Source organism: Lutjanus erythropterus, chromosome 9 (genome assembly GCF_056507025.1).
Source record: "Lutjanus erythropterus isolate fLutEry1 chromosome 9, fLutEry1.hap2, whole genome shotgun sequence".
In the NCBI taxonomy this organism is placed as follows: Eukaryota; Metazoa; Chordata; class Actinopteri; order Lutjaniformes; family Lutjanidae; genus Lutjanus; species Lutjanus erythropterus.
Window position 1 is genome coordinate 36,056,822 of NC_139325.1, and position 288,358 is coordinate 36,345,179.

Genomic DNA, 288,358 nt, shown 5'->3' on the forward strand with positions numbered 1-288,358 from the left:
CCACAAAACTCTGCTGAAGTTTCACAGGAAAACAGTGCTGCTGAATCTCCCAACAATGGAAGTGAATGGTGACCAGCAACAGAATAAAAACAAAATACCTCCATGCTGCTCGTCTGGTGTGATCCAAGTCTCCTAAAGCCCCAACATGTTTTTATCCTGAATCTTCACTGTAGATCTTTAGCTTGGAGCCACGTTCACGTCTACACTGTCTGAACTGTGTGTGTGTGGTGTGACAGTGTGCAAACGGCGCATCGGGACATGAGACTTGGATTACAGCAGAAAAACAGTATGGAAGTATTATGACCACATGACAGAAATACTCATCAGGCACACAACACTGTGTGTCGTCCACCTGTCTGTGATATGAATGTATGAACAGCAGCAGGTGTCTGTTTTACTGAGGGGAGAGCACACACACACACACGCACACACACACACACGCACACACACACACACACACACACACACACACACACACACACACACACACACACACACACACAAACTGCTGTGAAACAATCAGAAAATGAGACAAGGATAAAAAAGTTTCCAAAAAGTCAGGAAAGAACAAAGGAGGTCTTCTCTGAATTGTTTTTGTTTGTTTGTTTTTTTGTTTGTTTATTGTTTTTTTTTTAGATGTTTTTCTTGATTCATACAAATACATTAAAAAAATAGATTACTACTTTTAAAAAAAAATTAATTAACCAGAAGACTAATATGAATATACAAATATATATATGAAAATAATAATTTTATGTTGCTCTATTCTACAGAAGATTATCACAGTGTTCAACAAATGTTAATGATTACTTCTATTTGAAATGTAACATTATATACAACAAGGTCTGATCTTATCTTCTGAGTTTCTGGTGTCTTATTAGTCCAGTGGAGCTGGAGCTGAATGTACATGATACAAAAAATAAAAGTACTGTATCGGAGGGGGGGTTACTGTAGCCCCATGTCCTCCCCTCTCTTTCCACCCCCTTTCCTGTCATATCTTCAGCTGTCACTATCACAATAAAGATAAAAAGCCCCAAAAATACTCTACAAAAAAGTACTATAAAGGTGAAAACCACATTCTCTGGATTCAAAATAAATAATCAGCCAACTTAAAAATACAAAAATAGAAAAATATATACAGAAATATGAGCACAGATTCTTTGAGATCTCTGTTAAATCTGGATGATCTAATTATTGTGATCAAGATCTGAGCTTCTTCTGGCAGTTACCACACATGTTCTCACAGGATTTCACTTTGTTGAACAACAGAAGTTCTGCTGAGACAAGAACTCAGAGAGACACTATCTCTGCACAAACAGGAAAACCTGTAACACTACTACTACAAGTACTTCTACTTTGATTACTACTATCAAACACAACGCACAAATTCTGTCATCTGCTGGTCCCCTGTAGGATCATACCAAGTCTGCTGCACAGAATCTAGATGTCTGGTTTGATGATGATTTAAGTTTTGAGCAGCACACCAACAAGTTTATGTAATCAGATTTTTATCATCTCAGAAATATCTCAAAAATTCCCTCCATCCTAAATTCTAAAGATCCAGAGACCATTTTACACACCTTCATCTCATCATGTGAGGATTACTGCAACAGCTTTTTTTTACCTGCCTGAAACAAAAATCTGTTGATCGACTTCAGAACGAAGCAACACTGTGACATCAAAGCCAACAAGCACTAAGCAACCAACTACCTCAGTCTCCAATGCAGAGTAAAAACAGTGAAAAAAAAGACATCCATCCATCCATCCATTGTCTTCCACTTAGGCCAACCGAGTGACATAGTCACTCCAGCGTGTCCTGGGTCTTCCCCGGGGTCTCCTCCCAGTGGGGCATGCCCAGAACACCTCCCCAGGGAGGCGCCCAGGAGGCATCCAATATAGATGCCCAAGCCACCTCAGCTGACTCCTCTCGACGTGGAGGAAAAAACAGACAGATGTGTTTTATTCTGAAGTTCTGTGCTGTCAGAGTCTTAAAAAAGGAGAAGCAACTGATTTAAAAGGTGTCACTTTCACCTCCATCGAGTGAAATCTGACAATGATTTTCAGAGGTTTAACAAACTGGACATGCTTGTCACAGAAACAGACCATAATATTGTGATACTTATTGAAACTTCAGTGATGTCTGCTGCTGCTTTCCATCTGACACACAGCGGTCACTCACAGGACTGACACAGTGTTACAGAGCGCGACAGAAGGAGGTGTTCCTATTCTCAGGGACATATGGAAGGACTACAGTTGTGTTTCTCCAAAAGTTGACTGTTCCAACTTTTCTACCACGTCACAGTGATTTTACATCATCTCCTGTGGCCTCCACCACCGCAGCCTAAATGAACTATCCACCTTCAAATGAATGAGATTCTGTCTCAGTGTCTTTATACAGTCTATTCTTTGGCAGATTGTTTGACCTGACACAGCCTCAGTGAAGAGCCTTCACCCCACACTCTGAAAATTGGGTAGAGAGGCTCAGTGAACTTGGTGAAGAAGGTGTGCAGGTGAGTCAGTGACCTTCCAGTGGAAACTCTGTAGAAGGACAGGATGCCAGCCTCCCAGTCCAGATACACAGCCAGTTCACGAGAACCACCCGGGGGGACATGAATCTCAATGCTCTCCAAGTTATGAAACGCACGGTAGCGTCTCCCAGAACAGTGCAGGCTCCAAGATATTCCATTGTATCCCATCACACAGTCAGTTCCTGGCCCTTTGCGACTGATTCCCTTGTAGGTCACCCCGATCCCGACCCATTTTCCTTCCCACTCCACCTCCCAGTAACAGCGGCTCTTCAGGCCCTGCTGGAACAGGACTTGAGGCCAGTAATCAAACCTGTCAGGATGATCAGGATATGGCTGCTCTTCTGCAACCTGGCTAATTTTTTGTTGGTCGTCAGAGAGGATGAGGAGTTTGTGAGCAGAGTTAGGATCCATTTTCAGCTCACATGCATCTGTTGGCAGGAAGAAGTCAAGGAGTTAGACATGTTGCTTGTTTGCAAAACCGCTCACCCCGGGTCTATTTTTTATGATGTTTAGCACACTTGCTTCACTTCCAACACACAACTCTGACATCCTTGATATTCCAGTTTCCCCTAATCAAAGCAACAGGGAGGACAGCAGACTAATCAATGAGGTTAAGAAAAGCAGAGGGAGCTGCTGGGAGTAAACAGTAAGTAAAGTGTTCCCCAACTTTACAGAAACAAGGCTTAGATAGCTTAGACAAATAGCTTGCTTCTCTGCACAGAGAGAAAACATTAGTGGTGCTGCTCATACTGTATGGACGATATTTTATCCTCCATCCTCTCGTAGCGATGCTCAGCCTGGGCTCACGCTGTACGGTGACTTGTGAATCGTTTGGCTGTTGGCATTCAGTGCACAATCATCCACAGCTTCACAACATGAGATGTTCACACTCCACTGTGTTCATGGAAGTCACTTTGAGTAAACAGGTTCATATTTTACATCTATGGTAGGCAGACTTTAAATAATCGCCTCCCCTCTCAAAAATATTTTGACGTATACTGTGACATATTTTGGTTTCGAAACAGTAAATTTTACTGAAAGGTGATATGTTTGCATCTCTGATCATAAAAATGCCCATTTTCAGTTTTCAAACACAAAGGACTGTACTCAATTTCTAACTGACTTTTTCTCAGAATTGTACTTACGTTGTTTCAGTCCTGGTTTGAACCAGTGTTCTGCATTGTGGTCGACTCTGTGGAGCAGATAGAAACACATTGTTGGCCTGGATTATCTCCCAGGAGACGTCACAGCAGTATAAAACAAAACAATATTAAAAAACTGTTCTTTACCTGAGTTTAATTAATTCACATCGTCCTTCCTCCAGACCTTCATAGATGAGCTTCACTCCTGTCTCTCCGAGGTAATTGTAGCTCAGATCCAGCTCAGTCAAGTGGGATGGGTTGGACTTCACTGCAGAGGCCAAGAAACCACAACCTTTCTCTGTGATGTTACAGAAGGACAACCTGTGACAGAGAGACAGAAATCACCCTCAACTGGTGGTTGATACCCTTCATTTCTATGAAACATGGATTAACAGCCTTCTCTAAGTGATACCTGAGGGTCTCCAGTTTACAGGACGTCTTTCCAAGTCCAGTGCAGAGTAGCTGAACTCCTGTGTCTTCGATGTCGTTGTCACTCAGGTCCAGTTCTCTGAGATGTGATGAGGGACAGGTCAGAACTGAAGCCAGCTCTTCACAGCATCCCTGAGTGAGACTGCATCGGTTCAGTCTGAAGGGACAACAAAGAAGGACAAATTAACAACTTGGAATATAAAGAAATAAAATATAACAATACCCCACCTTTGTAATGAGTCACATGTTGTGTATCATATCAAAATCTTAAGCAAATACAGACATCAAGGAAAAGGAAAAGTCAGATAAAGAATCAGAATCTAAAGAAGGCAAACCTGCTGGAAGGAAAAGGAATGAAGTCAATCCTGTATAGTGCTCTTAGTGCTTCTGCTTTCTGTATCAAGTTGTTTTACTTTTTAGTATCACTTGTTTTTTATTGTTAAGGCATTGTAGGTGTTCAGACTGAGTTCAGCTCTACATTAAAACAACAACAGGGGCAGAGTGTCGTGCTTCAGGTGAGACATGAAACTCCAGGAAGTCCAGCCTGAGAAACACATCTACAAATCTGAAGGCATCTCAAATGCCAAAATACTACAAGGTATATAATAACCTGTCATGGGATTTTACAACACAGGGAGGTTCATTCATTCATCCATTATTCATTTCAAAAAATTTAATGCACATGGCTGTATGTTTGCACATTTGCAACTGGTGAAAACTCAGCCTTGCCGAAGCCTGGCATTCTCAAACTATTCAGAATTTCTCAGTTAATTTTCTTTTTTAAATCAACACATGCAGGACAGAGTTGGATAGACCTACAACCAGTTAGAGCAACGAAACATGTCACAGGTGAGAAATGGGCAATACATCATGTGATCAGCGTCGCCTAGTTTGACAGTTTGTTGAGTTTCAGGAGTCTGAGGCATTGTGCTGGACAGACCTGCAGACTGGACACAGTTGGATGGACCTATAATCACAAATGGCAACTAAACGTGTGACATGTGACTCCCTGTCAATCATTGCATCAAATCCATTCCACATTAAATGAACGATTGTGATTGATCTGACCGATCCAAAGCTGGTGAAATTCTGTCTGAATGGAAGGTTTCGCCTGGTTGGACCAAAGTGGTGGACCAACCAACATTTGATATTCCCAGAACTTTACCGCTAAAACAACAAACACAACATCTACACAAGAGAGGAAGTGTGAACAGCATATTGGCAGAGCAGCAGCATATTCAGTGTTCTGTCTGCCCCTACCAGGAACAGTACTCAGTGTAGGTGGCAGAACTTGGCAGTGATCAGAAGTCAATGCAGTCAATGTATTGTAGACTTTCTACCATTGCACTGTATCATTGAAGATGTGGGGACTTTTCCAGATGTTTTTTTTCTGTAATGTTATTGTCAACTTCAGAACTGACTTACCTTAGTGTCTTCAGTCTGCACTGTGGGCTTTTCAGTCCGGTGCAGAGATGCTTGATTCCTGAGTCTTGTAAATTGTTGTCACTTAAGTCTAAATGATTCAGCTCATTAGAGTTTGAGCTGAGAGTGGAGGACAGCTCCTGACAGCAGTCTGCAGTGAGATTGCAATCATTCAACCTGATAAACAGAAAGACAAAGTCAGCTTGTTATTATGAATCAAGATTTAGCAGTTTCAAGACATCAAGTGATTATTGTTAAAAATGAGTAATTAGAAAATGATTAAAGACACTTGCTTTGCTGATCTGGATGCTTTGATGGCTGGTAGGAGCTTGAGAAGGCCTCTCTCTGTTCTGGAGTATTTCTTCAGGTTGATCTCCTCCGGCTTCTCTGCTGAGGTCATCAACATAAAGACCAGAGCTGCCCATTGAGCTGCAGAGCACTTGTCCATCACCAAGTCCCGATCTGAGTCCAAGTTGTTCTGGATCTCCTCCACCAGAGAGTGGTCATTTAACTCATTCAGACAGTGGAAGAGATTGATGTACCTCTCTGGGCAAACAGTCTGATTTATTTTCTCCTTGATGTACTTGATGGTTTCCTTGTGACTTTGGAGGTCACAGGTTTCTACCTGAATCTTCAGGCTCCTGAGCAGATCCTGACTGGACTCCAGAGACAGTCCAAGGAGGAAACGCAGGAAGAGATCCAGGTGGCCGTTGTCACTTTGCAAGGCTCTGTCCACTGCAGCTTTGTGCAGTTCAGATATAGGCTTGCTTCTGGCTGTCTGTTTTGGTTCTTTAATCAACAGGTTGACATCATTGACCTTGTACATCGCATGGACGTACAAAGCTGCGAGAAACTCTTGGACAGACAGATGCACAAAGCAGAAGAATTTGCGGTCCATACAGGACTCTTCCCTAAAGACTTGAGTGCAAACTCCTGAGTAGACAGATGCTTCTTTGACATCAATACCACAGTCTCTAAGATCGTCCTCGTAGAAGATCAGGTTGCCTTTCTCCAGCTGCTGGAAGGCCAACTTCCCAAGTGACATAATCACCCCGTTTCTCCCGTGTGAGACCTGCTGAAGCTCTTCGTAGTACTTGACATGCATTCGAGTGGTCTGATGTGCCACAAAGTGGATGTACATCTGAGTCAAAGTCTTTGGCATTTTTCCTCCTCCTGCTTTGGCACACATTTTTCCCAGGACAATAGAGGAAATCCAGCAAAACACTGGCACATGGCACATGATGTAGAGACTTCTGGTTGACTTTATGTTTGTGATAACTCTTCTGGCTAAGTCTTCATCATCAATTTTCTTCTGGAAGTACTGCTCTTTCTGCACATTGTTGAAGCCTCTTATCTCAGTCATGCGGTCTACATACTGTGGAGGGATGCAGTTGGCTGCAGCAGGTCGGGTAGTTATCCACAGATTAGCTTCTGGTAGCAAATTACCTGCAATGAGGTTTGTCAGCAGCACATCAACTGAGGCTGGCTGTGTAGCATCACAACATTTCTCATTTCCCTTGAAATCCAGAGGGAGTCTGCACTCATCCAGACCATCCAGAACAAACAGAACTTTGCACATCTTCAGGTCTGTGATTCCAGATTCTTTCAGGTCTGAAGAGAAGTCATACAGGAGCTGCATCAAACTTCTTCTTTCATTTTTAATCAAATTCAGCTCCCTAAAAGGAAGTGAGAACAGGAGCTGGATGTCTTGATTGGCTTTCCCCTCCGACCAGTCCAGGATGAACTTCTGTGCCAACACGGTTTTGCCGATGCCTGCTATGCCCTTGGTGAGAACCGTTCTGATTGGTTTGCCCTGTTGGTTGGGTAAGGGCTTGAAGATATTCTCACAGCTGATCAGAGGTTCAGAAGACGTGCATCTTTTAAAGGCTGTCTCAATTTGTCTCACTTCATGTTCATTGTTGACCTCTCCACTGTCCCCCTCTGTCAGATACAGTGTCGTATAAATCTTTTCAAGAGGTACAGGCAGCTGCTGGGTAGTTATCTCATCCAATATGTGTTCATTTTTCCTCTTCAGGGAAGATTTTAGTTTCTTTTGGTACATGACAACTTCTCCATAATGACCTAACAGCAAAGAAATGTGTAACATCAATAACAAGAACAATTTGTTATGTGCTCATCCCTCTTGACACCCATCAGGGCTGATGAGGTTGTAAAGTTTATTGGAACAAAATTTAAATAATAAATTGGGGCAGTTGACTGGAGCTGTCAAAGGAAAGACCCTTTTTTATCTTCAGTGATTAGTTGAAGTCGTCTCAGACTCAGCTTGTCAGGATCAGCTCTACATCAACAGATAAGACTCAACTTCCACTCCAGGATGTTTTTATTCTTTCTAATGTTTTAATGTAACATTCTGAAATATTCATGATGTTTGCACCAAATTTCACTGATGTTCATCTAACAGTGAAAATATTTCAAAATAGACCAAACTTCATAACACAATAATACATGAGTAAGAAACTCCATGTATAAGAGCATCAGTGAGTATCTACAGTTAGCTCTCCAAACAAACATTAAATAGTTCAGTAACATGCAGTCTCTTACTTTGCTCAAGTGTCAGGGCATGTTCATCCTCTTTCATGGTCCTCAAGATGTGGAGGGCGATCTTCAAAGCTGCTTCATTTGTTTCCTCATCAGACTCAACTGGCTGATCATCAAGTGTGTCCTCTTCATCGTCTTCCTCAAACAATCCTTCATGTTTTGCAGAAAGAATCTTTGTATGGCCTCTCAGAGTTTGCCTCACAAACGCCATGACTTTGGATTCAAACACCTGACAAAGACCATGAATTTCTGTTATCAAACTCCTTATTAAGAGGCATAAATCATATTTTTTTATTTTGGAGTTGCTTTTTCCCCTGCAATTATACTATGTTGTGCAACATTAAAATAAGATAAATATAACTGCCTACCTTCAGGGTGTCCTGTTTTGGCTGAAGGCCTGATGCAGTCTGACCACTGAAAAAAGTAAAGATAGGAACCAAAAAACATTTTCTATTAAAACATGTTAGTTTGTGGCGTTTCTTTTAAAGGTTAGCATTCCACCTATTGTACAATATTAATAAAAGTGAAAATTATCTACCCTCGAAATTTTAATTGTTACAAATTAACACTGTCTGCTGGTCATAATTGTAATTACTTAAAGCTTGAGTGTCTAAGTATATTTTATATCGTATCATATCTGCCTACAGCTTGTGAAACAAAACAAATTGTTTTACTGCTTTTCAAAGAAAGTGCAGAGTACATTGTCTACATAATGGACATCTAATGAAAAGTATTCATTTTATTTATAAAGTGATTAGTTAATAAATTCGTGTACAGATTTTAAAACCAAGTATTCATAGTCCTTTTCATCAAATCATCCTATATGCTGATGACATTCTGCTTTGTAAGTAAAGTACGACTTAAGACTTTTTTGAATCTAGGAAGAACATTTATATTAGATAGATTAGAACAGATGTTTTGGCAACACTAAACACAAACATAATTTGATTAAACTTTGTCAGAAAAGAAACGCATAAAAGACTTTTGGATGTGCTGATGTGTCATGTACATTGAATTGTTGTATCTTACTGCTTGGTATTGCAATCAGCTGCATTATTTCATTTGAATTTGTCTGGAACGGTCACACTTCACAAACACACAGCTGACCATCAATGTTGAGCCTCCTCAAATGTACTTATTTTCACACCTTAACGCTAATTAAGGAAGGTGCTAATACCATTCATGTTTCTGGCAATTATTCTGAGTATATATTTTTCTAATTAACTAGGTTTAAAAAGGAATTTAAGTTCAAATAATTGCTTAATTATTAAATATATTTACCACATTTAGTTTAGAACCAGATTACAGCTTCCTCCCTCTACATTACCTAAACTTGAGAATATAATTTACCAGTACTGAAAATCTTACATTTTTCTGGGAGATCTGGCTTTAAATTTAGAGACCGGAGGATATTCTTCGGAGTGGTCACTCTTCTTCTTCTTCTTCTTAATGCTGGCTGCTGAAGACGCTGCTGCCCTTTCAGATCCACAGTCACTCATCTTCATGTCTTCAGTGGTTCTATAATGTTGATCAGTTATATTGTTTAGTTCAACAGGACACAATTCACACTTCCTGTAGTAAGTGCTGACTTAACCAGCTGACATCAGCATGCTTCAAACAAATGTAGTTTGCTGGAATGACTATTAGAGGCTGAGGGAGGAAAACAAACCAAAACAAACAAACAAACAAACAAACAAAACCACAGGATGGGAGTCAATTTCACCATCCGTCACAGGACTGAGACAGGAAAAACAGCAATAAGATATGTATACGTCCATGATGCACTGCATGTAGGGCACCATATGCTGGAGGGGGTATCAAAACAGCCTGATCATAGACGTGTTAAATATATAAAAAAGACAATCAAACAACACATCATACAGACTAGTTTACTTGAAGTATATCTCAGCCTTTGGGTTTTAATTTCATCAAATTTCCAAACCAAATTCAGAATTAAACATTTCTCAACCATGTTATTGCACCATCTGATTTCCATCTTATTTTATACTTTATGCTTACCGTTTTTTACACCTTTTAGCATCTGCAGGTTTAATGCCAAAGTCAAGAGGATTTTCTTTGGAGCGGTCAGTCTTCGCTGACATAACACTGACTGCTGAAGACGCTGATCCTCCCTCAGATCCACAGTCAATCATCAGGTCTTCAGTGAGTCTACAGTGCAGATCAGTTATATTGTTTAGTTCAACAGGACACATTTCACACATCCTGTAATAAGAGCTGACTTTAGCAGCTGTCATCGGTCAATCCAGCACTGCAAGGATTTAAGGCGTCAGTATGGTTCAAACAAACTTCTTTCCCCACATTTATATCTCCATGCAGTTAGCTGGAATATGAGGGCTTAAGGCTTCAGTATTGTGCAAACTAACATTTTTGTCCCAGATGTAGATACTGATGTTATTACAGACGGCTACTTTCTGTGCTTAAAGCTGAAGGAGTCTTATGCTGTTTATTCTGAGGTGGCATCTGCAAAGTTAGCATGACCCATAAGCCCTATTCAGCACTAGTACAACCAGGGGACCTCGTGATTTAGAAGTTGCCCTGTCACCTCAGTGTTTTGTGTAAAAATCTGGACTTTACTCAGATTTACTGACATTATCTCCTGGTATGTCACTGTTCTGTTTAACATCAGCATGTCAGAAGCAGAACATCTGTTCTTCAGCAGCTACAGTAACTCAATTACCATTGAGAATCAGTGCATCAGGCCCTCTCACTCGTCATGTCTAGAAGAGAACCTGTGATTTGCCAAACTCCCATGAGATTTGTACAGATTGTTCCTTTATTGTGCACCAACATACCAAGTTTGCTTGAAAGACGTCATATACACCATGGTTTTAGACTGAAACTTCACTGTAGATCCTTAGTTTGGAGCCACGTTCACGTGCACACCGTCTGAATTATTCAGAAGATTCTGCAAATCTGTTTTCCAGTGAAACTCCAGCAGAGTTTTAGGGACTGAAAAACTAAACCTGACCTTCAGTTTTTCATGAGAACAAATAGACAATGACTGAATTTTAATTTTTGGGTGAACAATCACTTTAAGGAGACTATGAGAGGTTTTCACAGACAGGTTGTGCAACATAAATGTCAAGGCCTTTTCAAAAGCACCCTCAGCTTTACACCTTATTTGATATTTTATGATTTTAAATCAAAGTTTTTACCTTGTTTGTGCAGATTTAATGCCAAAGACTGGAGGATGTTCTTTGGAGTGATCCATCTTCTCAGGCTTTTTAGTCAATCTATGAGACAGAGATCAGTAACTGTTAGAAAGTTTATTCACCTCATTTCCTCAAGGAGACACTAAGTATTATATATATTTTAGCTCTGGAAACTAGTTGCTGATAAAAAGAATTTACTTTGTCAGTTATGTGACTGGAAATAAAATGTTTTTAAAATGTTCTTCCCATTCTGATCTAATAAAGACGTTATTCAATTAAATGATAAAGCTGCTGATTACTTTTTGTTAGAAGACTCAGAAATGTTTACCTGAGAGACGTGGATGTTCCCAGATGTTCCCTGAAGACAGAGACAGAAACAAAACTGGACAGATCAGTTGGGCCACAAACAATAACCTGAAAATACATCATAAAATTAAAGATTTAAAAACAGAACTCTTAACTGTGTGTACTTGTAACTTTATTTTTTGTCATTCCAACACAATTTTACAAGTTATGCAGCCACAGTTATGCAAAGAAATACAATGATTATCAAATATAAATATGAAAAGATGATGTTTCACTGCAGGACTGAAAGTAAAGAGTGGAGACAGAAATGAATTTATTATCAGATCTTCTGTCTTTTTCCCCTCAAACACACAAAACAACTTTACACACATTGTTTTTATTCTACATTCACTGTAAAAATAAAGTTTCTTAACATGAAGTAAAACAACTCACCCATCAGTCGTCTGATCAAAACTGCGACACAGAGAAACTTGTCTGTCAGTTTGTTGTAAACAACTTTGAAATACTTTCATTTTCAGTGGAGAGAGCGAGGTGTGAGAGAGAGAGATATTCTTATCTGAGTCCAAAACCTTCACATCACTCCACCAGAACTGACTGATTATGATGAAAATGTTTAAAAAATTAACAGTTCACTCTGATGTCAAGACGTTTCCTACATTTAGTCTATTTATATTTAAAAATCAAATAAATAAAAAAAATGGCAACATTGAGTTTGCAGTGTGTTATTAGTATAACAAAATATAGAAATGTCATCAATGTACCAACTTTCTTTATATGTTACCATTCAACAATACACACGTATATATATTGTTGTATTTCCATGTTAAGGCAGCAGACTGCATCAGTAGAGTCCAGATCTCTGCCAGAAGAATATTTGGATGGAACCTCTTTATTTTACTGGTCTTGAGAAAATGACAGAAAATTGATATGTGGCACATTAACTAAAATGAGTTTGACACCCCTGTCCTACACTGAGGACAATCAGGTAAGGCAGCCTGAGAGGCCAAACGCAGGGCAAAAAAGAAACCCAAACCCAAACTGTAGCTCCTTATGTCTGAGAGAGCACTGAGACAAAGTAATTTAAGCCTTAAAAAATTACAACAACTCAAACTTGACTTAAATTTTAAGGCGTCAGACATTTTCTTTTATCAACTCTGAGCTTTTATTATCTGTATGTTGCAGAAGGAGGATGGACGCACTTGATAAGAGAGAGAGGACTCAGTAGAGAGCACATCTCCACCAGGAGCTCAATGGGTTCAAAATGTTTGAGTCTTGATTTGTAAGGATCAACAGATCATTGGTTTTATACCCTGACAACTGTTCTTATTATTAAATAAAATAGGTTCAAACATGTGGTTCCACAAAACTGATCCTGTATTGGTTCCTTTTAGCTTTTGGTTTTTTGACTGTTAGACAGACAGAATATAAATTGTGCCATCTGGTGGTAGATTCAAGCAAGAATCACTTAAAACAACAGACACTGTTTAATTATAACACTTATAATTTTATTCCATCAGCATAATTTCATCACAGGTAGAAATACACATACAAAAATCAATATATAAAAAACACATAGTTAGACTTAAGTGACAACAAAACAAGTGTTGTGTTTTGGGTTGTGTGTTCTGTTTTTTTTTTTTTTTGTTTTTTTTAATTTTGCTTGATTCATGTATCTTATGTACAAGTGCATGGAAAAATAGAAGACATGTGAAAAAAGAAAAAATAGGCAAAATAAAACTGGAATTTACCAAGAGAATAATATGAACATTCAAAATGGCTGTATAAAAACATATATGAAAATAATAATTTTATGTTGCTTTATTCTACTAAGATTATCACAGTTAACAAATGTTAATGCTTAGTTCTGTTTGAAATGTAACATTATATACAACAAGGTCTGATCTTATCTTCTGAGTTTTTGGTGTCTTATTAGTTCACTGGAGCTGGAGCTGAATGTACATGATAGAAAAAATAAAAGTACTGTACCGTGTACCTGTCATATCTTCAGCTGTCATTATCACAATAAAGATAATAAGCCCCAAAAATACTCTACAAAAAAGTACTATACAGGTGAAAACCACATTCTCTGGATTCAAAATAAAAAATCAGCCAACTTAAAAATACAAAAATAGAAAAATATATACAGAAATATGAGCACAGATTCTTTGAGATCTCTGTTAAATCTGGATGATCTAATTATTATGATCAAGATCTGAGCTTCTTCTGGCAGTTACCACACATGTTCTCACAGGATTTCACTTTGTTGAACAACAGAAGTTCTGCTGAGACAAGAACTCAGAGAGACACTATCTCTGCACAAACAGGAAAACCTGTAACACTACTACTACAAGTACTTCTACTTTGATTACTACTATCAAACACAACACACAAATTCTGTCATCTGCTGGTCCCCTGTAGGATCATACCAAGTCTGCTGCACAGAATCTAGATGTCTGGTTTGATGATGATTTAAGTTTTGAGCAGCACACCAACATGTTTATGTAATCAGATTTTTATCATCTCAGAAATATCTCAAAAATTCACTCCATCCTAACTTCTAAAGATCCAGAGACCATTTTACACACCTTCATCTCATCATGTGAGGATTACTGCAACAGCTTTTTTTTACCTGCCTGAAACAAAAATCTGTTGATCGACTTCAGAACGAAGCAACACTGTGACATCAAAGCCAACAAGCACTTAGCAACCAACTACCTCAGTCTCCAATGCAGAGTAAAAACAGTGAAAAAAAAGACATCCATCCATCCATCCATTGTCTTCCACTTAGGCCAACCGAGTGACATAGTCACTCCAGCGTGTCCTGGGTCTTCCCCGGGGTCTCCTCCCAGTGGGGCATGCCCAGAACACCTCCCCAGGGAGGCGCCCAGGAGGCATCCAATATAGATGCCCAAGCCACCTCAGCTGACTCCTCTCGACGTGGAGGAAAAAACAGACAGATGTGTTTTATTCTGAAGTTCTGTGCTGTCAGAGTCTTAAAAAAGGAGAAGCAACTGATTTAAAAGGTGTCACTTTCACCTCCATCGAGTGAAATCTGACAATGATTTTCAGAGGTTTAACAAACTGGACATGCTTGTCACAGAAACAGACCATAATATTGTGATACTTATTGAAACTTCAGTGATGTCTGCTGCTGCTTTCCATCTGACACACAGCGGTCACTCACAGGACTGACACAGTGTTACAGAGCGCGACAGAAGGAGGTGTTCCTATTCTCAGGGACATATGGAAGGACTACAGTTGTGTTTCTCCAAAAGTTGACTGTTCCAACTTTTCTACCACGTCACAGTGATTTTACATCATCTCCTGTGGCCTCCACCACCGCAGCCTAAATGAACTATCCACCTTCAAATGAATGAGATTCTGTCTCAGTGTCTTTATACAGTCTATTCTTTGGCAGATTGTTTGACCTGACACAGCCTCAGTGAAGAGCCTTCACCCCACACTCTGAAAATTGGGTAGAGAGGCTCAGTGAACTTGGTGAAGAAGGTGTGCAGGTGAGTCAGTGACCTTCCAGTGGAAACTCTGTAGAAGGACAGGATGCCAGCCTCCCAGTCCAGATACACAGCCAGTTCACGAGAACCACCCGGGGGGACATGAATCTCAATGCTCTCCAAGTTATGAAACGCACGGTAGCGTCTCCCAGAACAGTGCAGGCTCCAAGATATTCCATTGTATCCCATCACACAGTCAGTTCCTGGCCCTTTGCGACTGATTCCCTTGTAGGTCACCCCGATCCCGACCCATTTTCCTTCCCACTCCACCTCCCAGTAACAGCGGCTCTTCAGGCCCTGCTGGAACAGGACTTGAGGCCAGTAATCAAACCTGTCAGGATGATCAGGATATGGCTGCTCTTCTGCAACCTGGCTAATTTTTTGTTGGTCGTCAGAGAGGATGAGGAGTTTGTGAGCAGAGTTAGGATCCATTTTCAGCTCACATGCATCTGTTGGCAGGAAGAAGTCAAGGAGTTAGACATGTTGCTTGTTTGCAAAACCGCTCACCCCGGGTCTATTTTTTATGATGTTTAGCACACTTGCTTCACTTCCAACACACAACTCTGACATCCTTGATATTCCAGTTTCCCCTAATCAAAGCAACAGGGAGGACAGCAGACTAATCAATGAGGTTAAGAAAAGCAGAGGGAGCTGCTGGGAGTAAACAGTAAGTAAAGTGTTCCCCAACTTTACAGAAACAAGGCTTAGATAGCTTAGACAAATAGCTTGCTTCTCTGCACAGAGAGAAAACATTAGTGGTGCTGCTCATACTGTATGGACGATATTTTATCCTCCATCCTCTCGTAGCGATGCTCAGCCTGGGCTCACGCTGTACGGTGACTTGTGAATCGTTTGGCTGTTGGCATTCAGTGCACAATCATCCACAGCTTCACAACATGAGATGTTCACACTCCACTGTGTTCATGGAAGTCACTTTGAGTAAACAGGTTCATATTTTACATCTATGGTAGGCAGACTTTAAATAATCGCCTCCCCTCTCAAAAATATTTTGACGTATACTGTGACATATTTTGGTTTCGAAACAGTAAATTTTACTGAAAGGTGATATGTTTGCATCTCTGATCATAAAAATGCCCATTTTCAGTTTTCAAACACAAAGGACTGTACTCAATTTCTAACTGACTTTTTCTCAGAATTGTACTTACGTTGTTTCAGTCCTGGTTTGAACCAGTGTTCTGCATTGTGGTCGACTCTGTGGAGCAGATAGAAACACATTGTTGGCCTGGATTATCTCCCAGGAGACATCACAGCAGTATAAAACAAAACAATATTAAAAAACTGTTCTTTACCTGAGTTTAATTAATTCACATCGTCCTTCCTCCAGACCTTCATAGATGAGCTTCACTCCTGTCTCTCCGAGGTAATTGTAGCTCAGATCCAGCTCAGTCAAGTGGGATGGGTTGGACTTCACTGCAGAGGCCAAGAAACCACAACCTTTCTCTGTGATGTCACAGAAGGACAACCTGTGACAGAGAGACAGAAATCACCCTCAACTGGTGGTTGATACCCTTCATTACTATGAAACATGGATTAACAGCCTTCTCTAAGTGATACCTGAGGGTCTCCAGTTTACAGGACGTCTTTCCAAGTCCAGTGCAGAGAAGCTGAACTCCTGTGTCTTCGATGTCGTTGTCACTCAGGTCCAGTTCTCTGAGATGTGATGAGGGACAGGTCAGAACTGAAGCCAGCTCTTCACAGCATCCCTGAGTGAGACTGCATCGGTTCAGTCTGAAGGGACAACAAAGAAGGACAAATGAACAACCTGGAATATAAAGAAATAAAATATAACAATACCCCACCTTTGTAATGAGTCAGATGTTGTGTATCATATCAAAATCTTAAGCAAATACAGACTTCAAGGAAAAGTAAAAGTCAGATAAAAAACTGGAATCTAAAGAAGGCAAACCTGCTGGAAGGAAAAGGAATGAAGTCAATCCTGTATAGTGCTCTTAGTGCTTCTGCTTTCTGTATCAAGTTGTTTTACTTTTTAGTTTCACTTGGTTTTTATTGTGAAGGCATCGTGTGTGTTCAGACAGAATTCAGCACTGCATTAAAGTAACAATGGGGCAGAGTGTCGTGCTTCAGGTAAGACATGAAACCTGATCCAGGAAGCCCAGTTTGAGTAACACATCTATCAATCTGAAGGCTTCTCAGATGCCAGAATAATACAAGGTTTATAATAACCTAACACAGGATTTTACAACACAGGAAAATAATCACAGATGCAATTATTTTATCAGTGTTCATTTTAATCTAATGTACATGGCTGTTTGCAACTGGTCAGCACTCAGCCTTGCCAGAGCCTGGCATTGCCAAACTATTAAGAACCTCTCAGTTCTTTTTCTTTTCCCAAGGGGCGTTATCAACACATGCAGGACAAAACTGGATAGACCTACACCCAATCAGAGCAACAAAGCATGCAATTTAGCTGTGTTTTCAAGCAAGGCACAGAATGGCAGCTGCCTGACAAATTACAACATTTTAGGTAAGAAATGGGCAAAACATCATGTGATCAGCGTGCATAGTTTGACAGTTTGTTGTGTTTCAGGAGTCTGAGGCATTGTGCTGGACAGACCTGCAGACTGGACACAGTTGGATGGACCTACAACCACAAATGGCAACAAAATGTGTTACATGTGACTCCCTGTCAATCATTTTATCGAACCCATCCCACATTAAATAAATGATTGTGATTGGCCTGACTAAGCCAAAGCTAGTGGAAGTCTGTCTGAATGGAAGGCTTTGCATTGCAACAAAGGTTGAAAGACCCTGCATTTTTTCCCCACAGGAGACTCCTGCAGTGGTGTCCCTCCTCTACCACTGAACTGGCTCCATTCAAATGAATGAAAGCTTAGCATTTTTTTACAGACACAGGCTACTGTTAGTCTGAACAAAACTTTATGCAGTCAAGCACATCCCTCTTTAGGGTGAGCATGTACATTATACAGTAGTGCACATGGAATTACTGCATGAGCCTACACTTACATTCACTGGCCACTTTATTAGGTACACCTGTTCAGCTGCTCGTTTGCACAATATCTGATCAGCTAATCACATGGCAGCAACTCATTGCATTGAAGCATGTAGACATGGTCAAGATGACCTGCTGAAGTTAAAATTGAGCATCAGAATGGGGAAGAAAGATGATTTAAGTCACTTTGAACGTGGCATGTTTGTTGGTGCCAGACGGACTGGTCTGAGTATTTCAGAAACTGCTGATCTACTGGGATTGTCATACACAACCATCTCTAGTGTTTACAGAGAACGGTCCGAAAAAGAGAAAATATCCAGTGAGTTCTCTGGGCCAAAATGCCTTGTTGATGCCAGAGGTCAGAGGAGAATGGACAGACTGGTTTGAGATGATAGAAAGGCAACAGTAACTCAAATACCCCTCGTTACAACCAAGGTATGCAGAAGACCATCTCTGGATGCACAGCATGTCGAACCTTGAAGCAGTTGGGCTACAGCAGCAGAAGACCACACTGGGTGTCAATCCTGTCAGCTAAGAACAGGAAACTGAGGCTACAATTCACACAGGGTGACCAAAACTGGACAATAGAAGATTGGAAAAATGTTGAGTCTCAATTTCTGTTGTGACGTTCAGATGGTCGGGTCAGAATTTGGTATAAACAACATGAAAGCATGGATCCATCCTGCCTTGTATCAACGGTTCAGACTGCTGCTGCTGCTGGTGGTGGTGGTATAATGGTGTGGGGGATGTTTTCTTGGCAAACTTTGGGCCCCTCAGTACCAACTGGTTGTTTAAACACCACAGCCTACCCGAGTATTGTTGCTGACCATGTCTACCCCTTTATGACCACAGTATATGTATCTTCTGATGTCTACTTGCAGCATGATAACACACCAAGCTCAAATAATCTCAAACTGGTTCCTTGAACTTGACAATGAGTTCACTGTATTCCAATGGCATCCACAGCCACCAGATCTCAATCCATTAGAGCACCTTTGGGATGTGGTGGAACGGGAGATTCACATCATGGATGTGCAGTCGACAAATCTGCAGCAACTGCCTGATGTCAGTATGGACCAAAATCTCTGAGGTTGTTTCCAGCACTTTGTTGAATCTATGCCATGAAGAATTTAGGCAGTTCCAAAGGCAAAAGGGGGTTCAACCTGGTACTAGCAAGGTGTACTTAATAAAGTGGCTGGTGAGTGTATACAGTATTAAACCAGTGACACATGGGTGGATAGTTGTTAGTTTTCATTCTGACCCTGATATGTCTATTGATTCATCCAGTATATGTCAAGATCTGGGCTTAAATAGTGAATCGACCAACATTTGTTATCTTTAGAACCTTGCTGCTACACAAGACATGTAGTGTGAACAGCATATTGGCAGAGTCGCAGCAACAAGATATTGTGCCTGAAATACAGTCAAAATATTGTAGACTTTCTACCATTGCACTGTGTCACTGAAGATGTGGGGACTTTTCCAGATGTTTTTTTTCTGTAATGTTATTGTCAACTTCAGAACAGACTTACCTTAGTGTCTTCAGTCTGCACTGTGGGCTTTTCAGTCCGGTGCAGAGATGCTTGATTCCTGAGTCTTGTAAGCTGTTGTCTCTTAAGTCTAAATGATTCAGCTCATTAGAGTTTGAGCTGAGAGTGGAGGACAGCTCCTGACAGCAGTCTGCAGTGAGATTGCAATCATTCAACCTGATAAAAAGAAAGACAAAGTCTGTTTGTTATTATAAATCAAGGTTGAACACTTTCAAGACATCAAGTAATAATTGTTAAAAATTAGTAATTAGAAAATGATTAAAGACACTTGCTTTGCTGATCTGGATGCTTTGATGGCTGGTAGGAGCTTGAGAAGGCCTCTCTCTGTTCTGGAGTACTTCTTCAGGTTGATCTCCTCCGGCTTCTCTGCTGAGGTCATCAACATAAAGACCAGAGCTGCCCATTGAGCTGCAGAGCACTTGTCCATCACCAAGTCCCGGTCTGAGTCCAAGTTGTTCTGGATCTCCTCCACCAGAGAGTGGTCATTTAACTCATTCAGACAGTGGAAGAGATTGATGTACCTCTCTGGGCCAAGTGCCTGATTTATTTTCTCCTTGATGTACTCGATGGTTTCCTTGTGACTTTGGGGGTCACAGGTTTTTACCTGAATGTTCAGGCTCCTGAGCAGATCCTGACTGGACTCCAGAGACAGTCCGAGCAGGAAACGCAGGAAGAGATCCAGGTGGCCGTTGTTACTTTGCAAGGCTCTGTCCACTGCAGCTTTGTGCAGTTCAGATATAGGCTTGCCTTTGGCCGTCTGTTTCGGTTCTTCGATCAACAGGTTGACACCATTGACCTTGTACATGACATGGACGTACAAAGCTGCGAGAAACTCTTGGACAGACAGATGCACAAAGCAGAAGACTTTGCGGTCCATACAGGACTCTTCCCTAAAGACTTGAGTGCAAACTCCTGAGTAGACAGATGCTTCTTTGACATCAATACCACAGTCTCTAAGATCGTCCTCGTAGAAGATCAGGTTGCCTTTCTCCAGCTGCTGGAAGGCCAACTTCCCAAGTGACATAATCACCCCGTTACTCCCATGCTGAAGCTCTTCGTAGTACTTGACATGCATTCGAGTGGTCTGATGTGCCACAAAGTGGATGTACATCTGAGTCAAAGTCTTTGGCATTTTTCCTCCTCCTGCGTTGGCACAAATTTCTCCCAGGACAATAGAGGAAATCCAGCAAAACACTGGCACATGGCACATGATGTAGAGACTTCTTGTTGACTTTATGTTTGTGATAACTCTTCTGGCTAAGTCTTCATCATCAATTTTCTTCTGGAAGTACTGCTCTTTCTGCACATTGTTGAAGCCTCTTATCTCAGTCATACGGTTTACATACAGAGAAGGGATGCAGCTGGCTGCAGCAGGTCGGGTAGTTATCCACAGATTAGCTTCTGGTAGCAAGTTACCTGCAATGAGGTTTGTCAGCAGCACATCCACTGAGGCTGGCTGTGTAGCATCACAACATTTCTCATTTCCCTTGAAATCCAGAGGGAGTCTGCACTCATCCAGACCATCCAGAACAAACAGAACTTTGCACATCTTCAGGTCTGTGATTCCAGATTCTTTCAGGTCTGAAGAGAAGTCATACAGGAGCTGCATCAAACTTCTTCTTTCATTCTTAATCAAATTCAGCTCCCTAAAAGGAAGTGAGAACAGGAGCTGGATGTTTTGATTGGCTTTCCCCTCCGACCAGTCCAGGATGAACTTCTGTGCCAACACAGTTTTGCCGATGCCTGCTATGCCCTTGGTGAGAACTGTTCTGATTGGTTTGCCCTGTTGGTTGGGTAAGGGCTTGAAGATATTCTCACAGCTGATCAGAGGTTCAGAAGACGTGCGTCTTTTAAAGGCTGTCTCAATTTGTCTCACTTCATGTTCATTGTTGACCTCTCCACTGTCCCCCTCTGTCAGATACAGCGTCGTATAAATCTTTTCAAGAGGTACAGGAAGCTGCTGGGTAGTTATCTCATCCAATATGTGTTCATTTTTCCTCTTCAGTGAAGATTTTAGTTTCTTTTGGTACATGACAACTTCTCCATAATGACCTAACAGCAAAGAAATGTGTAACATCAATAACAAGAACAATTTGTTATGTGCTCATCCCTCTTGACACCCATCAGCTCTGATGAGGTTTTAATGTTCATTGGAACAAAATTTAAATAATAAATTGGGGCAGTTGACTGGAGCTCTTAAAGGAAAGACCCTTTTTTTATCTTCAGTGACTAGTTGAAGTCGTCTCAGACTCAGCTTGTCAGGATCAGCTCTACATCAACAGATAAGACTCAACTTCCACTCCAGGATGTTTTTATTCTTTCTAATGTTTTAATGTAACATTCTGAAATATTCATGATGTTTGCAACAAATTTCACTGATGTTCATCTAACAGTGAACATATTTCAAAATAGACCAAACTTCATAACACAATAATACATGAGTAAGAAACTCCATGTATAAGAGCATCAGCGAGTATCTACAGTTAGCTCTCCAAACAAACATTAAATAGTTCAGTAACATGCAGTCTCTTACTTTGCTCAAGTGTCAGGGCATGTTCATCCTCTTTCATGGTCCTCAAGATGTGGAGGGCGATCTTCAAAGCTGCTTCATTTGTTTCCTCATCAAACTCAACTGGCTGATCATCAAGTGTGTCCTCTTCATCGTCTTCCTCAAACAATCCTTCATGTTTTCCAGAATGAACCTTCTTATAGCCCAGAGTTTGCCTCACAAACACCATGACTTTGGATTCAAACACCTGACAAAGACCATGAATTTCTGTTATTCAACTCCTTACTAATAGGTATAACTCATATTTTTTTATTTTGGAGTTGCTCTTTTTTCTGCAATTATACTATATTGTGCAACATTAAAATAAATATAACTGCCTACCTTCAGGGTGTCCTGTTTTAGTTGAAGGCCTGATGCAGTCTGACCACTGAAAAAAGAAAAGATAGGAAACATAAAAAAAAAATTCTATTAAAATGTGTTGTAATTATTTAAAAACTGAGCTTATTGGTGCCTACAGCTTGGGAAACAAAAGAACATATTTGTTTGCTGCTTTTCATTATATTTACTGAAAACATTGTCTACATAATGGACATCTCATGAATACTATTCATTTTATTTATCGAGTCATTGGCTAATATAATATATTAGCGTACAGATTTTAAAACCAAGTATTCATAGTCCTTTTCATCAAATCATCCTATATGCTGATGACATTCTGCTTTGTAAGTAAAGTACCGATAACAAAAGCAGCACACTGTCAGACTTTAAAAAAGAATATCTGGAGGGGACGTTCTCATCTTCCACTGGATGTGGTTGAAAGGTGCACAGCTTGCATTATTCCTGTAAACTCTTAATTTTGACCACCATATTAAATGTAATTCATAATAAAGTTTACAAGAGTATGTGGTAATAATACAAATGATCACAAAGGTTACCAGTCAGAATGTGAAGCACTACGTACATTTTAATGATCAGCATCAACATGTCTGGTACTATTATTACAAATTATGTAAGACATCATTGAAAACAGAAGGTTGTTTGTGATTCAATGAGAAATAAATGTTAACTGCATTCAGTCAGGCAGTAAAACTTTCACCTTGTTTGTGAAGATCTGGGTTCACTGCTGAAGACTGGAGGATATTCTTTGGAGCGATCACTCTCTGCAGACATTAAACTGGCTGCAGAAGATGCTGATCCTCCCTGAGATTTACTCATCCTCATGACTTTTTTGAATCTAGGAAGAACATTTACATTAGATAGATTACAACAGATGTTTTGGCAACACTAAACAGTAAACACAATTTGATTCAACTTTGTCAACTTTTGGATGTGCTGATGTGTCATGTACATTGAATTGTTGTATCCTACTGCTTGGTATTGCAGTCAACTGCATTATTTCATTTCAATTTGTCTGGAACGGTCACTCTTCACAAACACACAGCTGACCATCAATGTTGAGCCTCCTCAAATGTACTTATTTTCACACCTTAACGCTAATTAAGGAAGGTGCTAATACCATTCATGTTTCTGGCAATTATTCTGAGTATATATTTTTCTAATTAACTAGGTTTAAAAAGGAATTTAAGTTCAAATAATTGCTTAATTATTAAATATATCTACCACATTTAGTTTAGAACCAGATTACAGCTTCCTCCCTCTACATTACCTAAACTTGAGAATATGATTTACCAGTACTGAAAATCTTACATTTTTCTGGGAGATCTGGCTTTAAATTTAAAGACCGGAGGATATTCTTTGGAGCGGTCACTCTTCTCAGACTTAATGCTGGCTGCTGAAGACGCTGCTGCCCTCTCAGATCCACAGTCACTCATCTTCATGTCTTCAGTGGGTCTATAATGTTGATCAGTTATATTGTTTAGTTCAACAGGACACAATTCACACTTCCTGTAATAAGAGCTGACTTTAGCAGCTGTCATCGGTCAATGTCATTGGTCATTTAGATCTCTGTGCAGTTAGCTGGAATGACTATAATAGGCTGACATTAAAAAAATGTTGCAGGATGGGAGTAAATTTCACCACATTCACCAAAACATCAATGGGATATGTATACATGCATGATGCACAGTGTGTAGGGCACCATATGCTGGAGCAGGCACCAAAACAGGCTGATCATAGACATGTTAAGGTCGGGACGAGTGACAAAGAAATGTGTGCGAATATGCAATATGCAGGTGATATAAAAAAAAATGTTCTTTGATCATGAAGCCTGTAATAATATATTCCAATTCTGGCATAATCTGCCAAAAGATTCCATTAAATCTGACACTGGACCTTTAACTTACCTCATTTCATCTCACTTCACATCTCTCTAAGATACTTGGCTTTTTTACCCGCCTTAAACTGTGGCCATTTTGAGCAGCTATAAACACTTTTATCTTTAGACATAATCAGAAAAACACATCATGCAGCCTGGTTTGTTTCAAACATACCTCAGCCTTTATTTTTCAAATTCATGACAGACTTCTTTTATTGGAATTGGTGTTTTGGTTTCATTATATGTTCTGTAGCTCCACCTTGTGGGGATTGCAAGTATCTGCACTGAGGGAGAAGTGAAGTGACAGAGAAACAGGAAGCAGAGCGAGCACAAGTGTGACAATCCTCTTAATCCTTTGCCTTAAAGTCCACAAAACGGCTTCATCCGTAAGTCGTCTGTTATTTATGTTCATATTTGTATGTTTACATAACTATTTCTTGAGTTTGGGTCCAGTATTTTGATGGTGGTTTGTTCAGTTTGTTACAAAACTACATTACTGCACATGGATGTATTGGTGTTTGATAGCTGAAGCATTCTTACCTTTGTAAATTATATTTTCCGTTGTCCTTTCGTTGGTTATTACATATTTTGACATGCCTTTAAGCGGCTGTTTGCATTAATTTGTCAGTAATATTTTTTCTGTAACTTTTTCTCTAATTATTAGTAGAGATGTTATTAAGTGCTTACAAGGTATTTACTCGTCTGTATTTTGTGTTCTTTTGCAGTTTTACAAAATGAAATATTTTTCCCTTCATTAAATTCTGCCAAACACAACAACCTGCCTGTTCCTTGGAGGAAACAATGATGGAAAAGTATAAAGTTAAGCTGGCTGTATAGCTGAAAAATACGTTGCCTGCAACAACTTTTAGTGAGGACAGCACACTTCTCAACCATGTTATAGTGTTAAAGTTTTGAACCACTGTTGAAAACCAAATAACTTCTGCTGGCGTGGAAATGCAACTGGCAGACAGCTGTCCATCACCTGTTCACTGAGAGTTTCCAAAATCTAAACACAGTACCACTGTAGCCTGCTTATGAAACTGAAATTCAGCACAGCTGTTGCTGTACCACTTATTTCCGACCACAAACATCAGCCTTGCTGATGCCTGGATGTCACTGACCTGTGTGGGCGCAATATTTTGTGGCACACTGGCTATACTGCAGATGAGCTCTGTTAACTGAAGACCTCTCTGGCTTTAGAAGCCAAATTCAAGGCCTCATCTACACTCTAAACTACTTCTTTCATATTCAAATGAATAAATATCAACTCACGACTGGTGCGGAGGTGTTTCACCTTAGCCTATGAACAGACACAAGTACAATATCAACTGAACCACTTCATGCAAAACAAATCTAGCAATACACAAATGTATAGACTGAGCAACACTTACTTATCAGTTAGCAATGACAACAACAACAACTGTCAAAACTCACTGAACCAGATCGACATGATAGATATCAATATGCATCGTATTTTAACTTTAGCGGTAACAACAAAATTCAGGATCAAATTAATCAACTGCTGGTCAGTCTCAAAGGGGAGAGCTTACCTGTAGAGAGGCCTAACCTCTCAGCTGTTGAGAGAAGAACACGTTGGAACTTTGGTTCAAGTTGTACAAGATACTTGTTTAGGTTTTTCAATAATATGGCATTCAAGAGTCTCATGAGAGAAAAATACAAAAATGAAAGGCTAAAAAAAAGTAAAAAAAAAAAAAAAAGTTAAAACAAGTCAATCCAATATTTTGAGGAAGAAACTCAAAATGGAGACTTTAAAAAAGGGACTTGACACACAAAACAGCAAAAGGCCTGGAGCCTAGAGAGAGACCAGCCCATGTTAACATCCAGATATGGTCATTACACATAGTAAAACATTTTCATTGGACAGCTCTAAATCTATGTCAAAACTCTTTTTCATATCTGTGAGGAAATATCTAAAACTCCAGGAAAAAAAACAATTTTTTTCTGATGCTGCAGGAAGGACGTCACACGTGTCAAAGATTGATAACAAAGAAACAGTTTTGACAGTTATGCTTTTGGTTTCAGATAATCAACATGTGCCAAATCTTTGTGCTGACTGAAGGTTGAGTTTAGTTTTTCAGTCCACAAAAGTCTGCAGGAGTTTCACAGGAAAGCAAAATCTACCAAACAATGGAAGTGAATGGTGACCAGTTTACTGTCTGAACTGAGTGTGTGTAGTGTGACAGTATGTGTGCGTAAGTGAACAGCATGTTGGGGCTTTAGGAGACTTGGATTACACCAGATGAGCAGTATGGAGGCATTTTATGTTTTTTTCCAGTTGTTTTTGTCCACTTGAACACAGCACCATTTTGCTTTTAATTGTGTAGGAGCTTCTGCCAAGCTGTTTTCCAGTGAAACTCCAGCAGAGTTATGGACTAAAAAACTAAACCTGACCTTCAGTTGGCATGAGGATGAGCAGACAATGACTGAACTTTCATTTTTGGGTGAACAATCCCTTTAAGGAGACTATGAGAGGTTTTCACAGACAGGTTGTGCAACATAAATGTCAGGGACTTTTCAAAAGCACCCTCAGCTTTACACCTTATTTGGTAATTTATCATTTTAAACTTCTTACCCGGATTGTACAGATTTAATGGCAAAGACTGGAGGATATTCTTTGGAGCGGTCCGTCTTCCCAGAAACAAAGCTGGCTGTTGAAGATGCCGACTCTTCCTCAGAACCACATTCACTCATCTTCAGGCTTTTTAGTCAATCTATGAGACAGAGATCAGTAACTGTTAGAAACTGCAAGTTTATTCACCTCGTTTCCTCAAGGAGACACCAAGTTCAGAAGGACGTGTCACATCCAGGTTTACAATCAGAGGACTGGACCAGACTTCCTCCTCTTTATCTCCAAACCTCTCCATCCTGACTGACTGTTTATAGGTGTTTGTGTCTTTAGAGTAACCTTCAATGTAAGTGGCATCTCTTTTCATTGACTGGGATTATTGTGTTTAAGAATGAATGACCTGCTGGTTGAGTTGTACATCTGCATCCAGATCAGGTCATCTGAGAAAAAAACTGAAATTTTGCTTAATGTGGAGCCAGGAACACAACTACAGCTTTTTTTCTGCAAATGAATGTCTTGGTGTGTCTGTTAAAGGGTTACTGCCACAAAAACTAATACAATTTAAAGGCTGGATTTGTGATTTGTTTATGATTGTGTGAATTTGTTTCTTTCTTTGTTTAGAACCGTGGTGATCATCATCATTAATCCCGATGGTGGTCTGGTGGTTTGTGACCCCACTTAGAACCTTTTATCCATAACGGTAACACTGCAGACTACAACAAACTTTACTAAGATCTAAAAAACAAACAAACACAAACAAACAAAAAAAAATGTGTTCAGTTCAGTTATTCTATTACTCTGGATGTGAACCTCTACTAGCAGCCAGAGGCACAAGACAAAAAACAACATGCTTAAAAACAAAAGATAAAATCAAAAAGTACAAAGACGTTTCCTGCACGTACAAGATAGTTTTTGTGTCTGTCTGCCTTTAACCACTGAGAGCTTCATTTAAAAACAGAATAACACAAAATGTGGTGTCAAAATATTCAAAGAAACTTAAAATGATGAGTTATTCATAACAAAATAGGGTAATAACAGTGACACAGACTTACATTAGCTACAAATGAGACTGATGGGATCACAACGTTGTCAGTAGTCGGTTGTTTGGAGACAGACAAGTCAGAATGTGACCAGATGGAGAGTTGCTCCTGTTTCAACAAACAGCACACAGTTAGATTTATATTTGGCTTTCATTACATTTAATCTGCAGCACCTTTGTCACCTGAATGTGATGGATGTACCTGGTTTTGTTTAATTTTGTCTGGCTCCTTGGGGCTGTCTTCTCTCCTCCCCTGCAGAGATGCATTTAGTTTCATCAGTGCTTTTCTTTTATAACATATTGATTGTACAAAAAAATTAATAAGTACCGAAACATCTTTACCAAGTAGACCTGTTAATATTATCACTGTCCAACTTAATATGTTCACCAACCAAAGGCAGCAGTAGAAATAGTGGAAAACACACAGTAAGTTGTTTTCCAGAGCTGTTTCAGTGGAATAATCAGGGTCTTCCTTGGATGTTTTTGAGACAAAAGTGACAAAGACTTGAGAACTTGGCATGCACTGTGTACACAGAGTGCTAAAACGACAAAATCACATGTCCATAGGAATTTAAATTTCATACCAAGATAGACCAAAAAGATAAACACTGTGACAAATGACACTGTTCATTTTGGCACAGAAATTAATATTTAAAAAAAAATACGGATGTGCAATCTTTCTCTACACATTTCACTCTCCTGGCTCTATTTTCATTTATCTATTTTTTTTTAAACTGATATGTTACTTTACTCAACATAGAGCACAGGGCAAAAGACTTAATAAAAACACATGGAAAATCATTTAACTACAGGTGAAGTACGGATTTAAAATTCTCAGACACATTCGTAATTGTGTCCACAACCAGACACCTTTTAGCTAATATTTTATTAAAGCTGCCCTTTGACTACTAAAGTTTTCTCTTTTGATACTCACAGTAAAGTATATCACAGACGACAAAACCGGGCTCAGTAACGACTGGACATGAAAACTCGGCTGACTCTCACCTGGGAGAGACTAGAGACTCTGTCCTCCAATAATAGTCCCCTCTATCTCGCCAACAGAACTCACGTCCCCCTTGGAGCCGATGCGTTAGCTTGTTTTTGCTAGCGTTAGTCTGTGAAGACGGCGGTGGTGCAGCGCAGGCCGTCAAAGACTGACGACTCTGTTCTTACTCTTTTAACAAACTTAAAAATCGATAACTGTTGTGCCATAGCAATAAATTAATTTAGCTGTAGCAGCCTCAGCCAACAATGCTGAATTAACAACCGCCATTCTCTAACGTGCGTGCGCGTGCGTAATATATCTAAGGCAAGAATAATGGCTTGTTGTGATTGGTCCAGACCTCACATGTGATAAAAGTCGAATAGTCTTTTTTTCTTTTTTTTTTCAAACGGAAACTTTTTTTTCTTGAGGGTGTATTAAAATGCTAGTTTGAATAAATTAAAAAAAATGAATAAAAGTTAAGAAAATATATGTTCTCTCAGTCATTTAGGGTGGGTCAGTTGTAAAAGTGGGCGGGCCCAGCGCGGTCAGGCACCGTACCTGATGTAAAGTAAATTAATTTAGCAATAACAAAGGTGTGCTACATACATCTAGCACCACTTTTGAATCATAATTTTAACTAAAATGAGGACAAAGGTATTGGCATAAAAAAAGCCTTTTGAAGCCAGTTATACAAAATGTTTGTGTTAGATTGGAAAGGATAACCCTGAATATGTCATGCAGAGCAGAAGGCAGAGTTTGAGAAAGAGGGCAGATGATGTTAAATGCTGTGCACTTGTCTACATCAGGCCTGATAGCTGAGAATAATAATAAAATTTAAAACAGTACAGAAACGGTGTGCTTACTGTGGTGAACTCTGCAGAACATGGTGACATACTGTGGCTACACAATGGATACACAACCTGTGGAGGTGGTTAAAGAATTGTGAGAAGTGTTCATGTAGTAAATTGTAAGACTTCTTTATCTGAAAGCAGACATGAGCTAGTCAGGAACATAGCAAAGGTCATGCACAAAGTAATGCAAAACAACAGCCATGCAGTGAATACTGTCACACTGAATCTGCTCTGTTTTGTTGAGACTACAGCTGTAGTTTGTGTGACAACTCTTCTGTGGTATATTTTGAGGCTGCACTTTGTACTGAAAGCAGTTAAATATTTTCTTTCTCTCCAACCATGCAAGTAAATGTAGTTTTAGTGTGCTGATATACTTGTTAGCATTTAGCTCAAAGCACAGCTTAGGTATGAGCTCAAAGTGACACATGCATCTAAGAGTTCTAAAAAAAAAGTTGTAGTTTATCTTGTTGGTATGGCCAGCGCTGGATCTGCAGTGGTTATTTCAGTATTATTGACACTTCCTGAGAATATCATTATCTCAGATTTCATGAATAAGATCCATAAATTTGCTTAGAAATTAAGATGTTCAATATATCTACAAAACTTGCTTTAAATTTATTGCTTTTTTGTTTTCAGACACAAAGAAATCCAATTAAAGGTGTCTGTACACCCATGCATACTCTGCAAACAGGAAGTGCTCACAGGTCATTCGGCAAACTTTTAATGGTGATGATTTGACTAAATGTAAACACATACAGGCTACAAAACTGAGCTCACAGTTAACTGACTTCAGTAGATGTATTATATATTTTAGCTCTGGAAACTGGTTGTTGATAAAAAGAATTTACTTTGTCATTTGTGTGACTGAACTTAAAATGTTTTTTAAATGTTCTTCCCATTCTGATCTAATAAAGACATTATTCAATTAAAATGATACAGCTGCTGATTACTTTTTGTCAGAGGACTCAGAAATAAAGAAACTACTCTGCAGCAGATAATGGACATTTCGAAATAGAGCCACTAGATGGCGCCTACTACCTGCAGATCCCTGAAGACGGAAAGAAAAAAAAAAACTGGGTGGATCAGTTGGGCCTCGAACAACAACCTGAAAATACATCATAAAACTAAAGATTTGAAACTTTATTATTTGTCACTCTAAAGCAATTTTACAAGTTATGCAAAGAAATACAGTGATTATCAAATACAAATCTGAAAAGTTTCACTGCAGGACTGAACGTGAAGAGCAGACCTTATCAGATTTTCTGTCTTTTTCCCCTCAAACACACAAAATAACTTTACACACATTGTTTTTATTCTACATTCAAAATAAAGTTTAGTCTTATCATGAAGTAAAACAACTCACCCGTCAGTTGTCTGATCAAAACTGCGACACAGAGAAACTTTGAAACTTAAAACGGCGGTAAGTTCGCTGTAAACAACTCAGAAATATCTGACAGTTTCACTTTCACCGGGAGAAGAAGGCGCGGTCACATTCAGCTCTGTGTGTGTGTGTGTGTGTGTGTGTGTGTGTGTGTGTGTGAGAGAGAGAGAGAGAGAGAGAGAGAGAGAGAGAGAGAGAGAGAGAGAGAGAGAGAGAGAGAGAGAGAGAGAGAGAGAGAGAGCCTTAGTTAAAACCGAAAGTTTGCTTTGTGTTAATCTTTATAACAATACATCCATTCACTCAGATCTCCGCGGGCAACCCGAGAAGGATATTTGGATGTAAACCTCTTTGTTTTACTGGTCTTGAGAAAATTACAGAAAATTAGGTCATATAAGATCCATTAACTAAAATTAGTTTGACCCCCCTGTTCTAGACTGAAAAGGATCAGGTAAGGCAGCCTGGCAGGCCAAAAATCCAAACTCTAACTAAAGCTCCTCAGCTTGCCTTGAATTTTAAGGCACCTGACATTAACTTTTATCAACTCTGAGCTTTTATTATACTTTACAGGAGGAGGAAGAATGTGCCTGATAATCAGGTAAGAGAGAGAGAGCAGTCAGCACTCATCTCCACCAGGATATAAACCCTTTGTAATTACCCACATTATGATTGGTAACTGTAAGTTAATTACATACTTTTCCCTCCTTATATGCAACTACTTTTGCAAGTAGTTGCATATAATTATGTCTGTCCAGACCATATTAAGTGTATATATTTATCAAAATTGCTTGCTCATGGGTGCTGAGTGGAGAACTGACCTAGTAAACATGTTTTTAATGGTGAGGGGAAACAGGTGCATGCAGGGGAAACCCTCACAGGTACTGGAAGAACATGGAAACTCCACACTGAAAGGCCCGATGCACTGAGATTCAACTGCTGCCTTCCTGCCAAGCTGAAAATACAAACTACTGCTCAGCTGTGCCACCTTCTTATGTTACAGTCATCACTTGAGAGATCAGGCCAGCTGGACAGATGACCTGCCAGAAAAACAGGCTCTTCATGAACTGTGAATCCTCATGCTTAACAACTAAAATGTATATTTATATACAGAAGTGAAACTATAAATCAGTACATCATTTGAATTAATGTAGTTAGTTTTAATTAAACAGAAACTGTAATAAAAACAGATCAGACTCACCTGTACAGAGAGCTGAGGATTCTCCAGATTATAGCTTCAATTTTAAATCATATCAGTGAATATATCAACTGAAAACCTGACAAACTGAGAAAAAACTTGCATTAATCACCTCACTCTTCCACCATGGAAGTTCTGCCAGGTGTTTCCTGAACTTCAATATAAATAGAAAATGGAACTTGCCCTGGGTGTTTGACTACAATCAGCTTTCATTGTTCCTTTTAGTCACTGGTTGAGTTACTGTTTCTAGTTAATCACTGACTGTTTGATCAATAAATGCATCACTGCAAACACAAACCTGCTTCTGATTATTTGGTGATGGAAATGTATGTGCACACTTTGAAAATATAAACACTTAATTTTATCTTAAAAACACCATGTTAGTGTGAAAACATGTGAGTGAGGGCAGAGCTCACGCTGGTGCAAACACCTTTTTTTGAATTTGAAAACCTAATAATTAAAAATCTATGTTGAGTAGTTGTGAGTTTCTGAACTCATTTTACATATAAAAATTCAAACCACATTAAGACAATTTTGTTCAAAAAGATACAATTTTAATAAGTAAGTAAATTACTCAACACAATTGTAAATTAACATTTGACAGAAAAACATCCAAATAAAACAAACAAAACTCCAGAAAAAAAAGAGAAACTGATCTGACAAAATAATGAGTTTAAGTATGTTAATCAAAAATAGCTTCACCTAATCAGAAACAAATGTACAAGTTTGAATCCAGAAGTAAAAAGGTGGAGTCCTGTGAGTCAAAAGCAAAGATCAGACTTGGCGTTAATAAAGACAACTCTGGGACTTTTCTTTTGTTGAAACGGAGGAAAACAACAGTTTAGTCAGAAATGTCATTTTTCTCACGAGTCTTTACTTTATCAGAGAAAATAAAAAACTTGATGTTGATGAACACTGTTGAGTTAATCTGAAAATCTATACACACATTAATAAAAAACATAATCATGTATAAAACTTTTGTATGAAAACAAACTGATATGAAACTAATGAAAAAGGAGCTTTTCGGCCACTGCTACTGAATTTTTTCCCCCGTGACGTTTTGCAGCGATTACAGCTTCGTTCTTCTTCAGGTCTTCATGTGATGAGCTGCGAGGAAACATTAAATGAAACATGAAGTCAGAATAAATAAAAGAGAAACAGTCGAGTTCTTTAACAGTGCAGACAAACAAACTACTTTGAATAATGACAATAATTCAACACAGGGTAATATGGACAAAATCCAGAGATACAAGGGGTGATATGTAACTTTTTAAAAATAAACACTAGGCCTGTTTCTCAATATTTTGTCCGTTTTTGTTTGAATTCTTTAAAGTTTAGATTATTATTTAAAGCTAAACTGAAAGGTAAATAGGAGGATAAAGTCACAATGAAGAACTGAACACGACTTCACAGAGCCTCCCTCTCACTAAACAACCTCATCCTGCTTCAGAAAACTGTGCAGTTAAAACAATCAAAGCACTGATAAAAAAAAAAAAAAAAAATGGCGAAGCACCACTTGGGGAGTAACAGATTACATGTAACGGCGTTACGTAATTAGGATACAAAAAAAAGGTAACTGTAATCCGTTACAGTACAGAAAAAAAAAATGTAATCAGATTACCGGTGTATTTGATAAAAACAGGGGATTACATTTTAAAATCAAACAGGATACACTACAATGCAGCAGACATGCACAGTGCGCACGCATTGTGACACTTTACGACACAACACGACCAGCGGCGTCGCCTCGACCCGTGTGTAAACATAATGTCAGCTGAGGTCGTTCAACATTATGGCCACTGCCGGGGAGAGAAATGCTTTTACTGGATGGAAACTCTGCCATCATTTTGAGTTTAAATCAGAAAAGAAGAACAACATCAGATTATGTCTCCCAGCTGTCAAAATACTGTCATCATCCAGGGACTTGACGTCCAACGAAGACAAACCGCTAACATTTGCTGAAATACACAGAAATCCAGCAAGTTAAAGTTAAGGTTTGTTAGCTTGCTAACCTGTCAATAACCTGTCAATAACCTGTCAATACTACTACTCATGCTACTACTGTACTGTATAACTACTACTGGAAAACATTTTGGGACTGTAGGTGCTGATGCTGATTGACAAAAACTGAATCACCCAGTTTATATACATCTAATATCATAACAGTTGCATTTATCTGGATCAAACAGTCATAATGTTTAATAAACATGACGTCATGTCCTGTTGTGTGTTTGGTCTTATATTCTTGCTTATCATTTGCATTATTTCACCTGCTCTGTGCTGTAAATTATAACCATCCGATCTCTTTTTAAACCTTTAAAAGCCTTTCTTGGGTTTAGAGGGGGGAAACAAATCATGTTTTTAGTGATAACGGCAAGATTTCTGCCAGAAAGGGTTATTGGCACAACGCCATTAAGTCTAACTGCTTCTGTGTGCAAAGGAAATCAGTTTCAGCAGGTGATCATGTTTGACACACCTGTAATTAAAGTCAGCACCTGTACATTTCATGTCACAGACGATACAGACACCAGGGCAGGTAAATTACATGTAGGTCACTTTGGAGCATGTTAATACCTGACACACCTCTTTCAGGTGGTGATTTTTTACATTTAATAATAACTCTAACAATAATAATGATTGTCACAATCATCATCATTATTATTTATTTATTTATCTTTGTATGTTTCTCAAAAAAATACACTCGTCTTTATTTGCATGTTTGGTATTGAAGTGATCCAAAAGTAACCAAAAGTAACCAGTTACATTACTTTAATATTGTGATACTTGGAGTAAGTTACTGATTACATTTTTAAACAGGTCACTTGTAGTTGTACTGGAGGACATTTTTAAAGTAACCCTCCCTACCCTGTATATCAGTATGTAGTGAGGATTTGAGAAGTAGTATGAGGGGAAGAGGAAGTTTTTGTGGTATCAGACGAGTTCAGACTCTGTGGTAGAAATGAGGAAGTGCGGCTGCATTAAAGGTGTCATGTTATTTTTACAGTTTAGTTTCCACCAGGGAAAATACCTCAGTCATTAAATATATCAAATAAAAGAGTCTTCACTGTCACTGTCAGCATTATTTCAACTGCCAGACATATTGTGAGGCACAGAAAAGCAGTCTGAAAGTCTGAAACAATGTTGATGTTGTAGTCTTTCCACATTCTTCAGCACCAGCACATTAAATGTTAATCTCTAAGAAAAATCTCTCTGTTGGAGATTGTTTTTATTCACATTTCACCGTCCAACTCTGTGGCCTTGTTTGCATTTCTGTTGTCGCTCTCTGCACTTCCGTAGTCATTTCCTTTTGATGGTAAAAGTGATAACTTCTGCTGACCTCTGCTGGAGACCAAAAGGAATTACAAGCTACGTGAGTGCTGTCAAAAACTATTTGTGACCATTTTCTATTTTTTTTAGGCATTTTATGTCTTCATTGGACAGAAGAGTCTTAGATGGACATGAAAGTCAGAAGAGAACGTGAGGGGAAGAAATACAGCAAAGGACTGCAGGTCAGAACTGAACCCTGCTGCTGCAGAGGGACTCATCCTCAACCCACTGTGACTATTTACACACACTGAACTGAAAGGATCTGGCACATAGTTTCTGAGTTTGATTTCTTTAAACACATGAACTTATCATTTTTAAAAACAAATGTCCAAAGCTAGAAGATATTGGGTTGATATATAAAGAGAAAAGCAACAAATTCTAGAAACTAGAACCTGAAATTTGGACAGTTTCACTCATCAAAAGACAATTTAATTGATTATCAGAGGTGGGGGACTGGAGTCACAAATTTAAGGACTTGAGACTTGCTTGATTAAAACTGATTCAAGAGTCGACTTGAGTTTGATTTGGGACAGATGACTTGAAAGGACTGTTTTTTAAACTAAACAGTGACATTTATCCAGGTACAGCAGCAGGGCTGCAAGAGGCATTTTGCAATTAGTTTGACTGAAATTGCAATTGTGATGTGATTAGTGGAAATGATCAGTTTTGCACGACACTTTTCACGTTGACTGAGAAAATAAAATGTTAAAATCACAATGATGTGCTACTTATTGAGGTCTGAACCAAACAAACAGGTTTTATTTTATCTGGAGAACAATACAGGCTCTGAGTTTTCCCCGACACAAACAGAATTAATATCTATCGAGTCTTTGATCAGTTCACAAACAATCCTCGCTCACAGGATGTCAGTGATATCCAAAATCTGTTGGTCGAGTGGAAAATCAGTGATAAAACTGTGTAGTGTGGCCTTGCCTTAAGTGTGTGTGTGTGTGTGTGTGTGTGTGTGTGTGTGCGTGTGCGTGTGCGTGTGCACTCACAGATTTGACGGTCTGTTTGATGTAGTCCTTCTTGCTGGTCAGGTCGTGGTCTGGGTAGGTGTCAAACACCTGAAAACACAAAGAGGAAGAGTCTGAGACGAGACGAAAGAAATGAATTTGTTCTTAATGAGGACGGTATGATTTGGCACAAAAAAGTCATACTGGGATGAAACTGAATGAAACTGAGAATGATCATTTTTGCATCACAATTTTAATTTTCACACACAGCTCCCTCTCCTCTTCCTCTGCTGCAGGGTTCATCGGCTATTACTCATAACATCTAACCAATCACATACTGCTATGAGCAGGACACTGAGCCACACTACAGACTCTACTAGTGTATTATACTGTACAGCGTATAATTATCTATTATATGTACTATAGTATAGTATCATATAGTATAGTTCAAGGCGTCAGTGTGAGCATGAAGTAAAGTGTAAACAGCAGGAAGGTTCTTACCCTCTGGCAGATCTGTTTCATGGTCATCTCCTCCAGGTTGGCCTCCTTCAGCAGACTCTGCACCGTCTCCTTCAGCTGCTCGTCACTCGGACCCTTCTTTACCATCTTGATGAGCGGCTCGTCCTCGTCTGAACTGTCCTCTGCTGCAGGTGAGAACAGACAAGAAAAATCAGCATTCACTAAGCTACAGGCGTCAATTTGGTGAATGTAAAATTGTATTAAACCATAATTAGATGATCAGCATGAGCTCACCTGTGTTTGTGTTGTTTTTGCTGTTGCTGCTACTGTCGGCCTTCTTGGTTTTGGCGGCAGGTTTGGCAGGAGCTGATTTCTTCTTTTTGGGCTGCAAAACAAACGACACACATCAGCTCAACAACATCACACATCTGAGAGCCAAACTTCATTTAAGCAGATAAGAAAAACTGCAAGAAAGCTAAAAATCTGAAAATACATGAGAACTATACAGATTTAATTCTGTATAGAGACACAAATCATAGCTTTCAATGCTTTCTGTTAAATTCAGTTAAATAAATAAATGATATTGTGAGTATTTTTAAAACTTTTAAAACTTGTCTTTTCTTGCATTGGACTTGAGTTTTACCTTCTCGTCAGCTTCACTGTCGGCGTCAGATTCTGACTCATCTGAAACGTCCCTCTTCGCTCTCTTTTTAGGAGGACCTGTCTTCTTCGCTGGTGTCCTCTGTCTTTTCACTGGTGCTGATTTCTTGGCAGCCGACTTCCCTCTGCTCGACTTCGACTTAGAAGACTGATACAAAATATTGGTGGGTTAAAAGTCAAAGTGTCATCTGAAGACAACTGAAGATATAAACAATTTACAATACTTTAAAAAGTAGTTTGTTTTGCAAGAAAACCCCTCATGATCAACTGATCAGCTGATTATTTTCTCTATTAGTCACTTGTTCTCTAAAATGTCTGAAAATAGTTAAAAATGCTCAGCCTGGACAACCTCACCTCATCATCTTCTTCATCATCATCCTCCTCCTCCTCTTCATCTGCAGACTCCTCTGACTTGTCCGACTGGTCCTCCTCTTTCTCTGATGGTTTGTCTTCTGTATCAGACCCCTCAGCCTCAGCTGAAGCCCCCACCTTCTCATCTTCGTCATCGTCATCCTCGTCGCTGCTCGAGTCCATGACGATGGCTTTGGATTTGCTTCCTGTTTTGGACTTCTTGGGACTGGACGACGAGCTCCTGGGTTTGGGTTTGCTCTTCTTCTTTGTCTTGGCATTCGAGTCGTCGCCGGACAGTTTCTTCTTTGATTTCTTCTTTTTCTTCACAGGTACACGCTGCCGAAGGACAAACAGCAGTTTTAGGTCCAGTCCACAGCTACACAGGTATTTTTAAGAATTTTTGCCTTTTCTGTGTATTTGGGCATTTCGTTCGCACACAAATGGCATTTTAGAGCTTTTTGTAAACTCCTGTTTTATCATTGTGTCGATTTAGACTTTATGGGAACTTTAAGTGCATTATGAAATCACAAAAGTGTGTTTAGCAGTGTGATCATACGGGCCATGAACTGCAACTGCACTTTCCCTCAGCTGTTCAAGCTTTTCTGGGGGAAGAGGGACGAAAGAAGATTAAACTACAAACTTTTCACTATGAAAAATATGATAACCTGTCAATTAATAATAATCAATTAGAGCCACTGAGCTCACTGTTCACCTTCCCGCTGTTTTTCGGCGCGATGAGGAAAGTCAGGATCCTGTCAACCAGATCTGAGTGGGTTCCTTTCTTCTCCAGATCCAAAACGCCGCAGACAACTTTCAGTTTGGTGTTTGTAAAGTTTGAACTCCTGAAATCGCAAAGAAAAGCAGGAGAGATTATTATTTTTGGTCTACAAGTAAAATCAGTCTCAGTGATAGCACTTCATTATGAAGGTCTTTCTGCCTCTGAGAGGAATCATCCCTTCACTTTCATTGAGCTAATAGACTCTGAATTTCCTTTGTGTTTTAAACCTGTATAGTTTTGTGCTCAAACTCAAACAGACCTTGTTACTCAGCTTAACAGAATTACAGTCAATAAATAGACTGACACAATAGCTGATAAATTAGAAAGTTTGTTTAAAATCCATCAGCAGAATTCAAGCAGGCAACCATGACTTTAGATGAAAAAAAGGTGAATCTGGAGGATGAGGAAATAAAGCCCAAAAGTTTAATAAAAAGCTGGCCATAAACATCTTTAATTCATCGAACAAAATCATCTTAAAACCAGACATTGCTTAAGAGCCAAAGAACCACCACCACTTCTCTCCCTCTGGTTCCACATGAAGACTGAAGAAGTAAAGTGTCTCTGTCCAGAAACTTACTTGAGAAGTTTTTCTCGTTTTTTGGTGTACTGTTCACTGTCCGCGTCAAAAGGAAAGCCGTTGAACAGACGCAAGTTCTTCTTTAATGTGGCCATCTGATAAGAGAACAAACAATAATTTCATGTAATAAAAGTCGTCTTTCAATGCAAATGTATATTTTTGTTGCAGTTATGTTCACAACAGAGGTGGTAACTGAACACCCCTGAAAGATGATAATTTCACCAAGAGAAAAATAAAAAAACTGCAATACTAGAGTAGCAACCTGGAAATCTGAAGAGCAGCACAAATATATTCCACTATATAAAGTTTAAAAAGAAATAATCTTTGAGATTATTTAAGATGTTTGTACCTTTCCTGGTCTGTCAAACAGGATGGCGTGCAGAGGTTTCAGGTCAGCTGGCTTCATCTTGGTGATCTGGTAGCCGGTGCGTGGAATGTCTCCCAATTTATCACCACAACCTGAAAATATGGGAACACAAACATGTGACAGTGGAGCCATAAACTGGACATTTAATAGGTTGAAATACTATTTAATATACGATCTATGGTTAAAATGAGTTGTTTCCCCCGTCCCAGGATGCTCTGCAGGCTGCAAGAACACTGCAGGAGCACAGGATGTGCAGCATTATAAACTGACAAAAGCAAGCAACGTTGAGTCCTTCACTGTCAGTTTATAAGTCTGTCAGTTGTCTGTCAATGTAAAGTTCAGTCTGTTATCCTGAAAACAAAAGCCTGCTGCTCTGAAAATAAAGACTCTGGAGTTACAGTTCAATGACTGCCTGTCTCACTGCTGCCAAACTCCAGTAACATTTAGCTAAATTTAACTGTTACAAACATCTACAGCTTTTACAACATTATTGCTGATTTCTTGCAACTCAAAAAAACAACAACAAAAAAAAAAAAACAACCCTTACACATTCGGCGAACATTCGGCAGTAATCAAGTTAGTAAGTAAGTTAGTTGGTTAAATATTTACCATCTCCAATCTTGAGCTTTTCCTTCTGCTTTGGTGCCTGAAAGTCGAGCCTCTCAATTGTCTTCTTCGCCCTCTTGCCCTCAATGATTTCACCCGCAGCTGCAAAAACAGAGAGAGTGAGAACAACAAAGTGAACATTTAATTTAAAGACATCTTAATGACAATGGTGCCACTTTAGTTCAAGTCCAAGAAATTATTCATGACAATAAGACAAAAGCACATTAAGACATCTTAATTACAAGTCCAAAATGTACCAACACACATCTAATGTTCTCATGATGGCCAGTGTCAAAACTAATGACTTATGACAGGTTAATGTCATGTTAAAACATAAAACTAAACTGTTTCTTTCTAATGTCAAGGCATCATAACAAAGGCATCTCAAACAATGCATTAAAACTGACAATAGTGACTGAATAACATTAAATGACAACAGTCAAACATTAACAAAGACTCCTTCATGTTCATAACAGGTGTTATGACATGGTTATGACAGTGTTTTTTATCCATATCTGTGAAACCACCTCTAAACCTGTTTAACAGACGTATTAATACCAAGCATGGCTGCACAATTAATCATAATATCAAAATAGAAATATGGCCGCCTGCAATATCCAAATTGCAGAACGAAACCAAATCACAAGTTTTTGAAAAGGGGAAAATGTGACAAAACAGTGTTATAATGAAGAGATGCAGAGATGACCCAGCCTAAAAATCTTGATCTCCGTGATGAAAGAAAACATTTGTTTTGTAGACAAATATCACATCATCATGGTTTTAATAATTTAGTTTTTTTTCCAGTAAAAATGAAAAATGTAACGATATGACTTTTTAAGCATATTGTGCAGCACTTGAACAACTCTGCTTCAGCTCCTTGTAAAGTATACAGAACTACAGCCTAAGACACGGGTCTTTATAACCAAGATGTATCAGCTGACACCAACATGGTTTGAAATCATGTTAATGAACTGCCCCTGTCAAACATACACATAATTCATTAAGTATGTCAAAGTGCTCTTACAAATCTCACCACCAGACAGATTTCATCAATATCAGATGTTTTAGCTGCTGAAAGGAGGAGTGAACAGAGGGAGCAAACAAGCCGTTCTCCTTTACCAGATATTTTGGAGCTGCTTTTTTCTGGACTCGACTGGTCTTCCTGTGATGTCTCCTGCAGGTCCTCCACTTCTTCCTCTGACACCGCAGAGCTGTCCATCGCTTCCTCCGCCACGTCACTCATATCTGCACAGCCTCAGTCCGTCCAACTATCCTAACAGGAGACAGATGAACATGTTCATGTCATCATAATACCACAATGCTGGTATGGTAATGAGTAATGAGTTTCAAATAAATAATAATGAATACACACACAGAGTCAAATGCTACAGCTTAAGTGTAACCAGCTATAAATCAATGACATGCACAGAAATTAGACATAATTTCAGTGAATAAAAGTTCATACTCCTTACATTTAAACATCGGTATTCATTTGCTAAATAAGAGACAAAAATATCTCCACATCTGTATTATCTTAACCTGTGGATTAGTTACATGTGCATGTGGAAAGGGGATCAAGTAAAAAAAATCTATTCAGTAAACAGACATTAAAAAAAGCAGCCAACTGATATGAAAACTTTATTAATGATGTTTGACAACCATCTCAACTCGAGTCGACTTGCAAGCATCTTCCAAGTATTTCAACAACATCAACAAATAGAAATGTGTCTCTAGTTAAAGTAGTTTGGTGTAGTAAACGTATGCCGAACGCTAATTCCGTAAGTATTAAAATGAGGTATTGTTAATTCGTGTTTTACAATACTGTCTGGCAGCTTGGATAGAATTAGCTTGCACTAACAGCTGACTTTCCCATTGATCAACTTATCTTCTCTTAAAATCAACCCTAATGTGTGTCTGATAAGGAAATATGAGTCGAAAACCCGTCTATGTTTTATCATTAGACACTTGGCTTACTATTTATTATGCTCCACCTGTCCCCCATGCTGCTTTCTCTCTTTATTCTTTCACAATAAACGTCTGTACGGGTTGGCGCGCTATAACTTTACATTACACTAGTGGCGTCTGGGAGGGAACCCCAGAGTCGCGAAAGATCTCGCGAGAGCTATTCTTTTCACCCAAACCATGATCGTTACACACTCTTAAAGACGTGTTTTTGTGCCCAAACCAGATCATCTTTTAACCACAATATTGTCATATTATGAGACATACTTAGTTTTTAGAGTGTCTAAGATGAAACAATAACACGCACAAATCTCGCGAGGGGGCGCAAATCAAGGGTTCCCTTCTAGACAGGTCAATAAACACGTTAGCTATCGCGCGTTAAGTTAGCCCGCTATCATGCTTAGGTATAAACTACAACTTTTGTGTGCACTTCTGTGCCACCTCGGTGCTTGTCGCTCAGTTATCCGGTGTTAAATGTTTTGAAGCGGAGTACAAAAAGCAATCAAGACGTTAACGTTTGACAGTAGACAGCTAGCCACTGCCTGCTAACACTGCTGTTAGCTACCATAATGTTAGTGACGTTCACTCACAGCAGTGTGTTAATGAGACAAAAATAACGATGTGAATTTTGTACAACCTGATGAGGCGATGCATAAAAACTCCACATGAATGTCACCAAATATCCAATCTATAGATGTCTGATGTTGGCGGAGAAGCTTCTAAAAGTTTACCTTGTTATGAGCCAGAGAACTGCGTCTCATCTGTCAGTTTCTTGTTTTTAATTTCATGATGGCGGTTTCTCTGGGGGGCGGGGATTACAGCGGCGGCCGCCCCACTGATTGGGCCAAGGACTGGTGACGTTTTCCTTCTTCGTTTTATTAATGGCGGACCATACAGGTAAATTTTGCGCTACCACCCCCTTCTGTTGATATGTATGATATGAGTGCTATCTGTTGATGGCATTATTGTGAAAAAGGTTTAATCGATTAACAAAACAATAAATTAAATAAATAAGTAAAAAGTATGATATGAACAAGAGTAAATAAAGACAACAAGAACAATATAAACAAACATATAACAATATGTTTTTTTCATCTTATACGTGTTACAGACAGATTATGGCGATGATTCAACGGTTTTACCGTAAAGGTCACATTCCTTCAAAAAATAAAAGCTTGGTGCTACACAAATGTGTATGATTCAATGTTAATAGCCTTAACAAACAAAAGAAACTAGAGCGGTTCCTCATCCTCATAGACGATCTTTGCAGTAACGGAAATTGACCAATAGGGGCGCTTTCGAGCTCTCCGTTTCCGCTCTGACCCGGATTCATAACAACAGCTGGACACGGCTAACTGACGAGCTAACGAGCTAACAGTGATTCAGGCTGATACTTCTGGTTATTAGTCACGGTTACGGTCCGGTTACAGCAGCGGGCCGTCTCAGCAGCAGCAGGACGGTCGGATAGCTGGACGGCTGTCTGAGGTAACACCCCGAGACACGACATGAAGACGGTTAACGGTCACTCTAAGTTCAGGCTGAAGTCTGGTACCGTTAGCAGCCGTTAGCAGCATCACTGGAACCGGAGGGACGTCGACTGCTCGTTAGCCTGCTGAAGCTAAAGCTAAATAACGCACCATCAACAACGACAACAACATCAGCAGCAGCCTGCCAGCAGCAGCAGAAGCCTCAGTAACAGCCGGTAACGATTAACGCACAGCAGCGTTTAACTGTAACGTGAGCATTAAACGTTTCGCTGCTGCTATTGTGAATGTTTTGGTTTTAAGTAACTAGAACGGTTAGCTACCATGCTAAAGCAGCGCTGTCAGAGTGCCGTTTGTGTCGCTGAATCATGTGACTGCTCCTTTAGAAGCTGCTTTTATTCTGGTTAGATCCTGTATGTATACATGTTTGCTCCACATCTGCTTTATTTTGGGTGAAAAGCTGTGAAACCCAGATGTTTGGCTAAAGACACCATTATGTTAGAAACATTAAATTGAAGTTATTGCTGTGGAGAAGAGGATCAGGGAGGTGATGGAGACTAAACCTGTTTCTTCACGACGAAGTTTAACTTCTGTTTAATGGTTTGATATAACTTATATGACCAAAAAGTAAGTGGACAGACACACACTGAGGTGTAAATACGAGTTATAGGGTTTTGTCTGGATGTTTTTGAGACAAGGGTGGCAAAAGCTTGAGGACATTTAAATAATTATTTCCACCAGACTGATATGGGAAAATCAGTACCAAGGTATAAAAAATCCTATAGATTTTTCTTGTAATTCTCAAAAACGGTGTCAGCCAGTAATGCAAAAGTGATACAGTTAGATAGGCAAAGGAAAACTTTGGTACTTTTGGTCTGGGTCTGTTTTCCCAGATTTTGTCTTCTTAGTTCATAATTATTATTTCTTCTCGCATCCATTTCCTGCCTGTTTCATATCATCTTGTATTAAATTTTAGGGGTTTTTGACTGTTGGCAAAACAAGTAATTCGAAGACATCTACAGAGCTCATAAACATAATGTAGTAAGAAGATATCAGACATATAAAAAATAGAACTGAATTTGTAATTTGATTAAATAAATAGTTTGTTAAATAGTGGAAATAAAAATGTAGAAAGAAATATAAAGCTCTTCATTTTAGCTCTGATCAGCTGGTAAATAATAACAAAAACTTTGAGTTTCCTTTACCGCCAACCATTTAACTAACAATATTAATAAATCCAAATGTCTTGAACTCTAAGCTCTTATTTTTTATTTTTCACTGTGCATCTGCTGACACATTTACAGCATCTCAAACTGCTTTTTTCACTGTTGCAGAAGTTCTTCTTGCAGCCTTTTATCATTGTGTCTCTCCAGTTTTTGGCCATGTGTCAGATTATTTACACACAGCAGAACATCCACCCTTGCGTAGTATTTAGGGGGTGTTAACTATGCTAATAAGAAACGACTGGCCACAGCCTTTAAGTTTATGATCAGCTGGGATCCATCATTCAGCACTCCTTTAGAAAGAGCAGGTTTAGGTGGTTGACTTTTCATAATTTTTCTCTAAACAGTAAATTCAGACAAAAATATAAGAGACAATTAAAGAGAATTTTATTGCTTGAGGCCTTAGGTGTCAAACAGCTGTCTCCAGCTCTCTCTGAATGTCCTCGTCTTCACAAACACTGATGACAACCTGGACATATTGGCTTGTTGAACAACTGCTCCCTATGACTCTTATATTAGTCTACTCTGGACCACATCAATAAAATGTTGGCTACTAGTCTATTTTTGTGTTAGTTGTTTCTGTTGTGACGTGACATCACATCAGAAGATGGATTATTTTAATTGTTTATTCATGTGTCAATTATTTTCTCAATTAATTGAGTTGTTTTATCCAGTCAGAAAATGTTGAAAAATTGTTTGGCTGCAAATATTCAGTTTACTGTCTAAAGAAAGGAAAGGACTAAAGAAACCAGAAAATATTCACATTTGAGAAGCTTAAAAATGAAAGTTTAATATCATCACCTGAACAAAGTCCAGACTGGAGAAAAGGGTTGGGTACCGTTCACATTTGAACTGATCCAGTACTGATCCTGGGAACCAGAATTCAGTACTGGTACCCAATGGTACCTGTTTTCAGTGGTTTACTCTCTCTGTAAAAAAAAAAAGTCAGTTCTGTGTGTCTGTCTTCCTCTCTTTATCTTTTTCTTTATACTAAAAATCAGTCAGTTAGTACCAATGTAATTCAGTTGGTAGCCTTAAAAGTACCAAGTTCAGTACCCAACCAAAGTGGAAAATAGTGAAGACAAGCAGAACCATAGATTATGGTTACATGCGAGATTGCATGTCATGAAAATGTCAATTAATCATCTATATGTTGACTGAAGAAGATTATTTAAAATGTGCCTTTTCCACAGCCGTGTGTTGAGGCGTGATGGGGAACCAGCTGGCGGGGATCGCCCCCTCACAGATCCTGTCTGTGGACAGCTACTTCTCAGACATCCACGACCATGAGTACGATAAAAGCCTGGGCAGCACACGCTTCTTCAAGGTGGCCCGGGCCAAACACCGGGAGGGCCTGGTCGTGGTCAAAGTCTTCGCCATCCAGGACCCCTCGCTGCCTCTGACCAGCTACAAACAGGAGCTGGAGGAGCTGAAGATCAGACTGCACTCCTGCCAGAACTGCCTGCCCTTCCAGAAAACATCCCTGACTGAGAAGGCCGCCATCTTGTTCCGCCAGTACGTTCGGGACAACCTGTACGACCGCATCAGCACCCGGCCTTTCCTCAACAATGTGGAGAAGCGCTGGCTGGCCTTCCAGATCCTCAACGCTGTCGACCAGGCGCACAAAGCCGGTGTCCGCCACGGTGACATCAAGACGGAGAACGTGATGGTTACCAGCTGGAACTGGGTGCTACTCACAGACTTCGCAAGCTTCAAGCCCACTTACCTGCCGGAGGACAACCCCGCAGACTTCAACTACTTCTTCGACACGTCCAGGAGGAGGACGTGCTACATCGCACCAGAGAGGTTCGTGGACGGAAGCATGTTTACCACGGAGAGCGACCAGAACACACCGCTGGTGGACCTGACCAATAACAACCAGAGGAGCAGAGGGGAGCTCAAACAGGCCATGGACATCTTCTCTGCAGGCACAGAGACATATTTAATTAAATATTTTACAAAGCACCTATCAGATTTTAGATAACATGGATATGGTTCTAACCTGGGTTTTGTGTTTTCAGGCTGTGTGATAGCAGAGCTGTTCACAGAAGGCGTCCCTCTCTTCGATCTGTCCCAGCTGCTGGCCTATCGTAAGGGACACTTCCAGACCGAGCAGGTCCTCATGAAGATCGAGGACCGGAGCATCCGGGAGCTGGTAATAATCTCCATTTATAAATAATCTCAAACATATTTTTGACATTTCTTGCTGATCAGCTGATAATGTCAACTCAATTAACGGTCAGGCTTGAATCACAATATAGTCAATTTTCTGAAAATTCAGTTGTAATCCAAAAATACTCAGATGGTCATGTTTTGTGCATTCAGTTTCTGACAAATTAACTTCTTTATGTGGATATGAAAAATCTCTCAATCTGTTTTTACAATTAAACAGCACTACTCCTTGCTTACAGCATTGCCCACAATGTTCTGATATAAATCAGATATTTATCTAAGTACAAACCGTTTTTCATCCTGTTCCCAATGTTATTAGGAGATATTGGTGATTAACACACTGATTCACAACTACCAGCAGTATTTTTCTTAACTTTTATACAGACTGGGAGCCGTCATTAATGATATTTGTTTCACCTGTGCTTTTCCTGCCATGAAAAAAGCAGTTAAAAAGTTCTAATAACTGATACTGATAATTCATATGTGCATAATTCCCAGTGTAGCTGAGCTCTAGTATAACAAACACATCTTTTCCCTCTGATTGTAGTTAACATGTTGTGATGTAATTTTGTCTCTCAGGTAGCTCAGATGGTGCAGAGGGAGCCGGAGAAACGTCTGACAGCAGAGGAGTATCTGAAGCAGCAGAGGGGGAAAGCCTTCCCCGACATCTTCTACACCTTCCTGCAGCCGTACATGGCTCAGTTCGCCAAAGAGACCTTCCAGTCTGCAGACGAGCGGGTGCTCGTCATCCGGAAAGACCTCGACAACATCCTGCACAACCTGCGAGGAGGTGAGACGGAGAGTGTCTTTAAATTCTGAGGTCTTTGCCAGTTTAAACACAAAAAAGCCACATCACTCTTGAGCTACTGGAGCCCAAATCCTCTGGTCAGTCAGGTCATGCTTGTCTTTGCTGATTATCAATAGGTGACATTACGTAGAAAAAAATGAAAGAAATAGGACTTGATGAGTGTCTGCATCATCAAAGTGGAAGAACGACTCCACCAAGTGGTCAGAGGTGGAATATCCTGACATACACAAGTACCTTATTGAATCTCCAGGTTTATGTATTTCTGACACTTTTAAAGGCACCATTTGTTTCAGTAGTCTGTCCACTGTGGCGTGATGATAAACTGATTACATCACCAACATTAACATGCCCATAAACATGAAACTTTTTACCCAAAATGTTACGTGGAAGTGAGGGAAGTGATGTATGGCTGCACTCATCCATGAGCAAACTTTTCTGCAGCTGTTTTAAAAAGACAAACTTTTTCCTTCCAGGCTCCTCTTCTTCCTCTTCATCTCAGGAAAGCAGCGACTGTGTGCTGAGCTCCAGGGAGGAGCAGGGCCTCATCGTCCTGGTGTCCGTCATCACCTCCTGCCTGCAGACGCTGCACTCCTGTGACTCCAAGCTGGCGGCGCTGGAGCTCATCCTGCACCTGGCTCCGCGGCTCGGAGTCGACATCCTGCTCGACCGCATCACGCCATACCTGCTGCACTTCTGCAACGACCCCGTGCCTCGTGTGCGTGCTCAGGCCGTGCGGACTCTGGCCAAAGTGCTGGCTCTGGTGAAGGAGGTGCCGAGGAATGACGTCAACATCTACCCAGAATACATCCTGCCAGGCATCGCCCACCTTGCCCAGGATGACGCCACCATCGTCAGGCTGGCATACGCAGGTCAGCGGGTTTTAGTGTTTGGAATAAATGTTTCTTTAAAAAAAAAAAAAAAAGCATTTCTCACACCCACAGAAATGTATTTTAAATTCTGGTGGAGTGTGCAACATTTACAAAAATACCAACTATATCAAACACAATAATAAAATAAAATAATGCACACTATCTAGAATATTTGTATTTGTTGGACTCTATGTTTATATTTATTCAGTGAAAACAACATGCAAAAATTGCCATTTGCACTAAAATACTGACTCATATCGCAATGCAGTATCTCTCAAAATAATTACATAATTTTCTTTTTTGCATACACAAAATTCAGTAGAGCTATAAGTTGTTTTTTCTTTATTATTTTCTGTTTGTTGGTGTTCAGAGAACATCGCTCATCTGGCAGAGAGCGCGCTGCGTTTCCTGGAGTTGGTTCAGGAGAACAATGTGAACACAGAACAGGACCTGAGCGGCGAGGACACAGAGGAAACGCTCCACCCCAACGAAAACTACGACTCAGGTACAGAAACACACATGCGAGCAGCTGACATCCCGTCTGGTGACTGAGTTCACCTGAGTGACGAACCTGCTTTATGTTTTTTTTGTTCAGAGCTGCAGGCGTTGCACGAGATGGTGCAGCAGAAGGTGGTGACGCTGCTGAGCGACTCGGAGAACATCGTCAAACAGTCGCTGATGGAGAACGGCATCACGCGCCTCTGCGTCTTCTTCGGCCGACAGAAAGCAAACGACGTGCTGCTGTCTCACATGATCACCTTCCTCAACGACAAGAATGACTGGCATCTGCGGGGAGCCTTCTTCGACAGCATCGTGGGTAAGAAAACCTCCAACTTCAGGTTGTGTCTCAGGTTTTAGATTAATCAATTCTAGATTTTTAAAGGGACAGTTCACCTGAAAATTTTAAAATGCATATTTTTCCTCTTACCTGTAGTACTATTTAACCTTCTAGACAGTTTTGGTGAGAGCTGCAGAATTTTGGAGAAATCAGCTGTAGAAATGTCTGACTTCTCTCTAATGTAATGGGCCTACTTGACTTGTGGCACTCAGTTTGCCAAAAATACATTTGAAGGTGAACTTTCTCTTTAAAGTGGCTATAATCAATATTTTATTGGGTGTCTGTGAATTATCAGCTGAATCTGCAGCTCTCGTCAGTTTCACAGAGCTTTGTAGTGAGTTTGAGCTCGTTGTTTATCTGTGCAGATGTGACTTCACTGTTCTCAGCGCAGTTTTCAGAGAAAAGCTGTAAAAAGCAGCTGTGCACAACCTACTCAGCATCAAACAGCAGACAGACACAGTTAGGAGACGAACTGGTGAACACAGTGGAACATTTAGCAGCTAAAGAGTCGATTTTTTCCTTCAGGAGTTGGTAGAGACACCAACTTCAACATATCAACTCAAAAGATGATGAAATGTTAATGATGTGTTTCTGCTGCAAACAAGTAGCCAAAACATCAGTTATTGAAGGTTTAAGATATGAAAGCTTCAAAATGATGGATGATAAAAATGATGTTTGATATCTGTAATTTTATGATGTCATCAGCCTGCCTCTTTTTGATCTTCTCACTCCTGTTTTTATTTTCTCTCCGTTGTGTGTTTCTTGTGTATCTTGTATTGAAGGTGTGGCAGCGTACGTCGGCTGGCAGAGCTCCTCCATCCTGAAGCCTCTCCTCCAGCAGGGTCTGAGTGACACCGAGGAGTTCGTCATCTATAAAGCTCTGAATGCTCTCACCTGCATGTGTCAGCTGGGGCTGCTGCAGAAACCTCATATCTACGAGTTCGTCAGTGACATCGGTAAGACCAGAGGCTCTGCTGCTCACTGAGCGAACACACACTAAACATCGGATGTTTATACTCATCATGTGATAGAACATCTAATAACTTGGCCACTGTTGTCAGGATTGTCATGAAACTGTACAGACGTTCATGTTCATTCCTAATGACTCTGATGATTCCTTGACTTTTCTTTGAGGTCAGAGGTTTTCAAACTGGGACGCGGCCCTTCCCAGGGGGCTCCACACAAGGAGGCTCAGGGAAGAGAAGTGAAAAATATTACATTAGTTATTATATTAGTTATGAAAAGCAGATCAAAGAAAAGAGATTCAGAGATACAGCACTGGGAAACTGTACTCATTTTTTTTCCCAGAGTCAGAATAATAATGACCTTTTAGCAGACCTTTTTTTTATGTATTTGGTGTCATCTAAAGTTTTATGAAGCAGCATTATTCGGCTGTCTTGACTCAATTGCTGAGTGTCTCTGGGACCAGATGACATCATGATCAGGAACTGAGTGAAACTAAGCAGGTGAGGTCCCCTTTTTCCAAACTTTGTTCTAGGGGACAAAACACGTCTACAACTAATGAGTAAATAGAAACGACTGTACACATGTAACATGTTAAATTTTGAACATCAGCATGTTAACATGTCTACACTTTTTATGTCAAGTGTTGGAAAATGGATGGATGGATAAGGCTGCAACTAATTATTTTCATTATCAAGGAATCTGACAATTAATAGGTTTTTTAAAATCTATTGATAACTGTTTTGTCTCAAAACTTTTTTTGTCCAACCAACAGTCTAAAACCCAAATATATTCAGTTCATTGTGATATAAAACAGGCAGAGAATGTTTTGCATTTATACTTTTAATAATTAGCATAAACAAGGAATTGTTTATCAAAATCGTTGCAGATTCATTTTTCTATTGCTCAACTAACCAATTAATTGAGTAATTATTTCAGTATAAGATCAGAATTCTCTCTAAGAATTATGAGACCTTATCAGGTGACTCTTGATCACATCCTTTATAAAATCCTGTCTGTGGCTCTGATCTTAACAGACACACCTGCACCTGCAACAGACATAAGATTGTTGTTTTTATTCTTTATGAATGTGGCTAACACTAATTAGCGGTATTTACATTCAGACATGTGACCTGAGTGTGTGCCTTCACGAAGCTGATTGTGTAATTTGTCCTCTCTGGCTTCCCGTAGCTCCGTTCCTGTGTCACCCCAACCTGTGGATCCGTTACGGGGCAGTGGGCTTCATCACTGTCATTGCCCAGCACCTGAACGTGGCCGACGTCTACTGCAAACTGATGCCCCACCTCAACCCCTTCATCACCCAGCCCATCATCCAGGTGAGTCCTCCTCGTCCTCCTCTTCATCATCATCTCCACGGCACAGCTTCGTCCTGACTCCTCGTCTCATCTCACCCCTCTGCCTCCCTCTCCTCAGATCAATAAGGAGCTGGTGCTGCTCAGCGTGCTGAAGGAGCCCGTCAGTCGCTCCATTTTCGACTACGCCCTGCGCTCCAAAGACATCGCCAGCCTCTTCCGTCACCTGCTGCTCCGACAGAAGAAGCGCACAGGATCCATCCCAGAATGCCCCACTCCTGAGGACCCAGCCATCGCACAGCTCCTCAAGAAGCTGCTCTCACAGGTCAGAACAGCTCTGCTCGCTCAGGTTTTTTATGACATTATGGATCATTTAGTCAGGGTGTAGTGTGAGAATGAATTTAGCAAAAGTGACACTTTGTAGGAAAATAGCAGAATTAACTTTCCTTTTGGTTTTGGTTGGCTGACATCGCCAGAGGAATTTGATGTGAATTAGTCTTGAACAGCTTGGTTATTTTTCCTATTTCCAAGCAGTGTTATCAATGGATGCAGACCAAAATGTGAGAATTTTTTTTCCATGCAGCCATTTGGTCAGGAGGTAGTAGAGTAAACACAGGTTTTATCAATGATATTAATTTAGCATGAGTTCCATTCAGGTCAAAGCAGGTCAGTGTAGAATCATTGATATCGCCACTATTTACTTTACTAATTCTGATCAATATGGCTGCTGTGAAAAAGGTCGTTTGCCAGGATACTCTACTTGCTTTGCCCGGACGTCATTTATGCAAATTGACAGGGGCCAGGACTGAACTTAACATCTTCACCACCTTCACAAAACTCACCAGAGGGAGCATTAACTCTGTTCTATAGCAGCTACACTGACAAGCTGCCTGCAGATTGGCCTGTTTTTTTATTTTTATTTATTTATTTATTTTTTGGTTTATTGACCTCATCAGCACAGGCATCAGCCCATGACAATTTTGTCAAAATGTCAGATAATCAGCTTTATTAATTGTCTGTTACTAAATATTATAGATACAGTTGTGACAGGTTTGTGATCAGATCCAGGACGGGTGGTGAACAGGAGTTGGGGCCGGACGCAGATATCTGTCAGAGCAAGTAAAGCATGACCTCGTAGATTCGTCTGGTTCCAAGGAAATGCTTTTGGGTCATTGTGTTTCTTTAATCAGTGACGTGAGTGATGGACCCACGCTGCTGCTGGCAGTCTGTTCATGAACTCCCCTCAGCTGCTTAATAATCTGTTCAACTCAACAAATTATTGTTCCAGCATCACAGGAAATCTGCTGGCAGACACAAATCTGCTAAAGAGTTTCCTGGATTTTCAATGACATTAATCAACAGCAAAGAGAAGTATGAGTAGGGGTGGGCGATATGGCAAAAATATCATATCACGATTTTTTTATTAGAAAATCACGATTTCGATTTTATCACGATCTTACATGTATTTATATTATGTATTATGCTATGTATTTAGATTTACATTTACTGTTTTTACTTTACTTTCTACTTTTTTTTTCAAGCACAAAGGTAAAAGTAAAGGTAGTAATGTCTGCAAAAACCACAAACAGAAGATGTTACTAACTCTTTTAACTGAAACAGTCACCAGAATGTTTTGTTAACATGTTAAAATCACAACATTTTTCTTCTGGAGCAGGACAGACACTCCCAGACCCCCAACTGGTTTACTGGACTGGTTTACCAACATGCCACCTTTTTCTCCTCTTATGAGTTTGCAGGTCTGTATTTAGTAATCAAAAACTTTTAAAATTTTTAAATTGTAATTATGTAAAAACACTAATACCACAATGTAAAAATACCTAAGTAAAGAATGTGAGCATTTTTTGGATCAGGTCAGTGATCAGTGTTTCAGTGACTCTCTGTGGATCAGTGAATAGTGTTTTATTTATGACGGCCCGCCACATTAAAAACATAGACACCACCACATAATTTTCTATTTTTGGAGCTGCGCACCTTTTTCGCTCGTGTCTAGAAGGTAACCCTTTATTTGCGCAACTCTCGCGAGAAAATAATCAAACTCGCGTGATCTTTCGCAGGTCTAGGGTTCCCTTCTAGACACAACCCTCTGTCTCTGTCAAACTAATGACAGCAGACTGTCTGTAAACAGCACGATGTTACACTCTGCAGTGTTTCACACAAAGACTTTATTTGTGTGGACATCCAGGTTTGGTTTGTCACCAATTTTGTCATTTTTATTTTTTTAATCAGTCCGAGAGGATGACGGTATCAGTGATTGATTAGTGATCAGTCTGTCCTCCTCTCCTCCCTCACCTGTTCACTCTGCTGTGAGAAGGTCTGAAAGTTTCTCACAGAGAAACACACTCTCCTGTTTTACGTATAGACAATTGTTTAATTTTATAAGACCATCTGGTTGATGTCGATGTCATTAACCATCACGTTAGTTTCGACTGTTGTAATAAACAAAACAATAAACAACATTAACAACAGTCTCCTCCACACGCAGCTTCTCTGCAGTTGGTCTGTGTGTTTCCTGATCAGCTAAACCAGCGCCAGAAAGACTACAAAAGTTGCGCCAGTTAAAATAGAAGCGTCCCGTCAAAATTTAAAATCTCTTAATAGTTTATTGGTTATAGGTCCGGGTCCGTATAGGACGGCGTGTGGGTCCGCCTGTTAGGGACCCCTGAACGATCCATACGATCTCCTCACTTTGGCAGATCGTCAGCACGTTCTAATCCTTCACGATCTAATATCGTCATATCGCACACCCCTAAGTATGAGAATATGAATTTGACTGAGTAAAAGACTGTAAAGAGAAAATGTGGCACGGTTGTGGAATTAAATGAGAATATCATGTTTTGACAGTCAGGATGAAAATTGATGACTTTCATTTCAAATTCTCACACCAGTGTGTTTTTAAATCTTTTATAAAATGACCTTTTTAAGCGTGCAGTGTTTCAGGCTGAGATCGACTGATGATGATGGATCTGTTCACTTTTCAAGAAAAACAACCAAAATATACAGTTTCTGTTTATCAAACATACAAATTACATTTTATTTGGACAAAAGCCAACATGGATCTCCAACATCGCCATGCGGGAAAACCCATTACATGATGATTAGAACAAATAAACACAAGTTAAATGGTCAGTTCATCTGAATTCTGAAATGTTCTCAGATTGTTTTGGTTTTTATTCAAAGAACTTAAGTAAAAACAAAAAAGAGAGAGGGAGGGACTGCTGTGCTGCAGTGATGGAGACGTGTTCTCAGGGGGCCTCAGTGATGCTGCTGCAGTCAGAGGTGCAGCTGACTTTCAACCACAGGGGGCAGTGAAACACTGCATGTTAGTCTGCTGTTAAAGCTGTCATCGTCCAACAAGACATCTACATTTACACACACACACACACACACACACACACACACACACACACACACACACACACACACACACACACACACACACACACACACACACACACACTCATTTCCAGTGAATTCCTTCCACAGATTTCCCACACTGTGTTTTGAACTTTGTTGTTCTGGTGTCATGAGTTACCTGAAATGACTCCACATGTCCTGATGAAAGGATGTCTGTGGGCAGGGGGTGGTTTTTAGTGTGTGCAGGATGCCTCCTCCACACTGTTCTGATTAATCCTGTTTGTCATCAGGTCACAGTGCAATAAAGAACAAAAGCAGCGAAAGGCGTCTGCTCTCAAATTTTTAATTCACTTAGTTTGTCTGTGTTTAACTCAGACAAATTTCCTCTGATCCCCAGATTAGTCCCAGATTCTCAGTTTCTCAAATTAAGTTAAAGAGTGGATTCTGTGGATTTGTTGAGCTGTTAGGTTCTTATAATAAAATATCTCTCTCTCTAGGAGTGTGCTGGTCAAAAATCAACCAACATACAAGAGGAGGAGTTATGAAAAGAGATAAAAACAGAAAAGTAGAGCATTAAAACGTAATATTTATTAATACGACTGCACATTATAAACAAATTATGTTGGATTTTATTGGCTTGGTTTTATTCTCTTACAAAAGTTTTTACATAACAGATTCTTTGTGCACTGATCAAGCAGGGATCAATCTGTATATTTGAGAAAGTGATCCTTTGTGCCATGTTCTTTTCTGCGTGTTGAGTTAAAATCCTCATCTGATGTAAAAATACACATTCTCTCATACAAACACATCTGTCTTGGTTAGATTATTGACGTTGTGTGTTCTTGTGAGACCTTGATGTTGGTCTGTTCAACACATTTCGCAGAAAATACGTTCTGCCACTAGAAAAAATGTAAACACATTGAAAGCAGGAGAAAGACGGAGAGGTCAAACTGAGCGGGAAGAGTCGCGCCTGGTGGGAGTCAGTAACGGGATGAATAATAATCTTTATCAAGACAACTAGTCATATTTTCCTGTCCTGTTTGTTGTTTCTGTGTGAGAAAAATGCAGAAATTAGCGCTGAAGAAAGGAAAACACTGAGTCAAGATCACAGTTACTCTGTTTGATGGCGAGGAATATGAAGGGTTTGTTGATTACTTTTTAAAAAACTATGGTTTTATTTATTTTTTTAATCTATAGAACCAGCCCATATAACGTCTGTGTATGTTTGTAGCTATTTAAAGTGCAGACTGACAGAAAACTGGCCTCAGATCAGTTGGTGTTTCTGTATTTGACTGGATGACTTCAAGTTTGCTTGAAAAGGCGATGAAAAGGTTTTTACCAATTTTTTTTATTAGTTGTAACAGGGACCCAAAGTAATGGTTGCCAGGTTTCCATATGCAGCTATTTTGAGAAAACCGCAACCAATTATTGGCCTTTGGTTGCCATCAGTGGCATCTGATTTTTAACATATAGACGAATCTGGCGACCACGTTGTTGACCACCATCTTGTGGTGCCACCATCGCTGCAGTGGCACGTTGTGTCTGTGACTCTCGATGTCGGCTGGTTGGGTCTAGAAGGGAGATTAATGAGATCATCGTGTCTGCTGTCTGCTGACTGTGACATCCCAGATAACTGGACTGACAGAGTTAAACAGCGGCACTCAGTAACTGATGAAGGTTCCTTTTGGTAATGTGATGTTAAATCTTCTTCTAACTTTATACAGTAGTTAGAAGTTGGTTGTGACAACAGTCAGAGATGGATAACGGAGAACAGAGAAAACACAGACCATGTTTAAGTCAGTATTGTGTAATATATATATTTAATGAATTCACTTTTTTTCATTCAAGATTTTTCATGAACAAAGTTCCTTTCTGTAGAGTCTCTGCTCTCAGACAGCGGCTCTCTTCATCAAGTAAAGCTTTGTGTATTTTAAATTTTTTCACCCAAAGTTGAAGTTCGGCTCGTCTGTTGGAGCAGCTGAACTGCACAGGTTCTTCCCAATTTCTTAGATGTTGTTGGCAAAAGTAATTATACATAAAAATTAAGCGTAAAAGTAGAAAACTGTAAGCCTCTCATGACGGCTACTCCGGCAATGGCAGCTTGTTAACTTCTGGTTCTTGGCCAGATTCGTCTATAAGAAATGGAGACTGCTAAATGTCTTCCAAAATAACCTGCACACAAAATAAGTATGTTTAATGTTTGTTGCCTTAGTGAGTGATGTTTAAATCTTGCTGTTAAAGCGCGTGTGTTGGTGAGTTGACGGTCTGCTGAGAGACGGCGGAAATTTTTTTTTGCTGTTTCACCGTGTCAACTGGCAACCATTGAAAAAAACTACACGGTTTGTGTTTGTGTTGGCTCATAGAACATGTGATGTGGTGCACATTTAAACACAGGATCCAGCATGTGGTTCCAGCAGATTAATGTGGACAAGGGCTCATCAAATCATCAACAGCTGGATGCATGATTGATGGATTATTTTTTCCATACAAAGAAATATCAAAACAAAATATTACTGATCTGAGTAATATCAAACAAATAATAGTAATAATAAATTAAGTTAGTGGTTTAACTTGACTTTTTATTCATTGAAGCAACATAGGAATGAACTCAGAAGTCTTGTATAATAAAAAAATAATAATAAAAAAAAAACAATACATCCCATATTAATCATATTAAATATTATGAAGGTTTAGTTTGTTTAGTTTGGAGGGAAAACATGGGAGTCACAGGCCTGAAAGGCGGACCCATAATCTTGGGGGGAGTGGTCTTCTTAGGAGTGGCAGGGTGATGATGCAGGTAGGATGGAGACCATATTTTCAGTTTGGGCCACCGAAAGCAGATACCACTTTTAAAAGTTAGTGTTTGGCCCTGTGTGACATAAAAGAGACAAGAGGTTTGTAATCTAAAGCTCACCACTGGATGCAGATAAATCCTGCACACGGTTCCATGAAAAACTACAAATCAGCAGCTTTAAAACAAAAATGGTGGATCCAGACAGCAGCAAAGTCCTCGTCATGAAATCCATGAAAACGCTTGAATTTTAAGTGTTTTTAGTGAAGAATTTAGAAAAGTGTTTGGATTTTGGATGAAGAGCTTTAAATTGCATGTCTTTCACAATAGATAAAATCACAGAATTTGATTTTTTGTATTTTTTAGGAGACTCAAAATGATAAATCAATTAATTAATCCTGTCAGGATGTTAAAAAATAGGTCCGAACATGTGGAGCACATGGACGTACTATTTCACAAGGCTTTCCTCTAACAGGTTATTTTTCAGTCAGTGAATCTGTCGATCATTTTTTCAATTAATCAATTAGTTGTTTGGTCCCTAACATGTCAAAAAATGTTGAAAAACATCGTCCTCAAATGTCTTGTTTTGTCCACAAGCCAAAGATGTTCAATTACTATCAAAGAAGAATTTAAAAAAAACAGAAAATATTCACATTTAAGAAGCTGAAATCAGAGAGTTTAACTACCGATATATCACAGTAACATCTGACTGAAACATTTTGAACATGTATATGTATATAAATGTCATGTACCACAGCTGTTTCATGCTGGAACAGTGTGTGAATTTGACTTCAGAAGAGCTTCAGGAAACCTGTACAGTGTGACAGTCAGTTATTGTTCAGGTATGACTAACACACCAAGACTGAAACACTGTGACATGTGAAATGTTGTTCAAACTACTTTGTATAAAGAAAACTTAGACCTTATTACATCACCAGCAGAGAGATCAGGTCTGGAGGAGCTCATTAAGTCCAGCAGGAATAACTGTTAGTTTATGACTCCATGACTTCTTGCAATCAGAAGAAAGGAATCTTTTAATAAAAATGTCAAACACACGATGTCAGGAAACGGTACTGAGATCAGTGGGGAGGTTGCTCATCAGTAAAGGTCGGTCCTGTGTCATGCAAGTTTCACAGACTGAAATCAAAACAAGGGGATTTAAAGATTATTGAGATTTATGACAGAAAATTCAATTTTGGGTTTTTTTGGGGGGTCATGAGTTTGTTTTTTGAGTAGCTGAGAACAGCAGAACAGACGTCGAGCTGTCTGTTAAAGTTGGATAAACTTTTGTTGAAAAGTTTTGTAGATAATAACTTTTATTTTATTTGATGAGTTAATGTTCCACATGATCACCAGGGCAGTTAACTTTTCTTGGCAGTGAATTCTTTTGAATGCAGTGTTATACTTTGTTTTACAACTGCCACCACAATGCAGCACCACCGCCACCGTCTACCCTACCCCTAACCTACAGCCCAGATTTATCTCTTTGAACTGGTGCCCAGTTACATTAACCACTTTAAGTTTCAAACTGAAGTTTGTCCCCAAAGCAAAATATTTCCATAAACTAAGGGGGTCACTTAGGATAGGCTGGGATACACCAACTAGGATTCATTTTAAACCAGATTAAATCATGTTTTTACTTTAAATTATGTTGCACCAAACTTTAAACTAGCTTAAAATTATGAAAGGTTAAATTTAAACCCCTCTTTAAACTTCAGTTTACTTTTTACTCTGTACTTAAATTATTCTTTTCCCATATCGTGCTGTTGTCCATTATAAAATCTTCTATTATCTGACCATATTGCTCCATTAATTCAGCCGACAAGCTTTTCTTAAAGGAGAAACTTTTATTTCTCTGCTGAGCCTCCATGAGCAGGCTAGCTAGCAAACTAACAGTAACTTTGTTAACTTTTTAGCTAGCTCATGAACAATGGAAGAAATACGGAGCAGCTGGAAGTTGGTGGCTCTTACCCTGCTGTTGCAGAAAGTGGTTACGAAGAACCTTCTCAGAACACATAAGGGAATACTTAAGTAGCTAAGGGCCAATACTTTGAGATTAAAGGGGTTTAATGCGACCAGGTACTGGCCTCTACCATTAGCACGTCTCTGGGTCAATGAGTCTGAAGAGAGACAAAAAATATCCGGCTGTCAGGAGTTTTCCAACAGTGAGACAGATGAAAACGAGCGGGAGGAGAGTGTTTATAAGAGGGAGGTAACGGGAGGAACTTTAGATCCTCCAGACCACAACGTTAAAAACATTCAGACACTGACTCAGACTCCCACATACATTTTTCTCCAGCATCACTTTGATCAAATGAAGGGTAACCCTAATCCCAAACCCTGACCCTTCTTCCAAGGACTCTGAAGACCTTGAAGGATTTCTTCAGAATTAAAGCACAAGGGCTGAAAGTTTCTGTAGAACGTCTGTAACAAGAATCATAAACCCCGGAGGCACTTCCACAGAACTCTGAATAAAAACTCCTGTGTGGAGCCTGCAGGGACGCTACATCTGCATGGGAACTCTTACCATCAACACAGTCCTTTTTTCAGTATATATTTCATAAGCACACACTGGCTGGTTTAAACTGAATCCAGATACAACAGAGAGTTGCTCACACTGGGGGAAGAGCTTTTAAATGAAGATTAGTATTTTTTGTAAAAGCTCCATCTGGCAAACAGAGCAGCTCACAGGCAGAGTCGCTGTGTGACTGTTTTAGTCTGAATATTCTGAGGAAAAACCACAATTCTGTGAAACATTATGCAACCACACAAACAGCTTTCACAGACCAGGACCCCGCGTCTCTTGTTCAGAAATATAAGCTTTATTCACGCAGAATTAAACTGCCGTTTCAACCGAAACACTTTGAATCAGATCGGGGTGTTTAAAGGTCGATTTGAACTAAAGTCTGACCCCTCAGATCAGTTCTTTCATCCCATTTACAGTCCCAGTCAAAAGTCTGGACACATTTTTTATCAGAAATGGTTCAGATTCTATCAACAGCCTGCAAAGCTGGGCGCCCCTGCAGCTCAGTTGGTAGAGCGTGTGTCCCGTGTACTGAGACTGTCAGTCCTCTCTCTGACTCTGAAGAATCTAAAATATCAAGGAGCAAAAAACTTGTACACACTTCTAGGTTTACAGGTTCATAGATAAAGACCCTGCGTCGGCAATAAAAAGCAAAAAGACTTTCATACACTGTCTTCTGCACTTCCAATCAAAAATTTATTAACAATGATGTTATTAAATGTTTCTTTGCAAGTGCAGAGGGCTGTTTGTGAGAGTCTTATATTTTAGATTCTTAAAGATTTAAACAACACACATTTCTTTGCTTACAAAGTACATGATTTCTTCAGTAGAATCTACCACAGCTACTTTCTTTCTACTAGTATGTTTTTAGGGTTTTTTGTAGCTTATTTTGACTAGAAAAAAAGACTCTTGGAAAAAGACAGTGGTTTCATCGTTTTCAAATGAATTTCGTTGATGCCAGAGCTGCCAATCAGTAGCCAGAGATTACTGCATTGTTCCTCGCAATAAAATAAAGCAGCTATTGTCTGTTAGTGTTCAGTCAACGTTAGTTAGTGAGGTTCAGTATTGTGCTAATTACAGACGTAAAACAACGTGTTTTTAAGTTTTTAATGATTTTTTTCCTGGGAAATGAAGCCCCCCCTCCGTGCAGAGCTCCAGCTGGAAGATGTTTATTGTCCCCACCAACAGATACTATGAATGAAGTGACTCGCACTTTTTTCCTCGCAGTGTCTTCTTCTACTGTTAGTCACCCGTCCACTCCCCTGCTGAACTCACTTACTTGTGTAAAGCAATAATGCTGCAGTGGCACAGAGTTAAACACTACGGGGGCGAAAAGTCGTCTGTTTTCACTTTAACGTTTTTTTTTTGTTTTTTTTTTCATGATCCAGATAACGTGTGGATACTCATCACGTTTTAATACCAAGCTTAAATGTGGTTTTGGAGTTCATATTTCTATCACTTATATTCTCACGGCATCAGTTTCTCTGATCTTACTACATCTTAGACCTGTTTTCTTCTTGGTGTATCTCTTCCTATTGTTTAGTCTGTCAGTCTCCTCCTGTCAAAGCCAACTGACAAATCAAAGCACAACTTTTTCAGCAGTTTGTAAAATCAAACAAACTTTGATTTGTAATATTTTCTCTCTGATTTCCTGCCAGGAACGTATAATTCTGTATTTAAACATTTGTTTCAGAGCACTTTTACATCAGTATTTGATGAAAGGATCAAAGAAAAGCACTTAAAGAGATGAAAAACAGGACCGGATGCAGGAAATGAGACTGTCACACACATTTGTTATGGCATCCAAATACTCGATGACAAACTGCAGCATCCCTGCCTGGAGACCTTTATTGCATGTCATCCCTGATCGCTGGTCATCCCTTAAAGTGTCCGCAAATACCCCCACAAAACCTGACATTTGTTTCCTTTCCGTTGTGCAGGGGATGACCGAGGCGGAGGAGGACAAGCTGCTGGCGCTCAAAGACTTCATGCTGAAATCCAACAAGGCCAAAGCCAACATGGGCGAGCAGAGTCACCTGGGAGAGGCGGCCCAGACGGGCGTCATCGACCTGGCCACGCTCGGCATCACCGGCCGCCAGGTCGACCTGGTGAAACCAAAGGCTGAGGCCGAGGACAAGAGAGGTAATCAGCATTATGATGCAGTGTTTACACACCTTTATCACAGCGAAACCCATATGTCTCCAAAAGTACCGTTAAAATATATATTTTCTCACTCTGTGTCTGCTGTTTTAGGGGTGATTTCTTCAGTAGAAAGCAATAAAAACTTTTCACAGTGTTGTCTGTAGATTATCAAGAATAACCAGGACATCGTCCCTGGATAAAATTGTTGATATTTTTTTAGTCTGTGAGCAACACAAATGAATTCTTTTCACCTCCTTTGTTTTGAGATGAAGGTCGAAATCTGACAACCTGCACAAATAAAACCAAAACTATATGAATTATCTGGATAGATAGCACTGGGGACTAGAATCAGGACCAGAGCTGCAACAGTTAATTGATTATGAATCGATTATTAAATGAAGCGTCAACTAATTTGATAATCAAGTCATTTTTTAAGAGAAAAAAAATCAGTTTCCTGTTTCCAGTTTCTAAAATGTGAATATTTTCTGGTTTTATGACCATAAACCAAATATCTCTGGTTGTGGGAAAAACAAGACATTTGAGGGCGTCACTTCAGGGCTTTTTTTTTTTCACCATGTCTGATTTCACAGCCAAGAAACCAATCAATTAATTCGGACAATAATTGACAGATTAATTGATTTAAAAAAAAAAACAACCCCGAAACTTTAACTGGTAAATAAATGAAAACATAATCAATAGAATACTCAATAATAAAAAATAATAGATGATTTCAGTCCTAAATATTTTATACTCAGTTATTTTGTTCACTTCATGTTGGAGCTTTCAGATTCATTGACGGGATTAAAGTCCAAACAGACGACCGTCAGACAGGATTTAAAGATAATTAACCAGATTATATAAACCAGTTTAAAGTGAAAACACATTTGTGGGTTTTTTGTGGAACAAGAATCTTTATATGTCCTCGACTAACTTGAAGTGAATCAAATGTTGATGAAGCAGAAAGGAGCGATGGCAAAGTTACAAAACAAAGGATGAAGTTCACGGTTTTAAACAGATACATAGAGTTTTTTTCAGGGAATTTCTAAATGAACGAAAATTTGATGAAATCAAAATATGGCTGCATTTGGTCAAAACGGACATTTTGAATTTTAAAAAACTTTGGATAAATAAATTTTACATGTGTTTTAGATAATTTTGTTCATAAACATCCTATAATTTCTAACTGAGTTGAAGTTATTTCTGTTATTCACAGAAGTTAAGTTGTTGATATTATATGCTCATGAAATTGGAGTTAAATTGTGAGGATTATTTTGTAGAGTCAGGAGTAGATATTATTTATTTCCAACAGCTCTCATGTTATAAAGCTAAATATATAAACATCAAGTTAAAATAGAAGCTGCCGTGTTCATCTCGCTACACTGGAAACCAGATTCGATCTGCTTCGTCTGTTTCATGTTAAAATGTTGTTTTTATTCACTTCACAGAGTCCGTCGCTGCAGCATCTGGTATACTGTTTCATGTGACTGAGTTTGGAGTGATTCGCATGCGTGTTGTGAACATAACAAACTGTTCAAGGTCCCATGAAATTAAAAATGGCGTCCTCCATGTTGTTGCCTCATGTTCCTGCTTCCTGATAACTTATCATGTAAATAAAAAAACATTTTAAAAGTCGGTCAGATGTTACAGATGTCATCTAAAAGTTTCAGGTTTATATTCTTTGAGCTTCAACCCACAGAAGAAAAATGTGTTTCATGGGACCTTTAAAGTCTAACACATCCCCTAAATTTAAACTGGAGTCTAATTCTGTTTGAATGGCAGTGTTACAGACTTAATCAGTTTAATTAAAGTGTATCTGTCTTTGTTTATAAGTGCTAACAGCTGCACCCTGATGGTGTGAGTTATCTTCTAAACTCGTCTGAGATGTGTGACATTAAAAAGAGGTTTCCCATATTTAACTGCCCTCACATAATTAACCTCATATAATCTTTCTTCCTTTCCTTTCCTTTCCTTTTCTTTCCTTTCCTTTCCTTTCCTTTCCTTTCCTTTCATTTCCTTTCCTTGCAGAGCTGAAATTGTAAAGGTTGTCCTGAGGGGGGCACTAAAGAAATGTCACAAGCAGGAGTGAGATCATAAATTTCTGGACTTTATTTTTGAGTCTCGGTGTGTTTCAGGGTTGCACCCTGATGGGCTGTTGGACTAAAGTATTTGATGATGAGATTAATAAACCCTCATGCAGTCCATCGTCATCCTCTAATGAAGGTCTTTGTAGGATTCATGCATTATCTTTACTTTAAGGTCAGATGTTACAACAACCACAAAACTAACTGATAGAAGCAGAGAGGAGTGATAGAAATGGAGCGTTTGTTCACCTGTCCTGTTGGCTCTGTGCAGGGCTCCAACAAGGTGATGCTTATTTTTTTACTACTGACAGGCTCAGGGTGAGAGCGAAGCGTGCAGAGCAGGCGATGCCGGACACAATTAACAAAAAATGAATTGTTGAAATAGTTTGTTGAAGCAGAAATGCAAAATAGTCTGTGGTGTTAACTTCTCAAATCTGAGGAATTTCAAGGACAGAAAGCTGTTTGAATTTGTCACCTTGAACTGAACTATTGTGTCACATCACAGATCAAATAATTTGTCAAGAAAATAATGGGCAGATTAATCAATAATGATACTATAGACCAGAAATTTCCGTCCTGACTTTATTCTGTTGAGTTCAGGTTCTCCACTTGACTGTTGAAGGATTGTTCAACTCAAACACAAGGCTTGTTTTTGAGGTATTTAAAGTCAGGACAAACCTTGTATTCATTGTTAATTCTTGTGCAGAGCAGGACAGATTATTAGCCTCCTTTGAATACCAGCTCTGTGTATCTCCATCATCAGATCACAGCTAACTCTGTGTTCCAGATGTTTTTTTTTTTTTTAAGTCAGCAGAGAAAATTACTGCCGTCTGCAGCCAAAACATGTGAAAGAAAGAGAGCCTGGAGGAAACTCCCCTCTCTAATCTCCCCCATTAATCACTTTCTCTTCAAATACCTTACAGTCACAGAGTTTCTCTATGCTGCAGAAAATGTTCATCTGACGAGTCTGTGCAGTCCTGAAGTTGTATTTTTGTTAAAATGAGTGTGAATATGAGGGATTCCCCCCGTTTTTCAGCATGTTTGTTCCATTTGCACAGATGTCGGCACAAAGTAAAAACATCTTGACTTGAGCGTTTTAATTGGGAACAAGGGACTACATTTCAAAAATGTAATTATTTTCTCTTTTCTCCAGAGTTCAATTCCAGAGAAACATTTTTCTCCAGCGTATAATCATAACCAGTTGTGGAAGTCACATCTGTCGAGCACGTGGTGGCATCATGTTACTCAGCAACATTTTACCAAGCTTTTATAGACTTGTTGGTAAACTGTGGCTTTTTAGAAAAGTCTCACATCCCGCTTTTGTGTATCTGCAGCGAGGAAGCACACGAAGCAGGACTCGACGATGAACGAGGAGTGGAAGAGCATGTTTGGATCTCAGGAACCGCCCTCTGCCCAGACCACCACGGTAACTCCGTCACTCTTATCCCTGCGTCTGGTGCAGGTGTGGTTGAGCTTTATTGATGTTTACTGTCTGCAGGTATGTCTGGGACTGGTGCTGTACAGCCACAGGCACGTTCACACCAACACTGTGTCCCAAAAGGCCTTTATTAGTCTAAATGTGTTCATAGGTTTTTATAGGCACATGTCCAAAGACACTGTGGCGAGGAGAGTGTCTGATCTCAAAGAGGTTAACCTGCTTAAATGATTTGTAAAACCGTCAACTTCTTTTATAAAATGTCAGATGAAAAATACCCATCATGATGTCTTCATATTCATATTTTTATCCCACCAACAGTCCAGATGATATTAAGTTTACAAAGCAATTAAATCATTTTATAAGCAGGAACAAGAGATTTCTGAGTAGTTTTGCTCAAAAATTGACTCCAACTGATGATTAAAATGCCAATTTAACTTTCTGTCAACTGACTAATCCTTCCAGCTGTTCTTGTTTAAACTGTTTGGTAGTTTAGTTTGTAACTAGTCATATTTTCTAACCTCTCATATGTTTGGTGTTTCAATCCCTCCCTCTCTCTTTCAGATGAACGTAGCGAAGTAAAAAGTTTGCCTCTGAGATATAGTGGAGTAGAAGTCGAAAGTGACATAAAATGAAATTACTCAAGTAACATACAATTATCTCAAGTATAATACTTGAGTAAATGTACTTAGTTACATTCCACCACTGCTCTATTATGTTTGTTTAGTTTAATAATTAAAGGGGACCCATTATGCTCTTTCCCAGCTCTATATTTTTATTCTGGGACTCCACTTGAGTAGCTTTGCATTATTATTTTCACTTTTAAACAGAGAAATACATCCGTTCACCTTCTGAATTGAAGTTTCTCTCTTTTACTGAGTTCTTTTACCATTTGCTCATTAACTCCTCATAAAACACACTTCATTCAAACTTGACAAAAAAAACAACTACAATTTACCAGAACCGTTTTTGTTAGTCTGTCCATTCTTCCCACAATCACCAGCTCTGGTTTGGTTGATTAAGTCTTTAATTCACTGCATATGAAGAGTGTCTGACTCTGCGGCCTGTTTTCCTCTCACTCCTCAGTTCAGAGCAGAGTGCCACAATGACAGATGCCAGAGTGAAGTGTTTCTGGGGGTCGGCCTTACTGATTATTGTACAGAAAAACAACTTTATAACTTTATTAATTGATTTGGTTGACACTGGATCATATTTTAGCCGCTAATTACAGCTAACTGTAGCTGCTGTTAGCTAGTTATCTCAGTTAGCCATGCAGCTATCTGAAAATAGGTTCTTTGGATGAAGAGCGTCCAGAAGGCAGGCAGGTTCCAAACAGTTTCAGGGAGGCTCAGTGAATAGAAGTGAAAAAATCATACATCAGTTTAACGGAGATCAGAGAGGAGCTTGAATAAGTGTGATATGTGGTGAAAGAGATGCCGTAGTTTTGGAGAATTCTACTGTTTTTCCCAGAGTCAGAAACTAAAAAGTGTCTTTTAACAGAAGTTTTTCTTAATGTATTTGGTGCAGTCTGAAGTCATGTCAGCAGGCAACATCGGTTATTGAGTGTTCATTGGATCAGATTGATCCTGTTGGCATCCAGGAATTGGTTAAAACTATGCAGGGTGAGGGGGCGCCTGTTTCCAACCTCATTCTGCAGGGAGACTTTGAAAACCTCTGGTCTAAACTGAAGCATTATTTGCAGAAATAACAAAGAGACAAAGAAAAGTTAAGGCTTTCTTCGTGGTATTGCTGGCACAGATTTTGACACCATATGAGAGCAAGAGTTCATGTTTCCAGTCTGTTTGATTTAACAGATAGGCAGCCAGTGGTAATAACAGTAACATATTTATAAAAAGAAAAGTTTTCATTTTCCAGTTCCTTGAGATGTTTGTTCTGTTCAGACAGAAGGGAAACCACCGGGGGGCCTGGAAAGCTCTGGACTGAATTTCCAAGTAAAATCTGAAACAAAACCACATCAGATAAACAAAGAAGTGACTGATGAGCTGATGAACACTGATTCTCACTTTCCATCTATCAGAGTGTCTCTTGGCCTTTAATATCATTCTGCAGCTCAGAATACTTTTTACCAAACCCTTCTTAAAAAAAAGCGTTCCAACATTACCTGATGAGGGTTTCTGTGAGATAATGTTTCTAAATATAAACTGCCTGGTCTGAGGCAGAGGAGCGCTGTAACCTTCGTCACTGAGTGATAGTTTTCATTTGAAAAAGAACACAGATGGGGTTTATCTTAAATGATGTGAACACCTGATTCGTGACAGGGTTAGGAGGGTTACTTTAAAGATGTATTCTGATACAGTTACTAATTACCTGTTAAAAAAAGTCATCAGTAACATAATTCAAGTGTCACAATATTAAAGTAATGTAACTTGATTGCCTTCTGTTACTTTTGGATTACCTCAGTAATTGTCAGGCCTGATATAGTGTTTTTAGGACTGCAACTCATGATTATTTTCATTATCAATTCATTGGGCAATTATTTTCCTAATTAATCAATTAGTTTTTTGGTCCATGAAATGTCAGAAACAGTGAAAAATGTTGAAGAATGTTGAAGAATGTGGAATACATATACCTTTTTTGTATGCAGCTTGATTATTGACCGGTCAGTAAAATAAGGTACTGATGTGTTTGCAGGCTGTTGACGGGCCGGCGACTCAGATCAGGAAGAGCACCGTGGCCCCGGCGGTGCCCGTGCTGCAGTCGGTGCAGAGCGGCCCCGCCTACCAGCGCCGCATCAACACCTGCAAGGCGGAGCTGCAGCAGCTGGTGCAGCAGAAGAGGGAGCAGTGCAGCGCCGAGCGCATGGCCAAACAGATGATGGAGAGCGCAGAGTGGGAGAGTCGACCGCCTCCACCTGGTAACAAACTCAGACACACAGTCACGTGTACACGGACATTTATACATTCACATTCTTCTCTGTGGCATCAAGTGAGATGTAGACTATGTTTTGTCATCTCTTAACTGTTGTTTTTGATCAATTTTTGATTCAACTCAAGTTATTAAAGAGTTAACATCGGTTAGTTACAGCTGATATAACCTGTGAGACAGTGATGTTTTTGTGATTGTAACTGGTGAAAACTGTTGATCAGCGATACTTGAATGTTTTCTAAATTACTCCTGTCTAATAAAATGAGTTGAGGTGAAACAAAAGATTCAGTAATAGATTTGTTCACCATGGAGCTTCAATTGTTTCCCAACCAGAGACCAGATACCAAAATGAGAGCCAAACAGCTGCTTAAATTAAATCTACCGGTTTGATTTCTTGATATTTGTTGGCTTTTAAAGCCAAGATTTAGTACTGACTTCTCACATATCACATAACAGTCTTCACCCTGTGATTTCATGCTGACAGGATCCAGACAGATCCACGGTTTAGAGAAGGGAAACATTAGAATCAGAATAAAACCCTTCAGGACAAACTGAACACACTTATTTCTCTTTCAGGCCAAATACTGTTAAAACTAGAGCTGCAATGATAAACTCAATTATTAATCTATTAGCAAAATACTTGGCAAATAAATTTATAATTATTGTGGCTTTGGGAAACACTAATTGTCATTTTTGACCAGATTTTGGCATTTTATGAACCAAACAACTAATCAATTAATTTAAAATGATTAACAGATCAATTGATAATGAAAAAAAGGCGAATGTCTGTTTACTCCAACTGTTGGGATTAATTTTCAGCCGACAAAGTTGTGACAGGATTAATGAATCAATTAACTGAGAAATTAATCAACACATTAATCGACAATGAAAATTGTTGCAGCCCAGGTTAGAACCTAAAACACTACGTGGACTTGATTGTTCATTTTCACAGACTAAAAATGGGGAAAGTGCATTTTTTTTTTTCCAGTTTGAAGCAGTTTCACAGTTTTAATCCACAGCTGCTGAAGCAGAAACTGTTCAGATCCATCAGGTTTGTCTCACTGAGGCTCACACAGCTGAACGCGTGTGTTTCAGGGTGGCACCCTAAAGGCCTGCTGGTCGCCCACCTCCATGAACACAAAGCTGCCGTGAACCGCATCCGAGTGTCAGACGAGCACTCCATCTTCGCTACGGCGTCCAACGACGGCACGGTTAAAGTCTGGGACAGTCAGAAGATGGAGGGAAAGACCACGACCACCAGGTGAGTCTTTTTAAAACCACTAAAACAAAAAACAAACAGGTATATTAATGCTACATCGTTTCCAGTGGGTCACAGGAGATTTTATGTGGATCATCAAGATAAATAAAAAGACTATGGACTCATTTAGTAAGATCTTAATTATATTCTTATAATTCAGTCGTTTAAAATGTTTAAAATGTTCTGTATCGTTTTCCTGAGAAACATTGAGATGCATTATTTCTCGTTTATAAAGTATTTAACGTGTATATGTTTGCAATAAAATGCATCAAGATTAGGGCTGCAAATTAATTTATTGCCGATCAGTCTGTCAGTTATATTCACAATTGATTGATTCCATTAATCATTTGGACCTGTTTTTCAACTAGGGATCAATCTGGTGATGATTTTTCCACTAATCAATTGGTTGTTTGGTCCATAAAATAATAGAAAATGTTTCCCAAAGTTCAAGATGACGTCCTCAAATGTCTTGTTTTGTCCACATATCAAAGATATTCACTTTACTGCTAGAGAGGAGTAAAGAAACCAGAAAATATTCCCATTTAAGGAGCCAAAAGGAGCAACACTGTTTTTTTTAAGTTGTCATTTTTCTTTTATTTTTTAAATAACACAATAAATATCTTATTGTGGATTTTTATCGCACTATTATCGTACCTTCGATCCTTATAAAATCTGAAACTATAAATGTGATGTGATGTGAAAGCATCAGATTTCTGCTGTCAGAGAAAGTTAAAGTGTGTGTCCTGTTATAAAACCCCTGTGAACCACAGAGCGTCTCTCCTGCCGGGCTGCTGCAGCTCTGTCAGCCGTACAGTCGATCGCAGTGGGCGCCAGTAGATGAGGTCGTACCTCCGTCGGTTTCATCGGTTTAGCAAACAGACTGTGGTGCCTTCACTGTCTGCTGTCACGCTTCCCTTCATTTCTATCGTCCTTATCAGCTGAGTTCAGGCTCACTTAGTTTTATGGTTTGTGGCGATTTTGAGCCTTAGTTTGTTAACAGCCGGCCTGCTTTTGCTCCTGCATCGCTCCGTGTGCCGTGACACGGCACAAACACTCAAGTGCAAAGATTCAACTGACAGAAAGCAAGATGATCAGTTTTCAAGCCCTGACTGCTACTGTATGTTGTGCTGTAGATCCAGACAGGAGCCGTTGCACCTCCTGTTTCTCACAGTTTGAGAAGCTGATGTAGGATTTTTCCATCAGTGTGAGCCGCCAGCACAGAAACTCAGAACGGCAACAAAATAATTTTCTCATCGGTGTGTCTGAATCCAGATTAATGAACCTAAAACACTGAGGGACTTGGATGACCTCAGACCAGAGTCTGAAGTGGAGCCTCAGACTGAGAGCTGAGAAAACATTTCAGCTGTGTGTCTGTGTGTTACTTTCTTGGCTCCTGTTTAATCAAACATACTGTATGTTACTCTTGTGTCTCCTCTGTGTCCCTGCAGGTCGGTGTTGACGTATTCTCGTATCGGTGGTCATGTGAAGACGTTGACCTTCTGTCAGGGTTCACACTATTTAGCGGTGGCCTCAGACAACGGATCCATCCAGCTGCTGGCAGTGGAAGCAAATAAACCTCCAAAATCCCCCAAAGTTCAGCCCTTCCAGACCAGGTAACAGAATCACATCCACAGGTCAAACTTTTCTATTGATGGAGGACACGTCTCATCCGTCTAATGTGTCCTTCCTCTCAGGTCTCTGGACCTGCAGGAGGACGGCTGTGCGGTTGACATCCACCATTTTAACTCGGGTGCCCAATCGGTTCTCGCGTACGCCACCGTCAACGGCTCGCTGGTGGGCTGGGACCTTCGCTCCAACTCCAACGCCTGGACGCTTCGACACGACCTCCGCCTCGGACTCATCACCTCCTTCACCGTCGACATGCACCAGTGCTGGCTCTGCCTAGGTCTGTGTGTGTGTGTGTGTGTGTGTGTGTGTGTGTGTGTGTGTGTGTGTGTGTGTGTGTGTGTGTGTGTGTGTGTGTGTGTGTGTGTGTGTGTGTGTGTGTGTGTGTGTGTGTGTGTGTGTGTGTCTGTACTGATGTCTGTGTGAGCACCAACTTCAGTTTTAAACCATCGCAGTGAGGACATTTGGCCGGTCCTCACTACTGAACAGGACTGTTTCAAGTGAACAGATAATTCAGATTATTTGAAGTGTGCTTGTATGAGACGTAAGACATTTTAGGAGGTCATCTTGGGTTCAGGGAAACATTGATCGACATTTTCACAATTTTCTGACATTTGTAGACGAAACGACAAATTGATTTATCAAGAAATAATTGATAATGGAAAATAATTGATAGTTGCAGCCCTAATAGTCAGTGTATTACCTGCAGTAGATGGAGGTTGAGTGTTGCTGCTGACTCGCTTAGCTTCTTACACCAGTTCTCCTGCTGCTTCTCCAAACTGGCGGCATGTCGACCTTCATCTGCTGCAGGTAACACACTGACTGTGGAGAAGAACTTCAGAATACACAAACTGTCTCCTTATCTTCAAACAGTCCTGTGAAATGCTGAGGGCTGAAATGTTACAATTCAAAAATGTCCTCACAACGATGGTTTAAAACTGAAATTGGTTCAGGTTAAAAATAGGCTTAGGATTATATCAATGAGGGAAAAGTGTCTTTAAATTCATATGTCAACCATAGTCTTTACCAAAGTTTAGATAAAATCTTCATGTGGTAGCAGAAAAGTAAAATATGAGCAGGAGAACATTATTTCCTTTATGATGTAAATCATCTGAGATTTTATAGAAAGGAAAAAATGTATAATTCAGATTCAGACTCTGTGGAAATCTGTCTATAACATTTCCACAATTAGTCTTTTTCATTAAAACACTGAGACCCCAAACTGAACGACAAAGATCCAGTTGGTCATGGAATACCATGAAAATCATGGAATTTTAGAGCGGCATCCCTGCATGCAAAGTTGGGACATTTGACTGTATTGTAATGTGAATTTCCTTTGTTTCACAAATTCATTACTTAACATGACTTTGTAGATGTGACTTTATTCCAATGTAGAGACAATACATTATTGTCTATCTCGGCTCCTGTAGTTCACCTCCAAACCTTCCATGTGTTCCAGTTCTTGTGCTTTTTATTTTTAGTATGTCCTGCAGCTGCTGTCACAAAGTTCATACTGTTACATGCAGTATGCATAAAATCAAGACATACTGCTCAGTCATAATATTTTGCCTTGAACTTTATCCACCTTGCTCATTCATCTGTCACAGAAGTAAAAAGACAAAGTGTACTGTTTGGAACGCAGCTTCAATGAGACGTGTCCTCAAGTGTGCAGAGGATTGTGGGTCAGAGTAGTCAGAAAAGCGTGCTGGGTTGCATTCTGGTCGATGTGACTGGATGTGGTAGGACATCCTGGTGTTTTTGATACTAAGTATTACGACATGCATCTTTTTCTGGCATACTAATAGTGTGGTAGTATGGGTATTTAACCACACTATATATGTTTCCTAAACAGGTACAAGCAGTGGCACCATGGCCTGCTGGGATATGCGGTTCCAGCTTCCCATCTCAAACCACTCCCACCCTGCCCGAGCACGAATCAGACGCCTGCTGATGCATCCGCTCTACCAGTCGTCTGTCATCGCTGGTGAGAAGACGAAAGCTGAATTACCTTTGTCTTTTTATTTAATGTGCTCAATATGATATAGTTTTTAAAATTTAGATTATTTTATTTAAACCAAAGGAGTTTAACACAGTGAACAAGTGAAGAAAGATCATTTTAACTTCACTGAACCAACCAGGATCATCTGTGTTTGAGTTTTCAGGTCTAAAAATCAGACAGCTCAGATCAAAATGACTGTTTATATCTGATAATCTGTCTGTCTGTCTGTTCCTCTGTCTGTCTATCTGCAGCTGTTCAGGGGAATAATGAAGTTTCGATGTGGGACATGGAGACAGGAGATCGTAAATTCACCCTGTGGGCGAGCTCTGCACCTCCACTCTCTGAGATGCAGGTAGGTGTGAGTGTTTGTGTTAGCACACGTTCCTACTTAAGATTACGCCCGGGCCACACTGGCTGTGTGAGCAGCACTGCAGAATCTGCTGATCTACAGCCCGACCCTGGTTCTCACAGACCCCTGCCCTGACTCAAATAATCAGGTTGTTATCAGGCTTCTGCAGAGGCTTGATGACGAGCTGATCATTTGAATCAGGTGTGTTGGAGCAGGGGAACATCTAAAACATGCAGGGCAGGTCCCTGAGAACCAGGGTCAGGAAGCACTGATCTAGATTGTGTGTGTGTAGGAAAATGTAGACAGTGAAACCTTTCTCTACTGTTTTAATGTCTGTATCTGCAGAATAAGTCACAGAGGGAAGTATTATTGAGGTGTAGTCTTTTTCTTTCACTCTTTTGTCTTTCTCTCTCCCTCCCACTCCCACTGTTTTTGCAGCCATCTCCTCACAGTGTTCATGGGATCTACTGCAGTCCTGCTGATGGGAACCCTCTGCTGCTGACTGCTGGATCTGACATGAGGATCAGGTCTGAACCAACCACACAACAACAACAACACACCAACCTGTGCACAACCTCACTGTAACACAAAACATCAATTATTAAACAACAGCATGCAGCTTGTTTTCTTTTATAGCCGCTTATATTAATTGTGAGGGCTGCACAGTTCACACTGTGTAAAGTCTAAATGGAAAAAAATATTAACATATAAAACAGCATCTCACAAATACTAAAGAAAACCATCTGGAATCATTTGTCTGAACTGTCACTTCAGGACTTCAGACTTTCTTCCTTCACATTTCCTTTGGACTATTTTCTGGAAACCTCTGGAGTCCCAACTGTTGTTTAGTGAGAAATCATGTGATGTAAAACGAGTTAGTGATTCTTCTTTCTGTTTCTGGGCAGCAGGTGGTGATAAAAGATCTTTTATTTTAGATTTGAAAAGTATACGCCAAAATCTGTGGAGAGCTTCCAGTCCTGGCTTTTTACTTAAACCTTACAGATTGCAATATGAACAAACATAACGGGACATAAATCTGACTGGTGTTTTGGAGCACAGATTTTCTGAAACGGGAAGCAAGAAACAGAGAGAGAAGAAGCACTTTCTCACAGTTTGGGGTCATTAGAGACACCGTAGATGTACATTTTTGTTGAAAAACCATGTAAAAGTGTATTTTGCAGAATTTGCAGCCTTTAACGAATCACATTAAAGTTTTAAAAATATCCTAAATATGATTCTAGAAAAGAAATTCCTTTTTTGTGCATTTTGTGAGGTTTGTGAGTTTAGGACACACATCATCAGTGTCAGTGTTTTCAATACTCTCCCCCTCTTGGAGTTTGATTAATTGGATTTGATATTTTATTATAAATGACATATTTATAAGAGTGGAACAGTTCAAAGAGTTTCTGTTGCAGTTTGTGAGGGATGACGTCATATAGTTTTTGTATGTTCAGTCCCCATCATGTGGGATCCAGAACCACGGTTCTTGAAATCCAAACCTGTCTGCTGTCCAAACAAACTGATCCTCCATTAGTGAGTTAATGGTGTGAAGATGTGTTACTTCTTCAGGTTTTGTGAGAATCTTTAATCAGCAGCATCTGTGTTGTGCATTTGACAAACAGACTAAATAACTACAGCTGCTCCAGTTTAAAGACTTAAAGAACAACAACAACAACATTAGAGGAAGGTCGAGTTCACCACCCTGAAGTTTGACAGATGGACAGACAGACGGACAGACAGATGGACAGGTCCAGACTCTCCCCCACATCTTAATCAGAGGAACAGAAACAGACTTCCTGACCTCACTGCAGCAACAAAACATCTGCTGCTCCGTGAAATTCAGGGGAATTTCTTGTCTTGGACACACTGAAATCTGAACTATTGGATGCTTCAGTCGTAACCAAAACCCTCAAACTGACAGAGAACATTTGTTTTAAAATACATAAATTAATGCTTTCTTGCGGCGTTTAGGTTCTGGGACTTGGCGTATCCTGAAAGGTCATACATCGTGGCAGGAGGAGCCAACGACTCGCTGCACTGTCCGTCTGTTCTCTACAGCAGGAAGATCATCGAAGGAACAGAGGTCGTACAGGTGGGAACACACACACACACACACTCTGCATATCGGGGGGGTTATTTTTATTTTACAACAGAAGAGAAATTACTGGAAACGAGGGAGAAGAGAAGGGTGTGTCATGAATAAAGAAAGAAAAAGAAACTTAGAAGGATAATTCTTAAGAGAATTCAACATAGTTAGGAGAGCTGTCATCTTTTCAAGACAAATTTAATGGATTTGTTGGCATCCTGGTGATCATCAAAGAGGGCATCAGTAAGAACCAAACAAACTTCAGAGAATCGTCAGTATGTCTCAGGTAAAATTACATTTTTATGTATAATTTGCTGCCTAATATTATATCATATAAACATTGAATAAATTGTAGGCGAGGTGTCTTGAACACCTTCAGGCCATGGAGCCTTTGGCTGATAGAGAGACAGAGCAGGGACCCTTTACTGCTTTTCGGCTGCTAAGTGTGCAGCAGTTGTTGCATCATTTTAGTTTTTCTCACCTTCTGCACTTTCACCAGTGTCTGTACACTGGCGGTCTGAGTTTGCGTGAGGTTAAAAGCCGTTTCCTGTCTCTGCAGGAGATCCACAGTAAACAGAAGAGCGGCGTGGTGGAGGACTCGCCTCGCCGCGGCCCGGAGTCCCTCCCTGTGGGACACCATGACATCATCACCGACATAGCCACCTTTCAGACCACGCAGGGCTTCATCGTCACCTCGTCCAGAGACGGCATCGTCAAAGTGTGGAAGTGAGGACGAGCAGCAGCACGAGACCGCACAACAACAGTACACACACACACACACACACACACACGTTCACACTCACACAGATCCTTGTTTCTCTGTTCCTGCTCAGACATGTAGTATGTGACGTATCAAACCAATCATATGGTTTGAGCCGGAGGGTGACGCCCACCTCCACCTCCTCATTACAGTTTGAATAAATCAACCTCCATCTTCAACACACATGGTTTCCTGCTCCCGTCTCAGAGGAGCAGTTTTGATTTTTGCCTCTTTTTGCTAATTTGTGCACTTAGTTTGTTTATTCTGACAGACAGTAAAAGGATGTTGAAGATCAGTGATGAACAGACAAACTGTTAACTGTATTTTGAAGTGTGGTTGTATGAGGTTCTTCTCCACAGTCGGTGTGTTACCTGCAGTAGATGGAGGTCGATACAGCCCCCAGTTTGAAAAAGCAGTAGGAGTACTGGTGAAGAAAGCTAAGCAATGTACTGCTGTGGACGGGGTCAGCAGCAACATGTATTTTGTGCGCCATATTTTACTGTCAAACAGCCTTTTCTGATGAGAAACTGCTGTTCTATAAGCTAAATATCACTCTCCCAGCCAACCAAACTCCTTTAACAAAAACAGTCATTTTACCTCACAGAACTCAGGAGTTGCTGGTCTACCGCCGCCTCCATGTGTTGGACCTTGTTCACACTACATGCTGGAGCAGCGTGTGTGCGTGGCGTTACCTGCTGGTTTTCATTTCAGCACCCATATTAACCAGTTAGTGTCCACACAGCCTGGTTGAGCAGCACGACTCACACGTGTTAGGTGCTGACACTGACTGTGGATAAATACCTCAAACAACTACACTTTAAAAAGTCTGGACTATCCCTTTTATGGATCAAGTTACTCATGGGAATGAAATATGAATACTAAGTGCACAAGTTGGTATCTTACTGTGGTTTTGGTCCACACCAGTGTGATTTGCACAAAGTCAAAATAGTTATCCCAGCATTAGCTTGATAAACTGGAGCTTCAAAAATATAGATCATGTTTGTCCTTTTTTGTTGTTTTCTAGCAGACCAAAATCCCATAATTAAAAGATAATACAGTTTCAGTTCTTCTTTGAACTCATGTATTTAAACTGAGTCACCTTATCTTTATATGAGAAGCTGGTCATCAGTGTCCAGCTGGGACCTGATCCTGGACTTGATTTAGCTTTTAGACGTCAGTTCTATTCTGTTTCCTGCCCCCCTAAAAAACTGTTTAACAGAAGGTGAATATTTGAGCCAAAACATATTTACACACACACACACACACACACATATACACACACTCTCTCTCCCCTCGTCTGTCTGTCTGATCTTTGACAGTAGATTCTGTACATAAGTTATTTTAAATCTGAGTAATATAAAGTTTGATTTGAATCTGTACAAAATATCAAATGATACATTTTGTTTGCAAAAAAATGTTGCACGCTGCAGATGAACCATGTTAGCTGCATTTCAATGTTAAATAAAATCTGGTGTTTGACCAGAAGCAAAAATCAATCAATCAACTCTCCTCATGTTTGTGTTATTGATTGGTTGATTCACTAATTGATAAAACAGGTTTGTAGTGATGAAGCTTCATGTAGAATTTCTACTGGAATTGTGAGCTGAACTTCAGTTAGTCTACAAAATTTCTTCATTGTTGTGCCACATTTTGTTACAGTGACCTTTGACCCCAAACCGTCTTATATTACTCATAATATTTAGGAGGATGAGAGTACACTCCAGGCTTTAGTCATATTTATATTGGTAGAGGAGAAACATAAAGTAGTTTCTTTGTTAGAAATTAAAAATGGTGCTGAATGATTTTGAAAAAAATATCCATTTGCAATTATTTTGACTGTAATAATGTAGAAATGATCATCATCTCTAATACTGCAAATCATATTGCGTTTGCAATACCATTTTTTTGCAATAACAGCAGCGTTATGTTTACAGAGTTGATTTGTAATTTTCTGCAGCTGTCCTCTCTCGCATTATTTGCAGCAACTGTTGCTTGATATTCTTTATCGCTCCTTATTATAAAAAGCTGTTCCTCTTGACTGAATATGCGTCACACCATCATCTCTTTTTGTGCAGAGGAGTCAAATGATGCACTAAACGTACATGGAGCCTGAAGAAGAGAACCTTGTTATCAAAGAAAGTTGTTAACTCCCATAATTTTTTCTGACTGGGGTTTTAGGTCATGCTAACAAAGCCTGGACATGTTGCTTGTTTCGTAGCACAGCCCTCTGGTGCACAAGTTAGTTTGAAGCTGACTCAGCATTCTTATGGAGCTAATGTTATCAGCTGTAGCTAATTAAGCTAACATCTGCTTCCTAAAACATTTGGAGCCCCTCCCAAACTGTAAAAGCCCCTAAGTCTTGTATGTCATTAATTTAAAACTGTTTGGTCATCAGTGAATCTCCATCAGCTGCTGCCCATTTTTAGCATCTTTGTAACATAAACACAACATCAGCAGGTTTAATCCCCACCGATCCTCTTAGAATAAACAAACTGTCCAGCAGAAACTGAACAAAGTTTTCTTTATTATTGTTTTTTTTTACATGAAGCACCATTGGTCGGTTTGATAAACCACTGACAGTGATTTCCACATACAGACAGATAGATGGTGACACAGGCTGAAACCCTGTCGCTCACAGCAGAGAGACGCGTTTCAGACCTTTTAAGGCTCAAACTGGGACTCGAGCCGTCCAGCAAGCTTGTGTTTATATTTGTGGAATAAATCAGACACTGACCAGATATGAGAAACTGCAGATTAACTTCCCCAACCCTCACACAGCGCCGACCTGACTGCAGCAGCTCAAGTTCAGTTCCCCTATTATTAAGAGAAAAAAATCTTGGCCTTATTTTCAACATTTTGTCCCTCAGTTGAGGAACACTTTATTCACCAGCTTCTTGTTTAGATGTGACAATTCTGCAGTTGAACCAAGCGACCCTGAGCTCTTGTCCTTTGTATTTTTTTCTAGTAATTTGGAGAATTTTAGTGACCTAAAAGGAGTTTAGATTCTACAGTTTTAAAAACGGGAATACGATAATTGTTAAAATAGGGAAGATGAGTCAGCCTCTAAAATTTGTTTACAGGAAAAGTTAAAGAAATATTTGGGTCAAATATCCATCACACAGCTGACCAATCACAGAGTGACATGAGTGTGAACGTTAGTTTTTTGGTCACAGGCTGTTGAGTAAAATATGTTCAGAACCGATTTAGCCACCAAAGACACCAGACTCCATTGACAAAAACTGTAATTTTACCTCACAGAACATGGGAGTTGCTGGTCTATCGCTGCATCGATTGGTTAGCCTGTTTGTATTATTTTGGAACTTTTGTGTTTGAACATGTTAAAATCTTCATATTAAAACACAAGAGTCACACAATAACACAAACAAACTAACGGCAGCAGTGGACCAACGACTCCCATATTCTGCGGGAAAAAACTGTAACATTTCTGTTTTTGTTAGTGGAGTCTGGTGTCTTTAACCAGATCGCTCTGTTCAAACAAAAGGGATCTTACTCTTTGACAATACGGTTTATTTCTGTAGGAATACTTTCTGTAATGTTAGCCAGAGATTTAGAATAACAGTCCGGCGCTTTTGCCTCCGATTACGTTGCAGCCCATTTCACTGCTGCCGGCTTAGATGATCTACAGGACTGATTCCAAACTTTTTTGCACCTGTAATAAGGATTTATTCTTAAATTCCAGATTAATTCTTTGAGACCAAAACCCTGAAAGTAAGACTCATATTTTCCTGTATGTGTGTTGAGTTGTCTGGACACTGTCGTCTAAAAAGTGTCTCAATTACAAACAGTTATCTATGAAAACTGGAGATGATGATCATGAGACAACAGTTCATATCTTGAGAAAAAACATTAGAATTTTATCACTAACTTAAGAAAACGCTCTTCAGAAATTGGAATGATCACTAGAACTATGAAAAATTAAAAAATCCTAGGATTAGAAGATGATAAGGTTTTGTAACTGAATGCCTTTAATGTAGCACTTTTACCTGAAACCTTCAAGTTCAGTCTCTGTGAACGTGAGTCATGTCAAGCATTTATGATCAGTTATGGAAAAAGACGTGTTGTGGACACTGAGCTCATTTACATAAACACTCTTTAATGTTCTGACGTGTTTCCTTCAAACATTCGCTCTGAGGCCGGAGGTATACTTGCTTTTTAAACCACGTGTTTGCGAAGACAGCCAGCTGTGTCAGGAGTGTAATTGGTCACATGTTTGCGTATACACCACGCTTGTTACTGGAGGACGCCACTAGAGGGCACACCGGAGATCTCAGACCGCACAGAAAACATCTTTTTATATATTTTGCAGAAAATTGGATTGATATAGCTTTGCAGGTGATTTCAGACTTGGTCCATAAGTTTTTCTTCCAAAGCTTCACACTAGGGATGTCCAGATCACACTTCTGTGCCGCTGGTCCTGATTGCTGCTCGTCTATAAGCCATATCAATACGACTGATTTTTTGTTTTGTAGCTGTATTGTAGGTCAGTTTAAGACCAAACAGACCAGTAATACTGAATTTTACCTAGCTTAGCTTTAGCGCGCAACAATGAGAGTTTTTTGCATGATCAGTGTCTTTACACAATCGGCAACTAGAAAGCATAAATCCCGATCACCTAAGCGCATATTTTTACTGAATATGAAGTGATAACGATTGGCATCTGATTGATCTGGGCATTCCTACTTTCCACCATTGTTGTAGCTGCTGACATGCCTACACTGCCCCTACTGGTCGTGTGGGTATTGCATCTTGCGTATGCGTCATGTTTATTTCTAAGTGCACAACCAACGCTCCGAACTGACGCAGCATACACTAGGCAGCCATCGCACGAACACTTAGTTAAAACCAAGTATATCTCCGGCCGGAGTCTCAACAAACGTGAATACATCAGTCTGCACCCGTTTCATAACAATAGCACCTGATGTGAAGACAGGAGGAATCTGAAAGAAGTGCTGAGAGAGTCTCTGAGGAGTGAACAGTCCAAGAGTTTTCTGTTGTCAAATACTGAAGGTTTGGTGAAGGTTTGTTACAAAAAAATTAGCTCTGAGGGAGCTCACAGGTTGAAGGTGCTGTGGAGGGAACAAAACATGCATGTTCAAGGAAGAAACTGACTCTTCCTCGTGTCGAATGACCTAAAAGCTCGTTAATCAGCAGCTGCTGAGTTTTGGAACTTTCCCTGAAGGCATTTGAGCAGAAGCTGTTTAACAGTAAACTGTCCCAGAACAGACTCGGCTGTGAACAAGAGTTTTTAAATCATTCAGAAACTTTCTTGTTTTTCCTTGAAGATGCATGTTTTTGAAGGCTTTGCTGATACATGTTCGGCGCACAGCGGTGATTTTTCTCCACCTGATCCGGTGACGCCCTCCTCACCGACTCTTCGTCAGACAGAGGTTCTCACAGTCCTCTTGCGTCTTGAAGCGGTTTTCGTTGCCGCCGCAGCCGCCGTACCAGAAGCGCGAACATTCACTCTGTTCGGTGTCGAAGAACCACATCATGGTGTAGTTCTGGCAGCCGCCCTGGTCCTGGCTGAGGAGGCAGGCGTCTGGATGGAGACAGAAGAAAAAGATTGTAGAATCACTTCAGACTCGTGATGATTTCCAGGTGAGTAAATCCTCTGATTTATGACACTGTGCTGTTTATTTTGCCTTTTCTATACAATCGGCTACTAATTTTGTATATTTCCATTCCTTCTGAACTTTTTCCAAATCATCTATCAGCTTTTAGATCAATTTCCTTCCTTCTAGGCAGCCACTGGTTTCACTTCTGTGAAAATCAGCTCCATGTCTGTTTATTTCCTGCCAGTTATTTGAACGCAACTCATGGTGGGAGCAAGTTAAGCAGAGTATTATTTCTCAGGAGCGTTTCCAGGCCTGATGGTTTGTTTAATCCCTCAAGTGTTTTTTAAATCCATCCATCGGGAGGGGGACATTAACCAGACCAGACCAGCAAGTTCATCTTCATCCTTATAACAACCAACTTTCCTAGTTTTCCCTGCCTTCGCCTCAGTCGTGTTTCCATCAACAGATTTTTATGCACATTTTGAACTATCACCTTAGAAAAGTTGATGGAAACAGCAAAACTTGAAAAAACCTTTTTTGAAAAAGAGAAAAGAGTTCACTATGAATAAGCTTTGAAACTTTTAAAGGACCAGTGTGTAGGATTTACTGGCATCTAGTGGTTAGGTTGTAGATGGCAACCATCAGAATTCATCAGGTTTGACCTTTCTGGGCTACTGTAGAAACCCGGCAGCCTCCCCAGAAGAGAAGCCCCGCCCTCTGTAGATGTAAACGGTTCATTCTAAGGTAGTCCTGCCATAGAGCCTTTTACAGCCGATGTCATCGATGTCAGCAAATATATCCCACAGTGCAATGCAGCAGTGAGAACAACAACAAAAACAAAAGAAAACGTCGAACAGCGATCAAGGCAGCTCTGTGTAACGTGAGTAACACTTCAAGTACAGTTTCACTTTGCTAGACATGATAGTTTTTTTTTTTTTTTTTTAACTTTAGTTCATATGTGGTACAGGTTACCATGGTTACGTGTCTCTAATCGGCGAGGAGGCTCTCAGGAAGTGACGTGATGCGTGCTGAGCAAAGATTCATGCTATTGTTTATTTACTCAAAAGTATGTTGAATGATAGTACATATTTTGGGTTTGTGGTGCAGAGGGTGTGATTTCACAGCACTGGTCTTGTTTCTGGTTCTCAACCTCTTCTTCTACTCTGTTAATTAATGTAGCCTACACTGCCAACTTCTGACAAAACTACACTTTGTGTAGCCTGGTTTATTCACTCCAAACCAGTTGATGTAAATGTGACTAATTTGCATTTTCTTTTTTGCAACATTTCAAAAGTTTCAGATTTCCAATTCGATGAAAACACTAATGCTGCAGTGAGCTCACTGCTGCCCCCCGAGGTCAGAGGGCTGAAAACACCCACTGGTACTTGATGGTTGGTGAGAGGTGCAGTTGTACGGCCACAGGAGGCAACAAAGAACCTGCTCCACACTCGAAAACAAGGTGAGACACACACTTCATCATAAGTGTTAAAACAGTACCAGAAAAAAAGACCTCAAGGATGAAAACTAACTGTTTGGTTTGGCCAAAGCACGTCTTCCACACCTCTAATAAAGAAAAGCACACAGCTGCTTCTCAAAGCTGTTCTTGGTTAAGGTTGAAGGTTAAGGTCAGGATACCTGGGGCCACTTTTCAGGACGCCTCCTCTGGTATTTTTAAAGGTCTATCTATTGTCAGTAAGTGAATATGATATTCCTAAGTAAGTTTTCATTAGTGTGTAATCACCTGAAAATAAGAGTTGTTGTGTTTGTGTTACCTTAGAATGAGACGTTTATATCCACAGAGAGAGAATGTTAGACATGTTGTACTGCCATGTTTCTACAGTAGCCCAGAATGGACAAATCAAATGCTCGGAAGGGGAGAGTGAGGTGAGCGGTATTCGGTTTGATAGAATCTGCAGTCTAGGCCGCTAAATCCCACTAAATCCTACACACTAGTCCTTTAATACATGATGTTGAATTTGACAAATTTATTAACTTGAGTAAGTTTGAAGTCTCTGCAGGCTGATTTTATGAAAAAAAAAACAAAAAAAAAAAACAAAAAAACAAAACAAAACCTGAAGATGCTCAACAGGACTGTCACAAATACATTCTTTTTAGTTAATGAGCTAAAACAGGCCAAAAATATCAGAATGGTCCTTTAAAAAAAAACAAACAAAAACATTTTTTACCTTTGGTGACAAAGCTGGCCAGCTCAGGCTTCGGCAGGATGTTTGGATCTGTGAGAGATGAAAACAGAATCAAGCAGAAGCTTCAGTAAAGGTTTTTTAATCAACAGCACGTCTGCAGCATCACAGGATATTTATTCTGTGAGCAGGTTGAGCCGCTGTTTGGTGAAAACAGGATTCATAAAAACTGTTTACAGCATCATTTACCGAGTTTACACCCACATGAAGGAAGTAAAAGCAGAAACTGAATTAACACCAATTACAATAAAGATTAATGGCTCATGTCTCAGTCGTGAACATCAGCAGGAGCTTCGCCGTGAAGCCTGGATGTGTTTAAAATCAACTTTAAAGATGTCTGAGGATTATTTCATCTGTCTGCGACTGAAAGAAAAGAATCTGTAAACATGTTGTGTAATATCCGCCAGGCTCGACCTCCAGATGTTTGAACAGGGTCTTTAAAAGTCTAAAAGCTAAAAAAAAGACTAAAAAGTCTACAAAATAAATAAATCGCAATTTTAGGCCTATACAAATGTCTTGAATACAATTTTCACAGTTCTTCAAACGAAGTTAACGTTACTTTTGTGAAGTTGCCTTTTTCAGTCTGGCTTTCAAATTGGGAAAAATGTGTCTTTGCCACACTGTGACACCTATAAAACAAAACCAACATGGAACCAGTAACTACTAATGCAAACCCAGTCAGAATTTGTGTTTCAGCTTCTTCAGGTTTTAGCTTCTTCTATAACTACTGAAATAAGTAAAGACTGTTTACGTTGAAATGTTGAAAGTGTAACTTCAGGGAGATCTGGCTCGAGAAACTCTGTATTTATTAGAAGCCTGTTTTTTCTGTTAGATTTAGTTTTCCACCATGTTAAGTGTTTCTGATGTTGTGATCAGACAGACAGACAGAGGGAGGTACAAACACACAACACGTTAAAACCAGAAGACATAAAAAACATAAAGAGGACGAGACATTGTTAACAAGTGCCAGGCAATGAAAACATCACAACATTAACATTCATGTTAGTCCACAGAGACGTAGAGTGCTGCAGGGATGATGTGTTTTTGTAGTCCAGCCTGGAAGTTAGCAAGCCAATCAGATTTTTCCACTGGCTTTTGGATTAGTGCGGAAATAAACAGAAATAAACAAACATTTATGATACAAGTTTTTCCCAGTAATAATCTTCACACATGAACACTACTTTTCTATGATTTTTGAGGCGTGACTACAATCGCTAGAAGCAAAAAGCTAACGTCAGGCTGTAAATTAACCATGACTTCAACATCACCACCACTAAACCCACGTTTCCACCCTGAACTTTTAGTCCCAGGGTTTTTGGGTTTTTTTTTTGTTTTTTTTTTACAATTTGCAAATAAATGTTTTGATTGTTTGATCAGTTTTATAATATAAGAATATAAGTAGCACCTTGTCTGTTAGTTCAATGCTAACATATAATTGGAATTACATTTGACGTGAACAGGAATGTTTTTATCACGTGGTCTAGTGTTAAAAAAAAAAGTATAAAAAATCATACAGTGATAGTATAGAATTGGAAGATTAGTGTAATAATGTCCCTGGAACTTAATTGGTCCCTGTGGAAAGTTCTTGCGGTGGAAAGGTGGCGTGAGTGATTTGTAATGATGTCTAATGTCCCCAACAACCTCTGTAGTCTCGTTTAGCCACTTAGCAACCACCTTTTTTTAAAATATATTTATATAGGAAAGGTCCCGCAGGAGGAGAATCAAACCCACAGCTCCTGCAGAGGAGCCACAGCCTCAGTATCTGGGTCGCACGCTCTGAACTGAGCTACTGACGGCCTTTTTAAAATATGTAAAAGCTTGACAAGTCTTGAGAGCGGTATTTACAGACGCGTTTTATGTTGTAGAACAAAATGCGAAAATCTTTTCTGCTTATGTCACAGAACTTATTTCAGTCACCCCACTGACTTTGAGATGGTGGAGCCGTAGATGCTAATATGCTAACTAATTTCCAGGGTTCAGGTTCACCCCTGCAGCACTCTCCTGCTGGTTTCAGTATGCGGTCTAATGTACAGTCAGGACTTACTATGGGTGCCACATGTCCGGAAACATTCATTTTCCGACTTAAAGCGATTGGCGTTACCGCCGCAACCGCCATACCAGAAGGGAGAGCATGCACCGATGTCTTTGTCAAAGAACCACAGTTGGATATAGTCGGCACACTGGATACCAGAATCAGCCTCCAGCTGACACTGGGCTGAAAGCAGAACACACACATTTACTACAAACACTAAAAGAACAGTTCTGCAGGGCAGCGGCTCTGCAACACTGACACAATCACTGCTCCCTGTCCGCTGGGAGTGAATGGGTTAATTAATAACTGATCTTAAAATTAATTTGAGGACGTTGAGAGCCGCTGCTTCAGGAGAACTCATGCAGTCTGATGAGGAACAAAACGTAGACGTACGAATCATTCCAGACAAACAAAACCTCAGGTTTAGTTCAGTCAGTGTGTGTGTGGTGTAACAAAGAGACGGTGTTAATGAAAAATTAAACAGATGAAAAATAATATTTAAAAGAGATGTGAAACGTAAAGCATGCGTTCAGCTAACAGGATGTGACTTAGTGAGACAAATGGCTGTCGGAGACAAATCCAAAAACTGCAGCTTTGATGCATCAAACTTTTTCATTACTTTCACTTTTCCCTGTGAGTTTTAAGTGTTACTCTATCAGCTAATGTGTGGCAGAGAATTTATTCATGACTTTATAACACAGGGCTGTATGACAAGATGCTGAATGTAATCCTCTTCATGCTGCTCACAAAACAATATACAAAAATTATATACAGTAAATGAGTGAATAAACAATAAGTCATAAAACAAAAACTGTTTTTTGTTTTGTCTTCACTTGTCGTCTTACACTTAAGTGACATCACCGGAGGTCACTCAGCTCCGGCTGCAAAATCAGTGGAGTTCCCCTTTAATATCTGAGATACTTTATTTAATTAGACTCAAGTTGTTCCAGGTTCTTGCTGGTGACTCTACCTGCAGTCTGTCACAGGATATCAGAGGCCTCAGTGTTTTAATCACATGAAAAAATAATCAAATCTGCAGTTTTTAGTTAAAACTGTAGGTTTTCTTTATTTAGGTTCATTTTATCTGCTGTGTTTTCAGTCATTCACATTAACATCATCACTGTTTCATCTCTGTGTTAATGTTAACAGTGTGCTGACAGTGAGTGTGTGTGTCTGTGTGTGTGTGTGTGTGCTACCGTTTGCTCCGGACACAAATCTCTGGCCGTCTCCTCTGGTCAGTGTCTCGAGGATGTCCAGCTGGCTGGTCTGAGTCTGTCCTCCTGTCTGCTCATGAAAAATCTCCACCTCCTCCTCCTCCGGCCCAAACTCTTCCTCCACCACCACGGCGGGGCCCTGACTGGACACACAGATTCACATCCATTATCATATTTCTGCCCAGCTGTTGTGTCCTCAGAGGAGCCGGCTGTCTCTGAACCTCTCTGCCTCACTTCCTGCAGATCTGTAAGGCTGAAACTAACAGGCCTCTGCCCATAAAATATCTGTAATCCTGTATCCTTCATCATCAAGATATTTAGTTTTCTGTCAGAGACCACAGAAAACATGACGATAATCACGTTTTAGAAGCTGTGACTTAAAGAATGACTTCATCAATTATGAAAATAGTTGCAAGTTTGCAAGTTGCAAGTTTTTTAGTTTTTGTTGATGTGATAAAGTAACTAATCTTTTCAGCTCCACAAGCTTTAGTTGTTACTGTTATCATGGTGGTATGTAGTTCTGCAGACAGTGTGAGTTACCCAGTTATGAATATTTGTCCTTGTCCTCCATCTGGGTCCGCCAGCTGGTCACACGTCCGTCTAAATGCAGGAGGAGGATATGTGTTCATTCCCTCTGAAATAAACACAGGACACACACATTCATGCAGCGATTGTCACAAAATTGAAAAAATAAGACTCTGAAAATACATAACTAGAAAGATTACAGATGCACAAAACCAGATTATCAACACCAGATTTAAACTGAGAACATTTCATTGGATCATACAGAACCCCTCCCTGCTGCATCAGCTTGATAATAATAATCCTCATATATCCTTCATTTATTGAATGTGGCTCAGAAGAAGGCAGCCGCTGCCTCTGGAGCTGCCCAAAAGTTTTTAAAAAATCTGGGGAGAGGTCTGTGACAAGCAGGAAGTGCATCACTGATTATGACGTGTACTGTTGCTCCTCAGCTATAAAAACTTTATTTAATATCTATTCCTGAGAACTGGAATGAATCACATCCAACCAAAAAAGAGATGATAAATATCAACACCCTTATTCCAGTTTTTAGGTGAAAATGTACCCTTTAAGGATTTACATATATATGAAATTTCTGAAATGTTTTGCTTTAATTTTTTTAGTAAATAAACTTGCTCTGTGTTTGAAGATAATGTAATGTTCAGCATAGCAGCTACATAACAATTAGCTACCCTGCATGTTTTTCCCAAAATATTGGGAAATGTGTTTTTTTAAGGTTAGTTCAGGTTCGCAGAAGTCGCACAATAACACAAACAACCTTACTGACTGAAGCAGCGGTAAACCAGCAGCTCTCATCTTAATGATGAGTGATGTAACTTCAGTTTCTCATCTGTCTGACAGAAAGGTAAAAAAATATTCAAATGTGTGTGAGTCTGTTCTTACTGTTGAGGGCGGAGAGGAAGACTCTGATGAAGCGTTGGGCGTATCCCTGCTCGTCAGGCTTCAGTCTGCCGACGTGGATCAGGTGCTGCTGTACAGGCAGACTGGCCAACTCCTCCACCTGCGTCTGGTTGTAGCGCTCGCCGACTGTCACCACAAACAGCGCCACCCCCTCACACTTGGCCCTCTGGGAGATGTAGTGCAGTTTGGCTCGGTCCTGGTAAGCTGTCTCGGTGCCCACCACAGTCAGCAGCATCCTCTTCCTCCGTGGCTGGCTGGCCTTCAGGAGCACCTCCCTCAGGGTGAAGTCCAGCGTCTGTCCCAGTGCAGAGGAGCCGCCCTGCTGCTTCATGGTCTGGATCAGGTGCCTCCTCATCAGGTCGTGGTTCTGGTAGGCCTGCAGCCCAAACTCTGGCTTGGTAACCCGGCCGCCGCTCTGCTGGACTACAGCTACCCGGGCCTGGTTGCCGGCCCTGCGGGGCTGCGAGCTCACGGCGAGCTGTTCCACCACGGAGCCCAACAGCTGCTGGGCACCAGAGTACTCATCAGCCTGCATCTCCCTGGAGCTGTCCACCACCACGGCCAGGTCCATGTCCACCTCCTGAGGCTGCTCCACTTCCTGGATGAAGTTGCACTCCTCTGAGCGTTTGCAGGGATCTGAAGAAAGAAGAAACCTGCTGAATGTCTGCTGACCACAAAACACCCCGTCAACACCCTGATCTCTGTGTGAAGTGCAACAGAACTTTTAAATCCAACTTCACTCCTGCAGTGAAAGAATTTACACTTAACTGAGCATAACAGGCATCCAGTAGCTGAGTGAAATGAATCGATTGTTAACATTTTCCACTATTGGTTAAAGAAAATGCATAAAATTGTAACCCTTCTGTGGAGAGGAGCCTGTGACCACTGAGCAGAACAGAGTCAGAAGTGAATGACACTGAAAATCTGAAGAGACAGAAACCCTTCTCACTGATTACCTGCTACTGATCATGTATTAAACATCAACGGATAAAAAGTAACTAATACTCTGAGTAGTTTTTTTTAGCTTTTCTGACAGGAGAAACCAAACTCCTTTTGCAAAAACAGTCATTTTACTTTGTAGAACAGGAGAGTTGCTGATCTACTGTTGCCTCGGTCCGTTAGTTTGTTTGTGTTGTTGTGTAACTTCTGTGTTTTAAAAGATTAGTTTGGATTCATCAATGTCACACAATAACACAAACGACCTCACCGACTGAGGTAGCAGTAGACCAGCAACTCCTGTGCTGTACGAGGTAAAATTACTGCTTTTACAAAGGAGTCCAGTGGCTTTGAAGACACTGATATTACTTCAGAACTTCCCATCAGAGTGTCTGTCTGACAGCAGCATAAAGTTGGGAAAATATTCCAAGTACATCGTACACTTAAACTGATATCGAATATTGTTTGAAATAGGTTTTCTGCTGACCGCGTCCACAGCAGGACGTCACTTAGCTTCTCCTGCTGCTTCTCTAAACTGCGGGCGTCTCAGCTGCCATCTGCTGTAGGTGATACACAGACTCTGAATAACTCATCATATGCAAACTCGCTGCCTTGGAAGTAACACCTGGTTAACGTTATAGGTAATATAATAGTTAGCCAGGCATGCTAACCTTTGTAGCTAATGTTATAGTAAATAAACAGATTGTTTGGTTTATTCTTTTCACTTTAGCACTTGTGTTTTTGGTTTTTGAAAGACAAATAAAAGACGCCACCCTCCAAACTCTGTGTATACAAAGGAGTGTCAGCAGACGGTCACGTTTAACCAGGACTGTTGATTTTTCTACAAACAGTCACTCAAGTCATCAGAATATGTTGAATCACATTTAAACTCTACACTTGTGGTTTTAATTTAAGTAAATAAATCCTGTGACTTTCCACTTTGTCAGCACAGCTTACAAAAGTCAAACATGCTCATGGTGATGAATTTCTGACAGAAATATTAGTGTATAATATATATGGATGTCAATCCAAGCACAAGGCTCTCATCTTACCGTAACAGATTGCACAGTTCTTGACCTTCCTCAAGTCAGCCGCCGTGTCCCTCCCCAGGACTGTGAAGATGGACTTCCCTGAGTCATCGATCTGAGGCGAAAGAGCAGCGTTCATTAATCAAAGATCAGAGAACTGTAACAGGGAGATGACATGGGGCCACAAGATTAAAGAAAACTACAAGTACATCTCATTAATCTGGAAACAAGTTTCTTCTACTTTAAATAATCACATGGCCAAGAGCTTCAGTACCACTTTTCAGGCACGGCTGTAGTGTCTTAACGCTGGAGACAAATTTCTGGCAGGAGGTGGTGGATCTAATCTTAACCAAAAAGGGAGACGATGTGCAAATGGAGTTGGAATGAAGTCATGTGTTTTAGAGCCAAACAAGAAAACCTCCTTGGCAGGGAAGCAAGCAGCTCAGATGTCCGGTGTGCAGTTCGGCTCTGTACTGAGATTGTTTGTAGCATTGAAACGTTAACGATAATCCGTCGTGATGAGGTTGAAGAGCTGTGTTTAGGTTCGCTGTCATCATAAACATTTGGATCATCGCACTGTAATCACACCCCCGACACCCCCGGACCCTGATGATGAGCGCAGCAGCCAAGTCATGTTTGGACTGAGACCGCTGAGATCAAGTAGGCAGTGAGTTTGTTGGTTTGAACTTATTAAATCAGAAGGAGAGAAAGTTGGGAGGTACGACAGTGTAAACTGTATATTAAACAGCTGACAGAGCTTCTGTGTCTGAAAAGTGATGCAGAGGCAGAACTGCCTTAAACTTGCATTCTTCCTAATGGCCAAGAATGGTCGACTCCACTGGCTGCAAAAAGAAGTCCAGTTGTATTGAGTCCTATGAGAAAATGAGCCGTTGATTTATGACCTCAGGAAAGCAGTTTCCAAATGATCTTTTGGTCTCAATCTCTAGTTTCAGGTCTTCTTCAATACAGACTACAGACACTTGCCTAAAATGTTTTAGGAACATATTTAAGTGGACAGTTTAGTGGTAATACAAGAAAGCTTGTGACCAAACAGACACCACTGTGATACTGGTTTCCAGCGGAGCCTCCAGAAACTCAGATCAAACTGTCAAACTATGCAGTGTTGATCAAAAATGGATCAATATTTTCTAACTACATTGCCTATCACTTGTCTAAAATATTTTTATCTAAGTGACCTTGCTTAGAACTACAGGACTTGAAGTTTGAAGTCACTGTGGGTCGACTCTTTGAAGACCTGAAGTGTCTGGTTCAGATGTGATTCTGCTGATCTTATGGAATAAAGACAAGTGGCTCCCAGTTGATGAATTTCTGACAAATCAAGCCTACCTCCATCGCTCGACCAATAGCAGGAGCGTTCTTCAGAGAGATGACGGCTGGGACGATGTTGAGGCCGCGGTACTCCATCATGGCGGTGACGATGTCACTAACATCCTGTGTAGGACCATTGGAAAGGAAAACAGCCACCTTCCTCATCAGCATTCCCGCTCGGACACGCTTGAAGACGTTCTGACCCACAAAGCGCATGGCGGCCCCCAGTTGGCGACGGTTGGCCGTCCTCTCCAGGGCGATGTTCTTCACGGATTCAATCAGCTGTGCCTTGCGGCGGTAGTCCTGGAAGCGGATCAGGTACTTGGTGTAGGCGCTGTATCCCACCACAGCGACACGTGCGCCGTTCGGACAGTTGCTCTCTGCGATGGCGATGTCCTCCAGCAGGGACAGGAGGGCGGAGCGCTGCCTCTCGAAGGCTGCCGGGGTCACGTCCTCGGACATGTCCAGACCAAACACCAGCTCGGTGGGGAAGGCCGGACAGTCAGACCGACCTGAAACCCCCCCGAAAAATAGAAGAAAATTAAACTAGAGAGCCTGATCACAGTATTTAATGAAGGGAAGATGTTTTTTTGTGTGTATTTTCTTTATTTAGAGAAGCCACTACTGTTGCCTAGTACTGTCTAGTTGTCTAGTATTGTCTAGTTGCCTAAAAATGTCTAGTACTTTCAAGTTAACTAGTGCTGTCTAGTACTGTCTAGTCATGTCTAGTGTACACTGTAAAACTGAAGTTCATTAGAGTTGTAAACTGAAGGCATTGAGCTTGTGTCTGTCTTCTGTAAATGTTCTTGCATTGTGGTACTACCTACCCCACTGTGTACCCGTATTACTGTACCGTGCAGAGAAGTACAGGAGAAGTCAGAGTGTCTCAAAAATGTTGAGAAATGTTTTTCCCAAAGCCCAAGATGATGTCCTCAAACGTCTTGTTTTACCCACAACCCAAAGATATCCAGAGGATCGGGACTTTTTTCCTCGTGAAACCAATTAATCAATTGGCCAAATAGTTGGTGATTAATTTAATAATCGATTAATAATTGCTTCATGGATTAATCGTTGCAACTCTACTGTTCTTTAACTGATTAAAATGTGGAAACTGAGGTAGATCATCAGAATTTCATATGATGACTTGACCTGAGCAATGACTCGACTCGCTTGAGTTTCAACAGGGTGACTTGGGACTTGCTTGAGACTCGATGGTTAAGACCTGAGACTTCCACATGTGTGACTTACTCCCAGACTTGGGGGAGTAATCTGAAAATTTCACCCTGTTTTTGGCTTTAAATCAATAAATTACCCCTGGTATTTACCTCTGTGTATAAGCTATGTGAGAGCATTATGTAACATGTGACCTTCGTCCAACATTAACAAACGTCGATGCCAAAGAAACCGAAGAGTTGTAATGAGGTCTGTTGCTTGGTGATGATCTCACTCCACAGTGCTGTGCTGTACTCACCACGCTGCTCTGATTGTTAGAATGAAGATACGTACCGGTGCAACCAGCTGCGTGGACGAAAGAAAATATAATTTAGAGCAGAACTGCAATCATGGAAACAGTGAATAAGATCAGTATATTTTCCAGAGATACCAGCAGCCTGTAAAGTTTCTCTGACACTCACCACAGTTGTCTCTGATGTAGGTGATCAGCTGACAGTCCTGACAAACACAGAACACATCACGTATATAAACACGGAGAACAAGATCTTATGTTTCCCTTCATGTCTGCAGGTGAAGTGAATTTTAAGGTGGACTTACAGTCATGCCTTTGCCTCCAGGAGGACCTCTGGAACCCTGTGAAGAGTAGAAGAAGAAGCAATATTAACCCTTTCTCATCAGTCAGTAGTGTGATTCTCCGCCTGACGTCCACGACTCTTTGAACAGCTGATGGTGTTTTTAAACACTGTTCATATTAACTCATATTAACTATGGAGGGTTTTTGAGCACGATGATGATGATGATAATGACGATGACCCTCACCCTGTGTCCTGGGTATCCTGGTTCTCCAGACACGCCTGATTCTCCCGGCCTGCCTGAGACTCCCTGGATCAGTCAGACCAGAAAACAAAAGTCAGTGATGAAGCAAAAACACAGTTAAAGAAAAATCTAAAACTTAAAGTTAAGTTAACACTTACGCCTCGACCTTGGTTCCCTTTACGTCCTAGCTGTCCTTTAGGTCCCTGCAGGCCGTCCTCACCCTGAACAACAACAACAAACATCTTCATCACACAGGAAACTCAACAATCAAACACTTGACTCCCAACGCGTTTCCTGTTTCTCATATTCTGGCTCTTTAAATCTCTAAACATCCAAACTTTCACTGATGATGAACAGCCAACTTTCACTGTAAGCTCTGAGTATTTTACCACCAGACGAAGGATCAAAATAATAAATAAAAACATGTGTTATGTCAGTACAGTCTTTTGGTCAGGGGGCCCTAAAGCTCTTGGACAAATGCCAGTGTGCAACACAAATTCAGTCATTAATCATCCCTCGTAATGCAGTTCCTTGACCTAAACATGACCTACAGGACCTAAATCATTGTCTCCATCCACAAGATATCAGCTATCTGAGTGAAGCTGTGAAATTAACCACAAGAAAAATCCTGTGCAGCAGTGAACGTGCTTTCTGAGAGCGAGCGGTTGCTGTTATGGCTGCTGCTCAGTGTTTGGAATCAGATCGTGCTGCCTGAACACCTCAGGCTGCTGCTGCTACCCACCCAGTTTAATCTCATCTAATACCTAAACATGTTGTAGCTGTAGCCTCAGTCAGTGTATCACCTACAGTAGATGGAGGTCGACGCCCCCAGTTTGGAGAAGCAGCAGTCTTTTTAATTTTTTTTTTTTTTTTGCAGGACACAAGTTGCCGTTCTACCGCTGACTCAATCTGTTAACTAGTTTGTGCCATTATGTGACTTTGGTGAATCTGAAATAACCTTTTAAAACACCGAAGTCACACAATAACACAAAGAAACCAGCAGATCAGGGCAGCTGTAGACCAGCAGCTCCTGTCTTCCACGATGTAAAATGACTGATTTCCCCTACGGAGTTTGGTTGGTTTGAAAAGAGTGATATTTGGTTGATATAACAGCAGTTTTCCATTAGAAAAGTCTGACAGCGAAGTAAAGCTGTGATAATATTCTAAATATACTCTCTAATAGGTGTCTAAATAAAAAGAGTTGGGTTTTTTTTGTCTCAGAGCAGTTTATCAGGCTGAAACTGAAGTTTATCTTTGTTAATCTGTTGTTTTTCTGCTGGTGAACACGTGAATCATTCAGGCATCAGTAAAATCAAGCGTCTGTCATTTCCTTTATTTTCTGTGGTTGCCGTGGTTACACAGTGAGCCACGGCAACAAGCTGAATAGAGACGCAAAGAAAGAGCCGAGAGCAGCGGCTGTCCTGACCACACTGACCGTCACACAGCTCCCTCAGGAGCTACAACTTTTCTCTCATATGCTGTATTACTCCCCAACACACACACACACACACACACACACACACACACTTTTTAAACCCCATGTCAAAGTTCAGGAAATGTCAAGCGATAACTTTGGTATTTTTCAACCTGGACCTAATTTTCTCATGTTTGTGTGTCTCAGTGATTAATGAGGAAAACAGAAATTGGTCCAGTATTAAGTGAAACGGCTGCAGCTGTAGCTGTGAAACAGGCTGTAATGGAATCCTTATGTCAAAGTGCGTCCACTAAAAGTGTTTGATTTAAGGAAAGGATCCCAAAAGAGTAAGATCCTTTTTGTTTAACCATAAACAGATGATTTATCGCCCTGTTCAAAGCCACCAGCCTCCATTTACAGAAACATTTCATCATCATAAAACACACTTCATTCTAACTGGACAGAAACAAAATAAAAACTCTCAGAAATCGTCTTGTCTGATTTCAGTGCATGATGAAACAAGATGATTTTGTTGAGTTTTTATTTTGTTTCTGTAAAATTCTGTAAAATGAAGTGTTTCTGTAAATGGAGTCTGGTGTCTTTGAACTGAGTGATAAATTGATGATGACTGACCTCCAACTTTCCAGCAGCTCATCAGAGCCTTAAACTGCAACTGACCCCAGCTGGACCACCGTCCAGATTTATTTGGCCCCTGATGATGTTTAATGTGTAAGAGACGCTGGATTTTATCTGAGCTGCTGTCAGTGAACTTGGACAGACTCACCAGTAGACCGGGGTAACCAGGGAAACCAGGATCTCCCTGAAACGAGAAAGAAATAATTATTAAATGTTGTATTTCTTTTAATATAAAAAATGAGCTGCATTTATTTAAAGGGATAGTTCAGAGTATTTAATAATGGGGTTGCATGAGGTCCATACTGTGTGTATTACCTACAGGAGGTGCCAGTTTGGAGAAGCAGAGAGGAGCACCAGCTAAGAAATGTCCTGCTGTCCACAGGGGGCAGCAATTTTAGCCACATAAATAAATTTATATCAGTTTAAGCGTGCGCTATATGTACAGCATTTTCATCACTTTACTTTGCGATCAGACAGCCTTTTCTAATGTAAAATCATTGTTACATAAGCCAGATGTCACTCTCTGCAAACCAACCAAACTCCATAGGAAAAAACACTAATTTTACCTCACAGAAGACTGGAGTTTCTGGTCTGCTGCCTCATTTGGTCAGTTTGTTTGTGTGACTTTGGTGTTTTAAAAGGTTAGTTCAGAATCACCAAAGTTACACAACAATACAAACAAACAAACAGATCAAGGCAACGGTAGACCAGTAACTAAAATGTTCTGTGAGGTAAAATTACTGGTTTCACCTATGGAGTTTGGTTCATTTGGGGAGAGAGATATTTTACCTTCTTTAACAACCATTTCCCGTCTGGAAAGTCTGTCTGATGACAAAGTAAAGCAGTGAAAATCTTCTAAATAAAGCATTCACTTAAAATGATATTGATATTTTTTTTAGGTGCACCTTATGTAAGTGGCTAAAATACCCTGTCCACAGCAGTACATTACTTACCTTCCTACACCGGTTCTCCTGCTGCTTCTCCAACCTGGAGAAGAACACACTGACTATGGATAAGAACCTCATAAACCACAAATAATCCAAACTGTCCCTTTAAGTGATTAAACCGTCAGAATCAGATGAGCAGATGAACAAAAGTTTCCTAAAACTGTAAGACTGTTGATTTAAATCATTGAGGTCTCCTCTACTTTACCTTGACACCTTTAGGTCCTGCAGGTCCATAACCGTCTCTGCCATCCTGACCCTGGAACAGAACACAGTCAGGGATTTACATCAGATACAGGTTCTATTATACAGTATATACAAACACAGCAGACATTTCAGCTACTTGCCGGCATTCCTCTGGGTCCCCGTGGTCCTGGAACACCTTTATCACCTGGATCTCCTGGTTGGCCCTTCAACAACAACAACAACAGTTGGTTTTTATTTTCCTTCTTCGTCACAGAGGTGGGACCAAGTCATTCTTCTGCAAGTCACAAGTAAGTCTCAAGTCTTTGCACGCAAACTTTGAGTTTTGAGTCTGAAACAAGTCCTAATACGCTCTTTACCAAATGTAATGTCATTTTTTAACTACAGAACCTCGGCTCACTCTTCTGTGTGCAACTTCAAACGCTGAACAAAGTTGGAAATCGCTGCGTCTCCATCTGTAATTTTTCAACCCACACGTTTTTCATACTGTGATTCAATTTTGTTGACCACTTCAAAGTTTTAGTACATGAAGAAAAATAATCTTTGGGATCATGTTTTTCCAGCTGGAGCTCAGTAACGTAACAAGAATGAATAGTGTTACAGTTTTTCAAGGAATGAAGGAAAATAAACTGCTTTGTGGATTCACACTTTTAAAATACAAACTTTTTATTCTTTGGGATGGGGGAAGGTATCGTCCGATAGATATTGATATTGATATTGATTGATATTGACTGGTTTGTAGACAGTTGTGTGTCTGATGTCGACGACTTCAGTCGCCATTTATGGGGAGATGATCCACATCATTGTCACTTCAATATTATTATGGTACTTCTACCGGCAGTACCAAAGTACAACACCAACTTAAAAGTGTTGCACCAGCTGGCCTCCTCCTGTCCCCATCTTTTTATTTTGGTGTGTTGTTTTTCTGTCTTCTGGTTCTCATGATATCCTGTCCTAATTTCCTGTAAATGGTCTGAAAGTCCAAAACATCCAAAAAAGAGACAGACCAGCTCATTTTGACTGACCGAAGTCGGAAAAACTGGATCAAATGAGGTAGATGTGAAAACACCCTTAGAGTACTTGGTGTTCAAGTCCAAGTCAACACAAGTCAAGTTTCAAACAGTCGTCAGTGCAAAGATATAAAGCAGTCAAAAAAAAAAAAGACAAGTGCTAACAAGAAAAGTTTTGCTTGAAAAAAGTTAAAAGTTATTGCGGTTGATGTTTGGATGGTCCACTTATCAACTGTTGCAGCAGTACTTCCAAGGATGAAAAACATCAGTTATAACTTTGTTTGTACTTCTATTTAATCCAAAATAACATATTTATGTGCAACTTTCAAAATAAATTGTACTCTGAACAGCAGAAGAAAGAAACCAACTGTTAGCAGCTGATAGTTTCTCATTTATCTCATCTACCAGACTCACAGTGTTCCAGTGTTTCAACTTGTCTTTGTTAATCATCCGAATTTATTTCCATTTTTTGTTGGATCATACAAATGGCGATGAGATGAAATGATGTCACACACCTTCTGTCCGTTCCCTCCGCGGCGTCCTGCTAATCCGGGGTTTCCAACCGGTCCAGGTCCTCCCTGCAGGAAAAACCAACCAACAGAATCAGATCAGGAGGAGCAGACTTGAAACCAGCTGACTGTTCTCTATCGTCCGAACGTCCTTGAATGCATCACCACACAGAAGCCGTTTTCTGTTTTTTGTGTGTTTGCGTTTAGGTGTTTATTTGTGACCTCGAACCACCAGAATCAGATTATTTGGCGATAATTTATAAGACCTTGTTTGACCGTTTCATAAAATTGTTAAACCGACCTGTATTTGCTGCTCGGTTAAACTGTTTTGTTTCAGTCATTTGAGTTGTGCAGACGTTTCAGTCACAACGACCTTTTAAAGACACAGCAAACATAAAGTGACATTAAATACAGACCATAATTACATGGTAGTCCACAGCTGTGTTGGCGGTGCGTCCAGTTTTCTATGATTTAAAATAAAATATGGAACATGCTGTCTACAATTATTATGAAAGATCTGTCTCACTGGATAAACAAACACCAAAGCTCCCACTGGTTTTATCCCTGTTCTTGTTGGAGTCGTATGTTGGAGGGAGGTATTATCTTTACTTTTAGGCTAATACATACATTTATAGGGTGAGGGAAGATGAATGCTGTACTGGTGCAGAGTTATTTAAATTAGTGATTATTTATTTGTCTTTGTCAAACAAATAAGAATGGAAGTGTTTGTGTATGTATCCAAAAATGAGTGCAGTGGTCCAAATAATGAGTTGGAGCCATAAACTGTATTTTAAATGAGTTGAAATCCTTTTAAATGGTTGATTAGAGTTTTGGATTCCCCCCAGTCCCTCCTTCCCAAAGTCAGGGAAGCTCGGGCAGGCTGCAGGAACACTGCAGGAACGCTGCAGGAACGCTGCAGGAACGCTGCAGGACAAGAGTCCTCCACCGTAAGTTGATCTGACAGTTGTCAGTCACAGGTAGAATCGAACCCACGGCCGCTGCAGAGGACTCAACACATGGGGCGAACGCTCCACCAGCTGAGCTCCTGGACACCAGACTTACATTTATAAAGCACTTTTCTAGTCATCGGACCACTGGAACTGCTTCATGTCACAGTGACCCGTTCACACACACATATTCATAGACTAATGGCAGCCATGCAAGGAGCCTCTGCTCCTGGGAAACTAAATCCTCAGGCATCCACACACACTGAGGGAACAGTCTGGGCTTCAGTATCTTGTCTAAAGATACTGTGACATGCAGACTTTAAGGATCAAACCACTGATGTTCCAGTGTGTTGGATGAGCCACAGCTGCCCACCTCTGTATGTGTTTGTACCCCTTTGACCTTATTTAATAAGTTTAAATCTTTGAGATACTTGTTGCTACTGGAAAGTCTGAATGTTTCTGCAGTTTTTAATATTTTTTTGGTACTATTCCTGGAACATTTCTGCTTCATTTCACGGACACCAGTGAAACAGCAGCCACAGCTGTGCAGCAGCAGCCACACCGAGCTGTAAATAACCGAACCGTTTGTTGATCTATAAACTGGACATTTATTGGGGGCAAATATTCCTAAATCCCACAGGAACAGCCTCTCAGTGGCAGTTTATGAGCAGCAAATATGTGACTGTTTATAAAGAAGCAGCTTTAACGAATTAAAAAGGTGACTAAATATTAACTGTGATGGATAAAATATATCAAATGAGTTGGAAGTTTTGTTTTTTATGGAAGAACCATTTCTGCCCGTGTGATGAAACAAAAGTCAGTATAATGAGAAACCTTCTCAAAATAGACAGATATTAAGTCATTATTTCAACATAATATGTTCTTATTTAGAAATTTCTCATTATAATGACTTACAGGAGGTTTTTTTTTCATCACAATGGTGAAAATGAGCCTCCATACTTTTTTAGAAAGAGAAATCATTCTGTTTAATGTCTGACTGTAAATCTTATGTTGGATCTGTTGCTTTGATTGATGAAAACACGACATCTGAGTGATTATTTTATTTTTCACAGTGAACCTCCAGAACGACTCGATTAGATCTTCAAACATGAGTCCACAGCCACAACGTGAAAAACATCGAGTCTGGTTCTGATTTTCAATCAGTGAAACATAAACAGAACAATAGAAATGTAAAGGAGAAATAAAAAGCTGACTGTTGGCTTCAGACTAAACTTTACTCTGATTTGTTATGATCACGACGTGTTTATTCACGGACATATGTGTTGTTTCCTTCCCATCAGCCCACTGGATGATCAGTGAAAATACTTGTAGCATTCAGTGACTGTAAATGGAGCATTTTTTCACTTGAAGAGCCAGAAGATGTTTGTTCTGTTCAGTCAGTCCAACACTTCAAACACTGATTAGATTTACACGAGAGCTGCTGTTTCTGTTCAGGAGCCAAACAACATGATCACTGTCTACAGCAGCCAAACACTGGGTCGTGACCCACAGGTCACTACAATAAGACAAATATCCTCAATAACATCTAACAACATGGCTTCAGTTTTGATCCCATCTGCCGTCTGTTACACACATCTGATCTTTTGGACGCAAACGAAAACAAGAATTCAGTTCAGTTTCTTGAATTGATTTTTTTTTTCACTCTGGCTGCAAAACAAATACACAACTTAATATTGTTCTTTTCTACATGTGGGTGGGCTTACACCTGATTGGTTGCGCTCTGTCAATTATTTTTCAAAATAAGAGTTTCCTTCTTCACCAGCAGGTTGACAGTCTCATCCTCTACAGAAAATGGATCAATCTTCAAAGGTGACGCAGACTGCATAATGACAGAGTTTAATAATAATAATGACTGGTTTCATTATGTTTAATGTTTGGTTTGATATTATTCATGTATTTTCTTCTGGTGAGTAATTTTATATATCTAAAAACCATTAAGCCTGATGAATTTACTCTCAGTCGTCTTACAGTCTGTGAACACTGATATCTTTGTCATCTTAAGATGAAACTGTCAACCTGCTGCCCAAGAGGGAAGCAGGGAACTCTTATTTTGAAGGGGAAACAAAATAACTGAACCGTGCCTTCTCTCCAGTATAATGAGACTAAATGGCACTCAGCTTGTGGTGAATTATCTTGAGTTACCAGGTCATGATTTTTAAAAAGAGACACTGAGAGCCGAGTGCCATTTAGTGCCATTATTTTGGAGAGAAGTCAGACTTCTCTACGGCTGATATCTCCAAAACTCTGCAGCTTACACAAAAAAAAATCTCAATGGATAAACAGCACTACGAGCCAGAGGAAAATATATAGTTTCAATTTCTGTCCCTTTAACTTTTATCTTTGATAAATCTAAATAAACTCTTAATAAATCTAAATAAATATAAAAAAAATAATATGATGAAACAATATGCAGAATATAGCAAAGCAAATAGCTGAATAAAGTTTTTTTTTCTTTAAATACAACAATAAGTGAGGTAAATAACAATAACTGAGAGTGAACTGGAACCAGAATCCAGATGAGTTCCAGATGTCGGGCGGCGGCGGCGGTGACATCATCTGTCAGACTCTTCGGGATTTGTGACATGCAGCGATTAAGCCGTCAAATATGACAACCGCAAACTTAACTGACACTTCCCGCACTCATCATGATAATAATGAATGTTACGAGCCTTTACGACCACTGAAAGTCTCCTGAGAGAAGTGACGCGTACGATGAGGCGAGATCGGATGCATCCTGCAGACCAGAACAGAGGAGGACCTGCAGGATCTCAGGAGGGCAGAAATGAGAACTATGCATCAATATTTACTAAAAGTCTTCAGATGGAGGCGCTTGGCTCTGCTTCTGTACGTTTTTATCTCCGAGGGTTAATACAGTTCTGAGATCAGTTTGACACTTTCTGTCTGTCTTTGTAAATATTTAACTGTATGCTCCACTTTCAAATGAAGCTGGATAAACACGAAATATCAGCAAAACTTCACAAATATGTAGATTTTTGAAGTTTACGAAAGGCAGAACTTGTTGGCTGCTTTTTCATTTATGGAGACAAACAGATAAATTAATTCAATATCTGTAGAACGTGGAGAATCTGGACCACCGCTTCATTTTACTGACTTATTCTGCTAATTTCCTGTAAAGAACTACACAACACAAAACATTAGCTACACAAATTAACCGCCAACAGTAGCCACACAGAGCAACCGCTAACATTAGATACACGGTTCACTCTCTTTCTCGTTTCTCGGGGTTTATCAGGATGACGAGGGGACGAGGCACTTGCTGAAACTCTGTGTACTTTGTTAAGATTGTATGATTACATACTGGTGCTGGGTTATACTTTAAAAAAGAAAACAGAAATAAAAAAGAAGTTGCACCACATTTTTAAAGTAACCCTCCCAGTCCTGTGTACTGACCTGAGGTCCAGGAAGGCCAGGGATTCCCCTTGGTCCCGGCTGACCTCTGACCCCTCTGGTACCCTGCAGAGACAACATGGATTCATATACAGTGTGTCTCTATTAACACCAGGACGGGGACAGAACTTGTGACTGTTGAAGTTGTCTCTCTCTTGTCCTCCTGTGTCCAGTGTCAGAGGTAAACTAAACGAAGAGTCTGCAGCCTTTATGATCAAAAAAGACGTTTTAGGCCAAAAATGAGAAAAGATGGATGCGCAAGAAGAACAAAGACAATAACAAGACAAAATTTTCACCTCCACAAATTAGAGGAAAAGGCACCGAGCCATAGATTTAGGCTATGATGAACATATTTTTGTGTACAAACTATATATTTATACAGTTAAAGACTGTAAGAATCAACTTACAATGTAAAAAATAGCAAGCCAAGGTACTACAATATATTTTTGAGTTTTGAGCCCAACTTAAACTTTTGAAAATGTATTTCAAAAATTGATCAGCCACGATTTGTCATCATTTTGGTGTTTGAAAAGTAAATGAAATTATTAAAATTCTAACCATCATTCACTTTCAGTTCAATGAATTTACTCAGTGATTCTTTTACATACAAGTTTTTAGGGGTTTCTAAAACTCAAAGATTTAAGTTTTTTAAAGAAGAAAAGATCAACAGAAGATCTGTAGTTGGTTAAAAGTTTTTTTTTTAAAAAAAAACTTAGATCTACAAAAATGATAAATGAAATTATTTTCCACATAATTCTTTGCCAAAGCTTCAGGGGATCCAGTGCAGAGCAGCTAACAGGTTGCAGACCCTGAACTGAACGAACAGGAGGAAAATGTTTGTTGTCCTGCTCTGATCGCTCACCTGTGGACCTGAAGCACCTGGGCTGCCTGGGAGTCCTGGTTCTCCTGGCTGTCCAGGTGCACCCTGCAGGAAGACACACACACACACACACACACACACACACACACACACACACACACACACACACACACACACACACACACACACAGAGTGTTTACTGGTGTGTACAGCAGTACTAACAGCGCTAAGTGTTGTTTGAGTTCCTCTCCTACCTTCTGACCGAGTGACCCTCGTCTTCCATCTGGACCCTGAACACCAGAAAAAACAATATTGAGATATTTAATGAGTAACGGATCAGTCACTCACAGACTGTGTACTGATTATATTATGTTGAAAGACGGAGAACAGTTTCTGGATTATCCAAATGTTCTTATTCATGTAAACTCTGCATTAAAGCTGCTGGTGATCAGAGACGTGTTTCTGTTGGCGGCCTGATGATTCCAGCAGCTGTCTGCAGTCACGTATCTGTTTGCCATTTTCAACAGTTTCACAGCTGGAAGGAAACACTTTCAAAGTGTCAGAGCTTTTAATGTTGATGAAATGAATAAAAAGTCCTTTTAGATCACATCTCCTGTCATATTATGCACATATTTAACTGTTTCTGCCAAAATCCGGTCATTTTTTTCTTCTTGTAAAACAAAATATGACAGGTGCTTATGTGAGCAAGAACTAACCAATTTCAACCAATCATATAATGGCATTCACCTGTCAATCAATCATCAGTACTTAGCGGTACAGAGCTAAGGCTGAGGTTGTAGTTAGCCTGTTAGCAACAAAATAGCATGTCGCCGTGTCTCCACGGCCTCAAACTTTATTCTGCTTCACCAAAACACCGTGGTTACGGCTCACTGGCTACAATTTATTCACTTTGAGGAAAATGGTTTCTGTGACAGCAGATTGTGTGAGATGCATTTCAAAGTGCTGCAGCAGTTAGCATAGGTAGCTATTGTTAGCTACAGTGCATGGATCATATGATGGGCTGGGATCTGGGCGTGACTTTAGTGACTCTGTCCACTGATTTGGGTGAAACTGGCTCATATTTTATAGAGAAAATACTTCCTGGTTTTCCCTCTGATGTCCTTCAGCTCCTCAGCTTCAACTCTCGCTCAGAGTTTCTGCTAACGTAGCTGCAGTTAGCGAGCAACAGAGCCTGTCTCGGTGAACGCAGTCTCCGAGACTGAATACAGAACCGAGGTCATTTACTGAGTTTCCTGTTGCTTTCCTGAGTATTCTGATAGCTTTACTAGCTGCTAACTGTGGTTGGCTAAGTTAGCTGACTCCACCAACCACCATTGTCCTTAATTCCCTGTCATCAAACCTCTGTCGGCCTCGGAGGCTGTTCGCTCTGGAAACAATCAGCTGGTTAGTGGACCGCTGTGCTGCAGCTGTATGGTTGGGAGTGTTTGGCGTTATTGGTTACTGCGACAAGTCCCTCCCTAACTACCTGTTTTTAGAGGGAACACAGAACAATGCTGAAGCAAATAGACCCTTTAACAGTTTGCAAACAACTGGTCAGTGGACCGCTGCAAACATGAGAAGTTTTGATCGCGTCCTCCGTCCATAAATTTAGTGTAAATGATAAAAAATTTAAATAAAAAAAAATCTCACCGGGTTTCCAATGATTCCGCCCTCACCTGGCCGCCCGTCCTGTCCAGGTCGACCCTGTGGAGTTAAAGACATTTCAGCAAAGAGATTCAGGACTCAACTACAAACCAGAGTTATTATGGGGAACTAAAACTAAACCGGTAACTAAAAACATTTTACTTAACTGAAGTAAAAATAAAAAATCAACTATAGAAAATAATGAAAACTAAATTAAGTGGTAGTGTAACTAAAATAAAATTAAAATATAGAGAAACTGTGTTTGTAATTCTTATGTTACTAAATCTGGCAGAACGATTTCCTTCAGGATTAATAAAGTTACATCTTTCTTATCTCTTATCTTATAGTTTTTTGTGTATGTTTTTGTTTTAATGCAAAAACAGAACTACAACTAACATCTACTTAAACAAGTTTACTTCCCTGCTGGTTCTTACCGGTAAACCTGGGTTCCCGGGGTCTCCTTTGGTTCCTGGGGTGGTGTTATCAGGCCCCGGCTCACCCTATCACACAAAACACAAAAGCCACAGTCTGAACTCAGATAAACCGTACAGTGTTTGGTTCCCTGAAGTGGAGCCTCCAGCTGTGTTCCAGCTGTGTTTGTCCGTATTACTTTCTAACAACACACAGAGCCGATATTAAATTTACTCACACTGAAACTACTTACCACCGACCTTCTGTGAGTTTGGGATGTGATGTGGAGACGATGGAAAGACTGAGGAGGCGCAGAATGAGCTGAAGGTTTTGTTTTTTTCCCCAAAATAGTCTCAGTTTTTAACTAAACAAACAAACCTTAATTTTCCCCTAAACAGAAACATCCGGCCTGTTGTCAGGGGTCAAAGTGAGGCTGCCGCATTCAGATTCAGACTAATTTGTCTGTGAAGCAAATAAACCGGCGCCCAGCTCTGATTGAGCTCTTCATTAAATAATGCTGTATAAACACCTCTTAAAGGGACAGTTCGCCCCTCATGTCAATTGAAGTTCAGGTTCAGTTTTTTAGTCCACAAAACGCTGCTGGAGTTCAGAGAGAGCAGGAGGTGGGATAGATGATGACTGATTTTTATTTTTGGGTGAACTATCCCTTTAAAATGAGCTAAATAAAGCTTTTTTTTTTAACCCTGTAACACGTCAAATAATTTTCAAACAATATAACTACAAAAATGTCCATCAGTCAAATATTTGATACGTCAGGAATTTATCAAACGTGATTCATTGATCACAAGAGTTTTGATTTTAAGAATAAAAAGAAATATTTTTCATCATGTATTAAAATGACAAATAAAGTATATAAATTATGTGTCAGTTTAAGGTTTATAATTACACATGTAACTCGTCAAAAAAAGAAGAAAAAGAGATTTGTGTTTCTTTAAGGGATTTGTAGAGATTTAGTTCGACAGGTGTGCTCAGTTTCTTCCTTCCTGCTCTGTTCAGTTAGTAATAACTCTGTCATGGCAAAAATATGAATATCTCTATAAACTACAAATCAAATCACATCAATAAATCAGGAATTAAGAAAGAATGAAAACTCTCCTTTGGAGGGTTTAAAATGGATCTTCAGTGATTATAGGATCTTTCTGATGGCACAAGTTTTTGTTTTTGTGTAAAAATGAAACACTTCTGTGTGTTTTATGGTTTTATTTCACAATTCTGACCTCCTCATTGTCACACAGAGTATTAATTTTATGTTTTTAGTGATTTAATGATAAGTTCAGTGGTCTGCTATACAGAAATAACAGACCTCAGAACGCTTTAACTGACCAATCAGAATCGAATATTTAACAAAGCCATGTACTGATGTAGTTTTGATAAAACAAACGGAGGTTTCGAATAAAAAATGTAAGGATCTGATGGTCATGTGACTCCATCAACACCCAACGGCTCTTAAACTGAGAAAATCAAAACGCTTAACTCAATTTTTATCTTCTACAAGAAAAAAAAAAGTTTTCCCGCCCGAGACAGATGCAGGAATTGAGAGTGTGTTCTGATGCTGTTTGATCTGGTTTGATCCAGTGTGTTTCAGTTATAAAAACTTGGACATGCAGGGTTGCTGCAGCAGACCAGAGCTGTTATATAAGCACGCATTCAGGAATTATAAATCATAAAGCAGACAGGGTCAAAGTCTAAATACTACAGAATGTGGAGGGAGACGGAGAGCGAATGAGAGGGCAGTCATGAAAGCAATCATCTCGTATTATTTTAGTGTGAAATGCAGCAGAACAGCTGAGTATTTCAAAAGAAAAACAAGAGTTATCTTTGAATACGTTGCTCGTCTACGGCTGTTTGTTTGTGTTCTTGAGTGACTTCGGTGATTTTGTTTCTTGACACCCACTTTTTAAAAATGACAAACCATCACGACCCAATTTATGATAAGACTTATTAATTCATCTTGGGAAAAGTTAATTTGTGCAAATGAATGTTCCTGACCACCTCATATTATCTTGATACGTGTTACTGAAAACATACACAAGTTAAATTTTACTGACCGTGGATACAAACCTCATAGAAAAAAACCCGAACTAGTCCTTTAAAATCAAAGCGCTGGGACTCACCGGATCTCCTCTCAGTCCTCGCTGTCCGTTCAGTCCCGCCTCCCCTCTGATACCTGGGATACCCTGAGGACGACAGTTCAACCTGTCAATCAACCAGCCGGAGGTCAAAGGTCGACGCCTCCGAGCTTCGCGGCCTCATCAGAATGTGACGGCCTCATCTGATTGGCCGTGACGGCTAAAGGGGAATTACACTGAACTACAGAGAGACACTTTGTTCCACATACAGATAAAAAAGTTCCAGACTGTCTGTCAACACACACAAATAAACTAAAATAACATGAAAACAAAAAAAAAACAGGAAAACAAATGAAGGCAAAATAACAGTGAAGAGTTAATTATTAATGTAATATAAATATACTGGTTTCATCAATCAGCATCTGCTGAATACTGTGAGTATAAATAAATAAATGCAAATACATTAAATGTAATATTAAGTATGTTTAAGTACTGTTAATAATAATAATAATAATAATAATAATAATAATAATAATAATAATAATAATAAAACAATAACACAGAATATTAAAAAAATATTACAATATATATATTTTAAAATTAGTAAAACTCATCTAATTATATGTTTAAATATTCTGTTATTTTTTTTAATGATCATGAATCACTTATTGCTGATTATAATATAAATTAAAATGTACCTAAAAAAAATATTAATACTACTATTGTGTAATTTCTAAAATAAAAAAACAATTTAAAAAATATATAATAGAATAGAAAATATAAGGAAACAATAATAGTTGCAGCCAACACGAAACACAAAAGTAAAACTACAAAAAGCTCATATTACTATTAATTATCTAAATATAACATTTCTTTAATTGGTTAATTTTATTATTAAATTAAATAATACATTTATTATAACTGTTCTTTAACAGAAAAGGATATAAGACTAACACTAATGGACAAACATATCCTGTAGTAACATGACAATAACATATAGTTATGTATGCATGTATTTATTTATTTTTTTAAAATACAGATAAAGATTTCATGTGTTGTGAACCAAATTGTGTGGTCAGGCTGTAAATGATTTCCTGGTATGATAAACACGTTTGGTTTTTTACCGGGTTTCCGGGGTCTCCTTTCTCCCCTCGGCCTCCATCTTGTCCCGTCAGTCCCTGCAAACACAAAAACCAGAAGCATCTCAGCACAGAGAGACTGAAAATTCCTCCGATCAGCTCGTTTCCTGAACACACCCGCTCGTTTCCTCCGTAATGAAAACACAAATAGAGATTTACTGGATCTCATCATCATCATCATCATCATCATCATCATCATCATCATGGAGCAGCATCATCTGAATATACTGGTTTGTTGTTTGAGGAGAAAGTGAAAGTAGGGCACCTCCTCTACATGCAGGCCCATGACCCAAGCAAAATCGTCAGTTTTGAAACTACGGTTCCCATAATGCTTTGGGGGATGTAAACAGGAATTGAGACCTTAATAAAACCACTGACTGTTGACTGATCTTTTCACTGACTCGTCTAACTCCCAGCTGATCCAGACACGGGCAAAGAGGAGGAGCGCGGATGAAGCTCAGGTGGCCAAATGAAGCGGCTACCAAGTGGCTATTCATCTGTGATGGCTCCCACCTGTCACTCAAAGTGGCCACGCCCTCAATTCTGCCTAATTTTAAGCCTTTAAATCGGCGAGTTATATAAAAATTCAGCCCCGTATGGATGTTGATGTTGATTAACGGAGTAATTAGCTACCAGGGCTAAAGGAGACATGTTTGTTTCTGCTTTAAAGTTGGATATTTTAATATGGAGCTCGTTGGGGATCGACTTGTTTCGGAGCCGGAACCCAAGTGGCCACCTGAGGAACTGCAGTTTTTGACACTTCAGAATCGGCTGCAGCGGCACAGAGGTTCCTGCTTGATATAAAAATGAACATGACATTTCCCCAAATGTGAAGCCAAAATATCTGGATCACCTACATATGTTTTTACATTTGTTTACATTTTGTTAAATTGAATCCATTCTTTGCTGAATGAGCTGTTCGCAGGCAAACCTGTCAACCCTCATGATTTTCCCAGGAGACTCCTGTTTTTCATCACTTTCTTCTTAAGTGGCCCCAGGACTGCAATGCTCATGAATTTCTCCTGAATCCTGACAAATGTTTATTTTTTTTCCTACCAAACCAGACTTCCAAGGAAGAGTTCCCATTTTGTAAGGAGGGTTTTAAAGGAAAGGAACAGGCATTTTGTAAAATCTGGCATGTCAATTTTCTTTTAGTGGCAGGAGTAAAAACTAAATAAATGAAAGAAAACTGCTGAATATTAGTTCACGCTGGAGGGATGAATTATTCTGGATTATTTCCTGAGAATTCAAGGTAAAATTAAAAATTATTCAACATAAAAATTCACTCTTTAAAAGTCACAGAATGCCATTCTTTGAGGTCTCAAGGTTGGCAGGTCTGCTGCAGTACAGATGTACAGACATCTATCATTGGATTACTGTGAAAAAAGTGCTGATTTTCAGGCCAGTTCTGAGATTTTTCCACATTTTTTAAGTGTATTTTTTAATGTTTATGTGAGGTTGACATCAGAGATCGAGCAGACAGAGTCATACAGACGTGTAGCCGCTGGAGTTCGTACCTGTTCTCCGGAAACTCCGTCCAGTCCGTCCTCTCCATCTTCACCCTGCGAACAGAATCGAGTGTCACAGCAGGTTTCAGCTTCTTGGGTCATTTGACTTGATCTCAGCTTTAATGTTTGTCCAAACATTCCTCAGTACGTCCAGCGGGTCACATGACTCCCTCACTTGACTTTATCATATTCCAGCAGGTCTGAGTCACTCACCCTGTTTCCTCGGATGCCTCGGTAGCCCTGCAGAACACAAACAGCAGCAGTCAAACGCACATCATCAACATCTGGCAGTTAACAGCTGCCTATGTGCATCATTACTAGCTGCTCATACAGTAAGTAGAGCAGTGTTTACCTTTAGTCCTCTGAGCCCAGAACAACCCTGGACACCCTGCGGTCCACTCGGTCCAGGACGTCCTCGCTCACCCTGCAGCGTAAAAACAAAGTGAGACGTGACACAGCACAGAAGAGTCCTGCTGATGGACTCTGATTCAATTTTGTAGAAACGCTGATTCTCTTTTCTTCTAGATCATTTCTTCCTCTAAGTATCTCAGTGACTTTCGGATGGACTGGCACTGAACCAACTAGCAGCGAGTTAAAAGTTGTGTCCATCATGTTTCTACCAAAGAGCATTTTGACCATCAGGCCCGACCTTGTGAGGGTCATCCACACTTTAATTTAATTTCGGTCAGATTATTGTAACTCGTTGTTTTCATGGCTGAGACAGAAATCCATCATCTCCGCCCTGTTTCAGCCTCTCTTCCCTGTGTGTTAGAATTGATTTTAAGATTTTGCTGATCACCCTTAAAGCATTTCATTGCTGCTCCTGTATGAGCTGAGATTCAGCCTCAGATCTTCGAGCAGAGATCTGCTGGCTCCAGACAGAGGGGCCGTCCACACCGAGAACTACAACAATAACTAAATCCACTCAAGTGGATGATGGCAGACAGCTTTATAGTCATGGTGTGGACGCCACAGTTACAGCTGTTGGTGTGGACGGTCCTCCACGCTTCAGCTGTCCGAGGATCTGAGGCTCGCCGAATCAGGAACTACTTTAAAACCACTTTTCAAATCTTACCTTTTAAAAAAAGCCTGTTATTAACTCTAGTGCACCATTTTATTGTCAACATGTCTTTTTATTATTCCTATTTATCTTTATTGTTGGGATGGGCGTTATTACTTCATTTTCTACTGCCTGATTTTTTTTTTTTTTAATCCTGACTGTACGGTGAAAAGCACTTTGTAACGTCGCTGTATAAACACCGACACTGTGTGAAGAAGAATAGAGCCTAAATAAAAATATATGTGACGTATTTATCATAGATTTTCACTACAAATCATTTTCATTGTTGATTAGTCAGTGATCATCTTGATTGTTTGTTTTCTGTTAAACTTTGCATCCTGTTTATTTCAGTGTGTGAAGCTTCATCACCAATTATACATTTCACACTCATCGCTGCTCTCTGTTTGACAGAGCTGGATCGATTTCTTTATTGATAAGAAGGAATAATCACCAATCATCTCCTCTACATACGATCTAAGAAGGTAGTACTCTTTTTTTAATTTCCATTCTCCTGTGGTTTATATTTTTTTCTGTTCCTCTCTTTATATACTTGTGCATGGGATGTATTTTCTTGACTGTCATTATTTTATTTTATTGTGCAGCACTTTTCTTTAAATGTGCTTTATAAATAAACTGGACTTGAACTAATGAACCTCAGATATCCTGTGTGTGAAGTTCAGATGTCTCACGTTTCAGCAGCAGAGCAGACGATGTAGAAAAAAGGAGAATTTTCTTTTCTTTGACAGCAGATAAGAACAAACCTTCATCTGCAGCTGCTGGTTTAATGATTCTCTGGTCAAATATTATGTTTGAAATGAATAAATTAAACACTTACAGGGACGCCCTCCTCTCCAGGGAATCCAGGGTAACCCTTCTGTCCAGACAAACCCTGTTTATAACACACACACACACACACACACACACACACACACGCAAAAAATCACTGAAATTAAAAAGGCAAAATATTTACCAACATCCATCCTAGTCTACATGTTCTATATTTAAAAAAGGGCTTTTCTAAGCTGCTCTTATTTAAATATACATTACTTCTCTTCCTCAGCAGGTGTCTGTCCTCAGTCACATTATTCCTTGCAGTGTTTTACTGATTTTGAACTAATTCTGAACTGATTCTGAACATGAGGCGGGCTGCACACCAACATTTCAGTCAGTTGATGTAATTTTGTTTGACCACTACTTGCTATGTTTTTAAGCCTGTTAAAAAACACAGATCAGAACTTTGTGTTTTCTTCTTTCCTCTCCAATTAATCATCTGATGACCCCTGATGTTTATCCGGTGACCATTTGGAGGGCCCTCACCCTCAGGTTGGGAGCCCCTGAACTTAACTGTATGTACAGTACTTCCACCTGCAGCAGAACTGACAGTATCATGTTACTCTGATGCATCAGTATGAACAGTCTAATAATGTCTCATAGAATCAGCAGGAGACATTTTACGCACAGTCTGTACTTTTACTGCATGAATACTGCTTAAAATACTACTGTACCTTTATCACTGATACTTAAACTACATGAAGCTTAGAATACTACTGTACTTTTACCACATGAATATCTTTATTTAAGTAGGATTTTGAACGCAGGGGCTTTACTTATAATTAAATAATTGTTTTGATACTTTTACTTTAGTAAATGACCTGAGTACTTGATCTGCCATTGATTAAAGAGTAATTCTTTTCAGCCTTGAGAAAAAGAGATGAATGCACTAAACATTGACCTTAGAATGTCTGGAAAGTGAAGAACGTCTTCTTCTCTGACTGATCTAAAGGTCAACCAGGTCTGCATGTGTGTTTCTGCTCGCTCTCCGTCCAGACCTGCCTTCTTATCGCTTCTGACACGTTCTCCCAAATGTTTTGACATAATGTTTAAAGTTCGAAGGTGTGCGTATTTTACTCACCTTCGACCCCGAGGAGCCCCGAAAGCCACGGATTCCTTCATGTCCCGAACATTTGCACATGACGTTGCAGCACTCCCTATCTGACACGGTGTCCTGCAGAGAGAGACAGAGACAGAGAGACAGACAGCAATGCAAAGTTTACTGCCTGTAGAATCAATAATATTTTACATTTAAAAGGTAAGATAAGACTAGATATATAAGATATGATACAATGTTTCCTTATTAATCCCACAACAGAGAAATTCTGCTACTTAAATCCTTGAAATATACATTGATCTCTGGATTCTTCTGTACAGTTTTTAGTCGCTCCATGAAGTTGCGATCGCAACGATCAATGCAAATTCAACCAATCTCTGTCAATTCTGCATGATCTTGCAATTTTGTCCAATCACCACAATTTGCACACAAATCTGACCAATCATTGTAGCTTCTGCCAAGTTCCACCACTCATAGCAGAAAATGACAAACAGGTAAGTCTCAATGAACCGACTCAGTGTTTCATTACCGCTGTTTTGTTGTTTGTTTGTATTTTTATTTTGTCCTGAAAAGAACTCAAGGTTTATGATTTTTTTTCTGTACATTGTTATATTTGATTATTTTGTGCTTGTTGTTTTGACTGAGTTTCATCACCAAAAAGATTTTGCTTCCTTGTAAAATAACTCACAGGTGCAGCTCTTGATTTACAAATAAAGTAGATTTTGTTAGTATTTTTATAATCCTGAGGCTTTTTGGCAAAGTTACTTGGAACACTGAGAACAGAGAGCTATTTTATTCTTCCTGGAACATGTTGCTTTTGATTTTAATAGTTATTAAAAAAACATTTTTTTCTTTCAATTTCCACTTCAACTTCATTTCATTGCAAAAAAAACACCTAGAAATATAACATGTATCATGTTTTTTTCTTTGGAAAAATCGTGAAATCAGGAATTTTAGTCTGCAACAATCCTGCTGCAAAAAAGCCTGTAAAGTCCTGGAGGGACTGAAGTGTAACACCTAAAAATGGTTTATCAGATACTGTTGAGACACTGCAGTCAGACAGGCCTCTTATTAAATCAGACTAACTGATGCCTGCTGTCTTTATCCTCTTGTTCAAACTTTCAATACAATATTTATTACAAAAATAAATAAATAGATACAAAATAGTAGGTATAGTTTTTTTCTAATAACAAATGTAGTTTGTTTAGCTTGATTAAACAAACAATAACCTATAAATAAACAGGTTATAAATGAATGAGTACTTCTTAAAAAAAAGGACACACTTCTGTCAAAAGTGGGACAAACATTCCACTAAAACCTCTGAAGTTTACTGGATTCTTGTTTTAGTTTTGTTTGCCAATGGCTATTCTTAACATGGTGAGTAATTTACATATTTTCTTCCACCAACACTCCCCTGAGGCGCTTTTCTGATTTCCATTCATGCAAGAGGACAAGCCGGGACAGGAAAACCTTTTCTGAACCGATGAGTTTCTGCCATTCTCACCATGCTGAGAAAAGGATCCATCCATCAGTTTAACCTGAACATTCAGCAGTCATCTACTGGAAGAAAGTGACGGATGCCGGACTGATCGTGAAAATATTTCTGTTCCAGAGCATTAAGAATAGCTTGCAGTGTGGAGCCACGTTAACTGGAAAGATTACCAGTCATCTGTGTTTGTGTGGCAGCTTACAAACATCCAGATAAAAAGCATTCAATAAATGCACTGCTAGCTGGCTGATTGGCAGGTTAGCATTAGCGGTGCAATAAGGAAATATTCCACATTATTTGGAAATCCTGTTGTTACTTGTCCTGTCCTGAGTCAGACTAGAAGACAAGCCTCAGTTTCACCTATCAGAGTCCAGTGCAGAGATGTGTTTAGCCTAGCTTAGCACAAAGACTGGCAGCAGGGGGGAAGCTGCTAGCTTAGCACCGTCAAATATTTAAAAAAAGGCTTGTTTTTCTTCAGAGAAAATGTCCCTCCAGATCTTCGCTGTTATTTCACTATTGTCTTTTCTGTTGAAGATCAGTCCAGAAGCCGTAAAATGATAATGATTCTTTCTGATCTGGTTTTCTGTGTTTATACGCCTCGCCACCTGTAACACAGATGTCAGAGGAAAATTGCTGCCGTGTGAATATGATGAGTGGCGCGGCCGTTTTGCCGGTGGTTACCAGTGACACGAATGACTCACAATCTGTTTGAGGATGGTGCTGCCAATGTTCGGCATGCCGATGCTGAGAGGAAGCTTGTAGCCGAATCCTCGGCCAAACTCCACCATCTGCAGCTGGGCGGGGTCACGCGCTCCCTCCAGAGCCACAGTCAGCAGAGCGCTGATGCCTGCAGAAAAAAACACACAAAACAAGATAATAAAAGGTCATTTCTAAACAAAAGGCTGCATTAGCTGCTACGATAATGCACAAACTTCTTGATCATTTAAATATAATTATGTAATGTGTGTATGTTCTCTGATTTTACCAGACTGTCTCAGCAGCTCTGATTCTTCCTCCAGTTTCATGACGTTTTCATCGAGTCCATCTGAGAAGATCACCAGCACCTGATGGACGAGGTCGGTCACATGTCAGGCTGCTTTTAATTATTACAGACCATGAAAACATTTTCTAACCATCATTCAGCTGAAGGTAAAGAAACATCTACACAGGTATTCAGCGCTAAAACGTCATAATCACCTATTTAAACAGGGAGAATGAACAAGGGGATAGTAGTGTCATAATCTGAAAAGGTTTGTAAGATAAATGTTTTATTACAGCTTTGAAGAGTGAAAATGACGACAGGTCATATAGAGCGCTGCAGGAATGAGTCCTAAAACTCCCGGCGCCAGTCGGGACACATGGCGACCACCTCCGGTCTTGAAGTCAGTGGGTTTTTTGAATCAGTTTTTGGTTAGATGCCTGAAATAAGGTCTACAACATAAAATATGTCAGTAAATGCTTAAGGGTTGCTAAAAGTGGCTAAATGAGGCTACAGAGTCACTTTGTGGGGGGGACGCTGAAGTCATGTGACCGTGGTGTATTGTTCGTTTACAGCTTAACGTTAGCTTTTTACTTCTGGTGTTTGCTTCAAAAAAATCATAAAAGTGTTACGACTATAATTGGGTACAAAAGTCTGCAAACTTAAAAAACTTAACTCAGCTCACTCAGTTATTACAGCCACTTCCTCAGAAACCGAAGCCTTGTCCATAAGCCAAACATAATTGGTACATATTAAAACATAATTTGACATTTTAATATCCTTGAAATTGCTGACTAATTCTTTGTATAATCCATACAACTCCTAACATACTGTACTACAGTTTGCCCCAGGGATCAATAAAGTATTTCTGATTATAAATCTGATTCTAGCTTCACCCTCTGCTCTCTCACAGGTAGTTTTTTTTTTTTTGAGGAGGAAGTTACATCAGCGTTTCCTCCTCGTGAACAGATAATGACCAATATGTTTCAGACCAGTTCTCTGTTATGTGATTTAGCAGCTCACAATTGTTGTATGTTGTATTCATAGTAATGTGTTTTTTTTTTCAGATATATTTTAATTATTGAAAAAACAAAATAAACAAACTTTGACACAATAATTTGGGGGACCCTATGCAGTAACTCTGAGGACCACTTAGGGGTCCCGGACCCCCCTGTTGAAGACCCCTGGTCTAGTAAACTGGATGATTAGTTCAAAAGCTAATGTCTTTTATTTTTCAACTTGTGTTTGCTAATGACTTTAATGATTTGTTTAATCCCATATTGGCACCGGATCTGTGGTTTGGCATCAAACGATTTCGCAATGAGATCCAGAATGTCTGAACAACCACAGGAAAATATTTGACAATCAGTTGATGGTAATTTTCCTGATTTCCTGGATATGACTGCCTAAAGTCCTTAAAACTTTGAATCACAAGTCGCACCGTCAGACCCTCTTAGGTCTAACATAATCGGTTGCAGGAAGCAGTCAAATTCTGGATGATGCTGAAGTGGACAGATTTTCCATTTCTTACAGGCAAATTGCATGTTTTCATACTTAAAAATCTGTCTGAGGGAGGTACAGCTTCAATATGCTCCGCTCACTGCAACAGGAAACTATAGGAAGGAGGAATATAATCGCTTTGAAGACAGTGATGAGTGAAAAAAACAGCAGGGATAATATCTCTGGTCTCTAAAGAGTCTTCTCTGTAGAAACTAAGAATGGCTGTGCTTGCCGTTATATTTTTAATGCTACAAGTTAAATGTTAAGCTATTTAGAGCAACCGTTTTTGCAAACAACACTTAAACATTAAATGAAGTAATACGTTAAATGTGCTTCACTTGAGTCACAAGGACTAAATTCCTGTCCGGTGCTCTTAAAGGTGAGATGCTCTTATCACAGACAAACACTGGAGCACACGGACTGAGGGGAAGAAAAAATATTATTAGATCATGTTTCAATCCACACTGCATCTTCACAGAGGACGTGAGTCTCCAGTGTGCATCAAAACATGAGCCTTTTAAGATTTTTTTTTGCATCAGTTTGTGTGCTCCAGCGCTTTTTGGACCAGTCTTCCAAATGTTCCATGTAAACTGGTTATTCTGAAAACGTTACCACAAATTCTAAGAGTACGAGAAAATTCTCAAACCAGCTCCAACTCAAATCTATAAGAATACAGAAACTTGTCGTGTCTCGGGCCTTTACACACCAACAGTGACGTGGATAAGTGGCATGAAATTGAGAATAATTTGACACCTGACTCCAGATCAGGCACAATCCAACTTTGCAAATAAATGATGTTAAAAAAAATCATGCTGCATACAAATAAAATGGAATCAACATCAGTGATGATGATGATGATTCTTTTACTTAATAATAAGAATAAAAAACTAACTACCCGGGCAGAGCCAATATAAATTAACAGAAGAGAGGAGAACCTGAGGTGAGTTTGACTGTTCGGCTCAGGAGTTGAAACTGGACCACAGCTGCTTCATGACAGATTTCAGGATGTCCGTTAGACAATTTAAAGCACTGCTGCAACAGCTGGCACTAAGCATGAAGAGTCATTTCAGAGAGCCAACTGACCCGGAGCGGATGTTTTGCGTAGAGCGCTGAAGCTCGATATTCACACCATCATCATGAAGCTCATCTGTTATTCGTCTCCACACATTGTCTGCGAAACTGTCGCCTCTATACTTTCCCTTTTATCATATAAAACGGACTTCTGGGAAACAAGCGATCCGCCATGTTGGATGTTTTGAATGAACAGTTTGACTGGTCAGATGTGTTCATGTCGGAAAAAGTAAAAGACCCAATACTGGGCTGTAAAATTCCATCGTTGATACTGTATGAAAGCTTGTGCTGGCTGGATACAGATTCAAAAAATAGTATTAAAGTGAAAATAATCGCATGAAAAAAAGTGTCTGGTGTGCAAAGGCCTTAAGACTGGGAAGTGGGAAGTGCGTATGTAAGACTCGGTGCCAAGTCTCAGACTCACCTTCACACCCGCTCCTGACTTGGTAAACTTCTCCCTAAAGGATTTCAGCAGGGCGGTGTTGAAGTACGTGGGCTCTGCCAAATTCATGGCCATGACTTTCCTCACCGCCTCTTCGCTGTAGCCTTCAAAGTTGATGTCATCAATGACACGTCCATTACGGCCGACCACTCTGAAGCCGATGTTGGTCTTGATTGGTGCGGTGCCGGTGCAGCACAGGCCTTGCACTGAGGAAACGTAATGGGCGATCTCTGGCAGGAAGCTCTGGAGCTTGGTGTGGCCACTGATAAGCATTTCACCAGGAGCTCCACTTCTTCGAGAAATATCGAATCCCATGGCAATATCAATGCTGCAGCCTGTAGCAAAAGGAAATATATCTTTACCTATAGCAGGCATAGACTCATATGGTGGAAAAGAAAGCGAGAGACACACAGAGTTTAAGTCATTCTCTCCAACTCACCAGCGGTCTGTCCAGCAGGTTTGGATTTACAGATCGTGTCAACCACCTTTTGCTTGATTTTTTCCAAGCTGCCAAAGTTCTGCACGGTAAACAGCCTCTCGGGTGTGCCAGTGATCTGCAGGAGCTCCAGATCGTGGACGTCTCCAATGCCGATGGCAAACACCTCAATCCCCAGAGCCCTGAGACGGTCAGCTGCGTCCTCCACGTCATCCTGAGATTCACCGTCTGTGATCAGCACCAGATTCTGGGAGATCCCGGCAGATCTACGACCGCCCCGTGACGCCTCAAAATAATCCTTGATGGAATCCAGGGCCCGTCCGATGTTGGTGCCTCCGCCGACCTGCTGCATGTCCAAGATGTGCTCGTTCACGGCTTGTGCAGTGTTGAACTGGTTGAGGTAAAACTCATTCTGAAAAGCGCTGCTGAATTGGGCAAGTCCTACACGCACTAAATCTTCACTGACTTGGAAGCTGTTCACTAATTCTGTTGTGAACTTCTTCATGATGTCGTAGTCTGTTCGTTTGATGCTGCTAGACTGATCGATGAGGAAGACCAAGTCAGCCTTCTGTTTTTCACAAGCTGCCAAAGCAAAGAGAGAAAATTTATCCACATTACTGAAACTAAGTGTGACATTGCTGCTCATCCGGTTCATTTAATTTATTCATGGTAGCTTTCAATAGTCAAATTTTGGAAGTTTTCTTAAAATGCTAACATGTTTTGTGGCCCTGACCCTTCTGGTTGATAAGGCATTATGAATACCATCTACATTAAGCACTTGAGTAAATAATACAGTCCCTCTTAGAGCACAATGGATACAAGACTTATCGACAAAAGGAGATCTTGCCGTCCATCAATCGTTTGGGATTCTATATTCTTAACCACAAGTTTCCAATTCATAATATTAAGTGCAAGTAGCAATATTATTAAACTTTATCAATGAATTCGTGCAAAGCCAGTTTTGCTTTGTTTAGTGTTTCAGTTTGGCTAGAAAGAAAGGCTGGAGAGACATGCTGCTGTTGGTCTTTTTGAATTCTTTCAACACCACAAAGATAAATCTTCCAGGTTCAAGTGAAAAAATGCTCCTTTTTTGTGGCTTGGGTAACCTGACCCTCTAAATCATCAAACGAAAACTGAGTTCAGGCTAGTTTTATGATGCTATGGATTGTAACATATTGTCTGTCAAGATTTAGAACCACTGTGTACAAAGGACACTTTTGCCTCTTACCTGGCTTGGTGGAATTGCAGAGGACATGAGTGATATTCTTGTACAGAGTTTCCAGGGCATCAAAGTTGTCCACATAGAAAACTCTGGATGTGTCTCCACCAGCCATGACCTCCAGCTGTGTCTTGTTGGCTCCTTCAACTCCGATACTGAAGACGCTGATCCCTTTGTCCCTCAGTGCCAAGGATGGCCCAACTAGATTGTTACGGTCAGTAGCATCACCGTCTGTGATCACCATGAGAATCTGTGGCACCTGGCTAGCTGCCCGACCACCATGTTCACTGTTGAAGTACTCTAAAGAGTATGCCAAAGCCTTGCCAGTGTAGGTGTCTCCGTATGGGGACTTCAGTGCTGCTATCGCTTTAATAACCTCTCGTCTGGAGTAATACTGTTTCAGAGTAAAAACAGATTTGGGGTCTGTGGAGAAAAGAATTACTCCAAAGCGAGTCAGGTCCTTGCCAACTGTGGTTTGGTTCACCATCGACTCCATAAACTTCTGCATGCTTCTAAACTTGTTCAGGGTTATGCTTGTGGAGCCGTCCACCAGGAAAATAATATCAGCTTTTTCTGTCTTCTTACACTCTGGGTGGAAATAAAAAGACAAAGAGCAGATGGGGTCAGAGGGAAAGCGTACTGAGAAAGTTGACATTATAATAAATCATTAACTTAAGAGAGTACCTCAACATTTTTTATGCTGGTTTGCCATCATAGTCACCTTCCAAAACACACAAAGCTGTCTTATTTTCAAGTTCAGTTTTGTTAGCTAGCAAGCCACTAACCAGTCCAGCAAAGAGTCACACAAACGACGAGTTTGTTTGTGTGACTCTTACCTACAGTCTTTTTTTCCCCCCAAGGTAAGGTCCCATGGGGCACACCAAAAGGGGAAGGGTCCTCTTTATATTGATGGTGTGGCTACCTTGACTTACTTACATTTACGATGGAATTCCTCAAAGGGTTTTTGACTGCTAAAATAAAATATAAGATCTGTACAGAAAGTGTTTTCTTCTGCAGGATTTGAGGCTTACAAACTGTTATGCTCCCTAACTGAAATGGTTTACTGTTTTAGGCTAGTCCTTGTTTGCTTTTACCTCTCTCTGGATCACAGAGCTCCATGGCCACCTGGCTCTCCAAGTCCTTCAGAGCATCAAAGTCCCTCTCAGCATACATCCTGTCTGGTGAACCGCTGATCTCCAGCAGCTGGGTGGTGTTGGCGTCCACCACTCCAATAGCGTAGACCACAACTCCCCTGGCCCTCAGAGCCTCAGCGGGGCCTTTGACCTCGTCTTGGGACTCGCCATCTGTTATCACTACCAGCCTCTGCCTCATGTCAGGGCGCCCTCCTCTGGAAGCATCGAAATACTGCGACACAGCTGTGATGGCTTCACCTATGTGCGTGCCTCCACCAACTTGTTGCATCCCACCGACGGCTCTCCACAAATCTTCCTTGGTGTAGTAGCGGTTCAGGGGGAACTCCAGTTGTTGGATGGTGCTGAACTGCATGACGCCAACGTGCACCTCATTCTGACCAATGACAGACTTGCCAATGACAGAAGTCATGAAGTCTTTCATTTTCTGGTAGTCTTGTGGATAGATGCTCCCAGAGCTGTCGATCAAGAAAAGGAGGTCGCCTGGTATGTCTTTGCAAGCTGCAGACACAATAACATGGACATGTCAGTTTGGTCACTCTTTTTTCCTGCTTTTATTACCTCAAGGCTCTTCTCAAATGCAAAATGTATCCACACACACAAAATCCTTGTAGTGGTAAGTAAAGCGCAAAACGAGTGTCATAATGACTTGCCATTTATATCTATGATAGAGTCCAGTGATGATGACTGCAGCCTTCAACAGGTTAGAAAATATGATTATGATGCTAGTTGCTTAAGTTGCCGAAGTTTGAAGCTGTAATTTTCATTTGTTTAGCTGTTTTGTGTTAATTTATTGTAGTTGGGTTAGATTTTATTTATCATGTGAATTTGCTGTGTAAGTTTGGTTTGTATTTGGTGTTTATTCATATTTATATATTGAAGTATAGTTTAAACTGCTAACAGTTATAATATATTGTTATATTTGAAATTCAAATTTGCCTTAGCAATGAAAAGGGCTATTTTTTGTGTTTTTTGTAGACAACAATGGGAGCGGGGGAGGTCTGGTGGTCTACGAGTTAGACCACAAACTTCAGATGAAGAACGGGGCATCATCCATGTCTCTCACCCTTCACTTCCTGTCATTTCTCTTAATACTGGCTGTCCAGTGGTGGTGTGTGTTGCCCTTAACTGTCTCATATTGTAGACATGCACTTTGAACTCTAGTCCAGTTTCCCTTACCGTCTTGCGAACAGATGTCTGTGATGATGTCGTCCTTGATGGGCCTCAGAGCATCAAAGTTATTGACAAAGAAAGTCCTCTTTGAGTCGCCTGCAATCTCCCTCAGCTCCTCTTCATCTGCATTCTTTACTCCGATGGAGTAGATGATGACCCCCTGTGCCCTCAGTTTTTCTGCAGGTATCTTGACCTCATCAGAGGATTTTCCATCAGTGATGACCACCAGGTACTCGGGGACTTTGTGACCACGAGTGGCCATTGCTCTCTCAAAGTGTGGGCCCATGAATGCCAGCGCTCTTCCCGTCTCCGTCCCACCTCCTATTTGTCTAATATTCTTCACGGCTTCCTCCAGTGTCGAGACATCTGTGTAGGTTGTCAGATCAAATTCTAAGTTTGGTGAATCTGCATATTTTGCAACTCCCATCCGGACGTGTTGTGGCCCAATACGGAAGGTGTGTAAAAACTCAATGATGAACTTCTTCATGTCATCGAAGTCGTCGGGATAAATGCTGCCTGAGTGATCAATCAGGAAGAAGATGTCTGCTTCGTCTGTTTGTACGCAACCTGGAAAGGCAAAAGCAAAATGATATGAGTTTTTTCCAGTGCATCCCTGCAATAAATACTGATCTATTACTAAAGTTTTATTTAAAACTTATGTTTAAACTATGTTTAAGGTTGATATTCACATAAACAAAGCCAACAATAAAACAAAAAATGGGTTCAGACCTTCTTTGATTCCAGTTCTTCTTGTACTGATTGTGACTGCTTGTCTAAGGATGTTGTGGCACATACTTTTCTGCAGGCTCTGCTCCAATGACTTTAGCTTGGCAAAACTGTCCACAATAAACATGTGCTTATTGGTGGGATAAGACGCCATCTGTTTCAGTTGGACCTGGTTGGCATCTTTGACTCCGACCGCGTACACAGTGACACCGGCTCGACGGAGATTAGCTGCCGCTGCGCTCACTTCGTCCTGGGATTCACCATCTGTGATCACCACCGCCACCTGCTGGACACCCTTGTCTTTTCTGCTTCCTCTTTCCTTGACAAAAACCCTGTCTCGGGTGTAATTTAGGGCGGCCCCGGTGTTCGTTCCGCCTCCGTGATACGGCAGGATTTTGATGAACTTCAGCAGTTCGCTCTTGTCATTGAAGGTGTCGAGGTAGACCTGTGCTGTGGGTCTGTCATTATACATCACGATGCCCACTCTGACTCTCTTTGGACTGACCTCCAGGCCGCTCACTATCGAGTGCAGGAAAGTCCGCACCAGCTGGAAGTTGGGGGTTCCAATGCTTCCGGACTCGTCGACGATGAACACGACGTCCGCCAGTTTGGCTGCTTTGCAATCTGTGAAAGGAGCATATTATCATAGAATCATAATTACCAACTCAACTGTTCAGATTCCTTTCAAGATGAAAGACAGACTGAGATGAGGAATACTCTAATTACTCTAATTTCTTTATACAATCCATAAAATTCTGTTTTGTGAACAACTTCTTGCTGACAGATGAGCATATTTGTACCTCACACATTTTGTCTGACACTGAAGGAGGTTGTAATAATGTTTCTCCTGGGAAAGACTCAAAAGGCAGCGGCGTTTGACGGTGGTGGTCTGTGCAGTCATTAAATACATGTTGAAAAAGGATTCTTTTCACTAACTAACTGATAATGAACTTTATTTCCAGTAATGTAGGATTTTTAAAACCCGCTGTGTCCCGTGGTCGTGTCTCTATCAGCGGCACAGGACGCACCCACTGAGCCGGAGGATGAGTGAGAGGAAAAATCTGAGGAGTGTGAATATTTTCATATCCAACACAGTTAATTATGGATTTATTTCCACCAAACCAGAGCTGGCAATTGTTATAACAGTGGAAAGACAGGACAAGGCAGTTTTAGTGAGTTATATTTTGTTTCTGTCTGTCTAAAGAGTTTAAATGACGTGTGTTTTACAGTATTAACAGGGCAGTTAATGTTTGTTTTATTTCGGTAAAAGAAAGAAACTTGAATTCAAAAGGTGAAGGAAAATAAGTGTGAGAATAGTTCATTTTGTTTATTTTATCACAGCTCACACACATCTCCCTGCCCGTCTTGTTGCGTTTAATTTTTGAGCCACCACTACTTTGATTCTTGCACCCAACAGCTCAGCAGACATGGGCTCATAAAGCATCAAACCTTAGATCTCGCTCACATGTGATTCGTTTGAACTGAGCTACAGCCGAAGCTCGCAATGGGAAATAAAACGGTTAACTCATCTGTCAGGAAGAAGCGGCTCACATACGAGACTTCATTCAGTGGTACAAATGGAAAGAGGTTGATTGTGAAGGTGTAAAATACATTTTCAAATGTGCACTCAAATGATAAATTAATAATAAAAACAAAAAACTTTTTCACCTCCAGTAAGAGTCACCTCTGCTTCCTGTCTTTCGAAAAGAGCCCTCAGTGTCGGCGCAGCATTGATGGTAGACGAGTAGGAGTACGGCGGAGTCGCTATGAGACGCATTTCATTCATAGAAGCACCGACGCTCATCCCCACCACAGTTACTCCAATTGATTTGATCAGACGTGACTCCTTGTAAACGGGATCATCTGAATCCTTCCCGCTAATAACAACCAGGTACTGTCGATATCCGAGGTCCGCCCGGCTTCCTGCTTCACTGATGAACAAGTTAGAGGTGGCGTACTGCAACGCACTGCCCAGGTTACGAGGCTCGTTGGCTTGCAGTCTTTGCTGGCGGAAACGCTTGATAGCGTTCAGGGTCTCCCCTTTGGTTTGGTGAGCATTAAGAAGAAACTCCACCTTGACGTCTGCACCATACTGGGCCAAGCCCATACGGTAGGCCGATGCTCCGATGTTGAGTTGATTGGTCAGTCGGGTGAGGATGCTCCTGACCTGCTGGAAATCTGTTGAACTCATGCCACTGTCCACCAGGAAGAAAATGTCTGCAAACTTTTCTGCCAATGCTGAAAGAAAACACACCAAAAAGAACAGTAAGAAAAAAAACATACGTAAATTCATGTTATAACATAGTACAAATCAGATGCATCTCACTTATAAATTCCAACATACTGATTCATATTTCTCACACCAGAATTAAGGAATATTCCTGATTTCTTCTATCTTGGCAGTCATGTTCTGTGGATAGTACAGGACTCCAAATGAGGCTTGATTCAGGGTGGAAAAAAATGAACAAACATTCTGCCAAAAACAAACTATAATCCTTATCTGGATGCCTACAACTGCACTTTTCTCTCTGCTGAGCCGATGAACTGCGTCTGTTCCCACACTAAACTTGCATAACAGCAAGTTCAACGCAGTTCGTCGACATTTCCTGAACAACTTTCGTCTCTCAATGCTGCATTTTTTGCCTGACACCGGGTTACTGCCGGTTGACCTAAAAATTCACTGGAACCACAATGTGTCACATTAATGACTACAGAGCTCTCATTTGTTATGTCTGCAGGCTCAAAGCGTGTAAAATATTACATGAAAAAAGATATAAGGAACATTTATTTAAAATACTGGTCACATTAACCCAGTAACTGGAGAGCAAACACATGAGGGTCAGTTGCCTCGTCATGCTGAGGACTACTCAGCCTGTGAAAACAGTTGTGTATCTTTTATGAGAAATAATTAGGATCCTACGTTTTTAATTTGACCCACATCAGCCTTTTTAAAAATCTGTCTCTTCTACATTTCTGGAAAACAAACTCTAAAGGAGGAACTGTGTGTGTGAACTCTGTGTTTCCAGTTTTTACAGATTTATACCACAAAAATATCTGAAATTCTTATTTCATTTAGCACAGAAGTGATTCACAGGAAAATACATGTTGCCTAACAACAGGAAGACACATCACACTGTAGTGTGTACAGCAAGTGTGCTTCAGTCAGTGTAATCACCACCTAATTTAATACATTTTCATTTGAAGAAGAAGAGAAGTGCTGGAACTGAGCAGCAGAAGAAGAAGATGATGTTATGTAACATGAAGGACCGCGACCCAGGAACAGAGCGAGGCAGCTCCTCCTGCAGCCCCCTGGGGCTCTCAGACAGGCAGTGGGCGGGGACACACACAGCTAACGTTAGCCACACCGCTGACAGTGATGTCACACACGTAATATGAAGTGATAAAAAACAAAAAATTAAAAATTAAGATTCTGCTTAAAAATCGCTGTGTGTTGAAATATCAGTGAACTTTTGTCAGAAATGCTGCCGCTGGCTGGCAACTATTTTTAAAAACGCTGGCAGGGAAAGAGTTAAACCATGAAGTGTCAGTCCTGCGAATGGTATCGTATGCAATCTTTTATCCAATTTTTTATCCAATATTCAGCCATTTTCTGATAAACTGATAAATACTTGGTTAAAAAAAAAAGAAGTGATTAAATAATAAAGTTGAGCTGCAGCCTTTACTACATTAAATATAAACGAAGAGAGTTTAAAGGTTAATTTCAATATTTTTTCACCCGTCACTCTATTTTCCCATGTTTTGGGGTCTAATTGACCAATGGGGACAACAGTTCTTGAATTTGGTCCAGTATTGATGTAGTAAAGATAATGTCCAAGTTAAAAAATACCAAAGTTACCATTTAGTGGTTTGTAGTGTGTTAAGTGTGTTGTAGCTCTGATCACACAGAATCACTGCGGCCACACCTGTAACCACACCTGTTACAGTGTATTTAGTATGACTGCATGTTAAATCAGATTTACAGCTGGAGTTAAGTTACCCTTAAAGTTATGTAGTTAACATTGCAATATATAGATGTCATTGCAGTATAAATACCTCAGTAGAAATGTCCTTTGCCTCACCTTGCCTCTGATCTTCTGCAGAGATGCAAACAGTTTGCAGCAGACCCTCTGTCAGGCTGTTCAGAGCCTGGAAGCTGTCGATTTTGAACCGGAAGCGATCTGGAGGCCGATTGGCGATGGACTCGAGCTGTGCCAGGTTGGCTTGTCCCACCCCGATGCCAAAAACTATAACTCCATGCTGCCTCAGGCGCTGCGCAGGCCCTGTAACATCATCCGTGGAGTCCCCGTCTGTGAGGACCACAGCGATCTGAGGGACCCGCTGGCTGGCTCGGCTCCCCGCCTCTTTGGTGAAGTACTCCGCCAGGAGGAAATCCATGGCCTTTCCTGTTTCTGTGCCTCCTGCTCGGTAAGGAAATGTGTCCAGAGCAGCCAGCAGGGAGGCCTTGTCCATGTGATCCTTCAGCAGGAACTCTTGGTAAGGTTCAGTGCTGTACTGCGCCAAGCCGATCCGAACTTTGTCAGGGCCGATGTCGAGGCCACTGACGACGTTTTTGAGAAACTGTCGGACCTCCTGAAAGCTAGTGATGCCGATGCTGGAAGAGCCGTCGACCAGGAAGACGATGTCGGCCACGGTGGCTTTAGCACATTCTGGACAGGAAAGAGAAAATAAAGTCAGAATTTGAAGCAACAAGCTGATAAACATCTGATGTCTGATGTCTGTGTGTGTGTGTGTGTGTGTGTGTGTGATTGTGCACCCATAAAACACACCTGAACACAGGTGTTTAAATCCAGTGTGACTTAAATTTTCCAAGAATATGATTATCTCTGATGTTAATTAAAAGAGTGTTGGGGTAACACATTACAAAGTTACAAAGTAACGCATTAGAGTACTTGGATTACTTTTTTGTTGCAATGAGTAAAGTAATGTGTTAGTTATTCTGATTTAGTCACATTTTCAAATAGGCAGTCTGTTACGGTTACAGTTTTACCACATTCTGACCCCTGCAGGACCTGCTGCTGCCTGCAGCTGTCAATGGAGGAGACTGAGAGTGATTCTTTTCATTTGACACGGAGGACAGACAGGCTACGGTCTTAGTGGACACTGTAATCGTGGAATATCCCATGTCAGGACTTGAAATGGATGCATCGAACAGATTCCCTGTGATTAAAACTTTCTTCAAGCCAATACTCCAGCACCGTCCAGTGGAGTGGCCTGTAGCCAGACTTTTTAGCTTTGGAAGTCTCGTCAGATGAACCCACTGTCTGACACACATTTTGAAGAACTTCTCCTGTCTTTATAAAAAAAAAATAAACTACAGAGAACATTCACAGAGTGAGCCCATGTGATTTGAAAAGCCTGTGCACTTTTATAGCCATGTTCTGAGAAGCTAACTGTTTTTTTTAACCTGCCTGTTGAAACATGATGCACTGTGGGCTGCTCAGTTCACTGCAGATCATCAAGACAATATGACTAAAATCCACAAGGATTTGCAAATTGGTTTTCAGTTTTTGTACTACAAAAGTCCTCAAAGGAGTAACTTTTCTCAGTGTAATACAGCCTGCGGGCCAAAACCAGCCTGTCAAAGTGTCCAATCTGATCCACTGTGTGAAAATTTCAATTTTCCAATAAAATGCACTGCTATTCTTGATTTATATTGTCGAAATTGCACTTATTTTTCTTGACATATTTGAGACTGCTCTTTATCTATTTTGTAAACCCTAATCAGGTGAATGTTTTCAGATTTTTTTAATTCTTAATATTTAAAAAAATAGGGAAAAATGAGGTGGCATCAGTTGGTAGAGTAGGCAGATAAAAGCACAAAAGCCCCAAATCGAGCCAAAAAGAGCTGGTGATGGTTTTGACAGTTTCACAGACTCATCTAGACTGTTTAAATTTGAAAGTTTTTTAGGTTTTAGAGTTAACAAGGCAATCAAAGCTCATCTTTGTTTTGTAAAAGCAAGAAATTTGAACTCAGAAGATGATTGGTCGTAAAATGGATTTGAGAATATTTCCTTTTTTGACATTTTGAGTTTGTTTTTTTGATTTTGTTACAGCGTGCACACATCTCTCAGCGTTTGTCTCATCATATTTAAGCACAGCTGTCTTTGTTTTGTGTTTTTTTGACTGGCAGTGGCAGCTGGTATTTGATAAAACCCTCTCTCAAGGCTGAGTATATGAAGGTTTACAGAACTTTCTTGGTCATTGGAGTGAATTCTGAGAAAAAAAAAATTGTCATTGCATAGATAAAAACGATAGTTAATTCAAATCACTAAATCACCACAAACAGTGTGGTATGACACATTTTACCTTGAGACAATTGCAGGAGTTGTCGTTTGGCTTCCTCTACAGTTGTGCAAAGCGTCTGGACGATGCTCTGAGAAATTCCCTGCAGCGCTGCAAAGTCAGACACGCTGTAGACGTGCTGACTGTGCGGCTCATTCGCGATCTCTTTCAACTGCTCCTCATCTGCGTCTTTAATACCGATAGCATACACAACAATTCCCCTCCTCTTCAGATTCTGGGCTTGGGCCTCCACGCTGTCTTGCGATTTGCCATCAGTGATCACCACAGCGATCTGCGGCACGTTCTGGTCAATCCGACTTCCAGCTCGCTCCAGAAAGTGCTCTCTCAGCATGAAGTCCAAGCCTTGCCCCGTCTGGGTGCCGCCGCCCATGTAAGGCAAACTGCTGATGTACTGCAGGATGGCCTCCTTCTTCTGAAAGGTTTTGAGCAGGAACTCGGTGCGTGGAGTGGTGCTGTACTGAACCAGCCCGATGCGGACATGTTCAGTCCCGACGTCGAAGCTGTTGACCAGCGTGTACAGAAACTGACGGATCTGCTCAAAGTTCTCCATGCCGATGCTCCACGACCCGTCGACCATGAAGACGATGTCAGCTACAGCCTCTTGAGTGCAGACTGAGGAGGAAGTTTGTCATGTCATGAAGAGTTCTTGCAGATAAGAAGCCACAGGATGCTAAAAGGAGAGCTCTTACTGCCTGAACAGTTCTTGGCTCTTAAAGAAGCGTGACAGCCACAGGTGAAACAGTGCCAGCGTGATTTACAGAAAGAAGTGGTGGGTTGCTTGTGCTTGTGTGCAAGCCAGAGGAGAAAAAAAATGAGCAGCTTGTTGACAGTTTCTGGACAGAAGCAGGGATCCACTCTGAAAGCACTTACCTGGAGAGGAACTGTGAGGAAAGTGAAACAAAGCTGCGTGGTTTACAGCTGGTGTTCATTTCCTTCAGAGAGTGTTGGTGGTGCAAAGAGAAGTGCTAATCCAACCCTACCTTTCCTTGAACTTCTCACTACAAAGTGTTCAACCTCAGTTCTCACCTCAGCTCTAAACTTTTAAACACCTTACATTCATGTGTCTGGCAGCATAAAAACAGTTTTGGTCATTGTAGACAGGGAGAAAGTGTTTTTGAGTTTTTAATGCTTAAGATATGTAGACTTTTAAATAGTCTGAAAAGGTTTTAACATGCTCCTCAATGGACGACAGCAGCTGTGGTCAGTTACAACGTAATCTCTGTATACAGATGTCTGCACATGAATCTGGAGGAAAGGGGCAAGATTTAAGTATCACAAGTGTTCTGGTTTTCATTTGTAGTCTGTTTGAGCCGGGTATATGTATGCAGGTCAACAGTCCTTGTGGAACGTATGGACCACACAGACCAGAACAAGGTTTCCATTTCTCTCCATGATGAAGGTGTGCAGGAGGCGAGTGATACTCTGCGTTTCATGAGTCTGAACTTTGGCGTCTTTTCTGTCGTCTCTCAAAGACATGAAACACAAGAGCACACGTGATGAATGGATTAAACTCTGTTTTCATCGGCTCTAACGTAAGCTCTAAATGTTAGCATGTCTGGCTAACTAATGCTAGCTTTAACTTTAACCTCCAGACAAACTTGTTAGATCCCACTGCATCTGCATTTGTTCTGTGGGGGTTTGAGGAGGAGGATGTGGGCTGATGAAGAAACAAAGAGTCGATGATGGTGACTTGGAAGGGTCAGTTGGTGACTCTGAGAACAGACTTTGCAACTAATATCCATAACCGAGCATTTCAGTCGCCTAACCTTAACCACTATTTATTTGCCGTAACCCTTCCCGTTTTCCATTTCCCTTCCTCGCCAACCATCCAGAGTTGTGCAATATCAACGTTCTGTCTGGCAGTAGGGTTGGAAATTACAGATTGATAATTATGTTTTATGCAACCAGGCACTGGTGATGAAAGCAAAGATTAGCATGTGATGATTTTGTGCTGTTGTGAACTGATTAATGCGTCATACATGTGCTCAGCAGCAAACACATTTTTGTGCAGGGTTAGTAAAAGTGCTCTTTATGTGATCATAAGAATAAAACACCACACATCTGCTCTGCGAGTCCCATTATACACACACACACACATACGTATACATATATATGTGTGTGTGTGTGTGTATGTGAGTGTGAACGTTGGCATGCACAGTGTGTGTGTGTGTTCTTGTGTGTGTACCTTCATGCATTTCTGTGCATACACACATAAACACATAAATTGTTTTTACAGATGTGGTGGTGCTGATGTAATGTTTAAGTTGAGGCACGTTTGCCAGGATCCTTTACGTGCTGGTATGCAGGACATTAAGTCATAGCTGCATAATCATACCCACCTGTCTTCTGAGCGGTGTTGCCATAGAAACAGGCTGCCATGATGAGGCTGAGGAGAAGACCTCGCCTCCCGTCCATGCTGGAATGGCTCTCGGGTTTCTCCCTTCCTACAACACAAAGACAAAGGGGGCTATAAATGCAGAGACCCAATCTGTTTCCCATCTGGAAGGCGCTCGGAAACAGCAGGGGAGCGAGTTTGTTCCAGCAAATCGTGTTACAACTGACTGCACGCATTTACAGACATGAAAACAGAACACGCCCACCGTGACTGTGCAGTACTGACCTTCAGAAGTTTGTCTTTTTCTCAAAAATAAAAAACACCACTAAGCTGTGGCGTGCTGGGCCGCACAACAAACAAGTCCAACATGTTGGGAAATAAAAGAGGAATTTACTACCTTTAATGTGTCTGACATTAGCATGTGTGGCTGCTGGTGATGCACCACAGAATCTGGTGGTGGAACAAGTATTGGGATAATTTACTTCAGTGGAAACCCCTCATGGTGATCACATCTGTCAAACTGACCCACAGCAGATAATTATTACAACAGAATTTTACTTCATCTGTATTTCTCATGCAGATTATAATCTAACTTTTGACTTTTGTATATTACCTACATGAATATAAAAAACAGAGCTTCACTTTTTACTGAATTTTATCAACTGTTTCAAAATACCAGTGGTGGGAAGTAACTATGTACAAATACTTCATTACTTCAGGAATCTGTACTTTACTGGAGTTTTTATTTCTCTGAGAACGTTTTACTTTTATTCACTAAATCTGAACACAAATGTTTTAATATTTTCTCCTCCTTACATTTTTTAAAACAGTTGTTGCTTAAGTTTAAATATATTTGAAGGGATTATTGATTATTTTATTTTGCATCATTGTGCGCCGCCTTCCCAACATCAAGACCAATTTCAACTTAAATGGACGGAACAATAACAGACAGAAAAGATGATTCACTGATGTATCCATCAGCATATATCACACAAAACATGCAAAGAGATGAAAACGCCACAAAAGAAAACAAAAGAGAAATAAGACAAAGAAGACGTAACAAAACACAGAAAGACATAAGAAAACAAAACACCATAAAAGACGCAACAAGACAAAAACAAACCTAACAAGACAAAACAAAAATGCCTGAAAAGAAAATGAGTTTTCATGTTGATAAGTTTAAGAATATGAATTAAGGGTTTTGAATTGAAATGGTTCATTTTGTGTGTCTTAGTCAAAGTGGATCTCACATCAGGGTCCAACACAGAAATAAACCTCCGCTCCGCCTGCGATCAGACCCACCCACTGAATCTGACTGTCACGATCTGGCAGCCTTGTAACATGTGAGGGGTGAGGAGGGTGTAAAGTGGGCGTCTTCTGCAGTATCAGTTGAATTATTGAAATTATGTGTCCCTGCACACTGCCATGAACTCATCTCCTCTAAATGACATGAAACCACAACTGCAGCGCTGGGATTACACCGAACAAATCAGCAGGGGAACCAACCTTTATGTGTATTACAGCAGAGAAAATAAATCACTGCAGAACGCAGGAGAACGATGAACCGACTGGACTGTGTGTGTGTGTCCACTGTGTGAGTGTCACTGACAGGAAAATAAATTCACAATTGTTATGCTATTTTAAACACTAAGAGGTTCTGGGGGGTCAGGGAGAAATCAGAGGAGGGATTCATCAGCAGGACCAGACACAATCATCATCTGCATTCAAGTCCAGTGAGATGGTTCTCCTCATTATGGATCTTCAAATGGCTGAAGAGGCCAACCACAAATACCCTCCTCTCCATACATGTACCGGCCTGGCTGCTCGGCACGTCAGCCCTGCCGGAGGTCTGACTTTTAACTGAAGACAAGCTTACCTCAAGTCAAGTGGCTGTAAAAAGGCGAATAAACACCTAATTTCCTATAAACTGTTCACAACAGAAGTCCCCTGTTATTTTGTTTTTTATGAGATTTTATTACGAAGCAGCAAAGTCAGGAAATGGTGTGTTTTCATCAGCCATCAGTCATCATCATGACTTAAAAAACGTCATTAAAACAGAAAATAAACTTCAAACCACAGAGATTCAGTTGAAAGCTACACAACTAGAGATTTTTGGAAACCTTTTTCTCTCTGCTCTCCTGCACTCACATGAGTTGGGCCTCACAAAATACGTTTGTTTGAGGGGGAGAAAGGGGGTCGTCACACCCCGCGAGACGTCACCGCAACCTGGAGGTGGGTGGGGCTTGCCTTGGCCCTACTCCAGACATGATCTATCCCGGTTGTGACTCAGCACAGCTTGGTGCGTTATAAGTGGTAATGAAAGGGCAAATCAGCGTGGCATGGTTTGACTCGCGCAAACAAAAGTGCCGATGGAAAAGCTCCCAGAATTTCCTTGCAGCGCAGGAAGTGATGTGAGGTGCTGGAAGTCGAACGTGGCGGAGCTTTTTTGGAGGCGACTCTGTCCTTTCTTTGCCGACGTTTGACTCGGGCAGCCTGTCTGAGTTCTTCTTCATGGAATGTGGCTCCTTCTTGTAAACAGTTTCTCCACACAGTTCTGTCCTCTGCCAGATTTCAGGTCTGAGTAAAGGAGCTGTTTTGGGAGGCATGTGTCAGACATTCGTATTACAGAATCTGTTCACCTCAGCAGGTGTTTAATGATTTCTCTTTTCTCTTTCCAGCTGATACGCACGATTTCACACAGGCATCTGTGATGGCAGGACTCCAGAGCTCTTATATGCCTCCTATAGCAGCCTGGTCTCATTTCCAACTCAGTATACAAGGACAGGTTGCCACCACCCCGCGGTGACTCTGTATGAGACGCTCCGGGCTGATGATGTAGTATAAAGATGGAGAAAGTCGACGTATGAAGGAGGTGGGGTGGGTCACATGACTTTCACCTGGCATACATTCCTTCATGCCCCATGCAGACGTTGAGGTACGTAATGTTACATGTGTCCTGTGTGAGTTTATTGAAAATTTCATTATATTAACATCCACTTCCACTCTTTGGAGCGCACAATACGTCAAAACCTACGAGATCGATTATCATTGGAACCCGGACAAGTTTTAGTTCACTACTAAAAGCACGGCATGTTGTCTGTTGCTTTGGGCTGTAAATAAAGATAAGTTCAACTAAACTGAACCAAACCAAACAAACCATGTGGTGTGAGGGGAAAGCCAATACTGAAACTGGCGAGGTCACACTACAATGTGAAACTTCACTGCTGTGATAGACTTTTCAGCTCTCTCACTCAGGCCTTGTTTCTACTTCGAAAGGTTCGGTCTCACAGCCATTACAGAGGACAGTTGTTGACGTGTCACCATGAAGGAGCCTCAGGAACCTAATGCTCTTTTCCAGACATCCTCTAACTCTACTTCAGTCTCAAACAAAGTCAAAATTCGCTTTACAAAAACAAGTTAAATGAAGGAGGCAATGCAAAAGTAAGAAAGCCTGCAAAAGTGTGCAAATCAAGGCTTTAGAACAAAAACAAAAAAGGCAGAGCCAAAAATGACTTGCTAACGTTAAACCCTGTCCTTAAACCGCACCTGTCCATCGAAATCTTAGCAACTAAAACGACACACAGCTGGTCTGTCAGGCTTTGCAGCACTGCAGACAACACAGAGCGCGAACTTCCTGCCTCCTAATAGAAAAATACAATGGAATGTCATTCAAAGTCAGAGTTTGAACTTGGGAAGAAGACGCCTGATGCCACACAACCATGGCTGCACCCACTGAAGCCTAAAACAACAGACACCATCATATAATAAAACCTGTTCTGCGTCTAAGTTCATGTTGTGTCGCCAGTGTTACTGAGTGCCATAACATAAAAAGTTTAGTTATTTCACGCATCATTTTCCCTCCTTTTCCGTGTTGTTTATGCGAGGAGGCTGCACTGTTGAGTGTACACTCACCAATGAAACTCATTCGTTTCTTGGTCAGCCATATTTTCTGTTTATTTTAGGCGCTGTGCACCTGGAACACCTTGAGGTCAGAAGTCGGAAATTCCGACCTCTGACGTCGTCTCAAGTGCAGCGTAACAGTGATTCTCAATCCTAAGATTTTGGAGGGTGGTGTCATTCTTCTGACTTTCCAAAACCAAAAACAAAAGACTAAACATGTAAAGAACTTTCGACTGAGATGAATATTAGAAGTGAAATGAGAATCTAACCACAAATAAATGCCCTGACTTTGTGTTTTTCTTCCTCGTTCACTTCAATAAAGCCCGAGGATTTTCTTTGAGCCAACATCTAGTAGTGATTAGAGAAACTGCAGCTTCAAACACTGAGCAGTGCCGGCTGCCACATGCTGTACATCTGATTGATTCTCACAAGAATCAAGAATGCATAGACACAGAAATAAAAAAGGAGAGAGAAACCTCCACATAAACACTCCTCAGACTCAGTCATACACCCAAGCATCCTTTGTTCAGAGAGAGATGAGTGATGAGAAGCAAATTGTTTTTGCATCTACCACGACCACTGTGCCAAACTTCATAACTCCTTGGATGTGCTGAGAATCTCCCCGTGTCTTTGTGGCTTCATGTGGAGTTCTCGAGAACCCGACCGCTCCGGCTGCCAAATGAATTCAAACCATTTCACCAGCAGAGGACTAAAAGCTCTCCTATCCGCGCCATCTGGCTCTGCTTACTGCCTTATCGTGCCATTTCCTGCCATCTGTAGGCATCAGACTCTGTCTGACCACATCACAGGTCGGATGAACAGGAAACTATTTTAAATATCACGTGAATTCACTTGATGCTGCTGCTCGCCGTGTCCTCTCACTGATGCACAGAACAGACCTACAGACAGAGGAGCTTCCTGCTGCTTTTTACCACCTCTCTACACTCTCACTCCCTCTCTTCTCTCTTTACATCTTTTTTTTTTTTACTACATCCTTCCTGAACTCAGACAATCATGCAAGAGCTGCGGACTTACATTCAAAAAAAGATATATTAGCATTTCAAATATATGTGACATGCATGTTGCGACACACATCTGTATTCGACTATAGGGACACAGATGTTGCCCCGTCAGCAGCAGACGTACATCTTTTAAAATAAAGTCAAACGACGGTTCGAGCAGGATGGATGAACTGATACCAGCTGCCCGTGACCCCACTTCTAAGTTAGAAGCTCTAAGTCTTGTAGCTTCATCACCATCCACCTGCAGCTTTACTCTTTAAACACACACGAGCCATTCTGTCTTTGAAAACATGTATTTTGAATCCAACCCTGTGGAAAACATTAAGAATAACTCTAGAAACAGACAATCTTTTAATAATGATAGCAGCAAAAATACATATTAATCAATTGGAAATCCAAGAATCCAGCTTCTGTGCAGCAGTGATGGAGAGAAAAAAGTCAAGTATAATGTTAGAGGGCAACCAGTGAGATTCAACAGGACATGAGTCAAGAGTAAAGGTTCCTCTCTTTACTGTACTGAGTAAACTGTGTGTTGGAAACAAAGTTCCACTCTTGAATGTTTCTCTTCTGCCTCTTCTTCATTCCTTGCCCACTCCTCCTCCTCCTCCTCCTCCTCCTCTCTGCATTTCCACTGAATAGTATTTCGACTGTTACACATGAGCTAAGTCATCCTCCATAAAGTTGGATGCAAATGTTTCCAGTTTCAGGATTCCCAGCATGTGCCTGCTGGTTCTGTACCAACTACGAAAGAATTCAGCGAGACTGAGCCGAGTCTTTTCCAAGGTGCATTGGATTACGTCTGAGAGGATTTGATGAAAGATGAAACCGCCTGCTCTCCTCCAGGCCTCAGAGTGTGTAAGCAGCTCAGTGAAAGTGACAATAACCAGCAGTGGTGTGTGTGTGTGTGTGTGTACGCCTTCTTTTATGTGAGGGTGTAAAGCTAACGCTGCTTTAATCTGTGCATGCACACATGTGCAGAGGCGGGAAGTAACTTAGTACAAATACTAAGCATTTGTACTTAGTCATACTTAAATTTTCCAGGTTTCTGTACTTGAATTTTTTTTTCTGACAATGTTTTAGTTTCAACACAAATGTCTATTCTAAACAGACTTGTTACTTTAGTTTTAATGCAGGAGGAAAACAGCGTAAAAAGATGTAACAAGACAGAAACAATGTTGTAGCAGGAAAATTATATGCTGAACTAACTGGTTACTCATCCTTGAACACACAGCTGTTCTCCCTTCAGAAGAAAAACTTCTAATCACACAACCACATCCTGACCCTCCTGATAAGGACTCCAGCTCCATCCTGACCCAGCCTCCTTTGTCTTTTAACCCTTTAACACAGATGCACATTTTCTTTTACACTCTCTGTGCGGCTCTGTACTGATCCTTTGCAAAGTTCTATTAAAACACCACAAAGACAATTTCAGTCATGGTGTCTGTCCTTATTTTCAGATTTTCCACCACAATGTAAAAAGATATAAGAAGACAAAACAAGATAAACTTAAGATGAAAATGACATAAAGGTCTTACAAGACAAATAAGATGTAACAAGACAAGACATAAACTATATAACAACAAGCCAAAAACAAGATTAAAGAATTAAGGAACAGATTATAAGACAAATGAAATGTCCTTCAGAGGACAACTTTTTACTTTTGTACTCTGAGGACATTTCAGAGCCTGAACCTTTTCACTTTTACTGCAGTAAACAAGTTGAATCAGTACTTTTACTTTTTCAGTATGTTAGTTCTACTCGAGTACAGATTGTGTGTACTTCTGCCACCTCTGTGCATGTGTGTGTGCATGTGTCAACACTAGTGCACGCCCACGCCGCCGCCCCCACAAACATATTTGAGGCCTGTGTTTAATCACCTGCCAAGTGGTCGAAGCCCCTGCAAGCAGGAAATGGGGTTCACTGTAATGTGAAGCATGTGAAGGTAATCACAGGAGAGCGCTCCACTGACAGGCTGATTGAGAGGAGGGTCTCTGCATCGTTTACTCATCCAAATCTATTTACATGGACCTCCGCGCTCCGCTACAAACTTATTTATTTAGTCAGAGTTTGAGCAGCTCTTTCCGGTTCAGCTGTATAGATGGAGTGTTTGATGTTAAACATCGCGGGGCCTCATTGTTTAGAGCGTCAGTCCAAACTGAAATCAGGCTTAAGGACTGACCAGAGAGTGGTGGAGGGTCTTAAACTTCTCTGGAGGTCGTCTGAAGGTCGATATCTGCTCTCTGAGGAGCGCTGATCAGACAGGCTGTTCTCATTCTGTGGTCGAGTTGGGCTCTGGCTCAGGATGTAGAGAGGTTCGATCCTTAAGTCCACATGTCGAAGTGTCCTTGAACATGACACTGAACCCCAGATCGTCCTATAGGTGATGGGTGAATGTGACATGTGCCTTTAAACGCCGTTTTTATTGTCGATAGACCAGAAAAACTTGCTGAAAAACATTTTAGGTCAGGGTCACAGTTTGGTTTGGTACTAAAACTACTTGGTTAGTGTGAGGAAAAGGTTGTGGTTTGGGTTAAAATAAGTACATTACGTACATAATGTGATGCACACTGATTTTTAGCGTCACACAGGACATGAACCCTGAAATCCTGGGTGTTTTTGACCCATCCTTCCACCCCACCTCCTCTGTACACAGACTTTCTCATGTTGCGTGAAAGTCTGTGTTGCATTTACACTGAAGTTAAAGGGCCAATTTGTAGCAATTGTGCTTGCAGGAATGAGTGCTGCAATTTAAATAATGAATTGGAGCTACAGGCTGTATATTAAATAGGTTGGAATCCTATTTAATATATAATCAATGACCCACTGCTCCCCAGACTAGAGGAAGGTCAGGCAGGCTTCAGGAACATTGCAGGAGTGCAAGACGAGCTCAGCATCATACTGCCTGCCAAACTCCATTAACATTTTGCTCATTTTATCTGTGAAAGACGTCTACTCCTTCTAAAAGATTATTCAAAGATTTGATGCCACTCATAAACATACAGTTACTCGTTCAGCGAACATTCGGCATTAATTTGAGCTCTAATTAACATGAAGCAGTCAGACAAAAACACAAGTTATGGGCCAGAATAGAAAGTTCACAGGCGGACTCTATGGTGACATTATCATGGTCATTTTATGGTTTATGACAGGAAATATATTACAGATTACTCCTGAACTTTCCGACCACCCAAAACACCTTTTAAAGGTGTAAATGCACCCAAGACGCATTGAGGATGGATTGTGATCTGATTGGTCAAAGCAGCTCCGGATGTGGTCATGCATTGTTACCACATTCATTTATTTGTTCATTCTTTGATCCTAACCTATAATTTGCATGTTGTAGAGGACGAATGTGACGTCTTTTCAACAGAAAAATGCTCAGTGGGATGTTGCTGAAGCAGCACATTATGTTTTTTGGGATTCTTCTGCTGCTTTAACCACAGCAAAAACACGTCTGCTCATGTTGTCCATTACCATTTTGTTTTAATGGTTTTTTAAGCTTCAAATATCATGATGACTGTCATCGATCACCACCTCTCACGCACAGTTCAGCCACCCTGCCACGTCTCTGCATGAAGGGAAATAATGAAACAGTGGATCAGGTCCAGGAGTTGATTTTGGAGTGTCCGAGCTGCAGACTGGTTCTAAGTGCTCGTCTGTAGTCCGTCCAGGTTCGTCCTGCAGGAGGCCTGAAAATGGGCTGAACTGTAATCTGTGGAGACCCATACAGCAGGAGACGGTGGTGACGCAGCTGTCCTCCGTTCTTTCTTCCTTTCTTTCTTTGTCCTCTGTGTTGTTTGTCTCTCTGTGTGGAATGTCTGTGCTGTTTGGAACCAAGACAAGCCAGCTGACTGGCAGCGCTTCAGTGGGACTGAACAAGTTTGATCTTTTAAAGGGGCAGTAGGTCAACTTTTTACTCTCTCTCATAAACAGGACATTACATTTTTGTGGGACTTGAATTGACAAGTCATTGAGCCTAAAACCCACACTTGAAAACATGTTTGTCAGTGTAGTGGAACCATCATTTCAAGAGCAGTTTTTTATGTCTTTTCTAAAATTAAAGATGCTACAGTTTATTTGCTTTATATTTCAACAGAGTACAGATCCCCATTCAGTCTTTTTTCTAATTTTGCATTAAATACATCCAAAACTATTTAGATGTGATACAGACAACCAAGATCCAACTTTAGTCCCAAAAATAACACATCAAGGCATCAAGGCATGTCTGTTTGTGTCTAAAGATGGCAGCTGAACACGCTAACATCACGCTAACCAAAGCTTTCACATTTCAAACACACGTGCAGCACTGTTTATTTACTCAACTATTCTTAACAAGATCATATATTAAGTATAAGTATAAAACAGCTTTGAAATGATCACAGTTATTAGTAGTTATTAAAATTCTGTCGTGGAAGAAAAAGAAAGTCCTGACAGCTGCAGGGTTTTTTATTTCATCAAAACTTTCCTGTTTTAAACAATCAAAATAGATGTAGAGTTTCTGAGGTGCACTTGAATGCAGCATGAAGTTCCTGTGCCTGTGAGCATCGAACTACACAGACCCCAGAGGACAGAAGTCATAAATGATAGACGTCCATAAATGACACCAAAACACAGGAGACACTCAGCAGAAAGAGCATAAAGACTCAAATCAGAAAGTGGCATGCAATTATGCAAAATAAAAATAATCAATAATTCCCCTAAAATGCATTAAAACTAGTCCTGAGCTTGTTTTGAAAATGTACAGAGTAGAAAGTGCAGATATTTTTGCTCAAATGTAGGAAGTAAGAAGTTGTCTGAAGAATAAATACTAATAAAAATCTATTTACTGAGTATTTGTACTTAGTTACTTCCCATCTCTGCTGATAGGTAACTGTTTGATGCTGATAGTTTTTACTTAAAAAAAAAAGAAATAAAAATGTGTAATTATGAAAACTAAACTCAAATGTCTACTTTTTGTTGACTGAAAGAAGACAAAAACTAAGCAATCACATGACTGAAATGTGACTAACGCTATGAACTGAATTAAAATCAGGTGCTAATTAACTCTGGTTTCAACATACTGTGACCGCCCACCACCCACATCCAGATATGGTTTATTGCATCAATTTTCCAAAAGCTGGAAACAATCAAGACTCGGATTTTTCTAACGGCTCAATTCTACAGACATTCATCAGAACAGAGGAGGAGCGGAGAGGAAACCAGGACTGTGGCGTTTAAGGTCTCAGACTGCTGCTTCACAGGGGTTTACCTGCACAGCTGGAACCAGTTGGACTGATCTGAGTACTTGGCTGGAATCAACCGTTTAACTACAGGATTTAAGAGAGATCAGAACAAAGGTGCTGATAAAAAAATTCAAAAACAAGACAAACATATAAAAGAGAGCAATAACAATCGGAGCTCACAGCTGCTCTTGCAGAGTTTGTCATCAGCTGTCAGGGTCAAAATCTCCTCACAGACCCACCAAGAGGCAGATCTGCCCTGGAGGCTCTCCAGCACCCCAATTAGGTGTGACCCTGGATGAGGCAAAGATTACTGTGACCTCGACGGTTAGATCCACATCTTGAGAGCACATGTTTGAGCTGTCGAGTGTTTCGTCTCCGTATACTTCATGCTCCCGCTCCGTCCGATAATGAAGCACGTCTGAGCACAGCTGACCGCATCTCAAGGCTGAATGTTTGGAGGACACCGCCGTCGACATGTTTCTCCACCCATTACATCAGGCAGTTTTAGATTCTGGATCAATAATTGGACAAATTGACTCCCAAGGGCTGGATGTCTTTTCTCACCCAGTTCCTCACCTGAGGAGCCAAACTGTCCACTTTGTCTGAGCAACATTAACAACTTATTTTAACAGCATTGGTCACCTGCATGCTAATGCATGCTGGGTTCATGCATGCAGTCCACACATGGCATTACACTGTGTCTCCAGACTCGTCTCAGTGATGCTGGGATTTTATAACTTAACTTTAATCAGGATGATGCACCCTTTGACATTTTCTGATTGTGTGTAAATCTGATGTTTTCACATCACAGATGACATAGAAAGACATTAATACTTGATCCACAAGCTAAGCTATCCAAAGCCAATTCACAACATGAGTCAAGAATGACCCCGTATCAGAGTCAGAAACTACAGAAACGGATTCTGTTTTAATGATTAGAAAAAAAAATGCACAGCTTCAGAGCCCTCAGCTGGATGCTATAACGTCCCTGTCAAACACCAAGGACAGCCAGGCTCTCCCAGGCTCCCCTGGGCCCCTGGATGAGGCCCCCCGGCGCTTTACACTACAAAACAGCCACGCTGTGGATATTCTTGCCTCCCCTGTGATTTACTGATGGAGACTGCACTGTTTGAAAGGCAGATGTTTGTGCTCGGAGTAATCTAAACTGAGGAACTTGTTATTTCAACGTATAGAGTCCATGTTTGGAGCAGCGCTGATAGAAAACAGCCACGACTGCACACTCAGAACCTGACGGGGGTTTGAAAAGTGGTCGACACGCCGAGACCGGCCTTCACAGTGGAGTTAGAAGTATTGACAAGAAAATCTAAACTGATTTAATTCATTATGATTAATCCAGCTGTACAAATGACTAATCTGTAAACAGAATTGATCCATAAAAATGTTCAACTTTCCTCCTCTCTGACAGTAAACTGAATATCTTTGATTTGTGGACAAAACAAGACATTTGAAGACGTCATCTTGGATTTTGGGAAACTCTGATCAAAAACTGAAAATAATCTTTACAGGAAAGATTTGAAAAATAGGTTCAAACATGTGGAGTACACAGATGTATTATTTTTCAAATGAGAAGATAGTGACAGGATTAATTAATTGATTAATCGATTAAAGGAATTGATCCACAGATTAAATGACAATGAAAATAATCATTAGTAGCAGCCTGAATAAAAATGTAGAAGTAAAAAAAACAGAGAAAAATGTGCAGACACATGAGTTATTTCTGATTTCTGATGAATTAATGATGTAATGATGAAATGATCACCAGGTGACCTCAAATGACTTCATATGAGGGCACAAATTTAATTTGTTTGTTAAAATGCTTTAACTTTACATGTTACAGTGGAAGAGACTTTTCATGGTGGGTTAAATCTGATTGTCTATCTTTACACTCACCTTACACTTTCTTTTTCCAAACAGAAGTTGTTCCTGCTGACAACACATTTTATTGACATTCTTCCCGACAAGTTGAAACCTTCAGTGACAATCCAGTTTTAGAAAATATCACATATCAGGGCTACTCCTTACTAATCCACACAAATATGTCCTCTTTTTAAAATATTATTTCATGTAAGTGCTGATGTAAACAGGAAACATTTTTTACTCTGCAGTTGTTTAGCTGCTGAAAATATTACGAGTGAAGCGCAGCAATGACGGAAAGTCAGCTTGGACAACAAGGTCAGCGACGCTTGTGATTCGTTATCTGTGACGAATTCGCTAGAGAGATCGGATCAACATCAGATTTTCACACAGTCAGAGAAATTCAAAGCGTCCTGCTGTAGTTCAATTATAAAATCCGTGGACCTGCAGAGCTTCTCTGCCGAGGCTACAGCAGCTGTCCAGCATCACCTGAGCTCCTTTACGCTGTGAATTAAGGATTTATTTGGACTAAAACCAGAGTTTGGGATTGTTGGGACAGCAGAAAGACAAACCAATATGTTTTTGGCGATTGTTATTTAGTTTCTCTAAAGTTTAAATGAAGCTGATGATGATGCAGAAGGATTCTGGCGAGTTTGGGGAGAGCGGTTAAACTAAACATATCTTACTCTTTACTCTCTTTCACTGTCATGATCCTTTCTCTGTGCGCTCTGCTGGTTCGTCAGGACGAGGTGTCTGACAGCTGCGTTTCTTTCACTCCTCTCTGCTTCCATCAGTTAGTTTTGTGGTTTATGGTGACTTAAAAACTCCATTACTCCATTTCCCGAGGATATCTTTTAATAAGTGCACCAGCTAATATAAAAATATATTTTTGATTCTCTTTAATTCCTCATTGAAATGTGCATTTTTGTAGCTTCTATCAGTTTCATCCTGTAACCATGATGCACAGACTGACGAAGAAAAAAAAACCAAATGTTCAACTGGAAGAATGTCAGTTGACTGATGATCTGAATCATCGACTATCAGGAGGCAGCTCTAATAAGTTCTGTTAATATTCTTGATTTACGTCTGGCGAACATCGTGGTCCTCTGCACGCTCGGTGAATCTCTGTAGAGTCTCTGCTCTCAGACAGCGACTCTCTTCAACAAGTAAAAGGTTTTGCATTCTGTTTTTTTCCCAAAGTTGACGTGATTGTTGGAGCAGCTGAACTGCACGGGCTCTTCCCAACTTCCTAGACATTGTTGACAGAAGTAAGGTTACATGAAACATAAAGGTGAAAGTAGAAAACTGTACAGTTATGATGACGGCTCACATTCATTCGTGTGCATTCTGCAGGGAGACGCCACCGCAGCAATTCTTTGTCCAGCTCCGACACAGCGCCCTGATACTGGACTAGACTGTGATGGCTGAGCAGACATATTAGTTATCCAACATGCCGACAACCACATGGACTCTGATTACATTACAGTCACAACCAAACAAACAATTAAACGTGTGTGAAACAGAGAAGTGATTAGTTCAGAGACAAAACCAGCTGTTCACAACTGTTCACTGAGGACTGCCAACATGGCTGCCAGACCACATGAAAACCATCACCAGAGATCCGACCACCATCCAGTTCAAGTGTCTGGCAGCTCTGTCCTGTTAGCACTGCGGAGGCTCGCTGCATTAATTCAACTTTATTGCACTTAAGGTGGTTTTAAAACAGAGAAGGGATGTTATTGGAGCTTGAAATGAGAGCAGTGACCGCTTTTTAAAGGTCAGAGACGATATAAATAACAATCAGCTCAGACTCTCCTCTGATCAGAACCAGAGGACCTGCTGTCCGCTCACCAGCAGAAACACTATCCTCTCCTTCAGAGGAACACAAGCAGAAGATCTGTTGAGTTCAACGTACTTTTGGTTTCCCAGAATTCACAGCGAGCACCTCTGGAGTTTCACTTTAATCTGATGATGTTTGTCGCCACAGAAAACAGGCAGCGTGAGTTACGGTCTGATCTGAGTGCAGCGAGGGCCGAACAAAACCTCTGAGACACAGTGAGAGCACAGACGAATGACTTCATGTGGCCCCACAGGTTTCTGCTGCCAGAAACACCAGCGGCGCTTCAACTTATTTATAGCCATTTATAAAAATGTGACCGCTCGATCCAGACGGAGGATCTCAGCGCGAGTCCATGTTTGAATCTGCTTCCAACCAAAAGTGATTTAGCGTAGAAAGAGCTGCACCATCTTAGCGACTGAAGCAAACACATCAACACTATTTAACAACTGGCGCTCCATGCAGGCATGATTACAGGAGCTGACATGAGGAGCAGCAGCTCTCAGTTCAGTCCTCTCAGTGTGAGACATGATGCGAAGGACACATGAGGATAAGCAGACGTGATCCAAAACGCGGTGGAGACACTCGTCAATCAAACATTCACATTTATGCCTTTAATATTACAAATAATAAAATGAAACTAGTGCTGAAATGTTTATTTGATAAACTGACAGAAAATTAATCCGCAGCTATTTTGGTAATTAACTTCAGTCTGTATCTTTCAACCTGGACACTATTTTCCTGTGGCTGATGGGGATAAATGGGGAACTGGAGCTGGTTCAGTATCAAGGAGATCACTGCAGCCTCCAGCCCTCAAACAGTCTGCAGTGTAATCCTTACTGGCAGCAGACTTTCGTTTCTCCTGCCACCATACTGACATGATATAGTGGACGTAAACACAGGTGTTACCAATGATACAAATTTCCATTTAGCGCAGCCGAGCCTTTCCAGTGAACCGACCTCCACAATCGCAGCACCCTGACCCTGTTTGACCCGAATGGAACGGAACCTTAATTAGTGTCACTGGTAACATCTGTATTTACTCCACGGTTTCCTGTCAAAACGACCACTAATCTCCTTTTCTTTCTAACAACGCTCAGCCAGTGTTTGGGAACTGAGGACGCTAACTGTTCAAGTTTTAAAGTGAAATTCTGTTCTTGAACTGTTGGACTGTTTGCAGTTTTTCACAAAGTGGTGAATCTCACCCCATCCATGCTGGTGAACCACTGAGCCTTTCCAGGACGCCCCTTTAATACCCGATCATGATCCTGTCAGCTGTTACCAACTCACCTGTTTACCTGTGGAATCTTCCACACAGGTGTTCTTGGAGCGTTACACAACTTTCACAGTCTTTTGTTGCTCCTGTCATAACTTTTTTTGGAACATGTTGCAGGCATCAAATTCAGAATGAGTGAATATTTACAAAAAAGAATAAAGTTTATCATCTTGTCTTTCTACTGTATTTAATTGAATACAAATTGTGTCCCAGCCTTTTTGGAATTGGGGTTGTATCCTGCAGTTACTGGAAATTTATCATTTCTGACTGAATCAGGCTTTCACCAACTGAGATGGGATGTTCATGCACATCTGCATTTGCAGCACAGCCAATAGGAAGGCCGTCTTTCTGAAAAGACCTATGAGTGGCCAAAGTCTCCAGCCACAGGCTAGACAGAGCTGAGAGGAGCAGAAAGTCTGTGTTTTTTCTCAGAGGGGAATTCTTTGCCCAGCGATGCTCAAAATAAACTGCCTACTCTGGGTTTAAGTTGCGTTGACAGCCTGAACTGTGTCATTCTTTTTGCAGTCTGTCTGGAGCTGAACCGGCCAAAGAAACAACTCACTGCACAATAACTGCACAAGCTGCTCTCTCTCTGTGTCAGAGTGATTTTAGTGTGATAAGAAGGGAATTCTGTCAAACTTAACACAAAGCTGTGTTTGATTTGTTTAGTCTGGATTCAGTCGGTCTGAACCCTGTGAACCTGCTGATTGTCGCTCACAGGAATCTGATCTGTGACATGCTTTATGGCTTTAAAATATTTTTGTTTTTGTTTTTTTTATATGATTTCACATAATTTTGTCCATATGTTGTTGATTTTTTTTGTTTTCCTTCTTGATCAAAACTCCCATGAAAAGGAAGAACGAGAGCGATGCTAAGCTAACTTCAAAGGGAAACAAAAACAAATGTAGAAAGTTTTCCCAACAAGGGAGTGATGAAAAATAACCGGATAAATGATTGGGAATCTAAAATCAGGCTGACGGGTATCTGCAGGAAATTCCTCATTAAGGATTTCCTGAACAGAGCAGGAACATCACAGAGAAAGTTGGAGCTAATTACTTTTGGTCACAGCTTGAACCAAACAGCATCTCACAGAACCACAAATCCACACACTTTTCACGAAAGATGCCACATCGATCCACTAACACAACACTGTAAGCTCTTAAAAACCCACAACACTCGCCACAAGGGCCAGAATTGCAGGAGGTTAGTCCCTCTCGGTCAAGATTAAAGCACCAAAGAAGAAGAAAAGTAACATCCAAGTGCCTGAAGTGACATTTTCATTAAACACAGGAGGGTTTATGGCTGATTCTGAGTGTTGGATGCATGTTTTGTTGTACAGTGAAAGCCTGTTGTGATGATGAATAACAACTGCAAAAAGCAGCAGAGGGTGGAAGAGAAACCAAACAACTGTCAGACGTGTATATGGTCGCTCACAGCTGTGACTGCTGGTGAGAGACAGAGGTGAGAATGTGATACCTGGCACTGATTCAGCGTCGGGCTCGAAGACACTTCAGCGGGAAGTCCAGAGAGTCGGATGATCCTGCAGGAGAGAAGAGAGACGTTACGAACCACAGAGAGCTCCAAAAACACAATATACACGATCTCAAGGATGCAAACCAAGTATATCATCTAGACTTTACGCCAGAGATGCACCTGAATCCACACATTATGCAGAAAAGCACAAATAATGTGATGCAAATAAACATTTCTTCTGAACAAAGTGGCTGTTGTTACAGTTTGTAATGGGAGGAAGAAGCGCTGGCTGGTCCGACAGGTGAAGCAGGTAAAAGCACAAAAAAAAAAGAGGTGAAATTCTACTATATATTTAATCTTGAAGAACAAGCAAACAGACCAAAGTGTATCGACTCTAGGTCTTCATCAGGGGTCTGCATCTACCGTAATCAATCACTGATTTACAGCACAATCCAACAAAAAGTGATGTCACACGTTCAGAGTACATTTTAACTGACATACGTTTTACTTTTATTTACGTTTTTATATTAGTATTATATTCTAGTCCTCTGAATGTTTCCCCAGAACTGCAGTAAGATTAACACATCAAGAAATACGAACACAGCATCATTAGAATTTAAGATTATTCCCTTCGACTGAAGGATCTTTACTGTAAATAGTTTCTATTTCCACAGGAAAACAGTTTGCTGTTGTTCAATGACTCGATTACAACTACAGATAGCAAAGACATAATCAGATTACATTTACAAGTAAAAAAAATGCTTCAATGCATCAATCAATAAAATGTGCACAACAAAGGAGGGAACAGCTGGACAAACTAACAAACCCAACAACGAACATAAAACACTGTGATGATTAATTGATTATTAATCAATATTAAATTAATCTACATCTATTTCAATGATCAATTAATCATTTTTAATCATCTTTTAGAATAGAATAGATTTTTTTTTAATTGAAAAAGTCTAAATTCTCTGATTTCAGTTTCTTAAATGTGAATATTTTCTGGTTTCTTTCTGACATTTCACAGATCAAACAACGACGTGAATCAAATGACAGTTAATGATGAAAATAATCGTTAGCTGCAGCCCTAAAAACATTATTTATTACACTAAACAAGTATATCATCTAGATATACTTTTGAGGTAATCCTAAAGTAACAGAGTAATCAAGTTACATTACTGACTACATCTTAAACGGGTAATTAGTAACTGTGACCCTGCTGATACTAATATGTATTAATATGCCAACATTTATTTTCTATTCTTCCATTACTGACGATCAATACGACAATTACTACTATTAGAATATTTTGTAGATTTTGAAGGCAGCCACAGAGTTTTTCTACATCTTCAGTTGATAGTGTGTGATCATCAGTAAACAGAACCAAAGTTACTTCCTGATGCGAGACAAAGTTCCACCCAGAGTCCAGATAAACAGGAAAGAATACATCAGTTATCATCCAGCTGTGACCCGAAGCAGCAGCGACAGTCTCACAGTCTGAGGGATCATCTGTCTGCAGCCATCAATCTGTGTGTGTGTGTGTGTGTGTGTGTGTGTGTGTGTGTGTGTGTGTGTGTGTGTGTGTGTGTGTGTGTGTGTGTGGTCTCTTGTTAACATTACTTCACTTTACAGACTCAACATTTAGTTTGTGGAGTTTACAGTGTGCGTGGAAACCAACATCACCGTCACACCTGCTCAGCTGCTCTCTGGTCTCAGACGATGTTTACGAACAGGACAGGAACTTAAAGGGGCAGTTCTGTTTTTTTGGAGGTTGGTTGTATGAGGTACTTATCCTCAGTCATGATTTAAAAGAGGCAGCAGCACCAGGAAGTTAACAATGTGTGGTGTCTCCATCGGGCCAAGCTTTAGACTCAAGACGTATAAAATCAACAATTAAATTTGACATTGATGTGAGCAGTTTCATGTAGTGTTTCTACTGAACTACATCCAACAACTGTATTAGCACACAGAAGGAAGTGTGCACGTGTACGATGTAAACAATAATGGCGTCCTCCTCAGCTGAGCTGTAACGTTTGCAGCACTGAGCGCGGTGATACAGTTAACTCAAGGTTCTGCGCTCCAGCAGGCAACAGATTTTTGAGTTTTGACCCAAACTCAAAGTCTTAAGTTTTGAAAAAGTTTTACCAACTACTGATGTTTAGTTTAGATAATTTACTTTTCTTGTTTGAATAAACTTAAATCGAAAAAACTCAAACGTTTTAGAAACCCTCAAAAAATTGTTCTGAAATAAAGTGAATGATGGTTAAAATTTTAATATTTTTAAATAAAACCATTTAATTTTCAGGCACAAAAATAATGACAATGATCATCGTTGAAATCTTTCTGACTTTCTAAAACACAAAGATTCTAGTTTATCTAAAGAAAAATAGCAAATCATCCCAACTAAAGATTATAGGTCAGGAAAACTGGATGAATTGGGCTCAAAACTCAAATCTGTTGCAGTTGCCTTGAAACTTTTTGTCATCTCAGCTATTTTTTTTTTAGAGTGTTATGTGATTCTTGCATTTGCCAGACTTTTTTCATTTCATTTTATTTTATTTATCTTATTTAAAGAGTAAAGGTTTCAGACCCCTGGGTTAGCAGATGTAGTTTGGCAGAAAGACAACATTTCCCACATGAAACTACAACTCACACCAAACAGTACAGGAGGATCAAGAGCACTATGGGTAATATGCATACAAACTTGATGACAGGTTATATCTCTGCAGGTTTTCTCTGAAGTCTTTCCAGAGGATGGAGGAAATCACTGACAGAAGTACAGTCAGCTGAAGGAGGTGGAGGGAAGAAAAAAAAAAAACACAGAATCTCCAGAGTCAGTGGAGGAATGTGAGGAGGGGAGTGACCTGCATCCTGAAACAGTCCCGATCCTAATCTGATCGTCTGATTGGCTCCTGCCTCGGCTGACTCTTCCTGCTAATGACTGTACATTTAGAAACATCAACTCTGACCAAAAAAGGCTTCTGGTCTCTCTGTCTGTGGTGTGTATCACACACACACACACACACACACACACACACACGCAGCAGGCCTATGATACACACAAAGGAGAAAACTAATGTAAACAGACAGGAAACAGGATTTAAAGCGTGAAATGACCTTGTCACAGTTATGCAGTGTTCACATTAACACTGATAAACAGTTTTTGTTTGTCTCATACATCAGTGTGTTTACACTGTGTCGTGCTGATGTACAGCGATGTGACGGTTCCTGGTTTCCGACCTGGTGGTCCCAGCGCCGTCCTGATTTTAAGTGCTCAAAATCCCTGCTTATTTTCAGTGAGACAACATCAAGACACGTTGTGGACGTGTTCCAACAGCGTGTCTTCGTAGTAAAAGAGTCCAGGTACTAGACTGACCCGCCTGCAGTCCAGACTTGTCTCCCATTGAAAACGTGTGGTGCATTATGAAGCACAAAATATGTGTAGTGTCGGGTTCCTGCAGGCAGTTGGAGTTTATATACTCACTGGACATTATGCCTTATTTAATGGACACCCCGCAGCCACGGCCACTCCACATGCATTCAGTTGCACGAGTTTCATGAAACAGAACCAGGTGAACACACAGCTTATAAATCTGATGAAAAGAATCTGTCTGTGGTTCTTTCTTTGTACATACACAGTCTTTTTATGTATCTTTCCTCAGGCAGCCAAAGACAGAAACAGTGAAAGTTGCAACAGACAGAGACAGTAGATACAGAGGCAGATAACAGTCCAGGACTGATTTAACAGATAACTGATGATCTGCAGAAGAAGGAAGGATGATACCTTCAATAATCCAACTGTAAATCACTGCATCAGAGTGCAAATAACTTTAAGAATCAACCTACAGAGAAACAAAAACAGATAAAAACAGACTGCTGTAGAGTTACTGTTACAACCAATGCTGCATCCAGTGATTATTTTCATCATTGATTACTCTTTTGATCATTTTCTGAGTTAACTGATTAGTTGTTTGGTCCATAAAATGTCAGAGAATGCTGAAAAATATTGATCAGCGTTTCCCAAAACCCAAAGTGACGTCCTCAAATATTCAGTTTACTGTCAGAGAGGAGTTTTTTTTTCTTGAAAAAATTATTATCAGGTATTTAATATACTTGATTAATCATTGATTAATCATTGCAGCTTTAGTAGTTTTCAGACTGTGGGTCGTAGCTGAGTATTTTAACTGTAATCAGATTTTATGAAAGCTGGAACAACGGGAAGAAATAATGTTGGACCAAACTGTAATTTAAAGTGATCCTAGTTTATCGTCTTCAAACCTGAAACAAAAACTATTCAGTGCAGTGAAACTAATGCAGACTCAGCAGTTATTCTGAGAGGCTGCATGGACTTCAGACAGTAATTCAATAATATGGTAAAATCAGAGAAATGCTGCACCAGCAAACCAGGGACGCACAATGTTGGAAATCTGATATTTACCCGCTCGTTTTGGCTGATATTTGCACATATTTGTCAAAGAACATCAAGTCTCTCCTGTAGTGAATTAACATTTCATTCTGTCTTCTGTTATTGTGATGGTCCACTGGCAGACGCAGACATAAAACACAATGCTTTTCAAAATGTTCGCATTCACTGAGCAGTGAAGAGTGTGACTGACACTTCAAAAAACCTCCATACCACAGATGTAGTCATGTCATGTTTGCATAATTTATCTGTCATGTTATCAGAATGTCATATCTGCAGAAATGTTCATTTCAGACTGATATGATATTTTATTTTAAAGCCTTTATCCATTATTATTGTGCATCGAAACAGCAAATATATAAGACAGGGTTTCTGCAGGTTTCAACAAGTTCAATTTAGAACTTTTTAAGGCTTTTTCGAGACTGTTATGTGACATTTTAAGACCTATTTCATGTCCTCACTGGCAAAAAAGTATGTTGGATATGAAGGAAAGGAGTGGACTTTGCTGATGCTCCTGATGTGGATTAATAGTTGCATTTGCTTGTGCAGGTTTATCTTTTTCTGACTTCCCACATGATTCTAATGCCTCTAATGGACTCTAATGGAATTCCTAATTTGTTTTCTTATATAGCGTGAAGCAGCCTTCAAATTTGTAATTTTCCGACAGGCTTCAACCAAGTTCTAATGTGCCAAAGTAACATTATTAGAAATATTATTAAAGGAACAATCTGTGACAACTGCACGTACAAAAATGAGTCCTAAAGCCCAAACAGCGAGTTGAAGCCACAGACATGAACACTGCAGGAGTGCAAGGCGAGTTCAACATTATACTGTGACAACAACAAGTGAGGATGAGTCCTCCACTGTCAGCTGATCAGATGTTTATAACTCTGTCAGTTGTCTGTCGATGTAAAGTTCAGCCTGTTATCCTGAAAACAAAAAGCCCACTGCTCTGAAAATACACACTCTGGAGTTCAGTGACTGTCTGTCTCACTGCTGCCAAACTCCATTAATATTTTGTGCAATTTAAGCGTTAGAAACATTTACTCCTTCTACAAGATTATTAAGGATTTTTTACAACTCATAAACCGACACCAACTCATTCAGAAAACTTTCGGCATTAATTTAAACTAAATAATGTGAAACGCTTAAACTAAAACAGTCACTTTGGCCTGAAATAGAAATTTCTATGAACATGCTGGCTGTAGTCAGAGAAGTGAGTATTTCAACTTCGCAATGTTTTCTAATGAAATTTGATCATTTTCTGATCAATTATAGTAAATATATTACAGATTTTTCCTTTAAGATTTTTTAAAGCCCTTATGAATCCAATTTAAGACTTTTTTCACGTCCATATGACAAAAAAGTATAAAGAATATCAAGGATAATCAGAACGCTGTTATTGTAAAGTGGTTCACGTGGGGCTCTTGATATGAATTAATATTTGTCTGTTGGTGTTTTTATTTTTACGGCTCCTTTATGTTTCTCTGACTTAACATGTGACTCTAATTCTTTAAAAGCAAAGAGCATTTTCTTGCTAGAGTGTGCTTCAAATTTGAGGAAAATTTGAGTTTCCTAGACTTTGTTTGCTGCATCCTGGTGACTTTTAAAGAAAGAAAATAAGAAAATAACCAGTAAACATTTTTTGGCCAACAGATGCCTGCAGGTGACGTGTAACAGACACATCAGAATATTTGACATTTTTTTTTCTAAGACGGTGTTTGTTAGGCTGCTCTTAGGAAAAATGTGCTTGTTTCCTTCATATAAAACAGGATTTTTTTCTTTCTAGGACGTCTGACATTTGCTTTCTTTCTTCGGTCTCTTGGTTTGTTCCACGTCTCTTTCCGTCTCTCGCTCACAGTCGTGTTTAGAAGAGAAGATCAGACCCAGGAAAGATCTCGTGATCATTTTAACTCAAAGCAGGATCATTTCTCTAACACTGACCAAGAGTTTCCTGTCCTTTAACTCACCCAGATTTCAACCACAGGACTGTCAGATTATAAAACATAATAAGTTGATTAAGGCATTAAGAAACAATGTGTACAAATCCAGCTCTTCTTCCGTGTCACAAACCATCATTTAATGCAGGTGTAAACAGACTGTAGGGCTCGTGCACGCCGTGCCAGAGACTCATCATGACTCATCAGACAGTCTGGAGAGTTATGACCCCGGGAAGAAACCGGGACACGGCAATAAAATAAGATCAGATGCGTCTTTATTGATCCCCCGCACAAAAAAAAAGATGCAGCACGAGGGGAAATATTGTAATAACACAGAAACACAATCCAAACTAAATAAGATAAAAACACGGATACAGATACTTCTGTGAAATTCTGGAGGGTTTGCAAATATGAACGTAACCGTATTAGATGAAAGCAGTGTTGTGCTAGTTACTGAAAACCAGTACCTAGTTACCGTTACTAGTTACTTTATTTCAAAAGTAACTCAGTTACTTTACTGATTACTTACACCAAAAGGTAACGCAGCACTGTGAAAAGTAACTTTTTAGTTACTATGAAAAAAAAAAAGGTCTCCCGTTAAGTTTTGAGTTAAGTTTTCTTTAGCTCGGTTTCCGTTTTTGCGTATTCGCGCTCCAGGTACTTAGAAAAAGTGTTTCGTCCCATTAGCCGTGTGACGCTCGGTATCAAGCTAACTAGCTTCCTGAAAGCGGGCGACTCCACAATAGAAACTGGCTGTATGTCTTCTACTACATACCTTGCAGTGGCTTTATCTACTTTTTCGTGGTTAGCAGGAGCGGTCAGTCCCTCGGTTCAAATCCAGCCGCTGCTGCTCAGGTGGTGGAGGTGAAGTGACGTCAGTCCGTGTCTGTACTCTTAGCTACTATCTTGGTCGCAGCACGTTGTTTCTGTAGGTGTTTCTACAGGTTTGAATCGCTATTTTGGGCGGCAGATAAGATCTTTGATCCAAGACACAACTTTCATTTAACTGAAACGTTCTTGTCTTTGTGCTCGACAAAGATAAAGTAGTGAGAATATCTCCATGTAAAGAAACTTGACTTGGCCTCCGCCTCAGACGCCATGATGATTCCAGTCTTGTAAACAGACACGCCCACACGGCGTGTCTTGTCCCGTCTCCCCGCTGCCACACCCACACCCACACACACTCACACACGCACACACACACCCACACACACACACGGGAAGATTCAGGACTACACGGCTCTGGCTGCACCTCAGTCTCAAGCCGAGACTACACAAAAAATAACGCAAAATAACGGAGTAACGCATCACGTGGTAACGTTAACAGAGTTACTGAATTTAAAAAATAATGCGTTAGATTACTAGTTACTGCAAAAAATAACGGCGTTACTTTGTAACGTAGCGTTAGTCCCAACACTGGATGAAAGTAACAGAAACAACATTAACTTATTAATTCTGGATTTGGTTGGACCACACACACCTGATCATGACACACCACCTGAGTCTGCTCGATTCTGACAGGCTGCTCAGTTTGAATCAGTGGCTATCAGGGGTGGAAGTAACTAATTACAAATACTCAAATTACTGTAGTTAAGTAGTTTTTTGGTGGTACTTGTACTTTTATGAATAGATTTGCGAGTCTGTACTTTTACTCGTACTTAAGTATTTATTACACCGTGTAATCTATTTAGTTACTTTTAAAATCACAACTGAGTACAGAGTACAAGCTGAAAACATATCCAACCCTTTCATCTGCATTTCAGTGGCCAATCAGGTGATCTGATCAGAAACAGACCAATGAAAACCAGGACATACGAACGGAAAACACAATGCTGCAGCAGATTTGAATACAGGTGTTGATAATTAGTGATCAATCATTAATTAACTAATCACATTCAAGAAGTTAACCAATTAAAATGTACTGATGGATCAATAGTCTCGGAAGTAACTGCACTTCATTTCACAGTGTTTTGTCTGGTGGAGCTTTTTGTTGAATCAATAAACTCATTAAACTTATAATGAGAAAAAAAAAGTGACAAAAACCCCAACAAACGGGAAAATGTGTTTCTATTAATGTCGTTTTACCTGATGGTCACTGATACAAAGAGGAACTGCCTCGATATGAAAATGACTTCAAACAAAAAGAAAAGCCTCGCCACAGCAAGCTGATCGATGACCGCAGCCTGAAGACAGGGTCAAGGGGAAGTTTCCATCACAGAGACAGAGGACAGAATAAGTGAGGATGTTTCCCTGGACAGAGACAGAGACTTCATGAACCCGCATGTGAAGATCTCACATTGCAGAATCTCCCAAACAATGGAAGTGAATGGTGACTATTTTTCAAAACACAAAAAAAACAACTGGAAAAAGACATTAAACGCCTCCATACTGCTCGCCTGGTGTAATCCAAGTCTCCTAAAGTCCCGACATGCCGTTTGCACGCCGTCACGCCACACACACAGTTCAGACAGTGTGCACGTGAACGTGGCTCCAAGTTAAAGATCTACAGTGAAGATTCAGGATAAAAATGGTGGAAATAACATTTTTTTTCAACTTGGAACTTTAGGAGACTTGGATCACACCAGACAAGCAGCACGGAGGAGTTCTATGTTTTTATTCTGTGGTTTCTTCCATTTGAAAACTGGTCACCATTCACTTCCATTGATTGGGAGATTCTGTGTTTGTGTTTTGTGGATTAAAAAACTAAACCTGACCTTCAATCAGCATGAAAGTGAGAAGATAATGTCTGAATTTTCATTTTTGGGTGAACTGTCCCTTTGAGGTCTGTCAAAATCATTTTTAAGACATTTTAAGGCCTAAATTCAGAAAACTGGACTTCAGATTTTTTCTTAAGGATGCGTAGAAATGCTGCTTTTTTTGAGTTCTAAGAGAAATCATCAGCTAAGAATCTGGTAGTTCCATCTAAACGTGATTTGCAGACCTTCATTCTGGTTTGGATCTTTTTTATTTTTTCTCCCTGGCAGACTGTATGTCTGCCCAGACCTCCCTGTGAAGCAGCGATGATACTGAATCTGAATCTGAGAAATGACTTCTGAGCAGCACAGACGGATTTTAAGGCCCTATAGGAGTGTTGTGTAATGAACACTTGCGCTTTCTGTTTAAGGGAAAGTTGAAAACAAAGAATAAGAAACAGATGAGCTGCAGATGAGGGTGGTGGGGGTCTGGGGGTCTGGGGGTTGTACAGTGAGTTCAGTCTCTGAGGTCCCTGAAGGCTGTAGGAGATCCTTCAGTTACATTAAGCAGAGCTGCCTGAAGTATCGAAGTTCAGTCATGACAAAAGTACCGAGCGAGGTGAAAACATTTTAAACTGAACCTGCAAATTAAGATGAGAGAATAAAAGATTTCACAAATGAATTTTCAGATATCAAGCAGTTTTCTGTTTCTATCTCCTGATTTTTTTAATGCAAAAAACAAAAAACAAAATAAAAAACAAAGAACATTATCTCTTACATTTGTGCTAATTTGTGTTTATGTCTGAAACAGAAATCTGAACCTAAATGCGTATTTTGGATGTTTTCTTTCCACTAATCTTAAAGAAGTCGTGTTACAGAAGCACAAAATCTAAAAACTGACCAGGTTTTTCACCTGCAGCAAACTTTAATTTAACTTTAATTTACTTTTTAACTAACTGATTAACTCATTACACAATCCTGCGACTTCTTCAACATGGATTTCAGAATGAATATACATCTTAAATTTCATTTTTTTTCCTGCTCAAACACTTTTGTCATGAATGAACTTCTGTACATTCAGCTGAAGACTCGTACAAATATTTTCTCAGCGGCATTTTGCATGAAATGCCGAAACTGAAACAGCTTTACAGTAAGACAAAAGAAGTGGCGCGGCTCAGGACCGCATTGTTCAAAAGAGTTTGAGTAAAAAAACGTGTGCGGTGGAGCGTCGGAGTCGACATGTGTTTTACATCCAAGACTCGACACAGCATCATGTGAAAAACTCCTACTGTGTGCCGAAGACAGATTTGAAACAGAGTTTGTAAAGAGGACCAACAATGTCAAACACATTGTTCATAATATCCCATTTATTCTTATTAAAGGAGCAATCTGGTGTTTTTTCTACATGTTCGTGTATTTATAATGTGAGAGGAAAGTAAAGATTTGGAAAAAAGTCCATTAACGAAACAACGGTTGATTGACAGAAAATTAATTGAATCTGCAATTATTTTCGGAATTGACTGCTTGAGTTACAAAAAAGGCAAACATTCACTGCTTCCAGCTTCTCAGATGTGAAGATTTTCTGCTTTTCTTTTTTTCTTTTTTTTTCTTGTCTAATTTGTGATATTAAGCTGAATATTTTGGAGTTTTAGACAGCTGGTCAATAAAGACAAAGCATTTCAACATGTCACATCAGGTTCAGGGAAGTTTTGAGGGTCTTTTTCACTTTTTTTGTCATTTTCTGCATGAAATGATTAACCTGGAAAATCATCAGCAAATTTACTGAGAATGGAAATAATCTTTAGTCGCAGCCTCACATACATGCAAACAGATTAAAACATGGAAAAACAGCAGACTTGTCCTTTAAGCCCTAGTAACCAGCAGTGTAACTAAGATGTTTTCTGGCCAAGAGTCGACATGTATTCATTTGAAGACGGCAGGTAAATCCATCTAAAGCTCAGAACTGTTTCTAATGATCAGTAATAAAAGCTCAGAGCCAATAAAAGAGTCCAGCAGTTTGTGACACAATTCTGACTTAATGATGTTCTTCAAAGTAAGAAGTGAAAAGAGAGTTGGCTCTAATTCAGATCAGTCACTATAATAAAGTTAAACATTCCCAGAATGCAAAAAAGTTAATAACAGAAAATGTTATTGCAGAAAATAATTTATTTTTGCTTTTCTGCACCTTAAAAATGCCCTTTTATTCACTTTCTCGATTATTTCTAATCACACTTCATACTTTTTCTGTAGCACTTTGAACCTCAGCTGCTGTACTGCAGATTTTTACATGCAAATCCTATATCTTAAAAAATATGCATGAATATAAGCATCATTTGATTGGACAACTGATTATCCAGACCAAAACTAATACATGCATAATAACACACATTTTTGTGCCTGAAAAGAACAAATCTTGCATCTCTTGCAGAGATGCTTTTACTCCCTAAAGCCCCTTATATATGTTGAATGTAACAGAAGAACAGGCTGAAATGTGCATTAAGAAGTGACTTCACAGGTAAAACAACTGAATTTGAACGTAAATTGAATCTTTTCTTACATTAATGACTGAAATGAAAAAGAACCTCAGGAGAGCGTGTGCAGAATTAAAGGTTTTTCAGACAAAGCCCATCCCCCCTGTAGATTTGAACTGAAGCCACTATCAGCCCTTCAAACACTGTAAATCTGAAGGTGAGTCAGGTAACACACACAAAGCTGCACACTCCTCATGCATGCTTTCACTCTCTGTTACTTCTACAAAATAAAGTGCTGTAACACTGCACTGCTGCATGTTTTTTCATTCATGTACAGGAGTTAGGAGACACTCAGAGTGACTTACAGATCTGCTGCTCCACGTCCGCGCCCTCTGCACGCAAAACACACGAGTCCCACGGCCATGTAGGGAGGTGCTGGCTTGTTTCTGCAGGAAACACCTCCCAGCCGTCCACTCCTCCCCCTGATCTGCACACCCTGCTGCAGAGGTGGAGGCAATCAATCTCTTACCTCATACCAGTACCACAGAAATACAACCATACAGTACCAGTAAATGATTTTATGAATGACTCAGCTCAGCTGCTATTTGAAGGATCACTTCACCCAAAAATCAAAAATACATATTTTCCCTTCATTTGAAAAACTCAACAGCAACATCTCTCGCCAAGAAACCACAGGACTACTGTCTTCCTTTCTACAGAAAGAAAGTAGATCCAGTAGAATCTACCACAGAAAGAAAATAGTTCATATATGAAACTGCTCACAACAAGGTCTGTGGATTATTCTGAGTGTCTGGGTCGTAATTTCTGGAAAGGGACACTTGACACACCTGATTCAAATGATCAGCTCATCATCAAGCCTCTGCAGAAGCCTGATAGCAGCCTGATCATTTGAATCAGGTGTGGTGGAGCAGGGAAACATCTAAAACATGCAGGGCAGGGGTCCCTGAGGACCAGGACTGAGAAACACTGCTTTAAATGATATTTAGTGTCTGTCTGTTGGCAGAATTTTCACTGTGTCTTCAGGTGAGACCGTTCTGAACAACAATTAACACTTTTGATTTTAGATGAACACAATATCTGAACCACATCTCTTCTTGTTTGGTCCCTGAGCACTGCTGTGATCTGTACTTACTGCTAATATCAGCTTGCTAACATGCTCACAATGCTAACGCAGGTATACAGTTTACCATGTTTGACCTCTTAGTTTAGCATGTTAGCATGTTAACATTAGCACTAAACACAAAGTCCACCAGAGGTGCCGTTAGTTCTGCACGTATTTGGTCATGAACCAAAGTACTGGACAAAGTTTAGACCTGATGATGGCGCAAGATGAAAGGTCAGAAGATCACCAGAGTTATTACTCGTCATCCTGAGGGGAAGATGAATGTGTGTGGATAAATATCATGGCAATCCATCCAATAGCTCTTGAGATATTTGAGGTTGAACCAAAGTGGTGGACTAACAGACTGACGTATCATCCAAAGAGCCTCGCTGTTAGCAAAGACTAAAAACCTTCAGCTTCATCATCCAAAATCTGCAGCTACACCCATTAAAATAAACCCTTTAAAGCTGAAGTGATCTATATTTTATATAAGCAATGGATCACGTAAATAAAGGATACAGGATAAAAATTAACTGACTTTAAACTTAATCAGGAAGGAAAATTATTGTGGACCAAGACCCTCGTTTTCAGGCAGTCTTGGTCGCATTTAGCTTTTATCAGCACTTCTCATCTTATCAGCTGATTGTGTGTCTCTAAACGAAAATTTGCCTTCTTCAAAGGAACTTTTAACTTCTCTCAGGGCCCTGGATTACTGTAGGTATAACCAGGCAAAAGCCTCAGACCACACCTCTTGCTGGAACCCCGCCTTTTCCTCGGGGCCCCACACAGGAAGCTGGTCTTATACTTGGTATATATATACTCTCTGAGGCTGCACACATGGTTCCTGCTGCAGATAAGAACTCAGACTGCAACACTGTCCAGGTCCAAAAAAACTCAGTTCTGTGCACGCTGCTGGTAGTTTCTCTGGTCTTTCCATTCGCTCGCTCTTCATCTGTGCTTCAAAAAGAAACTGAAACGATATGAGCCAAATATTCCTCAAATACAGGGTTTTACCTCGCAGTGGATGACAGTTGCTGATAGTCACACAGTTACACAAACAAACTAACAGATCGAGGCAGCGGCTCGTGTGCTTGGTGAAGAAAAATTACTGTTTTGTCTGGTTACCTTGCAGAGAGCAACATTTGGCGTATATAATGGTGGTTCCCAGTCAGAAAAGGCTGCCTGACAGCAAAGTAAAGTGATTAACATATTCATCCATCCATTTTCGTCCACCATTGAGTTCTGGCTCTCCTCTCAGTGGGACGTACTCAGAAAACCTCCAAGAAAAGTTGTTCAGGAGGCATCCTAATCCGGTGCCCAACCACCTCAACTGGCTTCTTTCAACACTAAAGAGCTGTGGCTCCACTCTGAGCTCCTCATCCTATTCCCAAGCCTGACCCTGGCCATCCTACGGAGAAAACTCATTTCAGCCGCTTGTATCTGTGATTTAATTCTTTCAGTCACTAACCAAAGCTCATCACCACCGATGAGAGTCAGACTGTGGATCGACTGGTAAACTGAAAGCTTTGCCTTCACCATGATGATCCAGTACAACACTGGCATTACTGCTGATGCTGCACCAACCTGCCTCTGGATCTCACACTCAAAGACCCTGAGAAACTCCTTCACTTGGGGCAGCAACTCACTCCCCACCCAAGGGGAGAAATCTCCCACTTTCCAGGAAAGAACCATGGCCTCAGACTTGCAGCTAAATTCCACCAGGCGTAGCTGTGTCGTGTTACAGCTGTGATTCCACCAGCAGCGACTCGGTGAGTCCTAGAAGCCACTCTCTGCTCCGCCCTGCTTCCAATACATGCTGAGTCTATTTTTGACGGATGAACGCCAGGACGTCAGACACAGAAGAGGCAGGGAGAATCCAGTTAATTTTCACAATAAAAGACCCCACGCAGACTCACGATCATAAAGACAGACAAAAAAGAAACCACACAGCCTGCTTATCCATGGTAGAAGCACAAAGAGCAAGGAAAGAGGACCTAATCAATAAAATCTTAACAAGTAAACTGTTAGAGGTGCCGACTCTCATCCTGATCACTTCACACTCTACTGTAAACCGCCACAGTGCCTGCTGAAGGTCTCGGTCTGAGGAGGCCAACAGAACTATATCATCTGCAAAAAGCAGCTACGTTATTCTGAGGTTCCCAAACCGGACTCCCTCCTCACCCGGCTGCGTCTTCACATCCTGTCCATGAAGATCACAGACAGGATCGGAGACGAGGGGCAGACCTGGAGGTTATTCTTGAGAAACTCGGATGAATGAATGTGAGCCTTTTCACATCTCTTTTGCACCTGGACTTAATTCATTTTATCTATCAAACACACTATAAAGTAAGAATAATGCCACTATAAAAACTCATGGTGTGATAATTACACAATAAACAAGTTCACAATACAATATTTATCACAATATTAAAAAACAAACCAAAAAAAAACCTGCTTAATTTTTTTTTTTTTTCAAAGAATAAATCTGTGTGCAGCATTTTTGATCATATATAATTTGTTTTTCCTTTTAACTTCTGCTTTATTTCTAAATAAAATAAAAGTATTATCCATGACTGAAGCAAAAAACTGTCAACTGCAAAACAAAATCAATGCAGCGGTCAGTAGCAGTCCTTTATATAAAAATAATTTATATAAAATAATATCATGGTGGATATCATCATAGTCCAGTGCAGTATTGACATATTTTTTATTGTGATATCATGATATTCGATATATTATTACATGCCTATATGACTATAAAGCAGATATCTGAGTAGGAAACAGTGTGTGTGTGTGTGTGTTTTTCAGAGGGATACACACATGAGAAGAGCCAACGAGAGATACTGTTGCTGATTTATGGAGATTCTTTTGTGGACAAGCATTTGGTTTGGCTACTAAAGAGAGGGGGAGAATTTCTGAGGAAGACTGTAAAGAAAAATGTGAACATCTGTTGTTGTGTCACATCTGTGTGGCAGTCAAGTCAGAAAACCACATTATAACAGAAGACCGGATGTGGAAAACATTTAAAGTTGCTAAAATCAGTGGTTCAATCAGCATGTGTTGACCATATAAAATTCAGTAAATATTTATTATACAGAATTTGAGCTACAGGCAAAACGAAATTTTCACTACAAAAAATCAGTTTTTCTACTTTGTTCACAATTAAACCTTTAAAAGCACAAATTAAGTACAGTATTTATGCCCCAGAGGCTTTAATATGAGAGCATGAATATTTATTCTAGAGCACAAATAAGTCATTTGCATGAATTAAGTTTTCATTCAAGAAGCATTGATTGAGTTAAGACTTCTTTTATTTTACAGACTTCCACCCGTCTTTGTAGACTATATTACCTTTTAAATGATGCTGAGCAGTGTGAGCTCTCCAGGTGATTTCTTTATTGTGTTTTATTGATGTCTGGGTGTTTCCTTTAAAGGACCAGTGTGTAATAATTACAGGAATTTATGTACATAAATGAGATATAAGTATGTTATTTATTATTATCAATCAACGTAAACTCATAATCTATATGTTCCCGTTACTTTAGAAATAGCCATTTATAGTTACATACGGGTGGGTCGCCTTACGGAGATCATCATCCTGCGCCGTCTACGGCAGCGCAGAGCGGACAAACTGCACTCTTGGGAAGCCCATGGCAACCTTACATAGACGCCGCATCGTAAACACGGAAGTAGACAGGGAGGATAGACGCGGGTGATTGCTGGCAGACCATTTAGCGTTGTGAACCTTGACTGGCACAGTTTTGACAAATGGAGGATCATACATACACTGTACCAGAACAGAAAGCAGCGGACAGTGAATCCCCGTCATCCAAGAAGCGGAGACGCGAATAAAGTAAACGCAAGCATGACAGGAAACGGCAAAAACACGAATCAACATCGACATAGCGTTTACACGATGGAAATCGCTGATGGAGGACAAACGTTTTCACTGTGATGCCGAGGTTGCCTGTTTTCTTCTGGCCAGGTAATTCATCCTACACACATAATTGTAGTTTGTTGTGAGATAGCTTTCGCTCGCCATTTTGTCCGCTGAGGGCCACCGTACTCTTGGTGAGAGAGGGGCGGTGTCGGGGTAAATCCTCTTAGTTGCAATCTAAGGTTTGAACGTTAGATGCAGCTGGAAATCACACACTTCTCCTTTAACATTTCACTTTAATCATTTGAGAAGCTGCTTCCATTTTTGTTTCTATGCGTGCATTAATGTCACTGCAGAGGAAACTCTTCAGAGCAAACAGACGTAAATAATCAATGAAGTTGATCTGCTGTGCCTCGTGTGTAAATACACACACAGCTTCTCTCTTACTGGTGAGATGCGTCCTATTTTCCCAGCCACAAAATGTTCATTATTATGACCCGGCCCCAGTGTTTTTGTTTACTATAGTCTCAGTTTTATTGAAGATGCATAGAATATTGTAAGGTAACCAAGCGTCCTGCGTTCATCTAACTCTATTAAGTCCAAACTTATTAATTTAAACATTGTAATTTATTTACATTTTGTTATTCATTTACAACATTACAAGCAACCAGGCTGCATTAATACCAATATAATAGATCTAAAAATATACACTTATGAAGGCTGAAATTCTAAATACTTGACATATGATGTTTTCCAGAGGTGGACAGTAACAAAGTAAAAATACTTAGTTATTGTAAGTAGAGTTTTCAGGCATCATTCTTTGCTTGACTTTTTATTTTTCTGACAATTTTTAACACAAACATCTGTACTTTCTGCTCCTTACATTTTCAAAACAGGCTTGTTACTTTAGTTTTAATGCATTTGAGGAGAATTATTGACTATTTTTATTTTGCATCCTTGCCAGACTGATTGCAATCTAAATGGACGGAACAAGATGAGTCCTTGGTTTATCCATCAGTGCATATCACGCAAAACAAAACAAGACAAAAACTATGCAAAAAGACTAAACAGTCAGTAGAAATTTCCTTCAGAGTATAACTTTTAACTTTTATACTATAAATAATAAAATATTTCAGAGCTTTTACTTGAGTAAAGAAGTTGAGTCAGCATTTCTACTTTGTTCGTTTACACAAGTTTCTGTACTTCTACTTGAATAAAGAATGCGATTATTATTATCCCTCGGTCAGAGGCTGCGTGTCCCAGTGGAAGTTGTGGCTGTTCAGAGGGTTTATATTTTGGCATAAAGATAATGAGATCATCCTCAGTAGCTGGAACCACTGTCATGTTCAAGTTTCAAATAAATGGTCTCGCTGAAATCAAATTGTTACCATGGAGACTAACGTCATCACATGAATGCAGCTGGGCTCACTGAATCAACAAGAGTCTCAGCTTTCCAATCAGACACTATTTATGATTCTCCTTTGTGGTGCTGTTTCTAGACCCCAGTGTGCAGAAACATTCAAATATAATATATTTCATTCATAATGCAGGCAAACACCTGCATGGTTTTGCCCAAATCTGCATAAAGTGGGCGTGTCTGTAACGGAGACTCTTGGGTAGAGCCGAACGATTTTGATAAAATATCTAATTGTGATTATTTTGATTGATATTGCAACTGAGATATTAGGAGCAAACATAAAATATATCATCATGGTGTGATTTTTGCAAGGATCTGTACCAAGCAAAGATGTTTTCTTACGTTTGTAAAAATATGATTTGTAGGCCAGGACGTTTCTGCTGCGTGATATTTAATTTAAAATGGTAGTTTGTCTCACAGTTTGTATTTAACACATTTTGCACCTCCTGTTGTTTTAAAACAGCCATAGGCCTTATGGCGACTTCGACTTAAATTTTTGATTTATTGTTCAGCCCAACTCATAGAGACATTCAGGCGAGGGGACAAGGGACCATGTCAGTTTCTACCTCGCCAAAGTGTAGCCAAACTTTGGAGCATTATTTAATCCCCACTTCCTGTCAAGCTGGCAGGACATGATGGCCTTAGGGTCAATTTATCTGTATGATGCCAGTATCTTCACTAGCTTTAAAACTGAGTTACCAGACTAAGATGTATCCCGAATAGTGAGTGACCACTGCTGTTTGTTTGGTGCGTCGACTCTGAATCACTTCTGTTCCAGTCACAACACCAAAACATTCTTCCATGTATCTCACTGTGAGCCTGGAGGATGAATACCTTCTGTGAGAAAGAGTCCAGGGATCCTGAATCATCCAGGACTCACAGGAGGCGCAGACAGCAGACGACTGTCCACTTCAAGAGGTCCTGACTCCCACGTTTCTGTTGGAGTGTCTGTCTGTCCACTGGCTCTCAGCTGTCCTGTGTTTTATTTTAGATATATATTTTTTTAACTTTTGTCCATTTCATGCCAGTAAAGGGCTGCTTCATTTGTGTCATTTGTGAGGAGGGGCGGAAAATTAACTTTTTACAAGTCCAGTTATATTAAAAGGTTAGAATTCATCTGAAAGCTCACAGCAGTTAAAGGCCGGAAAGAAAACTGCAAATGTTTGTTCACAATAAAACAGATAAATGGTGCAGACAGATGGGCTCAGATGAACTTTTTTTTTTTTTAACGGTCATCAACGCTGTAATGAGGTCAAAGTAGATAATTATGGCTAACATTCATCCATCACATCCACAGCTGCAACAAGTCGATTAGTCCAACAATATCAATACGTCTGCTGTAGGAAGCATGTGTCAATCAGCCCAGCCATAACAATATCCAGTATCTCTGCCCCAAAATATGACTAAATAGAAACAAATGAAAGATAAACGTTTGCCAAAGGTTCAGGTAGCTTATCTGGGGGTGTCCTTTTCATGTGTCTTTAGTTTTTGTGGTTGTATTTGTTGTACTGGTTTGCATTGAATTTGAAGAATTTAACAGCGTTCATGTTATATTAACTAATTCTGCAATGGTCTCAGTGAATACTCTGTTCTGATTGGCTGGCAGATGTGCGCTAAAAAGCTTTAATGCACATGTAAAGAAAAAACAGCTGACACCTGAAGAGCTTAAAATGATCGAGGAAGAAAACGTTGAAATTAACACCAAAAAAAGGCAAATAAATGGGCGGTTAATATACTGAAAGACTTGTGAACTCACTGTTACCCAGTCTGGCATATTACGCTATATTTTTCCACAGTAATTAAGTGAAACAAACTGTCTGTTTAATCTGAGTATGAGGCTGAATCAATAGATTTAATATCGGACTGTTTGATTATTAATCAGCAACAATCCTCATTTTCTTTGTTAAATGAACACAAATCTAACAAACGTGCTCATGACTTGATCTTAACTTGACTCCTCGTTCTGTCTGTGGTTCAGTGACCACGATGTGAAAACCTTAATACACTCTGAAAATAACAGCTGAGGTGAAGTTAATGAGCTCAGAATATTAATTATTCCACCGCGGCGGCTCTCCGTGTCCATTTTTAACAACTCTTCAGCATCCAAACCGCACACGTTTGCTCTTTAACAACCGTGAGGATATTTTACAGCTCCGGAGAGTCTCCTGAGATTTACTCATAAAAACAAAATCAGCTCTGAGATTAAAAATCCATGAAGGGGATCAACACAATCTTCTGGCTGAGCGCTACGACAGAGGGTCATAAGTCGACCATGTGATCTGGTTAGTAAACATGTCACAGTATGACATCATGTGAGTATAATATATTTACTAAAACAACTACACATGTACAATAAAACTTTCAGCATTTGGCTGCAAACGAACACAAACTGTGATCGTTTCCACATGTTCAGAGAGTGTAAAAAATGTTTTGGGTATTGTGTGCCAGCCCAACCCGAGCACCCAGAGGCCCACAGCGGCTCCTCAGTCATGGACGTGAACCGGTCAAAGCTCTCAGCTGCGTGTGCGTGTGTGTGTGTGTGTACAGCAGGAAACACTCAGAGGTTTGATATGTGTCCGAGCAAAGAGCAGATCATCGCTGCAGCTGCCTGCTGCCTGCTTCTTATCACAGTCTGAAGCTTTCAGGACAAACAGAAACACAAACACCACGACTGTACAGCCAGTTTACGCTGGGAGGAGACTGGGGCTGCAACGACCGATCAGTTACTAAATCAATTGCCAACTATTTTGTTTGAGCAATTTTCTACTGATGAGGAAAAAAAACTCAGCCTAAATACATTCATTTCTCATTTCTAAAGTTTTAAAACATGTATACATCTTCAACAAGATAATAGAAGGTGATGCAAAAATGGTAAGAAACGTTCATTTAGGCATGAATATTGGGATTTAGGTTGTGATGTTTTTTTATTTTTAAAAAAGTGGGTCCCCAGCAAAAAAGTCTGGGAAACACTGCTCTATGACTGAATAACAAGATACTGGAGGATGTTATATTGGGCTCTGGGAAACAATGGTCGACATTTTTCACCATATTTTTAACAAACAACTATTAACGGATTACTCAAGAAAATAATCAACCGATTAGTCGACTATGAAGACAATAGTTAGTTGCAGCCCTAGACCACACTTAACAGTATTTCCACCAGCATCTTTGTCATCCGCACTGTCAGAGACAACCACCGCCAGGAACATCTCAGACTCCCACTCGGCAGCACCAACCATCTTGCTAGGACCTAAACTGTCACTAGTGATCGAACCATAACGGAAACAGACATCTTAAACAGTCTGTCTGGCTCATGTTTCCTGCCACTGGCACAGAAAAGACAAGGAAAAGGAGGAAACATGACTGAAAACTCTTCAGAGAAAAGTTCTATGTGTATGCGAGCTGAGCTCTGCACTGAAACCTGATGAACTGGATCATGAAATAATCTGGACTCTCAGCATCTGATTCAGGACCGTCATACTGTCACATCAAACTAAGACTCGACACTTTGTGAGTTTATTGGACGCAGTGAACGTAACAGTGACCCTGCCACCCACACACACCTCCCAGCTGTGACGGGAGAGGACGGGAGGACGAGAGAAGTGGGGACTAAGATGGTGCAGGTTGATGAGCGAATGGTGGCCGGTTGGAAAATTTGAACATACTCGAGCCAACAAGACGACTTTACCTCACAGAACAGAGGAGTGGCTGGTCTGCTGCTGCCTCGAGCTCTTTGTTTCTTTCTGTTATTGTGTGACTTTTGTGTTTTAAAAGGTTAGTTTGGATTCACACAGCACAATGATAAAGATGTGGAATGATTTCCCTGGTGTGCATGAAGGTGAAAGGAGACGCACTACAGCTGCCTGCAGTCCTATTCATGTGGACAGCGTGATGTCCACACCACAAACGCGGCATTACAGTCCACATCATACGTGATCATAAAATTTAACTAACCAAATCCTGTACTGTATCAAAAGCCAAGCCTGATGTCGCCATTAGAGACCAAACTCTGGTCCAACAGTCCATCAGTCTCAGTTCAGGCTGCAGCTGTTCTGTCCTTCTCCCATGACTGTATTCTTGATGCTTTTCTGTCTGTCCGCCAACCCGATCTGTGGTCTCACAGCAAATAAGGACTGCAGCTGTAGCGTTTATTAGTGTTGTCTACTCAGCCGTTACTGATACAGAGAGAGTCTGATGTCCGACTCACAATCCTGTACTTTATTTTAACTTATTATGAATTGTGTAACAGTACATGTACCTGTTGAACGCTTGGCTGCCACAAGCCAGTTATCCCTGTGGTAACTTTTCTGACAAATACTTGACGGCTTGACGTCCACAGCTTGTTGACAAAGCCGACGCACAGACTGAAATATGGCTTTATTCCTCTTACGTAACCAACTGTCAGGGCAACCGCACGGACACCATGAAGCCTATCTGTAAAAGATGTTTTAAACTCATGCAGACCAACAGAGACGGCACGTCCAATTCGACAAAGCATCTCGCCAACAGACACGCCGACCTGTTCGAGGGATTCAAAGAGCGACAGGCTGGTTCACGAATGTGAAAGAAATATAATTACATTCCACAAAATAGAAGTCAAGCGAGTGATTTGTTGCCCAGCCAACATGTTCATCATCAGAGCCTGACAAGGCAACTGACCCTTTTCTAAGCCCCGCCTCCAACAGCAACTGTCCAATCATAGCTTAGCAACCATAACTAGGTCTGTCAAAATTCCCATTTCTCTACATGTTGAAGGTGCAGGAGGCTCTTTTATTTTAACAATGTAACAGCACTTGTACTTGAGTACAGATTCTCAGTACTCTTTACATCACTGCTGATACAAAAAACACTGGCGCCCCCCAAACTATACCTGTGGCTGGAACTGACAAAATTCAAAAGTTGAATTTTGATGAAACAAAGCAAACTATCTAGTCTGATTAGCCGCAAAAACTCTTTCTGGTTTATTTCACCTACACAGATCATATTCATACAACTTTGTTTCACTCTTTATTTCTCCTCTGCTCTGGTGACACGGCATCGTTTCAATAAACTTATGCAGTGTCACAACATTTATTTCTGTCCAGAGTTGCATTAATTTTTCACCAAGAGTTCTCCCTTGAGTTCTCTTCACATTTTGTGTTTGGAAACGTTCTTACTTTCACTATTAAACATAGCTGTGATGTTTACTGTTGATTTTTTTATGATTTGATTCCACCAAATGTTTAAATGATTTCTGATCACGATCATTCAAGATTTTTTTCTGACCACATTTCTACCTTCCAGGTTTTAATCATGTGTTTCATCAGTCTCATTGGTTGTTTTCTTTGCTTGATGCAGGTCAATAATTTGATTCTTCTGAAACAGAGGAACATCTTTTCCACGATCACAGGATATGTCTTCTGACATGTTTAAGAAATGAGAAGCTTCATCAGTCAGGATTCAGTAACTTGTTTCCAGCTGAAACATATTGATCACTGCAGTAATTATCCAATGGAAGGATCTTACCTGTTTGATTAGTTTAATCCAGGTGGGGACTGTTTTTTTTTGGCCAGGTAGTGTATTATTCCACCACATTTTCCTGGTGTTTTAGGTTTTTGCCAAGGTGTTGTTTCAGAGATATTTCATGTAATCATAATGTTGATACTGTGACGACACTACTTTGTCATGTATTTAACTAAACAGGACGTCACATCATCTTCTTTCTCTCTACACATGCATGCTGCTGCTGTCCAGTATGAACACTATGATGTGATTAAGATCAACTTAGGTGACGTGATGTTTCTGCAGAGTTTCATAGAAACAAACTGAAAGCGGACTTAAAAAAAAAAAAAAAAAGATACTGTGCTTTGGAAAGCCCTGGTTTGTTGACACCCTGATCGTGGTAATGGAAAGTTACCAGTGTTTTGCAGTTAATGGACTAAAACTCATAGAGACAACAGGCAATTAAATTTGTTGTGCTAAAGGAATGTGATCCGACTCCTCCTCACATGACTGACGCTGAGAAGTGATGGCAAATAGCAACTCTGATATCTGTTTCTAACTCTTTAAAAAAAAATGAGCTAAAAAAAAAAAAACAAAGATAAAAAAGATTCTGAACAACAGCGCAAGACTTTAATCAGATCAACACACAAACAATGTCCAAAGAGTTTCTCTCTTTCTGAACTTATCGTTCATCAGCGGCCTTTTTGAATCTTTTTGGGAAAAAGTCAGCTGGTAAAAGTGTCCTACCTCGCTCCTGGCTCTCCCATTGGCCCGGGGAGCTGGGATCCCCAGGTCTCCAGGTGGGTCGTCCTGGAACAGTTTTGGACCAGTGGTCACAGTCAGTATCGCGGATCGCGTGACACGCTTGAGCCCCCAGATCACTTTTTCCCGAAATCATCAGAAAAACATCTGTAATACAGTGAAACGAAACATTAGTGCGTGTCACACACATTCATGAACAATTCTTTGTATCATGAGAATTTGAGACATCAGCATAAAAAAGGTCACAGAGGTGTATCAGTTACTTTAGTTCTGTTCATGTGTCCCAGGAGGCAGCGGCAGAGCCGGAGGAGGAAACTGAAGAACTTTCTTGGCGTACGTGTCCATCGAGCTGTTGTCACTGGAATCAAAGGGCCACCATCTTGTAAAACGGCATCCAGCTTCCTTAATACGTCCACGGAGTCAAAGTTCAGTAGCTGGAGATGATATACCAGCCTACTTATTGTTTTTATTTGTATTTGTTAATAAATGTCTAACCTGCTGCAGGACACGAGTCAATAACTGTTCAATATTGATACTGATATTATTAACTACATAATCAGCTGCTCTTTAAAATGTTTTCTTACTCATAGGATGTCATTTGAGAAGATCATGGTTTGGACTTTAACATTTTTTGTCTTCACAGCTTGAACAAAATGAATCAATAACCTCTTAAAAACTTTGGCACACTTTTTTCTTAAATGATAAATTTTAAGCTTTTAAATAAACAGGATCACTTCATGTCAAATGAGCTGTTGGCCTGTGAAGACAGTAAAAGTTGTAAGACATGACTTTCTTAACTTTTTTCGTAAATATGTTCTAAATTTAGCACTTAAATTTATGCTTGATTACAGAGAAAAAGTTCTGAATTTGTGGTTTCTTCATGGACAGACATGATGTGAGCACAAAAGACTTGAAGGAACTGTCTGTTTTACATTCTGAATTCTCTGACACACAGTTAAATTAAGCCTGACAGTGAACCTGCCACGGAGCAGGTTAGTTCACTGGTCTCAGTTACCATGGTTTCTGAGCAGGGACTCCTTTAAGGCACAGTCATGGAACAGCAACTTTACAAAATGAGCCATAGTTTTCCTTTATCCATGTTGATGTAACGTGCCTCTGGGTATTTTAATATATAATGCATATAATGCATCACGTCATAAATTAATCCTCTGTATTGCAGGTGAAATCGTAACTACTTTTCAGACCCATGTAATGGAGTAAAAAGTATAATATTTACCTCTTGTGTGTGTGTGTGTGTGTGTGTGTGTGTGCTGAGTGTGTGTGATTGCCTGAGTGGAGACAGGTGTGCTGGAGGCGGAGCAGAGCTTCACCAGCTGCAGCTCATCCATAACAAAGACCGGGGCGGTATTCCATCAACGTGGATGACAGAAAAAGCTTATCTTGATAGATCTGACTAATCTGAGTCAGAGATCTGTTCCATGACTGTGACTTAAAGGAATCCCTACCTGTAACCATGGTAACTGATGCCACTGAACTAGCCTGCTCCTTGGCAGGTTCACTGTCAGGCTTAGTCTTTTTGTGCTCACATCACTTCTGTCTGTGCAGAAACACAAGTTTCGACCTTTTTCTACGTGACCAAGCATGAATTTAGATAAAGAAACATGGCAAACTTCTATATTGTCTCTAAAATTATTTTTTTGCTACACAGTTCAGCTGAAGACAGACAAGAAAAGAAGAACCGAGAGAAGGAGGACGACATGTAGGTCGGCCTTGGGTTGGAATTGAACCTGTGTTGCCGCTGAGACATGAGGTGAAAGCTCTACCAAGTGAGCTCATGAGACCAGGATCACATTATCATTATAATTATTTACTCTGTGTGTGGAGTTTCTGGTTAGTTGTCTCCATTGTTTAGTGACCTGCAGCAGTATCTACCTTTTTTCATGATTACCTCTTGATATTCTTCATATAACTCAATCTGCAGGGTTTGTTTCACTGCTGAGAAGAAAATCTTATTTTCTCTTCTTTTTGTGACGTCCCTCTTTTCAATCAGCTGTTCTGGGCTGCTTCTGTTCTCCGTGCACGCTCACAGTGTGTTTCAGCCTGTGTTAGTGTTCACTACACCTGCCTCTCAGTGTCACTCAGCCTTAACGCCTGTGAAATGAAATACTACAGAATAAAATAAAAATACTTAAAGTACAACTATCTCAAAAATTTGCTTGAGCAAATGTGCTTAATTACACGAGTTACACTGCCCTCTCATCTTATTCTTTGCTGCCACATGGAGCTGCAGACAGACACCTGCTGCTGACTGCTCTCAGGTTTGAAGATGATGATTTGGCTCCATCTTGTGGCATAAAACAGTGCTGTCAGTTCTGCTGCAAGCTGCAGGTGGCTTTGGTTACACATCATTTTAAATCTACTGTAAATTATTTTGCAAGTTTGTCAAGAGATGCCCAGCAGCTGTCTTAAACTTTACACACAGACTAACCCTCAAACAAAGGCATGACATTTCAGTCACCCAGTCGTAAACCAACAGAATAACAGACAAGAGCTGCGAGCAGGTTGTGAAAAATCACAAAAGTTCACATTTTTAGAGCAGAAGACGAGACCCAGATGACTTGAGAGATTCAAATAATGAACGAACTTTGAGTTTTTGAGATGAATGCAAAAATGTTAACTTGATGTGATGGCTAGAGAATCATACGTGTGTCCAGTGTTGGACAAGTTACTCAGCAAGTGTAATAAGTTACTTTTTACTCCTTTACATAGTAATATTACTTAACTTATTACTTGGTATCAAAAGTAATTAGGTTCATTACTTGTTATATTACTATATTGATTTTGTATCTTTTTGCTTTTTGCCAGAGTTGAAGTGCTGATCTAGAAAGTTTCGATTTGTTGTGATAAGTTAAAGGGACAGTTCACACAAAAAATAATAATTCAGTCATTATCTACTCACCCTCATGCCAATTGAGGGTCTGGTTTATTTTGTTAGTCTGCAAAACACTGCAGGAGTTTCACAGGATAACAGTGTTACAGAATCTCCAAAACAATGGAAGTGTTATGTGCCCAGTTTTTAGGAATAGAGAGGTCAAGATGGACTGAATCTAAGTATTGATATTGAAAGACAATGATTGACTTTGGTGTTATCTGAAATAGAAATTTTAATCACAGTCTAGTACAAAAGGAAAAATGATAGTTGTTAATAGTTTGTTGCTACAGAAATGGTATCCAGATCCAGATAAAGTATAAGCAGTGCTTCAAAAAAGAAAACATTTACAGCACCTGATCTCATCATAATCAAAAATATCCTGAAAGACGCTCGAGTCCTTGTTGTTCATCAGACAGTAAAAGGTGGTATGGATGTCCAGGAGAATGTTCTCAAGTGCAAAAGATCAGTAAAGATGAAAAATGAAAACTATCTCCAAGGGTAATTTACTAAAGCAAGGTTACCTTTTTTGGGAAAAACAAAACATGCAGGTTCAAGGAAAAAAAAAGGTCAAAGCAACTCATCATGATAAAAACTCAGCCGCTGAGTTTTGGAACAGTTTAAACTTTCCAGATGTTGTTTCAGCTGTGAGTAAAAGCTTCTCAAGACTTTGTGATTTTTCCTTGAAGATGCATTTGTTTTCAAAGATTTTTCCTGGCTCACGTTTAGTGCAAAGTGTCAGTTTTCTTCAACAAATCTGTTGATGTCCTTTGACGGCTCCTCCTCCTCCTCCTCATCGGCTCTTCCTCAGACAGAGTGCTTTACAATCCTGCTCCGTCTTGAAGCGATTTTCGTTGCCGCCACAGCCACCAAACCAGAATGGAGCACACATTTGCCGATCGCTGTCAAAAGACCACATGATGGTGTAGTTTCGGCACTCACCGACGTCCACACTGAGGAAACACGCATCTGGATGGAGATGAGAGAGAGATTCATACATTAAACTAAGGATGTCCCTCATCTGTTTAGTTCAAAGCTTTAAAAACGTATTTATGGTGATGAAGACACAAAACTGGTTGTTGTTGCTGGAAATTATTTTCAGATATGTTCTAGTCTGTCATAACATCTGATAATGTGTCCTAAAATAATGTTTTTGTCTCGTATGGCATGTAAGTGGCTGCTATGACAATTTAATTTCTCTTTGGGGAATAATAAATCCATCCATCCATCCATCCATCCATCCATCCATCCATCCATCCATCCATCCATCCATCCATCCATCCATCCATCCATCCATCCAGAGTGTCTTCTTTTTCTACCTGTTTTGTATATTGTTTGATAACCAGTTGGTATTTTTGTGTTATTTTGTGCACATGGGGAATGTGACTAGTTGCAGACTAACAACCAGTCTCTATTTAAGAACGCTTCTCCTTGACACTAGTCTAGTACTAAAACATTGGAAATTAGACCATATCCTCTCCTACGCTCTTGTCTGATCTAGTGGATGTGCAGAGTGTTCTTCTGCTCTCACACACAGCGGACAGTCCTGGTAAATTTATTGAATAGCTACGTTTTGGTCCCATGACATCTGTCAGACACGTCACATTCGTTGGTGTTGGTATCAGCTGCTACGTGACCTTTAGCAGCACATGTATGTGCAGTATTTCAGGCATTGATACACATGCAGTGGATACATTCAGTGTTTGTCTGAATCTCCATGAGATTTACTGACAAGAGCGAAAAATACAGAATTTCACCAGTTATCCCAAATTTAACATCAGGATAACCATGAGAGGTCGCAATAGACTGAGTTTATATTTACTTGATCAGGACAGTTAAATGTGTTCTTTATTGTAATCTGGAACAGATTTTCCATTTCTCCCCTGACATACCTCCACCTGTCTGGCCTAAAACAAACCATAAAAAGTATTGACAGTGTGTGTTTATGTGTATAAAGTGGTGTGTGTGGGCTACCGTAGAGCTTAGCTCCCGAGACTGAACTCTGGTCGTCTCCTGTGGTCAAAGGGTCGCTGTCGTACAGATGACTAGCCTCAATCTTTCCTGCCATCTGCTCCAGAAACGTCTCCAGGGTCTCCATCAGCTGCACCTGTTTCCCCAGTTCTTCTGGCTCCACTGTCTGCACCAGCTTCACCGTCTCCACCGGCTTCACCGGCTTCACCGTCTCCACCGGCTTCACCGTCCCCACCGTCTCCACCGGCTTCACCGTCCCCACCGGCTTCACCAGCTTCACCGACTCCACCGGCTCCACCAGTTCCACCAGTTCCACCGGCTCCACCGGCTCCACAAGTTCCAGCGGCTCCACCAGTTCCACCGGCTCCAGCGGCTCCACCAGTTCCAGCGGCTCCACCAGCTTCACCGGCTTCACCAGTTCCACCGGCTCCAGCGGCTCCACAAGTTCCAGCGGCTCCACCGGCTCCACAAGTTCCAGCGGCTCCACCAGTTCCAGCGGCTCCACCAGCTTCACCGGCTTCACCAGTTCCAGCGGCTTCACCAGCTTCACCGGCTCCACCAGTTCCACCGGCTCCAGCGGCTCCACAAGTTCCAGCGGCTCCACCAGTTCCAGCGGCTCCACCAGCTTCACCGGCTCCACCAGTTCCAGCGGCTCCACCAGCTTCACCGGCTTCACCAGTTCCAGCGGCTTCACTGGCTTCACCGGCTCCACCACTTCCAGCAGCTCCATCGTCTCCAGCGGCTCCACCGTCTCCATCGGCTCCTCCGCAAAATAATCCAGGTCTGCCGACCCCTGACTGGACACAGAGCAGCCAAAAGTCAGATTCATGGTCACATTTGCCTGAATAACACAGAATATATAAAAGGATTTTGCTTGTAAATATGGAAACACTGAATTATCACCACCTCTGCAGCTCTACAGAGCCTTTCAGTCTCTTTTAGCTCCAGTTTTTGGTTTTGTGGCATATTTCCTGTCTGGTTCAGTCTCAGTGTTTCCAGCAAACAGACACATCTAGAGTCTACAGCAGCTACAGAGTCATATATTTCCCTCAGGAGCTGTCAGAGACCAAAGAAGAGCTAAAGGAGAGTCAACACTGGACTTCCATTCATCATCAGCTGACACAACCACGACTCCAATGAGATGATCATGTTGCTGTGTAACTGCTGGATTTGTAGGAAGAGGCAGCAATCTAATCATCTATCAAGCTAATCAGTTCAACCTTGAGTCCAAATGTAAATCTGTGACAAGAATGCGATGACCCAGAAACAAAAGGCCTGTGGTGCCTCTATCATGTCGCCAGCATGGCAAAAAAAAAGAAAAAAAGACAGGCGACGGAAATAATAAATAAATTAATAATTTCCCAGGCATATCATAGAGTTTTTAATGTGTCTTGCAGGTCATTCTCCAAATGATTCTTCTGAAGAGTACAGCCATCGTTTTAGCAAATGTCTTAAAAAGAGTGTGTCGTTTTGGCCGTTAATGTTCAGTAATAAGTGTCACTGGTTTAACTGTTGTAAAAAAGCAATATTACACTCAAGGTCATGCTATTAGACTGAATATTATCACAGCTGTAATCATCTTCAGCATGAGGCCTCAGGCCAAGTCACAGCCGTGCTGATATTCAGTACCACATCACTCCTTGACATTGTGTCAATGAAGTGACAAAATACTAACAAAACAGAAATAATGTGCATCATCACACTGAAACAGATTTACACCAACAGTGTTTAAGAATTTTTTTTTTTACAGGGCATACTTTTCCAGAGCTATTTCATCTGTTTCTATTGTTCCCCTTCATAACTGTCATGTTTACAAACATAGATAATAAATTAGGCCATTTGAACATAAATGCCTGAAGCCACAGTCTCCTCAGTACAAAGATCTGCTCACAGTCACAAAATTCTTGAAGTAAGGAATAATTACATGAGGTGTGGTCTCTTTTCAAACAAATACCGTGTAGCCGGCAGACATCTTCATTGTTCCCTTCATCTTGTTATTAAAGACTGCGTTACTCCGAGTTTGTGTGTCATGAGAACAGCATTACAAAACAATAATAATAACAGCAGAGACTGTGAGCTGACTTTGGATCCAACAAGCTTATTACTTGTCTGGTCTTTTTCTAATTACACAGTCATGCAGTTGCCTTTACAGACCTGCTATTTCTGCTCAGCTCTGTTGGCCCAAACAGATGTGTAAATGTTATGTTTGTGATGAGAGATGCTTTGTTAACATGTTTAACTTGTTCCATCTGAAGCTGTGTGTATCTTTAGAAACTGGTGACTTACCCGCCATCTTGTTCTGTCAGCTGGCCGCAGATCTGTTTGATTGAAGGAGGAGGATATGTGTTTATTTCCCCTGAAATAAAGAGGACAGATTTGTTCATGGTTAGAAACAAGAGGAAGAACTGATTTAAAGTTGTCCATGAATTTGAACTGGATGGAGATGTAAACATTTGATCTTAATCTAATCTGATGTTGAGTCTGTTCTTACTGTTGAGGGCGGAGAAGAAGACTCTGATGAAGCGTTTGGCGTATCCCTGCTCGTTGACCTTCAGTCTGCTGACGTGGATCAGGTGCTGATGTACAGGCAGACTGGCCAACTCCTCCACCTGCGTCCGGTTGTAGCGCGCGCCAACCGTCACCACAAACAGCGCTACCCCCTCACACTTGGCCTTCTGGGAGATGTAGTGCAGTTTGGCTCGGTCCCTGTAAGCTGTCTCGGTGCCCACCACCGTCAGCAGCATCCTCTTCTTCCGTGGCTGGCTGGCCTTCAGGAGCACCTCCCTCAGGGTGAACTCCAGCGTCTGTCCCAGTGCCGAGGAGCCGCCCTGGTGCTTCATGGTCTGGATCAGGTGCCTCCTCATCAGGTCATGGTTCTGGTAGGTCTGCAGGTCAAACTCTGGCTTGGTAACCCGGCCGCCGCTCTGCTGGACTACAGCTACCCGGGCCTGGTTGCCGGCCCTGCGGGGCTGCGAGCTCACGGCGAGCTGTTCCACCACAGAGCCCAACAGCTGCTGGGCACCAGAGTACTCATCAGCCTGCATCTCCCTGGAGCTGTCCACCACCATGGCCAGGTCCACGTTCACGTCCTGAGGCTGCTCCACTTCCTGGATGAAGTTGCACTCCTCTGCAGGGCTACAGGGGTCTGAAGAAACAACAGAGTTGTCATTTAGAAGCAGCCAACTAGTTTGGTTAGAAAATGGTGTCTTTTACAATATTTGAATGATAGTATGGATTCTAGATGGTGAGAAGTCAATAAACTCTTCACAATAAAAGTTCCCTGTTGTTTTGTTATTTAAATGCTTTTATTATGAAGAAGCAGAATCAGGAAATGTTTTCATTCAAGGTTTCATCAACAGTAACTTAACCTGACTCCTACACAGCTGACAGTGAATATGAAACAGCAAAATAAAGCAGATACCTGAAAGTACAAACAGCAACACAGGAGAGAAATTAGATTTCATATCACAGAGATTCAGTTAGAAGTTACAAAAGTACTGAGAAGTGAACATAAAGATTTTAAAAATGTCTTTTTCTCTGCTCTCCTGCTCACACATGAGCTGAGTATCACAACACTCTCTTGTTTTGGGGGGAGGAAAGGGGGTCGTCACAGATTGGCCACAGTAGCCTAAACATCACCACATGCTGTTTGGAGGCGGACTGGGCTCGCTTTTGCCGCACTGCAGAGCAGGGCATTGCTCGGCACGATAAAAGTGGTGAGGGAAATGCAAATTGGCGTGGCACAGTTTGACTCAGCGCAACTGATACTGATAGTGGACAAGCTGATTGAGCTATTTGCCCATGCAGTTTTTCACAAAGTGGATAACCTCGCCAAAAAATTGAGAGGAAGTTCAAACTCTTGTTGCTATTTAAACTCCTCAAACCAGGACAGACACTATGGGAAACTTGTGGTTGGTTTTGCAAAATTGCTGCTCTGATTCTAATGTTATAAAGATGTGAGGGGAGAAGGTTTCAAATAGTGACGATGATCCAACTAGCACTTTGTTCAAATCATACTGAGTTCAGTTCAGTAACTCCAAGTTTGAGGCCATGCTGCTCTGACGGGATGGTAGATTGACCCCCCTCTCAAGTTTCAAACTAGTTTTTGCCCCAAGTGGGGATGTTTTAGAGTCTTTGAGTCTTGCTCATGAAGGCATAAGATGGAGTTGTGTAACATTAGGTGGGTTGGTTTGGTCTGGAAAATGCATGTTGTACTGGCCTGCCTTTTTAACACCAGAGCTATAATTCATTTGGTAGGGTGTATTAGCTCAGCTTTCTTTTCAATTTAATCTTACAGTTAAATCAATACAGCCAACAAAAGCCAGGCATGAAAAAAATGAAGCACATTTCTGATAATATTACCAGTGATTTATATTAAATATTAATCCATCCAAGAGGCTCAGTGCTTACCATAACAGATTGCACAGTGCTTGACCTTCCTCAGGTCACCAGCCAGGTCCCTCCCCAGAACTGTGTAGATAGCGTGTCTTGTGTCGTCAACCTAAGATAAAACACCGGTTTTAATGATTTATTCTTGCAAAAGAATTTCTTCAGTGGCTGAGAGTAGTGTTGATAAGATAACATGGAACCACAGAAAAAAATCAGCCAAAAAATACAACTGACATCTCATTCATCTCCAGCCTTAAAAGTACAGTATTTCTTGCACTTACTTACAGCTGCAAGTGTAGGTGATGCAAATCAGAGTAATCTTTGACCTTGCTCTGTGTCTGTGTATGTGTGTGTGCACGTGTGTGGAGGAGCTGCATCGACATAGAAGGGAGCAGAGATGCTGAGCTGCAGCCGTATGTTCAGAAATCACACCAAACCTTAAATGTCAGAGCTGATCAATAATCTGGTTTTAACAGTGTGCTGCATACTTGTCCAGATTTAAACAAAGGCTTGAGGAAAATAATTTGCCTCAGAATCGTCTCAGCCCTCCTGAACTTAAATATACTAATATATACTAACTACATAACAAATTGACACGATAAATAAAACCTAAGCCAACTAGAATAACTTAACACTCCATAACAGTTACAGCAGTAAAAGCATAGAGTGGTCTCTCTATCATAGATATAAATGGCAAATCATGCTCTCTATCTCCGGAGCCCTCTCTCTGCTTACATGTGTCTCCTGTGTGCAATTTCTCGCCAGATGCTTCTCATCTACAAATAGCTGTTTGTTGGACTTCCCGACCAGCGCTGGAATCATTTCAGATGAAATGAAATACAGACACACTTTAGACCGTTTAGCTCAGCGTTGTAACAGTGGGAAGAGTAAACAAGACGTCTTAGTTGACTAAAAGAGAGAAACTTGGATAGAGAATGTGTATGGTTGTGTGTTTTTTCAAGCATAAGAATATTTCCTTTCTCGAACTTTTGTGAGATTATTTAATTCATTTATTGGACATAACTCGTGAGCATCTCCCAGCTGAACCTCTGGGGGGGGGGGGCACAGACAAAAACACCTCTGAAAATACATCAGCAGTCACCAGTTGCTGGGCTGATGGTGGCCAGTATGAAAAACCTGCAAGTCAGATATTTTTGCCTTCTCTCACTCAGACTGACAACATTCACGGTGCCTTCTTTGATTTTGAGCAACTGGACCACAGAGAGCTGTTCAAGTGTAAACAGAAAAGCCAAAAAGTAACAATATCAGTGCTGTTCAGTGCTGTTCCACACCTCTCAGCCAAGTCACAGCAGGAGTGCATTACTTTATGACTTTTAATCTGATAAAGTGAGTTTCCAGTAATTTGTAATTTTGTTGGCCAACAAAAGCTAATGGGATTTTTCCTTTGGATTCTGGATTAGTGCAGAAAATCTAGACAAACTGCAGACTTTTGTGACGACCGACAAGATAGTCTCCACAAATGAACACCGTATTTATGATTTTTGAAGCATAAATGCCGTCTCCAGGAGGAAAAAGCTAATGTCAGCTAAATGAACTACACCACCATGCTGACATGCTAAATCATTTCAGAGTTTTAGAACTCATTCTGAAGGAACTGTCTTAAAATACGGATTATAGATCACAGGTCAGTTTGCAGTGACTGATCAATGTGGGTCGCCACTTTGAGGAACTGAAGCCTGTAAGGAACAAAAGTAGTTCTCCTTCTGTGCTGCGTTGATGAGCCAAACCTACCTCCAATGCTCGACTAATAGCCGGAACGTTACGCAGAGAGATGACCACTGGGACGATGTTCTGAGCCCTGTACTCCATCATGGCAGTAACAATGTCAGAAGTGTCTGGTGACGTCCCATAGGAAAAAAAGATGGCCACCTTCCTCATCATAATTCCTCCACGAACACGTTTGAAGACGTTGTTACCCACAAAGCGCATGGCGCCCCCCAGGCGGCGTGGGGTGGACGACTTCACCCATTTGATGTTCTTCACAGATTCGATCAGCAGATTCTTGCGGCGGTAGTCCTGGAAGTGGATCAGGTACTGGGTCTCTGAACTGTATGCCACTATGGCCACACGAGCTCCGACCGGACAGTCGGTCTCAACGATTGCGATGTCCTCCAGCAGGTTGACGAGGGCGGAGCGCTGCCTCTCAAAGGCTGCTAGGCTCACATCCTCGGACATGTCCAAACCAAACACCAGCTCGGTGGGGTAGGCCGGACACCTTTCTGAAAACCAATAGAGAGAGGAGCTCATCTTGAGAAAAGTGGAGACTGAAGTAATGCTACGACAAAAAAATACAGCCCCAAAACCTCAACACTGGAAAGATATGTTCACATCAATGTTAATTTTGACAGCAAATTTTGATTTAGTTTTAGTCATGTTTTACTTATCTGAATTGTTTTCATTTTGCCCCTCTAGACCACAAATATCACGTCAGAATCACACTCGTGACGACAGCGTTCATGCCACACTGAAGCATTTGTCTACATTGGCTCCGTATTATCTGCTTGGTTCAAAGCACCAGCAGCAAATAAGCAGCCAAACTTTCTGTGAAATATATAGTTTTCTTACGATATGTGTGAATAGTCCTGATCTATTGGCACAACGCATGAGAGAAGTGTGTGTGTGTGTGTGTGTGTGTGTGTGTGTGTGTGTGTGTGTGGATAAGAAAAAGAGAAGGGGGAAAAAAGTGTGTCAGTGGCTGCAGAACAGACAGGTGTTGGTGATCAGAGTAGAGGGATTGAAATTTAACAGTTGTATAGTGGCAGTAAATGTACAGTTTGTCCACAAAAACACAGCAGGAAAAGTTAGAGAAGTTCAAGTGCTTTGTGTCTGTCTACACGGTTCCTTATTGTCTGCAGATTTAAAAGTGTCCAGCAGGAAATAAACGTTCAAACTTTCTGTGAAAACTGCAGTTTTCTCTTGATATGTGTGAATATTCCTAATCTATTTTTCATCAACACAATGCATAAGCACTGCAGTGTGTGTGTGTGTGTGTGTGTGTGTGTGTGTGGATGAGGATGTGGATGTTTCCGATCAGAGCAGAGACATTAAAGATGAGCAGTAAAGCTGTCTAGTGGCAGTAAATGTACAGTTTGCCCATGAAAATGCTGCAGAAAAAGTCCAAGAAGTTCCTGTGTCTGGTTTCCCAGCTGCTGGGTGAAGTGAAGGGAGAGTCTGTGGGATTAAACCAGAGCAGAGTGAGCTGCTCTCTGGCTCTGCAGTGCACTCTGCTCTGTATAGGTTACAAAATGTGGATAAAACATGTTTCCAGTGCCTTTTTACTGGGCATCAGCCTCTCATCTGTGTGTGTATTTAGATATGTATTGAAAATTGGTCACCATTCACTTACATTGTTTGGGAGATTCTGCAATGCTGTTTTCCTGTGAATCTCCAGCTGTGTTAACTGGACTAAAAGACTAAACCCAACCTCCAATCAGCATGAGGGTGAGTAGTTAATGACTGATAATGATCTTGTATCAGTGTATTAAAATAACAAGCTATTTCTAATCTAGGATTATAAAGGTTCTTCTTTGGTTCTTCGTTTTTGCACTTTTATTTTCCAATTGTGAAAAACGATAAAGTTGTAAAAATAAATAAATGAATAAGTTTTATTATTTTACACAGTTTACAAATGCTCCAGTTACACTTAAACCACTTCATGTATCTTGGTTAGATCAGATGGCAATCTGAATGAGCATAATCAAATCCAGTAAACTTTGTAGTGTTTATTTAATCCAAGATGAGTTCAACCAGTGAATATGTGAATGGAGGAGGGAGCAATGTGAGTGAGAGCCTCATTCAGTGTTAAACTGGTTACCATCAATATTTGTTTGATGATCACACATCTCAAGAGTAACTCTTGCAGCTGAAGTTTTGTAATGTACTTACCATGTTTTTCTGGGAGACAAAATGGAAAAAATGCCACATACCCTTGCAACATGCTGTGTGGAGAGGAATAATAATAATAGTTAGAATTCACATTGAGTTATCACAGCAACAACACAGGTGAGAACATTTTGCACTCAGTAATTTCAGACATTTCAGAAAGATTAAAAAAAAAAAAATGGAAAAAAAACCAAGAAGCATAAACAAAAACACAAAGACACTCTTGTGCATTAAAATGAGGTTCAGCAATTCGTGTTTTGAGTCTGAAAAACAACTGGTTCACATACATAACGTATCCAAACACAACACTTACCGCAGTTTTCTCTGATGTAGCCGATCAGCTGGCACTCCTGAGATAAAAGAAAAGATGTTGTGTATAATACATATTGAATATTTCCCTTAATGTTGGAAGGTGACATGAGTTTAAAGGGCGAGATGCAGAGTTTTGGAGCCATAGAGATGTCTGCCTTCTCTCCAATGGGACTAGATGGCACTCAGCTTAAATAAATAAATAAATCATTTGGAATCTTTCCAAAAATCATGACCCAGTTACTCAAGATAATCCACAGACCTTGTTGTGAGCAGTTTTCATGTACTACTGTCTTTTCTGCAGTAGAATCTACCAAAACTATTTTCTTTCCACTGGAAACATTAAACTGCTCATGACTGTAAACTGGTGATTATTTTTGGGAAGACAAATTAGTTTTGAATTGTTCAAATGTATTTCTAGGTCCATTATATTGGAGAGGGGGCAGACATCTCCACGGACGATATATCCAGAACTCTGCAACTCAAACCAAAACAATCTAGATTGATGAAGAGCACTACAGAGCAGAGGAAAAATATGCATTTTTTTTATTTTAGGGTGAACTGTCCCTTTAGCATGCAGATCTAAGTGGACTTACAGCAGTGGTGGAATTACTCAGATTACTTCAGTACAAGCACTAATACTACACTGTGAAAATACTCCATTACATGAAAAAGTCATTAAAATCCTTCCTGAAGTAAAAGTATGTAAATGTTATCAGCAAAATGTACTTAAAGTAAATATACTCATGTTTCAGTAAAATGTATTTTAGTTAAAACCTGCTGCCACCCTTTGGCTGCACTTCTACAATTTCAGTCATGTCCTTAACACTCCCTTGCCTCTCATTTTGTATAACTTTTTTAAATCAAACTATCACAAATAACAGTGTAATTCTTTCTGTGTATGCCATTAATGTTCTGTGACCTTAAGAGGTTATTGACTTCAACAGGCTGTGGTGCAACATATTCTTGAGAAAACCACAACAATTAAGTATCTGGCTTCCGAGGTCTCGCATGTCTGAGACCAACTCAGGAAACATCTGGGTTCAATCAAGAACACACACACACACACACACACACACACACACACACACACACACACACACACACACACACACACACACACAGATGAAACTTTATAAAAGGAGATTGTGCATCTTTATTCTAACTTTCAATTTGTCAAATAAAGTGCTCCACTTATGCACTAAATTCCTGTCTCTGTCTCATGTCTGCATCGGCTCTCATTTGCCATCACAGTAACTTCAGAGAGCTGTTTAAATGATCTGCCTGTGCGTACCTGAGTGCACGGGCATAAATGAAACTGATAAAACCATATAGGGCTGCACTTTCTGCCTCATATGTCAGGAAGTGAGATTGTGCGAGAATCTCCAACTTGTTTCTACAGTAAAATGTTCCCTGTCAGTGTTTTTCTATCATAGTTGATGTCTTTGTATTAATATTGCAAAGAATGTTGCATTTTACTGCTGTGGATGTTTAAAGTTGAGCTCACTTTGACTACTTTATATACTGTTGGTTAGCTTGTTCTACAGCAATGCATCGTGGTCTGTATGATCATCATATGTTTGTAGTGGGGCTACATGTATCTCTTAAGGGCATTTTCTACCGGGACTTTTGGCCATGCAGAGTCAAACTGTACCTCACTGATTTGCATTTCCATTACTACTTTTATTGCACCGGGCTGAGCCGAGCCACAGACTTACCTGGAGTGGGGGCTGCGGTGACGTCTCGCATGTCTTGTGATACTCAGCTCATGTGTGCGCAGGAGAGCAGAGAGGAGGACGTTTCTAAAAGTTCCTTTATGTTCCACTCAGCCTTTACAATTGGAAATTTTGTTTCTCTCCTGTGGTGCTGTTTGTACTTTCAGGTATTTGCTTTATTTTAACATCTTATATTTGCTTTCAGCTGTGTAGGGGCTGAGTTAAGTTACTGGTGGACAACCCTGCAATGAAAACATTTTCTGATTGTGGTGTTTAATAATAAAATCGTTTTAACACTGGGGGACTTTTATTGTGAAGCACATTTATCCCGGAGACGCATAAGAACATTTTACCCACCACTTTACAGCAGCCTGACTCACGCTTCATCAAGCTCATTGTCACTTTACAAGACCTTCAAGCAGGTAGCCCTGTCGTACTGGAAACACAAACCACTGCCCTGCTGATGGGCCGGGTCAAACCGAGTCAGACCAGGCCAGCTCACGCGTTTGAGACAAGTTTCATTTTTCCTGCAATTCTGTCTGAATGTGGCCTTGTGCCCCTTTTCCATCCATTTTGAATGGGGGGGTAGAGTGTTTAGGCTACAGCAGTGGGGGCTGCAGGGGAAGCCGAACAAAAAATGCAGCAAAGTGCAGTGGTAAAGTCGGTGGCCAATCACATGAGCCATATTGATCAGAATGCTCCACAGTCAGCCTGAAATATCTGTGAAACTATACGATAGTCAAGAAGAAGTATACAGTTGCATAAAATGATAATACTCAAGTAAAATACATATGTATCTCAAACATACTGAAGTACAGTATTTGAGTAAATGTACTCAGCTGCATTTACATGTACACCACTGACTTACACTCATGCCTTTGCCAGGAGGACCTCTGGGACCCTGGATGAAAGGAAAGAAGGAAAATCAGTAAACTTGACTCTTACTTGCAGAGGAATTTCAGGTCAGGAATCTTCTGGCAGCCATAAACGTAACTGATATTTTAGACACGTAAAAAAAAATCAATATCAGGTTAAGTGCATGCTATATTTAGAATATTTCCCCTGCTTTGTCTTGCTGTCAGCCCTTTTTGATGGGAAGCCACTGTTTTGTAAGCCAAATATCACTCTCTCCAAACCAACCAAACTCCATGGGTGAGATCAGTAATTTGATCTTGCAGAACACAGGAGTTGCTGGTCTACCACTGAACTGATATTGCTGTTTTTTTGTGTCTAAAATACATTTTGCACATCTCTGCATCTGCAAACAATACATTGACTATCAACATGTACCTCATCAAATAATCCAAACTATCCCTTTAAATGTTCAATGCCCACTCACCCTGTGTCCGTCAAATCCTGGGTCTCCAGGCGTGCCGGGGTCTCCTGGTTTGCCTGAGTTCCCCTGGGTTGATAAGACCAGAGATTAAAGTCTTGTGGAGCAAAAACACAAAGAATAAACATGAAAAAGAAAAACATAATCTGTCACTCACCGCTCGACCATCGTTCCCTCTTTTTCCTGGATCTCCTTTGCCTCCCTTTGAGCCGGCTTGTCCCTGAACACAACAAAACATACAAAAACAGAAACTCATCTCTCATGCCTGGACAGTTTGGACTCAAAATTACAAGGAAAGAAGTATAAATCTTGAAAACTCAATTCTTAGAAAATATATGGACTCACCGGTGCACCAGGGTAACCAGGAAAACCAGGATCTCCCTGCAGAGACGGTAAGAAGGAATAATCTGACTCATCAGTTATCAAGAGGATTCTCTAAAATATCAGATGGTAAGTGTGTTTCCATCCACCTGTTTTAGTTCTGTCAATAATTTACACAAAGGTTTTTGTTGTGTCAGTACATTTTTCCTATTTATAGACCTTTAACCAGATATTGTTTAACATGTGTATTTTCCATGTCAGGTTACGTCTTGGCTAATTGATAACCAGTGATGGAGGAACTATTCACATCCTCTACTTAGGTAAAAGTACTAAGATCACACTGTAAAAGCACTGCATCTTATCAGACTGCAACTAATGATAATTTAAATTATGGATTAATCTGCTTATTATTTTCTCTATTAATTGACAATTGGTTGCTGTCACAAATTTCCAGAGCCCAAAGTGACGCCTGCACAAGGTTTGTTTTTGTCCAGTCAACAGTCCAAACCATTATTACAAATACATGACAATTATTACAAACATTCAAAGGGAAATATTATAAAAGGAAAACTTTACGAGTCATTTTAAGTCTTTATGGTCAGCTCTACCTTGACACCTGTAGGTCCTATAGGTCCATAACCGTCTCTTCCATCCTGACCCTGAAACAGAGCACAGACAGACAGTCTGAGTCACTGACTGAACTACAGATAAACAGTTTACATTAAACACTATTAACTATTATTAACAACATGTTCAGGTCCTTACTGGCACTCCTCTGGGTCCCTGTGTTCCTGGAGCACCCTTAACACCCGGATCTCCTGGTTGGCCCTTAAACAACAACAAACAATTTACACTCATGGCTGCAGCCAGGATTGTAGACATACTGAAGTCCAAATCACCAAATCTGAGACATTTTTTAATCATCAACCAACCAAATTCTGTAGAATAAATTAAAAAAACATCCCATTCTACTCATTCATCTAGCAGATCTGTCACTGTGAAGTTATCCATTGTGGGATCAATAAAGTTTATCTTACCTTAATAATTTCTGTAAATTTTATCTTCTTAAATCATAGTCTACATGTTCTTTAAACAACCTTTATTTTCATTTGTAAACCACACGAGCGAGATGTATCTGGGGACAGACACACTGGTCCAGACTGAACAACCTGTAATTTTCACAAAAAACTTCCTGAAAATTTCCCATGTCACCTGCACCAAAACCCTGTTTAGTTTCCACTGGAGACAGTTACTCTTAATGTGGGTGGGGTTGTTACCAAGGCTTTTATAGCAGTTTTAAAACAAGAGAAGACACTTTTCTTGGTATTGGGAAACTTCAGTGTTTATTAACCGACACACTGAAACCTGCACTGTACTTTTACTGCCAGAGTGACAGCTCACCGCTCACCTTTTCCTCTGCTCTGATTCACCGTCACTCTTCTAGCACTCTACTCACTCTTTCTCACTCACGCTTTGTGTTGTTCCTTGTTGGTATGTGGTAGTTTATTATAACAAGGAGACAAGGTTTATTTGAGAAGAGGCTGCAGCCAGAGAGACAAAAGACTGCTGAACAATCACAGGAGAGTCCATCAGAGCTCTTGTCGCTCCGACTGTCTTGGACCAATCAGTGGTCTGAACTGTTCTAACTCCACTTTTTATTACTGAACAAACAGACAGAATGGAGTGGCTCTATTGTTGCATCCACAATGTTTGCCAATAGAATTGTGAAAATCAACATTCTACTGAACTGAACAGCTTAGTGGAAACTCAACTTTAATCACCCAGATTAAACCCTGAGATAGTCATGAGCTTTCATAGCCAGAATCATTTTATATTCTTCTTTGATTTGTTGAATCACAGAGGGTGGCACAGGAAATGATGTCACACACCTTCTGTCCATTAGCACCACGGTGTCCAGGTGATCCTTTGCTTCCAGCTGGTCCTGCTGTACCCTGCAGGAAAACAGAACATGAAGACCTGAAACCAGTAAACAGTTACTGCATTCATTCTGCTCACATCAAACACTGATCCTGAACCTCAGTATCACAACACATTCAGAACAGCTAGAAACACTTTTAAACAATATACAAACTACTTTAAAGTATACTGAGGCCCTTAAACTGAATACAAACACATTCTGATCATGTAAAACATTTGTGCATTTGAATTAATGTTATTTGGTGAAACTTCAACTTATCAGAACACGATAAAATAAAATTAGGTTTAGAAGTTGATAACTGAACTTCTGTATTTTCATGAGTAAAACTCGCTCTGATGTTGGCTCTGTGAAGTCAGGGCAGTGGACTACGCCTTAACTCAAGTGCTGTAATTACAATCAGATCTAGTCTGAGGTCTTACTGCCAAAAAAAGAAAAAAAAAGGTTGAAATTTTAAACAGAAAATCTTGGCCTAAAATGAACTATTGTTACAATCACATTCTTGTTCATAAAACACGTTTTCTTCCCAGCAGACCACCTAATAAACTGTGGTGAGTTGCAATATGTTGTTACTGCTAATAGAGCATTTTCTAATCATGTTCTCTGATCACACAGACTCTAAAGATGTTTGTTCTGGACTGGGTCCAGATTATTTTCCATCTAATAAGGTCTGTGAGACTCCTGTTGTATTCCTCCAGGTCTCACCAATACTTGTCAAACCTCCTGATTTTCCTGGTTTCTTCCCAGGATCACAACTCTCTTGTATTGCATCTCCAGATTTCTAACAAATTTTAACGCATTTTTGCCACTTTTTGTTACCACAAATTGTTCCTGACGTTGTACAGCATGTATAAACCCTATGAATCTAAATTTTTACTGTTTCTACCTGCACAACAAAACAGCTACACCCAACTGTTGTTTCCAGGCAAATATGTGACAAAAAGCTGCTCCTGCCTGCTTTATCCAGCTCTCCTTAACACATGGAGAGTAATAACAAATCCCAAACAAATTCCAGACACCCTAGGAAAAAGAATTCCCATTTCTTATGGAAGGTTTTAAGGAAAGGGGCTTATTTTTGTCTAAGAGCAGCCTGACTAACATATCATTAGAAAAACATTTGTAAAACATTCATTTTCTGTGTTACTGTAATCCATTTTGAGATTGGACGAGGTACAGCTATTAGGTGTCAGTCATAGGTCACCTTGCCCACTTGCCCAGGGCAAGTAAAATGCCATGTTGGGCAAGTAAATCTGGCAACTCACTGCAACTCACTGGTGCAACCAGTAAAAAAAGAAAATAAACTAATAAAGTAATTCATCATGCAAAAATGGCAGAAAATGCTGCTTTCATCCTCTTAAATTTGGATATATCCAGATTTTCTTTGCTCATGATATTAATCTGAATATATTTGGATTTTAGACAAAATAAGACATTTATAGACATCGCAGCCCTAAATTATTAATTAACTTAATTCTTTGTTGTTATTTGATAACTGCAAAGTTTGTAGAGGGGCAAGTAAAAATTTACTTCAGTAGGTAGATATCTGACCCACTTGCTTGACCATTAATACTACACATATAGTACTGACATGACCACAAAGTGTTTACACTGAAAGGGTTTCTAATCACAGTGATTATTGACACAAATAAAGTACATAGATGTTGAGCTGATGTACTGACCTGAGGTCCAGGAAAGCCAGACAATCCATCTGGTCCACGATCACCGTCTCCCCCTCTGCGTCCCTGCAGGGACAAAATGGACTGGTTCAGGACAAGACAACTCTGTCACCCGACAGGTTAATTAGCCACACAAGTAGCACAGCTCTAAGAACAGCAATGTTGGTCAGTCCTTCATGTTTCTTTGAATGCTACTGACTCTCATGAACCCCTGACTCTTCCCAGGACCACCATGAGGTTCACAGTTGTGGTTCAGAGTGAAATATCTTGATAAGTATTGAATGGACTGTCATGAACTTCGCCACATATATCCATGTTCTCCTCAGGATGAATTATACGAACATAAACAATCTTCTGACTTTTCTTTTTTTATGACAAAATACCTGCAAAACTAATGACATTCTCATCAGCTTCAGCTGGTTTTTGCGTGGAGTGCTAAATAAATAAATGTTTGCTGTGGACTCTTACCCTGAGTTTAGTATGTACTGCAGCTGCCCTTACAAAGTTCATACTCTTGCATGCAGTATACATACAACTGGGACATACTAGTTGCTCAGATTATTGCATCTTGAACTCTTACTCATTCAACAATCACAGAGGATTGTGGGTCAGAACAGCTTGAAAAGCTTGCTGGCTTCCATACTGCAAAATGTGACCATATGCAGCAGGACATCCTGGTCTTCTTGGCATGAGACATACTATTGGGACATACTAAATCTTTTTCTAGCATAGTCTGGTAGTATGGATATTTTATGTTTCTCCATGTAATGTCATCACGTCATCAAAGTAACTCTTGCAGAAAAAAGGCTGATGGTGACTATTTTCCATGTCTCATAAGGCTGCTGTGCAGAAATGCATTCAAAGATAGAATCTTTCAAATGTTTCCAAGATATTCAGAAGAAAGAAATTATGTAACAGGAGAAGTGGACAACATTTATTTTTATTGTTTAGGATTCAATGAATGAGTGCCAACAAAACAAAAATGATGTAAATGTCCAAATACAGACTGAACTGTGATTTGATTCCCAGTAAAATTCTTTCTCACAAACACATTAACAAGGAACATAATATGTTATTGATCAGAGGGAGTCAGATGTGGTGCTCTGGAAGGAAACCTATTTGGCCTGGCCTGGTTAATGAACTGTTTTCCACAGAAATGAAGACTAGCTGTTTACAGGCAGTAAAACCCACGTGTGTCTGAGGGGGTCTTGAATAAGAAACATGGAGACAGAAGAAAACATCGAACAATGGGAAGACTGACATCAGCAGTACGATCCCCTCATAAAAGGGAGAATCTGCAGATTAATACGGTAAATTCCAAAACTCAAGAATGCCACAGCCCAATTCGAAATCTGTAAATTTTCTGCAGCTCAAACAAACCTTTAACCACAACTCTGATCAACACACAAGACTAATCGTACCAACGATGGGATAAAAGTGTCATGTTCTGGGGGTTATCTAGTCACTTCCTGTTTTATTTTGGGAAGTCTTCACATGTGTCTTTGTTGTCTTCACTTCCTGTCTTTGTTTGAGTTCTGATTTTTTTCACTTGTTCCTAATTGTATCCACCTGCCTCCAGTTAGCCCTCTGTGTGTATTTAGTCAGTTTGTTGTCAGGTTATCAGTGTCTGCCCTCCATGTTCCTGCCTTTATTCAACTTTCCTTTTGGATTGTTTTAATACTCTCATTTGGATTTATTCGTTGTTGAACTGCCTTGTTTTTCCTAGAATCAGCTGTCCTTTGTTGTACTGTGTTTCCTTCAAGTAAATTTATTAAACTTCCCATTTTTGTTCCTTTATTTCTGTATTTTTTGGTTCCATTTTTTACTGAACTGTGACAATAAGGATGTTTTCACACCTGCAGTTCAGTTAATTTAGTCCAAACTAAAAGAAAGAAAATAAACAATCTTGTAATGTCAAACTTATAAAATTGGAACTTTTAAAACATTTTTTATTTTGTTTTCAAGACCTCTCAATGTCCACCAGTAGGCCAGTCGTTTATTTCACAATAATGATCTGCTCACTGCACATTGTCCTGCTCATTACATGGTTAATTGCAATAAAATAAATTAAATAAATGAATGAAAATATTAATTTTAAAATAATTTTATAGCTTTTTTTTTGCAATAGTGACCCGCTCACTGTAGATTAACCTGCTTGTTACATGACTAATCAAATGAAATCTATCATTTGACACAAAATATTTCTTTTAAAATTATTTCAGTGATTAACTTTGATTTTATTTCTACTCCAAAGTCTTTTATCAGAACGGTGTCCATAACAACAATCTGTTAGACATAGCAATGACCTGCTGTACAAAAATAACAGACCTTAGAATGTTGTAACTGACAAATCAGAATTAAGTTTTTAACAAAGCCATGTTATAAAAGTGTTTAAGGCACACATAGTTTGTCTCAACTTTAATTAATGTTCAAAATTCATCCGCTTCCCAGCTTGTAAACACAGCAACAGTAAAGAGCACAGCTGTCAAAGCTTACTAGTTATCAACTGCAGCTGCCAGCTGAGTCAGCAATTCGATAAACTAATGACCCAGAAGAAAAACACACCAATGAGTGGTTTTCACATTTCTTTCAATCTGATTGGAGAACATAATTCTGAAGAATGGGACGCAGCAGATGAGAGACGAATTGTATCAGGCGGTTTTGGTGGCATTGCAGTATGTGCTTCACTATCTGCTGCCTGGTGTAGATCTGCACTCTGAGTGAGATCTTCCAACTGTTCAGTTTTCCTTTTCTTCTTCTTCAAAATCCCCACAGCGACACATGGTTTTACTTTCTGTAAACAGCTCCACTGAACTTCCATGGAAGTCCGGCCATCAGCCAGGAGAGTTATAACTTCCAAATGTGCCACTTCCTGAGCACCACTACTGACAGCCTCTGCTCTGACTGACTCCACATCCTTCTACATTACATCCTGTGTTGCTGTTTAAGAACAGATCGTGTGCAGCAGCTGTAAATGAGCCATGAGTATTTTCACTGCATCCTCACTGAGTAGTTTATGTTTTAAGTGCTAATATGTTGACTGCACTGTAACTAAACAGGTTTTGAGGTTAACAGTAATTCTGTTTTCTATTTTTTTATTAATTCTATTATTTATGGTACTTTGCTTGGCAGTAACACATCTGCTTCCAGCTGTTTTCACACAGGTCAAGTCCTACCAGTTTTAAACAGAACCACTGTAATCAAGGATTTGTTACAACAACCTCTGGTTTACACTTCAAGTTAAGGAAAAGTTGTTATTTTTGGATCTAGCTGGGAACCAGTTCCCAGAACCAATTTCAGGTTCTGAACAAATCTATTTTTGGTCAAAATGCTCCTAACAGTTTCAAATTAGGTGAAATGGAACAGGTTCAGTGTTGATGCAAAAGGGTAAGAGAGATCATGAGGGGAGAGAACTTCATACCGAATGTTGGACTTTTACGTGTTGATCTGGCTTCATGCTGGCAGTTTTTGTCTGATCACTTACCTGTGGACCAGGAGCACCAGGGCTGCCGGGGAGTCCTCGAGCTCCAGCTCCTCCAGGTGCACCCTGCAAAAAGACACACACACACAGAGTTTGAAAAGAGTATTTCAGTGTGTAACAGATATATAAACCTTTGTTTAAGTTCCTCTCTTACCTTCTCACCAGGAGGGCCTCTTCTTCCATCTTGACCCTGCACAAGAGAATATAAATATGTAAATCATAATGTGTTATTCACAGAGACAATATTAACAGTCTGCTTTATTCACATACAGGCCAAAGCTGTGTTTCTCTAACTTTGATTTTGCTGGGGACGCACTGTTTTGAAAACAAACAAACCATTGTGACCCGATTCGCAATAAGCCTCACTGAAAAATTCTGGTAAGAGTTCATTAATGCATAAATGAACGATCCAGACCATTTTTACTGACATTTCTACATCACCTTGTGTTTATAACCCTCCTGATTTACCCAGGAGACTTCTGTTTTTCATTGCCCTCTCTGTATTTCCTCCTGGGATCCCAGCTTTCCTGTATTTCTCCTGATTTATGACCAATTTTACTCGAAGTACAGGCTCTGAAATGTATTCAAAGTATAAAAGTAAAAAGCAGCCCTGTGCAGGACATTAGTACTGGCTGCTAACTGAACCACTCTCATTTCTGTTTCATCTTGGTACTTTTCTTTTGTCTTTTATGTACTTTTTAGTGTTGTTACTTCTTTTTCTTGTTATATTTTTGTTTTGTTGCCTCTTTTTTTGTCATGTTACATCATTTGTCTTCTTTTTTGCATCATATTATGGTGAGTAGCACCAACAACACAGTCTTGTTGCATCTTTTTCATCTGTTTCTGTCTTTTACATCTTTTTCATCTTGTTATTTTTCCACATTTTTTTTCCTTTTTCATTATCATGACCCGTTTCTGGCACTGTACAGTCTGTATAACCCCTATGACTGCAAAAATCTACTGTTTCTACCACAACAATACAGCTGCACCAAACCAGACCAGAATAATTCCCGTTTCTCAAGGAAAGTTTGAAGGAAAGATGCATGCATGTTGTAAAATCTGCCATGTCAGTTTTCTTGTGGGGTCAAGGCAAAAATAAATGCATGAAACAAAACGGATGAATATTAATTTATTCCATAGATTTACGCAAATTATTCTGTATTCTTTCTTCAGAATTAAAAGTAAAATTAAAAGTATTCACCATAAAAATGCTGTTACAGTGTACTTATTATTTTGTTTTATTTTAAGTCACCAAAATGGAGAAAACAAAGTCTCTGAACTTTCTGGTTTCAAAATCCGCCCAGTTTCTGAGATCTCAAGGTTGACAAGTATACATGCATTATTTTGACATGTTACTGAAAACATATACACACGTTAAAACTTTAGAAATGAGAAATAAATGTATTTAGGCTGAGTTAACAGGCCATCCCATTGTTTTTATTTCCTCTTATCAGGAAAACAACATAGGACATTTTAGCCTGCTTTAGAAATTAGATAAAATAAGTGCATTTAGACAGAATTATTATCAGGCTCTTGTGTTTTCTCTCTCAGCAGTAAATCAATCAATGTACAAATTTTAAATGCTTTATGAAATGTGCTCTGCATACAGTAAGTCGTATCTTATAATCATTATTAAAATAATTCATTATTATTATTACTGTTGTTATAATAAAGACAGACTGTGAAGACAAAATGGAGGTCAGTCAACTCACCTGGTTTCCAGTGACTCCATCCCGACCTGGCCGACCATCCGGTCCAGGTTTACCCTGTGGATTTAAGGACACTGTGATGAATACACAACATATGATTTGTGAGTAACACTTTTTGGTGATTGTGAAACGTGTAAATTAAAGAATTAGACTGATTAGAACTCCTACAATATGTTGCTCATAAAAAATGTTTTCTTGACCAGGTGAAGATTTTGTATCATTAAATTAAACATGCAGTCTGTAATGTTTCTTACCGGGATGCCTTGGTCACCGGGGTCTCCTTTGGGTCCTCGGACTTTGTTGTCAACACCTGACTCACCCTGTCAAACACACACAAAGATAAAATCTCAGCTCTGTCTGTTTGAAAAGATATGTGTACCTGGTGTTTTATTTTCCAAAGAGAAGATTCCAGCTGTGTTCCAGTTGTGATCAGCTGTAACACTTTCCAACAGAAGACAGAGTTTATGTCAGATTTCAATTATTATAATGATCTTTTATAAACACGATGACAATGTGATGTGACTGCAGAGATGTTGGGAAGTCTAAAGAGACTCGAAATGAGCCGAGAAACAAACGTGTCTGTGTATGACTGATATGGAGAGCACTGCCACGTTTCTTTTTTTGTTTTCCAACAAAATTTTCTTATTTTCAGAACACAAGAGAAAAGGACAAAACAACACAGTGTTACATATATGAGTCATGTGAAGACAATGACTATAATCTGTCAAACCTCCACCCCAACACACACATACAGACACAAAAGGGCAGCACAGAAATGTAACCGATGACAAAGGACACTTGACTTAAAATAATATGCAGTGTTTGAATATGACGGTAAAAATATGATTAAAAGAAAAGAACAAAACAAAACAAAGAACAAACAAACAAACAAAAACCAGTGATAGCATTACATAAGAGTATGCTGTCCTCCAACTCTCATCGATTCAGAGTGAAAAAGTGATTTGAGATATATTAGAGAGGGTTTTATGAGGCATTAAGCAAAATTTGCTTCCACTCTGAAGGGTACTGGCCTTTCAACAGAGTATGTTTGAGCTTGATTGGTAAGTAATCTGGGACAGGATTCCAAATTTTAAGAAATGCCTCCTCATTATCCCTCAGGATTTCACTTTTCCTTTTGTAAGGCAGACCACTGTTTTACTGTTGGTGGAGTAGCTTTAATCCATTTTCACAGGATGCATTTATGAGCAAGAAGCAAAAGTTTGTCCAACACTTTGTAGTGATTATGACGAAGAAGAGTGCCACTTTCTTAGAGGGCAAACCTGGTATGAATTAGCGCTGGATCCTTCCTTACTGTAGTCTTAAAGATCACGCTTAGTTCTCGAGCTATGTGACTCCAGCGCTCCCCCGTTTCTTTTATCCAGTTTGGCAAACCTGACCCCTCCCGTGAAGCTGAGGACCAGAACCAACCCATTAGCCAGAATTATCTCTCAGTCAAATCTGCACCCACACCCACATATGGACCCAAATCCATGATTGAACACAGATACAGTCACTCACTTGTGTTCTCAGGTGATGCAGCACCTCTGCTCCTGCAGCTGACCATGTGTTTCCATAGTGATAAGCCTAGCTTGTGGCTATTAAAAGCTGATACTTTTTGAAACTTTCTACAAGCCAAAAAGGCACTGACAACGTTATTCTCAGTCTTTCAGCGCAACAAAATTCTCCCAAACATCCTACATGGCCTTCGACAAAGTATTGTCCACAATTTGGCGTCCTCCACTGGCTATTTTTGTCTTTACATCATCCATTTTATCCAGCAGCTGTCAGACCAGACAGCAACGTTCCATTGTTTGGCAGGATGTGAGGTTGTAGGCTTTCACAATAAAATCCTTCCTGCTGATGAGGGTTAATATCACTGTATTAGTGGATATATATGTTAAAAATACTGAACAATCATTTTCATTTCTGATTTTCTCCAGGGGAATAAACATATTATTGTATTGCTATCACCTGCTTCCCGCCTGCAGTTAGTTCATTTTTACCTGCGCTCACACACATGAATTTATATAAATATATTTTTTTACCCATTACACAATGTTTTTGTGTGTCATCCGTATCGACCTGGTGCAGGACTCTGGGTAAGGGTCACAGATAGACAGGGACCTAGTATGGCGGGACATAAACTTCTCTTGCTGTGGTGAGAAATAAAAAGAAATTAAAAAATGAAAGACACTCTTCCTCGGGACTCACCGGATCTCCTCTCAGTCCTCGCTCTCCTTTCTCCCCCGGCTCCCCACCGGTACCCGGGATACCCTGAGGACGACAGTGCAACCTGTCAGTTAATCAGCTGAAGGTCAGAGGTCAACACCACCTTCCTATTAATTATATAATCAGAATATTTAATACAGGTAATGATAATGCCAACGTAAAATGTCCATCATGTAAATTACTTTATATACACTTATTTAATCATGAATTAGGTGTTATTCATTCTATTCTATGCTATTTATCAAACTGAATTAAAACATTTTTCAGGTTAATTAAATATCAAGTCTATGGAGAAAAGCTAAAGACAAAAGTACACAAGTACCTCTATGCAGAGAAATGAAAATGAACCTGGAGGATTTTAGTTTTATTTTTTTACCGGTTCTCCTGGTTGTCCTTTCTCTCCTCGAGCTCCATCTGGTCCCGTCAGTCCCTGCAAACACAAAACCCAAAACAGCTCAGTACCTTATTATCATTATTAGCTTGAGACTGAGTGCAATAACTACATTATTCCATACTTGCATCTACTTTTATTACATAACTAAGTGTATTTATCTACAGCAGTATTTTTGTATCTGTGTTAGATCTTTTCTTCCTTTTATTTAATGAATTTAGCGTCTCTCTAAATCTGATGCAACCATGTTTTCATTTCTTGTTAATGATCAATGTCATTGCACACTGTCGTTGAATAAACTTAACACTAAACTTGTTGCTATTGTTAGCATGCCTAGCTATCTAGCTTAATTCAGTGGTAGCCTGATATTAATAATAAAGTTAAGGAATAGCATTTTAGCAAATTACATTTATTTATTTATAAAGATGTATTGTTATGTGGGTTTACAGGTGATGTCTCTTGCTGTGTCTCAATTTGCACACTTATGTGCTTACACTACATGTTTTGACTGCATAAGTGTATTGATATTTACAGCAAAATGTGCTGTTCAGGACACGGGACAACTGCGATCGCTTGCACCTCTAACAGTGTGCAAAGTGGACAACATGACATTGTACAACGGAAGTATCTGAATTGAGACACAGCTTCTAAATCAGATTTTAGGCTAATGATGGCATTCTGTCCTGCTCTTATTGAATTTGGGGAAGTTGACTCTACAGTCAAACTCATATTGAAACACAGTGTTATGTTTGTCAAACATGCTGGTTTGTCCCCGTCCTTAAACCTTTTGTTCATACCTGCTCTCCATTGACTCCAGACAATCCATCTTCTCCAAGACCTCCCTGCAGTTTTGGAAGATAAACAACTGTTACTGTCTGTCTCTGTTAATAACAGTCTATCCAAAGTACATTCAAAGTACATATATACAAAGTACTATCCATTACATTTCAGCAGTCCTGAGGAACTCACCCTGTCGCCTGAGGTTCCTCGATGTCCCTGCAGACACAAACGACATTTAAGTACATCAGCAAAATCTGACATGCCACTGACAACAAGCTCTTTTAGATATAATCATTATTCAATCATTATAAAACAATTTTCACCCTGATCTCATCAGATACTTATCTACACACACACACACACACACACACACACACACACACACACACACACACGACCACCCCAAGTCCATCAGACACAGATGAGCATATTGACCTGCTCAATTTAACATTTCGGCCAAAATGCACTAAAAACTTCAATAGAAAAGTCAGTTGAAGCTTTTATGGAACTGCAGGCTTCAGATTTAAAATTCAAACACCACAGAACCAGCAGTAGTTTAGGAAAAGATCCCTATTTATGTGCATTTACTTATTTATTTAATATTATTATTGTTAATAATAGTTTATTTCTTTAATAAAATCTTGTCCTCTGAGGAGAAAAATCCTCACCTTTATTCAGCTCAGTCTATATAATGATGAAACTGTTTTTATATTAATGCAGCAGGATCATTTACATCAGTGTCACTCTGACAGTTTACATCAGTGAGGATGTTTTAGACCACAGCAGACAGCAAACTGCACACCGACACACACCGAGGAGATGAAGAGGAGAGACAGAGTCATCATGACTTACAATAATGCAGCGCAGTGACAAACGTTTTGTGGAGGAGACGAGCGTCTGACAGCTTGTGTTAGCTGTTAATGTTTAAACCACAGAGCTGTACAGTAACATCAGGATTCATCATCAATAAGGTTTTTATTTTGGTCGGTACTTCACACACTCGCTCCCCCTCCCTCCTCTTTGCACTTTGCAGTTCTGATCAATCAGCACAAAGTAACTGAGTATATAAAAGTGCACAAATCGAACTTGGAGTAAAAAGTCACACACCACAGAAGTGTACAGTAACATTATAATTCATGATCATAAAAAGTCAGCCTTATTTTTATTTTTACCTGGTTTCCTATATTTCTGTTTCTTTGCGTTGAGCAAGTTGTCTAAACAGACAAACCTGTTTATAATGTCGGGTGACAGGGAAGCTCGCTTTTGATTGAAACTGTTGGTCAGGCCAATATAACAGAATGTGCATTAATCGCGCATCAAAACAATTTGTTAATTGACCCTAATATACAAATAATATACAAATATATATGTATAGCGATGGAAAGAGGGAGAGAGAAAGAGAGAGATGAACAGCTAACTTTTTAAATAGATTTTTTTGTCTGATACACAATGGTTCTTTAAAGTGAAAAAGTGAAACCATGACTGGATCCTAATCTAATCAACATCATCAAAAGGAGCAGATATGGACAGGTCCGGGTATCATCAGGGGTATCATTCATTTTTTATCACTAGAACAGATATATTTTCTGTATTAATACAGAAACCTTTTATATGATGGTTTTGAGAAATATTCATGTTTTTCAACAAATCCTTTTGATATTTAACAAAATAAGCCATCCATCCATCCATTTTCTGTAACCGCTTATTCCCGAAGGGTCACGGGGGGCTGGCATTGGGCAAGAGGCGGGGTTCACCCTGGACAAGACACCAGTTCATCGCAGGGCTGACACATAGAGACAGACAAACACTCACACTCACATTCACCAAAATTAGCCAATTATGTCAAATATTAAAGTTTGTATAAACATAACTATCAGCTGCCTAAATAAAATAGTCTAAAATGGGCAAATTACAGTATAAGTCTGTAAAATTTGTCCAGTACAGAGCACCCAAAGTTGTGAAAAACAATTTTCTATATCTTTAAAATCAAAAATCATCCACTGTCCAATCAGCACAGAAGTTGAATTCATCTTTCAGGGATCTGATTTTCACTGATTTTCACTGTCCTCTGGTACATTTGGTAGTTTTGGTACTCAGCACCATGAACACAATTTGGCTTGTGAAAGGACTGAGGTGTGACAATCAGCCCTAGCTATGAAAGGAAACATTTACATGTGTGTATGCATGATCACACTCGCAATCTTCAGTGATACTGTGTTCTTCTCAGTGACATTGAGCACTACTTTACCTTCTGACCTCTATTTCCAGGACAGCCCTCAACGCCATAAGGTCCAGGAAGTCCACGAGACCCTCGGTCACCCTGCAACAACCAAACAAGGCAAAAGGTGACAAAGCAGCTTAACCTTGAGTCCAGAGGACACAGACAAGTCCAGCTAACACTGTTTCATTCTGTAAATCTCAAATATACTGTTCTGTCCTGTGTGTCTTTAAGGGCTGATTATGAAGTGTTTAAAAAAGAGAGAAAAACTATGATTCTCCTCATTATGATGGGTTCACACTCATTTTGCTCTAAAGAAGGGAAAAATAATTCTTGCATCTGCCCCATGAATCAGATATGTGCCAAAATTTAATGGGTTCTTCATCCTTCCACCAAATTTCATTAAAATCAGACCAGTATGTTTTCCATGATCCTGCAGACAGATGGCAGCAAAAACATGACCTCTTTGGTGTGTGTGTGTGTGTGTGTGTGTGTGTGTGTGTGAGAGAGAGAGAGAGAGAGAGAGAGAGAGAGAGTGAATGAGAGTGGCTATGCTCAGAGCAGAGAGGTGTTGGTGTTAAGAGATTAAAGTTGAGCAGTAAAATTGTCTAGTGGCAGTAAATGTACAGTTTGCCCATGAAAACACTGCAGAAAAAGTCCAAGAAGTTCCTGTGTCTGGTTTCCCAGCTGCTGGGTGAAGTGAAGGGAGAGTCTGTGGGATTAAACCAGAGCAGAGTGAGCTGCTCTCTGGCTCTACAGCGTGTGCTGCTCCACATAAGTTAGAAAAAGTGGATAAAATATGTTTATAATCCTCGCATTCACGCATGTATTGAGGAAAAAATAGACTTGAAGTTTCAATAAATGCTTCTGGTTGCTTTTACACCAGTCAGACATGAGAAACATGGAGGTAGTGCAAACAGCTGAGCTGAAAACGTTTCTGTTGTGTGAGCCAGTGAAAAATGGGTCAGAATTGCTTATGGTGATGACAGGGGGTGAGACACATCTGGAGACACATTGCCAGGGTGACTGAAGTTGGTATAAAATGAGTAAATGAGGAAACACTGTGTGGATATAATGAATTTAGAAGCACTTACAGGGGCTCCCTCCTCCCCCGAGAAGCCTGGTTGACCCTTCTGTCCAGGAGAACCCTGTTCATAAAACACACACAAGATCAGTGGCAGAAACATCAACAGAAAAACTAATTGAAGTGTCAATTTTGTATCTGTCTACCCTGTAAAACTGCACCTGAACAACAAATGTCATATCACTTTCTCAATACATATTATCCCACAGAAGAGAACAGTAAGAAAACATGCACATTTAATGTTAACCCCGGCATGCATGTGAAGAATACCCCCTTGAAATATTAATAGTTTAACCAGGCCTGTAGCAGACTTAATGAAATGTCTGCACACTCTTAGCCCAGACCAGACTTCTTATTGCTTTGACACGTTTTCCCAACATTTGTGGCATCATATTTCAAGTTTACAGATGTGTGTATTCCACTCACCTTTGGCCCCGGGGAGCCTGGTAAGCCATGATCACCTGTATCTCCTGAACATTTGCACGTGACGTTGCAGCACTCCCTCTCTAACACCGTGTCCTGCAGAGAGACAAAGAGCAGAGAGGGAATTAATGAGATAAAACAAGAAAATTTGCTTTTTAAGGTCCTCATTTCAAAAAGCAAATATCATAAAAACAAACCAAATCAGGAGACAAATACTGAAATAACAGCATCCGTATTTGCAGTTCAATAACAGAGATAATCTGCAACATATACAGCTGGGAGTCAGAGTACTGATGATCAGTCGGTCAGACAAACCCTGACCTGGAGATACACAATCCTCCAGACATCAACTCAAGAGACCACTGCTTGATCCGATGCCAAAGTATAGCCATGGTGTGGGGGGTGCTGCTGGGAAATAGCAGGGTCCCATTTCGAGGACAATAAATTACGTGGTATTGGACCAGTGCTTAGACTTGTGTACTCACTGACTGCCTAACAGAGTTGTTGGAGAGAGATCAAGGAGGCAGTGAGATGAGGCCAGGAGGAGGCTATGATGACAGACTTTTCACCCTAAATTCCAGCATGGCCATTTAGACCAGGTAGAAATATGAGCAGACTGAGGCTTTGAGGCCAGTTCACCTGTGATTAGCGGTAACATGAATAACTTACTATCTGTTTGGAGATGGTGCCGCCAACATCCTGCATGCCGATGCTGAGAGGAAGTAAATAGTTGAATCCTCGGCCAAACTCTACCTCCTGCAGCTGGGCAGGGTTACGTGCTCCCTTCAGAGCCACAGTCAACAGAGCGCTGACACCTGCAGACAATAACCAAAACAACAGATTGTAGATTCACTTGGTTGAAAGGAACTCGTGTGCTATTTCTCTACAAACATAGTACCATAAGGCATAAGGATTTTAAATAAACTAATTGGATTAGTTTAGGTTAATTAGTGGCACAGTGTAAAAGTTTAGTAATTTTTTAAAAATATGAGTAAAACCTAACTGAAATGGACTATTTTAACACTTAAGTAGCAGTTACAGTACTAATAACAACACAAGGGGGCAACTATTTAAATGAACAATTCAGGTTCATGGCACCAGAATGAGGCACCGTAATCTGCACTGTGATTCGACTGTAGATACCAGTTGTACAGGAACTGGTGCCATGTTAGCAGAGGTTTTGGTTCCCAGTTCTATCAAAAACAGTGTAAGACTCAAAACAAGGATACACATGCATGTAAACACAGTCAATAAAAGAACCAACTGCAAAAAAAAGGAGGAAGATGAAGGAGAAGACAGAACAGGAAAATGGAGGCAAAGAAAAAAGAAGGTTAGCAGAATTTTAGGATGAGGAAGATTATTTCACCAAATTTCTACTCATCAGAACAGTGAAAACAACTGTGCCTTCAAGTTTTTACCAGACTGTCGCAGCAGCTCTCTTTCATTCTTCAGTGTCCATAGGTCTTCATCAAGTCCATCTGAGAAGATCACCAGCGCCTGAAAGACAAGGTTTGTCATTTTAGCTGATTTTTAATGTAAGAGTCCTTAGTAACAATCATCTCATTCTCACTGGTCTGCAAATTATTCTAAACATTATACTGATTTACAGTCAGTAATAGGATGCTTTTTGTCCTCATGTATGTAAACTAAGGAAACATTTTGCAGGTGATTTTGTGTTTGTAGTCAGGCCAACATGTTTGTCCAGGCTGAAATACTTATGTATTTGATATATTGCCTTAAAATTTTGGTCCCCAGAGGATAAATCTTAAAGATACTGTAAAGGAAAAAGGGAGCTCTTCTTATAAACACATAATATATGTTAGAAAGAAGTATTGAATTGTGGAGTTAGACTTGAAACATGGCTTGGTGACATGCCAGAGCCACGGTCCCCAAACACCATATAAACCCCATGAACCAACACAAGAAAGACAACGCCCTCCCAAATTTATATACCTAGTGATTTTTTTTTTAAAACATTCATACTTGGCTTGATGGCTAATAACACGTTTCTGTGGTGTGACAAATTTGTTTAATCTGCAATGACCTTGCTAATCCCCTGAGTTTTGCTGTAGCACCACCATGATGTTCATATTTGTGGTTTTGAGTGAAATGTCTTGTTTGATGGATTAGCATGAAATTTGGTCCAAACATTAAGATCAAGATGGCTCTGACCAGTCTAGTACCATGATCAGGTCAAAATTGCATTATGTCCAATACATCATTAGGTCCACACATCCACGAAACAAATAATAATGCCATCACCCCAGGCTGGTTTTATTGGATAAACATTATACCCTCTTAACATAAGCTTGTTAGCATGCTGAATATAGAGTGTGGCAACAGAATGAGCAGCCATTCACCACCCTACAATAAGTTTATAATGAATAAATAAAAACTGTAATAAAGCTGTAATAAAGCTGTATCAATCTCACCTTTACATCAGCTGTGGACTTGGCCTTGAACATATTTCTAAAAGAGGTCAGTAGCTTAGTGTTGAAGTAGGTAGGTTTTGACATCGGTTGGTTCACGATTTTCGTCACCACATCCACGCTGTAATGTTCAAAGTTTGTGTCGTATAAGGACTTTCCATCACCATCTACCACTTGGAAGGCAATGTTCACCCCAACAGGTCTTATGCAGCACACGCCTTGTACTGAGGAAACAGAACTGATGATCTCTGGCAGGAGCTTTTTGAGCTCAGCGTGGCCACTAATTAGTACCTCACCAGGAGCTCTGACTCTTCGAGTAATATCAAATCCCACAGCGATATCAATGTTGCAGTCTGTAGCAAAGAGAAATATGTCTTTAGCTTAGGAAGTCACAGAAACAGAAGAATATGGTGGGAAAGAAGACTTTTCAACTCACCATTACCAATGTCCGCAGGGGTGGTACAGATTATATCAATTATCTTTGTCTTGATTTTTTTCAAGTCCTCGAACTTTGGCACACTGAGCAGCCTCTCTGGGGTGCCAGTGATCTGCAGGAGCTCCAGGTCATGGATGTCTCCAACGCCAACAGCAATCACGTCAATACCAAGATTCCTAAGCTCGTCAGCCGCATCCTCCACGTCATCATGAGAACCGCCATCTGTGATCAATATCAGAGTCTTGGGGACTCCACTCCGGCTGCCCCGCAATATCGTGAAGTAATCTTTAATGTGAGCCAAGGCCTTTCCGATATGGGTGTTGCCACCAGTGTAACTCAATTTTTGGATGTGTTTGACCACATCCTCCTTCTTAGAGTACGTGTTCAGGTCAAACTCATACTTTGGAGAATCGCTGAATTTTGCAAGTCCAATACGCACAGCCTTGTCATTGACATCAAAACTGTTCACTAGATCGCTTGTGAAGTTTATCATGGTTTGGTAATTATTATTCTTCTCCTCATTGATGCTGCTAGACTGGTCGAGCAGAAAGACCAGGTCAATCTTCTCTTTCTTGCAAGCTGCCAAAATAAAGCAAGAGAAAGACATTTGTAGCTCTGCAAGTGATTCCTATTGGTTCAGCAAACTTACAGCAGTTGTTTGACCTGTGCCAGATTAGAACCTGGGCTCTGAACTGTTCCACCAGACAATCTTTTTTTTTTTACCATCTTTGCCTGCTATACTCACAACTGGTTTGCTATTTTGTCAAAACTATGTTGTTTCTGAATTGCTGAGTATACTGAGTGACCAAACCTAAGGGGTCATCAACCCAAAAAGACCTGGTTTGGAGTTGGTAAATCATTCCTTTAACATAGCAGTTCGTGCCAACAAATTAATAAATTGTGTATTTAATAATTGGTTTCTTCAGTTTAGAAATTTATACCCAGAAAAAAATAGTTAATTCCCTTCAACTGACAGAATTAAGTTGTCACCTTCATTTCATTTGTCCCTGGCAGTCTAAGTCTATGGACCACCCACTTGGAATTAGTGGTCTACTTTGGTCTTGAACTGGGATATAAGATATTTACAGGTTTGGCTTTTTTATTTTATGATGTGAAAAACAATATTGTCTGTAGTTGACATCCCATTACAGGACTTTTGATATCACTGTCAATGTCAAAATCAAAATCCCTGGAAGTTGAAATTGTTTAAGAATAAAAACTGTCTTTTTGTGAGTTTGCTGAATTGACCCATTAAATTTTGTAGCAAAAGCTGAGTATTCATAAGATGTGGGACACTTTTAGGTACTACGGACCTTTAAATCTTAACTGTGAAGACTTTAAACAACTATGTGAGTTAGCATCACAAATAATATACTCTTACCTGGCTGAGTGGAAATGCAGAGGACAGAGGATATATTCTTCTGTAGAGTTTCAAGAGCCTTAAAATTATCCACTTCGAAAACTTTGGATTCGTCACCACCGGCCATGGTCACCAACTCAGTCCTTTTTGCTTCTTTCACTCCAATACTGACGACAGTGACTCCGATGTTTCGCAGTGCATTAGACGATTGTTCCAGGTCGTGAGGGTCAGTGGCTTCCCCGTCTGTGATCACCATGAGAACCTGAGGCACCTTTAGTGCTTTGCGGCCGCCATGATCAGCATTAAAGTACTGTAATGTGAATGTCAGGGCCTTGCTTGTGTAGGTGTTTTGACCTGGTTGCTTCAAGCCTGTCATTGCTTTGATAACATCTTGTTTGGAGTGACAATCTTTCAGTGTTAAAATAGATTCAGGTTCGTTAGAATAGAGAATGATACCAAAACGAGTCCAGTTCGTGTGAACTGCAGTTTGGTCTACAACTGACTTCATAAACTTCTGCATGCTTGTGAACTCTGTAGCATCTATGCTCCCAGACCCATCCACTAGGAAGATGATGTCAGCGCTTTCTATCGGCTTACACTCTGGTTGAAGAAAAAGACAGAGCAAAGGGCGGTTAAAGGTAAAATGGAAAACATATTGGTTCTTATGTTGTTATCATGAAAAAAAAAATCAGTAACTGAAGTTGCTGTAATGGGAGAGATTCTTCATATAAAGTAAAGAAATTCTGCTTTTTGCTGTAGCCTAACATGCATATGCAGTTACTTGGCTGCAACTTCGACTACTCTGAAGGTATATGCATCTGGACATTTGATAAAGTTTAACACAGAACTTTCATCCAGGCAACTGGGATTCTTTCTTGTTTCTAAATTTTAACAGAGAAATGTCACTGAGGTATATGTAGTCATTTGATAATAATCTAATTGATCGGGCTATCCTTGTGTTATGGTTAGACATCTACTAAACTTTTACTGACAGTCCAAATTTAGCCATTTTTTAGCCTAGATGTCAGGTAGACGTATATGTAGCTATTAAATGTTGTTTAAATGGAAAACTGCTTGCTGGGTAACATGTTTTTAAAATATCTAATATGTCTTATCAACTTGGAACATGACTACCTTGTACTGCTCTTACCTTGAGTTGACTCGCAGATCTTCAGAGCCAATTTGCTCTCCAAGTCCTTCAGAGCATCAAAGTTCCTCTCACTAAAGACCCTCTCCGATGAGTCAGTGATTTTTATCAGCTGGTCAGTGCTGGCTCGGTCCACTCCAATGGCGTAGATCAGCACTCCCTTGGCCCTCAGAGCTGCAGCAGGGCCGCTGACCTCATCCTTGGCTTTGCCGTCTGTTATCACTATCAGCCTCTGACTCAGGTCAGGACGCCCTCCTCCGGTTTTATCAAAATATCTTGACACCTCTGTGATGGCTTGTCCAGTATTCGTACCTTGATTCATCTGTTGCATTTCATCGATGGCTCCCAACATTTCTTCCTTACTGTAGTATTCATTTAGGGAGAACTCCGGTTTGAAGTCAGTGCTGAACTGCATGATTCCAATGTGCACCTCATTCTGCCCGATGGCAGACTTGTTGACAACAGATTTCATGAAGTTTTTCATTTTTTGGTAGTCTTCCTCTTCAATGCTGTCAGAGCTGTCAGCTAAGATAATGACGTCAGCCTGTTTATCTTTGCAAACTGTGGACAGAGAACACAGAAATATTAACATGGTTGTTCCTTTTTCTGACTTTTCTGGCCTTAGGGCCCAGACACTGGATATCACTGAGATTGCAGGCAATAAAAGAAGCTACTGTGGCTGTGAATTTTTCAACGACTAGTTGTTTAAAAGTGTGTTTTTTGAGTCAGTATCTGAAGTAAAATTTTGGAAGACTTTAAAAGAGAACTTCTCAAATGAACTCTGTACCCAAATTAGTAAGAATCCACTTATGCAGTGAAAGAGAGACTCCAGAAATAACTAAAGGATCTAGCAGAGGCTAGGCTCACCAAGTCAGAAAGTGGGCAAGCCTACTTTTTCTGCTTCACTATGTAACAGTGGTGTACAAAGCTTCTAATCTATAATCTGTTTAAGTGTAATGGCTCCACCTTGTTTGTTCTTATTACTGTGGCTCTGTCTGGCCACCTCACCTCCACCCTACATACTCCATAGTGAGCCAAAGTGACATTGGAACTTCAGGGCTCTGTTGCAAAAGTGATAAAACTTCATTGAAAAGTTTGCCGTTTCCAATACCACTAAATACTACAACTCCTCTACAACTATCATTATTCAACAATGTTGTGTATTGACCTCTTTGCCAAGACAAGGATGATAATATTGGACTGGCGAAATTTATGGAGAAACATGAGTGGACATGAACTAATTCAAACATGAAATAATAAAAATCGGCACTCAATCCAAGATTTGTACACAAAAAAGCAGACAAAGAGGAGGAAAATAAATTTCCTGTCAGAGTCTGTCATGTGAACACACATGCCTGCACACACTATTAGCTAGCTAGCTAACAGATGCACACTCAATATACAGTACATATATATATATATATATATATATATATATATATATATATATATATATATATATATGTAAACTCAAACAGGCTGTTCATCAGCTGATCAAAAGTTTAAGACCATAGCCTTAAAAAGTCAAAATCTGTGCAAAAATCTGTCCTTTATGTCATTTTCTTTCAGGCATTCATACTGTCATGATCTCTTGATGGCAAAGGCAAAAAAGCTTTCTGTCTTTTAACGTAGCAGGATTGTTGAGCTGCACAAGAAAGGCCTCTTGCAACGTGCCATTGCTGCCGAGGTTTGACACAGTAAGAGAGTCATTTTAAATTTCTTAAAAGATCCTGAGGGTTGTGGAACGAAAAAGTAAGTGGTAGACCCCAAAAAATTTCACTTGCACTGAGCCGGTGGATCCAACAGGCTGTCCATGAAGACACAGGCCGATTCTCGACCCAAATTAGGGCCCTTACTGATGCTGACTGCAGCCCAATAGCCATAAGATGCCTCTTGACTGAGGGCCCTCGTCTGTGTGGTAATGACTGTGTCTTTCAACAAGACAACAATGCAGTTCATGCCTTAGTTAACGCCTGCCTGACGAAAGACTTCTTCCAGGAGAATAATGTCATTCTTTTGGATCATCCTGCACGTTCCCCTGATCTAAATCCCACTGACAACATTTGGGGATGATGGCAAGGGAAGTTTACAACAATGGACGTCAGTTCCAGGCTGTGGAAGCCATCTTCCCCACATGGAGCAACAATTCCACCAGCCTCCTGGAAACACTCGCATCAAGCAGGCCTAAACAAATTTTTGAAGTGGTCAACAAGGACGGTGGGGCTCCTCACTACTGAGTCCTTTTTTGACACTTTTAGTTCTGTTTTTGGTTTTTTTTGGGCTATGGTCTTAAACTTTTGATCAGCTGATGAACAGCCTGTTTGAGTTTAAATCCAGTTTTAAATAAATTGCCTACTTTCTATTTTTTGTCTCTTGCTCCTGTTTCTTCTTTTTGTATTTTGAAGCTCCACTTACAACCTGGTTATGATCCACCAGTGCAAAATGCGAATACTTATAATTTTTCTCCCGGTCTTAAGATTTTGTTCAGGAGTGTATATATATATGTTAGGGGTGTAACGATTCAGTGATGCATCTGATGCAATGGACTTTAATGTGTAAGATACGAGTGCATTGGTTCAGACGGCTTGTATCAGTAAAAAGCTGAACATGAATTGGAAACAAATTGATGCAGCACTTGTGTATTGATAGATCTCATTAGGACACTCATATGTTTCATTTTTGGCATCAGGGAGCTACCGCTATAACTTTCCTTGGTTTTCTCTCTCCCCCTGCCTCCGCTCTCGCTGGACGCCTGCTGCCTCACTCACACAAAACAAGTGTTCATCCTCTCCTGTCTCTGCTCTTCATTTACTCGAAACGCCCAGTGGAGAAAGTGATGCCGCACCACCAAACTTTCGTAACGTGTCAGTGTGGAATAAGTTCAGGGTTTAAAAGAAAGATGAGAAACACTGCTGCAAATCATTTATACAAAACATGCTGGACAACAGGGTACAGAGCCAGGAGTCTCCCGACAAACAGAGGTGTCACTGGGAGAGCAGGTAACGAGTAGCATCAGTATTCCTCCACACTCCACTTCATCTACATGGTTAAATTCAATCAAAACCACAGCACTCATCGCATAACCAAAAACCATTAACAGTATTACTAGAATCAAAATGTGAAGATTCACGCATTGCATCATATCATATTGTATCATGACAGATATGAATCATATTGGACCAACTCGTTATCTATCTAAAAATTTCTAAGATGTATCATATCATTGAACATGTATCGAGATATGTATCAAATCTGTCTCAGTCAGTGAGAAGCACATCCCTACTCTCCCCCTTTCCCATCATACCTTCATAAATGAAAGGCATAAAAGCCCCAAATAATATTTAAAAAAGTGTGGTGCATTTTGAAGTACAGATGAAGTCGTATAACAAGCAAGAATGAGAAAGAATTTTGCTTTCAAAACCTCAACAATTTTGCTCCGTGCCCAAACGCTCACTGAGTGTTGTTAAAAGAGACAGTGATGTAACACAATGATAAACACACTTCTGTCCCAACTATTCTCGATCGTGTTACAGGTATCAGATTCAGAATGAGTAAACATTTACAAAAAAATAATAATTAATCAAACCAAAAATTATTTACATTTTACACAGAGCCCCAAGTCTTTTGGAATCTGGGTTGGAAATTCAATTGCAGTTTTCTTGCTTTAAGAGAAAAACACAGAAATTCCTGTTTCACTTAAACTTTCCATGGGCTAGACACATTTCCAGACTAATTCATTGTTCCTTACCGTCTGGAGTACAGATGTCTTCTGTGATTTTATCTTTGATGGACTTCAGGGCATCAAAATTATTAACAAAGAAAGTCCTCCTGGGGTCGCCGGCAATTTCGACGAGCTCAGTCTTGTTTGCATCTTTCACCCCAATGGCATAGATAATGAGATCTTGCTTCCTCAGTGTTTCTGCTGGAACCTTGACTTCATCTTGTGATTCTCCATCTGTGATGACCACCAGATACTCTTTGACTTTGGGATCACGAGATGCTTTCTTAAAGTGCTCTCCCATGGATAATAGCGCTCCTCCTGTTTTCGTCCCACCTCCAATTTGTATAATACTCTGCACAGCTTTCTCCAGTTCATTAGCACTTGAGTGCTCTGTCAGGTCAAAGTGCAAAGATGCCGACTCAGAATATCTCATAAGCCCCATACGAACATGTTGTGGCCCAATAAGGAAGGTACGAAGAAACTCAATGATGAAGTTCTTCATGTCAATGAAGTCTTGACTCTGAATGCTTCCTGAGTCGTCCATCAAGAAGAAGAAGTCTGCTTCATCCTTCTGTATACACGCTACAGAGGAAAAACAATTACAAGAGTCAGCTTTTTTTACATAATGAAAAAGGAAGGTCAAAAATGAACACTTAAAACACTGGGGAATGTTTGAATAAAGACTACACCTAAAGAAAAGCTACTAAAGAGACAAAAAGTACAATTTTACATCCCCATAGTCAGGAGTCTCAAATTCAAATTGGCTTGGGGTCACTGATGGTATCATCATCTCAATAGTTGGGCACTTCAATGTTCAAGTACTGCAACAAAACACAATATTTCTGAAAATTATTATTTTTTGATTCCACCACTAACAACTAACTATTATATGTTACACGTATGATCATACATTATATAAATTAGTTAGCAGCGCACTGACACAAGCAACTTTTCTGTCACTCTGAACTGGTCATTAACATCCCTGATGAAAATGGTGAATTGAGCATTGTCCATTTTGTGCTTTCATCAAATGCCAGAGTGAGCAGTGAAAACACATAACTGATCATAAAAGTCACCTCCTAACTTGCTAATATGTTCTGCTGCTGTGTTTACTGATAGAGAAACATTGTTGTGATATTCTTTTCTGGACAAAAAATATCAGCTTACTGCAACATGCAGTCCTTCAGAACAACACAAATACAATTAATTTTTAATAGTCTGTGTATTCAGTTGAAGGGTATTTTAAATTGGTATTAAACAACTACAAAAAATGATTAAATAAAAAAAATTGCAGGTTAGATAATATTATATATTATATAATATTATATTTTTTTGACATGGGGGGGTGGGCCCTGGATAATCATGTGAAAAACCTTTGCTAGAAAGCACCACTAATGTTCTATATTTTTGCTTTAATTTTTAAAGTAACTTCAAAATATGGTTAGGGTGGACAGGCCTTTGGTTTATGACCAACTATAATTTGGTAAATGGCCAGGGATTCCTGACCATTCCAGCTTTTTGAGGCTAGGTCAAAATTACTCACTGGTCCACACATATTATTCTCATCACTTTACATTAATTTAATTTGTGTATTATATTACTAATATTACAATACTAACGTTACAATACTAACACTGTCAAAAAGTTCGATGTTCTGTGTACATGGATATTGTGAGTATTCACAAACAAAAAATGACCATTAAAATTCACTGGTTCAAACCTCCTTTGATGTCTTCTTTGCTTGTACGGTCTGTGATCACTTGGTGAATGATGTTAGTGCACAGGGTTTTCTGCAGGTCCTCCGTCAAGGGTTTCAGCTGGGTGAAACTGTCCACAGTGAAAACATGTGTAGAGGAGGGGTAAGACGCCATCTCCTTCAGTTCGGTTTTATTGGCATTTTTGATTCCTACAGCATAAACGGTGACACCTGCCCGACGGAGAGCTGCTGCAGCATCGCTGACATTATCCTCGGATTTACCGTCTGTGATCACCACTGCCACCTGCTGGACACCCCTCCTGCGGCCCCGTTCCCAAATGAAAATTTTTTGTAGAGCAAAGTTTAGAGCAGCTCCAGTGTATGTACCACCTCCTCGATAAGGCAGGATCTTCATGAACTGCTGGGCATCAGTCTTGTAATTGAATGAATTGAGGTAGGCGTGCACTGTGGGCTGCGTGTTGTATGTAACAATGCCTACTCGCACTCTGGTCTGATTGACATCCAGACTGCTCACAATGGAGTGAAGGAAAGTCCGCACCAACTGAAAGTTGGCAGTTCCAATGCTTCCTGACTCATCAACGATGAAACAAATGTCTGCCACATTGGCTCCTTTGCAATCTGTGAAAAGAGTGCAATTAATTAGATTGAGCCATTTGCTATTCAATCATTTACATATCCGCAAAGATGAAATATATCACAGAAGCATTCAATATGTAATACAGCCAAAATTATGTTTTTGAGCTATTTCTTGCTAACAGACCAGCATAGTTGTTGCTTTAAGTGTCTGATTTGTGGCATATTTCAAGTTTACATTCCAAAATTGTTTCAACAGCACTCAAGAATATTTCAAAATGTAGAGAAAGGAAGAATACATTTAATAAAGCTAATAATGTAATTTATTTCTCACTGCCTGTAAAACAACTCAAGTTGCTAACTGAAAAATGGCCAAAGGAAATGATGGCTGATGTTTCTCACCTTCAGTAACTGGCTCCGGTTTCTCAGTCACAAAGTATTCTTTTAAAGAAGTTAGGCTGACAGAATCAAATGCAAAATTCTCACTGGAAAGTAACTCTATGAAAGTCATTGTTGCACCTGCACTCATCCCAACAATTTTTATCCCTGCTGATTTGATCTTATGTGCCGGCCTAGACACAGGATCATCTGAGTCTTTTTCACTCACAATGACCAGGAATTGTCTGGAGCCTTGGTGTGCACGGCCTCCTGCATCACTGGTGAAAAAGTGAGTGTCGGCATACTTCAGAGCAGCACCCAGGTAACGTGATCGGCTGAGTTGTGGGCGCAGGCGAAAACGTTTGACAGCAGTCAGGGTCTCTTGTTTAGTTTGATGTGCATTGAGAAGAAATTCAACTTTGACATCTGTACCATACTGGGCCAAACCAACACGGTGGGTAGACGCTCCAACATCAAGTTGATTGATCAGTCTGATAAGTTCAGGCTTAAAGATGGATAAAAACTGTCCTTGAGCAATGCCACTGTCCACCAAGATGAAAATATCCGAGAACCTTTCCACCAAAGCTGAAAGAAGACGAAAAACAGAAAAACATTATTACATTTAATTACATTAGCCTACAGGGCCCCGTTTCCCAGAGCCTTCGTAGCGCTACGTGCGTCGTAAGTTGTATTTTAAGGTCTCCCTTAAGGTTGTCCCAACTCTGGGAAACAGCCCGTAAACTTAAGGGAGACCTTAAAATACAACTTACGACGCACGTAGCGCTACGAAGGCTCTGGGAAACGGGGCCCTGTCTGATAATCAAGCCAAACATGCCAATTTTCTACAAACAAAGAGCTTGTCAGATTGTTAAAGAGTATGTACACCAACAGTTTCTGTCTGGTTCCACCCAGCCAGACCTCACAGTCTTGGCTATTTCATCATGTTTGGGAGGATCCAAAGATTTAACCTTAACTGACCTTTCAATTTGAAGGAGATTTTTTGTATTTTTAGGTTCTGACTTTATGATGTCAGGATCTTCATAGTGCCTTTGATTAGGTCATTGGGAACAGGTACACTTTTTCTTTCGGATGTGTTCAAACAAGACTTTGTAGGAAGAAAACTGACATCTTAACTACACCAACATATACACATTTTTTTGCATTTGTCAAAACAGGCACAAACCCCTACAGGAAAGGGAGGGACAATCAATCTCTGGTTAAGAAGCCAACCACAGTAGGATTTCAACCTAATAGACCAAAACCTGATTAGAAGCCACAGATTTTCTAAGCTTTGTAATTGTTTTTTTGTAAATATTTTATTGCAAAATTAACAAATGGACAAGTACATAATGTTTCCTCCAATCCTTTGACTTACCGAGCCTCTGATCTTCCATCGAAACACAAACCGTTTGCAGCAAACGCTCTGACAGCCTTTGGAGAGCCTGGTAGCTATCAATGGTGAACAGGAAGTGCTGTGAAGGCTGGTTGGCAATGTCCTCAAGCTGCTTCCGGTTGATTTGTCCCACCCCAATGGCAAAAACTATGACTCCCTGCTGCCTCAGGCGCTGTGCAGGCTCTTTAACCTTGTCTGTGGACTCCCCATCCGTTATGACCACAACAATCTGAGGCACCCGTTGACTGGCTCGGCTCTCGATGTCTTTGGTGAAGTTCTGCTCCAAGAGGAATTTTATGGCCCTGCCCGTTTCTGTGCCCCCTTGTCGGTAGGGAATTCTTTCCACTGCAGCCAGCAGAGATTCCTCCTTCGTGTGATCGCTCAGCAGGAACTCCTGGTGAGGTTCATCGCTGTACTGCACCAAACCAATCCGAACTTTGTCGGGGCCAATGTCGACGGCTGTGATGACGCTGCGGAGAAAAGACCGGACCTCCTGAAAACTCTGATCACCAATACTTGAGGAGCCATCAACCAGGAAGATGATGTCGCCCATGGTGGCATTTTGACATGCTGGACAGAGGAGAAATAAGGTCACTGCATGCAAAACAGCAATATTACAGGTCACAATGTCACAAATTATGATGAACTAATGAAAGATTATTGAACCAACAACATAGAAAGGTCCCATTTCACCAGCTGTGATTTACACCATGGAAGTTATTTCCACTTAAGTTCTGAATTTATTTGCATTTGTTGTTTTCTCCTCTAATACACTACACTATCCTTGTTTGCACATATTATGTTGAAACAGTAAAAACATCTTTCACCATTTTTCCTCAAAATGGACCCCATCAATGTACTTCATTGTTCCAAGGTCCTGACAAAGTCAACCATACGAATACCAAGTGCATAAAAATCACAGCGTCTCATCTTCCATTTCAATACCCACCTGTTTGTTGAGCAGCGATGCCATAGGAATACACTGCTACAAGGAGGCAGAACAGAAGACTCTTTCCTCCCTTCATGTTGGGACGGCTCAAGAGTTTCCCTCTCTCTGTATCACAGATTGCACTGAGTTAGACAAGCAAGCTGAAAAGAGGCTGCACAGGAAGTGATCTGGTCATGACTTTCAAACAGTTTCTCAAGTTTTGTGTTGCTAATGGAAAGACCTTTACATCCAACTTTATGTTCTGTCAAATCTTGACAACAAACATCACAAAATTAAGTCACTGATTATGAGAAAAATACACCTGTCTGTGATATCAACAGTACAGACATATCTTCAATTGCTGCTAGAGCATCACACTATTTGTTTGGGAAAAACATGAACTGGAAACATGCACCACAACCAGCCTAACTTCAGTCTCTGCTTGTGACTATTTCTGCAAAAGACATTCAGGTTGCACAAGACATACAAAAGAATAAAGTCATATCAAATCTGCCACACAGGATCTGAAAGCAGTGAGGACAAGATATCCAAGTATAAAACAAATTGCTACTACTTTAGAATAAGGCTATCCTTATAAATGGTTTATAAAATTGTTATTAATTAGATTTGAGGAAGGACACACTTTATAAATCTTCAATAAACAAGTTATAACACATACCCTTTAGTTCATGCACAACTGAAGGTGACAAAGGCTCAGATGTAGTGACCAAAGCTGGACGATTTAATGTCACAGCTCTGACTCAACCAAACCTCACTGACATCACCATGACAACAAAAATAATAAAACAGTTCTGTCTCTTCACAAGTGTTAAGTTCTTTTTTTTTCTCAGTAAAGTTATCAAGAACCTTCACAAATGTACTTTGGCTTTTATGGAGCATTTTGCCTAAGAATTCAAATTAAATGCTTTGACATCATCAGTCAAATCAGATGTTATTATAGCCTACACTTATCGGCTTTTTATACACAGATACCGATACTACAGCGATATAGCTGGATAGGCCAATATCAGCCAATAATTTATCAGCCCTGATATTTATTGTGCATCCCTACTTACTTCTACTTTTTAATCAGATAAATTCTTCACGCAGATTAATTGATGACTAAACGTTAACATCCCTACACTTGATAGAAAATTTTAATCAGTGCCTCCTGTTCTGCAGATCTTAAGGTGAGTCAGCTACAACAAATTTCACAACCCTTAAATTTTCCAGACTGAACCGATAAAATCCACATTTCTGTACATTTTCCATCACTGCACAGTAGATAAGAAACATTCAAAGTCACTTACACAACTGACGCTGCATCTGCTCCCTCTGCACACAAACGCAGGAGTCCTGCAGTCATGTAGGGAGCTGCAGGTTTCTAGAGGAGGATAAAGAGGAGGAGGAGGAAGGGTAGGACCCAGCAGTCAAACTCCTCCTCCTGCGCCCACCACATTCTGCAAAAGGGGCAGATGAACTCTCATGTTTTACTTTTTAAAATTTATGTCTGATCCAGAGTTGGCTTGTGACACGAGACAAATTTCAGAGGAATTTCACAGTCAGGTCAGCTGTTTCTGGTCTATACCAGAGGTGCGTCTGAGGGCTTTCATCACCTCTTTGCCAAATAATTTCGTATTTTATTTAATTCAACTTTATTCACCCTTAAGATTGGTTTCCAATCTTAAGTTTGCAGTCCATCCATCCAGTTCTTAGTAAATGATAGTTATTCTCAAACAAGTTGCATGATTAAAACATGAAGGAAGAAAAATGGAACAAAATCAAAAATATATTTTGTAGTGTTATTTATCCATCAAGTTAGTTTTGATGAGAGCTGCAGAGTTTTGGAGACATCGGCCATAGAGATGTCTGCCTTCTTTCCAATAAAACAGAACTAGCTTGCACAAACACATTTGAAAAAACTCAACACCAGTGTCTCTTCCCAGAAATCAAGACCCAGTCACTCAAGATAGTCCACAGACCTTGTTGTGAACAGTGTCATGTAAGTACAACATTCTGCCTGCCAAACTACACCTGCCAACTGTATCACTGACATACTGGCCAACCGTGAGACCTCAAAACGCGAGGAGGATGAGACTCAACTAAAACTAAAGTGGAGGGTCTGGGGGTCTCAGTGGGATGAAAGCATTATCCTTACATCAGCCTTACAGCCCATTTCACATTTGGTTACAATAACACACACAAAAAAGAATATTTAACAAATGTTTTTGTATGGGTATGTTGATGAGGCTGCTTGTACAAAAAATGTCCTACTTTCTTTACATAAGCAACAGAAAATTTTCTTTTCAGGACAAAATTTGAGTATTTCTTTCACCCTCTTTCTCAATCTCGCTGTCTCTCACTCAATAAAAGAGGAAGAGAACTGGATACAGCTGGTGCAAGTGGCTCTCTTTCAACTTTCGTGCATGCTAGGAAACAACGTTCAGTGCAACTGTACTGGTGTCTGGGTGGAAACAGCCACTTTTCAGAGTCGAAAGGCTTATTCAGTAGTGCCAGAGACAGGGTGTGATAACTAAAAGGAAAAAGCCCCTTTTCCACACACGAGCTTGACTCTGTTTGACTCAGTATATCAATGCAGCACAGCAGAGATTTGCATTTCCATTACAAGAGGGCTACTTTCTTGAAGTTGTGTCTTTAACTGATGATGAACAGCTTAGCTCAAGCTGAGCAGCTCTAAAACAGCAAATAAACACTAAACCTTCTCTAAATTCCTCTAAAGTCCTGTGTTATTGTGTTATCCAAAAGCCTTCATTATGAGGCAGCACAACCAGAAATCTTTCAGTTTTCATCTGTGGTAACCATCACAGCTCCTTCACTGCTAAAAAAAGAACAAGACTGTAAAATACAGCAGCTACCTGAACATAAAAACTGTGACACAGGAGAGAAACTAAACTGCAAACCACGGAGATCAGCTTCTAAAGACCTGCCAGATGAACACACAGTCACAGACACTTTTAAAGATGTCTTTCTCACTGCTCTTGAACAGAGCAGAGTCTTGAAACACAGGTATTTGAAGGGGAGACAGAAAGGTCATTACGGGTTGGCTGTGGTTGGCAAGACATCACTGTAGCCCAGGATACAGTAGTCGGGCTCGCTTTGGCCCCACCCCAGAATAGGTCCATCTCAGGTGCTACTTTGCACAGTGTTGTGCAATCAAAGTTACAATAGTACGGTTTGACTTGGCGCAGCCAAAAGTGCCTGTGGAAAACCCATAGGAGTCTCACAGAAAAATTGGGATGCTAGCAAGTATTACTAATGTGCTAGCCAGGTCAGCAATGCTAATGTTACAGCTCAGCTGAGGAGGATGCCACTAATGTTTACATGCCATGTTGTTGCAAGCACAGGACTCTTGTACATGAGTAGACATATGCTTCCCTCTGCTCAGTGACACAGCTGGTGGGTGTAGTTTGGTATGGATAAATAGCACAGGTCAGAGGAATTTTTTGTTTGTTTGTTTTCTGTGTTACTATGATTCCATTGTCAATTTCCATTGTTCCAAGGTCACTGGTACACCTTTACCACGATCCCTATTGTAAACTATACTGCCGACCAGGTTGTCACTTACTGAGGATGTCTGTAGGTCAGAGGGGTGGGCAGAGGATTGTGGGGTCTTGGCTTGTGGAAGAAAAAATTTAAACAAACTGCAACTGAAAATCCCTTGGATATTTCACTGTACTGTACAACATTTTGTTGCATTTTCTTCAATAAAGTGTTGTTAAAAAAAGGAGTTTGCTACTTACACATTTTTGTTTAAAAAATATATTAAAAATACATTAAAAGAATCCAATTTGCTTAGGCCTGGCAGGCTTTGTTCTCTGCACACACTGGGCACTGTGCTCACGTACTGCAGTGTGTGAGGTGGAGTATTGGCTTCAGAGGACATGTTCTGGGGGATTCTGGGGAAAGTTAACATATTGTAGTTTGGATAGCAGTCGAGGTCACACAGCTGAAAAGTTCTGTGAAAATTCTGAAGAAAAGGGTTTTTTTGCCTCTGTAGTGTAGCCCTGCAGGCTTCCAGGACAACAAGCAAACCCCAAATATTTATAGCAAAAATAATGCCAAATATCCATTCATTCAGAACTCATTGCATTCTTTCCCTGACTACAGCTTTAGGGAGGCAGATTTGACAGTTGCTTTCTCCTCCCCTCCTTCATGGTTCACTGGGGGTGAAGCAGACCCAGAGGAAGGAAGCAGATGGAAAGAGATGTGTTAAGTAGATGACATTTATAAGCTGTTGTGGCTCGGACATATATGATGCTGAGATTATGGAAGAGTTGTAAAGAGAAGAAAACAGATGTAACCAGAAAGCAGAGCGATCTTCCACTCCTCTTTCAGAGAAGGAGGGAAACAGAAAGAGGACAAAGAAAAAGAGAGTGCACCTGATACATACTGCCCTTCACCTGTTTTTACATGTCTGTGACATATTCTACAGATATATGACACACACAGACTAGTTAAAGCAGTCAACCCAGGGGAAAGTCTTCTCTGCAATACATAATGAATGTTTCAGTATGATCTTTTTAAGTATTATTTGGGTAGAAATCTTGCAAGAACTTTGCAAATCTAGGTCTGACTGGCACTTTTTTTTTTTTTTACCAACGACATCTTGTTGCACCTCTTTTTCTGCAATGGTATAATGGGTATCTGACTGGAAAATTTGCTCAACGTACAGCTTACTTCAATTAATCAATTCCTCATAAACACATGACGGTTGTGGACAGAAAGATATGGAAACATAGCTGTGCATTAGACAGTTCTGGCCTCCACGTCATCCATTAATTCCTTATAATGGACACCTCACTGGGCATTATCCCTTACTTTTTCTCTTCTGGGGCTGCACAATTAATGGCAAAATAATTGAAGTTGCATTGTGGCCAAGTGCAATATCCAAATCAACAAAAATCACATCTGTAATTTTTTGATAATCGAAAAGAATTGTGACAAAACAGCATTGTAATCAAATACTGTGGTGCTGCCAAGATGCCCTGGGCTAAAAATACTGTTCTCCAGATGTAAGAAAACATGCTTTGAAATTTTGCACCATCACTTTTTTTTCAGTATTTTTTTCAGTGAAAATGAAAATTGTGAGGCAAAAATGATCATTCCCACTAATCGGACCACAATTTCAGTCAAAACAATCACAAAATGACTTTTTTAAATCTTATTGTGCATCCTTATTCTAATTCAAAAGATACTGGACAGATTTAACGGAGACACTTGAGATGCACTTTCTTGTGTGCCAAGCTTTTCTTCTTCCATGTTTCACAAACGCTGAGAATTCCCACTAAGCTACATCTTGTGTTGTTAGCACTTCTCAGCTCAAAGCACCATTACGTCTCTCTAAGAACCATCTCATTGAGCTGCTATGAAGACTCTTAATCTGGTTCTGTTTTATTTGAGATTATCCTTTTTGCAGTTAAATCATGTTGTGGCAGCTGACAGCAGACAGAGAGTCAGGAAAGAGTAAAAATCATAGACTGGATCTGGCAATGTGAGACCAACTGAAAAAAACATTAAGTCCAGATTTCCAGTGAATTTCAGACCTGATTTCCCACAAGTATAGAATCTGTTCTTCTTACATCATTAGGAAAACATTACCTATACTCTGGCCAACGTTTTCTACACTCAGCAGAGCAGACAGTTGAGCTGCTGATTTCTCTAGTTAAACCTGCCCCGCCAGAGCTCCTTTAATTTTTGAAGTTTTCATTTATTCATATCCAAAAGAGACAAAGGGGCATTTAAATCATGTTGGAAAGAAGTCAGCAGAACAATGAGTCCTGTTGATTAACTTTAGCTTAAAGTCTGGTTGAGGCCAATAACTGAGGCAAGAGCTTTGATGAACTAAATCAGTCAGTCTGTGGGTGCTGGTGATACTGTTTAAAAAAAAAACTGGACAGGGTTTTATTTTTGGTCATATATTACCCATTTAGCCTTTCAAACCAAAGTTTATTGCTGCCTTTAGAGGACTACAGTAAAACAAGACAAGGGGCTGCATAAGTTTGTGATGTTACAGGTACCAGTAAAAGGCTGATCATGAATCATTTTGTCTGGCCTAAAGCACAATCAATACAGGTGGTGAGCTGATATATCAACAGATATGATCATAGATACAGCTGGATGATCTTTATACCTCCCCATATAGTGTCTATAAAAAATTTTCACCCCCTTGAATGTTTTCCCCTTTTATTGCTTTTATAAACGGAATCATGGTAAACATAATTTGGCTTTTTTGACAAAAAAAACAACAACCCAAAAACAATATCAAAGTACTTAATATCAAAGTGCAAACAGATTTCTACAAAGTAATGTCAATTAATTAAAAATATATCATGTAAAATAAGTGACTGGATAAATATTCACCATCTATAAAGTGACAGACCTAATTCAAGAGGCCAGTTGGTGCTAGTAGTTTTACAATTAGTGAAATGGAGATCACCTGAGTGCAATGAATGTGTCTCAAGTGATTATAGTATAAAGACACCTGTTCATCTGTATTCCTGGCTATAATTACACCATGAAGACAAAAGAACACTCTAAGCAGCTCCCATGAAAGGTTATTGAAAAGTATAAGTCAGGGGATGGGTACAAAAAACAAAAAACAAAAAAATCCAAGTCAGTGAACATCTCCTGGAGTTCAGTTAAATACGTTATCAAGAAATAGACGGAATATGGCACATCTGTAAATGTACCTAGAGCAGGCTGTCCTCACAAACTGAGCGACGGTGGAAGGAGGACACGAGTGAGGGAGGCCACCAAGACACCTATGATACTCTGAAGGAGTTCAAAGCTTCAGCAGCTGAGATGGGTGAGATGCTGCATTCAACAACTGGGTTCTTCACCAGTTGAAGCTTTATGGGAGAGTGGCAAAGAGAAAGCCACTGTTGAAAAAAGCTCATATTAAATCTAAAGCCTTAAGGCATGCGGGAGACTCCATGGTCAAGCAGAAGAAGGTTCTGATGAGACTAAAATGGAGCCTTTGGCCATCAGACTGGACGCTATGTTTGGCAGAGACCAAAGACTGCAAGTCACCACAGACACACAATCTCCACTGTGAAGCACTGTGGTGGCAGCATCATGCTGGGGGGATGTTTCTTGGCTCCAGGCCCTGGAAGGCTTGTAAAAGTAGACGATAAAAGAATGCAGATAAAATATAGGGATATCCTGGAGGACAATCTGATTCAGTCTGCAAGAGAACTACGACTTAGGAGAAGATTTATTTTCCATCACGACAATGAGCCAAAGCACACAGCAAAAGCTACACATACATGGTTTAAAGAAAACAAGCTGAATGTTCTGGGAGAGACGCACGTACTCAGTACTGTGATTGCAGCTAAAGGTCAAATACTGACTTGGAAGTCAGTATTTGACTGGAAATATTTTTACTTAGCTGACATTACACTGTAGAAATCTGTACATTGAGTCAAGCAAATTGACCACGATTCCATTTATAAAAGCAATAGCAGCGGAAAACATCCAAGGGGGTGAATACTTTTTATAGGCACTGTAAATCAAATTTATTAGGTGACAAGCAAACCTTTTCACCATTGGAATTTGATGAGGCATTTAAGGCTCTGGCTTTAGCTTTTTAGCTAGTCTGACAAACATCTGTATCATTAACATCAGTATAAAAAAGGTCACAGAGGTGTATCAGTTACTTTAGTTCCATTCGTGTGTCCCAGGAGGCAGCGACAAAACCAGAGGAGGAAACTGAAGAACTTTTTTGGCGTATGTGTCTATCGAGCTGTTGTCACTGGAATGAAAGGGCCACCATCTTGTAAAATGGCATCCAGCTTCCTTAATACTTCCACAGAGAACATAAGAGCTGGAGAACAATGACATTAGAGATTATAAACTGGCAGATTGGAGATTATAAACTGGCAGTCCAAGTGTCTTATCACTCCAGAATTTCTACAGGAAACTTAAGCAAATCAAATTATTTGAAAAGAATTATAATTATTGTACCAGAAGCAATTTTAATTATTTTCCACATTTTATGTTCAGCTAGCTAGTCAATTAATTTTTATTAAATGAAATTCTGTTTCCCAACATGAACGTTCAAGTGTTTCAGTGTCTTCTCAACACTTCCAGGAATAAAATTAATTCAGGAAATAATACTGATATCAGTGTGTAAAAATACCACCTGATGTAATTTTTTCTTAGTCTAACAATCTCCCTGTGAAATAAATAAATAACATAAAATCACTGGTTATGTGGAGAATGTTATGTTATGTGGATAATACAATATTTACTACATTATACACTCTGGGGTAGTTTAATATATAATGCTAATGCTAATCCTATGTATTGCAGGTGATATTGCAATCTGAACAGTAACTAGTTTTCAGACCCATGTAATGGAGTAAAAAGTATAATATTTACCTCTAGTGGAGCAGAGCTTCACTAGCTGCAGCTCATCCATAACCAAGACCTGTACAAAGATCCAGCCCTGCCACATGTACCTTACCAGATCACAGTGCCTGATTCAGTCAGTCTGTGTTTCAAGCTTTGCTCACAAATTTGCTCATTAACAGCTTTGTAATACTTCCTGTTTTTCCTCTGCCTGCAGTCCTGTCTGGCTAATTTAAGTCAGAGATCTGTTCCATGACTGTGGCTTAAAGAAATTGCTGCTCGGTAACCACAGTAACTGATACCACTGAACTAACCTGCTCCGTGGCAGGTTAACTGTCAGGCTTAATTTAATTGTGTGTTCAAGACAGTCCCCTCAAGTGTCTTTTTGTGCTCACATCGCTTCTGTCTGTGCAGAAACACAAGTTTAGACCTTTTTCTATGTGACCAAGCATGAATTTACATGCTTACTTTAGTTTCAAAGAACATATAAATTTAAAATCGGCTTTTTGCTACATAGTACAGCTGAAGACAGACAAGAAAAGAAGGAATGAAATGAGAGCAGGAGAACATGTAGGTCAGCCTCGGGCTGGAATCAAACCTGTTGCTGCTGCAGACCCCCTACTAATCCAGCCTTGCAACACATAGTCATCCTGAACGGTCTCCTGCCCCTCTGTGTCTAGCACTCGGGTTCACCTGGTCAGCCTTAGCAACTCTGAAATGAAATAGAAGTATGCAGTAGAATACAATGGAAATACTCAGGCACAGCTACCTCAAAAATGTACTGAACTAAATGTGCCAAATAACATTCCACCAGTGGATGTTACTACACATTTAAGGAACGCTGAACTCAGTCTGCCCTCTGAATAACAAATAATCTCATTATTCTTTGCTGCCACATGGAGCTGCAGACAGACACCTGCTGCTGACTGCTCTCAGGTTTGAAGATGATCTGATGCCACCTTGTGGCATAAAAACAGTACTCTTTGTTCTGCTGCAAGCTGCAGGTGACTTCAGTTACACATCACATTAAGTCTATTGTATATTTTTGTATGAGATTGTGAGGAAATACCAAGCAACTGTCTGAGCATTCCACTTTACAGCAAAACCATCAAATAAAGGCATGATGTTTCAGTCATGCAGTCTGAAACCAACCGAATAGTAGACAAGAGCTGCAAGCAGGTTGTGAAAAATCACAAAATTTCACATTTTTAGAGCAGAAGACAAGACACAGATGACTTGAGAGATTCAAATAATGAACAAACATTGAGTTTTTGAGATAGATGTAAAAATGTTAAATAAATGTGATGGAACCACGTTCAGGTTTGAGAGTCATTCGTGCCTCCAGTGTTGGACAAGTTACTTTTATTTAAAAAATATATATTACTTAACTTATTATTTGCTATCAAAAGTAATTACTTATATTAATTGTTGTATTACTATATCATTTTAGTACATTTTTGGTGTCTTTGTTGCACTCCAAAATTAAGTGCTGAAATTTAATTTTTAATTAATTAAGTTAATTAGATAGGAATTTGTAGGAATCCATTACATCAGTGGTTCCCAACTTTTCTTCCTTGGAGCTCCTGCTTCTTGTATCTAAGGAAAGCTGAGCCCCCCTCCCAACCTGAACAGAGACTTTAGTATAAATTGCACCTTTTCTGCAGGTGCTGGAAAACTTTGAAAACATTTTAATTTTAATGTGCCATTTTCAAGGTTTGAAAAGTGCTGGGATTGCAAAATGCATACCTGTGTAGTTAGTTGGAGAAGGCATATCACCAGTTTCCTCAGGCGACATTGTGGGATGTGTTGTAGGAGTATGGGGTGAGGTGGTCAAGGCTCAGGGCATCCAGTCTCAATGCGCCCAAAGCAGGAACTGTGTCCGGGTTCTCGGTAGTAAGTCAGGCTCTTTACCAGTGAGGGTTGGCCTCTGATAGGGCTGCACCTTATCACCAATCCTGTGATATTCATGGACAGGATCTCAAGGCGTAGGGGGTCATTGGTCTCTGAGCTCCAGCACTCACTAGATCAGTTTGCAACCCAGGGGAGGTGTTCCAGGCACGTCCAGCTGGGAGGAGGCCGTGTGGCAGACCGAGGACTAAGGGGGATTAAATCTCTGCCCTGGCCTGGGAATGCCTTGGGATCTGTCGTGACAAAAAGTCTCAGAAAGATGGGCCAGTAAGTTCTGGGCTTAATGCCACAACACCTTATCAACCTTATTAAAAAAACACACTTATCACTCTTATTTCAGAGTTCAGACCATCATCAGAGGAAAAACAAGTCACAAGTCCTGCCATTTGAAGTTTATTGATCTCTCTGGTGTAGAAAAATTAACAAGCATGAGTCAAACCTGGGTTAGACTAAAGAAAGAGACTCAAAACACTATTTTTATTGATATTTATTTTATATTGTTTGGAGGCCTCCTCCCTCCTTTACCATTTCAGCTCACATCCAAACATACCCGTGTATCACTTGTCCTTGTTTTTTGGCCTTGGCCTAGGTCATAACACGGCAAACATCTACTTCCTTTAAGTTTGGTTGGTTTGGTCATATGCTTTTTTTTTAAAATAATAATACCAGTTATTCATTCTCCCTAACAATGTGCTACAATTTGAACTGGTCGAGGTAAAATCCCCCTAGTTATCTTCCCCTAGCAGTTATACCTGGTCAGGCATGTGCTACAAGATCCTTGGAAAATACCAAAGTGAGGAGGATGCCAAATACAGCACTACATAGTGAGCATTATGATGAAAAATATGCCACTACAGATCCCCCAGTCAGAGCTGGTTAATGTAGCTGGGGAAAGGGATATCTGGGGACCCCTGCTGTAACTGTTATCTCTGTGACCTGATTTCGGATATGCAGTCGAAGATGGATGGATAGATAGCGAAACGGTCCCTGATGAGTGGGTGAAAACAGGATCTTGACAAAATTGACAAAAAGTCACAAAGGTTGATATACATCAACCTTATTGGTAAACCTTGAGGCCAAACAGAGTAATTTTTGGGCCTCCTGTTACTTGTCTTAATGTTTTTTTTTCTTTCTTTTGCTGCACAGACACTTTTAGCGGAGAAAATCATTGGAATAAGAAGAAAGAATAATCTGAACAAAACCAGTAGGGGTCCACAGTCAGCGACGCTGCTTGGACAACCTTTAAGGTTTTCAGCCTTGACAGAACGTCATTCAAAGGTTGCTTTGTGCCCAGTGTTTAGGAATAGTCAGGTCAGGATGGACTGAATCTGTGTATTGATATTGAAAGACAACAATTGACTTTGGTGTTATCTGAAATAGAAATTTTAATCAGAATTCAGTACGAAAAGAAAAATGATAGTTTGTTGCTACAGAAATGGTACCAAATCCAGATTAAGTATAAGTAGTGCTTCAAATAAAAAAAAAAAAAAAAAAATAGCACCTGATCTCATCAAAATCAAAAATATCCTGAAAGACACTCGAGTCCTTGTTGTTCATCAGACAGTAAAAGGTGGTATGGATGTCCAGGAGAATGTTCTCAAGTGCAAAAGATCAGTAAAGATTAAATATTAAAACTATCTCCAAGGGTAATTTACTAAAGCAAGGTTACCTTTTTTGGGAAAAACAAAACATGCAGGTTCAAGGAAAAAAAAAGCAACTCATCATGATAAAAACTCAGCCGCTGAGTTTTGGAACAGTTTAAACTTTCCAGATGTTGTTTCAGCTGTGAGTAAAAGCTTCTCAAGACTTTGTGATTTTTCCTTGAAGATGCATTTGCTTTCAAAGAATTTTCCTGGTTCACATTTAGTGCAGAGTCGGTTTTCTTCAACGAATCTGTGGATGTCCTTTGACGGCTCATCATCATCCTCCTCATCGGCTCTTCCTCAGACAGAGTGCCTCACAATCCTGCTCCGTCTCGAAGCGATTTTCGTTGCCGCCACAGCCACCAAACCAGAATGGAGCACACATTCGCCGATAGGTGTCAAAATACCACATCATGGTGTAGTTCTGGCACTCACCGACGTCCACACTGAGGAAACACGCATCTGAATGGAGACGAGAGAGAGGGATTCATACATTAAACGAAGGATGTCCCTCCTCTGTTTAGTTCAAAGCTTTAACTCATTTATGGTGATGAAGACAAAATTGGATGTTGTTGCTGTTCTATCTATCTAAAATCTTACAACATCACTATCTGAACATTTTTGACTTTGGCGTTGTCCAGGGCCCACCGCTGGGTTGAGCTCATTACTGTCACAACTGCAAATTTTATTTTGAAGGGTCAATCTCACAATGAGATCACAGCATTCATCTATTTAATTCATCTAAGGATCAATGCTGTCACACACAAGTCAGGACCACAGCCTCTGACTGGTTGATAGACTCGACCAAAGCCATCTTGGGATAGCCAGTGGGTGAGTAACAACATGCTAAGAACAAGAACAGCTGTTTAAGACAGAAAATATGTATTAATAACTACAGAAGAAATTTGGCTTTGGAATTATCCTTATATACCAAGTTTTCAAGAAGATGCAACTGTTCAAGGCTGATTATGAAGCCTGAAAGGGATATAAGTGCACAAGAGCCAAAGTTGTAAAGGTACAACGCTAACGGTAGCATTAGCTTGATGTTACCTTTTTCTGCTCAGCTTACTCCTGGGCACTTTTCCAGCAGCTGGGACGTGGCCTTTCTTTGTCTGTCTTATTTGGCTGCAGTGTTTATCAGCTGACACACTGTAACATGAACTGTACATTTACTGCCACTCTGTCAACTTACTGCTCCGTTATGAGCAGCACTGGCAGTCTGACGCTCGCTGTCCTTCACTTGCATGCCACACGCACCTATGCACTGCCCTATTCCTTAAAGGAGCAATGTCAGCCTTATGACAATATGCTTCAATAAAGCACTGATAAAGTCCAATAAAGCTCAATTATTCCAGCGGTGGTGGTAAACTGAACATCGCACGGAAAATGTTGCTCTGTCCCTGAGGTAAGAAAAAATTTATACCATCACAGCGTTAGAGTGCACTCTTGCTCCCATTGTCTGTCATGTACTTACACCCATCTGTGCACCCAAGGGTGTTGTTCTTAAAGTCGCTGAAAACTTAAGTCAAAATGCATATATGATATCAAAGTTTAGTTTCTCATTAATTAATCTGCAACATTTGAGAATGTAATATTTATAAACTTTTTTGTAATTTATAAGTTTGTTTGAGAATTTGTAAGTATTGCAAGTATTTTGGGGATACATTTACAATTGTTTTTATACAGAGTGTTCTCTTTTGCTATCTGTTTTGGATATTCTAGTGTGTTTAATAACCAGTTGGTATTTTTGTGTTATTTTGTGTCCATGGGGAATGTGACTAGTTACAGACTAACAACCAGTCTCTATTTAAGAACCCTTCTCCTTGACACAAACTATTTGCCTCATGATTGCAAATAAATGTTATATTGCAAATTAGACCATTTGGGGGTCCTCAAACACAGTGGACAGTCCTGACAAATTTACTGAATAGCTACGTTTTGGTCCCATGACATCTGTCAGACACGTCACATTCGTTGGTGTTGGTATCAGCTGCTACGTGACCTTTAGCAGCACATGTATGTGCAGTATTTCAGGCATTGATACACATGCAGTGGATACATTCAGTGTTTGTCTGAATCTCCATGGGATTTATTGACAAGAGCAAAAAATACAGAATTTCACTAGTTATCCTTTGAGGCAAATTTAACATCAGGATAACCATGAGAGGTCGCAATAGACTGAGTTTATATTTACTTGATCAGGACAGTTTGCTTTTTGTTTGTGTGTATAAAGTGGTGTGTGTAGGCTACCATAAAACTTAGCTCCCGAGACTGAACTCTGGTCGTCTCCTGTGGTCAAAGGGTCGCTGTCATACAGATGACTAGCCTCAGTCTTTCCTCCCGTCTGCTCCAGAAACATCTCAACCAGCTCCACTGGCTCCACCGGCTTCACTGGCTTCACCAGTTCCAGGGGCTTCACTGTCTCCACCGGCTTCACCGGCTTCACCAGTTCCAGCGGCTTCACTGTCTCCACCGGCTTCACCGGCTTCACCAGTTCCAGCGGCTTCACTGTCTCCACCGGCTTCACCGGCTTCACCAGTTCCAGCGGCTTCACTGTCTCCACCGGCTTCACCGGCTCCACCAGTTCCAGCGGCTCCACTGGCTTCACCGACTCCACCTGTTCCAGCAGCTCCACCGTCTCCAGCAACTTCACCGGCTTCACCAGTTCCAGCGGCTCCACTGTCTCCATCGGCTCCTCCGCAAAATAATCCAGGTCTGCCGACCCCTGACTGGACACAGAGCAGCCAAAAGTCAGATTCATGGTCACTTTTGCCTGAATAACACAGAATATATCAAAGAATTTTGCTTGTAGATATGGAAACACTGAATTATCACCACCTCTGCAGCTCTACAGAGCCTTTCAGTCTCTTTTAGCTCAAATTTTTGGTTTTGTGACATATTTCCTGTCTGGTTCAGCCTCAGTCTTTCCAGCAAACAGACACATCTAGAGTCTACAGCAGCTACAGAGTCATATATTTCCCTCAGGAGCTGTCAGAGACCAAAGAAGAGCTAAAGGAGAGTCAACACTGGACTTCCATTCATCATCAGCTGACACAACCACGACTCCAATGAGATGATCATGTTGCTGTGTAACTGCTGGATTTGTAGGAAGAGGCAGCAATCTAATCATCTATCAAGCTAATCAGTTCAACCTTGACTTTATACCTGTGGCGCCTCTATGCTCCACCAGTGTGGATTCACCAAAAAAAAAAAAAAGGCTTCAGAAAGAATAAATAAATTAATAATAAAAAATAATCATATCACAGAGTTGTTTTTTTTAATGTGTCTTGTCTGTCATTCTCTGTCCATATGTTTTTAGATTGATTTCCTTCCTTTGCCATTGCCTTCTGTTAATTTTGAAATTTAGAAAATATAAAAAAACAAACAAAAAGAAAATCAACTTATAGAGACTTGTAGGGTATTTTTATGAGAAGACTGATGTCTTAAAAAGATAAAGATGGTACAAGTCAGTAAGTTAACAGTAAAGGGGCATAAGATAAAATTCCAGAAACGTTTCTGTTAAGTGATGTGCAGTCAGCATTCTGGTTCGCTCTCGCGGTCCGTGCTCGCACTCCTTGGACATGAGGGAGCATCGACCAAAACAGTGACATCACTGCACGAGATTGACCGGCATCATGTTGATAGATGAAGTAGATGATGAGAGATGCTTTGTAAACATGTTTAACTTGTTCCATATAAAGCTGTGTGTATCTTTAGAAAATGGTGAGTTACCCCTCGCCGAGTTCTCCCCGCAGGCCGCAGGTCGATGTTACTGAAGGAGGAGGATATGTGTTTATGTTCCCTGAAATAAAGACAGGACAGATTTGTTCACGGTTAGAAACAAGAGGAAGAAACTGATTTAAAGTTGTCCATGAATTTGAACCGGATGAGATTTGATCTTAATCTAATTTGATGTTGAGTCTGTTCTTACTGTTGAGGGTGGAGAAGAAGACTCTGATGAAGCGTTTGGCGTATCCCTGCTCGTTGACCTTCAGTCTGCTGACGTGGATCAGGTGCTGCTGTACAGGCAGACTGGCCAACTCCTCCACCTGCGTCCGGTTGTAGCGCGTGCCAACCGTCACCACAAACAGCGTCACCCCCTCACACTTGGCCCTCTGGGAGATGTAGTGCAGTTTGGCTCGGTCCCTGTAAGCTGTCTCGGTGCCCACCACAGTCAGCAGCATCCTCTTCTTCCGTGGCTGGCTGGCCTTCAGGAGCACCTCCCTCAGGGTGAACTCCAGCGTCTGTCCCAGTGCAGAGGAGCCGCCCTGCTGCTTCATGGTCTGGATCAGGTGCCTCCTCATCAGGTCGTGGTTCTGGTAGGTCTGCAGGTCAAACTCTGGCTTGATAACCCGGCCGCCGCTCTGCTGGACTAAAGCTACCCGGGCCTGGTTGCCGGCCCTGCTGGGCTGCGGGCTCACGACGAGCTGTTCCACCACAGAGCCCAACAGCTGCTGGGCACCAGAGTACTCATCAGCCTGCATCTCCCTGGAGCTGTCCACCACCATGGCCAGATCCATGTCCACCTCCTGAGGCTTCGGGAGGTCCTGGATGAAGTTGCACTCCTCTGCAGGCTTACAGGGGTCTGAAGAAACAACAGAGTTGTCATTTAGAAGCAGCCAACTAGTTTGGTTAGAAAATGACATCTTTTACAATATTTGAATGATAGTATGGATTCTAGATGGTGAGAAGTCAATAAACTCTTCACAATAAAAGTTCCCTGAGATTTGTTATTAAAATGCTTTTATTATGAAGCAGCACAATCAGGAAATATTTCATTCAAGGTTTCATCAGCAGTAACTTAACCTGACTCCTACACAGCTGACAGTGAATATGAAACAGCAAAATAAAGCAGATACCTGAAAGTAAAAACAGCAACACAGGAGACTCTGTCTGTGAATATTCTCCGTCATCCAGGTCATGGTATTCATATCAAGGTTTGTAGTAGGCAACTGGACTTGATTGAGTTCTTGAAGATGTTTCACCTCTCATCCAAGAAGCTTCTTCAGTTCTGCCTGACTGGTTTGGGAGTTCAAGTATTAAACCTAATGGGGTCATTAACACCTAGGGCAGCATGTGACTCATGTGCCCGCACTTCCATTGTGGGGGAGGTGTGAATGGGAGTCGTAATGGTCCCTACTATCATGTGACTTGTTGGAGTCACATGATTTCAGGTGGGTATCCAACTGCCTGGGGAGTGATCTTAAGACTGCATTGTAAGTGGCAGATAAATTGTCTTGGACCTCCTCCTCTGTTGAGAGATGGCCATTCCAGGTTAACAAAAATGGCCTTTTTCACTCATCTCTCACCATCTGTCTTCCCCGGCCAAAATACGGACATTGTCATCTTCAAAGGAGTGTGCTGTAGCTTTCAGATGTAGATGGGCTGCTGAGTCCTGACCTGAGGAACTGGCTCTCCTGTGTTGTGCCATATGCCTATTCACCAGTTGTTTTCAGTTTACTACAACTGAGGTTGAGCAGCTCAGGTTAAAGGTCCCAGCTGCCCTCTCCAGTGCACAAGCACCTCCCTCCAATCTGATACCTGAAATGCAGTCTTAAGATCACTCCCCAGGCAGTTGGATACCCACCTGAAATCATGCGAGTCCAACAAGTCACATGATAGTACAGCTTCAAATGTCTCTTAATAGACGTATATTTTGGACAGTGTTTAACATTATCAATAACGAAGTTGTGCACAATTTTAACTGCTTTCTCAGTGTTTTCTTAGTGTTAGACTTGTCGACTAATCTAAATGAAATTTTGTGTTTAATTGACAGGGTTATAAATAAGTCGCCAGGAAGATCCCTACTTTTTGGCCTAAATGTTAAATTGAGCAGGTCAATATGCTCATCTGTGCCATCTCTGGAGCATATTTTTTTAATGCCATATGCAGTGCCTTTAAGGGTTTCTGGACAATATTTGTCATTGTTTTTGGTTAATGTACTTTATATAATAAAGTTACATTTGAATTACATTTGAACACTTGAAAAATATCCCTTTAAAATACATTTTGAACAAATAAAAAAAACGTGATTAATTTGCGATTCACTGTGATTAACTACAGACAGTCAAGCAATTAACCGTGATTAAATATTTGAATCGACTGACAGCACCAATTTTTATCAAAATATTAATCCAGCCCAGAGGCTCAGTGCTTACCATAACAGATTGCACAGTGCTTGACCTTCCTCAGGTCACCAGCCAGATCCCTCCCCAGAACTGTGAAGATAGCGTGTCTTGTGTCGTCAACCTAAGACAGAACACCGGTTTTAATGATTTATTCTTGCAAAAGCATTTCTTCAGTGGCTGAGAGTAGTGTTGATAAGATAACATGGAACCACAGAAAAACTCAGAAAAAACTAAAACTGACATCTCATTCATCTCCAGCCTTAAAAATACAGTATTTTTGTGAGCACACTAGATAACTGGCGCCACGCTATCATTTTTCAAGCACAGCTGCAGTTTCTTAACGCTGAAGACAACTTTCTGACACAACACAGTAAATGTAAATGTAATCAAAAGGGAGACAAAGTGCAAAGAGAGTTGGGCCAAACAAGCTGCCAGAAAACTCCTCTAAATTTGAGACATTTGCTGAGGAAAATGTTATCAAAATATTGGTATGAATGCAGCATATGGAAAGCTGAAAGACTGAGAGCGCATGCAGGAATTTGAAACGAAACATGCAGGGATCTGAAATAAAAGTCATGTCAGCTGTGAATAATAACCTTCAGAGAAAATAATTTGATTGAACATGAGACTTTTAAGCATTGAGGGCAATAAATGCTTGTTTTATCCCATGTCATGTCAGCTATTAGTGATTAGTGTATAAAAATAACTAACTATAATAAATGACTAGTGGAGCAACAGTAACGTTAAAAAAGCAACGCTGTCTGTCGCTATGAATTAAATATATATATTTTTTAAAGATTATTTTTTAGGCTGTTTTTGCCTTTATTGAGACAGGACAGCTGAAGATATGACGGGAAAGGGGGTAGAGAGGGGGGATGACACACAGCAAATAGGCCGCAGGCGGGAATTAAACCAGCAGCCGCTGCAGAGGACTGACAGCCTCAATGCATGGTGCACACACCCTACCAACTGAGCTATAGGGGCGCCCTAAATTAAAGATTTATTTTGAACAAACTAGAGTTGGTGGAACAGTGGGAAGACTAACTAAGACCCTTCAGTTGACTAAAAGAGAGAAACTTGGATTGAGAATGTGTTTGGTTGGGTCTTTTTTTTCCCAAGCATAAGAATATTTCCTTTTTCAAACTGTTGTGAATTTATTTATTGGACATAACTTGCGACCATCTCCCAGCTGAACCTCCAGGGGGGAGACACACACACCTCTGAAAATACATCAGCAGTTACCAGTTGCTCAGCAGACGGTGGTCATTTTTAACATATCGCTTTATCTGGGGTGCATCATAACATCTCTATGAGAAACCTGCAAGTCAGATATTTTTGCCTTCTCTAACTCAGACTGACAGCGTTCACAGTGCCTTCTTTGATGTTTAGCAAAAGGACCGCAGAGACCTGTTCAAATGTAGACAGAAAAACCAAAAAGTAACAATATCGGTGCTGCGATACATGGCACCACCTGTCTCATCATGTATGTATGTCAAGCAAGTTGATAAAGATGATTTGAGTAGGACAAGTTCAGCCAGAAACATGGTTTTCCACACCTCTCTGCCAAGTCACAGCAGGAGTGTATTACGCTATGACCTTTTAATCTGATAAAGTGAGTTTCCTGAAGGGCAACAAGGATGATGTAATTTTGTTGGCCAACAAAAGCTAATGGGATTTTTCCTGTTGATTCTGGATTAGTGCAGAAAATCTAGACAAACTGCAGACTTTTATCACAACTGACAAGATAGTCTTCACAAATGAACACCATATTTACGATTTTTGAAGCATAAATGCCATCTCCAAGAGGAAAAAGCTAATGTCAGCTAAATGAACTACACCACCGTCATGTTACTCAGTGTTACCACCACTAAGTCACTACTGTTCTGTGTGATGAAGCTTAATGTCTGTGACAACCTCTGTGGTTTTATTAAGCCACTGGTGAGAACCACCATTATTAAGATGCCAGAAGTGCTGACATGCTAAATCATTTCAGAGTTTTAGGACTCATTCTGAAGGCACTGTCTTAAATTACGGATTATAGATCACAGGTCAGTTTGCAGTGACTGATCAATGTGGGTCGCCACTTTGAGGAACTGAAGCCTGTAAGGAACAAAAGTAGTTCTCCTTCTGTGCTGCGTTGATGAGCCAAACCTACCTCCAATGCTCGACTAATAGCCGGAGCATTACGCAGAGAGATGACCACTGGGACGATGTTCTGAGCCCTGTACTCCATCATGGCAGTAACAATGTCAGAAGTGTCTGGTGACGTCCCATTGGAAAAAAAGATGGCCACCTTCCTCATCATAATTCCTCCATGAATACGTTTGAAGACGTTGTTACCCACAAAGCGCATGGCGCCCCCCAGCTGGCGTGGGGTGGACGACCTCACCCATGTGATGTTTTTCACAGATTCGATCAGCAGATTCTTGCGGCGGTAGTCCTGGAAGTGGATCAGGTACTGGGTCTCTGAGCTGTATGCCACTATGGCCACGCGAGCGCCAACCGGACAGTCGTTCTCAACGACTGCGATGTCCTCCAGCAGGTTGAGGAGGGCGGAGCGCTGCCTCTCAAAGAGTGCTAGGTTCACGTCCCTGGACACGTCCAAACCAAACACCAGCTCGGTGGGGTAGGCCGGACACCTTTCTGAAAACCGATAGAGAGAGGAGCTCATTTTGAGAAAAGTGGAGACTGAAGTAATGCTACGACACAAATACAGCCCCAAAACCTCAACACTGGAAAGATATGTTCACATCAATGTTAATTTTGACAGCAAATTTTGATTTAGTTTTAGTCATGTTTTACTTATCTGAATTGTTTTCATTTTGCCCCTCTAGACCACAAATATCACGTCAGAATCACACTCGTGACGACAGCGTTCATGCCACACTGAAGCATTTGTCTACATTGGCTCCGTATTATCTGCTTGGTTCAAAGCACCAGCAGCAAATAAGCAGCCAAACTTTCCGTGCAAATTGCAGTTTTCCTTTGATATGTGTCAATATTCCTGATCTATTTTAGTCAACAAGTTAACAAGACAATTTAGCTTATCTTAGTTTAATAAATGAAAAAAACTTGAATGTGTACGGTTGTATTTTGCTGTTCATTACAGACAAAAAGTGCAAGAATCTTTCTTTTCCTGACATTTTTAGTTCAACCAGTGAATATGTGAATGGAGGAGGGAGCAATGTGAGTGAGAGCCTCATGTTTATGTTCATGGTGTTTATGTAACAGTTACATGTCTTTTAAAAATGAGAGAAGAGCATTATGTAATTGCCAACCTTCCATCCAAAATCAACAGTTAGACATGAAAAATGAGAGCAAAGAAAGTTAAACTGGTTACCATCAATATCTGTTTGATGATCACACATCTCAAGAGTAACTCTTGCAGCTGAGGTTTTGTAATGTACTTACCATGTTTTTCTGGGAGACAAAATGGAAAAAAAGCCACATACCCTTGCAACATGCTGTGTGGAGAGGAATAATAATAATAGTTAGAATTCACATTGAGTTATCACAGCAACAACACAGGTGAGAACATTTTGCACTCAGTAATTTCAGACATTTCAGAAAGATTTAAAAAAAAAAAATGGAAAAAAAAACAAGAAGCATAAACAAAAACACAAAGACACTCTTGTGCATTAAAATGAGGTTCAGCAATTCGTGTTTTGAGTCTGAAAAACAACTGGTTCACATACATAACGTATCCAAACACAACACTTACCGCAGTTTTCTCTGATGTAGCCGATCAGCTGGCACTCCTGAGATAAAAGAAAAGATGTTGTGTATAATACATATTGAATATTTCCCTTAATGTTGGAAGGTGACATGAGTTTAAAGGGCGAGATGCAGAGTTTTGGAGCCATAGAGATGTCTGCCTTCTCTCCAATGGGACTAGATGGCACTCAGCTTAAATAAATAAATAAATCATTTGGAATCTTTCCAAAAATCTTGACCCAGTTACTCAAGATAATCCACAGACCTTGTTGTGAGCAGTTTTCATGTACTACTGTCTTTCTGCAGTAGAATCTACCCAAACTATTTTCTTTCCACTAGAAACATTAAACTGCTCATGACTGTAAACTGGTGATTATTTTTGGGAAGACAAATTAGTTTTGAATTGTTCAAATGTATTTCTAGGTCCATTATATTGGAGAGGGGGCAGACATCTCCACGGACAATATATCCAGAACTCTGCAACTCAAACCAAAACAATCTAGATTGATGAAGAGCACTACAGAGCAGAGGAAAAATATGCATTTTTTTATTTTAGGGTGAACTGTCCCTTTAGCATGCAGATCTAAGGTGGACTTACAGCAGTGGTGGAATTACTCAGATTACTTCAGTACAAGCACTAATACTACACTGTGAAAATACTCCATTACATGAAAAAGTCATTAAAATCCTTCCTGAAGTAAAAGTATGTAAATGTTATCAGCAAAATGTACTTAAAGTAAATATACTCATGTTTCAGTAAAATGTATTTTAGTTAAAACCTGCTGCCACCCTTTGGCTGCACTTCTACAGTTTATGGACCAAATATGGTATCACTCATGTCTTTAATTGGACACTGCCTTCCCTCTCTTTTCATATTCTTATCTTAAATTGCTCTTACTTTTTTCATACAAAGGGCTTGTAAAAACATGTCACGTCAGATTAAGCAAACACTTGTAACTACAGAGAACTGTGTAAGTGATCTGCCTGTGTGTATCTGAGTGCATGTGCATGAGACTAGCATAAATAACACTCCAATAATACCACGTAATGCCCCATATGTCAGGAAGTGTTTGTGTTGTATTTTTTAGTATGCCAGAAAAAGATTTAGCATGTCACATTACATAGTACTAGAATAGCCTACTGCATCAGGTCCCATGTTGCAGTATGCAAGCCTGCATGCTTTTCTGGCTATTCTGATCCACAATCATGATAGGTGTATGAGCAAGAGGGTTATTGGGTCTTATAAGGAAGTGATATGTCCCAACTGTATGGATACTGCATGCTACAATACGTACTTCTAAAGGGCAGCTGCAGTATGTACTAAAAGTAAAAAGAAAAAGTATGCACTTTGGAATACAGGATAAATGTTGATTTCTTGTGTTTTATGATGACGTTGATGAAGGCCAATGCTGAAATGTGTTGGTTTACAAATAAAATTGTAATTGTAATACTTTCAGTCCTTTTCCTCTTCTCCATGTACTTTGTTAGTAAGTGAGGTTGTGCCAGGACATGAACCTGTTTCTACAGTAAAATGTTCAGAGTTTTTCTATTACATCTTATTTTTTTGTATTAATGTTTAAAGTTGAGCCCATTTTGACTACTTTATATACTGTTGGTTAGCTTGTTCTAATGGGCTTTCTCTATTGGGACTTTTGGCCATGCGGAGTCAAATCATGCCGCACTGATTTGCATTTCCATTACTACTTTTTCGCAATAAGCTGTACTGAGCTACACCTTAGATGGACCTACTCTGAGTGGGGGCTAAGGTGATGTCTCACAAGTACAAGGCCACATTCAGACAGAATAGCAAAGAAAATGCATCTTTCATTTTGAATGGGGATGGTGCGTTCAGGCTGTGGCAGTGGGAGCTCCAAGGGAAGCCAGGTAAAAAACAGAAAAATAAAAATGCAGCGAAGTGCAGTGGAAAAGTTGGTTTCGAATCATCAACGATCAGCGTGTTCCACAGTCAGCCTGAAATATCTGTGTAACCGGACGCTAGTCAAGAAGTATACAGTTGCATAAAATGATAATACTCAAGTAAATGTATTTCAAACATGTACTGAAGTACAGTATTTGAGTAAATGTACTCAGCTGCATTTACATGTACACCACTGACTTACACTCATGCCTTTGCCAGGAGGACCTCTGGGACCCTGGATGAAAGGAAAGAAGGAAAATCAGTAAACTTGACTCTTACTTGCAGAGGTATTTCAGGTCAGGAATCTTCTGGCAGCCATAAACGTAACTGATATTTTAGACATGTAAAAAAAATTCAATATCAGGTTAAGTGCATGCTATATTTAGAATATTTCCCCTGCTTTGTCTTGCTGTCAGCCCTTTTTGATGGGAAGCCACTGTTTTGTAAGCCAAATATCACTCTCTCCAAACCAACCAAACTCCATGGGTGAGATCAGTAATTTCATCTCGCAGAACACAGGAGTTGCTGGTCTACTGCTGCCTCATTCAAAATTGCTGATTTCGTCCATGGAGTTTGGTTGGTTTGGAAAGAGTGATATTTGGCTTACAAAACAGATGTTTTTGTCTTATGGCAAAGTAAAGTGGTGAAAATGTTCTCAACACTGAACTAATATTGCTTTTTTTTGGGTGAACTTTGTTAAGTGTCTAAAATACATTTTGCACATACATTTTGTTTGCTTTTGCAAACAATACATTGACTATCAATATGTACCTCATCAAATAATCCAAACTATCCCTTTAAATGTTCAATGCCCACTTACCCTGTGTCCGTCAAATCCTGGGTCTCCAGGCCGGCCGGGGTCTCCTGGATTGCCTGGGTTCCCCTGGGTTGATAAGACCAGAGATTAAAGTCTTGTGGCGCAAAAACACAATGAATAAACGTGAAAAAGAAAAACACAAACTGTCACTCACCACTCGACCATCGTTTCCTATTTTTCCTGGATCTCCTTTGCCTCCCTTTGAGCCGGCTTGTCCCTGAACACAACAAAACATACAAAAACAGAAACTCATCTCTCATGCCTGGACAGTTTGGACTCAAAATTACAAGGAAAGAAGTATAAATCTTGAAAACTCAATTCTTAGAAAATATATGGACTCACCGGTTCACCAGGGTAACCAGGAAAACCAGGATCTCCCTGCACAGAGACGGTAAGAAGGAATAATCTGACTCATCAGTTATCAAGAGGATTTTCTAAAATATCAGATGGTAAGTGTGTTTCCATCCACCTGTTTTAGTTCTGTCAATAATTTACACAAAGGTTTTTGTTGTGTCAGTACATTTTTCCTATTTATAGACCTTTAACCAGATATTGTTTAACATGTGTATTTTCCATGTCAGGTTACGTCTTGGCTAATTGATAACCAGTGATGGAGGAACTATTCACATCCTCTACTTAGGTAAAAGTACTAAGATCACAATGTAAAAGCACTGCATCTTATCAGACTGCAACTAATGATAATTTAAATTATGGATTAATCTGCTTATTATTTTCTCTATTAATTGACAATTGGTTGCTGTCACAAATTTCCAGAGCCCAAAGTGACGCCTGCACAAGGTTTGTTTTTGTCCAGTAAACAGTCCAAACCATTATTACAAATACATGACAATTATTACAAACATTCAAAGGGAAATCAGTCAATCTTTACATCTGTGAAGTTGGAACCATGAAAAAAATGACTAAAACCATTTGGAAAATATTTGCTTTTCTTTTATTTATTTTCTGTCAATCAACTAATGAAGCTCAGTTCAATCAGGAAGACTTTGTTTAAACACTGCCTTCATTCACAACTTTCCTTTACTCCGTCTCTCTCTTCCTATTCCCTCTAACCAGCTGATTGTGGGCGTTCACCTTCCTCTTTACTATCCAATCAGATTTTGCCACGGTCACGGTAGCCAGTCAATTTGCTGCTGCCAAACTTTAAATCGCCTCTGTCTTTGCTCCATCAGTTGTCATTCAGTCAGTCGCATGACCCTCCTCCACCCCCCTCTCCTCCAGTGTTCAGGTCCAGGCAGCAGGAGTCCGGAGCCACTTCACCTCATCAGTCTCTGCTTTGCACCTCAGCACCACCACCACCAGTGTCGGGGGGTTCTCTTCACTACAGCTTCATCACCCCCATTTATATATGTGCTTATTGTTTCACCACAATGCGATCTAACCGCCAAAGACTTTTCATGTTTCATATCTCATGCACGTGTCAATACACTACTTCCTTTTACTCTTAGTCTCTCCTGATTGAAATTAATTCATCGATCAATCATTTCAGCTGTACGTGTATAAACTGCTGGGTAGTATAATTTATAAAATAACATAATAACATAATATTTTCTAAACTCATCAAATGTTTTGTATATAAAAATCTTGATTTGTAAAGTAAAAGCTGTCAGACAAATGTAGTGGAGTAAAAAGCTCAACGATAACAATAGACTCAAATAAAGGACAAGTACCTAAAATCTGTAATGAAGTATGGTACTATAGTAAATGTACTGTACTATTTTGATTTTATCTGTTTTACCTGTTATCTGACTTTAATAATAAAGATTATTATATTATTATTAGTAGTGCTTAGTTACTCTGCACCACTGTTCATAACCTAATGTCACTTTCAACTCTACTCATGCATCATCACAATACTTTCTTAACAAAATGGGAAATCTTAATGTGTTTTACTTCTTCTGCAGCAGCTGGAGAATTAGTGCCATCTATTGTTCATCTCCATTAAACAGTGAGCTCACATTCACACTGCAGCAATGGATGGAAACAAATGATTGTTTTCTTTTTTTCTTATTTTAGGAACATTTTTATGGAAGATTTGTGCTATACTTGGATGAAAACTTTACGAGTCATTTCTAGTCTTTATGGTCAGCTCTACCTTGCCACCTGTAGGTCCTATAGGTCCATAACCGTCTCTTCCATCCTGACCCTGAAACAGAGCACAGACAGACAGTCTGAGTCACTGACTGAACTACAGATAAACAGTTTACATTAAACACTATTAACTATTATTAACAACATGTTCAGGTCCTTACTGGCACTCCTCTGGGTCCCTGTGTTCCTGGAGCACCCTTAACACCCGGATCTCCTGGTTGGCCCTTAAACAACAACAAACAATTTACACTCATGGCTGCAGCCAGGATTGTAGACATACTGAAGTCCAAATCACCAAATCTGAGACATTTTTTAATCATCAACCAACCAAATTCTGTAGAATAAATTTAAAAAACATCCCATTCTACTCATTCATCTAGCAGATCTGTCACAGTGAAGTTATCCATTGTGGGATCAATAAAGTTTATCTTACCTTAATAATTTCTGTAAATTTTATCTTCTTAAATCATAGTCTACATGTTCTTTAAACAACCTTTATTTTCATTTGTAAACCACACGAGCGAGATGTATCTGGGGACAGACACACTGGTCCAGACTGAACAACCTGTAATTTTCACAAAAAACTTCCTGAAAATTTCCCATGTCACCTGCACCAAAACCCTGTTTAGTTTCCACTGGAGACAGTTACTCTTAATGTGGGTGGGGTTGTTACCAAGGCTTTTATAGCAGTTTTAAAACAAGAGAAGACACTTTTCTTGGTATTGGGAAACTTCAGTGTTTATTAACCGACACACTGAAACCTGCACTGTACTTTTACTGCCAGAGTGACAGCTCACCGCTCACCTTTTCCTCTGCTCTGATTCACCGTCACTCTTCTAGCACTCTACTCACTCTTTCTCACTCACGCTTTGTGTTGTTCCTTGTTGGTATGTGGTAGTTTATTATAACAAGGAGACAAGGTTTATTTGAGAAGAGGCTGCAGCCAGAGAGACAAAAGACTGCTGAACAATCACAGGAGAGTCCATCAGAGCTCTTGTCGCTCCGACTGTCTTGGACCAATCAGTGGTCTGAACTGTTCTAACTCCACTTTTTATTACTGAACAAACAGACAGAATGGAGTGGCTCTATTGTTGCATCCACAATGTTTGCCAATAGAATTGTGAAAATCAACATTCTACTGAACTGAACTGCTTAGTGGAAACTCAACTTTAATCGCCCAGATTAAACCCTGAGATAGTCATGAGCTTTCATAGCCAGAATCATTTTATATTCTTCTTTGATTTGTTGAATCACAGAGGGTGGCACAGGAAATGATGTCACACACCTTCTGTCCATTAGCACCACGGTGTCCAGGTGATCCTTTGCTTCCAGCTGGTCCTGCTGTACCCTGCAGGAAAACAGAACATGAAGACCTGAAACCAGTAAACAGTTACTGCATTCATTCTGCTCACATCAAACACTGATCCTGAACCTCAGTATCACAACACATTCAGAACAGCTAGAAACACTTTTAAACAATATACAAACTACTTTAAAGTATACTGAGGCCCTTAAACTGAATACAAACACATTCTGATCATGTAAAACATTTATGTGCATTTGAATTTAATGTTATTTGGTGAAACTTCAACTTATAAGAACAAGATAAAATAAAATTAGGTTTAGAAGTTGATAATTGAACTTCTGTATTTTCATGAGTAAAACTCGCTCTGATGTTGGCTCTGTGAAGTCAGGGCAGTGGACTACGCCTTAACTCAAGTGCTGTAATTACAATCAGAGTCTGAGGTCTTAAAAAAAGAAAAAAAGGCTGAATTTTTAAGCAGAAAATCTTGGCCTAAAATGAACTATTGTTACAATCACATTCTTGTTCATAAAACACGTTTTCTTCCCAGCAGACCACCTAATAAACTGTGGTGAGTTGCAATATGTTGTTACTGCTAATAGAGCATTTTCTAATCATGTTCTCTGATCACACAGACTCTAAAGATGTTTGTTCTGGACTGGGTCCAGATTATTTTACAAAGTCTATGATACTGAAATCCCAGACCGCCCCCTTTGGTTTCAAGATTTTCAGTTCTCAAGGTTGACAAGTTTGGTCTCACCTCAACTCAAACTGTATTTATAGAGTACATTTCTTACACAGGGCAACACAATGTACTTCAATACAATCATAATGTCACAATCTCAGGTCTGTATGTCAATATATCTGATGCCTGGGCATCATCATCATCATCATCATCATCATCATCATCATCATCATCATCATCATCTGACAAACATGCATCCCTGCAGCAGAGGTGGGAAGTAGTTAAGTACAAATACTTTGTCCCTGTAGTTTTCAGGTATCTATACTTGACCCGAGCTCAACAATAAGGCTTGCCCACTTGCCCAGGGCAAGTAAAATGCCATGTTGGGCAAGTAAATCTGGCAACTCACTGGTGCAACCAGTGAAAAAAGAAAATAAACTAATAAAGTAATTCATCATGCAAAAATGGCAGAAAATGCTGCTTTCATCCTCTTAAATTTGGATATATCCAGATTTTCTTTGCTCATGATATTAATCTGAATATATTTGGATTTTAGACAAAATGAGACATTTATAGACATTGCAGCCCTAAATCATTAATTAACTGACCTGACGTCCAGGAAAGCCAGACAATCCATCTGGTCCACGATCACCGACTCCCCCTCTGCGTCCCTGCAGTGACAAAATGGACTGGTTCAGGACAAGACAACTCTGTCACCTGACAGGTTAATTAGCCACACAAGTAGCACAGCTCTAAGAACAGCAATGTTGGTCAGTCCTTCATGTTTCTTTGAATGCTACTGACTCTCATGAACCCCTGACTCTTCCCAGGACCACCATGAGGTTCACAGTTGTGGTTCAGAGTGAAATATCTTGATAAGTATTGAATGGACTGTCATGAACTTCACCACATATATCCATGTTCTCCTCAGGATGAATTATACGAACATAAACAATCTTCTGACTTTTCTTTTTTTATGACAAAATACCTGCAAAACTAATGACATTCTCATCAGCTTCAGCTGGTTTTTGCGTGGAGTGCTAAATAAATAATGTTTGCTGTGGACTCTTACCCTGCGTTTAGTATGTACTGCAGCTGTCCTTACAAAGCACATACTCTTGCATGCAGTATACATACAACTGGGACATACTAGTTGCTCAGATTATTGCATCTTGAACTCTTACTCATTCAACAATCACAGAGGATTGTGGGTCAGAACAGCTAGAAAAGCTTGCTGGCTTCCATACTGCAAAATGTGACCATATGCAGCAGGACATCCTGGTCTTCTTGGCATGAGACATACTACTGGGACATACTAAATCTTTTTCTACCATAGTCTGGTAGTATGGATATTTTATGTTTCTCCATGTAATGTCATCACGTCATCAAAGTAACTCTTGCAGAAAAAAGGCTGATGGTGACTATTTTCCATGTCTCATAAGGCTGCTGTGCAGAAATGCATTCAAAGATAGAATCTTTCAAATGTTTCCAAGATATTCAGAAGAAAGAAATTATGTAACAGGAGAAGTGGACAACATTTATTTTTATTGTTTAGGATTCAATGAATGAGTGCCAACAAAACAAAAATGATGTAAATGTCCAAATACAGACTGAACTGTGATTTGATTCCCAGTAAAATTCTTTCTCACAAACACATTAACAAGGAACATTATATGTTATTGATCAGAGGGAGTCAGATGTGGTGCTCTGGAAGGAAACCTATTTGGCAGATACCTGGCCTGGTTAATGAACTGTTTTCCACAGAAATGAAGACTAGCTGTTTACAGGCAGCAAAACCACGTGTGTCTGAGGGGGTCTTGAATAAGAAACATGGAGACAGAAGAAAACATCGAACAATGGGAAGACTGACATCAGCAGTGCGATCCCCTCATAAAAAGGAAAATCTGCAGATTAATAAATTTCAAAACTTAAGAATGATTTTTATGGCTTTTTTGCACTAAACTGTACTATACATTGCAGTAGGTGCTTCACTATCTGCTGCCTGGTGTAGATCTGCACTCTGAGTGAGATCTTCCAACTGTTCAGTTTTCCTTTTCTTCTTCTTCAAAATCCCCACAGCGACACATGGTTTTACTTTCTGTAAACAGCTCCACTGAACTTCCATGGAAGTCCGGCCATCAGCCAGGAGAGTTATAACTTCCAAATGTGCCACTTCCTGAGCACCACTACTGACAGCCTCTGCTCTGACTGACTCCACATCCTTCTACATTACATCCTGTGTTGCTGTTTAAGAACAGATCGTGTGCAGCAGCTGTAAATGAACCATGAGTATTTTCACTGCATCCTCACTGAGTAGTTTATGTTTTAAGTGCTAATATGTTGACTGCACTGTAACTAAACAGGTTTTGAGGTTAACAGTAATTCTGTTTTCTATTTTTTTATTAATTCTATTATTTATGGTACTTTGCTTGGCAGTAACACATCTGCTTCCAGCTGTTTTCACACAGGTCAAGTCCTACCAGTTTTAAACAGAACCACTGTAATCAAGGATTTGTTACAACAACCTCTGGTTTACACTTCAAGTTAAGGAAAAGTTGTTATTTTTGGATCTAGCTGGGAACCAGTTCCCAGAACCAATTTCAGGTTCTGAACAAATCTATTTTTGGTCAAAATGCTCCTAACAGTTTCAAATTAGGTGAAATGGAACAGGTTCAGTGTTGATGCAAAAGGGGTAAGAGAGATCATGAGGGGAGAGAACTTCATACCGAATGTTGGACTTTTACGTGTTGATCTGGCTTCATGCTGGCAGTTTTTGTCTGATCACTTACCTGTGGACCAGGAGCACCAGGGCTGCCGGGGAGTCCTCGAGCTCCAGCTCCTCCAGGTGCACCCTGCAAAAAGACACACACACACAGAGTTTGAAAAGAGTATTTCAGTGTGTAACAGATATATAAACCTTTGTTTAAGTTCCTCTCTTACCTTCTCACCAGGAGGGCCTCTTCTTCCATCTTGACCCTGCACAAGAGAATATAAAGATATGTAAATCATAATGTGTTATTCACAGAGCAATATTAACAGTCTGCTTTATTCACATACAGGCCAAAGCTGTGTTTCTCTAACTTTGATTTTGCTGGGGACGCACTGTTTTAAAAACAAACAAACCATTGTGACCCAATTCACAATAAGTCTCATCAATAAATTTTGGGAAGAGTTCATGAATGCATAAATGAACGATCCAGACCATTTTTACTGACATTTCTGCATCACTTTATGTTCAAACTTGCCAACCCTCCTGATTTTCCCAATAGACTCCCATTTTTCATTGCCCTCTCTGGGATCCCAGTTCTCCTGTATTTCTCCCAATTTCTGACCAATTTTACTAAAAGTACAGGCTCTGAAATACATTCAAAGTATAACAGTGATGCACAATAGAGGGCTCAAAACGGAGGTCAGAAAACTCACCGGGTTTCCCTTAGCTCCATCCCCACCTGGCCGACCATTCGGTCCAGGTTTACCCTGTTGATTTAAGTACACTGTGATGAATACACAACACATGATTTAGGACTCATGACAAATAAAAAGTTTTGTTTAAATGAAGAGTTTTTGCACTGTAAAACTCCCAAACTTGGTGCAGATTTCTGCAGATTTCTGCAGATTTCTGCAGATTTCTGCGTTTCTGCATTGAATAAAAACTTCAATGCAGAAACACAGTACTTTTGCTTCTTCCACCACTGATAATCCTACAGGTCTAATACCACACTTTAAAAATGATCCTACTAAATAATACATAATAAATCACAAAAACAAAAGTATTTCATGACGAAGGGTGCAGGATAATTTAAAGAATAAATAATAAATTATAGAAACTTGACTTTTTATATTTCCATGATGTCACTCTGTTGTACTGTGAATACAAGGACTATTTAAGTTTAAAATACACATTTTGAACACAAGAATTACAAACTGTAGGATACTGTAAAGTTAGTCGTGCAACTAGATATGAGAAATAGTACATTAATGTGTGTTAATGGATGAGCACGCTGCATGCCACCCCTGCACAAGTCAGTGCCCCACTTGGGTCACCCCTGTCAAAAAAGTGTGGAAACGCCCCTGCTTGAAACAGATTTTCTATCATTAAATTAAACATGCAGTCTGTAATGTTTCTTACCGGGATGCCTTGGTCACCGGGGTCTCCTTTGGGTCCTCGGACTTTGTTGTCAGCACCTGACTCACCCTGTCAAACACACACAAAGACAAAATCTCAGCTCTGTCTGTTTGAAAAGATATGTGTACCTGGTGTTTTATTTTCCAAAGAGAAGATTCCAGCTGTGTTCCAGTTGTGATCAGCTGTAACACTTTCCAACAGAAGACAGAGTTTATGTCAGATTTCAATTATTATAATGATCTTTTATAAACACGATGACAATGTGATGTGACTGCAGAGATGTTGGGAAGTCTAAAGAGACTCAAAATGAGCCGAGAAACAAACGTGCCTGTGTATGACTGATATGGAGAGCACTGCCATGTTTTTTTTTGCCAGTTTGGCAAACCTGACCCCACCCACAAAGCCGAGAACCAGAACCAACCCGTTACCAGGATTTATCTCTCTGCACCTGCCCAGAACCATTAATATTAGCCCCGTGATGCGACCCACACCCATGATTGAACACAGATACAGTCACTCACTTGTGTTCTCAGGTGATGCAGCACCTCTGCTCCTGCAGCTGTCCATGTGTTTCCATAGTGATAAGCCTAGCTTGTGGCTATTAAAAGCTGATACTTTTTGAAACTTTCTACAAGCCAAAAAGGCACTGACAACGTTATTCTCAGTCTTTCAGTGCAACAAAATTCTCCCAAACATCCTACATGGCCTTCGACAAAGTATTGTCCACAATTTGGCGTCCTCCACTGGCTATTTTTGTCTTTACATCATCCATTTTATCCAGCAGCTGTCAGACCAGACAGCAACGTTCCATTGTTTGGCAGGATGTGAGGTTGTAGGCTTTCACAATAAAATCCTTCCTGCTGATGAGGGTTAATATCACTGTATTAGTGGATATATATGTTAAAAATACTGAACAATCATTTTCATTTCTGATTTTCTCCATTGTATTGCTATCACCTGCTTCCCGCCTGCAGTTAGTTCATTTTTACCTGCGCTCACACACATGAATTTATATAAATATTTTTTTTTACCCATTACACAATGTTTTTGTGTGTCATCCGTATCGACCTGGTGCAGGACTCTGGGTAAGGGTCACAGATAGACAGGGACCTAGTATGGCGGGACATAAACTTCTCTTGCTGTGGTGAGAAATAAAAAGAAATAAAAAAATGAAAGACACCTCTTTCTTGGGACTCACCGGATCTCCTCTCAGTCCTCGCTCTCCTTTCTCCCCCGGCTCCCCACCGGTACCCGGGATACCCTGAGGACGACAGTGCAACCTGTCAGTTAATCTAGCAGCAGAATATGTCTTTAACTGCCACACCGAGGAACAGTGAGTGACAACCCCCACCCCCTACACACACACACACACACACACACACACACACACACGCACACACACACGCACACACAGACACACACAGACACACACAGACACACACACACAAGATTTATTGTTAATGTTATGTTGCTGATATCCTTGCTTACTGCCTGTGTTTAATTTAAATATGTTGTATCTTGAATGTGCTTCGACAATACTGTACATCGTCATGGTCATGCCAATAAAGCCTCTTTGAATTTAATCAGCTGAAGGTCAGAGGTCAACGCCTCCGAGCTTCACTGTGATGAGGTGATCAGTCTGGATGGATAAAGGGATATTCCACTGAATTATAGCACAAACAGTTAAAGTATATGACATGACAACACAATAGCACCTGCAATAACAGTGACAATAGAAACAAGTATATAAAGTATTCCTATCAATCAGAATATTTAATACAGGTAATGATAATGCCAACGTAAAATTTCCATCATGGAAATTACTTTATATACACTTATTTAATCATGAATTAGGTGTTATTCATTCTATTCTATGCTATTTATCAAACTGAATTAAAACATTTTTCAGGTTAATTAAATATCAAGTCTATGGAGAAAAGCTAAAGACAAAAGTACACAAGTACCTCTATGCAGAGAAATGAAAATGAACCTGGAGGATTTTAGTTTTATTTTTTTACCTGTTCTCCTGGGTGTCCTTTCTCTCCTCGAGCTCCATCTGGTCCCGTCAGTCCCTGCAAACACAAAACCCAAAACAGCTCACTACCTTATTATCATTATTAGCTTGAGACTGAGTGCAATATCTACATTATTCCATACTTGCATCTACTTTTATTACATAAGTAAGTATTTATCTATGGCAGTATTTTTGTATCTATGTTTTAGATCTTTTCTTCCTTTTATTTGATGAATTTAGCGAATTTAGTCCTTTAATAAATAAAATACACTAAACTTGTTGCTATTGTTAGCATGCCTAGCTATCTAGCTTAATTCAGTGGTAGCCTGATATTAATAATAAAGTTAAGGAATAGCATTTTAGCAAATTACATTTATTTATTTATAAAGATGTATTGTTATGTGGGTTTACAGGTGATGTCTCTTGCTGTGTCTCAATTTGCACACTTATGTGCTTACACTACATGTTTTGACTGCATAAGCGTATTGATATTTACAGCAAAATGTGCTGTTCAGGACACGGGACAACTACGATCGCTTGCACCTCTAACAGTGTGCAAAGCGGACAACATGACATTGTACAACAGAAACATCTGAATTGAGACACGTTTTAAATCAGATTTTAGGCTAATGTTAGGCATTCTGTCCTGCTCTTATTGAATTTGGGGAAGTTGACTCTACAGTCAAACTTACATAACAGTGATATATTTGCCAAACACGCTGGTTTGTCCCTGTCCTTAAACCTTTTATTATGTTATAATCAAGTCAAAAACCTCTCAAACCTCTCAGTAAATTGGCCAGCCATGATAATGATGATATGCACAGAATATTAATTTGGATATGTGGACATAATGGACATGTTTGTCACGTCGATCATAAGATTGTGATGTTTATTGTAACTTATGCTGATTTCCCTCTGACACACAGCTGTCACTCACAGGAGCAGCTGCAGTCTGTTTGTCACACAGCCTTCAGCTGTGATTGGCTATTACTTTTGACACCTAACCAATCAGGCATTGCTGTGGGCGGGTCACTGAGTGAGACTACATAGTGTAGAATTATTGTACTTCACAGTGTATAAAGTAATAATCTTTTGTGTATTACATATACAATAATATAGTATTAGTAGGACATTGTACTAGTAGACTGTACTATCATCATCATTATTATTAGTAGTACTAGTAATATTATTATTATTATTATTATTATTATTATTATTATAAACAATTTAAGATTATTAAAGTGGTAACTACAGACAGAGAGAAGTGGCTACACAAAAGCTTTTTTTATTATTATTATTATTATTAACTTGACATGAAAAAAAATATCCGATCCATGAGTAAAAAGATGATACAATCCTAACCATGTGCAGTAAGACTGTTTATAACTGGTACAACATCAAAATTTCACTGGTATTGATGGGACAACTGTTTAATGTGACTAGTTCTCTAAAATGGCTCGTTCATGCCACTAAAGAACAAATCCGGTCCTTCGGGTGGTGACTGAATGAAACAAATGCTCTATTTTGGAGCTACTGAGAGTGTTCAAATATCTGAATTCAAGAAACTAAAACTGCTGATAAGATGTTTAGTTGTTCATACCCGCTCTCCTTCGACTCCTATCAGTCCATCTTCTCCAAGATCTCCCTGCAGAATTGGAAGATAAACAACTGTTAGATGTCCATCTATGTTAATAACAGCCTACCCAAACTAAAATATTTTGTGTATTTGTGTTTGTCCAAACATCCTTTAGCAAATGCAGCAATTTACATCATTTCCTCACTGAACTGACTCTTGACTTTACATCATTTCAGCAGTCCTGAGGAACTCACCCTATCACCTGAGGTTCCTCGATGTCCCTGCAGACACAAACAACAACATTTGAATATATCAACAAAATCTGACAAGCTGCTGACAACCAGCTGTTTTGGATATAACCATTATTCAATCATTATAAAACAATTTTCACCCTGGTCTCACCAGACTATATATATGCATGTATGTGTGAGTATATATACATCTTTCACAATTTGCGCCGAATGAATCCCAACATTGTCATCATTGAAGAAAAAGATCCATTGATGTAAAAACCTGTTCATTCAGTATATTCAGGTAGTGAGCTGACCTCATTTTGGGCTCATAACGTTGCTGAACCTCGACCTGAGCAACTGAAGCAACCCCAGATCATAACACTGCCCCCACAGGCTTGTACAATAGGCAATAGGCATGATGGGAGAATCACTTCATCTGCCTCTCTTCTTACCCTGATGCCCCCATCACTCTGGAACAGGGTAAATCTGGACTCATCAGACCACATGACCTTTTTCCATTGCTCCAGAGTCCAATCTTTATGCTCCCTAGCAAATTGGACACATATTTTCTGATTATCCTCACTGATAAGTGGTTTTCTTAAGGCTACACAGCTGTTTAGTCCCAATCCTTTGAGTTCTCGCCACATTATATGTGTGGAAATGTTCTTACTTTCACTATTTAAACATGGCTGTGAGTTCTACTGTTGATTTTTTACGATTTGATTTCGCCAAATGTTTAAGTGATCTCAGATCACAATCATCCAATATTTTTTTCCAACCACACTTCTTCCTGGAAGGTGATGGTTCACCATTATCCTTCCAGGTTTTAATAATGTGTTGGACAGTTCTTATCCCAGTTTTAGTAGTTTCATCAATCTCCCGGTTGTTTTCTTCGCTTGATGCAGGCCAATAATTTGACCCTTCTGAGTCCTCGACCACAGAATATGTCCTCTGACATGACTGTTTAAGAAATGAGAAGCTGCTCGCTGCATCAGTTAGAGTTCAATAACTTGTTTCCAGCTGAAACATATTAAATCACTGCAGTAATTATCCAATGGAAATCTCTTACCTATTTGATATGTTAAATCCAGGTGGTGACTTTTTTGTAGTTTCTGTTGTTATCATCAACAGGAGCAGATATGGACTGATCTGGGTATCATCAGGGGTATCATTCATTCTTATCACTAGAACAGATATATTTTCTGTACTAATACAGAAACCTTTTATATGCTTTTAAATTCATGTTTTTCAACAAATCCTTTTGTTATTTAACAAAACAAGCCAATTATGCCAAATATTAAAGTTTATATAAATATAAATACCAGCTGCCTAAAATGGGCAAATTAAAGTGCAAGTCTACAAAATTTCACCAGTACAGAGCACCCAGAGTTGTGAAAAACAATTTTCTATATTTTTAAAATTAAAAAAACACCCACTATCCAGTCAGCACAGAAGTTGAATTCATCTTTCAGGGATCTGTTAACCAGATTTTCACTGTCCTCTTCTGGTACATTTGGTAGTTTTGGTACTCAGCACCATGAACACAATTTGGCTTGTAAAAGGACTGAGGTGTGACAATCAGCCCTAGCTATGAAAGGAAACATTTACATGTGTGTATGCATGATCACACTCGCAATCTTCAGTGATACTGTGTTCTTCTCAGTGACATTGAGCACTACTTTACCTTCTGACCTCTATTTCCAGGACAGCCCTCAACGCCATCAGGTCCAGGAAGTCCACGAGACCCTCGGTCACCCTGCAACAACCAAACAAAAGGTTCTCCTCATTATGACGGGTTCACACTCATTTTGCCCTAAAAAAAGGAATAATAATTTTTGCATCTGCCCCATGAATCAGATCTGTGCCAAAATTTAATGGGTTCTTCCTTGGCACAGTCTACATCCTTCCACCAAGTTTCATTAAAATCAGACCAGTATTTTTTCCATGATCCCACAGACAGATGGCAGCAAAAACATAACCTCCTTGATGAAGGTAAAAAAAACCACTGTAGCCTGTTTCCACTTTGCATTAGCATACGTATTGAGTGATCTGACCCCATGTGGGCAGCACATTCTTTCAGAAGTATATGTGCAAATGTGTCATGGGACACATTGAAGGAACGCCTGTTCAGCTAATGTTCAGTAAGTTCATCATTTGTTTCAATAAAATGCAAATTATGTTTTTGTGCTCTTACCTGCAGCGGATGTTTGTGAACACACTAGTAACCCCAGTTACGCAAATATTCTTCATTATTTTGTTTTTTTTATTAATTTGACATTAAATCCAAAATATTGTGTTGGTGAGAAGAGCAGACAGAAGAAACGGTCCGTGGTGTGCTAGCACACATTTCTACTCTCTCTGACTGCATTAAATCTCATGTTTCTGACAGATGACGAAGGAGGGCATTAATGACACAGTCAGAAAAAGTTCAAGTGTGCATTGTCCTGATAATAGTTCAGTCCCAGCTCACCATGGAGGACCTCCTCTGATGGGATGTTGACAGCACAGGTAAGACATGAAGGTTGATATAGCAGTTTAGTGTGGAGCTGAAGAAGTAAAAATAATCAAATATTTGTATTGAACAGTCATAGAAATTCAACTGACACTAGTTTTTATTTGGTTTATTTGGACAAGTGGTCACTGACTCCTTGTCTAAACAGCAAACATTGTGTTAGTATCACACTCACATGAAGACAGTGTTCACGACACACTGAAGTGTCTGTCTACACAGGCTCCATAATGTCTGCACATATTAAAGTGTCCAGCAGGAAATCAGCAGCCAAACTTTTTGTGCCAACTACTCCTTTGATAAGTGGAAAAAATATGGAAACAAAGTGGATAAAATATGTTTCTAATGCTTTCTTACTGGGCACCATCTTCACATTTACGCATGTATTGAAGAAAAAAGTAGACTTGAAGTTTCAATAAATGCTTCTGGTTGCTTTTACACCAGTCAGACATGAGAAACATGAAGCCAGTGCAAACAGCTGAGCTGAAAGTGTGTCTGTTGTGTGAGACATGCCAGTGAAAAACGGGTCAGAATTGCTTATGGGCGTGACAGGGGGTGAGACACATCTGGAGACACATTGCCAGGGTGCCATGTGTGAAGTGATGAACTCAGAGGTGTCCACTTTTGATCAGATCACTCAGGACGTATGTTAATATGAGGTCTGACCAGGCTCTTGGACTCTTGGTCAATTAGTAAGCATAATATCCAAACATGTTCACAAATTTGGTGGGAAGAAAGCAGATAATTAGGTACTTTTTGGTTCAAAGTAATCAAAAAATGACCAACCTTAAAATGGAGCGGATTCCATTAAACTGATTTTCCGCTTCTTTTTTACACATCCAAAGGTTTTGACAAAATAAGGCAACAAGTTTTTTCACCACTCTTTCTCGTCATATCTTGACTGAAGTTGGTATAAAATGAATAAATGAGGAAACACTGTGTGGATATAATGAATTAAGAAGCACTTACAGGGGCTCCCTCCTCCCCCGGGAAGCCTGGTTGACCCTTCTGTCCAGGAGAACCCTGTTCATAAAACACACACAAGATCAGTGGCAGAAACATCAACAGAAAAACTAATTGAAGTGTCAACTTTGTATCTGTCTACCCTGTAAAACTGCACCTGAACAACAAATGTCATATCACTTTCTCAATATACATTATCCCAAAGAAGAGAACAGTAAGAAAACATGCACATTTAATCTTAACCCCGGCATGCATGTGAAGGCCTGTAGCAGACTTAATGAAATGTCTGCACACTCTTAGCCCAGACCAGACTTCTTATTGCTTTGACACGTTTTCCCAACATTTGTGGCATCATATTTCAAGTTTACAGATGTGTGTATTCCACTCACCTTTGGCCCCGGGGAGCCTGGTAAGCCATGATCACCTGTATCTCCTAAACATTTGCACGTGACGTTGCAGCACTCCCTCTCTAACACCGTGTCCTGCAGAGAGACAAAGAGCAGAGAGGGAATTAATGAGATAAAACAAGAAAATTTGCTTTTTAAGGTCCTCATTTCAAAAAGCAAATATCATAAAAACAAACCAAATCAGGAGACAAATACTGAAATAACAGCATCCGTATTTGCAGTTCAATAACAGAGATAATCTGCAACATATACAGCTGGGAGTCAGAGTACTGATGATCAGTCGGTCAGACAAACCCTGACCTGGAGATACACAATCCTCCAGACATCAACTCAAGAGACCACTGCTTGATCCGATGCCAAAGTATAGCCATGGTGTGGGGGGTGCTGCTGGGAAATAGCAGGGTCCCATTTCGAGGACAATAAATTACGTGGTATTGGACCAGTGCTTAGACTTGTGTACTCACTGACTGCCTAACAGAGTTGTTGGAGAGAGATCAAGGAGGCAGTGAGATGAGGCCAGGAGGAGGCTATGATGACAGACTTTTCACCCTAAATTCCAGCATGGCCATTCAGACCAGGTAGAAATATGAGCAGACTGAGGCTTTGAGGCCAGTTCACCTGTGATTAGCGGTAACATGAATAACTTACTATCTGTTTGGAGATGGTGCCGCCAACATCCTGCATGCCGATGCGGAGAGGAAGTAAATAGTTGAATCCTCGGCCAAACTCTACCTCCTGCAGCTGGGCAGGGTTACGTGCTCCCTTCAGAGCCACAGTCAACAGAGCGCTGACACCTGCAGACAATAACCAAAACAACAGATTGTAGATTTACTTGGTTGAAAGGAACTCGTGTGCTATTTCTCTACAAACATAGTACCATAAGGCATAAGGATTTTAAATAAACTAATTGGATTAGTTTAAGTTAGTAAGTGGCTCAATGTAAAAGTTTAGTAACTTTTTAATACAAGTAAAACCTAACTGAAATTGACTATTTTAACACTTAAGTAGCAGTTACAGTTAAGAGTGGGGGAAATATTTGATTCTTAGATGCATCGCGATGCAGATGTGGAAGATTCTGAATCAACCCCCCCTCCCCAATTTTGTTATTGTTATATAGACAGGGGATGGTAGGATTCTTTCAAATTGATTAATTTATTAATTGATGCACTTAACTTTTTTTTATATAAAAAAGGTTTCAGATTATTATTTAATTTGCCAGTTATGTTTCATTTTTTATTTCAGTCAAAAATAGATTATCAATCAATCAGACAAAAAGATTCACCTCGATATGTATTATATGTTTACTTCTACACTAGACTACTTCTTGAGTTTTGGTGAGGAACTAAAATAAAATCTAACAGGCACCCCATGGCTTAAAAGTTCAAGATATTGATGAATCGAGATGCATCAAGAATCGTTTTATCATCAAATTGTTGCCCTCTGACACACAATCGAATCGAATCATGAGGTACCCGGAGTTTCCTGCCCCTAGTTACAGCAGAAAGGGGGCAACTGTTTAATCAACAGCTCAGGTTCATGGTACCACCACTGTGATTTGACTGTAGATATCAGTTGTACAGGAACTGGTGCCATGTTAGCAGAGGTTTCGGTACCCAGATCTATCAAACACAGTGTAAGACTCAACCAGGTGCATGTCAACAGTCACTAAAAGATACAACCAAAAAAAAAAAAAAAGAAGGGAAGATGAAGGAGAAGACAGAAAAGGAAAATAGAAGCAGAGAAAAAAGGTTAGCAGAGTTATTGGGATGAGGAAGATTATTTCACAAAACAGTGAAAACAACTGTGCCTTCAAGTTTTTACCAGACTGTCGCAGCAGCTCTCTTTCATTCTTCAGTGTCTGTAGGTCTTCATCAAGTCCATCTGAGAAGATCACCAGCGCCTGACAGACAAGGTTTGTCACATTAGCTGATTTTTAATGTGAGAGTCTTTAGTAACAATCATCTCATTCTCACTGGTCTGCAAATTATTCTAAACATTATACTGATTTACAGTCAGTAATAGGATGCTTTTTGTCCTCATGTATGTAAACTAAGGAAACATTTTGCAGGTGATTTTGTGTTTGTAGTCAGGCCAACATGTTTGTCCAGGCTGAAATACTTATGTATTTGATATATTGCTTTAAAATTATGTACAGATGTCTATGGTCCCCAGAGGATTAATCTTAAAGATACTGTAAAGGAAATGGAGTTTTTCCTCATAAACACATAATATATGTTAGGGAAAAAAAAGTTGCTGAAAAGATGTGAAAACTGAAATTCTGAATTGTGGAGTTGTGGAGTAGAAACCCCATGAACCAACACATAAAGGACAACACACTCCTAATTTTATATACCTAGTGATTTTGTTTTTAAACATTCATACTTGGCTTGTTGGCTAATAACACGTTTCTATGGTGTGACAAATTTATTTTACATTATCTTTAATGACTCTGCTAATCCCCTGACTTTTGCTGTAGTGCCACCATGATGTTCATATTTGAATGAAATGTCTTTACAAGTGTTTGATGGATTAGCATGATATTTGGTCCAAACATTAAGATCAAGATGGCTCTGACCGGTCTAGTACCATGATCAGGTCAAAATTGCATTATGTCCAATACATCATTAGGTCCACACATCCATAAATCAAATAATAATGCCATCACCCCAGGCTGGTTTTATTGGATAAACATTATACCCGCTTAACATAAGCTTGTTAGCATGCTGAATATACATTGTGGCAACAGAATGAGCAGCCATTCACCACCCTACAATAAGTTTATAATGAATAAATAAAAACTGTAATAAAGCTGTATCAATCTCACCTTTACATCAGCTTTGGACTTGGCCTTGAACATATTTGTAAAAGAGGTCAGCAAGTTAGAGTTGAAATAGGTAGGTTCTGACATCAGTAGGTTCATGACTTTCGTCACCACATTCTTGTTGTTATCTTCAAAGTTTGTGTCGTATAAGGAATTTCCATCACCATCTACCACTTGGAAGGCAACTTTCATCCCAACAGGTCTTTTGCAGCACACGCCTTGTACTGAGAAAACAGAATCGATGATGTCTGGCAGGAGCTTTTGGAGCTCAGCGTGGCCACTAATTACCTCACCAGGAACGCTGGCTCTTGGAGTAATATCAAATCCCACAGCGATATCAATGTTGCAGTCTGTAGCAAAGAGAAATATGTCTTTAGCTTAGGAAGTCACAGACACAGAAGAATATGGTGGGAAACAAGACTTTTCAACTCACCATGACCAATGTCCGCAGGAGGGGGACAGATTATATCAATTAACTTCGTCTTGATTTTTTTCAAGTCCTCGAACTTTGGCACACTGAGCAGCCTCTCTGGGGTGCCAGTGATCTGCAAGAGCTCCAGGTCATGGACGTCTCCAACGCCAACAGCAATCACCTTAATGTTATCAGCCCTGAGACTGTCAGCCGGAACCTCCACGTCATCATGAGAAGCGCCATCCGTGATCAATACTAGATTCTTGGGGACTCCACTCCGGCTGCCCCGTGATGGCGTGAAGTAATCTTTAATGTGATCCAAGGCCCATCCAATATTGGTGGGAACGCCACCACTGTATGTCATTTTGCGGATGTGTTTGATCACATCCTCGTTCCTGGAGTACAGGCTGAGGTTAAACTCATTATTAAGAAGAGAACTAAATTTTGCAAGTCCAATATGCACAGCCGTGTCATTGACTTCAAAGCTGTTAACTAGGTCTGCCACAAAGTTTATCATGGTTTGGAAATTATTCTTCTTCTTCTCCTCATTGATGCTTCCAGACTGATCGAGCAGAAAGACCAGGTCAATCTTCTCCTCGCAAACTTCAAAGTAAAGCAAGAGAAAGACATTTGTCAACATTACTAATAAACAATTGTACCACAAAATTACCACTGTATAGCTATATATAATTCATGCTTGGCACCAAACACCACACTCCTTACTTTACTGTGGTTTGTGGTCACTCCATACTCTACTATTGAAAAATATTGATCAAGTTGGATACATAAACAGGACAGGTGCAAAATTCTTGCCAATCACAGCAGTGATATTTCCAGCTCGGTTGTGTGTTTCAATAAACTAATTCAGCAATCCTCATGAGTACAAAGCCGATGAGGGATGCTGTCATTTTTGCTCCACAAGTGATTCCTATTGGTTCAGCACACTTACAGCAGTTGTTTGACCTATGCCACATTAGTATCTGGGCTCTGAACTGTCCCAACAGAGAATCTAAAGAAGAATTTACAAAATGTGCTCACTATTTGCCTCCTGTGGTATGCAGATAATCTGGCAATCAAGAGCTTTTACCATCTTTGCCAGCTATAGACATACATGGTTTGCTTTTATATCAAGACTATTGTTTCTGAATTGCTGAGTGTAATGAGTGACTGAACCTAAATACTGTTTAAGTATACATTCATATATTTATAAACTACCATCAACCCAAAAAGACCTGGTGTGGAGTTGATAAATGATCCTCAATAGCACGCATACGTCTTGCCGACGTCGGCCTCAGATCGTGCGTCGGCATTCTACTCCTGACGTCTGTAAATGCATTGGAGAAGCATTGGCCTATAGCAGGGACATGGTTTGCCAGAGGGCGGGATTATGCGCGCCATTTCAAAGTCGGCGATAGGTCGGCTGTGGATCGATACATTGGACTTTATCCAATTGGTGCCAACGGAACTGAGAGTAGGCTTTGGAGACGGAGAGGCTACTTCATGTCAGCCAGGACTAGTCTTCAGGTAAGCTGACTTAAAAGTAAATATATAAAAAATAGCTGTTTTATACAGGGTTAGCAGGGATTTAGCAACATAAATTGTTAAGCCCTGACTGGGTATGCTAGCACAGGTGAAGATGCCAACTCCTAACAGGCTAGCTAGCTAGCTTAGCAAACGTTAGTTGCTTAGACCTGACCAGCAAATGTATCAACTAGCACTAACTTAATTTAGCCATTGCTAGGTAGCCATAAGTCTTTCCAGCACGTGAACAGTCTCCATCTAGACAACAAATCAGTGTTGAATTTGGGAAAGGGTCAGGTAACGTTAGTTAGCGTTAGCTGTTAGCTAGTAGCTGGTGGGCTTCGGTATTTTTACAGCTGCAGAGTTAACTTTAGCGGTTAACTGGCAGCTAATGAAGGGAGACTCTGCTCTGCTCCATTTGTAAATATGACTCGGTGTAACATTTTCTCATAGTTCGGTACTGGTTATGGGCTATTGTTGGTGTGTTTGCACTGTAAGAGAAGTTAATATCCACTTCACGCAGGTGTGTGGAAAACACAACAGACTCCAGTTGTTTCTGTCATGTCCCCCCATTCAATCCCCCCGCCTCCGCCTCCGCCTCTCCTGTAGAGCTGGCCGGAGTTCAGCAGCTATCCGCAGTCAAGCTGTGGCTGTCAAACCGCACCGCAAAATAATACACGCGAACTTTTTGTGGTACATATTTTCAAGTCATGCTTTCTTCTGGTGCTTCATACAGTGTTGCCTGTGACACTGTATTAAACATGGGTTATTTGGAGGTCGTGTTGTGGTGCTTTTTAACACGTTTAATAGCTAAAGAGCATAGGGGCTAATACTATTAGCTACAGGTCTCTTATCAACTACAGTGGCTCTGTAAGGTCAGACAGCGGCCGGGAAAAAAGGCACAGCGACGTCTTCCTTCCTTGGTGTGTCTATTTGTACGTATTTATTTGTGAAGTATGGGTATAGTATTGTATAGTATAAGTTAACTGAACAACCTGGTCTCATGTGTTTTGTCTTTTTCTCCCCCTTGCAGGCTCATAAGTCTGCCAGCATTCCAGACCGTGCTGTCCGTGTGCGTCTCCTGACCAGCCACCTGTATATTTTTATCTGTTCTGTTTATCTTTTCTATGCTGGAGTTGTTTTGACTATGCAGTCCGAAATAAATGTATGATCATTAATCGTTCATGTCTCTATTTTATTCACACGCTAAATTAGGAAGCTATTTTGATTGTCAAGCATATTGTTTTTTTATTGTCATATTACCATATTCCTATCACATGTAAGATGAGATATTATGATAGATATTATGAGATATGAGATATTTGCTGATAGAATGATTCAACCTGAATAAATAAAGGTCATAGAAGCTGTAGAGAGGCTACGCTGTGCAGCTTTGATACATTGGCCAAATGTGTCTGGAGAGCATTTTCGACCAAATGCCGACATCTCGGTGACGTCTTCCCAATGAGCGAACGCTCTCCATACGACGTCGCAGCGATGCAACTTTATTCATCGTGCCGACGTCGGCGAGACGTATCCGTGCTATTGGGGATTCCTTTAATGCAGCAGTTTGTGTCAACAAATTAATAAATTGTGTTTTTAATAATCAGTTCCTTCAGCTTAGAATTTATACCCAGAAAAAACAGTTAATTCTCTCCAAGTGACAGAATTAAGTTGTCACCTTCATTCCATTTGTCCCTGGCAGTCTAAAGGCCAAAACGCACTAAAGGCGTCTGATGCTCGCAATTTGAAACACACCCATTGTTCTAAATGGCAGAGCACGCACTGAAAGCATCTTGACGCGCATCAAACTGACTTGACGCTCGCACTCCGAACTTGTTTCGATTTTTGAGGGTCAAATGAGGACCAGGGCTTTTTTTATCTGCAGCTGCAAACTGAGTGACACTGATGGAAATTATCCTGCTTTCTTAATACAAAAACATGAATGTCGTGCACCGTTTAGTCATTATATAGACGAACCTGAAAAAAGATGAGGATTTTTTTTCCCTCAGAGGACAATATTTTATTAAAGAAATAAACTATTATTAATAGTTATACTAAATACACAAACAGATGCACATAAATAGCGACCTTTTCCTAAAATACTGCTGGTTTTATGGTGATGGAATGTTAAATCTGAAGCCTGCAGCGCGTTTTGGCCTTAAGTCTATAGACCACCCACTTGGAATTAATGGTTTGCTTTGGTCTTTAACTGGGATATAAGATATTTATGGGTTTGGCTTTTTTACTTTATGATTACCCTGATATTTTGTTAAAAACAATATTATCTATAGTTGACATCCCATTACAAGACTTTTGATAGCACTGTGAATGTCATCCCGTTCATGAAAACACCTGGAAGTTGAAACTGAACACTAAAGTGATTTGATGAGTTTGATTTCCCCCAATACTTAGTCTATCCACCTTATTCCTAGGCACTGTTGTAGATGTGATTATAGGCACAACTTCCAGTGAGATAGCAGAAATAGCAGTAAACTAGTTAGTCCAAGTGGCTAATCAACAACAGCAGTTCTTTTAAAGATAATTTCGCAGTAACAGCTGCTTTTAACAAATGAACTGCCTTTTTGTAACATGTCCCTGCAGAGCTCTGGCACATGTCGCTGTATGTGGCTGTACTAACAACCAGATGAAGCTAAATTTGTGGCTTGATCAACTGCGTTTTGAACATGCACCCAGAACAAACAGGATCTGTTTTCTGTCCAGCTTTACAGTTTCCATCGCTGAAAAACCTGAATTTGAAGAGACCGCCGAAAACTTTGTATGTGTGTTCATTTAATGATTGTCCTACTTTGTGGTTAGGCTATGAAAGATGACCAAAGAAGATACATTGGGCCCTCAGAATTATTGACAGTAATGCGAGGAGAACATCAGGTATGATTTCAGGTATAGGGAAAACAGAAAGCTTATGTATTTGTCCGGTAAAGACATCCAGTTAGCATAACTAATGTTACTTTCTGTAATGTAACTGTGGCTCAGAAAGTAGTAATACTGCAATTTGAAAATAGCTTACTCTGTTACAAGTAATAGTCTTGCACTCCAAGCCTTAATTCACTCAATTTAAAGGTATGGGCAAAATGGGCTTTCTGTGTTTTATAGTTTATAGTGTTAGATGAGGAAGCAACTTTATACTGAACATTGTAGCTGGCTGAAGTAGAGCTAATTACTTATTTCATACATTTGTACTGTCATGTGCTCCAATGCACTGTATAACTATGCATTGCATTTTACAGGATCACAGTAGGTTTTGAACATCCTAAACTGAAAACTAACTAGTAATAGAGTGCAACATTTACCTCTGAAATGTAGGAAATTTAAAGTATGAAGGAGCACAAAAATTAATTGCTTCACCATCTGCAGCAATGGCGTCAATAATGTAGCTAAATAGGCTAGTGTACTCTATCTGCGGCCACTTCAGGTTGTCCTCCCATCCCTCGATAGTACAAGGCAGCGGAATGATAATGTTATCCCATTTCATGTGTAAAAGATGGCGTTCCCACATGTTTTCTTTTGCAATCGCCACAGAAATGAGAATTAGCGTTAACTGTTACCATGGAAAATGGAGGATCCTGTTCAGTGACAGGATGCGGCAAAAGTCACGTTTATAATTCACGCAAGAGACCATAGGGGCTAGGAATAAGGTGGATACTGATACATCACTTGAGAAGAGGTTTTCAAGAAATCATGGCTTTTTAGAATTCTCAGAATCAAGCAATTAAAAATGTAATTGTTTAAGAATAAAAATTGTATTTTTGTGAGTTTGCTGAATTGACCCATTCAATCTTGTAGCAAAAGCTGAGTATTCATAAGATGTGGGACACTTTTAGGCACTACAGACCTTTAAATCTTAACTGTGAAGACTTTAAACAACTATATGAGTTAGCACCACAAATAATATACCCTTACCTGGCTGAGTGGAAATGCAGAGGACAGAGGATATATTCTTCTGTAGAGTCTCTAGAGCCTTAAAATCATCCACTTTGAGAACTTTGGATTTGTCACCACCGGCCATGGTCACCAACTCAGTCCTTTTTGCTTCTTTCACTCCAATACTGTAGACGTCAACTCCAATGTCTCGCAGTTCATCAGACGATTGTTGCAGGTCCTCAGGGTCTGAGGCTATCCCATCTGTGATCACCATGAGAACCTGAGGCACCTTTAGTGCTTTGCGGCCGCCATGATCAGCATTAAAGTACTGTAATGTGAATGTCAGGGCCTTGCTTGTGTAGGTGTTTTGACCTGGTGGCTTCAAGCCTGTCATTGCTTTGATAACATCTCGTTTGGAGTGACAATCTTTCAGTGTTAAAATAGATTCAGGGTTGTCAGAGTAAAGAATGATACCAAAGCGAGTCCAGTCCGTGTGAACTGTAGTTTGGTTTACAATTGACTCCATAAACTTCTGCATGCTTCTGAGCTGTGGTAACTTTATGCTTTCGGACCCATCCACAAGGAAAATGATGTCAGCTCTTGGTATCTGCTTACACTCTGGTTGAACAAAAAAGACAAAGAGCAAAGGGCAGTTAAGCAGGGAAAGTGAAAAACATATTAGTTCTGTTGTTGTTGTTGTTGTTCTCATGAAAACAAAAAAATCAGTAACCTAAGTTGCTGTAATGGGAGAGGTTCTTCACGTAAAGTAAAGAAATCGTGCTTTTTGCTGTAGCCTAACACACACATGCAGTTACTTGACATATTGGCTACAACTTTGACTACTCTGAAGGTATATGCACCTGGAAATATGATAAAGTTCAGCACAGAACTTTCGTCCAGGCGACTGGGATTCTTTTTTTTATTTTAACAGAAAAATTTGTGGTAGTTTCTTTGTGAGCATGCAAAGTGACAACTGTCTGTTATTTCCACTTTGTAGAGGATGAAAAATGTCACTGGGGTATATGTAGTTATTTGATAGTAATCTAATTGATAGCTAGCCTATACTTGGATTATGGTTAGATATCCACTAAATTTTCACTGACAGTCCAAATTCTGATGGTTTTGAGCCTAGACGTTATGTCTATGTATATGTAGCTATTAGATGTCTTTTACATGCAAAATTGCTTGCTGGGTAACATATTTTTAAAATAGCTAGTATGTCTTATCAACTTGGAACATCACCACCTTGTACTGCTCTTACCTTTAGTTGACTCGCAGATCTTCAGAGCCAATTTGCTCTCCAAGTCCTGCAGAGCATCAAAGTTCCTCTCATTAAAGACCCTCTCCGATGAGCCGGTGATTTTTATCAGCTGGTCACTGCTGGCTTGCTCCACTCCAATGGCGTAGATCAGCACTCCCTTGGCCCTCAGAGCTGCAGCAGGGCCGCTGACCTCATCCTTGGCTTTGCCGTCTGTTATCACTATCAGCCTCTGACTCAGGTCAGGACGCCCTCCTCCGGTTTTATCAAAATATCTTGACACCTCTGTGATGGCTTGTCCAGTATTCGTACCTTGATTCATCTGTTGCATTTCATTGATGGCTCTCGACATTTCTTCCTTACTGTAGTATTCATTTAGGGAGAACTCCGGTTTGAAGTCAGTGCTGAACTGCATGATTCCAATGTGCACCTCATTCTGCCCGATGGCAATCTTGCTGACAACAGATTTCATGAAGCTTTTCATTTTTTGGTAGTCTTCCTCATCAATGCTGTCAGAGCTGTCAGCTAAGATGATGACGTCAGCCTGTTTATCTTTGCAAACTGTGGACAGAGAACACAGAAATTTTAACATGGTGTTCCTTTTTCTGACTTTTCTGGCCTTAGGGCCCAGACACTGGATATCACTGAGACTGCAGGCAATAAAACAAGCTGGCAGTCTTTCATGGCCCAGGCAAGCCTCTTTTTCTTATTCTGACAGCTTAGCCATGGCTTTCTTGCTGCAACTCAACCTGCCAAACCTGCAACTCGAAGTCTTCACAGTTGAAACTAAGACTTGCTTACTACGACCATGATTAAGCTGTGCTTGAAGCTGTTGTCCTGTGAGCTGCCTATCACACAAGCTGTTGGCTCTCAGAAACTTGCCCTGTAATTCGATTGTGGCTTTGGGTCTGCCAGACCTCTTCCCATCAGAATTTCCCCCAGTTTGAGTGCCTTTTGATGGTTAAGGAAACTGTACTCACTGACACCTCGACTTTCTTCGCTATTTCTCTGTAGGAAAGACCTACTTTTTTAAATGTTATGATGGTGTGTCTCTCTTCCATTGTTAATTGCGTTTTTCTGGCCATTTTTATAGCAACACACTACTTTCTGCAGTACAATACTGTTCAAATAATGCTCATGAGGGTATGGTACAACAGTGTGTTCCAGCACTACTTTTATGTAGACAGAGGGGGTTGTAAGGAATCAAGAAAAGTTGGGACACCTGTAGGAACTGGTAGCACCAACTTTCAAGGCTTGATCAACCTCCTTTGCGGCAAAACACCTTTCAGTTGTTGATCCATTTCTTGTTCCCTGAAAAAGGCATTTTTGTATAATTCTGAAATGTACATTATTTTTCAGTTTTGGGTAGCCTTACCATTTTTTTTAAACCTCCAGTTTACCACTTACCTTTGTACCATTTCAAGCTATTCATTGGACTTGAACTGCTTGAATTTCAATAAAAAACTGGAAAAATGGGGGTGTTCTAAAACTTTTGACCGGTAGTGTATATGTATATACACATGATCTACAGTACCCCTGGAAGGTTCAGCAGAAAAAAAACTGGGTGGATCTCTGGAAAAATCTGTTAAAAATTATTTGCCACTTGTATTTGGCTGTATGTTTAGTATTTTCCCCATGTTTTTCCATTTTCCAATTGACACAAAAGTTGGGATGCTGTGTAAAATGTTAATAAAGACAAAATGCAATGATTTGCAAATCCTTTGATTTATATTCAACTGAAAACAATGCTAAGGCAAGATATTTAATGTTAAAACTGATGAACTATATTATTTTTGGAAATATACACTCATTCTAAATTTTATGCATTCCAAAAAAGTTGAGTGCATAGCATGTGAGTGCATATGAGAGCATATTGATACAACTTATTTGGACGCACATGTGTTTCATTTTTGGCATCAAAGAACTGTCGGTCTAACTTTTGCCCATTTTCTCTCTCACCCTGCCTCTTCCTGCACAGCTCTTGTTGGACGCTTTCTGCCTCACTCACGCCAAACAAGCACTCATCCCTCCCTCTCCTGTCTCTCCTCTTCATTTCCTAAAAATAGACAGTGGAGGAACTGATGTTGCACCACCAAACTTTCATAACATGTGAGTGTGGAATAAATCTGAGTTTTACAATCAAGATGAGAAAAGTGTTGGATGGTTGTCTCCAACTCACAGAGACGTAATGTCACACTTTTGCATGGTGAAATTCAATCGGAACACAGCACTCTTCATATGAAACACAGCAGCATATCATCTTAATGCAAACAAAATGTATTTTAAATAGTTTTAAACTTTGTTCACAGGTTCTCATTTTGGCTACAGTGTCAAGATGTTAACACCACTATAATGTACCCTTCCCTCTGTTTTGTAAAACTACCAGGCTTTCTTCTTGCAACTAAAAGCACCCTGCAAATATAGCATTAACAGAATTAAAACATAAAGATTTACATATTGCATTGTATCGTATTGCATCACACTGTATCAGGACAGGGCTGAATCATATTGTTAGCTATTTAAAAATTTCTAAGATGTATCACTGAACATGTATCGAGATTCGTACTGACTCGGTCTCAGTCAGTGAGAAGCACAACCCTACTCTCCACCTTTCTGGTTATATCTTCATAAATTAAAGGCATAAAAGCCCAAAATAATATTTTAAAAAGTGTGGCGCATTATGAAGCACAACAGAAGTCATTTATCAAGCAAGAAGTGAGTGTTGTTAAAAGAAACAGTGATGTAATACAGTAATAAACACCTCTGCCCCAACTATTTTTCCTTACCATCTGGAGTACAGATGTCTTCTGTTATTTTATCTTTGATGGACCTCAGGGCATCGAAATTATTAACCAAGAAAGTCCTCCTGGTGTCGCCGGCAATTTCATCGAGCTCAGCCTTGTTTGCATCTTTCACCCCAATGGCATAGGTGATGACACCCTCTGTCCTCAGTTCGTCTGCCGGATCCCTGACTTCATCTTGTGATTGTCCATCTGTGATGACCACCAGATAGTTCGGGACTTTGTGACCACGAGAGGCCTTTGCTCTCTGAAAGTGCTCTCTCATGGATGATAGCGCTTCTCCCGTGTTCGTCCCACCTCCAGCATGTGTAATACTCTCCACAGCTTTCTCCAGTTCATTAGCATTGGAGTGCTTTGTCAGGTCAAACTGCAAAGATGCCGATTTAGAATATTTTACAAGCCCCATACGAACATGTTGTGGCCCAATAAGGAAGGTATGAAGAAAGTCGATGATGAACTTCTTCATGTCATCGAAGTCTTGATTCTGAATGCTTCCTGAGTCGTCCATCAGGAAGAAGAAGTCTGCTTCACCCTTCTGTATACACGCTACAGAGGAAAAGCAATTACAAGAGTCAGCTTTTTTTACATAGTGAAAAAGGAAGGTCAAAAATGAACACTTAAAACACTGGGGAATGTTTGAATAAAGACTACACCTAAAGAAAAGCTACTAAAGAGACAAAAAATACAATTTTACATTACCATGGGGGGGTTGACTAATTGAGCATTGTGCATTTTGAAATATTGTTGTACAAGCTATTCTTTTCTGTACATGAATATCAGCTTATTGCAACATGCAATCCTTCAGAAATACATACATAGAATATATTTTTTTAATTGAATTGTGTTTTTTATTTCAATTGTACTCAACTGAAGAGATATATTGAATTGGTATGAAACAACTACAAAAAATGATTAAATTAAATTATTTCTGGCTTTCAATGTTCATACTGGGAACTAAAACATGTTAGCTTTTTCAGGCTAGGTCAAAATTACTCATTGGTCCACATATATTCTCATCACATTACATTAATTTAATTTGTGTATTACAATACAAATAATGTTTTTAAAGTTGGACGTTCTGTTTACATGGATGTCATCGATTCACAAACAAAAACAACTATTAAAAACATCACTGGTTCAAACCTTCTTTGATGTCTTCTTTGCTTGTATGGTCTGTGATCACTTGGTGAATGACGTTAGTGCACAGGGTTTTCTGCAGGTCCTCCATCAAGGGTTTCAGCTGGGTGAAATTGTCCACAGTGAAAACATGTGTAGAGGAGGGGTAAGACGCCATCTCCTTCAGTTCGGTTTTATTGGCATTTTTGATTCCTACAGCATAAACAGTGACACCTGCCCGACGGAGAGCTGCTGCAGCATCGCTGACATTATCCTCGGATTCACCATCTGTGATCACCACTGCCACCTGCTGGACACCCTTCCTGCGGCCCCGTTTCCTAATGAAAATTTCTTTTTGAGCAAAGTTTAGAGCAGCTCCAGTGTATGTACCACCTTGACGATAAGGCAGGATCTTCATGAACTGCTGGGCATCAGTCTTGTTATTGAATGAATTGAGGTAGGCGTGCACTTTGGGCTGCGTGTTGTATGTAACAATGCCTACTCGCACTCTGGTCTGACTGACATCCAGACTGCTCACAATGGAGTGAAGGAAAGTCCGCACCAACTGAAAGTTGGCAGTTCCAATGCTTCCTGACTCATCAACGATGAAACAAATGTCTGCCACATTGGCTCCTTTGCAATCTGTGAAAAAAGTGCAATTAGTTAAATTGAGCCATTTGCTGCTTAATCATGTAAATGATAAAATATATCACAGAAATATTCAATATGTAATACAGCCTCTAAAATTATGCTTTTGAGCTATTTCTTGCTAACAGACCAGCATAGTTGTTGCTTAAAGTGTCTGATTTGTGGCATATTTCGAGTTTACATTCAAAACTTGTTTCAACAGCACTCAAGAATATTTCAAAATGTAGAGAAAGGAAGAATACATTTAATAAAGCTAATAATGTTATTTATTTATTATAGCAACTCAAGTTGCTAACTGAAAAATGGCCAAAGGAAATGATGGCTGATGTTTCTCACCTTCAGTAACTGGCTCCGGTTTCTCAGTCACAAAGTATTCTTTTAAAAGAGTTACTCTGGCAGAATCAAATACAAAATTCTCACTGGAAAGTAACTCTATGAAAGTCATTGTTGCACCTGCACTCATCCCAACAATTTTTATCCCTGCTGATTTGATCTTATGTGCCGGCCTAGACACACGATCATCTGAGTCTTTTCCACTCACAATGACCAGGAATTGTCTGGAGCCTTGGTGTGCACGGCCTCCTGCATCACTGGTGAAAAAGTGAGTGTCGGCATACTTCAGAGCAGCACCCAGGTAACGTGATCGGCTGAGTTGTGGGCGCAGGCGAAAACGTCTGACAGCAGTCAGGGTCTCTTGTTTAGTTTGATATGCATTGAGAAGAAATTCAACTTTGACATCTGTACCATACTGGGCCAAACCAACACGGTGGGTAGACGCTCCAACATCAAGTTGATTGATCAGTTTGACAAGTTCAGGCCTAAAGATGGAAAACTGTCCTTGAGCAATGCCACTGTCCACCAAGATGAAAATATCTGAGAACCTTTCCACCAAAGCTGAAAGAAGACAAAAAACAGAAAAACATTATTACATTTAATTACATTAGCCTACAGTCTGATAATCAAGCCAAATGTGCCAATTTGCTACAAACAAAGAGCTTGTCGGATTGTTAAAGAGTATGTACACCAACAGTTTCTGTCTGGTTCCACCCAGCCAGACCTCACAGTATTGGCTATTTCATCATGTTTGGAAGGATTCAAAGATTTAACCTTAACTGACCTTTCAATTGGAAGGAGATTTTTTGTATTTTCAGGTTCTGACCAGCAGAAGCTGACTGTACCCACAATGGCTCCTTTTTTTCACATCTTTATGATGTCAGGATCTTCATAGTGCCTTTGATTAAGTCATTGGGAACAGGTACACTTTTTCCTTCGGATGTGTTCAAACAAGACTTTGTAGGAAGAAAACTGACATCTTAACTACACCAACATATACACATTTTTTTGCATTTGTCAAAACAGGCACAAACCCCTACAGGAAAGGGAGGGACAATCAATCTCTGGTTAAGAAGCCAACCACAGTAGGATTTCAACCTAATAGACCAAAACCTGATTAGAAGCCACAGATTTTCTAAGCTTTGTAATTGTTTTACTGTAAATATTTTATTGCAAAATTAACAAATGGACAAGTACATAATGTTTCCTCCAATCCTTTGACTTACCGAGCCTCTGATCTTCCATCGAAACACAAACCGTTTGCAGCAAACGCTCTGACAGCCTTTGGAGAGCCTGGTAGCTATCAATGGTGAACAGGAAGTGCTGTGAAGGCTGGTTGGCAATGTCCTCAAGCTGCTTCCGGTTGATTTGTCCCACCCCAATGGCAAAAACTATGACTCCCTGCTGCTTCAGGCGCTGTGCAGGCTCTTTAACCTCGTCTGTGGATTCCCCATCTGTTATGACCACAACAATCTGAGGCACCCGTTGACTGGCTCGGCTCCCGACGTCTTTGGTGAAGTTCTGCTCCAAGAGGAATTTTATGGCCCTGCCCGTTTCTGTCTCCCCTTGTCGGTAGGGAATTCTTTCCACTGCAGCCAGCAGAGATTTCCTGTCCATGTGATCGCTCAGCAGGAACTCCTGGTAAGGTTCAGTGCTGTACTGCACCAAACCAATCCGAACTTTGTCGGGGCCAATGTCGACGGCTGTGATGACGCTGCGGAGAAAAGACCGGACCTCCTGAAAATTCTGATGACCAATACTGGAGGAGCCATCAACCAGGAAGATGATGTCGCCCATGGTGGCACTTTGACATGCTGGACAGAGGAGAAATAAGGTCACTGCGTGCAAAACAGCAAGTATTCTGAGAAAATTGTTAAAAAGTCTCAAAGTAATATTACAGGTCACAATGATGAACTTATGAAAGATTATTGAACCAACAATATGGAAAGGTCCCATTTCACCAGCTGTGATTTACACCATGGAAGTTATTTCCACTTAAGTTCTGAATTTATTTGCATTTGTTGTTTTCTCCTCTAATACACTACACTATCCTTGTTTGCACATATTATGTTGAAACAGTAAAAACATCTTTCACCATTTTTCCTCAAAATGGACCCCATCAATGTACTTCATTGTTCCAAGGTCCTGACAAAGTCAACCATACGAATACCAAGTGCATAAAAATCATAGCGTCTCATCTTCCATTTCAATACCCACCTGTTTGTTGAGCAGCGATGCCATAGGAATACACTGCTACAAGGAGGCAGAACAGAAGACTCTTTCCTCCGTTCATGTTGGGACGGCTCAAGAGTTTCCCTCTCTCTGTATCACAGATTGCACTGAGTTAGACAAGCAAACTGAAAAGAGGCTCCACAGGAAGTGATCTGGTCATGACTTTTATACAGTTTCTCAAGTTTTGTGTTGCTAATGGAAAGACCTTTACATCCAACTTTATGTTCTGTCAAATCTTGACAACAAAAATCACAAAATTAAGTCACTGATTATGAGAAAAATACACCTGTCTGTGATATCAACAGTACAGACATATCTTCAATTGCTGCTAGAGCATCACACTATTTGTTTGGGAAAAACATGAACTAGAAACATGCACCACAACCAGCCTAACTTCAGTCTCTGCTCATGACTATTTCTGTAAGACATTCAGGTTGCACAAGACATACAAAAGAATAAAGTTATATCAAATCTGCCACACAGGATCTGAAAGCAGTGAGGACAAGATATCCAAGTATAAAACAAATTGCTATGACTTTACAATAAGGCTATCAAAAATCTTCACAAATTATACTTTGGCTTTTATGGAGCATGTTGCCTGTGAATTCAAATTAAATGCTTTGGCATCATCAGTTAAAGCAGATGTTATTATAGCCTACACTTATTGGCTAATAAACGCAGATATCAATAATACAGCGATATAGCTGGATAGCGTATATCAGCCAATAATTTATCAGCCCTGATATTTATTGGGCATCCCAACTTACTTCTAATTAATCTTCTTTAGGGCTGCAACTAACAACTATTTTCATGATCAATTATTCTGTCGATTATTTTCTCAATTAATCAAATAGATGTTTGATTCATAAAATTTCTGAAAATTGTGAAAAATGTTGATTGTTTCCCAAAGCCAAAGGTGATGTCCTCAAATCTCAGTCTATTCAATTTACTGTCACAGAGGAGTAAAGAAGCCAGAAAATAGAAACATTTGAGAAGCTGTAATCAGAGAATTGAGACACTTTTTGATTAAAAAAGAAAAGTGTAAAGTGCTGAAGACGTTAAGGTAAACAATACTGCCAAAGCCTTTGTGTATGAACCTGGTAATGTGAAGCCAAATGAACCCTTTTGACTATTAAGATATGCTGACTTTGGTTAAATGCAGTCACTCCATAACAAATATATGTCAAAGCCAACAGGTTTAAATGCTGCTCTTAGAGAAAACAAAGTAAGCTCTGTTAGGTGAGCTCTAAGATGAGGTCGCTGTTGCCCTAACGCCAGGTGATGTGGACAAAATCAAATACTATGATATTTTTCACCAAATAACTCAAAATAACAGAACAGCTGGAATAGTCTCTAAGTTCAGAAAATTATATGGCTTGACTGTAATGAAGCCTTTAAAACGAGGCTGCCATAACACCATATAACCATATCCAAAATCTAAGATAATATCTCGCCTCATATCATGATATAGATATAATATCAATATATTGCCCAGCCATAGTTGCCCTTTTTACTTATAATTCAGTCATTATCTACTCATTCTAATGCCAACTGAGGGTCAGGTTTATTTTGTTAGTCCACAAAACACTGCAGGAGTTTCACAGCAAAACAGTGTTGCAGAATCTCCCAAATAATGGAAGTGAATGGTGACCAGTTTTTGAATGTAAAAAACTGTGGAAAAAACATTATATGCCTCCACACGGCTTGTCTGGCATAATCCAAGTTTCCTAAAGCCCCAGCATGCCCGCTCACTGTCACACCACACCACACTAAGCTCAGACAGTGTGCATGTACATGTGGAGATCTACAGTATGGTGTAAATAACAGTTTTTCTTAGTCAACTTGGCTTTATAGGACTTAGATTATACCAGCAGAGCAGTATGGGGGAATTTTAGATTTTTACTTTGTCTGTTTTTTTTACATTTAAAAGCTAGTCACCATTCTCTCACATTGTTAAGAAGATTCTGTAACACTGTTTTCCTGTGATACTCCAGCAGTAGTTTTTGTGGACTGAAAAACTAAACCCGACCTTCAATCGCCATGAGGTTGAGTAGATAATGACTAAATTTTCATTTTTGGGTGAACTATGCCTTTAATGTATTGTAACAGCTTTTTAATGATTTTCAAAGCTTGTATGACATAAATAACCTAATTATAAACCATTTATGAATCATTTATAAGGGTAGTCTTATTGTAAAGTGGTAACAACAAAGTTTGAAACCCAAATCCCGATTTTCCAAATTCCCAAATAAGTACATTCTTTTTTTATTCAATCTTTTCAGCACCTCCATATTAGGCTTAGGAGCTATCAAAGTATTACGTTACACCAGGATATTTAGAAATTCTGAAGGTATGATTCCATACCGTTATTGTGAATAAAGTTATCTAAAACATAGTGTCAAAGTTGCTAAACTGTTTTTATTGATGGAAAATAAAAATAGAAAATGAAATTAAATCAATAAAACTGGGAATTTAGCTGACAGAATAATTATTAGATATATTAGGTAGAAAAGAAATAACTGTCTGGTAATTTCCACTCTATATCTAATCAATAAATGATGAGTTGTGGAATCCTGAAAATATTACCACATATAACTTTATCTCGAGTTGATTCATTCCAACTACAAACCAGCTGCACATAATCTCTGTTTAGTGCACTGATGTGTCACTATACACCACATCAAAGTGTCATTATTTCTTATTTATTTATTCATTACTGTATGGACCACAAGTATTTAAAACTCAGCAAGACTTTTCTAAGCAGGCTAATTTCATAGAACTGAAGGCTTGACAATGTCATATATGTTACAATGACTTCTGTCACCAGCAGTTTTTATGTTGTTGTTGGTTTGTTGTTTTTTTTTACACAAATACTATCATTTACTGCACACCCCACTGAAAATAGATAGTGCCCAAGACTACTTCATATCTGGTTGTCCCACAAAGTCCCACTTTTGTTACAGTTAAAGCTGTGAGTAACCAAAATGTCTGAGCAGTTTTTAATCACTTTCAGCACATTGATCTGGATCTTTAGACCAGCTAAACTAGAACACCATAAAGCCGTCCCGCTGCTGCCAACACAATCATTAATGATTTTACTCATTTAAAGGATCAGTCTGGTGTTATTTTATTCTTTTCTTTGGGGCAGAAACTACTGATTATTTTCATAGTTGATTAATCCAACGATTATTTTCTCGACTACTCTATTGGTAGTTGCTGAGTCTATAAAATGTCAGTAAAGTGTGAAAAATATCAGTGTTTCCAAAGCCCAAGGTGACATCCTCAAATATCTTGTTTTGCTCACAACCCAAAGATATTTGGTTAACTGTCATAAAAGAATAAATAAAGTAAAAAATTAACATTTACAAAGCTCAAATCAGGAAACTGGCTTTTTTCTTTTAAAAAAAAATGACTGAAACTAGAAATTGTTGCAGCGCTACTTTTTTTAATGTCAAAAAATTCTGTGTGCACAGTGCATTAGCATATATACAGACATATAATAAAACATGTCTTTTTCTTAGTTAAGTTGTATTTAATCAGTTCTGGCGGTATATTAGTTATGTGAAAAATTAATTCATGAAGTAAAAAAAAACTTGAACAAATTTAACAAAATAGAGTGAAATAGTATAGAAAACATACATTTCTAATCAGTTAAATTCTTCACGCAGATTAATTGAAGACTAAACGTTAACATCCCTACACTTGATAGAAAATTTTAATCAGTGCCTCCTGTTCTGCAGAATTTAAGGTGAGTCAGCTACAACAAATTTCACAACCCTTTAATTTTCTAGAATTAACTGATAAAATCCACATTTCTGTACATTTTCCATCACTGCACAGTAGATAAGAAACATTCAAAGTCACTTACACAATTGCTGCTGCATCTGCTCCCTCTGCAACACAGGAGTCCTGCAGTCATGTAGGGAGCTGCAGGTTTGTTTTGAGGATGATAGAGATGAGGGGGAGGAGGAAGAGGAGGAAGAAAGGTATAACCCAGCAGTCAGACTCCTCCTCCAGTGTCCATCACATTGTGCAAGAGGGGTAGATGAACTCTGATGTTTTATACTTTTTAAAGTTTGTGTCTAAAATTGGCTTGTTACACGAGACAAAATTCAGAGGAAATGAAAAATCAGATAAGCTGTTTCTGGCCTAGACCAGAGTTGCTCCTAAGGGCTTCCATCATTTCTTTGTCAAATAATTTAACATTTTAGTTTAATTCAACTTTATTCACCTTTAAGACTGATTTCTGCCAACAGTTTGCAAATCCATCCATCCAATTCTTAGTAAATGATAGTTATTCTCAAACAAGTGACTTTTTTAATGAAGTTCTTTTTGAAATTAGATTGAATGATTTAAACATGAAGGAAGAAAAATGGAACAAAATCAAAAATACATATTGTAGTGTTATTTATCCATCTAGATAGTTTGGTGTGAGCAGACTTCACTGTCTGTGATATGGGATGCAGCAAGGGCAGTCCTAAGAGGCAAAAACACTGCTGTAACCTCACTCAAAAAAAAAAAGCTACGTTAAAGGAAATTATTTGATTTGCAAAATCAGTTGAAGCTGCTGGATGACTGTCATGCACAAGGGCAGGATCTAAAGACTCTACAACAAATTAAGAAAATTACGAAGGAAATTAACATAATATATAATTAAAAAACTGCAAAAATATGTAATTTACATATACAAATATGTATTTTATATAAATACACACACACTTTATATATATATGTATGTATGTATATATGTATATATATATACATATATATATATATATATACATACACACAGACAGACATCTTTTTCTCTCCTCTTGTAGTACCTATATACCCATTTGTATTACTGTGTGTGAAGATGCAATAATGTGTTCCCAAATTTAAAAAAGATACTCAACAGCCGTGTCTCTTCCCAGAAATCATGACCCAGTCACTCAAGATAATCCACAGACTTTGTTGGGAGCAATTTCATGTACAATATTCTGCCTGCCAAACTACACCTGCCAACTGCACCACCGCCATACTAGCCAACCCTGAGACTTCGAAAATAAGGGGGATGAAACTAAACTAGTTCTCAATTTTGCTCTGTCTTACACTCACTAACGAGGATGAGGTACAAGCATGGATGTCTTAAGAAGAACTGGGTATAGCTGGTGCAAGTGGCTCTCTTCCAAGTTTTGTGCATACCAGGAAACAACATTTGGTGCAACTGTTGTCTGGGTAGGAAGAGTCAATTTTTCAGAGTTGAAAGGCTTATACAGTAGTGCCAGTGACAGGTTGTGATAACTAAAAGTGAAAAGTGTGAGCTGGCCTGGCTTGACTCAGTTGGACGCAGCACGTCAGTGCAGCACAGTAGGGATTTGCATTTCCATACAACAGGGCTACTCACTTGAAGTTGTGTCTTTAATGGATGATGAGCAGCTTAGCTCGAGTTGAGCAGCTGTAAAACACCAAACGCCATAAACACTAAACTTCCTCTAAATTCTTCAAATTATGTGTTATTGTGTTATTCAAAAGCATTTATTATGAGGCATTACAACCATTAATCTTTCAGTTTTCATCTGCAACACAACTTGACACAACTCTGGCAGTACTAAAAAAAAGAACAACACTGTAAAATACAGCAGCTACCTGAACATAAAACTAGACTTGCACCGATTTCAACTTTCTTAGCCGATTCCGATTTCCGATTTTTAAGGGGTCTGACCTACCGATTCCGATTTTGGCCGGTTCCGATTTTCAGTCTTTCTAAGAACTGTGATTGACAGCATTCACAAACATTTTTGCAACTTTTCTTGTAAATATGTTCATAATAAGACACTGACTATTAAATATTCATTTAATACTTTCTCCAAAATCATCCAGATTACAACCAGGCCTTATTATAATTTTATATTAAGATTCTGAATTGGGTGAATGTGATCTCGCGAGATCATCTCGCGGGATTTTGTGGTACGCGATTTCACGTGATCTTTTGTGGAAGCGGATGTAAACAAACCGGAGACTAACGCGGTGCAACAGTTTGAAGTAAAACTTTGCCGTGAGAAAAACAAACACAGAAGTTAAAGGAGTCTGGATGAGAAAATGTTTGAGGAGACACATCAACACAGGTTGTTTATTCTTCAGCCAGAACAGGAGGTGAGATTTTAACTGTCCCTCTGTGAACAGCAGTCTGCTGCTAGCTTGCTAGCATTAGCCTGAAGCGCGAGAGAGTTTACGGCTGTTTTGCGACATTGTCAGCTGCTCTGTGTCGTTGTAGACTGTCTGTCTTCTCTTTATCCTGTTCTTGGAATCTGTCGCTGACACCAGCTTCATGCAGACGTGTGTCTGAGTGTGTAGCTGTTATCAGTGCTGTGTTGAGGTCACGGTCAGTTTGTCTGCTGCGCGCATGACGTGACCATCGTGCAGAACATGTGTGTAACAATGACGGGCACAGAACCGGATTTGTGACGCTGACCGGCCGGTCACCGGTCAAGGCCAGTCACGTGAAAACCGGCCCGATTCCGAGCATTGCCGATTAATCGGTGCAAGTCTACATAAAACTGTAACACAGGAGAGAAACTAAACTTCAAACCAAGTTCTAAAGAAGTGACAGATGAACACACAGTCACAGACACTCTTAAAGATCTCCTGAACAGAGCAGAGTCTTGAAAAACAGAGTTATTTGAAGTGGAGACTGAAAGGTCATCATGGGTTGGTTGTGGATGGCGAGACGTCACTGTAGCCCGCTTGGAGGTGGGTAGGACTCGCATTGTCCCACCCCAGAGTAGTTCTATCTTGGGTGCTACTTGGAACAGCTTGGCACAATCAAAGTCATAATAGTACGGTTTGACTCCGCACAGCCAAAAGTGCCCATGGAAAACTCCCACAGGAGCCTCACGGAAAAACTGGGATATTAGCAAGTATTACCAATGTGCTGGCAGGAACTGGTTAATTACAAGGCAGCCCCACCCTCAAGCATAGGGTATGCTTGAGGGTGGGGCTGCCTTGTAATTAACAATCAACCTTTATTGTCTATTTTACTCTAAATATGACCATAATTTACTAATTGAACATCATGCTTTATTGAAGAAAACTTGAATCTAGTGTCTGAGATCATAAGCTCATTAGGAGACTGTTTACTGAGGTCATAAATAAAGTAAGGACAATCAGTCTTCTTTTGCAACCAAAAAATCAGGTTTAAGACCCTTCCACACTTGTCAGACCTGGAAGGCCTGACCACTGCTTATACAGTTTATGTTGCCCTTTGACAGTCACCATTTTCCATAAGCCATAGACTTTCCATAGACCTTCAAAGTCAAAATGTCGCAGCTCGACAAAACAGATTAGTCCATGAGTGACTTGTTTGTCTGTGGTTAGTTTGTGTATGTAATGACAGCAGTAAAGGAAAACTATTAAAATATTACAACTAGGAAGTTGTAAAAAATGACTTTATGAGAGAATCTTGGTTACAATGACAAGTACCTGTGCTCTCATGCTTTAAATATTCATGGGAGCTGTATTTTTTTCCTATACTCACAAACTAATCATTATTTAACTTTGTTAAAATAGTTTTACCTTTCAACATCACCGGTCAGTCCACTGTAAGTGAACCTGTACCAGTTGTTGCTAAATTCAGGGCTAAGCCCCTTGGATCTTTAGCAGTTGCATAAACTGTACATACACTACACTGCCTCATTCCCAGCTATAACATAACAGACACTCCCTCTCTCAAGTTATTCCTTAAAGGAGTTTCATTCTTGTGTAACACATTTTCATTTAAAAAATATCTTAAAAATACATTTAAAAAAATCCCATTTGCTCAGGCTTTGTCCTCTGGCCCCGCACACACTGGTCGCTGTATACATGTACTGTTGTGTGTGGTGAAGGCAGGACTTTATGTTGGAAGGGACTCAATGTATTGGCTACAGAACACATGTTCTGGGGGATTTCTGGAGAAATATTAACATACTGTGGGTTGGACAGCAGCTGTGGTAGGACAGCTGAAAAGTTCTGTGAAAATTCTAAGGAAAAGTTATTCTTTGGCTCTGTAGTGTCATCTGTTCAATGATAAACATTTAAACTAGCCAAAACTAATCCATTAATTTAGAACTCCCTGCATTCTTTCCCTGACTACAGCTTTAGGGAGGCAGCTTGGACCACTGCTTTTTTCTCCCCTCCTCCATGTTTCACTGGGGGTAGAGTAGACTCGTAGTTGAGCGGAGGAAAAGAGACGTCTTAAGTACAAGGCATTTATCTCGCTAAGCTGTTGTGGCTCAGACATATATGATGCTGAGATTATGGAAGAATTGTAAAAAGAAGAAAACAGATGTAACCAGAAAGCAGAGCGATCTTCCACTTCCCGTTCAGAGAGGGAGGGAAACAGAAAGAGGACAAAGAAAAAGAGAGTGCATCTGATACATACTGCCCTTCACTTGTTTTTACATGTCTGTGACATATTCTACAGATATATGACACTAGTTAAGAGACTAGTTAAAGCAGTCAACCCAGGGGAAACTCTTCTCTGCAATACATAATGAATGTTTCAATATTTCTAATGTTCTTTTCTAAGTATTGCTTTGGTAGAAATCTTGCAAGAGTTTTGCAAATCTAGGTTTCCTATGTAGCTGTTTTTCACCATTTGAGGTTCAACTGGCACTTCTTAAAGTACAACATCTTGTTGTGGCCCTTCTTCTGAAATGGCATGATGGGTATCCGACTGGAAAATGTGCACAACCTACTGCTTTCTTCAACGAAACAATTCCTCATAATCACATAATGGTAGTGGACAGAAAAAAGCATTCATTCACTTTTTCTTTTGGTTAAAATGTTGACTATTAATCCCTTATAATGGAAACCCCGTCGAACATTATTCCTTACTTTTTCTGTTCTAGGGCTGCACAATAACTTATAAGTTGTAATATGGCCAAGAGCAAAAAGAAAATTGCAAAAAAATTGTGAGGCTAAAATTACCATTACCACTAATCGAATTGCAATTTCAGTCAAAACAATCGCAAAATGACTTTTTTACCACTTCGTGCAGCCTTATTCTGTTCTATTCCGAGGGATACTGGGCTGGGATTTAACAGATGGACACCTGAGTAGCACTTTCTTCTTCACTGTACCAAGCTCCTCTTCTTACATGATGTTTCACATCAGCTGAGAATTTCCACCTCCAGCTGCAAGTTGGTGGGTTATATTATGTTCATTACCATGATCAATATCACTTTTTATTATAATGAGATATATTACTTCTCTATTATGTTTGTGCAAACCATGTGCCATATTTTCCACAACATGGGCTATATCTGCTATATCATTTTTCCTATTATGTTCAATGTCATGTTTTTTATATTGCAATATTACTATAACTATCAACACTACTTTTCATTATTATCATGAACAATTATGTTCAGTATCATCTTTACATCCATTATCTTGTGCAATATAATGTTTTTTATTACCTCTCAACATCACTGACAATATTACATTCAATGTAATTGCTAGTACTACTTTTTTCTTTACCTTACTTTTGTACTTAACTTATCTCTATTGCTGTTCTATTAGGCACTGTTTATTTGCATTTACTCCTTA

The 288,358-nt window shown here is 40.0% G+C and overlaps 7 protein-coding genes and 2 long non-coding RNA genes across 14 annotated transcripts; 1 reads left to right on the plus strand and 8 right to left on the minus strand.

The window, feature by feature from the left end:
* Nucleotides 1-1,761: 1,761 nt before the first annotated feature.
* On the minus strand, nucleotides 1,762-13,028 carry LOC146322055 (uncharacterized). Its single transcript, XM_084727474.1, has 13 exons — nucleotides 11,992-13,028; nucleotides 11,582-11,611; nucleotides 11,257-11,334; nucleotides 10,100-10,249; nucleotides 9,449-9,598; nucleotides 8,449-8,494; nucleotides 8,084-8,309; nucleotides 5,815-7,603; nucleotides 5,525-5,698; nucleotides 4,083-4,256; nucleotides 3,818-3,991; nucleotides 3,674-3,720; nucleotides 1,762-2,956 (listed from the first exon to the last, which is right to left on the minus strand). Exons 1-13 carry the CDS (start codon nucleotides 12,069-12,071, stop codon nucleotides 2,400-2,402), a joined length of 3,675 nt encoding a protein of 1,224 aa, XP_084583600.1. The 5' UTR covers nucleotides 12,072-13,028; the 3' UTR covers nucleotides 1,762-2,399.
* A 1,475-nt stretch (nucleotides 13,029-14,503) lies between these two features.
* On the minus strand, nucleotides 14,504-23,375 carry LOC146322056 (NLR family CARD domain-containing protein 3-like). Its single transcript, XM_084727399.1, has 9 exons — nucleotides 23,219-23,375; nucleotides 22,504-22,549; nucleotides 22,147-22,369; nucleotides 19,886-21,665; nucleotides 19,596-19,769; nucleotides 16,647-16,820; nucleotides 16,382-16,555; nucleotides 16,238-16,284; nucleotides 14,504-15,520 (listed from the first exon to the last, which is right to left on the minus strand). Exons 1-9 carry the CDS (start codon nucleotides 23,341-23,343, stop codon nucleotides 14,964-14,966), a joined length of 3,300 nt encoding a protein of 1,099 aa, XP_084583525.1. The 5' UTR covers nucleotides 23,344-23,375; the 3' UTR covers nucleotides 14,504-14,963.
* Nucleotides 23,376-23,944: 569 nt separating this feature from the next.
* LOC146322057 (uncharacterized) lies at nucleotides 23,945-25,974 on the minus strand. The gene is made up of 3 exons (XR_014771424.1): nucleotides 25,948-25,974; nucleotides 24,573-24,681; nucleotides 23,945-23,973 (listed from the first exon to the last, which is right to left on the minus strand). It is a non-coding gene; the product is annotated as an uncharacterized LOC146322057 (long non-coding RNA).
* Nucleotides 25,975-28,033: 2,059 nt separating this feature from the next.
* Nucleotides 28,034-30,968, minus strand: LOC146322058 (uncharacterized). The gene is made up of 4 exons (XR_014771422.1): nucleotides 30,898-30,968; nucleotides 29,872-29,928; nucleotides 28,226-28,276; nucleotides 28,034-28,132 (listed from the first exon to the last, which is right to left on the minus strand). It is a non-coding gene; the product is annotated as an uncharacterized LOC146322058 (long non-coding RNA).
* Nucleotides 30,969-32,964: 1,996 nt separating this feature from the next.
* Nucleotides 32,965-43,364, minus strand: dek (DEK proto-oncogene). Of its 4 annotated transcripts, none has more exons than XM_084727432.1 (12): nucleotides 43,207-43,364; nucleotides 41,633-41,786; nucleotides 40,517-40,615; nucleotides 39,890-39,999; nucleotides 39,541-39,635; nucleotides 38,898-39,027; nucleotides 38,189-38,521; nucleotides 37,818-37,982; nucleotides 37,469-37,559; nucleotides 37,217-37,359; nucleotides 36,758-36,826; nucleotides 32,965-33,539 (listed from the first exon to the last, which is right to left on the minus strand). In XM_084727432.1, exons 2-12 carry the CDS (start codon nucleotides 41,754-41,756, stop codon nucleotides 33,528-33,530), a joined length of 1,371 nt encoding a protein of 456 aa, XP_084583558.1. In that variant the 5' UTR covers nucleotides 41,757-41,786; nucleotides 43,207-43,364; the 3' UTR covers nucleotides 32,965-33,527. The 4 variants fall into 4 exon arrangements, with proteins under 4 accessions (XP_084583558.1, XP_084583560.1, XP_084583559.1 ...); XM_084727434.1 differs by having other exon boundaries at nucleotides 41,633-41,781; nucleotides 43,207-43,360; XM_084727433.1 differs by having other exon boundaries at nucleotides 43,113-43,266.
* On the plus strand, nucleotides 38,549-78,593 carry pik3r4 (phosphoinositide-3-kinase, regulatory subunit 4). Of its 3 annotated transcripts, none has more exons than XM_084727398.1 (21): nucleotides 38,549-38,569; nucleotides 46,376-47,110; nucleotides 47,204-47,337; nucleotides 47,934-48,144; nucleotides 48,636-49,031; nucleotides 49,402-49,536; nucleotides 49,627-49,848; nucleotides 50,652-50,825; nucleotides 52,024-52,169; nucleotides 52,267-52,470; nucleotides 62,776-62,977; nucleotides 66,393-66,484; nucleotides 69,146-69,368; nucleotides 70,475-70,640; nucleotides 72,086-72,250; nucleotides 72,332-72,543; nucleotides 74,116-74,247; nucleotides 74,514-74,614; nucleotides 75,050-75,138; nucleotides 76,583-76,703; nucleotides 77,257-78,593. In XM_084727398.1, exons 2-21 carry the CDS (start codon nucleotides 46,393-46,395, stop codon nucleotides 77,425-77,427), a joined length of 4,014 nt encoding a protein of 1,337 aa, XP_084583524.1. In that variant the 5' UTR covers nucleotides 38,549-38,569; nucleotides 46,376-46,392; the 3' UTR covers nucleotides 77,428-78,593. The 3 variants fall into 3 exon arrangements, with proteins under 3 accessions (XP_084583524.1, XP_084583522.1, XP_084583523.1); XM_084727396.1 differs by lacking the exon at nucleotides 38,549-38,569 and adding an exon at nucleotides 43,727-44,177; XM_084727397.1 differs by lacking the exon at nucleotides 38,549-38,569 and adding an exon at nucleotides 43,727-43,960.
* A 3,966-nt stretch (nucleotides 78,594-82,559) lies between these two features.
* On the minus strand, nucleotides 82,560-162,273 carry col6a4a (collagen, type VI, alpha 4a). The gene is made up of 42 exons (XM_084727473.1): nucleotides 162,204-162,273; nucleotides 150,312-150,375; nucleotides 133,708-133,812; nucleotides 131,372-131,980; nucleotides 129,124-129,711; nucleotides 126,713-127,282; nucleotides 125,048-125,668; nucleotides 124,325-124,885; nucleotides 123,089-123,646; nucleotides 122,004-122,582; nucleotides 120,779-121,357; nucleotides 120,322-120,674; nucleotides 117,333-117,411; nucleotides 117,049-117,194; nucleotides 114,883-114,975; nucleotides 113,806-113,859; nucleotides 112,263-112,334; nucleotides 112,124-112,150; nucleotides 111,920-111,964; nucleotides 110,388-110,441; nucleotides 109,309-109,371; nucleotides 107,197-107,262; nucleotides 106,769-106,822; nucleotides 105,373-105,408; nucleotides 105,161-105,223; nucleotides 104,302-104,364; nucleotides 99,929-99,991; nucleotides 98,547-98,609; nucleotides 98,408-98,458; nucleotides 97,404-97,439; nucleotides 95,364-95,426; nucleotides 95,209-95,271; nucleotides 94,987-95,022; nucleotides 94,851-94,887; nucleotides 93,235-93,728; nucleotides 91,912-92,002; nucleotides 89,906-90,559; nucleotides 89,021-89,114; nucleotides 88,463-88,623; nucleotides 87,279-87,449; nucleotides 85,220-85,267; nucleotides 82,560-83,017 (listed from the first exon to the last, which is right to left on the minus strand). The coding sequence occupies exons 3-42, from the start codon at nucleotides 133,781-133,783 to the stop codon at nucleotides 82,842-82,844; spliced, it is 8,310 nt and encodes a 2,769-aa protein (XP_084583599.1). The 5' UTR covers nucleotides 133,784-133,812; nucleotides 150,312-150,375; nucleotides 162,204-162,273; the 3' UTR covers nucleotides 82,560-82,841.
* Nucleotides 162,274-177,406: 15,133 nt separating this feature from the next.
* On the minus strand, nucleotides 177,407-222,722 carry LOC146322062 (collagen alpha-6(VI) chain-like). The gene is given in 41 exon segments (XM_084725877.1): nucleotides 177,407-178,357; nucleotides 179,363-180,003; nucleotides 180,094-180,156; nucleotides 181,646-181,715; nucleotides 181,851-182,504; nucleotides 183,770-183,860; nucleotides 185,501-185,984; nucleotides 186,993-186,998; nucleotides 187,692-187,707; nucleotides 187,965-188,001; nucleotides 190,544-190,576; nucleotides 191,015-191,077; nucleotides 191,166-191,228; nucleotides 191,354-191,389; nucleotides 191,938-191,988; nucleotides 192,095-192,157; nucleotides 193,219-193,281; nucleotides 194,945-195,007; nucleotides 198,426-198,488; nucleotides 198,577-198,612; nucleotides 200,135-200,188; nucleotides 200,386-200,451; nucleotides 202,343-202,405; nucleotides 202,737-202,790; nucleotides 203,549-203,593; nucleotides 203,721-203,747; nucleotides 205,780-205,851; nucleotides 206,844-206,897; nucleotides 207,260-207,352; nucleotides 207,926-208,071; nucleotides 208,675-208,753; nucleotides 209,689-210,038; nucleotides 210,122-210,700; nucleotides 211,503-212,081; nucleotides 212,632-213,189; nucleotides 216,377-216,931; nucleotides 218,070-218,684; nucleotides 219,042-219,602; nucleotides 220,393-220,980; nucleotides 221,360-221,464; nucleotides 222,649-222,722. Coding segments are annotated over 40 exon segments (8,031 nt in total). The 5' UTR covers nucleotides 221,436-221,464; nucleotides 222,649-222,722; the 3' UTR covers nucleotides 177,407-178,136.
* Nucleotides 222,723-232,976: 10,254 nt separating this feature from the next.
* LOC146322063 (collagen alpha-6(VI) chain-like) lies at nucleotides 232,977-278,872 on the minus strand. The gene is made up of 37 exons (XM_084725878.1): nucleotides 278,774-278,872; nucleotides 277,783-278,370; nucleotides 276,560-277,117; nucleotides 275,603-276,217; nucleotides 274,445-275,005; nucleotides 271,662-272,219; nucleotides 270,440-271,018; nucleotides 265,016-265,597; nucleotides 264,586-264,932; nucleotides 263,583-263,661; nucleotides 262,410-262,555; nucleotides 261,744-261,836; nucleotides 261,361-261,414; nucleotides 259,567-259,638; nucleotides 257,904-257,930; nucleotides 257,674-257,718; nucleotides 256,078-256,131; nucleotides 255,258-255,320; nucleotides 254,063-254,128; nucleotides 253,357-253,410; nucleotides 252,874-252,909; nucleotides 252,723-252,785; nucleotides 250,542-250,604; nucleotides 249,231-249,293; nucleotides 248,107-248,169; nucleotides 247,950-248,000; nucleotides 246,179-246,214; nucleotides 245,991-246,053; nucleotides 245,840-245,902; nucleotides 245,222-245,254; nucleotides 243,088-243,145; nucleotides 241,543-242,030; nucleotides 239,418-239,508; nucleotides 237,191-237,844; nucleotides 236,992-237,061; nucleotides 235,510-235,988; nucleotides 232,977-233,721 (listed from the first exon to the last, which is right to left on the minus strand). The coding sequence occupies exons 1-37, from the start codon at nucleotides 278,847-278,849 to the stop codon at nucleotides 233,546-233,548; spliced, it is 7,767 nt and encodes a 2,588-aa protein (XP_084582004.1). The 5' UTR covers nucleotides 278,850-278,872; the 3' UTR covers nucleotides 232,977-233,545.
* Between the last annotated feature and the right edge of the window lie 9,486 nt (nucleotides 278,873-288,358).

Coding starts and splice junctions, on each gene's coding strand:
- LOC146322055 (XM_084727474.1), bottom strand. CDS start 12,071: ATGAAAGTATTTCAAAGTTGTTTACAACAAACTGACAGACAAGTTTCT. Junction 10,250..11,256: donor ATTAAATCTGCACAAACAAG/GTAAAAACTTTG, acceptor TCTGCACTGTAG/ACTCACTGAAGACCTGATGA. Junction 8,310..8,448: donor CAAAACAGGACACCCTGAAG/GTAGGCAGTTAT, acceptor GGTCTTTGTCAG/GTGTTTGAATCCAAAGTCAT.
- LOC146322056 (XM_084727399.1), bottom strand. CDS start 23,343: ATGAGGATGAGTAAATCTCAGGGAGGATCAGCATCTTCTGCAGCCAGT. Junction 22,370..22,503: donor TAAAACAGGACACCCTGAAG/GTAGGCAGTTAT, acceptor GGTCTTTGTCAG/GTGTTTGAATCCAAAGTCAT. Junction 21,666..22,146: donor TGCCCTGACACTTGAGCAAA/GTAAGAGACTGC, acceptor CTTTGCTGTTAG/GTCATTATGGAGAAGTTGTC.
- dek (XM_084727432.1), bottom strand. CDS start 41,756: ATGAGTGACGTGGCGGAGGAAGCGATGGACAGCTCTGCGGTGTCAGAG. Junction 40,000..40,516: donor AAAGCTCAAGATTGGAGATG/GTAAATATTTAA, acceptor CCATATTTTCAG/GTTGTGGTGATAAATTGGGA. Junction 36,827..37,216: donor TGAAACAGATCTGCCAGAGG/GTAAGAACCTTC, acceptor TTGTGTTTTCAG/GTGTTTGACACCTACCCAGA.
- pik3r4 (XM_084727398.1), top strand. CDS start 46,393: ATGGGGAACCAGCTGGCGGGGATCGCCCCCTCACAGATCCTGTCTGTG. Junction 48,145..48,635: donor CCTGCACAACCTGCGAGGAG/GTGAGACGGAGA, acceptor TTTTCCTTCCAG/GCTCCTCTTCTTCCTCTTCA. Junction 76,704..77,256: donor AAGGAACAGAGGTCGTACAG/GTGGGAACACAC, acceptor CTGTCTCTGCAG/GAGATCCACAGTAAACAGAA.
- col6a4a (XM_084727473.1), bottom strand. CDS start 133,783: ATGGACGGGAGGCGAGGTCTTCTCCTCAGCCTCATCATGGCAGCCTGT. Junction 114,976..117,048: donor GCACCATCCTCAAACAGATT/GTGAGTCATTCG, acceptor CTCTCTCTGCAG/GACACCGTGTCAGATAGGGA. Junction 110,442..111,919: donor ACGGAGTTTCCGGAGAACAG/GTACGAACTCCA, acceptor TTGTGTTTGCAG/GGACTGACGGGACAAGATGG.
- LOC146322063 (XM_084725878.1), bottom strand. CDS start 278,849: ATGAACGGAGGAAAGAGTCTTCTGTTCTGCCTCCTTGTAGCAGTGTAT. Junction 262,556..263,582: donor AGAGCTGCTGCGACAGTCTG/GTAAAAACTTGA, acceptor TATTGTCTGCAG/GTGTCAGCGCTCTGTTGACT. Junction 261,415..261,743: donor CAGGCTCCCCGGGGCCAAAG/GTGAGTGGAATA, acceptor TTTTATGAACAG/GGTTCTCCTGGACAGAAGGG.